General features: G+C 48.3%; 3 protein-coding genes across 3 annotated transcripts; 2 read left to right on the top strand and 1 right to left on the bottom strand.

Moving 5' to 3' along the window:
* Positions 1 to 68,951: 68,951 nt before the first annotated feature.
* LOC144668760 (putative adhesion G protein-coupled receptor E4P) lies at positions 68,952 to 120,810 on the top strand. The gene is made up of 13 exons (XM_078531090.1): positions 68,952 to 69,077; positions 72,243 to 72,410; positions 74,984 to 75,161; positions 76,159 to 76,275; positions 77,638 to 77,825; positions 91,338 to 91,508; positions 94,631 to 94,831; positions 98,577 to 98,797; positions 105,667 to 105,733; positions 109,073 to 109,164; positions 111,369 to 111,537; positions 118,219 to 118,287; positions 118,510 to 120,810. Exons 1-13 carry the CDS (start codon positions 68,952 to 68,954, stop codon positions 118,567 to 118,569), a joined length of 1,827 nt encoding a protein of 608 aa, XP_078387216.1. The 3' UTR covers positions 118,570 to 120,810.
* A 2,675-nt stretch (positions 120,811 to 123,485) lies between these two features.
* LOC144668758 (adhesion G protein-coupled receptor E3-like) lies at positions 123,486 to 191,539 on the bottom strand. Its single transcript, XM_078531089.1, has 19 exons — positions 191,509 to 191,539; positions 165,985 to 166,077; positions 163,761 to 163,919; positions 155,857 to 156,006; positions 150,854 to 151,000; positions 149,756 to 149,905; positions 149,337 to 149,474; positions 146,348 to 146,385; positions 144,633 to 144,810; positions 141,700 to 141,819; positions 141,292 to 141,476; positions 140,724 to 140,882; positions 138,312 to 138,512; positions 136,524 to 136,744; positions 133,895 to 133,961; positions 130,380 to 130,471; positions 129,168 to 129,336; positions 127,484 to 127,573; positions 123,486 to 126,472 (listed from the first exon to the last, which is right to left on the bottom strand). Exons 1-19 carry the CDS (start codon positions 191,537 to 191,539, stop codon positions 126,440 to 126,442), a joined length of 2,421 nt encoding a protein of 806 aa, XP_078387215.1. The 3' UTR covers positions 123,486 to 126,439.
* Positions 191,540 to 222,327: 30,788 nt separating this feature from the next.
* On the top strand, positions 222,328 to 257,467 carry LOC144668757 (uncharacterized). The gene is made up of 4 exons (XM_078531088.1): positions 222,328 to 222,518; positions 256,678 to 256,929; positions 257,075 to 257,216; positions 257,426 to 257,467. Exons 2-4 carry the CDS (start codon positions 256,733 to 256,735, stop codon positions 257,465 to 257,467), a joined length of 381 nt encoding a protein of 126 aa, XP_078387214.1. The 5' UTR covers positions 222,328 to 222,518; positions 256,678 to 256,732.
* The last annotated feature ends 3,212 nt before the right edge of the window (positions 257,468 to 260,679 follow it).

Genomic DNA, 260,679 nt, shown 5'->3' with positions numbered 1-260,679 from the left:
CTGTTCTTCAGTAGAATCGACCCTTACGATGCGACTATGGAAGACTGGGACCAGTATGTAGAGAGCCTCAGATTTTATTTCGCTTTGAATGAAATTACCGGGGAGGGAAAGCAGAAAGCCACCCTTCTGAGTGTGTGTGTGTGTCCGTGAGACACTCAACTTCATTCTCCACCTGCTGGCCCCGAGCACACCCAATTCTAAGCCCTATAATGAATTAGTGGACCTTGTGAAAACGCACTTCCAGCCGAAACCATCTGTAATAATGCAGCGTTTTAAATTTAATTCTGGAGTCAGGGCCCCGAGAGAGCCCATCGCAAACTATGTGGTGAACCTTAAGCAGTTGACAGAACACTGCCACTTCAGGGACACATTAACTGATATGTTGCGGGACCGATTAGTTTGTGGGGTTCAGGGTGATACCTTACAGCACCCTTTACTCACTGAGGTCAACATCGAACTTAACCACACCCTAGAAATCTCTCTCACCGTGGAAAGTGCTGCGAGAGACTCGCAGGCTGTGCAACACATACAACACGGCTCTGTTCTTCACATGGGACAGGAACCTACCACCGGGCGTGGTGTGAAAACCAGAGACACAGCAGCGAAGCGAGAGGCAACGCCCACTGTTAGAAACATGAAAAGGCCGAGTGGAAACACTTCAGCAGCGACTCCAAGGTTAATCTGTTATAGATGTGGGGGTGACCACGGACTAGACACCTGTAAATTCAAGGAGGCAGAATTCCTTTACTGACATAAGGAAGGTCATGTAACAAGGCAATGCTTGGCAAAGTCGAAACAGCTCATAAAACAGCAACATGATTGAATTAAAGAATAGAGCAGAACCTGAAGCTACCGATACCGACATTTATTCCCTGTATAACATCACCGCTGTAAAAACTGAACCTTTCACTCTCATAATCCAAGTTAATGGGAAGCCACTAATAATGGAGGTGGATACGGGTGCCTCAACTACAGTGATGGAAGAGCACACTTTCAAATACCTTAATGAAGGTAGAAAGCCAATAAACCTGGAGCGGACAACCACTAAATTAAAGACATCCACTGGAGAATCTATTCAATTAAAGGGCATCGCCACAGTACCAGCAGAGGGTGATGGTCGAGGGGTGTTTTTGTGACTGGATGCCGGGATCGGTGCTGTTTGTGGTATATATAAAAAATTTAGACTTGAATGTAGGAAGGTTGATCAGTAAGTTTGCGGATTACACAAAAATTGGTGGGGTGGTAAATAGTGATGAGGATAGCCGTAGCTTACAGGAGGATATAGACGGGCTGGTCAGATGGGCTGATCAGTGGCAAATGGAATTTAATCCGGACAAGTGTGCACTTGGACAGGACAAACAAGGCACGGGAATACACGATGAATGGTAGGACCCTGGGAAGTACCGAGGATCAGAGGGACCTTGGTGTGCATGTCCACCAGTCCCTTAAGGTAGAGGGACAGGTAGATAAGGTGGTCAAGAAGGCATATGGGATACTTGCCTTTATTAGCCGAGGCATAGAATATAAGAGCAGGGATGTTATGCTGGAACTGTATAAAACACTGGTTAGGCCACAGCTAGAGTATTGCGTGCAGTTCTGGAATCCACATTATAGGGAGGATGTGATTGCACTAGAGAGAGTGCAGAGGAGATTTACCAGGATGTTGCCTGGGCTGGAGAGTTTTAGTTATGAGGAGAGATTGGATAGACTGGGGTTATTTTCCCTGGAGCAGAGGAGATTGAGGGGGAACATGATTGAGGTGTATAAAATTATGAGGGGCATAGATAGGGTAGACAGGAAGGAACTTTTCCCCTTGGTGGAGGGATCAATAATCAGGGGGCATAGATTTAAGGTAAGGGGCAGGAAGTTTAGAGGGGATGTGAGGAAGAATTTTTTCACCCAGAGGGTGGTGGGAATCTGGAACTCACTGCCCGAAAGGGTGGTAGAGGCAGAAACCCTCATAACATTTAAGAAGTATTCGGATGTGCACTTGTGATACCATGGCATACAAGGCTATGGGCCAAGTGCTGGAAAATGGGATTAGAATAGTTAGGTACTTGTTTGGCCAGCGCAGACTCGATGGGCCGAAGGGCCTTTTTCTGTGCTGTAGACCTCTATGAGTCTATGACTCTACCAATGTCTGATAGACAACAGACTGCCCAGCTGCCTGTGATAATAGTGAAAGGAGAGGGACCCAGTCTTTTAGGCTGAGACTGGTTACGGAAGATTAAGCTTGACTGGTCTGAGATATTCCACCTGAAAACAGGAGGAGTTCTTGAACTGCTAAGGAAATACAACGGGGTATTTCGGGACAAATTAGGGAAGTTAAAAGGCGTGCAGGCCAAGATATATGTGGGTTCTCAGGCAACACGACGTTTCTTTAAGGCCAAACCTGTGCCTCATTGCGTTGAAGGAGAAGGTGGATGTAGATCTGTGCCAGTTAGAAAAGCTGGGCATCAGCCAACCTGTCCAATTCTCGGAGTGGGCAGCACCCATAATTCCAGTGGTTAAGCCTGACCAAACCATACGCATTTGTGGGGACCGTAGGTTGACCATAAATTAGGCAGCAAAATAGACAAGTGCCCCATTCCAAGGATAGATGACTTATATACCAAGCTGGCTGGAGGGAAGACCTATACACAATTGGATATGAGCCACACCTACCAACAATTAGAGCTGGACAGCATTTCAAGAGAATATGTGACTAATAACACACACAAGGGTCTTTATCAGTACACTCGCCTACCCTTTGACATATCGTCTGCATGCGCTACCTTCCAGAGAACAATGGAGAGTCTTTTGTCAGGACTTCCCGAGAGTAAGTTCTGAGGATGTTCTGATCACAGGGCCAACTGAGACCGACCACTTGGCCAACCTGGAGGAGGTGCTAAGAAGGTTTGTGGAAGCTGGTGTATGGTTAAAGAGGGAAAAATGCACCAGAAGTTACTTACCTGGGTCACAGGGTGGACGGAATGGGTTTGCATCCGGTAGAAGAGAAAGTTTGGATGATAAAAGATGCGCCTTCACCATCCAATGTAACAGAACTCAAATCCTTCCTGGATATGGTCAACTACTATAGCTGCTTCTTGCATCCAATCAGATCCATGTGGCTGCGCCTGAACTGTCCCAGCTGCGGAGGAGTGGTCACTTTATACAAGGTGTCCCTAATGTGTGGCCGCCCATCACCAACACCCCTACACTCCGCACGTGCTTTTGCACTACCTTCAGCCACAGTGCAGCCCTTGTGCCCCCTCCACCCCAAATCGCCTCAACTGTAGGGCAGCCCTTCCCCTTCCCACACCCAGTGCACCTCAACCACAGGGCACCCCCTGCCCCCTCCCTAACGCCCCGCAATCACAGGGCACCTGCCCCCCCCCACCCAATATGCGCCTCAACCTTGAAGTCCAACAGGTAACCCAGGTGAGCACTCCACGACTATGTACTCACCTCCGAGTTCCCCTCAAAGTGCAGCCCGCCCAGCGCATGCCTTTTATATGCTGTTGTGAAACACGTCGGTGTGCAATCACGCTGATGTGGGTGGATGATCCAGCGTGGGGGGGCAATTCCGGCGAGCTGGGCTTATAATGATATGCAGATGCATCACAATGAGGTTCCCGACGTCTGATGGCGGGAAACGCAGCGGGTGGCGTGGACAATCGCAAACTGGTTTCACGGCGTGGTACAACCGATTTTTGGCCTTCTGGCCATATTGTCTGCTCGTGCCAGCGAACACGCCCGATGCTGGTGGGCATGGAAAACACCAGCCTCTGTCTCGCAAGGATGGCCAAATTGGCTGCTATCTGAAGTTTTGAGATCATCCCACGTCAGAAACACAGGGTTAAGCTGTCAAGATGGAATTTTGTCGTGGGATCAAGAGTTGTCGCCCCATCACAAGGTAGAGAACCACTTTTGACAGAGCTTCATTGTGCGCACCCAGGCATATTGAAGATGAAAATGCTTGCGCAAAGCTATGTCTGGTGTCCACTCATTGACAGTGACATTGGAAGCCATGGTCAAGCACTGTCTCCATTGTCAGCAACAACAGAAGTTGTCTGTTTCAGCTCCACTGCATCCTTGGGAGTGGCCTGGTTGACCCTGGGTTAGACTACATATCGATTATTTAGGACCATTCTTGGGTGCCATGTTTTTGTTGATCGTAGGTGCACATCCTAAATGGATGGATGTGTACAAAGTCAAATCGTCAACATCGAGCGCAACTATCGATAAGCTGCATCATTGTTTTAGCACACATGGCCTATGTGAAATCATCGTTTCTGCTAATGGTACAGCCTTTACCAGCACAGAGTTTCAGAAATTCATGAGTCTGAATGGAATCAGACATATTAAAATGGCACTATATCATCCCTCATCGAACGGTTTAGCTGAGAGAGCAAATGCAGTAGACTGCTCCCAATGCGGTCTCCTCTACGTTGGAGAGACCAAACGCAGACTGGGTGACCGCTTTGCGGAACACCTTCGGTCTGTCCGCAAGCATGACCCAGACCTCCCTGTCGCTTGCCATTTCAACACCCCACCCTGCTCTCATGCCCACATGTCCATCCTTGGCCTGCTGCAATGTTCCAGTGAAGCTCAACGCAAACTGGAGGAACAGCACCTCATCTTCCGACTAGGCACTTTACAGTGACTTAACATTGAGTTCAACAACTTCAGATCATGAACTCTCCCCTCCATCCCCACCCCCTTTTTTAATCATCTTTTTTCTACATTCGTTTTTATTTTTTATCCACTTTTGTTTTTATTTGTAATCATTTATTCATGGTTTTATCTCCTTTTTTATCCCCCCTTCTATCCCATTTTCTATCCTTTTCTCCCCACCACCACCACCCCATCCCCAAAAGGGCCATCTATAACTTGTCCCATGTTGTTCTTTCCCACAATGCTACCCTTGTTCTGGTATTATCACATTCTGCTTTCTTACCTTTATACCACCATCAGCATCTTTTTATGCCCTTACCATTACTATTAATGCTCCCTTTGTCCTTTAGTTCATGACATCTTTGTCAATCCCTCCTTAGTCCCCACCTATCATTGGCCTTCTACCCAGCTTCACCTGCTCTAGCCCCTTAAATAGTATAGACTTCATCACATTTCCACTTCTCTTCAGCTCTGAAGAAAGGTCATATGGACTCAAAACGTCAACTCCGTTTCTCTCTCCGCAGGTGCTGCCAGACCTGCTGAGTTTTTCCAGAATTCTCTGCCTTCGCAATCTTTGTCCCGTTGTTTACCTTCTCAAGTTTTGCGTGACTCGCTTTATTCTTCTTAGCTTTCGTGTTTTCAATCGGTGTAAACCCTGCGTGACAGGCAAGAGTGGAGACGGTGACGGAGATGGTGGACCAGTAATCCAGAGGCCCAGGCCCAGGCTCTGGGGACACGGGTTCAGATCCCACCACGGCAGCTGGTGGGATTTAAATTCCATGAAAACATCTGGAATTAAGGGCGAGTCTCGGTGACGGTGACCGTGAAGCTATCATCGATTGTTGTTTGTCTCTGTCCTTTATGATCTTGTTAGTGTCCTCCTTTAGGGAGGAGGAAGTCTGCCATCCTTACCCGTTCTGGCCTACTTGTGCCTCCAGACCCACAGGAATATGGTTGACTCTTAATTGCCCTCAGGAATGGCCTAGAAAGCTAGAAAGGGCAATTTGGGATGGGCAACAAATGTTGGCCTTGCCAGTGATGTCCACATCTGATGAAAGAATAAATTTTTTAAAAAAATTTGAACTCAATAAGTCTGTCACTTTAGGGATCAAAGATGGAAAACGCTGGGAATACTCAGCAGCGTCCGTGCAGATCTGAAAACAGGAGGCAGGGATTTCCCGGCCCCGCCCACCGCCAGGATTGTCCGCTCTTTGCCGAGAGTCAATGGGCTTTTGGCTGGGCCACCGAGTCTCCCGTGTCCGGTCCTGCCCACGACGGGGCCGGAAGATCCCGTCCAGGTTGTGGGGCCTTCCGTTCCCGGCGGGTGTCTCATTCGGCTGCCTGAAAAAGCAGCCAGGCACCCACCCTGACCCCGAGGAGGAAGCCCCGATGTACATTCTGCCAATCAGGCAGTGAAGTGAACAGCAGCGGGCCTTCCTCCCGACTGAGGACCCCTGAAGGTGACAATCCCTACCCACCACCCCCAAGAGCTGCTGACCAATCAGGGGTTTGCACTGGAGGAGGCTATGACCACTGCCGGAACAGCATCCCCCACAGCCCCAGGATCGTGAAGCGACCTAGGAATGATAAGGGATGTTGGGGGAGTGGAGGGGGGGGCGGGGGTGAGGAATGGTCTCATAGGGTTGGAGTTGTGGGGAGGGGGATGCCATTGCCATGGGGGTTGGCAGCAAGGGCAGGGGAGTAGCTGTCAGTGGTCACCTCCTGTCCTGTGTCCTTGCCCTCAATTGGCGCAGATCGAGTGATTCCACCCCCCCAACCCCCCCCCAGCAGGGAGCTGGAGCTGGGGAGATTGCAGTGGAGGGAGGAAGAGGCCTTTAAGAGATCATTAATTGGCCACTTAAGGGACTCAATTGGAGGTTGGGCAGGTAGGTTCACCATGGGCCTTTGGGCCCAGAACTTACTTCCAGTGGAAGTGGGAAGACATTGGGGGTATCGGTCCCAGGCCAGCGCACCAAGTTTTCAGGGCTGCCCGTCTCCTTCTTCGCCTCCTGTGGGGGCAGAAGGCTCCAACCGGGATATCAGGCTTTCAGCATCCACAGCATCATCCTGGCATTTTAGTGTTGGGGCCGGAAAACAGTGACTGTAAAAGCTGTTTGATTGCCACAAAAATCTACTTGGTTCAATAATCTACTTTAGAGGAGAGAACCTGATATTTCTTTCCCTGGTTTGGCCTAAACCTGGCCCCGACTCTCAACTGTAAGGTTTCCAAAACAGATTGTCAAGTCTCTTAACATGAGAATCATGGCAACAGCTGGCTTGTGGCCACCTTATCAGGACATCGAGAGATGGTCAGTAAGGTTGACTTTGCCCACATCCTGAGAGCTATTGAGGAAAAAAAAATTCGCCACAACCCACTTTGACATTCATCGGGTTGAATACATCCATCTTCAATGAAAACTGACTTAAGTTTTTCTCATTAAATATAATTTCCGAATCCATTTTATGGCTCATTTCGCACCCTCCCCATGTTGATAATGTGCCTTGAAGGGTGGTGTGTCATGCAATCCAGTTGTAGCTTCACTTTTGCCTTTGAGCAGAGCACAGCTCTCCTGCCTTCAAACTTCCTATCCGTGTAGAACTGTTCTCATGTGCCTAGTCTTAATAAATAAATCTACAGCATGCTTACACAATCCCTTATGAGTGATTGGTGCCTTTATATCACTAAAACAGCACAACAGATGCTATTCTTGGAGTTATAGAATTATACTGCAGAGAAGAGGCCATTTGGCCCATCGTGCCTGTGCTGGCTATTCCGTTGAAGTCAGCGGAAGTTAAAATCGGCAGAGATGTAAAATGCTCTGGCAATTCACTGGTGACAGTGATACACTATCTCATAATAGAAAGATCTAATCTCTGCTGTGGAGGCCAACTCTGGAGCACAAAAGGGCAAGGTAGAGATAGCAGGATGGAGAACCTGCTGGGATCAGGAAATGCTGTGTGGCACCCCCACCGTGCTAAATGGGATAGGCTTTGAACAGATCTAACAGCTCTAAACTGGGCATCCAGGAGGCATAGGGCCATCAGCAGCAACAGGATTGTATTCACCAACAATCTGTAACCTCATGACCTGGCATATCCTCCAGTCTACCATTACCACCAAACCAGGGAACTGACCAGTCCTGCATGGTGGTGGGCAAATAAAATATTAACTGGAGGAGAAGGCTGCACAAATACCCCCATCCTTAATGATGGAGGAGCTCAGCACATCAGTGCAAAAGACAAGGCTTAAGCATTTGCAACAATCTTCAGCCAGAAGTGCTGAGTGGATGATCCATCTTGGCCTCCTCCTGAGGTCTTCAGCCAATTCGATCCACCCCTTTATCAAGAAACAGCTGAAGGCACTGGATACTGCAAAGGCTATTGGCTCTGACAACATTCCAACAATAGAATGAAGACTTGTGCTCCAGAACTTGCCGCACCCCTAGCCAAGCTGTTCCAGTACAGCTACAACAGTGGCATCTACCCAGCTATGTGGAAAATTGCCCAGATATGTCATACACACACAAAGCAGGACAAATCCGGCCAATTACCGCCCCATCAGTCTACTCTCCATCATCAGTAAAGTGATGGACGGCGTCATCAACAATGCTATCAAGCAGCACTTACTCAACAATAACCTGCTCACTGATGCTCAGTTTGGGTTCCGCCAGGGCCACTCAGTTCCTGGCCTCATTACAGCCTTAGTTCAAACATGGACAGAAGAGCTGAACTCCAGAGGTGAGGTGAGAGTGACTGCCCTTGACATCAAGGGAGTATTTGACTGAGTGTGGCATCAAGGAATCCTAGCAAAACTGATCAATGGGAATCAGGCGGAAAACTCTCCACTGGTTGGAGTCATACCTAGCACAAAGGAAGGTGGGTGTGGTTATTGGAGGTCAGTCATCTCAGCTCCAGGACATCACTGCAGGTGTTCCTCAGGGTAGTGTCCTAGGCCCAACCATCTTCAGCTGCTTCATCAATGACCTTCCTTCCATCCTAAGGTCAGAAGTGGAGATGTTCGTTGATGATTGCACAATGTTCAGCACCATTCATGACTCCTCAGATACTGAAGCAGTCCATGTCCAAATGCAGCAAAACCTGGACAATATCCAGGCTTGGGCTGACAAGTGGCAAATAACATTCGCACCATACAAGTGTCAGGCAATGACCATCTCCAACTAGAGAGAATCCAACCATTGCCCTTTGACATTCAATGGCATTGCCATCACTGAATCCCCCACTATCAACATCCTGGGGGTGACCCTTGACTAGAAACTGAACTGGACTAGCCATATAAATACTGTGGCTACAAGAGCAGGTCAGAGGCTGGGAATTATGCAACGAGTAACTCACCTCCTGATTCCCCAAAGCCTGTCCACCATCTACAAGGCACAAGTCAGGAGTGTGATGGAATACTCCCCACTCGCCTGGATGAATGCAGCTCCCACAACACTCAAGAAGCTCGACACCAACCAGGATAAAACAACTCACTTGACTGGCATCCAATCCACCTCCTTAAACATTCACTCCCTCCACCACCGACTTGTGTACCGTGTACAAGATGCACTCCTGGAACTTGCCAAGGCTCTTTGGACAGTACCTTCCAAACCCGCAATCACTACTAGCTAGAAGGACAAGGGCAGCAGATGGATGGGAACTCCAACGCCTGGAAGTTCCCCTCCAAGCCACTCACAATCCTGACTTGGAAATATGTCGCCGTTCCTTCAGTGTCGCTGGGTCAAAATCCTGGAACTCCCTCCCTAACAGCACTGTGGGTGTACCTACACCACATGGACTGCAGCGGCTCAAGAAGGCAGCTCACCACCACCTTCTCAAGGGGCAATTAGGGCTGGGCCACTAAGGCTGACCTTGCCAGTGATGCCCACATCCCAGGAAAGAATTTTTACAAAGCTTCCCACCAGGGGGTTGAAGTGCATGGGATCGAGTCCATATATTCTGATGCCATGCAGCTTTCTTTCCCAATGTTCCATGAAAAGATTAGCACCTTAAGGTAAGTAATCGAAAAGCGGAATAGCGCAGATGCTGGAAATCTGAAATAAAAATAAAAAAATGATGGAAGAGACTCAGCAGGTTAGGCAGAGAGAGAGAGAGATACGCCGAGTTAACGGGTTGCATTTCCTGGGGCGAGGTGCGTGAGTGGCACTCCCTCCACCATCCCATCCCCTACCTCCCCCACCCACCATCCCCTACCTCCCCCACCCCCCCATCCCCTACCTCCCCCACCCCCCTTCCCCTACCTCCCCCACCCCCCCATCCCCTACCTCCCCCACCCCCCCATCCCCTACCTCCCCCACCCCCCCATCCCCTACCTACCCCCACCCCGCCTTCCCCTACCTCCCCCCACCATCCCATCCCCTACCTCCCCCCACCCCCCCATCCCCTACCTCCCCCCACCCCACATCCCCTACCTCCCCCCACCATCCCATCCCCTACCTCCCCCCACCCCCCCATCCCCTACCTCCCCCAACCCCCCCCATTCCCTACCTCCCCCCACCCACCATCCCCTACCTCCCCCCACCCCACATCCCCTACCTCCCCCCCCATCCCCTACCTCCCCCCACCCACCATCCCCTACCTCCCCCCACCCCCACATCCCCTACCTCCCCCCACCATCCCCTACCTCCCCCACCCACCATCCCCTACCTCCCCCCACCCCACATCCCCTACCTCCCCCCACCATCCCCTACCTCCCCCAACTCCCATCCCCTACCTCCCCTCACCCCCCATCCCCTACCTCCTCCCACCCCCCCATCCCCTACCTCCCCCCACCCCCCCATCCCCTACCTCCCCCCACCCCACATCCCCTACCTCCCCCCACCCCACATCCCCTACATCCCCCCACCCCCCATCCCCTACCTCCCCCCACCCACCATCCCCTACCTCCCCCCACCCCCACATCCCCTACCTCCCCTCACCATCCCCTACCTCCCCCCACCCATCATCCCCTACCTCCCCCCACCCCACATCCCCTACATCCCCCCACCATCCCATCCCCTACCTCCCCTCACCCCCCCATCCCCTACCTCCCCCCCCCCCCCATCCCCTACCTCCCCCCACCCCCCATCCCTACCTCCCCCTACCCCCCATCCCCTACCTCCCCCACCCCCATCCCCTACCTCCCCCACCCCACATCCCCTACCTCCCCCACCCCCATCCCCTACCTCCCCCCACCCCCCATCCCCTACCTCCCCCCACCCGCCCATCCCCTACCTCCCCCCACCATCCCATCCCCTACCTCTCCCACCCACCATCCCCTACCTCCCCCACCCCACATCCCCTACCTCCCCCCACCATCCCCTACCTCCCCCAACCCCCATCCCCTACCTCCCCCCAGCCACCATCCCCTACCTCCCCCACCCCCCATCCCCTACCTCCCCCCACCATCCCATCCCCTACCTCCCCCCACCGCCATCCTCTAACTCCCCACACCCCCCATCCCCTACCTCCCCCCACCATCCCATCCCCTACATCCCCCCACCCCCCATCCCCTACCTCCCCCCACCCCCCATCCCCTACCTCCCCCACCCCCCATCCCCTACCTCCCCCAACCCCCATCCCCTACCTCCCCCACCCCCCCATCCCCTTCCTCCCCCCACCATCCCATCCCCTACCTCCCCCACCCCCCACCCCTACCTCACCCCACCCACCATCCCCTACCTCCCCCCAGCCCCCCATCCCCTACCTACCCCACCCCCCCTCCCCTACCTCCCCCCACCCCCCATCCCCTACCTCCCCCCACCATCCCATCCTCTACCTCCCCCCACCCCTCATCTCCTACCTCCCCCAACGCCCATCCCCTACCTCCCCCCACCATCCCATCTCCTACCTCCCCCCACTCCCCATCCCCTACCTCCCCCCACCCCCCCATCCCCTACCTCCCCCACCCCCCATCCTCTCCCTCCCCCCACCCCCGCATCCCCTACTTCCCCCCACTCCCATCCCCTACCTCCTCCCACCCCCCATCCCTACCTCCCCGACCCCCCATCCCCTACCTCCCCCACCCCCCATCCCCTACCTCCTGCCACCCCCATCCCCTACCTCCTCCCACCCCCCCATCCCCTACCTCCTCCCACACCCCATCCCCTAACTCCCCGCAACCCCCATCCCCTACCTCCCCCAACCCCAATCCACTACCTCCCTCCACCCCCCATCCCCTACCTCGCCCTAACCCCCATCCCCTACCTCCCCCCACCCCCATCCCCTATCTCCCCCACCCGCCATCTCCTAACTCCCCCCACCCCCCATCCCCTACCTCCCCCCACCCCCCATCCCTACCTCCCCTCACCCCCCATCCCCTACCTCCCCCCACCCCCCCTATCCCATATCTCCCCCCACCACCCCATCCCCTACCTCCCCCCACCCCCCATCCCCTACCTCCCGCCACCCCCCATCCCCTACCTCCCGCCACCCCACATCCCCACCTCCTCCCACACCCCCATCCCCTACCTCCTCCCACACCCCATCCTCTACCTCCCCGCAACCCCCATCCCCTACATCCCCCCAACCCCCATCCCCTACCTCCTCCCAACCCCCATCCGTTTCCTCCCCCCAACCCTATCCCCTACCTCCTCCCACCCCCCATCCCCTACCTCCCCCACCCCTCCTATCGCCTACCTCCTCCCACCCCCATCCCCTACCTCCTCCCACCCCCCATCCCCTATCTCCCCCCAACCCCCATCCCCTACCTCCTCCCAACCCCCATCCACTTCCTCCCCCCAACCCTATCCCCTACCTCGCCCCAACCCCCATCCCCTACCTCCCCCCACCCCCATCCCCTATCTCCCCCACCCCCCATCCCCTAACTCCCCCCACCCCCCATCACCTACCTCCCCCCACCCCCCATCCCTACCTCCCCCCACCCCCCATCCCCTACCTCCCCCCACCCCCCCTATCCCATATCTACCCCCACCACCCCATCCCCTACCTCCCCCCACACCCCATCCCCTACCTCCCGCCACCCCCCATCCCCTACCTCCTCCCACCCCCCCATCCCCAACCTCCTCCCACACCCCATCCCCTACCTCCACGCAACCCCCATCCCCTACCTCCCCCCACCCCCAATCCACTACCTCCCTCCACCCCCCATCCCCTACCTCGCCCCAACCCCCATCCCCTACCTCCCCCCACCCCCATCCCCTATCTCCCCCACCCCCCATCCCCTAACTCCCCCCACCCCCCATCCCCTACCTCCCCCCACCCCCCATCCCTACCTCCCCCCATCCCCCATCCCCTACCTTCCCCCACCATCACATACCCCACCTCCCCCACCCTCCATCCCCTACCTCCCCACCCCCCATTCCCTACCCCTCCCCACCCCCAAATCCTCTACCTCCCCCCACCCCCATCCACTACCTCTCCCTACCCTCCATCCACTACCTCCCTCCACCCCCCATCCCCTACCTCCCCCCACCCCCCCATCCCCTACCTACCCCCACCCTCCCATCCCCTACCTCCCCCCACTCCCCCATCCCCTACCTCCCCCCACGCCCCCATCCCCTACCTCCCCGACAGATGGGGGGTGGAGGGAAGTTGGCAGGGGTGGGGTGCGCAAGAGGAATCCCCCCGAAGATAGTACCCCCTGTTCCTTCCCGGCCTTTAAAAATGGGCCGCCCTCACCCACCTGCCTGCCCAAGTCAACCATTTTATGGGAGGGAGACGATTTCTGATTATTATCGGGATCAATTGGCTTGTTAACAAGCTCAATGGACCCTTAATTGTTTATTCACCCACGGCGGGACTACAGCTCCCGCTCATCCACCGTGTTACTGGGTGGGTGGGCTCGAGGGTGGGGAGGGTGGGGGAGGGGAAGGTGGTGGTGGGCTGGGGGGCAGCCGCCCTATTTTACATGCTCCCCGCCCCCTCCTCCCCCACCACCTGCCGAAAACACGCCTGGTAGGGGCCACGACATTTCGGAGCTGTGACCTTCCATCAGAACCGGGGAAAGTTATAGGGAGGGAATGGGTTTCGAGCAGGGGGCGGGTGGGACCCGGGCAGAAGGAAGGTCTGAGCGACAGAAGGGTTCGGTCCTCCAGGGCCAGACCGAATGATGATGGGGCAAGAGAAGGGACAAAAGAAAATATAAGATGAAGGGTCATACGGACTCGAAACGTTAACTGTGTCCCTCTCCGCAGATGCTGTCAGACCTGCTGAGTTTTTTCCCAGCTATTTTTGTTTTTGTTTTGGATTTCCAGCATCCGTAGTTTTTTTGCTTCTATATTAAAACATAAGATGTGCCTGGAACAGGAGTTCTTCTGTCTGAAAGCAAAAATAAGAGAGAGAAACATGAAACATGGATCAGGAGATATTAAGAAAGATGGCCAAAAACTTGGTAAAAGAGTCGGTTTTTAAGGAGCGTCTTAAATATTAGCTGAAGTCACCGCTGGCTCCTCCCAGCTAGTCTCTCATAGCTGCTGTAAGGACCAAATCTATCCTGGTAAACAATTTGTTTTTGAACGGCTTGGTATGTCATTGAGGGATGATGTTATTGACTGGACTCGTAGGCTGTACTGAACGCCAACAACAACGACATTGCACTTAGAGAGCGCCTTTCACATTCCGCAGGAGCGTTCCTCAACAAAAGCATGGAAGGAGAAATCTGGACAGGTGAGCCAAAGTTTGGCCAGAGTGGTTTGGATTTAAAGACAATCTTAAAGGAGGAGGGGGAGGGAGCGAGGTAGAGGTACATCATGTTGAGTTCCTGAGCTGAAGGCTGAAGGACAATGGGGTGACGGAAATGCACAAGAGACCATATTTGGCGGAGCACAGAGGATTCAGAGGGCTGTAGGAGGAGGTGGCAGAGATAGGAAGGGATTTGGGCGCGAGGATGAGAGTTTGGAAGTTGAGGTGATGCTGCTGGGCTGGGAGCATGGGAGAGACGGGTCTGAACAGAAGTTCCTCGTGCATCAAGTCTTCTGCAACAACAGTGAAAGACTGAACGAGCTCTGTAAAATTTCCTATCTGACCTGCACAGTGGCGATACAGAATACCTTGTGCTTCTTCCTCTTTCCTTCTGCCTCTGACCGTGCAGCTGAGAATGGGAATGTTACGGCCCCGAATTTTAACCCACTGGGAACAGGACAGCTTTGGGCCACATGCCTGTCATATACCCTTGCACTTTTACATTTCATTGAGGGGGGATTAAAATGTAGTGCCCAGTGTGGCGGGATTTATATTGTTTTTTTTCTTTTGCTTTGCTAACTAACATTCCATCTGCCATTCTGTCATTTTGCTGTGGCATTTACCATTTCCTACCCTAATTTCACACAGGGGATAAAAGGCTTTCCTTTGGGGATTCCCCTGAACACCGGGTTAGTAGAAGAGCGATGGATGGTTAACCAGGTATCACCAAAGAGAAGCACAACACCTATCTGCCAATGGCTGTGGAACCATCGAGGGAGGCAGTGTCTGGGCAATATTATACATGGAAACATCAAGGGAGGCAGTGTCTGGCTCAGGATGAAAGGGGCAGGGAAGGTAAACTTGCTGCTGCGCCAGGCCGAATGTTCATGGTATGCCTTTGCTTTGAGAGGATCAGAGCTCTGAGATAAACAAACATTAAAGCTCAGCGTCGGACTGGAAATGTAATTGTTTTCTGCATTGATTATTGATGGGCAATTAGGGAAGGGTGATATATCCTGGCCTTGGCAGGGATGGCCAGATCCCATGAACAAATTGGGAAAAAAAATGTTCCTGGGAGCTAAATCCATTTAGATTCATTTGCATCTTTTTCAGCAGTAAGCCATTTCCTGTACTTAGCCCTTTACAATATTTTCTTTCATCATCATTTTCCCTGGTTAATCTCTCTCTCTCTCTCTCAGTGTCTCACTCTGTTTTAGTCTGTCCCCCTCTACTTTCTCTCTTCCAGCCCACTTAACCAGCTGACAGCAGTTACTAACCTTGTCTAAGGACTGGAAATTTTCCCGAATCCTTCACTGGCAGTGTGGTAGAGAGCTTCCTCCGAGCTGCACCCACATGGCCAGAAGCCTTGCTCCACATCCCAGGGACAGGGTCATTTGGGTAGCCGGGCTGTGGGATAGAGGCGAGGGACACCCCCAAGTGAAGTTTGTAGGATAATGTAAATAATGTATTGAATAGACTCAGACACTTTGGGGGGAGATGTAGTATAAAGGGTTAATGTTAAATATGTAAATAGACAATCAACATCATCAGTGATGTAGAGCCTCCTGAGGCACGGTTCTATATGAAGCCTCGACTTAAGCCCTGTCCGATATACAGTTAGCAAAATATTTAATAAGTATTGCAGAAAAAAGAGACATGCTATCAAAGCTTTTCATCTTGTATTTATCAGGACAGCTCTCATCAATTTGCCATGATCACACCATGGCATAGGGCCCAACATTAGATGTGATTCTGCGATTCGGAAACACCTGTTAAATAATCTTGACTGTGCTAATAATTACACTGAAAACCCATTTAAGATTGTCGGTCAGCCTCACTTACACGTGCTAGAAGTCACATATATTCACACATAGGGCCCTGTCCTTTTCAGATAGAAGTAACATGTCCACACTTTGCACCTTTTTCAACTAAAGAAAAACTTGGGAACAGTCATTCCCTGGTCCATTCCCCAGGTCAATACTGCTCGGTTTGAATCGAAACAAAGCAGGGCAGTTAACTGCTCTGTGCTGCATTCTCCATAGCAATGCCTCCACCAATCAGACCATTTGCCAACCAATCAATCAGCACTCTCTTCCCATGCAGTATAAATTGTTGTTCCCCTTTACTGTTGATAAATTCTTACGAGCTGTCCTGATGAGTGCAAGATGGAAAGCTTTGGCAGCATGTCTCTTTTTTCAGCAATTACCAAACAAATGTTCCATAAAAGGTGAAGTTTACCAACAGCTTTGCATCCAGCAGTCTCTATCGATCCTGACCAAGGACAACCTAAGCTACGACCCACAATGATGATAATCGAAGGTTGAATCCCAGTGGAGCATCGTGTGACTCATGCCATCCCCAGACCTAGAAACATGAAGGCCAGAATATCTGAATTGTGGGGCGTGGGATCGGCATCTCAAAGAGGGAGCAAAACAGGCTCATGTTTGAGGCCGAACCTTCATTAGCACTTCAACAAATCCCAAAGAACAAATGGAAAAATATAAGTTTTGCTTCCCACGATCAGAACAGGAAACTTTCTAGATTGTTGCCCATTTCCACTCACCCAGGCTGTCGGCAGGCATGGGTGTTCCTGCTTCCGTTGACACTCCCAACCATCTTCCCATGGATTCCCAGGGATTAAATTCTCCCTATTTGCCCAGAAAACTTGGGAAATGACAGGTACTGGACAGAATTGGCCTTGTATATCTTAAAATGGAACTCCAGTTCGGACTAACACCGGTCATTTCCATATCTTACTGATTTCCCTTTTTAGGTGAACATTTTTAAAGGTTGTTGTGTCCAATTCTGGGCACCACATTTTAGGAAAGATGTGAAAGCATTGGAGAGGGCACAATAACCGAAAATGGTTCCAGGGATGAGGAATTTCAGTTATGCGGATCAATTGGAGCAGGCCGCACTCTTAATTGGGAAGAGAGGGTCGAGCGGAGATTTGATAGAGGTGTTCAAAATCCCGAGGGGTCTGGCCAGGACAGATAGGGAGAAACTGTTCCTATTGGCGGAAGGGTTAAGAACCAAAGGGCACTGGTTTAAGGTGATTGGCCAGAGAAGCAACGGCGACATGAGGAAAAACCTTTTTATGCAGTAAGTGGTTGGGATCTGGAATGCGCTGCCTGAGTGTGTGGTGGTGGTGGTGGTAGATTCATTTGTGGGTTTTCAAAAGAGGCCTTGGCCTAAATTTTCTGGTCCCGCCCTGCCCTGGGGATCGGCGCAGGTAAATTTGACGAACCAGAAAAAGGCCCATTGACTTGGGGCTGGAAATTTCTGATCTCACAGGGGCTGGGACCAGAAGATACCGCCCCTGTATTGTTAGCTGAAGAGGAAAAGATTGTAGGCTAAAAGGCACGAGGGAGTGTCGCTAGGCGAATTGCTCTTTGAAAGAGCTGGCACAGATCCAATAGGCTACTTTCTGTGCTGCAACCATGATTCTATTATCATTGAATCTTCAGATTACACATCCTGTAGAAACAAATAGAAAATGCATTGACACCTTTGCTTGATAATCACGCAGATCTATCAGTTCTTTTTCATCTCTGCTCTAAGTCTTGCCTAATGCGCTCAAGTTCCCCTGCAAATAGGATATCCTATTATTTCAGCACTCACCAGTACTGACTGTAGCTCAGTGGAAGTATAAGCAAGGCCGCTGGTTTCCTGTGCCTAACAAAGTACTAACAACTCAAAGGATGGTTCAGTTCTCAGAATCTCAAAGTTAGCATCCAGGCCCCAAAAATTGATTCTAAAAATCCACGGCTGTTCAGAAGGACTCTTGAAGTTCAGCAGGGGCTGTGTGCACAGCCTATTAAGTAGGCCACATGCATCTAACCTGCAGCAGGCCCCCACATGAATATATTTCGACAGTACTGTGCAGGCAGCCTGTTTAGTAGGCCTCATGTGCCTTTCCACAGCTCACAGGGCATGCGTACAGTGGGGTGTACAATAACCTGTTCATCAGGCTGCATGCTCACACCCTGAGTAGCAGGCCACACTTGTAGCCTGTAAACCCCTCTACATGTACCAATTAAAATGCACATAGGCCTGCTCTGCTTGACATGTTCCAGATATGTGTCCCACTGCTTCGGCCTCTATAAGCTCTCTCCCCTTTACCCAACATGAGGGCCGTCATATATTACTTCTGAACCAAAATGTACAATTTATAGTGATAAAGATAATGTCTTGTACCTGCTCCTCATGGCATGGTCTTTTGCATGTTTGTTGGGCAAGAACTGGAACTTTTGATTATAATATCAATGCTATGTAGCTGTATGCAAATTAGTTTGGTTAATGAGTGATGATTGGAGATAAATCGCACATTGGTTTTGTTACTGGACTAGTAACCATAAGGCCAAAATTAATAACTCAAAGAGTGGGTCCAAATCCCATCTGCAGCTCATAAATTTATATAAATTAATAGAATTAAAAGAAAACCTCCTAGTTGGGAGGGAGGAGGGAGGAGGGAGGATGGGAGGGTGACAGGAGGAAGTGGAGTACAAGAAGAGAGAGAGATGCAATGGCACAGTGTTACTGTCAGTGGACTAATAATGCAGAGACCCAGGCTGTTGCCCTGGGGACCCAGGTTTAAATCTCCCCATGGCAGATGGTGGAACTTGAATTCAATTAAAAAAAAATAATAGCTGGAATTTAAAAATCTGATGATGACCCCCCACAAAACTGTTTACGTAAAAACACACCTGGTTCACTCATTCCCTTTTAGGGAAGGAAATCTGCTGTCTTTACATGTGACTCCAGACCACACAGGGTTGACTCTTAAATACCCCCTGAACAATGCTGGCCTAGCCAGTGACACCCACATCCTATGAATGCATAAAAAAGTAACGGTGACCATGAAACTACCAGCTTGTTCATGCAAACCCACCTGGGTTCACTGATGCGCCTGAGGAAGGAAATCTGACATTCTCACCCTGTCTGACCCAAGTCTCATGTGATTTTTATTTACTTTTTATTCTATCATGGGATGTGGGCATCGCTGGCAAGGCCAGCATTTGTTGCCCATCCCTAATTGCCCTTGAACTGAGTGGGCTTGCTAGGCCATTTCAGAGGGGCAGTTAAGAGTCAACCACATCGCTGTGGGACTGGAGTCACATGTAGGCCAGACCGAGTAAGGTTGGCAGATTTCCCCCCCTAAAGGGACAGTCACGGACCAGATGGGTTTTTATAACAATTGATGACAGTTGCACGGTCGCCATCAATGAGAGTCGATTTTTTAAAAAAAAATACCAGGTTTATTAACTGAATTCAAAGTCCACCAGCTGCCATTGGTGGGATTTGAACCCATGACCCCAGAGCATCAGCATGGGGCCTCTAGATTACTAGGCCAATTACATTACCATTACTCCGCAACCTGCCCCCTCTAATTTAGCTACCCTCTGAAATGCCGAGTGGAAAATTCAGCCGTATTTATGAGGCTAGCTCACCGCCGCTTTCAAAAGGCAATTAGTGATAGATAGATAATAAACGCTAACCTTGCCCGGGACACACAGGCTCCGTGAAGAGCAAGAGAAAAGAAAAGAAGCATTCCGCTTAAAGGGACGTTTAGTTGAGGTGTTCAAATTTTAATAGGGTCATGGGGAAAGGTGGAGGGAGTGGGACTAACTGAATAGCTCCATCAAAGAGCCAGCACAGTGACGCGATGGGCCAAATGGCCTCCTTCTGTGCTACATTGTCCCGCGATTTCAATCCAGCAAGGCTTTAACAGTCGTCCTATGCTGCAATTCCCTTTGCATAGACAAAGCAGGCTTCTTGTGGAGAAGGAAGTTGGGTGAATTAATGGGACTATAATTCAGGATGTGTTTTGCATAGCTACCTGAACTGAGCAAGCTCTTCTGGCTCTCAGTCTGAAAGAATGGCGCGGCCTCCAACTCCAGGTCATTCTTTCCCTCGGTGATCACAACAACAATAACTTGCATTTACACCGTGCCAGATAAATTTTCCCAGGGAACGTCACACAGAGTATTTACCAGACTGGAATTTGACACCGAGCCGTGTAAGAATTAGTGGCCAAAAACTGGTCAGAGGGCCGGGCCGTCGGTGAGGGAGTGATTGGAACCCGGAACGCTCAAGGGGACGTGGACTGAAGGGGCGCAGCCGCCTCAGAGAGTGGTGAGACTGGCCGGGGATTACAGAGATGGGGGGAGACGAGGCCATCGACTCACCTTGTACTTTCAATATCTTTCCGCCCTGCAGCCGAAACACATGGAAGTCTCCGGGGCGTGGGGCATGAGGGGTAAAGGAGGAGCAGAGGCCTTTCCTGGCAAGTGCCCATCCAGGTTCCCCCAGCTGGCGTTGGCTGTTCTTGGGAAGCATTACTGAGGCCTGGTTCCTGTGGGGTCAATTACACTGAACTCTTTTTTTTTTCCCCTCACTTCTCTTAGGATAGGCCTTCCACAGTAGGCAGCAAAAAATTTCAAAGTTTTCAGATGGCACAACGCAGGGTAAACATAGGAGAGCAGAACTTGCATTTATATAGCACCTTTCATGACTTCGGGTCACCCCAAAGCGTTTAATAGCCTGTTCCGTACTTTTCGAATGCAGTCAGTGGGTTATAGAATCAGAAGGCCCCAGGCCTGAGATTCCAGCACATAATCCAGGCTGACATTCCATTGCAGTACTGGGGGAGTGCTGCACGGTCAGAGGTGCCATGAGATGAGATGTTTGAACCAAAATCCTGTCCGCCCCCTCAGGTGGCTGTAAAAAAACAAGAAGACTTGAAGAAGATTTCCTACATTACAGCAGTGACTTATACTTCAAAAGTACTTAATCGCCTGTAAAGTGTCTTGGGACATTTTGAGGCCATGAAATTATTCAAGAAGGACTTCTTCTTTTATTCTTATTTGGGATGTGGACATCGCTGACCGGGCCTGCATTTGTTGCCCATCCCTAACTGCCCTTGAGCTGAGTGGCTTGCTGGGACATTTCAGGGGGCAGTTAAGAGTCACCCGCACTGCTGTGGGCCTGGAGTCACTTGTAGGCCAGACCGTGGTAAGGATGGCAGATTTCCTTCCCTAAAGGGCATTAACAACAAACAATGAGAGCTGTCATGGTCACCACTCATAAGGCTAGCTTAATAATCAGATTTTGATTGTTAGTTAAGTTGAAATTCCACCAGCTGCCATAGTGGGGTTTGAACCATGCCCCCAGGTAACCAGCCTGGCCAATAATATTACCACTACACCGCCATCTTGGCTAGTGTTTGAAGAATTTGAATGGTATTACCCAAATTGCTACGGTAAGCACACTCTTCTCATGAAGCTTCCACTCATCACTACATCACTTCATCTGTGGGCCTCCATGCTCTGGTAACCGCCTGTCTGAAATAATTTCTTCTCCTTTATCTCTTCATTGTTCAAACTGATAATTCTCACTTATCTGGCCGAGCAGTGGAGGCAACCTTTCAACTGTTTCCTCTTCTCAAAACATTACGCCTGGGTTTTAAATTTTATACCCCTTGTCTTCAAATCTCTCCATAGCCTTGCCCCTCCCCTTCCTCTGCAACCCCTTCCGGCCGTACAAGCATGCTTCCCATCCTGGCTTGTTGAGCGTTTCTCAGTTTTTAGTTGCTTCATCACTGTTGACCATGCCTTCAGCTGCCTAGACACCAAGCTCTGGAATTCCCTCCCTAAACCTCTCCGTCTCATTGCCTCACCCTTCCCTCCTCTTTTGGGACGCTCTTCAAAATGGCCTCTTTTGACTCAGTGTCAACTTCTCTTTGGTAACGCCCCTGGGAAGCACATTGGGATGGCTTACTGCTTCAAAGGTGCTGCAGGAAGACAAGTTGCTCTTGATATCGACCTGAAAAGCCACGGTCAACATCAATCATAGGAACCTAAGAAACAGGAGCAGGACTAGACCAAGCCTTCGGCTTGAGCTCCACTTTCCCACCCATTCCCCATATTCCACGATTTTGTGAGAAACCAAGGATCTGTCCATCCCAAACTTAAATATGTTGTGGTGGAGCTGCCACAACTTTGGGACAGAGAGTACAAACGATTCACAACCCTTTGAGTGAAGAAATCTCTTCCCAAATCATTCCTCAATGATCGATCCCTTATCCTCATTCTGCCGTACCCCAGTATTCTAGATTCCCGAGACAGGGGATACAACCTGTCAGTGTCTAGCCCCACCCCCCCTCAGCCCCTTCAGAATCTAGTATGTTTCAAAGAGATTACCTCTCATTCTCCTAGATTGTAGAGTGTAGGCCCAATTTACTGATCCTCTTATACCAGGACAACCCCCTCATCCCATGACCCAATCTAGCGAACTTTTGCTGGACTGCCCCCAATGCAAGTATATCCTTCTTTAAACATGGAAAGCAAAACTGCGCACAGTTTTCCAGGTGAAATCTCGCCAAAGCTGTACTGTCGAAAGACTTCCTTATTTTTGTGCTCCAGTGATAACATGTACGATAATAGAGGAATGAATAAACAACAGCTCATTTACCTCTATGGTATAATCTAATGTAACAATCTCAGCGTGAACAGCGTGACAGTGTTTCTCCCTCGATAGCTATCATTCCTGGATGTGGCTTGGAGCTGTCTTTATAGAGGAGCTTTGCCATTGCGGAGTTACTTGGGCCTAAACGGGTTTGCAGTGGTACGCCACAGAGACAGTGTGAGGGAGCCATGAAATCCAGATACTTTTTGCTAATACTGTGTAAGTGTTGACAGCTTTGTTGAACTATCACCAGTTTGATAATCTGACAAGAATACCGAAACCCTTGGTAAAAGCAAAAAAAAACTGCGGAGGCTGGGAACCTGAAACAAAAACAGAAAACGCTGGAAAAACTCAACAGGCCTAGCGGCATCCGTGGAGAGAGAAGCAGAGCTAACGTTTCGAGGGATTAGTTCAGAGCACTGAAGAACTCGAAACGGTAACTCTGTTTTTCTCTCTCCCCGCAGGTGCTGCCAGACCTGCTGAGTTTTTACCAGCATCCGCAGTATTTTGCTTCTATCTTGGCTTTTAGTTCACTGCCACTTCTCTTGCAGGAATGCCTACCGTGAAGAAGTGCTGCTCTTCTCATCCAAACCCTGGAGTTGTGTGCAATATAGGGACGCAAAACAATGAGGAGAAATGTTGCAATACTAAGATGATTTTCAATGAATTGGAGAAGGGGTTAGGAAGATTTAGAGACTTTTTTTTTAAAATCGTGAGGGATTATGAAGGGTTTTGATTGGGCACCTGCTTTGAGGAGTTGGTGATGACAGACTATCAATTTTAAGTTGACCCAGAGAGAATTTAGGCGGAATTATTTTACGCAGTGAATTTGATCTTCATTTTGTGTGATAGCGTGTGATGTGAAAGAGTGAGTCAGGCACCTGTTTTGCACCTCTCTGCATTTTTATTTCTGTTGACTTTTCAATGGGGACAATGGGATTAGTTTTGGATATAGGACTATGGGGAAAGAGAGAGAGAGAGAGAGAGAGAGTGAGGCAGTGGAATAGGCTTGGGAATGATACAAGGCTGTGGGGAGAGAGTGAGGCAGTGGGATTGGTTTGGGATTGATACAGGGCCGTGGGGAGAAAGCGGGGCATTAGGATAGGTTTGGGAATGATCCAGGGCTGTGGGGAGAGAGTGGGGCAATGGGTTTATTTTGCGATAGTACACGGCAATGGGTAGAGAGCGGGGCAGTGGGATCAGTTTGGGATTGACACAGAGCTATGGTTAGAGAGTGGGGCAGTGAGATTAATTTGGGAATGATACAGGGCTATAGAGAGAGAGTGGGGCAGTGGGATTAATTTGGGAATGATACAGGGCTATGGAGAGAGAGTGGGGCAGTGGGATTAATTTGGGAATGATACAGGGCTATGGGGAGAAAGTGAGGCAGTGGGATTAATTTGGGATTGATACACGGCTATGGGGAGAGAGTCGGGCAGTGGGATTAGTTTTGCATTGATATGGGGCTGTGGGGAGGGGACAGTGGGATTAGTTTGGGAGTGATACAGGGCTATGGGGAGAGAGTCAGACAATGGGATTAGTTTGGGATTAATATGGGGTCATGGGGAGGGGACAGTGGGTTTAGTTTGGGATTGATGCAGGGATATGGGGAGAGGGTTGGGAGTGGGATTAGTTTAGGATTGATGCAGGGCTATGGGGAGAGGGTTGGGCAGTGGGATTAGTTAAGGATTGATGCAGGGCTATGGGGAGAGGGTTGGGCAGTGGGATTAGTTTAGGATTGATGCAGGGCTATGGGGAGAGGGTTGGGCAGTGGGATTAGTTTAGGATTGATGCAAGGATATGGGGAGAGAGTCGGGCAGTGGGTTTAGTTTGGGATTGATTCAGGGCTATGGGAAGAGTGTGGGGCAGTGGGATTAGTTTAGGATTGATGCAGGGCTATGAGGAGAGAGTTGGGCAGTGGGATTAGTTTGGGATTGATGCAGGATATGGGGAGAGCGTGGGGCAGTGGGATTAATTTAGGATTGATGCAAGGATATGGGGAGAGAGTGGGGCAGTGGGATTAGTTTGGGATTGATGCAGGGATATGGGGAGAGAGTCAGGCAGTAGGTTTAGTTTGGGATTGATGCAGGGATATGGGGAGAGCGTGGGGCAGTAGGATTAGTTTGGGATTGATGCAGGAATATGGGGAGAGAGTCGGGGAGTGGGTTTAGTTTGGGATTGATGCAGGGAAATGAGGAGAGGGTTGGGCAGTGGGATTAGTTTAGGATTGATTCAGGGCCAAGGGGAGAGCGTGGGGCAGTGGTTTTAGTTTGGGATTGATGCAGGGATATGAGGAGAGAGTTGGGCAGTGGGATTACTTTAGGATTGATGCAGGGATATGGGGAGAGCGTGGGGCAGTGGGATCAGTTTAGGATTGATGCAGGGCTATGGGGAGAGCGTGGGGCAGTGGGATTAGTTTAGGATTGATGCAGGGCTATGGGGAGAAGGTTGGGCAGTGGGATTAGTTTAGGATTGATGCAGCGATATGGGGAGAGAGCTGGGCAGTGCGATTAGTTTGGGATTGATGCAGGGATATGGGGAGAGCGTGGGGCAGTGGGTTTATTTTAGGATTGAAGCAGGGATATGGGGAGAGCGTGCGGCAGTGGGTTTAGTTTGAGATTGATGAAGGGATATGGGGAGAGAGTTGGGCAGTGGGATTAGTTTAGGATTGATGCAGGGGTATGGGGAGAGGGTTGGGCAGTGGGATTAGTTTAGGATTGATGCAGGGATATGGGGAGAGAGTTGGGCAGTAGGATTAGTTTAGGATTGATGCAGGGATATGGGCAGCGCGTGGGGCAGTTGGTTTAGTTTGGGATTGATGCAGGGATATGGGGAGAAAGTTGGGCAGTGGGATTAGTTTAGGATTGATGCAGGGATATGGGGAGAGAGTCGGGCAGTAGGATTAGTTTGGGATTGATGCAGGGATATGGGGAGAGAGCCGGGCAATGGGTTTAGTTTGGGATTGATGCAGGGAAATGAGGAGAGGGTTGGGCAGTGGGATTAGTTTAGGATTTATTCAGGGCCATGGGGAGAGCGTGGGGCAGTGGTTTTAGTTTGGGATTGATGCAGGGATATGGGGAGAGAGTTGGGCAGTGGGATTAGTTTAGGATTGATGCAGGGATATGGGGAGAGCGTGGAGCAGTGGGTTTAGTTTGGGGTTGATGCAGGGATATGGGGGAGAGAGTTGGGCAGTGGGATTAGTTTAGGATTGATGCAGGGCTATGGCGAGAAGGTTGGGCAGTGGGATTAGTTTAGGATTGATGCAGGGATATGGGGAGAGAGTTGGGCAGTGGGATTAGTTTAGGATTGATGCAGGGATATGGGGAGAGCGTGGAGCAGTGGGTTTAGTTTGGGGTTGATGCAGGGATATGGGGAGAGAGTTGGGCAGTGGGATTAGTTTAGGATTGATGCAGGGATATGGGGAGAACGTGGAGCAGTGGGTTTAGTTTAGGATTGATGCAGGGATATGGGGAGAGGGTTGGGCAGTCGGATTAGTTTAGGATTGATGCAAGGCTATGGAGAGAGGGTTGGGCAGTGGGATTAGTTAAGGATTGATGCAGGGCTATGGGGAGAAGGTTGGGCAGTGACATTATTTTAGGATTGATGCAGGGCTATGGGGAGAAGGTTGGGCAGTGGGATTAGTTTAGGATTGATGCAGGGATATGGGGAGAGCGTGGGGCAGTGGGTTTTGTTTAGGATTGAAGCAGGGATATGGGGAGAGAGCTGGGCAGTAGGATTAGTTTGGGATTGATTCAGGGCCATGGGGAGAGCGTGGGGCAGTGGTTTTAGTTTGGGAATGATGCAGGGATATGGGGAGAGAGTTGGGCAGTGGGATTAGTTTGGGATTGATGCAGTGATATGGGGAGAGCGTGGGGCAGTGGGTTTAGTTTGGGATTGATGCAGGGCTATGGGGAGAGAGTTGGGCAGTGGGATTAGTTTGGGATTGATGCAGGGATATGAGGAGAGCTTGTGGCAGTGGGATTAGTTTGGGATTGATTCAGGGCCATGGGGAGAGCTGGGGCAGTGGTTTTAGTTTGGGATTGATACTGGGATATGGGGAGAGAGTTGGGCAGTGGGATTAGTTTAGGATTGATGCAGGGCTATGGGGAGAGGGTTGGGCAGTGGGATTAGTTTAGGATTGATGCAGGGCTATGGGGAGAGGGTTGGGCAGTGGGATTAGTTTAGGATTGATGCAGGGATATGGGGAGAGAGTTGGGCAGTAGGATTAGTTTGGGATTGATGCAGGGATATGGGCAGCGCGTGGGGCAGTTGGTTTAGTTTGGGATTGATGCAGGGATATGGGGAGAGAGTTGGGCAGTGGGATTAGTTCAGGATTGATGCAGGGGTATGGAGAGAGAGTTGGGCAGTGGGATTAGTTTGGGATTGATGCAGGGATATGGGGAGAGAGCCGGGCAATGGGTTTAGTTTGGGATTGATGCAGGGAAATGAGGAGAGGGTTGGGCAGTGGGATTAGTTTAGGATTTATTCAGGGCCATGGGGAGAACGTGGGGCAGTGCTTTTAGTTTGGGATTGCTGCAGGGATATGGGGAGAGCGTGGAGCAGTGGGTTTAGTTTGGGGTTGATGCAGGGATATGGGGAGAGAGTTGGGCAGTGGGATTAGTTTAGGATTGATGCAGGGCTATGGGGAGAGGGTTGGGCAGTGGGATTAGTTTAGGATTGATGCAGGGATATGGGGAGAGAGTTGGGCAGTGGGATTAGTTTAGGATTGATGCAGGGATATGGGGAGAGCGTGGAGCAGTGGGTTTAGTTTGGGGTTGATGCAGGGATATGGGGAGAGAGTTGGGCAGTGGGATTAGTTTAGGATTGATGCAGGGCTATGGGGAGAAGGTTGGGCAGTGACATTATTTTAGGATTGATGCAGGGATATGGGGAGAGAGTTGGGCAGTGGGATTAGTTTAGGATTGATGCAGGGATATGGGGAGAGCGTGGGGCAGTGGGTTTTGTTTAGGATTGAAGCAGGGATATGCGGAGAGAGTTGGGCAGTGGGATTAGTTTGGGATTGATGCAGGGATATGCGGAGAGAGTTCGGCATTGGGTTTAGTTTGGGATTATTGCAGGGATATGAGGAGAGTGTTGGGCAGTGGGATTAGTTTAGAATTGATTCAGGGCCATGGGGAGAGCGTGGGGCAGTGGTTTTAGTTTGGGATTGGTGCAGGGATATGGGGAGAGAGTTGGGCAGTGGGATTAGTTTAGGATTGATGCAGGGATATGGGGAGAGTGTGGTGCAGTGGCTTTAGTTTGGGATTGATGCAGGGTTATGGGGAGAGAGTTGGGCAGTGGGATTAGTTTAGGATTGATGCAGGGATATGGGGAGAGAGTGGGGCAGTAGGATTAGTTTGGGATTGATGCTGGGATATGGGGAGAGCGTGGGGCAGTGGGTTTAGTTTGTGATTGATGCAGGGCTATGGGGAGAGAGTTAGGCAGTGGGATTAGTTTAGGATTGATGCAGGGATATGGGGAGAGAGTGGGGCAATAGGATTATTTTGGGATTGATGCAGGGATATGGGGAGAGCTTGGGGCAGTGGGTTTAGTTTGGGAGTTATACGGGGATATGGGGAGAGAGTTGGGCAGTGGGTTTAATTTGGGATTGATTCAGGGTTATGAGGAGAGGGTTGGGCAGTGGGATTAGTTTAGGGTTGATTCAGGCCCATGGGGAGAGGGTTGGGCAGTGGGATTAGTTTGGGATTGATACAGGGATATGGGGAGAGAGTTGGGCAGTGGGATTAGTTTAGGATTGATGCAGTGCTATGGGGAGAGGGTTGGGCAGTGGGATTAGTTTAGGATTGATGCAGGGATATGGGGAGAGAGTCGTGCAGTGGGTTTAGTTTGGGATTGATGCAGGGATATGGGGAGAGAGTCGTGCAGTGGGTTTCGTTTGGGATTGATTCAGGGCTATGGGGAGAGAGTCGGCAGGGGGATTAGTTTAGGATTGATTCAGGGCTATGGGAAGAGCGTGGGGCAGTGGGATTAGTTTGGGATTGATGCAGGGATATGGGCAGAGCGTGTGGCAGTGGGTTTAGTTTGGGATTGATGCAGGGATATGGGGAAAGATTTGGGCAGTGGGATTAGTTTAGGATTGATGCAGGGGTATGGAGAGAGAGATGGGCAGTGGGATTAGTTTGGGATTGATGCAGGGATATGAAGAGAGGGTTGGGCAGTGGGATTAGTTTAGGATTGATTCAGGGCCATGGGGAGAGCGTGGGGCAGTGGATTTAGTTTGGGATTGATGCAGGGATATGGGGAGAGAGTTGTGCAGTGGGATTAGTTTAGGATTGATGCAGGGATATGGGGAGAGCGTGGAGCAGTGGGTTTAGTTTGGGGTTGATGCAGGGATATGGGGAGAGAGTTGGGCAGTGGGATTAGTTTAGGATTGATGCAGGGCTACGGGGAGAAGGTTGGGCAGTGGGATTGGTTTAGGATTGATGCAGGGCTAAGAAGAGAGAGTTGGGCAGTGGGTTTAGTTTGGGATTGATGCAGGGATATGGGGAGAGCGTGGGAAGTGGGTTTAGTTTGGGATTGATGCAGGGCTATGAGGAGAGAGTTGGGCAGTGGGATTAGTTTGGGATTGATGCAGGGATATGGGGAGAGCCTGGCGAGTGGGATTAGTTTAGGATTGATGCAAGGCTATGGGGAGTGAGCGTGGGCAGTGGGATTAGTTTGGGACTGATGCAGGGATATGAGGAGAGAGTTGGGCAGTGGGATTAGTTTGGGATTGATGCAGGGATATGGGGAGTGCGTGTGGCAGGGGGATTAGTTCAGGATTGATGCAAGGATATGGGGAGAGAGTGGGGCAGTGGGATTAGTTTGGGATTGATGCAGGGATATGGGGAGAGCATGTGGCAGTGGGTTTAGTTTAGGATTGAAGCAGGGATATGGGGAGAGAGTTGGGCAGTGGGATTAGTTTAGGATTGATGCAGGGATATGGGGAGAGAGTCGGGCAGTGGGTTTAGTTTGGGATTGATACAGGGATATGGGGAGAGAGTTGGGCATTGGGATTAGTTTAGGATTGATGCAGGGCTATGGGGAGAGGGTTGGGCAGTGGGATTAGTTTAGAATTGATTCAGGGCCATGGGGAGAGCGTGGGGCAGTGGTTTTAGTTTGGGATTGATGCAGGGATATGGGGAGAGTGTGGGTCAGTGTGTTTAGTTTGGGATTGATGCAGGGCTATGGGGAGAGAGTTGGGCAGTGGGATTAGTTTGGGATTGATGATGGATATGGGGAGAGCTGGGGCAGTGGGTTTAGTTTGGGATTGATGCACGGATATGGGGAGAGAGTCGGGCAGTAGGATTAGTTTGGGATTGATGCAGGGATATGGGGAGAGAGTTGGGCAGTGGGATTAGTTTAGGATTGATGCAGGGGTATGAAGAGAGAGTTGGGCAGTGGGATTAGTTTGGGATTGATGCAGGGATATGGGGAGAGAGTCGGGCAATGGGTTTAGTTTGGGATTGATGCAGGGATATGAGGAGAGGGTTGGGCAGTGGGATTAGTTTAGGATTGATTCAGGGACATGGGGAGAGCGAGGGGCAGCGGGCTTAGTTTGGGATTGATGCAGGGATATGGGGAGAGTGTGGGGCAGCGGGCTTAGTTTGGGATTGATGCAGGGATATGGGGAGAGAGTCGGCAGTAGGATTAGTTTAGGATTGATTCAGGGCTATGGGGAGACCTTGGGGCAGTGGGTTTAGTTTGGGATTGATGCAGTGATATGGGGAGAGCGTGGGGCAGTGGGATTAGTTTAGGATTGATGCAGGGTTATGGGGAAAGAGTCGGGCAGTAGGATTAGTTTAGGATTGATTCAGGGCTATGGCAAGAGCGTGGGGCAGTGGGTTTAGTTTGGGATTGATTCAGGGCTATGAGGAGAGAGTTGGGTAGTGGGATTAGTTTGGGATTGATGCAGGGATATGGGGAGAGAGTTGGGCAGTGGGATTAGTTTAGGATTGATGCAGGGGTATGAAGAGAGAGTTGGGCAGTGGGATTAGTTTGGGATTGATGCAGGGATATGGGGAGAGAGTCGGGCAATGGGTTTAGTTTGGGATTGATGCAGGGATATGAGGAGAGGGTTGGGCAGTGGGATTAGTTTAGGATTGATGCAGGGGTATGAAGAGAGAGTTGGGCAGTGGGATTAGTTTGGGATTGATGCAGGGATATGGGGAGAGAGTCGGGCAATGGGTTTAGTTTGGGATTGATGCAGGGATATGAGGAGAGGGTTGGGCAGTGGGATTAGTTTAGGATTGATTCAGGGACATGGGGAGAGCGAGGGGCAGCGGTTTTAGTTTGGGATTGATGCAGGGATATGGGGAGAGATTTGGGCAGTGGGATTAGTTTAGGATTGATGCAGAGATATGGGGAGAGCGTGGAGCAGTGGGTTTAGTTTGGGATTGATGCAGGGATATGGGAACAGAGTTGGACAGTGGGATTAGTTTAGGATTGATGCAGGGCTATGGGGAGAAGGTTGGGCAGTGGGATTGGTTTACAATTGATGCAGGGATTTGGGGAGAGAGTTGGGCAGTGGGATTAGTTTAGGATTGATGCAGGGATATGGGGAGAGCGTGGGGCAGTGGGTTTAGTTTGGGAGTGATACCGGGATATGGGGAGAGAGATGGGTAGTGGGATTAGTTTAGGATTGATGCTAGGCTAAGGGGAGAGTGTTGGGCAGTGGGATTAGTTTAGGATTGATGCAGGGCTATGGGGAGAAGGTTGGGCAGTGGGATTAGTTTAGGATTGATGCAGGGATATGGGGAGAGGGTTGGGCAGTCGGATTAGTTTAGGATTGATGCAAGGCTATGGGGAGAGGGTTGGGCAGTGGGATTAGTTTAGGATTGATGCAGGGCTATGGGTAGAAGGTTGGGCAGTGGGATTAGTTTAGGATTGATGCAGGGCTATGGGGAGAAGGTTGGGCAGTTGATTAGTTTAGGATTGATGCAGGGATATGGGGAGAGAGTCGTGCAGTCGGTTTAGTTTGGGATTGATGCAGGGATATGGGGAGAGAGTCGGGCAGTGGGTTTAGTTTGGGATTGATTCTGGGCTATGGGGAGAGTGTGGAGCAGTGGGATTAGTTTAGGATTAATGCAGGGGTATGGGGAGAGAGTCGGGCACTAGGATTAGTTTAGGATTGATTCAGGGTTATGGGGAGAGCGTGGGGCAGTGGATTTAGTTTGGGATTGCTTCAGGGATTCGCGGAGAGAGTCGGGCAGTGGGATTAGTTTGCGGATTGATTCAGGGCTATGGGAAGACCGTGGGGCAGCGGGCTTAGTTTGGGATTGATGCAGGGATATGGGGAGAGTGTGGGGCAGCGGGCTTAGTTTGGGACTGATGCAGGGATATGGGGAGAGAGTCGGCAGTAGGATTAGTTTAGGATTGATTCAGGGCTATGGGGAGACCTTGGGGCAGTGGGTTTAGTTTGGGATTGATGCAGTGATATGGGGAGAGCGTGGGGCAGTGGGATTAGTTTAGGATTGATGCAGGGTTATGGGGAAAGAGTCGGGCAGTAGGATTAGTTTAGGATTGATTCAGGGCTATGGCAAGAGCGTGGGGCAGTGGGTTTAGTTTGGGATTGATTCAGGGCTATGAGGAGAGAGTTGGGTAGTGGGATTAGTTTGGGATTGATGCAGGGATATGGGGAGAGAGTTGGGCAGTGGGATTAGTTTAGGATTGATGCAGGGGTATGAAGAGAGAGTTGGGCAGTGGGATTAGTTTGGGATTGATGCAGGGATATGGGGAGAGAGTCGGGCAATGGGTTTAGTTTGGGATTGATGCAGGGATATGAGGAGAGGGTTGGGCAGTGGGATTAGTTTAGGATTGATTCAGGGACATGGGGAGAGCGAGGGGCAGCGGTTTTAGTTTGGGATTGATGCAGGGATATGGGGAGAGATTTGGGCAGTGGGATTAGTTTAGGATTGATGCAGAGATATGGGGAGAGCGTGGAGCAGTGGGTTTAGTTTGGGATTGATGCAGGGATATGGGAACAGAGTTGGACAGTGGGATTAGTTTAGGATTGATGCAGGGCTATGGGGAGAAGGTTGGGCAGTGGGATTGGTTTACAATTGATGCAGGGATTTGGGGAGAGAGTTGGGCAGTGGGATTAGTTTAGGATTGATGCAGGGATATGGGGAGAGCGTGGGGCAGTGGGTTTAGTTTGGGAGTGATACCGGGATATGGGGAGAGAGATGGGTAGTGGGATTAGTTTAGGATTGATGCAGGGATATGGGGAGAACGTGGAGCAGTGGGTTTAGTTTAGGATTGATGCAGGGATATGGGGAGAGGGTTGGGCAGTCGGATTAGTTTAGGATTGATGCAAGGCTATGGAGAGAGGGTTGGGCAGTGGGATTAGTTAAGGATTGATGCAGGGCTATGGGGAGAAGGTTGGGCAGTGACATTATTTTAGGATTGATGCAGGGCTATGGGGAGAAGGTTGGGCAGTGGGATTAGTTTAGGATTGATGCAGGGATATGGGGAGAGCGTGGGGCAGTGGGTTTTGTTTAGGATTGAAGCAGGGATATGGGGAGAGAGCTGGGCAGTAGGATTAGTTTGGGATTGATTCAGGGCCATGGGGAGAGCGTGGGGCAGTGGTTTTAGTTTGGGAATGATGCAGGGATATGGGGAGAGAGTTGGGCAGTGGGATTAGTTTGGGATTGATGCAGTGATATGGGGAGAGCGTGGGGCAGTGGGTTTAGTTTGGGATTGATGCAGGGCTATGGGGAGAGAGTTGGGCAGTGGGATTAGTTTGGGATTGATGCAGGGATATGAGGAGAGCTTGTGGCAGTGGGATTAGTTTGGGATTGATTCAGGGCCATGGGGAGAGCTGGGGCAGTGGTTTTAGTTTGGGATTGATACTGGGATATGGGGAGAGAGTTGGGCAGTGGGATTAGTTTAGGATTGATGCAGGGCTATGGGGAGAGGGTTGGGCAGTGGGATTAGTTTAGGATTGATGCAGGGCTATGGGGAGAGGGTTGGGCAGTGGGATTAGTTTAGGATTGATGCAGGGATATGGGGAGAGAGTTGGGCAGTAGGATTAGTTTGGGATTGATGCAGGGATATGGGCAGCGCGTGGGGCAGTTGGTTTAGTTTGGGATTGATGCAGGGATATGGGGAGAGAGTTGGGCAGTGGGATTAGTTCAGGATTGATGCAGGGGTATGGAGAGAGAGTTGGGCAGTGGGATTAGTTTGGGATTGATGCAGGGATATGGGGAGAGAGCCGGGCAATGGGTTTAGTTTGGGATTGATGCAGGGAAATGAGGAGAGGGTTGGGCAGTGGGATTAGTTTAGGATTTATTCAGGGCCATGGGGAGAACGTGGGGCAGTGCTTTTAGTTTGGGATTGCTGCAGGGATATGGGGAGAGCGTGGAGCAGTGGGTTTAGTTTGGGGTTGATGCAGGGATATGGGGAGAGAGTTGGGCAGTGGGATTAGTTTAGGATTGATGCAGGGCTATGGGGAGAGGGTTGGGCAGTGGGATTAGTTTAGGATTGATGCAGGGATATGGGGAGAGAGTTGGGCAGTGGGATTAGTTTAGGATTGATGCAGGGATATGGGGAGAGCGTGGAGCAGTGGGTTTAGTTTGGGGTTGATGCAGGGATATGGGGAGAGAGTTGGGCAGTGGGATTAGTTTAGGATTGATGCAGGGCTATGGGGAGAAGGTTGGGCAGTGACATTATTTTAGGATTGATGCAGGGATATGGGGAGAGAGTTGGGCAGTGGGATTAGTTTAGGATTGATGCAGGGATATGGGGAGAGCGTGGGGCAGTGGGTTTTGTTTAGGATTGAAGCAGGGATATGCGGAGAGAGTTGGGCAGTGGGATTAGTTTGGGATTGATGCAGGGATATGCGGAGAGAGTTCGGCATTGGGTTTAGTTTGGGATTATTGCAGGGATATGAGGAGAGTGTTGGGCAGTGGGATTAGTTTAGAATTGATTCAGGGCCATGGGGAGAGCGTGGGGCAGTGGTTTTAGTTTGGGATTGGTGCAGGGATATGGGGAGAGAGTTGGGCAGTGGGATTAGTTTAGGATTGATGCAGGGATATGGGGAGAGTGTGGTGCAGTGGCTTTAGTTTGGGATTGATGCAGGGTTATGGGGAGAGAGTTGGGCAGTGGGATTAGTTTAGGATTGATGCAGGGATATGGGGAGAGAGTGGGGCAGTAGGATTAGTTTGGGATTGATGCTGGGATATGGGGAGAGCGTGGGGCAGTGGGTTTAGTTTGTGATTGATGCAGGGCTATGGGGAGAGAGTTAGGCAGTGGGATTAGTTTAGGATTGATGCAGGGATATGGGGAGAGAGTGGGGCAATAGGATTATTTTGGGATTGATGCAGGGATATGGGGAGAGCTTGGGGCAGTGGGTTTAGTTTGGGAGTTATACGGGGATATGGGGAGAGAGTTGGGCAGTGGGTTTAATTTGGGATTGATTCAGGGTTATGAGGAGAGGGTTGGGCAGTGGGATTAGTTTAGGATTGATTCAGGCCCATGGGGAGAGGGTTGGGCAGTGGGATTAGTTTGGGATTGATACAGGGATATGGGGAGAGAGTTGGGCAGTGGGATTAGTTTAGGATTGATGCAGTGCTATGGGGAGAGGGTTGGGCAGTGGGATTAGTTTAGGATTGATGCAGGGATATGGGGAGAGAGTCGTGCAGTGGGTTTAGTTTGGGATTGATGCAGGGATATGGGGAGAGAGTCGTGCAGTGGGTTTCGTTTGGGATTGATTCAGGGCTATGGGGAGAGAGTCGGCAGGGGGATTAGTTTAGGATTGATTCAGGGCTATGGGAAGAGCGTGGGGCAGTGGGATTAGTTTGGGATTGATGCAGGGATATGGGCAGAGCGTGTGGCAGTGGGTTTAGTTTGGGATTGATGCAGGGATATGGGGAAAGATTTGGGCAGTGGGATTAGTTTAGGATTGATGCAGGGGTATGGAGAGAGAGATGGGCAGTGGGATTAGTTTGGGATTGATGCAGGGATATGAAGAGAGGGTTGGGCAGTGGGATTAGTTTAGGATTGATTCAGGGCCATGGGGAGAGCGTGGGGCAGTGGATTTAGTTTGGGATTGATGCAGGGATATGGGGAGAGAGTTGTGCAGTGGGATTAGTTTAGGACTGATGCAGGGATATGGGGAGAGCGTGGAGCAGTGGGTTTAGTTTGGGGTTGATGCAGGGATATGGGGAGAGAGTTGGGCAGTGGGATTAGTTTAGGATTGATGCAGGGCTACGGGGAGAAGGTTGGGCAGTGGGATTGGTTTAGGATTGATGCAGGGCTAAGAAGAGAGAGTTGGGCAGTGGGTTTAGTTTGGGATTGATGCAGGGATATGGGGAGAGCGTGGGAAGTGGGTTTAGTTTGGGATTGATGCAGGGCTATGAGGAGAGAGTTGGGCAGTGGGATTAGTTTGGGATTGATGCAGGGATATGGGGAGAGCCTGGCGAGTGGGATTAGTTTAGGATTGATGCAAGGCTATGGGGAGTGAGCGTGGGCAGTGGGATTAGTTTGGGACTGATGCAGGGATATGAGGAGAGAGTTGGGCAGTGGGATTAGTTTGGGATTGATGCAGGGATATGGGGAGTGCGTGTGGCAGGGGGATTAGTTCAGGATTGATGCAAGGATATGGGGAGAGAGTGGGGCAGTGGGATTAGTTTGGGATTGATGCAGGGATATGGGGAGAGCATGTGGCAGTGGGTTTAGTTTAGGATTGAAGCAGGGATATGGGGAGAGAGTTGGGCAGTGGGATTAGTTTAGGATTGATGCAGGGATATGGGGAGAGAGTCGGGCAGTGGGTTTAGTTTGGGATTGATACAGGGATATGGGGAGAGAGTTGGGCATTGGGATTAGTTTAGGATTGATGCAGGGCTATGGGGAGAGGGTTGGGCAGTGGGATTAGTTTAGAATTGATTCAGGGCCATGGGGAGAGCGTGGGGCAGTGGTTTTAGTTTGGGATTGATGCAGGGATATGGGGAGAGTGTGGGTCAGTGTGTTTAGTTTGGGATTGATGCAGGGCTATGGGGAGAGAGTTGGGCAGTGGGATTAGTTTGGGATTGATGATGGATATGGGGAGAGCTGGGGCAGTGGGTTTAGTTTGGGATTGATGCACGGATATGGGGAGAGAGTCGGCAGTAGGATTAGTTTGGGATTGATGCAGGGATATGGGGAGAGAGTTGGGCAGTGGGATTAGTTTAGGATTGATGCAGGGGTATGAAGAGAGAGTTGGGCAGTGGGATTAGTTTGGGATTGATGCAGGGATATGGGGAGAGAGTCGGGCAATGGGTTTAGTTTGGGATTGATGCAGGGATATGAGGAGAGGGTTGGGCAGTGGGATTAGTTTAGGATTGATTCAGGGACATGGGGAGAGCGAGGGGCAGCGGTTTTAGTTTGGGATTGATGCAGGGATATGGGGAGAGATTTGGGCAGTGGGATTAGTTTAGGATTGATGCAGAGATATGGGGAGAGCGTGGAGCAGTGGGTTTAGTTTGGGATTGATGCAGGGATATGGGAACAGAGTTGGACAGTGGGATTAGTTTAGGATTGATGCAGGGCTATGGGGAGAAGGTTGGGCAGTGGGATTGGATTACAATTGATGCAGGGATTTGGGGAGAGAGTTGGGCAGTGGGATTAGTTTAGGATTGATGCAGGGATATGGGGAGAGCGTGGGGCAGTGGGTTTAGTTTGGGAGTGATACCGGGATATGGGGAGAGAGATGGGTAGTGGGATTAGTTTAGGATTGATGCTAGGCTAAGGGGAGAGTGTTGGGCAGTGGGATTAGTTTAGGATTGATGCAGGGCTATGGGGAGAAGGTTGGGCAGTGGGATTAGTTTAGGATTGATGCAGGGATATGGGGAGAGGGTTGGGCAGTCGGATTAGTTTAGGATTGATGCAAGGCTATGGGGAGAGGGTTGGGCAGTGGGATTAGTTTAGGATTGATGCAGGGCTATGGGTAGAAGGTTGGGCAGTGGGATTAGTTTAGGATTGATGCAGGGCTATGGGGAGAAGGTTGGGCAGTTGATTAGTTTAGGATTGATGCAGGGATATGGGGAGAGAGTCGTGCAGTCGGTTTAGTTTGGGATTGATGCAGGGATATGGGGAGAGAGTCGGGCAGTGGGTTTAGTTTGGGATTGATTCTGGGCTATGGGGAGAGTGTGGAGCAGTGGGATTAGTTTAGGATTAATGCAGGGGTATGGGGAGAGAGTCGGGCACTAGGATTAGTTTAGGATTGATTCAGGGTTATGGGGAGAGCGTGGGGCAGTGGATTTAGTTTGGGATTGCTTCAGGGATTCGCGGAGAGAGTCGGGCAGTGGGATTAGTTTGCGGATTGATTCAGGGCTATGGGAAGACCGTGGGGCAGCGGGCTTAGTTTGGGATTGATGCAGGGATATGGGGAGAGTGTGGGGCAGCGGGCTGAGTTTGGGATTGATGCAGGGATATGGGGAGAGAGTCGGCAGTAGGATTAGTTTAGGATTGATTCAGGGCTATGGGGAGACCTTGGGGCAGTGGGTTTAGTTTGGGATTGATGCAGTGATATGGGGAGAGCGTGGGGCAGTGGGATTAGTTTAGGATTGATGCAGGGTTATGGGGAAAGAGTCGGGCAGTAGGATTAGTTTAGGATTGATTCAGGGCTATGGCAAGAGCGTGGGGCAGTGGGTTTAGTTTGGGATTGATTCAGGGCTATGAGGAGAGAGTTGGGTAGTGGGATTAGTTTGGGATTGATGCAGGGATATGGGGAGAGAGTTGGGCAGTGGGATTAGTTTAGGATTGATGCAGGGGTATGAAGAGAGAGTTGGGCAGTGGGATTAGTTTGGGATTGATGCAGGGATATGGGGAGAGAGTCGGGCAATGGGTTTAGTTTGGGATTGATGCAGGGATATGAGGAGAGGGTTGGGCAGTGGGATTAGTTTAGGATTGATGCAGGGGTATGAAGAGAGAGTTGGGCAGTGGGATTAGTTTGGGATTGATGCAGGGATATGGGGAGAGAGTCGGGCAATGGGTTTAGTTTGGGATTGATGCAGGGATATGAGGAGAGGGTTGGGCAGTGGGATTAGTTTAGGATTGATTCAGGGACATGGGGAGAGCGAGGGGCAGCGGTTTTAGTTTGGGATTGATGCAGGGATATGGGGAGAGATTTGGGCAGTGGGATTAGTTTAGGATTGATGCAGAGATATGGGGAGAGCGTGGAGCAGTGGGTTTAGTTTGGGATTGATGCAGGGATATGGGAACAGAGTTGGACAGTGGGATTAGTTTAGGATTGATGCAGGGCTATGGGGAGAAGGTTGGGCAGTGGGATTGGTTTACAATTGATGCAGGGATTTGGGGAGAGAGTTGGGCAGTGGGATTAGTTTAGGATTGATGCAGGGATATGGGGAGAGCGTGGGGCAGTGGGTTTAGTTTGGGAGTGATACCGGGATATGGGGAGAGAGATGGGTAGTGGGATTAGTTTAGGATTGATGCTAGGCTAAGGGGAGAGTGTTGGGCAGTGGGATTAGTTTAGGATTGATGCAGGGCTATGGGGAGAAGGTTGGGCAGTGGGATTAGTTTAGGATTGATGCAGGGATATGGGGAGAGGGTTGGGCAGTCGGATTAGTTTAGGATTGATGCAAGGCTATGGGGAGAGGGTTGGGCAGTGGGATTAGTTTAGGATTGATGCAGGGCTATGGGTAGAAGGTTGGGCAGTGGGATTAGTTTAGGATTGATGCAGGGCTATGGGGAGAAGGTTGGGCAGTTGATTAGTTTAGGATTGATGCAGGGATATGGGGAGAGAGTCGTGCAGTCGGTTTAGTTTGGGATTGATGCAGGGATATGGGGAGAGAGTCGGGCAGTGGGTTTAGTTTGGGATTGATTCTGGGCTATGGGGAGAGTGTGGAGCAGTGGGATTAGTTTAGGATTAATGCAGGGGTATGGGGAGAGAGTCGGGCACTAGGATTAGTTTAGGATTGATTCAGGGTTATGGGGAGAGCGTGGGGCAGTGGATTTAGTTTGGGATTGCTTCAGGGATTCGCGGAGAGAGTCGGGCAGTGGGATTAGTTTGCGGATTGATTCAGGGCTATGGGAAGACCGTGGGGCAGCGGGCTTAGTTTGGGATTGATGCAGGGATATGGGGAGAGTGTGGGGCAGCGGGCTTAGTTTGGGACTGATGCAGGGATATGGGGAGAGAGTCGGCAGTAGGATTAGTTTAGGATTGATTCAGGGCTATGGGGAGACCTTGGGGCAGTGGGTTTAGTTTGGGATTGATGCAGTGATATGGGGAGAGCGTGGGGCAGTGGGATTAGTTTAGGATTGATGCAGGGTTATGGGGAAAGAGTCGGGCAGTAGGATTAGTTTAGGATTGATTCAGGGCTATGGCAAGAGCGTGGGGCAGTGGGTTTAGTTTGGGATTGATTCAGGGCTATGAGGAGAGAGTTGGGTAGTGGGATTAGTTTGGGATTGATGCAGGGATATGGGGAGAGAGTTGGGCAGTGGGATTAGTTTAGGATTGATGCAGGGGTATGAAGAGAGAGTTGGGCAGTGGGATTAGTTTGGGATTGATGCAGGGATATGGGGAGAGAGTCGGGCAATGGGTTTAGTTTGGGATTGATGCAGGGATATGAGGAGAGGGTTGGGCAGTGGGATTAGTTTAGGATTGATTCAGGGACATGGGGAGAGCGAGGGGCAGCGGTTTTAGTTTGGGATTGATGCAGGGATATGGGGAGAGATTTGGGCAGTGGGATTAGTTTAGGATTGATGCAGAGATATGGGGAGAGCGTGGAGCAGTGGGTTTAGTTTGGGATTGATGCAGGGATATGGGAACAGAGTTGGACAGTGGGATTAGTTTAGGATTGATGCAGGGCTATGGGGAGAAGGTTGGGCAGTGGGATTGGTTTACAATTGATGCAGGGATTTGGGGAGAGAGTTGGGCAGTGGGATTAGTTTAGGATTGATGCAGGGATATGGGGAGAGCGTGGGGCAGTGGGTTTAGTTTGGGAGTGATACCGGGATATGGGGAGAGAGATGGGTAGTGGGATTAGTTTAGGATTGATGCAGGGATATGGGGAGAACGTGGAGCAGTGGGTTTAGTTTAGGATTGATGCAGGGATATGGGGAGAGGGTTGGGCAGTCGGATTAGTTTAGGATTGATGCAAGGCTATGGAGAGAGGGTTGGGCAGTGGGATTAGTTAAGGATTGATGCAGGGCTATGGGGAGAAGGTTGGGCAGTGACATTATTTTAGGATTGATGCAGGGCTATGGGGAGAAGGTTGGGCAGTGGGATTAGTTTAGGATTGATGCAGGGATATGGGGAGAGCGTGGGGCAGTGGGTTTTGTTTAGGATTGAAGCAGGGATATGGGGAGAGAGCTGGGCAGTAGGATTAGTTTGGGATTGATTCAGGGCCATGGGGAGAGCGTGGGGCAGTGGTTTTAGTTTGGGAATGATGCAGGGATATGGGGAGAGAGTTGGGCAGTGGGATTAGTTTGGGATTGATGCAGTGATATGGGGAGAGCGTGGGGCAGTGGGTTTAGTTTGGGATTGATGCAGGGCTATGGGGAGAGAGTTGGGCAGTGGGATTAGTTTGGGATTGATGCAGGGATATGAGGAGAGCTTGTGGCAGTGGGATTAGTTTGGGATTGATTCAGGGCCATGGGGAGAGCTGGGGCAGTGGTTTTAGTTTGGGATTGATACTGGGATATGGGGAGAGAGTTGGGCAGTGGGATTAGTTTAGGATTGATGCAGGGCTATGGGGAGAGGGTTGGGCAGTGGGATTAGTTTAGGATTGATGCAGGGCTATGGGGAGAGGGTTGGGCAGTGGGATTAGTTTAGGATTGATGCAGGGATATGGGGAGAGAGTTGGGCAGTGGGATTAGTTTAGGATTGATGCAGGGATATGGGGAGAGCGTGGAGCAGTGGGTTTAGTTTGGGGTTGATGCAGGGATATGGGGAGAGAGTTGGGCAGTGGGATTAGTTTAGGATTGATGCAGGGCTATGGGGAGAAGGTTGGGCAGTGACATTATTTTAGGATTGATGCAGGGATATGGGGAGAGAGTTGGGCAGTGGGATTAGTTTAGGATTGATGCAGGGATATGGGGAGAGCGTGGGGCAGTGGGTTTTGTTTAGGATTGAAGCAGGGATATGCGGAGAGAGTTGGGCAGTGGGATTAGTTTGGGATTGATGCAGGGATATGCGGAGAGAGTTCGGCATTGGGTTTAGTTTGGGATTATTGCAGGGATATGAGGAGAGTGTTGGGCAGTGGGATTAGTTTAGAATTGATTCAGGGCCATGGGGAGAGCGTGGGGCAGTGGTTTTAGTTTGGGATTGGTGCAGGGATATGGGGAGAGAGTTGGGCAGTGGGATTAGTTTAGGATTGATGCAGGGATATGGGGAGAGTGTGGTGCAGTGGCTTTAGTTTGGGATTGATGCAGGGTTATGGGGAGAGAGTTGGGCAGTGGGATTAGTTTAGGATTGATGCAGGGATATGGGGAGAGAGTTGGGCAGTTAGTTTAGTTTGGGATTGATGCAGGGATATGGGGAGAGCGTGGGGCAGTGGGTTTAGTTTGGGATTGATGCAGGGCTATGAGGAGAGAGTTAGGCAGTGGGATTAGTTTGGGATTGATGCAGGGATATGGGGAGAGCGTGGGGCAGTGGGATTAGTTTAGGATTGATGCATGGATATGGGGAGAGAGCGTGGGCAGTGGGATTAGTTTGGGATTGATGCAGGGCTATGAGGAGAGAGTTGGGCAGTGGGATTATTTTGGGATTGATGCAGGGATATGGGGAGAGCGTGGGGCAGTGGGATTAGTTTAGGATTGATGCAGGGATATGGGGAGAGAGTTGGGCAGTGGGATTAGTTTAGGATTGATGCAGGGGTATGGAGAGAGAGTTGGGCAGTGGGTTTAGTTTGGGATTGATGCAGGGATATGGGGAGAGAGTCGGGCAATGGGTTTAGTTTGGGATTGATGCAGGGATATGAGGAGAGGGTTGGGCACGTGGATTAGTTTAGGATTGATGCAGGGATATGGGGAGAGCGTGGAGCAGTGGGTTTAGTTTGGGATTGATGCAGGGATATGGGGAGAGAGTTGGGCAGTGGGATTAGTTTAGGATTGATGCAGGGCTATGGGGAGAAGGTTGGGCAGTGGGATTGGTTTACGAATGATGCAGGGATATAGGGAGAGAGTTGGGCAGTGGGATTATTTTAGTATTGATGCAGGGATATGGGGAAAGCGTGGGGCAGTGGGTTTAGTTTGGGAGTGATACCGGGATATGGGGAGAGAGTCGGGTAGTGGGATTAGTTTAGGATTGATGCAAGGCTATGGGGAGAGTGTTGGGCAGTGGGATTAGTTTAGGATTGATGCAGGGCTATGGGGAGAAGGTTGGGCAGTGGGATTAGTTTAGGATTGATGCAGGGATATGGGGAGAGGGTTGGGCAGTCGGATTAGTTTAGGATTGATGCAAGGCTATGAGGAGAGGGTTGGGCAGTGGGATTAGTTTAGGATTGATGCAGGGCTATGGGGAGAAGGTTGGGCAGTGGGATTAGTTTAGGATTGATGCAGGGCTATGGGGAGAAGGTTGGGCAGTGGGATTAGTTTAGGATTGATGCAGGGATGTGGGGAGAGAGTCGTGCAGTGGGTTTAGTTTGGGATTGATGCAGGGATATGGGGAGAGCGTGGGGCAGTGGGTCTAGTTTGGGATTGATCCTGGGCTATGGGGAGAGAGTTGGGCAGTGGGATTAGTTTAGGATTGATGCAGGGGTATGGGGAGAGAGTCGGGCAGTAGGATTAGTTTAGGATTGATTCAGGGTTATGGGGAGAGCGTGGGACAGTGGAATTAGTTTGAGATTGATTCAGGGATTCTGGGAGAGAGTCGGGCAGTGGGATTAGTTTGCGGATTGATTCAGGGCTATGGGAAGACCGTGGGGCAGCGGGCTTAGTTTGCGATTGATGCAGGGATATGGGGAGAGTGTGGGGCAGCGGGCTTAGTTTGGGATTGATGCAGGGATATGGGGAGAGAGTTTGGCAGTGGGATTAGTTTAGGATTGATGCAGGGGTATGGGGAGAGAGTTGGGCAGTAGGATTAGTTTAGGATTGATTCGGGGCTATTTGAAGAGCGCGGGGCAGTGGGATTAGTTTGGGATTGATTCAGGGCTATGAGGAGAGAGTTGGGCAGTGGGATTAGTTTGGGATTCATGCACGGCTATGAGGAGAGAGTTGGGCAGTGTGTTTAGTTTGGGATTGATGCAGTGATATGGGGAGAGAGTTGGGCATTGGGTTTAGTTTGGGATTATTGCAGGGATATGAGGAGAGGGTTGGGCAGTGGGATTAGTTGAGAATTGATTCAGGGCCATGGGGAGAGCCTGGGGCAGTGCTTTTAGTTTGGGTTTGATTCAGGGATATGGGGAGAGAGTTGGGCAGTGGGATTAGTTTAGGATTGATGCAGGGATATGGGGAGAGTGTGGGGCAGTGGCTTTAGTTTGGGATTGATGCAGGGCTATGGGGAGAGAGTTGGGCAGTGGGATTAGTTTAGGATTAATGCAGGGCTATGAGGAGAGAGTTGGGCAGTGGGATTAGTTTGGGATTCATGCACGGCTATGAGGAGAGAGTTGGGCAGTGGGTTTAGTTTGGGATTGATGCAGGGATATGGGGAGAGCGTGGGGCAGTGGGTTTAGTTTGGGATTGATGCAGGGCTATGAGGAGAGAGTTGGGCAGTGGGATTAGTTTGGGATTGATGCAGGGATATGGGGAGAGCGTGGGGCAGTGGGATTAGTTTAGGATTGATGCAAGGATATGGGGAGAGAGTTGGGCAGTGGGATTAGTTTGCGATTGATGCAGGGATATGGGGAGAGCGTGGGGCAGTGGGTTTAGTTTTGGATTGATGCAGGGATATGGGGAGAGAGTTGGGCAGTGGGATTAGTTTAGGATTGATGCAGGGATATGGGGAGAGAGTCGGGCAGTAGGATTAGTTTGGGATTCATGCAGGGGTATGGGGAGAGAGTCGGGCAGTGGGTTTAGTTTGGGATTGATGCAGTGATATGGGGAGAGAGTCGGGCATTGGGTTTAGTTTGGGATTATTGCAGGGATATGAGGAGAGGGTTGGGCAGTGGGATTAGTTGAGAATTGATTCAGGGCCATGGGGAGAGCCTGGGGCAGTGCTTTTAGTTTGGGTTTGATTCAGGGATATGGGTAGAGAGTTGGGCAGTGGGATTAGTTTAGGATTGATGCAGGGATATGGGGAGAGTGTGGGGCAGTGGCTTTAGTTTGGGATTGATGCAGGGCTATGGGGAGAGAGTTGGGCAGTGGGATTAGTTTAGGATTAATGCAGGGATATGGGGAGAGAGTGGGGCAGTAGGATTAGTTTGGGATTGATGCAGGGATATGGGGAGAGCGTGGGGCATTGGGTTTAGTTCGGGATTGATGCAGGGAAATGGGGAGAGCGTGGGGCAGTGGGTTTAGTTTAGGATTGATACAGGGATATGGGGAGAGCGTCGGGCATTGGGATTAGTTTGGGATTGATAGAGGCATATCGGGGGCCGGTGGGGGATGTCAATGGGATTACTCCCGGAAATGTTCTCGCAAAGAGACAGCGCAGACACAAAAGTTTGAATGAACTGTAAATTTTTATAGTCCTATGATATCAGATTGAAATATTTTTCATTTGTATTTTAATTTAAATATTTCTGTAATGAATTGATGCTGTGACTCTTTGACTTTCTCTGATAATCCCTTCCAGTGAGTTTGAAGAAGCCATCGATAGTCACAGCACTGTCTGTAACCCTGGAGCTCCTCAGACTCAAGTACCTGTCCAACTCCCTTTTAATTATGGAAGCAGCTCTTCCACTATCTTTTCGAGCGGAGCATTCCAGATCCTGGTAACTCTCTGGGTGAAAGGGTTTCTCTTAATTTGTCCTCTTTTGCGAATGAATTTAAACCTCTGACCCCTGGTCATTGACCCATTCACCAACTCTCCTGTCTTTTACCGGATCCTCCCATCATTTTAACCCGAGTCCAAGTCATTCACAAAAATTGAGAAGAGTAATGGACCTAAAACTGACCCTTGGGGGACACCAGTGCAAACCACTTTCCTGTCTGCCCAAAATCCATCCATCACCCTTTGCTTCTTATTACTAAACCAATTTTGCTTTCATACTGCCATGTTCCCCTTAACATCATGGCCTTTCCCCTTCTTTAATAACCCTCATGTGTGTATCATTTTCCATGTCTGCCCTCTCCAGAAGAAGCATGGCAAATCCAATTCAACCAATTACCACCCCATCAGCTGACACTTCATCATCAGAAAAGTGATGGAAGGGGCCATTGACATTGCTATCAAGTGGTATTTACCCACCAATAACCTACTCACTGATGCTCAGTTTGGGTTCCACCATAAACCCAATTGTCTTCAGCTCTTTCCTGGGGTGAGAGTTCCAGTCCCATTGGTGGCTGGCAGCATCGTGGATGGGACCAGAAAATCCGCCCCCCCCCCCGCAACAACTGTCCTGTGAGGAGAGATTGGGCCTATACTTTCTGAGGTTTGGAAGAATGAGACGATCTCATTGGATAAGATTATGAGAGGGCTTCACAGTATTGATGCTGAGAGTTGGTATCCCCTGGATGGAGAGCGTAAAACTAGGGCGCATAGTCTCAGGATAAGGGGTCGGCCATTTTGGACTGAGATGAGTAGAAGCGTCTTCACTCAGAGGATTGGTGAAGCTTTGGAATTCTCTACCTCAGGGAGCTGTGGATGCTCAATGTTGGGTATATTCAAGGGGGAGATGGATAGATTTTTGGACTCAGGGAAACAGGCAGGAAAGTGGAATTGTGTTGGAAGATCAGCCATGATCTTATCGAATGGTGCAGCAGGCTTGGGAATGGCCGACTCATGTACCTATTTCTTATGCTTGTATGTTCTTCACTATGGCTCAGCTCATTATCTCCCTCTCTTTTCTGAGTCAGAAGGTTGTTTGTTGGGACATTTACTTTAGTTTGACACATCAATGCTGAGCGAGTGCGGCATTGTTGGAGGTGCTGGTCCTTTGGGTGAGACATTAAACCGAGGCCCTGTCCACCCTTTCAGGTGGAGGGAAAAGATTGCACCATATATATTTCACAGAAGACTAGGGGAGTTATCCCTGGTGTCCTGGGCTGATATCTAGCCCTCAACAGACACTGCCAAAGCAGACTATCTGCTTATTATCTCTTTGCTATTGGTGAGAGCTTGCTGTGATCATATTGGCTGTCCTGCTTCTGACATTACAACAGAGACTGAACTTCAAAAGTCGTCCATTGGTTATAAAGCATTTTTGGGATGGCCTGAGGTTACATAAGGTGCTATCTAAATTCAACATCTTTCCAAAGCTTCACCAGTCCTTCGAGTGAAGGCACTTCTACTCATCTCAGTCCAAAATGGCCGACCCCTTATCCTGAGACTATGCGCCCTAGTTTTACACTCTCCATCCAGGGGATACCAACTCTCAGCATCAACACTGTGAAGCCCTCTCATAATCTTATTCAGTGCGATCATCTCTCAATTGTAGTATTGTTTCCAAACATGGCCCACCCACATACCATATGCCAGTCAGGCTGAAGGCATCTGAATTCACCTCACCTCCATTGACTCCCCTCAGGGTAAGGCGAGGCAGGAGGCGATGCTACGTCCTCTGTTGCCTCACTGGAAGATGATCAGACCCAATGCATCTGCTTCAATACAAGCAGATGTCACCCTATCACCACCCCCCACCCGAGCGCTTCCCGAGAACCCACAGAATGGAGGAAAATTGGCCCAATTTGTCCGTGTAAAATGATGATGGGGGGTGGGTTGTGAGGTCGGGGAGAAATGTTTCCAATTCCTTCCGAATACTGGATGCGTTCAGGCAATATATGATCAACCCTGAGATTGAATGACGAAATACAATAAACATTAAAGGAAAACAGCAGCATAAATAAATGTCATGCTGACTGATACCAGGTTATTTTTAAAGTTCGACAGAGCTTTTTATACTGAGACCTACCTGTTTGGCACAGTAAAAGGATAAGTTCAAGTCACACCTGAGAACATGTGCTTTGCATTATAGATTAGATAAGCTCTATATGTGAACCAATACAATGGCATCACTGTCTGGATATTTTTATATGGAAACTTGGCATATCTCCAGAAGCAGTAGGTTTTCCACAAACTATCTGTTTTCCAAGGTGTCCAAGCATTTTCCTCCCCATTTCCTCCACTCGGGAAAGGATAGACTCCTTTTCCTATGGTCCTGAGAGCATCATTCACCCATCCACCACCTCACCCGTGAGAAACACCTGACCTACCTACCTAATCCCATTTACCAGCACTTGGCCCATAGCCTTGAATGTTATGACGTGCCAAGTGCTCATCCAGGTACTTTTTAAAGGATGTGAGGCAACCCGCCTCCACCACCCTCCCAGGCAGTGCATTCCAGACCGTCACCACCCTCTGGGTAAAAAAAGTTTTCCCTCACATCCCCCCTAAACCTCCTGCCCCTCACTTTGAACTTATGTCCCCTCATGACTGACCCTTCAGCAAAGAGGAACAGCTGCTCCCTGTTCACCCTGTCCATGCCCCTCATAATCTTGTACAATCTTGGTTAATGTGAAATACGTAAATAGACTGTTACCAGTGTCAGCGATGTAAGATCACATGACAACAGAGCAGGCTGAGGGATGGTTCAATGTGAAGCCTTGTGCTGAGCCTTGTCCTGTATGTAGTTAGAATAATGTTTAATGAAAGGTGAAGTTTACCAACAGCCTTGCCTCCTCTTTCAGTCTCTATCAATCTGAGCCTACCTAAGCTAAGACCCACAACCATGATAACAGAGCCCCATGCAGCCACTCTCCAGGCATGGGCCTGGCCTGCAGACCGCTGAAAGGCTATTTTACCAGGAGAGCATGCCATTCAATCCCGATCTGGTCCTCTGCTGATGGCCGTGTATCGGAATCTCCTGTTGGTGGTCACTTGACCACAAAATAGGAACTGGAACCCGGCATAACTGTTCCTCCTTCCACAGACTAGGGGATTGAGCTCAATGGTAGATCCTCCCTCTAGTTGTCGTATGAGACCAGATTGGGAATCAAAACTAGAAGCTCCTGATGTTGAGGGCACAGCTATGGCACGTCCATGCCAACTCAACCACAGTGAGGGGAGTGGGTGGGTGGAGGACCTGATTTAAATGCACCGGCATTTAAATAGCCAGACAGTACAGATAGAGGCCATTCAGCCCCCCTGCCGATGCCAGCCCTTTGAAAGAGCTGCTCAATTCACATTCCCCTTCCTCGGTTTCCCCACAGCCCTGATTTCCTTTTCTTTTCAAGTTTATATCCAATTCCCTTTCAAGGGTTACTATTGAATCTTATTTATCATATTGAATATTGAAACCACCGTCCTTTCAGGCAGCACCTTCCAGATCATAACAACTTGCTGTGTGTGTAAAAAAAAATTCCCACCTCGTTCCTTTAACAATTATCTTAAATCTGAATCCTCTGGATACTGATCTTATTAACAATGGAAGCGTTTCCTCCTTATTTGTTCTGTCAAAATCTCACATAATTTTGAACTCCTGGATTAAATGCTTCCTTAGCCTTCCCTGTTCTCGAAAGAGAACAATTGCGGCTTCTCTTGCACGTTGAGATCGCCTCCCTCTCTCTTACTCTACTTATTACCACTGAATCACACAATGCAGAAGAGGCCCTTCGGCCCATCGAGTCTGCATCGACACGTGAGAAACGCCTGACCTACCTACCTAATCCCATTTACCAGCACTTGGCCCATAGCCTTGAATGTTATGATGTGTCAAGTGCTCATCCAGGTACTTTTTAAAGGATGTGAGACAACCCGCCTCCACCACCCTCCCAGGCAGTGCATTCCAGACCGTCACCACCCTCTGGGTAAAAAAGTTTTTCCTCGCATCCCCTCCCCTAAACCTCCTGCTCCTCACCTTGAACTTATGTCCCCTTGTGACTGACCCTTCAACTAAGGGGAACAGCTGCTCCCTATCCACCCTGTCCATGCCCCTCATAATCTTGTACACCTCGATCAGGTCGCTCCTCAGTCTTCTCTGCTCCAACGAAAACAACCCAAGTCTATCCAACCTCTCCTCATTACTTAAATGTTTCATCCCAGGCAACATCCTGGTGAATCTCCTCTGCACCCCCTCCAGTGCAATCACATCCTTCCTATAATGTGGCGACCAGAACTGCACACAGTACTCCAGCTGTGGCCTCACCAAGGTTCTATACAACTCCAACATGACCTCCCTACTTTTGTAATCTATGCCTCCATTGATAAAGGAAAGTGTCCCATATGCCTTTTTCACCACCCCACTAACATGCCCCTCCGCCTTCAGAGATCTATGGACACACACGCCAAGGTCCCTTTGTTCCTCAGAACTTCCTAGTGCCATGCCGTTCATTGAATACTTCCTTGTCAAATTACTCCTTCCAAAGTGTATCACCTCACACTTTTCAGGGTTAATTTCCATCTGCCGCTTATCTGCCCATTTGACCATCCCATTTATATCTTCCTGTAGCCCAAGACCTTAAAATTAACCACCCGGCCAATCTTTGTGTCATCTGCAAACTTACTAATCCTACCCCCCACATAGTCATATATGTCATTTATATAAATGACAAATAATAGGGGACCCAGCACAGATCCCTGTGGTATGCCACTGGACACTGTCTTCCAGTCACTAAAGCATCCTTCTGTCATCACCCTCTGTCTCCTACAACTAAGCCAATTTTGAATCCACCTTATCAAATTACCCTGTATCCCATGTGCTTTTGTCTTCTTTAAGTCTCCCATGTGGGACCTTGTCAAAGGCTTTGTTGAAATCCATATAAACTACATCAATTGCACTACCCTCATCTACACACCTGGTCACCTCCTCAAAAAATTCAATTAAATTTGTTAGGCATGACCTCCCTTTGACAAAGCCATGCTGACTATCCCTGATCAAACCTTACCTTTCCAAGTGGAGATAGATTATCTCCTTCAGAATTTTCTCCAATACCCTACCACTGACGTGAGACTCATTGGTCTGTAGTTCCCTGGCTTATCTCTACAACCCTTCTTAAATAGCAGAACCACATTAGCTGTTCTCCAGTCCTCTGACACCTCCCCCATGGCCAGAGAGGAATTAAAAATTTGGGTCAGAGCCCCTGCGGTCTCCTCGCTTGCCTCCCTCAGCAGCCTGGGACACAAATCGTCCGGACCTGGAGATTTGTCCACTTTTAAGCCTGCCAACACCTCCAATACCTTGTCACTCCCTATATCAATTTGCTTAAGAACCTCGCAGTCTCTCCCCGAGTTCGATACCTTCATCTTCATTCTCTTTCAACCACGTTTGAAAGCTCTTCGACAACCTACCTTTTCACCCACCTTTTCTGTTGAGCTTTAGGTCACCTATCATAACTCTCCCATCATGGCTCAGTACCTTTATTGGTCCATCTGTGAAGTGCCTTAAGTTGGCTGTCCACGTAAAAGGCACTATTTGTGGAGATGGTGGCATAGTAGGTAATATCACTGGACTGGAAATGCAGAAGCCCAGGCGAATTGCTTTGGGGAAGAAAGACAGAAAATGCTGGAAAATCTCAGCAGGTCTGACAGCATCTGTGGAGAGAGAAACGGAATTGATGTTTCGAGTCCGTATGACCCTTCTTCAGAGCTGTACTGAAGAAGGGTCATAAGTATGAACTCCTCGATTAAATGGGCCCTTACCCTCCCCCTGCTCGAACGAGAACAATCGTGGCTTCAATCAGACCTGCTGAGTTTTTCCAGAATTTTCTGTTTTTCTTTCAGAATTCCAGCATCCGACAGTATTTTGCTTTTATCGAATTGCTTTGGGGAAATGGGTTCAAATCCCACCACAGCTTCAATCGGCGTGACTTAAATTCAATTGATAAAAAAAATAATCTGGAATTGAAAGCTCGCCTTAGTGACCATGAAACCATCATCGATTTCTGTGAAAACCCGTCAGGTTTACTAATGGTCTTGTAGGGAAGGGAATCTGCCATCCCTTGAACAGAGCAGTACTTCTTCAGGGAAGGCATTTCTTGAAGAGAGGTCATCCCTTGCCTGGTCTGGCCTACATGTGACTCCAGACACACAGCAATGTGGTTGACTCTTAACCGCCCCTCTGAAATGGCCTAGCAAGCCACTCAATATTACGGGTGGGCAATAAATGCTGGCCTTTCGAGGGACACCCACATCCCATGGAAGAATAAATAATATTGTTTCGTGGTTCTGACACTAGACTGACCACCCACAGCTCAAGTGTTCAAAGTCTCACCGCGGTAAGTTGCAAAACCCAAGCTCAATGGGTCTGGACAGTCATGGAGCTAAATCAAAAATGACCATGGAGGCTTCCATACTATCATCTAAACCCCAATTGGCTCGCTAACATTATTCACCAAATGGATTGCCACTTGTGTCCGGGTTGGCTGCCCATGATTCCCATCCCATTTCCTCTTCAAATTAACCTTCCACTCACCAAATCATTTGCGCTTTGGAAAATTAAAACAAAGCTACACCCCTGATGAGGAAAATATACAACGTTGATAAAAATAGATCAAGCATTGGTTAAAGGACAGGAACAGGTTCAAAATGGGAAAGAAAGAAGCGTGGAAATTAGGAGTAAGAAAGAAAATTGAATGACTTTGGGCAGGATTTTGCCTGCCCGCCCGCCACCTCACCTGTGGCAGGTCCTGCCCACGACTGGGCCAGGAACCCCCGGCCTTTGTAATTTTACAACCTCAAAATGTCTCATTGACATATTTTTGACATTTACAAAGTAGGAAAGGCGACAGCCAATTTTCTTATGGCCAGCCCACATCAGTGGCAATACGCGATAATGACCAGTTAATCCATTTTTGTGATGTTGGTTGAAATATGAGCATTAGCAGGGCCAAGCGAGGAAAAAATTCCCCTGCTCGTCTTCGAAACTGTGAGAATGGATGTTATTTTTTTTAAATAATTTGGGAAATATTGTGTTATTCTGTAAAGCAGGCTGGGGTGTGTGTGCGTGTGTGTGTGTGTGTGTGCATATATGCCTGTGTGTGTGTACGTGCATGCCTGTGTGTGCGTGTGTGTGTGTGTGCGTATATGCCTGTGTGTGTGTGTGTGTGCGCATATGCCTGTGTGTGTGTACGTGCATGCCTGTGTGTGCGTGTGTGTGCGTGTGTGTATGTGTGCGTATATGCCTGTGTGTGTGTGTGTGTGTGTGTGTGTGTGTGTGCGTATATGCCTGCATGTGTGTACGTGCATGCCTGTGTGTGCGTGTGTGTGTGTGGGTGTGAGATTTAATTATGCTGGGCAAGAGTTTGATAGGAGTTAGGTTGTCTGGATTGGGGGTGGCAAACATGTTAAGTTTGAGGGACAAGTAAACAAGTTATATCTAACATTTGCATTTTGAGATAAGTGGAGAGTTTGTTTGAATATCAAAGTGGAGTCAGAGGAGAAAAGAAACATATTTGCATCTTGCAGAAGTTCCATAGGTAAACAGTAGTGGGGATATTATATTTCATCGACCCGGAAGCAAAGACAAGATGGAAGCATGAAAGATTTTATATTTGGAAGGGTTTGAGTTTCAAAGATCTGTGAGAGCATTGGAACTGAAATAAAAGGGAACAAAAGGTATTTTAGAGTTGCTGTTGAGCTGGAGCTATAGAGATAGGTGGAGATAGCTGGAGCTGTTTGAGCTGTTGGGCTATAGCTGGAGCTCTGGGCTTGAAGAGGATGCATTTTGAATCACCCATCCAGTCAAGCCAAAAAGTTATGGGCTACAGCAAGCAGTTTTACTCTGAAGTGGATTCCACCACAGAGTGGAAGAGGGTAAAGGTCACGTAGGTACGCCTTTATTGAAGCTACGGCAGTCTGCTTTGGGTAATATTACTGGATTTCATAGCAAACATCTATAAGAGAGTGTTGCCTGATAGGTGCTTATTTTCGGGTTTGACCAAGTAGAGAGTTCTTGGGTGAATGTTTTGTAAGACTAACCTTAATTATGTAACTGTAATTTTGTGTGCTTAAGTTTTCTTTTATTTTTGTTAATCAAACGTCTACTTTTAATTTTTAAAAAACCAAAAGTGTTACTGGACCTCTTACTGCTGAGATCAGTATGTTTTCTTCTAGTTTTCAGAATACAAAAAAAAAGGGCATGACCCACAAGCCAAGTTTCCCCCTGGGAGTTGGTTTGCGCAGCAATTAACATCGGCTATGGTCATAACAGAAACAGCAGCCTAGGGCTGTTCATGTCTGCCTGAGGAGCAGATGGACGCAAACACTTGCCTGGATGACTGCAGCTCCAACAACGCTCAGGAGGTTTGACACCATCCAGGACAAAGTAGCCAACTAGATTGGCATCCCATTGACAATCACTCACTCCCTCCACCACTGACGCCTAGTAGCAACAGTGTCTACTCTCTACAAGATGCACTGCAGAAACTTACCAAGGCTCCTTAGCATCTTCCAAACCCACGACCTCTACTATCTAGAAGGACAAGGGCAGCAGATGCATGGGAACACCACCACCACCTGGAAATTCCTCTCCATCCACTCACCACCCTGACTTGGAAATGTATCGCTGTTCCTTCACTGTCGCTGGGTCAAAATCCTGGAACTCCCTCCCTAACAGCACCGTGGGTGTACATCACATGGACTGCAGCGGTTCAAGAAGGCAGCTCACCATCACCTTCTCAAGAGCAATTAGGGATGGACAACAAATGCTGGCCTAGCCAGCGATGCACACATTCCATGAATAAATAAAAAATTAAAAAAAGATGGGGGCTCGGTTTAGTGTCTCAGAGAAACACACCAAGGACAGTGCAGCATTCCCTCAGTACTATACTGGCAGTGCTAACCTACATGTTATGCTCAATGCTTGGAAGTGGGGCTTGAACACACAACCTTGTGACTTGGAAGTGAGAATGGTACCCATTGAGCCAGGGAGACTGGAGAACCTCATATTTGTTCCCCTGTGTTGAGTTGTGTTGAGTGAGCTGATGGCAGCTGAAGCTACAATAAGGGACCTACAATGGGCCTGAGCCAATTTTCCCACCCCAAAACAATATTCAGTGATCCCTGCCAGCAAGTCAGTGCAAAATGAACAGTCATGTATTAGCCCATCAGCAAAGCCAGTGGAACTGAATATTGGACAGGGCATAAAATGGACACAATACTACCATCTTTGTGTTGCAAGTCTCAAGGGGAAATTCTAGCCCTGGGTGTGTGGACATTGGCCAAGGACATGTTTGGGATGTTGCTGCAATCGTTGATAGTTCAGCACCTCTGACAATCACATAACGAAGGATGGTTACTGCGGTAACAGGTAGTGTCCGGTACATAAGGAACTGGACTGTTAGCAGTGAGCCAGTGTTGTGAAGTTGGTGGGTTGGTGGTGGGAAGGTGGGCGAGGAGAAAGCTAACCAACAAAAAGAATCAGAAATGAAAACAATTGCTGGGTGAAGTTCATATCAATTCAGTGATTTCTAATGGAATTCCATCTGCAGGGACTTCAACAGCGTGTCCTGTGGAGGAGTGTGGGAATTACTGACAACATCATCTGGAGTTCTGCATTCAATAGTGCACGTGCAGACATACAAGATTCTCAGATATCTTCTAACTCTAATCCAAATCTAAGGGTTAGGAAACACTGATGTGTCTCAGTAATACTCTTTATCAAATCAACTCAATGAGATAATATAACAACCTGCTTAGATGTCCTGTATACAAGCTATATAGGCACTGATTATACTTACATTCTTCAGATGCCGACACTAACCTCGCAGAGGTGGGTTGAAATGTTTGCCTATACTCTGAGATTTAGAATGTCAGATTCTTACATATTTCATCAGGTAGGACTATTGGGTATATTTTACCAACCGTGCTCGCCTTTGACCTCGAAGAAAGTTGCCCATAAAGATTGGGCGATGCCTTGGGCATGGATTTCCCCTTTCCCGAGGTTACTTTGACTCCAGCATCAGCTCAAGGGGCTCTCCCGTGTTCAGCAACAGTGATGCCATCAAATAGACTAAGCAGCCAATCGCATTGCACAATCCTCACAGGCAGCAAACCGGGAAGTTAAAAAAAAGGTGACCTTCTTTCTTTCATTCCTTTTCAAGAGAGTGAAATAAAGATTGCGACGAACAGATGAGAATAAAGTGGAGGCTGACATATCATAACCAAACTTCTGAAAAAAGCATTTTTTTAATCATTTTAAAAATGTATGGAGACATGTAATGTTCCAGAAAGATGAAATTAGGTTTTTGGGGTCAGAGAGGGGATGCCAGCAGTAGTTATGAACTTAATGCACTGTTAAAAATCAGTTACACATCATTCAATAAGGAGTAACTTTTTCATGCTGTTAACAAGAAGACTAATAGTGTAAAACTAGAAGTTCATATCAATTCAGTGATCTCTAATGGATTTCCATCTGCAGGGACTTCAACAGCATGCCCTGTGGAGGAGTGTGGGAATTACTGACAACAACATCTGGAGTTCTGCATTCAATAGCACACGTGCAGACATACAAGCTGCTGTCAGTTTCACAGAGTAATGATGGTGAATGTGAACAGTTTTCTCGTCATTGCAATTGCTAGCTCTGGGCCAATGTGTAATCACTACCCCACTACCTGTTTCCGCTTGATGCATGAACCTTCTGTTGCGTATGCATTGCGATGACTTATCACTTCTGACATTCATTGCAAAAGAAATGTATTAGCTCAACCACAGTCATGTCTTCACATTTCCCCTTGCTGCAGTTGTCTGTCTGGAAACATTGCATCCCGAGTATGCATTAATCTCTTACTATTATATTGTATAGAATAGAAAATAAGCGTGTTGCGTTTTGTAATTTACATTCCGCCTATCGATATATTGAAATATTTACATCCATTTAATAATCTAACACTTTTTTTTCTTTCAGTGCAGCTTCACTCCAATGTCTGGGAGCTTAGCACATTTCACGTCAAAAATGACAAATGCGTGTGAGAGTCACAATTTTGTAATAAGCACATCATTTATTTTTTGAGCAACTTCCTCAAACGTATGCAAAAGCAGATGTAGGAAATTGGAATTTCAGAAAAAAATTGATGGAAATGTGGGTCAGAAAGAAATGGCGCCAACGTTTCAGGGTGATGGTCTTTTGTCAGAAACCCCACATTGAACTGAAATGTTCGGGGGAGTTTTAACCTCAAAAAAAATTGGTGGGTTTGGTAAAAAGGAACAGGTCCAGGCACTGCATATTTTTTTAATTAAAAGCGAGGGGTGGGTGGGGTGGGGTGGGGTGGGTGGTGGGGTGCAGCAATAGTTCCAATGTGCCAATTCTCCACGGCAAACCCCAGCCAATCTGAGTCGACTTGCCGAACAATAAGCAGCCTTTTCCCATGCAGTATAAATTGTTGTGGTCGTTTTGAGATTTGGCATTCTTGCCTCAGTCCTGATGAGTGCAAGATGAGAAGCTTTGACAGCTTGTCCCTTTTTTTTCCAGCTGTAACAGAGCTTCAATGTGATTTGACACACCGGCTCCCCGTGGGGAACCAATCTCCGGTGGGAGGGTAAATCGTCAAAAAAACTTGAATCTTGATCCAAACTCACCCGCTTCCTGTTTTAACAGAGGTGGCGATAAAACCATTCCAAGGGTGGGGCTAGCACTTTAAATATTATAATGAGGCTACGAGCCTCGTTGTTATTCAACTTTTGAAATTTGATTATGGACCGCCGGGTTTTATGAGCCTCGGGAATCCCGGGAGCGAAACACAGACGAGTGCTTTCGGATCCAGGAGGTGAGGGGTGAGTGTCTTGCACCACCCCGCCCCCCTCAAACCCAACCCATCAACCCCTGCCTTGGCCAGGTCTCTGATTTTTTCCCCTGATTGACTCCGACCTCATCCCCAGGTGTCTGAGCGCTCCCAGGCCCCTATCCCTCCTCAGAGGCCTCATACCCCACCCGCTCTCATTCGGAGCCTGGGGTCCGGCCAGGCTCACTCCACTCCCCAGAGATCCTGGGATTACCCTGCCCCTTGCGATTACCCCTTCTGACTCAGATCAATTCCTCTGCTCCCAAAGCCCACATGGAGCATGGGCCTACCTTTTTTTCCTGCAGCCTGCACCAAATGCTTCGCGCCCAACTGGAAACCAAACCAGTTGGATTGGTTTCCCCACAGGGAGCCGGTTTGTCAAATCACATTGAAGCTCTGTTGCAGCTGAGAAAAGAGACAGCTTGTCAAAGCTTCTCATCTTGCACTCATCAGGACAGATGCAAGAATGCCAAATTTCAAAGGGAGCCACAATTTATACTGCATGGGAAAAGGGTGCTTATTGTTTGGCAAGTCAACTCGGATTGGCTGAGGTTTGCCGTGGAGAATGCACATTGGAACTATTGCTGCCCCACCACCCCACCCCTAATTTTGTTTAATTCAAAAAATATGTAATGCCGAGACCTGTTCCTCTTGTGTGCAGAGGGAAAGTCCATGTGTATGATTCATTGGGAACCCTGACTTCTGGGCTTCAAATGCTTTACTAACCTGCACCTCTCCCCACCCCTAACCACTCCTGGTGAGTCAGGTAAGCTAAAACCCAGCCCATTAACTCTGCTTCTCTCTCTACAGTAGTTACCGGACTTGCTGGGCATGGGATGACCTCTTCAACGAAACAACAAATTATGGTATGTCTTAAAACTTGAATGTTATATCCCCATATCCACACAATTATGCTCAATCATCGCAGACAATCTGTGCTGGTTTCATTCTTAGTTTTGGTGAGGGGAATAAGACCTCACACTGTATATTTTTATAAAATATATATAGGTATATATTTTTAAAATTTAAAAAACTCGACAAAGACCTTTCAAGATGGCTGAATCTATTTCTGACTGTGACCGCCAAACAAAAGAAGCTACCTGGCAGTATTGGGGGGAACTCGCACATCATTATCTCTGGGGAGCCACTGACTCTCAGTGGGCTGCACAGGCCAAATTCAAAGAGAGTGTTTGAAAGGCCATCTGCATTTCATAACCTAGGCTGGCCAACAGGAATCTGCTCATCTGCTAAGACCTTCCTTTCAATTCTTAATGGCTGAGACATTTAACAATCTCAGGGATCCAGACGAGGGATGCACATCCCTTGTCAACGACAGAATGGAGAGGTGGGAGTCATGTGACATGGGGGCCTCTGGCTTGTGGATTGGGTAATATTGCCTTGCTGGACTGAAAATCTCAGTCTTCTGTTTACCACCTGACTGGCAGCTTCACAGAAAGGAGCTATGCCCCAACTGAGCACCTGGCCCCATCTACATTGCTTCTGCTGGGAATTCTGCACCATCACCTGCAAGATTGATTCATTTCTGCATGCCTATCTCATTGTGTGAATTCAACACCATTAGAAAAGTGAATTATACAGAATCGGTTTTCAACCTACTGACCTCCGTGAAGGAAAACCTCATTGGTCTTTGATTCAGGACTCTGGAACACACATGAAATGATATTTATTTTGTCTGTGCTCTCTGTACTGTAAATCTTTCTTTACTCTATCCCTCTCTTTACTATCTGAGCATGGAGGCAACTTTGCTACCCTCCTTTCATGATTTGAGCATGCGCAAATAAACTAACCCTTTGAGTTCATTCTATCTTGAGTATGCTGTGGGGCTATTAATAGAAAATTAGATCACACCAAAACCGAGGGGTTGGGAAAAATGTCACCGCTTATAAAGAGCAAAACAAATAACAAACACCTTTCTTTTTATGGATGGGTGGTGAGGGGAGAAATTAGTAACCCCTCCTTCTATCCATAACAGTTTCTATTTCACTTTCAAGTGTGCCAGATGTATCAATTTGTCCTCATATAGTTCCTTTTCCCCACACAATATTTCTCCCCATCTCTTCTTGACACTGTGGTGTGGAAGTTGGGCTTTGCCTCATCATGGTGGGCAGGAAGCATGCGCACATTTCCAGTGGGAAGTGCCCCATCTGCCATTTTGTGTAAGGGGATAGAATGTGGGTTCTTCACCCACTTCTAAGACAGACCATATTCCCTTTGCACATTAAAACAAAGGGACAAACATCTGCTTGAGGTCCGCTCACCAAGTTTGGCTTTGTCTTGTGGTGATTGCGGCCATTGTGGGAAACTAGGCCTGTGGGTTCACCTGTTGGCCCAATGGGAAGGTAAGTAGCCTACATGAATATGGTGATAGGTGGAGCAGGAGGACAACTCCTGCTCTCGCATTAAAAGAATGGATTATTTTCTCCAGATCTCCTCTTAATCCTTTTCTAGCTCCTTCTGTGATCCCCTCCTCCATTGATTGCCTCTAATTTTCCACTTTCTTGTCATCCCGACCCTGGTCTTCCATGATCCACTTTCTCCCTCCATTATCCAACCCTCAGTTCTCCTCTCACCAACAGAGCACAGAGTTGTCGAAAGCTTCTAGCATCTCTTTCATGCAATTCCACACAGGCCTTTAAGGGAACTATTGCTCCCTTGCTAATTGGGAGCATTGTTGTTTCCACTGCATAGGTTAGGGACCAGGGTCAAAAATTTGGTAAAACCAGAGCTGGCCTAGCTGTCTGGGGAGTGCTTCTTCGTACACAGTTGTGGATCTGTGAAACAGGTTCTTGACTCTCGTAATGGATGCTAGACACTGAATTCCTTCAAGCAAGAGCGAGATCTATTTCTGGCTGGGGCAGAGTTCACATCTTACAAAAGGTAGGCACTCTATGCCAATAATCAGAGCCGGAGTGGTGTCCTGGAATATTCTCGGAGAGGAATTGCAAAGACCTTCTACCTGAATTTGCTGGGTTATGTACCTCTCCTGGGAGATCACATGGCTTTCGATGGGATGGGTGTTGCGTTCTTCTTCACCGTGTTCTCACTTAGTAGAGACATATCAAAGCACCAACCATGCATAGAGGAATGGTTAACACAAAAAATATGTAGGTTCATTTATTCAGGACTTGAGAAGTTGGTGGCTGTATTACACAGTTAGTAGCTGCATTATACAGTCAGTGGCAGTATTACACAGTTAGTAGCAGTATTACACAGTTGGTAGCAGTATTACACAGTTGGTAGCTGTATTACACAGTTGGTAGCTGTATTACACAGTTGGTAGCGGTATTACACAGTTGGTAGCGGTATTACACAGTTGGTAGCTGTATTACACAGTTGGTAGCTGTATTACACAGTTGGTAGCGGTATTACACAGTTGGTAGCAGTATTACACAGTTGGTAGCAGTATTACACAGTTGGTAGCGGTATTACACAGTTGGTAGCTGTATTACACAGTTGGTAGCTGTATTACACTGTCGGTAGCTGTATTACACAGTTAGTAGCTGTATTACACAGTTGGTAGCTGTATTACACAGTTAGTAGCTGTATTACACAGTTGGTAGCAGTATTACACAGTTGGTGGCAGTATTACACTGTCGGTAGCTGTATTACACAGTTAGTAGCTGTATTACACAGTTAGTAGCAGTATTACACAGTTGGTAGCTGTATTACACTGTCGGTAGCTGTATTACACAGTTGGTAGCTGTATTACACAGTCAGTAGCAGTATTATATAGTTGGTGGCAGTATTACACAGTTGGTAGCAGTATTACACAGTTGGTAGCAGTTTTACATGGTTGGTAGCGGTATTACATGGTTGCTAGCTGTATTACACAGCTGGTAGCAGCATTACATGGTTGGTAGCTGTATTACACAGCTGCTAGCAGTATTACACAGCTGGTAGTTGTATTACACAGTTGGTAGCAGTATTACACAGTTGGTCACAGTATTACACTATCGGTAGCTGTATTACGCTGTTGGTAGCTGTATTACACAGTTGGTAGTTGTATTACACAGTTGGTAGCAGTATTACACAGTTGGTAGCTGTATTACACAGTTGGTAGTTGTATTACACAGTTGGTAGCAGTATTACACAGTTGGTCGCAGTATTACACTATCGGTAGCAGTATTACACAGTTGGTAGTTGTATTACACAGTTGGTAGTTGTATTACACAGTTGATAGCTGTATTACACAGTTGGTAGCAGTTTTACACAGTTGGTAGCAGTATTACACAGTTGGTAGCAGTTTTACACAGTTGGTAGCAGTATTACACAGTTGGTAGCAGTTTTACATGGTTGGTAGCGGTATTACATGGTTGGTAGCTGTATTACACAGTTGGTAGTTGTATTACACAGTTGGTAGCTGTATTACACAGTTGATAGCTGTATTACACAGTTGGTAGCAGTTTTACACAGTTGGTAGCAGTATTACACAGTTGGTAGCAGTTTTACATGGTTGGTAGCGGTATTACATGGTTGCTAGCTGTATTACACAGCTGGTAGCAGCATTACATGGTTGGTAGCTGTATTACACAGCTGCTAGCAGTATTACACAGCTGGTAGTTGCATTACACAGCTGGTAGCAGTATTACATGGTTGGTAGCTGTATTACATAGTTGGAGAACCTGAACACATGTCTGAGTTGCTTGCTTCCTCACAACAAACTGAGACTAAGTCTGAATCACATGATACATTGCATCATTTTGCTTCTAGTAAAATACACAGAAAATATAACCACACCGCAACCGTGGGGGCCGGTGACTGCATATGTTGCAATGCATTATCATTGTGTGGGGCAGGGTGGTCGGAGTAGAGGGTCTTTTCCTCTATGTCATTGTCCGTATGTTTATATTCACTTTCTAATTCATGGAAATGGACTGGTGCTTGGGAAGTGCCTCTATATGGCGTAGAGATGGAAAATGAAACAAACTGATCGTGCACTGTTGCCAACAATTAAAACGTGATGGTGAATGACATCGCCTCACACCAGAATCACCACTTTTGAACCTGTGCCCACCCCCACCCTCCCCCACCCCCCACCTAGATTAACACAGTGAGATACCAAGAGAAGCTGACCAGTTTTATAGGGAGCGACAGATGGGATTCATCTTGAAGAACCTTCACTAATAATATCTCTGTGCCAACAGATCAGTTCAACAGCGAGTGCCTCATTAGACCCACCAAGCACTGACACTTTTTGGATTACGAAATTGACTTGTAATAATACAGGTGAGAAAGTGGGACTTGCTACCACAGGGAGTGGTTGAGAGGAAGAGTCAAAAATGCATTTAACAGGGAGCTAGATAAGTAGAAAGGAATAGATGGGTATGCTGATTGAGTTAAATGGGGAAGGATGGGAGAAGGTGCTATTGGAGCATAAATTCTGGTAAGGACTGGTAGGCCGAAAGCCTGTTTCTATGCTGCATGTAATGTTATATTCTCATTCTAAGTGCATGAGCCCTCCTTACCAGATATTGTGCTATTATATTCCACTGTGAGCTTCATTTGGTGAACAGTCTTTTACCTGACTATCCAATAAAGCCAACTCCAACTCAATAGAAATTAAATGAAGTAAAATAAATCGCTCATTGCCATAGAGTTCTAATCTCCTGCCAGGTCGGTTGGACTGAAGAGACAGTCTTTAACCTTGCACCCCGTAAAAGGAGTCTTCTTCACCAGAAGTGAAGAATGAAGATTGGTACACGATCTGCCACCCACTTTTGTCCAACCAATGATAGCAATGCACGGTTAAATCCCATCAAAGCACCCATTTCACGTTCATGAAATAAACACAGGGTCACCAAAACCAGGCACTAATTCTTGAGGGGAAGGTTTCAAGGGGGAGGATTTTCTCTTCAAGATATTGTTTCCCCAAACCTGGTCAAAATGAAGAAAGAACTACATTTTTGTAGCGCCTTCCTTGACCACAGGGCATCCTGCAGAAATGCAAATCTCTCTTTCAACCAAGTTGGGGAAACAATATATTGTAGAGAAAATCCTCACTTCAAAGAACTTTACGCCCAATGAAGTTCTTTTGAAGTGCTCACTGTTGTAACTGCCTTGCAGCTAATTTGCGCATGGCAAGATGCCACCAGGAGCAATGTGATAATGAGCACATGGTCAGTTTATTAATGATGTTGAGTGAGCATTAAACATTGGGCAGGCCACCATTGATACTTTCCTTGCTCTCCCTCAAAATAGTGCCATAGGAACTTTTATATCCATCTGAGAAAGCAGACATAGCCTTGGTTTAATGCCTGTCCATAAAACTAATGCCTCTGACAGTGCAGAACTCCCCCAGCATTGCACTGGAGTGTCAGAGTAGATTTTTGTGCTCAGGCCCTGGACTGGCACTTGAACCACAACTTTCTGACACAGAAGCAAGAGTGTTACAAACCGAGACCTGGTTGACAGCAAAAATGAGATAAACAAAAACATTTCTGTTTGGTGCAATTCAGGCATTCCGCTTCATTTGGTCTTGCATTCATAGCAAGTCTAGAGGTTCCATAAATATAAGCTAGAATCCATTTCTATATTGCTATTGTGTACGAGTAGGCATAACCATATTTAACAATTCACCCTAATCTCCATATATCACTCTATGGAGAACATATATGGGATGCCCACCAGAGGCAAAATAACATTAACGGACCAATGCTTACAGGCTAAAGTTAAAGAGTTAGATTTATTCATATATTACATAATATACAGAGCAAAAAATATATCATCTCATAAAATCATTGAGGCTGTGATAAGTGACACTAATGAAGAAGACTGCAACCTTTCCTTCAAATCTTCTCACTGTCTCTGGCGAAGAAAACATATTATGGTATTCTTTGATTAATGTCTGCCATGTTGCATTTTTCATCATGTCTGGTGTGTACAACGGCAGCCGGGAGTACGTGTGTGTGTGTCACAGATACTGTTGTTCCATTCTAACCAACACAAACCTTTTTATTTCATAGCTTCTAATGATACAAATAACTCAAGTAGACAAATCGATACAGTAGAGAAACTTACCTTTCCGAGTAGCAGCTTGGAAATTCATAAGAGTACAATTGAAGGTGCAGCAGGCTCTGGTAAGTGTGCTTCTTCAGTGATATTGTGCAATCCTAAAATGTTTTTAGAGACCGTTTTATCTCCTGTGTGATGTTTGCGCTCTATTGGGGAGATGGATGCTTCTTGCTGTGTGATAGGGAAGCTTTTCATCTCTCGTCCACCCAGGTTGAGTTTATTGCTGAGCAAAGCTCCCTCCATTTTGTACATACACCTTGCCACAGCCCAAGGGCTAGAAGAATGCCCCATACTTAATCATTTGCTTGCTCCCTTAGCAACTCTCTTTTCCAGAGCTTTGTCTCTAGCTTTCCTTCCTTATATCATTTTGTTCCATTTTTACATGCCAGTTAATCTGCAGTTCCCCCTGAACAAAACTGCCAGTTTTCCTTCCAGCTGACCCTTACCCCTGATGCCTAGACTGAATCGCCTGACATGTATTTGACCGAGGACACTTACAGCCAATAGGCAAAGCAGAGTTGCACCCTATTGAATTCAAGTCCCAAGGGTAAGAGGTCAGTGTTTAACCAATGACCCCAACCGGTCCGGAAACTGGAAATACTTCCTTCCTGTTGGCTTACAATCATGGAAACATGTAGCACATGGGGTGGCCAATCGGCCCATCGCGGCCTGTGCCAGCCCTTTGAAAGAGCTACCAAATTTGTCCCACTGCCCCCCTGCTGTTTACCCATTGACCTTTTCTCTTTCCTTTCCAAATCCCTTTTAAAAGTTACGGTTGAAGTTTCTTCCATCAACCTTCCAGGCAGCGCAAAGTCAAAATTACCTCCCGTAGAAGTAATAGGGTGGAGGCAGAGGGTAGAAATAAGGAGCTGGAGCCCGTATTTTATTGCTCCTCCCTCTCACTCTTTCTCAGCCCACTGGAAAAGAGAGTAAGAGAGCATTAACTATCTGAGCGTAGCAACCTCAGCATAGATCATGAATTGAACTTCAGCGCCCTTCTAGCCTGTATGGCTCAGGACCATACCAGCTCGGGCATTTAAGAGGGTTGCATCCATATCACCAAAGGGCGATAGATCCTTTCGATAGATTACTTCTTATTCAAAGTAATTTCTCTGTCTATGGTAAAGAACTAGATATAAAAACATTTGTTGATGGTTTTGAGATTAAAAATCTAAACAAGCGGATATCCCTTCTTAGCTGCAACTAGCTATTGTGATGTCACTGCTACAAGGAGCTCCATAGGCACCAGTGCAGTTACATACGTATATGAGAGATAGGAGGAGGGGCAGGCTATTCGGCCCCTCACACCTGCCCTGCTATTCAGTAAACTCATGGCTGATCTGATCTTGGCTTAGCTCCACTTTCCTGCCTGTTCCCCTTGACTCCCTATAGTTCAGGAATCTATCCATCTCAATCTAGACTATGTCCAATGACTCAGCCTCCAAAGAATTCCAAAAATGAGTGATCCTCTTGAGAGAAGAGGTGTTTATTGCAAGCAGGGTGGAGTATAAAAGTAGGGAAGTCTTGCTACAACCTCAGCATAGACCGTGAATTGAACTTCAGCACCTTCTAGCCTGTATGGCTCAGGACCGTACCAGCTAGGGTTGTACAGGGCATTGGTGAGACCACACCTAGAGTACGGCATACAGTTTTCGTTTCCTCACTTGAGGAGGAATATACTTGCATTGGAAGCAGTTCAGGGAAGTTTCACTAGGCTGATCTCTGTGATGAGGGGTTTTTCTTATAAGGGAAGGTTGAGCAGGTTGGGCCTATACTCATTGGAGCTTAGAAGAAATGAGAGGTGATCTTATTGAAAGATATAAGGTTCTGAGGGGACTTGACAGGGTAGATGCTAAGAGGATGTTTCCTCTCCTGGGGGATTCTGTTGGGACGGGGGGGTGGGTGGGGTGGGGGCGCACAGTTGAAAAATAAGGGGTCTCCCATTAATATGGAGATGAGGGGGAATTTCTTCTCTCAGAGGGTCATTAGTGTTTGGAATTCTGTTCCCCAGAGAACAGTGGAGGCTGGCTCATTGAGTATATTCAAGGCTGAGTTAGACAGACTTTTAATCTACAAGGGCTGAGGGGTTATAGGAGCAGGCAGGAAAGTGGAGTTAAGGCCACAGTCAGATCAGCAATGATCTTATTGAATGGTGGAGCACGCTCGATGGGCTGAGTAGCCTACTCCTTATCCTATTTCTTATGTTCTTAAGAAATTCTTCCTCAGGTCCATCTTTTTTTTTGTTATTCTTTCATGGGATGTGGGCGTCGCTGGCAAGGCCAGCATTTGTTGCCCATCCCTAATTGCCCTTGAACCGAGTGGGCTCGCTAGGCCATTTCAGAGGGGCAGTTAAGAGTCAACCACATTGCTGTGGGTCTGGAGTCACATGTAGGCCAGACCGGGTAAAAGGGGGCAGATTTCCTTTCCCTAAAGGGATTCGTGAACCAGATGGGTTTTTATAACAATTGATGATAGTTGCCACAGTCACCATCACTGAGACGAGCTTTATATTTCTGATTTGATTATTTGAATTTAAATTCCACCAGTTGCCGTGGTGGGATTTGGACCCATGTCTCCAGAGCATTAGACTGGGCCTCTGGATTACTAGTCCGCTGACATTATCACGACACCACTGTCTCCCCCAAAACGGGCATTTAAATGAATGACTCCTTATCCTGAAACAGCATCCCCTAGTTCTAGGTTCCCCCACGAGGGGAAACATCTTCTTAGCATCCACCCTGTCAAACCCCCTCAGAATCTTATATCTTTCAATAAGATCACCTCTCATTCTTTTAAACTCCAATCAGTACAAGTCCAACCTGCTCAATTCTTCCTCACAAAACAACAGCTTCATCCCAGGGATCAACCTAGCAAATCATCTCTGAACCACCAACAATGCAAATGTATCCTTCCATATAAAGTAAGGAGAACAATACTGTATGCAGTACTCTAGGTGCGGCCTCACCAATGTCTTGCACAATTATAGCAAGACTCCAGCCCTCTTGCAAATAAAGCCCACATTCTATTTGCCTTCCTAATTACTTGGTGTACTTCTGTTCAATTGTTCACTGTCTGATTATATCTGCTTGCTCACTGGTATTAGTTAAGCCTGGGTGTGGTCACTTAGAAAAAGCAACTAAATTGAAGCAAGCTGTTGTGAGCCTGAGAGCAGACATTTTAAAGCATTGAATAAAACTCCTGTTACACACATAGAAGCTGGTGTATCATCTCCAAGACATAAAACGGTACCTGAATGCTAACCTTTTTGTGCTTCATGCATGAGGACACTCTAAACCTTCTGTACTTCAGAATTCTGTAGTCTCCCTCCATTTTGTTCCTCTATACTTCCCACCAAAGTTCCATTTGGTGTCCAGGCTGTTGACTTGGCTTGGATTTTGATTAAGGTGAAATTAATCTTGCTATTGTCCTGGATTTCCTCTGTCCAGCCTCTACACAACAGGACGCAGGTATCATGCTGGCCTTTACATCAAGGGGGCTTGAATGTAAAGGGAGGGAAGTTATGTTACAGCGATAGCGTTCTGATCAGACCTCATCTGGAGCCCACTGACCTAGGAGAGTACACAGTGAGGATTCACTGGAATGATACCACAGATTTAAGTTATGCAGACTGGCTGTATAGAATAGGCTTGTATTTCCTTGTGTATAGAAGATTAGGAGTGATCTAACTGCAGGCGTTGTAGTTGACGAAACAATTGGATAAAGATACAAATGATTTCCTTTGGCAGGGTGAGTCAGAAGAAGAGGGCGGAACTTTAACATTTAGAACCATTCAGAGGTGACATCAGGACGCATTTCTTACAAAGGGGACCGGAAATCTGGAACTCTCTCCGTGAAAAAAAAAACTGCAGAGTCTTGGGGTGGGGATGGTGGGGCGGGGGGGGTCTCTGAACATTTAACAACTGCGAAGGGTAGATTTTGTTAGGCCAAGGCATTAAGGGCCGTGGAACCGATGCAGGTATAAGGAGTTAAGACACAGATCAGCCATGGTCGAGTTGAATGTCAGAACTCAAGGGGCTGAATGGCCTACTCCCTCTTTCCTATGGGGCAGATGTTACGTGTTGCAGCCAGCTGACATTTTTAGAACAGCTTAGACGTTTGTGCTGGACACTTGGCTACAGCATGCGTAAGTGTGTGTGCGTGGCGGAGACAGGCAGGGTGAGGGAGGACCAGGGTGACCTTCCGTAATCAGCATTCCCGGATTCCGGTTCAGCGGGTCCCACACGCATAGCTCTTGGCATTTTGAACACAGCTTTGCTTAAAGGGCTGAATGTTACACCGGTGGGAGTCCAGCTACCTGTTAACAATGCTGCCAACCCTTTCTGTGCACAGGTAGCATTAGCTATGCCTTCCTGCTTTATAATGTAACGTCTGTGGGCAAGGACACAATGTATTCAAAAGATGATATAAAGATCAGACTGCCATTGGAGACAGACGTAGTAGCAGTCGTCAGCTGTAACATGTCGACATGTCAGACATCTCAACGCGTCAACTTGACTTTCAACAACAGTAAGGTTCGTCTGTATCCTACAAAGGGAATGTTACTATTTTGGTCAAGAAAGCTCAATAGATAGGGGAACTTGAGCTCCTTAGTCCTGACAGATGCACAGCACTTTCAGTAAAGGTGCAACTTTGGGAAAGACAAAAAAAACAGCCCTGAGTTTGGGAGCTACCACATGGTGAGGGGAACAAATTAGACTGGATACTGATTGGTGTTCGATAAACTTTGATAAAGGGCTGGATTTTACACTGAAGCGGGGGGGCTTTGCCCTCTCTCTCTCTCCCACCACCACCACCCCCCACCCCCCCACCCCCACCCCAAGTTAAAAGTTGGAGGTGAGCTCACCTTTACTGGCCCCGCAGCTATTTAATGGCCGTCATGCCTTGGATTGGCTCAAAGTAGTCCCACCTATGAGAGTGCCGGCCCATCGTTCCTCTTGCCCCAGCAGGGTCAAAATCCTGAAACTCCCTCCCTAACAGCACTGTGGGTGTACCTACACCACATGGACTGCAGCGGCTCAAGAAGGCAGCTCACCCACCCACCTTCTCAAGGGGGCAATTAGGGATCGCCCCGCCAGAGGAAATCATTTCATCCCGTGAATGAATTAAAAAATATACCTTGATGGGGTCTTTCAATGGGCACAATGGCTGTAAAGGAGACACACACCAACCCCCCACCCCCTCCCCACTTGCCTGGCCACCAGTTTGCCAAGGTGGGCTGGACACTTGGTGCTGGCCTGCACCACCCTGGGTAGAATTCCAACGGGGGTGGGAGGAATGCCCTTGAGCGGCCATTAATTGGCCACCTAAGGCACTCAGTTGGCTCACGGACGAGCGAGGTGTCCGTCTCCTCCCCTGGCACCGGTGGCTGGGGCAAGTAGGCTTGTGGTCAAATGTTACACACCCCGCCCCACCACCGCCTGCCTACCCACTTCCTTGGGGGCTGTAAAATTTCGGCCAAGCTGTAAGGGCTACGCACGGTCTCACCTTTAAGCGGGGAGAGGCAGCTGGGCCGGGCCATTAGTGGTACAGTGTTCAACAGCCTGAGTTTCGCTTGTCCTTCACAAAAAGGAAAGGAGGTGGGTGGGGGGTGGTGGGGGGGTGGGGGTGGGGGGGGCGAGGGATATTGCGGGGTATCGAGTGTGTGAGTGGAAAACTGTGATTGCTAAAGTATGAAGAAGCAAGCTTTAGTGAAGTGGACTTCTCTGAAGGGAATGGGGGCGATGAAATCCTGGTATTCAGTTCTCCTTCTTAGGCCAGGGCTTCCCCGGCTGTGGGTCGTGACCCCCCCAGTGGGGTCGCGAGACACCGATTTTAGGGTTTCGAGCTGCGGGGTATCCACGGAGCTTGGGTGGAGCGCTAACATCTGTAAGGCCTCTTTAAACCCTCGCGTTTTTTTTCTAATGGTGGCCCTGGCCTAACAGAGACAGACCCTTGAGGCCTGATGGTTCTGCTGCTGCTGCTGCAAAAAAGAAAATACCTGTGAAAAGGCAGGTGTTTCTTTCATATAAAAACCTGCAGTTCGATCGATTCCCATCATGCTCAAGCTTGCTCAGCTGAAGAAGCCCACCCACCAATTCCCCCCTCCCCTCAACTTTCTCGTACTCCCCAAACTCCCACCCTGGGAATAAGCCTGGGGAGGAATGAGCGAGGCAGCCCCTTTCGGAATCAAGAAAGAATTGCTTCCAGCCCGGTTCGGAAGGGCCCTGAGATGAGGGCCCCGGGGGCGTGGGCCATCTCCCCAGATCACACTGGGTTCGCTGGTTCTTTCAACCGGTCGCATTGTCGTCCATTTTGGAGACTGCTGCAAAGCTGCCTTTCAAAGGTCAAAAAATTAATCATTTCTGACGGAAATTGAACTTCGTGGGTGCCCGTTACATGGGGGTAAATACCGTGGGGATAAAAAAAAAAACGGCTGGCATTCCTCAGGATACCCGAAAAATTGTCCAATCCCCAAATGGGGGCTGAGGATTCTTCAGGAGTCCCTTGGTGACTGTCTATCGTGGCTGAAGCCCCACCCCGCGCCCCCCCCCGACCTTTGTCGATGAGGGAATAAGCCCTTTTATGGGCCTCCACCCCTGCCAAAATTGGGCAGAGCAGAGTGGAGCAGGACTGGGAGCTGTTTAAGGGTCTACGCGGCCTAAGCAGTGCCTTCCAGCATAAGGTAAGCTTAAAAAGATAGCTTTAAAAGAATGATCCTGCGGAACAAGGAGGAGAAGGGGTGTTCCTCCTGACTCCACGGTACTCCAATTGCCTAACCCCCCTCCCTTCACCAGTTCCACTAGCCTGCCTCCCCACTCGCCATCATCCTGATGCCCTCAATCTTAAAACCAATCACGTCCCGGATTTCTCCTGGTCTCATGCCTGAGTCAGGAGTTTGTGGGTTTCCAAAGAGATACATGTTCCAGACTGACACCCCCAGTACAGTGTTGGGTTGGAGGGTGGGGTTGGGGCAGTGCTGTTACACGGGCCTGCCTCCCCAGAAGGATATAAAAAAAAACGCCCTTCAGAGAAGAGCAGGGGCCAGTCCTACGCTGAAGTCTTTCTCCAGATTATGTGGCCAAGACTGGGAATGAGGCTTGGGCCCTCAACCTCCTGACTCAAGTGAGAGCTGGCGCTTTGTACACGTTTACAAGGAGCAGCTTTCTCAAGGTGACAAGGCTGAACAAAGCTGTGTGGCCCATCTTTCTTCATCGCTCCAGAGGGAACCTACAGTTGCCACCAATGCAAGATCTAGTATTGTTTTTAATGATTCCATTAGAGAGGGAGCCGCTGTTCCCCTTTGCTGAAGGGTCAGTCACGAGGGGGCATAAGTTCAAGGTGAGGGGCAGGAGGTTTAGGGGAGGGGATGCGAGGAAAAACTTTTTTACCCAGAGGGTGGTGACGGTCTGGAATGCGCTGCCTGGGAGGGTGGTGGAGGCGGGTTGCCTCACAACCTTTAAAAAGGTGCTGGATGAGCACTTGGCACATCATAACATTCAAGGCTATGGGCCAAGTGCTGGTAAATGGGATTAGGTAGGTAGGTCAGGCGTTTCTCACGTGTCGGTGCAGACTCGATGGGCCGAAGGGCCTCTTCTGCCCTGTGTGATTCTGTGATTCCAATGTTTTTTTTTTTGCCTCCAATACTCTTTGACTGAAACAAACTTCTTCTACTTCTTAACATATTCTATTTTGAATAGGGCTGGAAGAAAGATGACGCTATCTGTGTTCACATGAGAATGGAAGGTAATTCGACATTTTGGATTCAAGACGGCTGTGAGTTGGAACATATCAACGATACGGTCATTGTTTGTAACTGTTCACAGATGTCCACATTCACTGTGCTGGCGAGGATAAAATCCTTCGAGGTACAGTAAACCTTTTGGTTTTTGAGGGGGTGGGGGGAGGGCACGAAAAGGTGAGGGAATTCGCTAATTATATTCTCCAGGGTTTAGAAGAACGAGAGGCGATCTCGTTGGGACCTAGAAAATTCTGATGGGGGCTTGACAGGGTGGACTCTGAGAGATTGTTTCCACTGGTCTGGAATTCGCTGCCCAAGTTGGTGGTAGAGGCAGAAACTCTCGACTCTTTTACAAAGCACCTGGATCTGCAGCTAAAGTGCTGTAAGCTGCAGGGCTATGGGCCGGGTGCAGGAAGGTGGGATTAGAAAGGGCACCTGGGCGTCCTCGGGCTGGCATGGACAAGATGGGCTGAATGGCCTCCTTCTGTGCTGTCACTTTTCTATGGTTCTATGGTGGGGTGGTGGGGTGGGGTGGAATCAAAACTGCAGGGACGCAGGCTGGTATTCTCTGGCCCTGGCATGGCAAGTCCTGCCACGGCGGGCGCAGTGAGGCAGCCAAAAGCCCGCTAACTTCGGTAGGACCGGAAGGTTCCGCAGGTGGGGAGAGGGGGGGAGGGGCCGGAAAATCCCGCCTGGCCGTCTCGGGGATAAGGGGTCTGAGGCGAGGGGAAATCCTTTCACCGAAAGGGGGCGTGAATCTTTGGAATTCTCGACCCCCCCGGAGGTTGTGGATGCTCCATCGCTGAACACGTTTGAGAGGGTGGGATGGGCAGATCTTTGGGTCTCACGGGGAATGAAAGGATACGGGGAAGCGGGCAGGAAAACAGAGGTCAGCCAAGGTCGTATTGAATGGCGGAGAAGGCTGGCTGGGCCATGTGGTCTACTCCTGCTCCGATTTCTTGTCTTCATGTATTTTGATCCAATGCGCCTGTTTTCGTGCCCACAAAAGAGGAGGCCGCTCAGCCCATGAAGCCTGTGCTGGTTCCTTGAAAGGATTAGTCCGCTCCTTTTTCCCATTGGCCTTTTCAAGCATTTATCCAATTCCCTTTTGAAAGTTACTACTGATTCTGCTTCCACCGCCCTTGCAGGCAGCACATTCGGGATCAGAACAATGCATATTGTATGATATCATGAGGAACTCCATCCCCAATCCTATCTGCCTCGCCACATTTGGAAAATTCTTTGAGAGTCCTCTTCCCATCGTGCTTTCAGTCATATTTCCTGACTGTTCCACCGCTGACCTGATTCCGTCTTTCTCCTGTGAGACATAAGCGCGTAGCAATTAGAAGCAGGGGTAGCCCATTCGGCCCATCGAAGAACCTGCCCCATCATTCAGTACAATCATGGCTGATCTTGGGCTTCAACTCCGCTTTCCTGACTGCTCCCCGTATCCCTCTATTCCCCGAGTGACCAACAAAATCAGTCTAACCCAGCCTTGAATAGTGTCAACAGTGAACCAGCCACAAACCCCCTGCGGTCGAGGATTTCCAAGATCCACAACCCTTTGAGTGAAGAAATTTCTCCTCCTCTCAGGTCTTAAACGACGAGCCCCTTATCCTGAGACTGTGCCTCCGTGTTCTAGGTTCCCCAGGCAAAGGAAGCAATCTCTCAGCGTCTATCCTGCCAAACCCCCTCACAATCTTGTGTGTTTGAATAAGATCGTCTCTTATTCTTCTAAACCCCATAGAGAATAAACCCAGTCTACCCAACCCTGCCTTGTAGGACACCTCTCCGCTCTGGAATCAATCGAGTGAACCGATGCTGCGTATCCTCTCAAGCAAGTACACCATAAACATTTACGGTACAAAAAAACGGCCACTTGACCCATCGTGTATTTGGCGGCCAAAAAAATGAGTTGCCCAGCCTAATCCCACTTTCCAGCATTTGGTCCATAGCCCTGCAGGGTCCTGCACTTGAGGTGCATATCCAGACATCTTTTAAATGAGTTGAGGATTTCTGCCTCTACTCCCCTTTCAGGCAGTGAGCTCCAGCCCCTCACAACCCTCTGGGTTAAACATGTTTTCCTCATCTCCCCTCTAACCTTTCAACCAATCACTCTAAACCTATGCCCCCTGGTCACTGACCTCTATGCCAAGGTAAATAGGCCCTTCCCATCCACTCTATCCAGGCCCCGGCCTCATGGTTTTGTACACCTCGATCAAATCTCCCCTCAGCCTTCTCCGTTCCAAGGGGAACAATCCTGGCCTATCCAACCTCTCCTCAGCGCTGCAATTTTCCAGTCCCGGAAATATCCACGTAAAATCTCCCCTGCGCCCTCTCTAACGTGTTTACATCCTTTTATATCTTTAAATGTGGAGACCAAAACTGTCCACAGGTGTGGGTCCTGCCCAAGCCTCATATACTATTGCAGCAAGACTTCCTAACACAAAGGCCAACATAGCACTTACCTTCCTAGTTGTTAGCGGAAGCTGCGTGACATCTTTCTGTACGAATCTGTCTGAATATCAATGTGTATAAGTTTCTCATCATGAAAGATTTCTACTCTTCCTGTTGAAGATGACATCTTGTCTAACAGCGAGTCGGTGTTTTCAGGGAGCTGGGAAGAGAGAGAGCGAATACAAAGGAGAACAAAAGCATGCCTGTGATATTTCACTAATCAAACATTTCCGTTGGCTACAGAACACTACCAAAATGATGGAGTCATTTCACTCTGATTTGGAGAAACATGAGGGCAAAGATAACACGGAATATCTTAAAAACCTCACAGACAACCTGAGGAAGATAGAAAGTGTCTCCCTGCTAATGGCGGCCGATGCCCTTAGGCAGGGGCAGGTGAAGATGTTGTCAGATACCCTAGGTAACCTCAGTAAGATGGACGGGAGTAATTGTATTCTGGCAGGATCGGTGTAAAGAATGTGTAAAGCATGAGGCAAAGCAGAGGGGTAACATTTAGCTACTGCCTTTCAAGCCAACCCCTAGTACTTCACCGCCAACTGCACTGTGGTCAAGCTGGCAGAGGCTGCAGTCAGTTTGAGGCCTGCCATTCGGTCCTTCATATCCACCTGAGCCTTTGCAGCTTGACAGACCTGTCTGAAATCTTCCCTTCTCACCACACACATAAAAACAACAAGGCCCTTATGCACCTCCATAAACACAGCAGAATGGAGTTGGGGGCGGGGGGGGGCAATTGGCCTCCTTTCCTAAGCCTGCCCAGGTACAGGATCAACAGAGCCCATGGTGGGGTGGGCCCTCACTCCTCCATGGCATTGCCCATGGACTTGGCGACGGAGCATGTGATGCCCATCTGAGGCACCTTTAGCTACGATTCAGCAGGTAGTGCTCTCACTTTTAAGTCCAAAGGCTGTGGATTCAATTCTCCGACCAGGAACTGGAGTGCATAAATCTAGGCTGACACACGCCAGTGCAATACAGTGCACGACCGGGGAGGGGTTGGGGGTTGGTTCAAATCCTACTCGGACGTCCAGTTTGACACCCCGATGCAGTACCAAGGGAGTGCTGCACAGCCTTTCAGATCAGAGGTGATACTAAGGCTCCGTCTGCCCTCTCGGCTGGATTGAAATAAACGCACGGCACTATTTCGAAGCAAGACGGGGAAGCTGTGCCCTGTGCCCTGGCCAATATCTATGCCTCCGCCAAAAACGTCAAACGAAAATATTATCTCGTCATCATCTCATTGGCTTGAGGGGGAATGGGAACAATGTGGTGGGGGCTAGCTGTTCACATGGAGGGTAAATGCGAAATTGATTTGTTGGACAGAAGCTTTGATTCTGTGTTGTAATTGCAATGTGGTTCCAAGCAAAAATCCACCAAATCTGATTGATTCTGCTTTCTAGAAGTCACTGTTCAAGCATCACATATAAATGATATCACGGAAGAAGCAGCAAATTTGTTGTCAGGCACTATATTCGCCACGATGGACTGGGCCGCGATAAAAGGAAACCAAACCTCTGGTAATATTGACTCCTGCTTTACATATTGAATATCTATAGGTAAAGCCTCATTCCTGAGCGGAGGTTTCTCCCAGTCAGCCCCTAGTGACTCCAAACACCAGGTGGATGAGTCCCAAGGCAAAGGCCATGAATATCAGATAGTCACTCATAAATCCAATCAGAAATTCAGAAGGAATTTCTAACATTCAGGGAGTGGTGAGAAGGTGGAACTCACTACCGCGTGGAATAGTTTGAGGTGAAGTATCTAAGGGGAAGCTAGATAAATACATGAAGGAGAAAGGAATGGAAGGTTATACTAATAGGGGGAGATGAAGCGTGTTGGGAGGAGGCTCAAGTAAAGTTTAAGACAAGTTAGGCTGAATGAGCTCTCTGTGCCATGCACTCTATGCAATTTTACTGTAATGCAGCCTAACTGGGACTTCTGTCCATCTTCCGCTGAATTTACAAGTCAATTGGGTGGATCCCCTAAGGAAATTCCTGGCCTCTATCACTGGGCTATACAGAGCAGGAAAAGCCCAGGTGCATACCTTCCTGCCGGAGCTCAGATTGGGGGAAACTTTCCCCTTCCCTCAGGTCTCACCACTTGCCTGAGTCCATTGAGTACGTTCTGCCGAACTTTAGTTCCACAGGCTCAGTTGTTGAGGAACACCAGTGCCCATGTTATCTCCTTTCAATCGAAGACGTGTTGGAATAGAAAAATCTATAACCAGCAAAACAGAGGAACATACAGATTATTAGGAATAGGGCAGCCAATTTGAGATCATCAGTTGAGCTCCTAACGTGACTCATTTACACTTGCTTGAATGGACATACATTCAGACACAGGGACCTGCTCTCTGCAAACAAAAGAAACACAGTCAAGCCTTGAGCCTTTTTTTGAATCACCTGGAAAGATGGGGACCCTATAGTTCCCCATTGCTTTTCTCCATGGCAATGCCTCGGCCAATCAGAGTCAACTTGCCAGCCAATCAACATCCTGCCAAAGAAATTGTTGTGGTTTTGTTTCGAAATGTGATATTCTTGTGTATGCCCTGATGAGTGCAAGTTGAAAAACTTCAGCCACATCAGCAATATTTAAGAATAGGAGAAGGTTAATAGAATAAAAAAAAATGGCAGTTCCATTTTTACATCAGCCTGCCTTTCCATCATTTGAATTCCCTCTCCTGTCCAACTCTCTGAACCCTTCACATTGTCCTTAGCTGCTGACTTACTCCATAGCTCCACCCATTAATGGAAGTAGGCTTTCTTTTAGTTATTCACTCTCTGGGACTTGACCCTGTCATACCATTGGGAGCAACTGATGTTGATTTGTTTTGCTCACACCTTTCTGTTTAATGCTGTTAATATGCGCCCCGTCTACAGGAATTGTTTGTATAGCTACCATCGTCCTCAAAGGCCCAGCATCTGGAATGGATGTGGGCCTCTTGGCAAAGAAAGATGAGAAAGATGCCACACCAAAGCTGGTCTCTGACGTGTTGGCAATCAGCATTAGCAGCCAAGAGACAGGGAATCTCTCCTCTCCAGTCATCATAAGCTTCAACCTGAGTGAGGTCGGTTACATTCTGCTCTTCATTGGGAACGAATGCTTATGTTCTGCTTATGTGATTCTGTGTGAAACAATTGATGTGAGCAAGAGAGATGTCAACATCAGGAAAAGAACATTATACATTACAACACTCAATATCAGCACTATTGGCACCCAGGACAGGTACAGCACGGGGTTAGATACAGAGTAAAGCTCCCTCTACACTGTCCCCATCAAACACTCCCAGGGCAGGTACAGCACGGGGATAGATACAGAGTAAAGCTCCCTCTACACTGTCCCCATCAAACCCTCTCAGGACAGGTACAGTGAGGGGTTAGATGCAGAGTAAAGCTCCCTCTACACTGTCCCCATCAAACACTCCCAGGGCAGGTACAGCTCAGGGTTACATGCAGAGTAAAGCTCCCTCTACACTGCCCCATCAAACATTCCCAGGGCAGGTACAGCTCAGGGTTAAATACAGAGTAAAGCTCCCTCTACACCATCCCCATCAAACACTCCCAGGGCAGGTACAGCTCAGGGTTAAAAACAGAGTAAAACTCCCCCTACATTGTCTCCATCAAACACTCCCAGGACAGGTACAGCACGGAGTTAGATACAGAGTAAAGCTCCCTCTACACCGTCCCCATCAAACACTCCCAGGTCGGATACAGCATGGGGTTAGATACAGAGTAAAGCTCCCTCTACACCGTCCCCATCAAACACTCCCAGGGCAGGTACAGCACGGGGTTAGATGCAGAGTAAAGCTCCCTCTACACTGTCCCCATCAAACACTCCCAGGGCAGGTACAGCACGGGGTTAGATACAGAGTAAAGCTCCCTCTACACTGTCCCCATCAAACACTCCCAGGACAGGTACAGCACGGGGTTAGATGCAGAGTAAAGTTCCCTCTACACTGCCCCATTCTTCAAGGCCAGGATGGGTATATATGGGGTTAGATACAGAGTAAAACACCTGTAGACACTCCGAGAAAACGCTCCTAGGGCACAGATATACACCAGCCGCTCTCACCTACATGTGACTCCTGTCCTAGGCTATGTGGTTGACTCTTAATGCCGTCAGGAGAATTAGGGATGGACAATAAATTTGCCCTTGCCAGGATTGCAAAATCACTGGGAAAAAAAATCATCTATATCTTTGATGATGTTATTGCGAGTGGAACAGTCACGCATCCTTGTGAAATAATCCCTCTTGTTAGCGGAATAATCCCTCTTGCTAGAGGAATAATCACTGGGCAGGATCTTCCCCCTGTCGTGGTGGGGGTTGGGGGGTGTGCGGGAGAGGGCAGGTTCCCAATTGGCGCCCCCGGTCGTGGGCGTGCCACCATTTTGTGTGGACGCGCCGTCCGCTAGGATGCGCTGTGTGCTCCCTGTGGGGGAGGGGGGGGGGAATTCCCTGAGCTGGGAGTGGGCTTTATCACGCATGCGCGCGGAGGAGCACAACAGATCTCCCTGAGGCAAAGTTTCAACAAAGGAGGGTGAAAAAATCACTGGCGTGTCCACTCAAGTGCCACTGTCACAGGAGACATGTCTGGGACATGTCAATTTCTTTCATTTCAACATTTCATAAACATTTTAAATCCCTCATGAAACCTCATCCCGCCCATGGGTGAGGTTTCCCGTTTTTCCTAAAGGCTGCCAAGGCCTCCTTGCCTGCCCGCCAACCTTAAGGTCCATTGATTAGCTTAATTACTTTTTTAAAGGCCTTAAGAGGCCGAACTGAAAATCGTAATGACGCGGGGTGACGTTGGGACACACGCCCAATGTCACTCTGCATCATTTTATATGTTGGCGAGCAGGCCCCACACCCCCGCTTGTCGAACAGCAGATGCAGCCAACTCTTGCGAGAGGAGTAATCCTTATTGCTGGTGGAATAATACTTCTTGTGAGTGGCAAAATTCCTCTTGTGAGCGGAATAATCCTTCTTCCCAGTGGAGTAATCCCTCTTGTGAGTGGAATAATCCCTCTTTCTAGTGGAATAATCCCTCTTGTGAGTGGAATAATCCCTCTTGCTAGTGGAATAATCCCTCTTGTGAGTGGAATAATCCCTCTTTCTAGTGGAATAATCCCTCTTGTGAGTGGAATAATCCCTCTTGCTATTGGAATAATCCCTCTTGTGAGTGGAATAATCCCTCTTGCTAGTGGAATAATCCTTCTTGTGAGTGGAATAATCCCTCTTGCTATTGGAATAATCCCTCTTGTGAGTGGAATAATCCCTCTTGCTATTGGAATAATCCTTCTTGTGAGTGGAATAATCCCTCTTGCTAGTGGAATAATCCCTCTTGCTAGTGGAATAATCCTTCTTGCTATTGGAATAATCCCTCTTGCTAGTGGAATAATCCCTCTTGCTAGTGGAATAATCCCTCTTGCACTAGCAAGAGGCATGATTGTACTCGCATGAGAGATTATCCCAGTCGCACGAGGGATAATTCCACTAGCAAGAGAGATTATTCCGCTCGCAAGAGGGATTATAGAGTCATAGAGTCATAGAGGACTACAGCACAGAAAAAGGCCCTTCGGCCCATCGAGTCTGCACCGGTCAAACAAGTACCTAACTATTCTAAACCCATTTTCCAGCACTAGGCCCATAGCCTTGTATGCCATGGCATTGCAAGTGCACATCCAAATACTTCTTAAATGTTATGAGGATTTCTGCCTCTACCACCCTCTCAGGCAGTGAGTTCCAGATTCCCACCACCCTCTGGGTGAAAAAATTCTTCCTCACATCCCCGCTAACCTCCTTCCCCTTACCTTAAATATATGCCCCCTGGTTATTGATCCCTCCACCAAGGGGAAAGGTTCCTTCCTGTCTACCCTATCTATGCCCCTCATAATTTTATACACCTCAATCATGTTCCCCCTCAATCTCCTCTGCTCCAGGGAAAATAACCCCAGTCCATCCAATCTCTCCTCATAACTAAAACACTCCAGCCCAGGCAACATCCTGGTAAATCTTCTTGATTATTTCACTCACAAGAGGGATTATTCCACTCGCAAGAGGGATTATTCCACCAGGTAAGGGGATTAATGCGCAATCAAGGGTGATTTTTCCACAAACAAGAGGGATTATTCTACTAGCAAGAGGGATTATTCCAATAGCAAGAGGGATTATTCCACTAGCAAGAGGGATTATTCCACTAGCAAGAGGGATTATTCTACTAGCAAGAGGGATTATTCCACTAGCAAGAGGGATTATTCCAATAGCAAAAGGGATTATTCCACTACCAAGAGGGACTATTCCACTAGCAAGAGGGATTATTCCACTAGCAAAAGGGATTATTCCACTAGCAAGAGGTATTATTCCAATAGCAAAAGGGATTATTCCACTACCAAGAGGGACTATTCCACTAGCAAGAAGTATTATTCCACTAGCAAAAGGGATTATTCCAATAGCAAGAGGGATTATTCCACTAGCAAGAGGGATTATTCCAATAGCAAGAGGGATTATTCCACTAGCAAGAGGGATCATTCCACTAGCAAGAGAGATTATTTCAATAGCAAGAGGTATTATTCCACTAGCAAGAGGGATTATTCCACTAGCAAGAGGGATTATTCCACTAGCAAGAGGGATTATTCCACTAGCAAGAGGGATTATTCCAATAGCAAGAGTGATTAATCCACTCGCAAGAGTGATTATTCCACTCGCAAGAGGGATTATTCCACTCGCAAGAGGGATTATTCCACTCGCAAGAGGGATTATTCCAATAGCAAGAGGGATTATTCCACTAGCAAGAGGGATTATTCCACTAGCAAGAGGAATTATTCCACTAGCAAAAGGGATTATACCATTTGCAAAAGGGATTATTCCAATAGCAAGAGGGATTATTCCACTAGCAAAAGGGATTATACCATTAGCAAAAGGGATTATTCCAATAGCAAAAGGGATTATTCCACTAGCAAGAGGGACTATTCCACTAGCAAGAGGGATTATTCCACTAGCAAAAGGGATTATACCATTAGCAAAAGGGATTATTCCACTAGCAAAAGGGACTATTCCACTAGCAAGAGGGATTATTCCACTAGAAAAAGGGATTATACCATTAGCAAAAGGGATTATACCATTAGCAAAAGGGATTATTCCAATAGCAAGAGGGATTATTCCACTAGCAAGAGGGATTATTCCACTAGCAAAAGGGATTATACCATTAGCAAAAGGGATTATTCCAATAGCAAAAGGGATTATTCCACTAGCAAGAGGGACTATTCCACTAGCAAGAGGGATTATTCCACTAGCAAAAGGGATTATACCATTAGCAAAAGGGATTATTCCACTAGCAAAAGGGACTATTCCACTAGCAAGAGGGATTATTCCACTAGAAAAAGGGATTATACCATTAGCAAAAGGGATTATTCCAATAGCAAGAGGGATTATTCCAATAGCAAGATGGATTACTCCATTTGCAAGAGGAATTATTCCACTAGCATGAGGGACCATTCCACTAGCAATAGGATTGTTCCACCAGCAAGAGGGATTATTCCAATAGCAAGAGGGATTATTCCAATAGCAAGAGGGATTATTCCACTAAAAAGATGGGATAATTCCACTAGAAAGAGACATTTTTTGACTAGGGAGAGAAATGGTTTCAGTAGCAAGATGAATTTTCCACTCGCAAGTGGGATGATTCCACTAGCAAGAGGGAATGTTCCTTTCGCAAGAGGGATTTTTCCACTAGCAAGAGAGATTATTCCACCAGCATGAGGAATATTTCCACTAGCAAGAGGGATTATTCCACTAGCAAGAGGGACTATTCCACTAGCAAGAGGGATTATTCCACTAGGAAGAGGGATTATTCCAAAAGAAAGAGGTATTATTCCACTAGCAAGAGGGACTATTCCACTAGCAAGAGGGACTATTCCACTAGCAAGATGGATTATTCCACTACAAGAGGGACTATTCCACTAGCAAGAGGGATTATTCCACTAGGAAGAGGGATTATTCCAAAAGAAAGAGGGATTATTCCACTAACAAGAGGGATTATTCCACTAGCAAGAGGGATTATTCCACGAGCAAGAGGGATTATTCCACTAGCAAGAGGGATTATTCCACTAGCAAGAGGGATTATTCCACTAGCGAGAGGGATTATTCCACGAGCAAGAGGTATTATTCCAATAGCAAGAGGGATTATTCCACTAGCGAGAGGGATTATTCCAATAGCAAAGGGGATTATTCCACTAGCGAGAGGGATTATTCCACTAGCAAAAGGGATTATTCCACTAGCAAGAGGGATTATTCCACCAGCAAGAGGGATTATTCCAATAGCGAGAGGGATTATTCCAATAGCGAGAGGGATTATTCCACTAGCAAAAGGGATTATTCCAATTGAAAGAGGGATTATTCCACCAGCAAGAGGGATTATTCCGCTAGCAAGAGGGATTATACCACTAGCAAGAGGGATTATACCACTAGCAAAAGGGATTATTCCACTAGCAAGAGGGATTATTCTACCAGCAATTGGGATTATTCCAATAGCGAGAGGGATTATTCCAATAGCGAGAGGGATTATTCCACTAGCAAAAGGGATTATTCCACTAGCAAGAGGGATTATTCCACTAGCAAGAGGGATTATTCCAATGGCAAGAGGAATTATTCCGATAGCAAGAGGGTTTATTCCAATAGCAAGAAGGATTATTCCAATAGCAAGAGGAATTATTCCACTCGCAACAGTGTTTTTTTCACACACAAGTGGGATTATTCCAAAAACAACAGAGATTATTCCACTAGCAGGAAGTATTTCTCCAATCGCAAGAAGGATTATTTGATTTGCAAGACGTATTATTTGATTTGCAAGACGGATTATTCCACTGAAAAGAGGCATTGTTCCACTCAAAAGAGTGATTATTCCACTAGCCAGAGGGATTATTACATCAGCATGGGTTTATTATTCGACTAGAAAAAGGGATTATTCCACTCGTATGAGAGAAATCACCATCACTAGAGAAAAAGTACTGAGCAAACTATTGGGATTAAAGGGTGACAAGTCCCCAGGACCTGAAGGCCTACATCCCAGGGTCTTAAAGGAAGTGACCGCGTAGATAGTGGATGCATCGGCTATAATATTCCAAAATTCCCTGGATTCTAGAAAGGTTCCAGTGGATTGGAAAAATGCTAATATAATGCCCGTATTCAAAAAGGGGGGAGGCAGAAAGTAGGAAACTATAGACCAGTTAGTTTAATGTCTGTCATTGGGAAATTGTTGGAATCCATTATTAAGGAAGTAGTAATGGGGCATTTGGAAAGTCAAAATGCAATCCATCAGAGTCAGCATGGTTTTATGAACAGTAAGCCATGTTTGACTAATTTGCTAAGGGTTATTTGAAGATGTGACAAGCAAAGTGGATAATGGGGATCCTGTAGATGTAGTATATCTGGACTTCCAGAAGGCCTTTGATAAGGTGCCGCACAAAAGAGTAATACACAAGATAAAATCACATGGAGCTAGGGGTGATATGTTAGCTTGGACAGAGGATTGGCTAACCAACAGAAAGCAGAGAGTCGGGATAAATGGGTCTTTTTCTGGATGGCAAGCTGTAACTAGTGGGGTGCCACAGGGTTCGGTCCTTGGGCCCCAACTATTTAGAATCTATATTAATGACTTGGATTCAGGGGTAGAAGGTACTATTGCTAAATTTTCAGATGACACCAAAATAGATGGGAAAGTAAGTTGCAATGAAGAAATAAGAAATTTACAAATGGATATGGACAGGCTAGGCGAATGGGCCAAAATTTGGCAGATGGAGTTTAACGTGGATAAGTGTGAGGTTATCCATTTTGGCCGGAAGAATAAAAAGGTGACTTATTATTTAAATGGAGAGAAACTTCAGAATGCTTCAATGCAGAGGGATCTGGGTGTCCTCATGCATGAATCGTTGAAAGCTAGTATGCAGGTACAGCAGGTAATAAGGAAGGCAAATGGAATTTTGGCATTTATTGCTTCAAGGAATAGAGTATAAAAATAGGGAAGTGTTGTTGCAACTGTACAAGGCATTGGTGAGACTGCACCTGGAGTATTGTGCACAGTTTTGGTCCCTTTACTTGAGGAAGGATGCAGTTTCATTGGAGGCAGTTCAGAGGAGGTTCACTAGATTGATTCCAGAGATGCGGGGCTTGTCTTATGAGGGGAGATTTAGGCCTATACTCACTAGAGTTTAGAAGGATGAGAGGAGATGTAATTGAGGTATATAAGATGCTAAAGGGGATAGACAAAGTAGACGTGGAGCGGATGTTTCTCCTTCTGGGGCATTCTAGAATGAGAGGCCATAGTTTTAGGCTAAGAGATGGTAGATTTAAATCAGAGATGAGGAGGAATTACTTTTCTCAAAGGGTCGTGAATCTGTGGAATTCACTACCTCAGAGTGCAGTGGATGCCGGGACGCTGAATAAATTTAAGGAGGAGATAGACAGATTTTTAATTAGTAATGGGTTGAAAGGTTATGGGTAGAGGGCAGGAAATTGGAGTTGAGGCCGAAATGAGATCAGCCATGATCGTAATGAATGGTGGGGCAGGCTCGAGGGGCTGAATTGCCCACTCCTGCCCCTAGTTCTTATGCTCTTATGTTCTTATATTATTCCACTCGCAAGAGAGATTATTCCACTAGAAATAGGGAATATTCCACTAGCAAGAGGGTTTGTTCCTCAATCATGAGAGATTATTCCAGTAGAAACAGAGACTATTCCACAGGCAAGATGTATTATTTCTCTCGCAAGGGTGATTATTCCGCTAGCAACAGAGATTATTCCACTCACAAGTGGGATTGTTCCACAAGCAAGAGGGATTTTTCCACTCACAAGATCGATTATTCCACTAAAAAAAAGTGATTATTCCCCTCACAAGATGGATTTTTCCACTCAGAAGAGGGACTTTCTGCCTGTCGGGTGGGCGAAGCAGGACCAGCCGCGGGCGGACGCAGACCCGATCGGCGCCCGTGCCGCCATTTTGTACGGGTGGGACAATTAAGGCCCGCCCAGCGCATTTCCCAAATCCCGTGAATAGCGGGAGCGTGCGGGCTGCGGCGGGTGAGCACAGACTGCCGGGTCCATTGGCGATCCGGCAGTCTGTTTAAAGGAAGGCCTGGCAGCCACCTGTAGGCTGCTCACAATGGCCACTCCCAGGTCACACCGCAGGGGGTCAGCTGAGCAGAGCTGGAGGGAAGGGCAGAGGAGCAGGGCAGGGTGCAGGGTAGACCAGTGGGGCGGGGGGGGGTCAATGCGCCCCTCGCTTTTCTGATGACTGCCTTGCTGCCCTCCTTGAGGAGGTGGCAGCACGGCAGGAGGTGTTGGTTCCCCTAGATGGGAGGAGGAGGCCCCACCCACATGACCAAACGTGCCTGGGAGGAGGTGGCGGAGGTGGTGAGCTCCCGTGACGTGGTGCGGCGCACCTGGATCCAGTGCCGTAAGCGCTTCAACGATTTGTTGCGCTCTGGAAGGGTGAGTACCATGTTGGCATTGGGCATTTAACCCTGTAGGTAGCCTTAGCCTTTGAGGACAAGCCTTGAGGACCCCCGCCAAGCCTTGCTGTCGTGACTGCATTGAATCATGTTAGGCATTTCTCGTATGCTGGGTGGGCAAGCAGATAGTGCCCATGCTTACATCAGCCTGAGTGGTTCATGAGGAGATGAGTTCTCCCCCACACCATGTGTTGCTCTTAGTCACACATGACTAGTCTGAGGGCAAGCTGCAGGAGATGCAGCTAGGCACATACTCAGACCTCCAGCACGTGTCCTATTCACGGTGATGAGATTGTGGAAGGGGAGCCTCAAGGTCTCGTGGCCAAGACACTGCACGTAGTTGCACCTCCTCGCTATGGGAGTAAAGACCGTGTGTCTCCTAAAGTGATGGACGCAGCATGTGTCCAAGGTGGCCGTTGGGAGGGGGGTTGGGAGCAGGCATACTATTTTTGTGTGACTGGTCAGCAGTAGCGGGGAGAGGAGGCACTGGAGGCCTGATATGGGCCACTGTGGCTGGGGTGCGGCGTGCGCATGCAGAGTCCATGTGCGATTAGCCGCAATGAGGGGATAGCCCTTGTCACCCAGCAGCCATCCATCAAGCCTTGCCGGAGCACTGAAGAGCCCCAACACCTGGGAGTGTCTGAGGATGTAGGCGCTGTGGGAGCTGCCTGGGTACCTTGCACAGAATTTTAGAATCAGCATCCTGTGATCACACACTATCTACACGTTCATGGAGTGGAAGCCCTTCCTGTTAACGAAGGCACCCAGCTCACCCGCTGGCGCCTTGATGGCCACATGTGTACAGTCTATTCCCCCTGGACACAGGGGAAGCCAGCAATGGCCGTGAAGCCTCTGGCTCACTGTGTCTGACTTGCCTGGTCCTAGTGGAAGTGGATGAAGGTCAATGCACGCCTGAACAGAGCATCTGTGACCTGCTTGACACAAGTGTGGACAGCTGATTGGGAGACACCGCAAAGATCACCCACCGAGCCCTGGAAGGAACCAGAGGCATAGAAGTTGAGGGCAACTGAGACCTTCAGAGCCACTGGCATGGTGGTGTCCACCCACACAGTTAGTGGAGATCTCAGGGCCAATCACTGACAGATGTAGTTGACTGTCTCCCTTGACAGTCGGAGCCTTCTTTGGCACTGCACCTCAGTCATATTGAGGTAGCTGCTTCGTCGCCTGTAAACCCTGGCAGCAGGATAGTGGCTTCTTCTACGGCCCCTTCCACCTTGGACTACCTCTTGGCCCTGCGCCCCTTGTGCATGTGCATGTGCCTGTCCTCCCAAAGGTGGCTCCCCTGGAGGCTGAATGTGCACTCCTGGCCTCCTCCTTATTCTAGCCCTCTCTTTCTCCTCAGAGGAGCTGCCTCCAGTGGACATGTCAGAACCCATACCCAGGATAAAGGGAGGCCTCTGGAAAGCTGCAGGCCCGATAAAGATTACTGTCTGCAGAGTGCTGACCTGAAGATTCAAAATACACAGAAAGCTGCTGGAACTCGCTCCGAACTGCTGCAGATCACACAGGCCAGTTTAAAAAACTTTCTGCAATAAATACTCACAGGCCAGATGGACAACCCCACTGAGCCCTCTTATCCTGCCTGTGGATGAGTTTTATTAAAAAGTCTCTTACCCGCCTGCCCGTTGTGCCCATGCGCCGACCCCTAGATCGCACGGGCGCCTGAAAATTGGCGTCGATTGCCGATTTAAGGGCCTTAACTAGCCCGTTAATTAATGGCGGGCACGTGTCAAACTTCATAGTGCTCCCGCCCAGTGAAATATCGTGATGGCGTGCGGTGATGTCGGGACGCTCGCCCAACGTCATCGCACGTCATTTTTACGCACTGACGTGTGGGGCCTGCCCCCTGCACGTCAAACAGAAAATCCTGCCCATTATTTCACTCACAAGAGGGATTATTCCCAGTAGCAAGAACGGTTATCCGACACAGAACAAGGATTATTCCAGTGACAAGAAGGATTATTCCACTCGCAAGAAGGATTATTCCCATAGGAAGAGGGGTTATTCCCATAGGAAGAGGTGTTATTCCAATAAGAAGAGTTATTCCAATAAGAAGAGGAGTTATTCCACTCTCAAGAGGGATTATTCCATCCGCAAGATCAATTATTCCACTAAAAAGAGCAATTATTCCCCTCACAAGTGGGATTATTCCTCCATCAAGAAGGATTATCCTACTCACAAGAGCGATTATTTCACCCCAAGGAATAGTCCCTCTTGCGTGTGGAATAATCCATCTTGGATGGAAATAAACACTCTTGCTAGTTAAATATTCCCTCTTCCTATTGAAATATTCCCTCTTGTGAGTGGAATAATCCCTCTTGCAATTGGAATAATCCCTCTTGCTAGTGGAATAATCCCTCTTGCTACTGGAATAATCCCTCTTGCTAGTGGAATAATCCCTCTTGCTAGTGGAATAATCCCTATTGCTAGTGGAATAATCCCTTTTGCTATTGGAATAATCCCTCTTGCTATTGGAATAATCCCTCTTGTGAGTGGAATAATCCCTCTTGTGAGTGGAATAATCCCTCTTGCTATTGGAATAATCCCTCTTGCTAGTGGAATAATCCCTCTTGCTATTGGAATAATCCCTCTCGCTATTGGAATAATCCCTCTTGCTATTGGAATAATCCCTCTAGTGAGTGGAATAATCCCTCTTGCTATTGGAATAATCCCTCTCGCTATTGGAATAATCCCTCTTGCTATTGGAATAATCCCTCTAGTGAGTGGAATAATCCCTCTTGCTAGTGGAATAATCCCTCTAGTGAGTGGAATAATCCCTATTGTGAGTGGAGCAGTCCCTCAGCATATTCTGCCTCCATGAACTCAAACGTGCTCAGTTGACAAGGAACCTATCCATCCATCAGCACTTCTAGCTTGACCACATCAAGTCGTTTGATGTTTTATTTTCTCCAAACAGAATGATACAGTATTCTAGAATGATTCTCAAAGGCTAGGCTAACCTTTACCTCCTTGGAGCCCTCTCCTTTCATCTCACTTCAAACTATCAGTTTCTTTGTCACAGAGATTGTCACAGAGTTTGCATGTGCAGCTATTGTGCTTGGGGATAATGGAGGCTAAATGTTTCCTTGTGAGGCCTGAACCTTCAAGGGCTACACAAATGCACCTGGAACATTGCCAGTAAAGCTTGCAAAGTATAAGGAGATAATTTCCCTCCCCCATGACACTCCTGTACCTCCTGCCCTTTCTTCCCACCCCTCACCCTACCCTCCCCCTTTCAATTCCCATTGGGACAGTTACCACCTGTATGGTGATGGAACAGGGTGTTGGGTTCACAGCTGTAGGGAAGGACTCTGGTTCTGCCTGATCCATGGGAAAATGTAAAAACCTTGTTAAACTGCCTGCCTGGTGCACCTCTGACTCTCAATTCAGCTCGCAGCAGCTTTGACCTAAGTGGGGGAGCCATCCCTGCCCTCAGGCCCTCGAGCTTACCTAGCTGATCGAGGCCCAGGTGACATCATTGGAGCCTAATCTGCATTTTTAAAGAGGCCTCCACCATATAGGAGGGCGGGTGCCTTCGCTGGCTGCTGGCAGTCGTCTCAGGGTGGGCATGTATTGTCCCACCCCTGCCTGGTTTCTGACAGGTGGGAGAGTTAAAATCAGTCCCTACTGTACTGTGTAGGAGGCTGCAATTTGTGTGCCGTACTTGGGCGGTTTTGAGAAGGTGGAACTTACTAGGGTAGTACAGAAAGTGGCCGTGTGTTTGGCAGGGATAAGGAGAGCTGTGGTCAGTGGGAAGATATCAATGGTCTGGCCAGGTGGGCAGAGAAGTGGCAAATGGAGTTCAATCAGGAGCAAGTCGAGGAAATGCATTTGGGGAAGGCAACCAAGGCCAGGGATTAGACAATAAATGGTACAATACCAAGAAGTGTAAAGGAATTAAAGGATCTTGGAGTGCATGTCCACAGATCCCTGATAGCAGCAGGGCAGGTGGTTATGAAGGCTTGTGGGAAACTTTTCCTCATTAGCCAATGCCTGGAGTATGAGAGCTGGGAAGGTATTGAGCACTAGTTAGGTCACAGCAAGGGGGATGTGATTGCACTCAAGAGGTTACATATACAGGAATGGAGAATTTTACTTATGTGGAATGATTGGGTAGGGCTGGCTGCTTTTCTTTGGAACAGGGGAGGCTGAGGAGTTTATTTGTTTTATACATTCATTCATGTGGGCACTGCCGGCTTGGCCAAACATTTATTGCCCGCCCCTAATTGCACTTGTACAGAGGGCAGCTAAGAGTCACCCACATTGTTGGAATTGCATGCAGGCCAGGTCAGGTAAGGATGGTGGATTTCCCTCCCTAAGGAGGCATCAGTGAACCGGGTGAGTTTTTACATCAACCAGCAATGGTTTCATGGCCTTCATCAGGCTTTTTAAAATTCCAGATTTTCCTTGAGTTCAAATGTCACCATCTCCCGTGGTGGGATTCAAACACAGGTCCCCAGAACTTACCCTGAGTCCCTTGAATGCTAGCCCAGTGATAACATCACTATGCCACTACCACTCTGAATGGATAGGAACAACCTATCCATCATTGGAAAGGTCAATAACCGGGGGCCATAGATTTAAGGTCATTGGTGGAATGACTAGAGGGGAGTTGAGTGGAAATATTTTCACCCAGAGGGTGATGGCAGTTCATTGCCTGAAAGGGTGGTAGAGGTAGAAGCCCTCAGCATGTTTTAAAAAGTACCTGGATATGTACTCGAAGTACCATAACCTACAGGGTTATGAACCGAGGGCTGGAAGGTGGGATTAGACTGGATAGCTCTTTCTTGGCTGGCACTGGTACGATGGGCCAAATGGCCTCCTCCTGTGCTGCAAATGACAATGCTTTCTCTCTGGTAAACACACGAGAGAGAAGGGAATAGAAGTTGATGCTGCTGGGATCAGATTAAGATGTGCCGGGGGAGGCTTGCGTGGAACATAAACACCAACATGCGCCAATGGTGACTAGCTTCCATGCTGTAATATTTCACGACTGCGATATAAAAACCTTTCAGGGTTAATTGCTCATTGTGACTTTGTCTTGCCTTTTGCAGGCTGTACAACCAAATAAATCTGCACTGTGTGTCTACTGGAAAAGCACAGACAACGGGTCGGGCTGGTTGACTGATGGTTGCATGGTGACGCATCAATTCAAGAGACGAGTGGCGTGTAGCTGCACACACCTGACCAGCTTTGCGGTGTTGCTCGCACCCCGAGCTATCCCGGTACAATCTACATTTGGGTAAAATATCCCTGGTGTATGCTAAACGGTAAAGTGTGCCTCAGGAACAACACCCTTGGAGAGTATCAAGGCAAATAGAACCAAGGGGCCAAGGCTGTTGCAAACTTCTGTTTGTCACAAACGCACCAATCATACGAGAGGAGCTGGTAAAACAATAATGGGGGTCCTTTGTTTGATGATAGGACAGAGAATGGTAACTGGGAGGCTATGAGACGTCGCTGACCATATGATTGCTGCCCTATTCCGTCTACTGAGTCATGGGACTATACATCCTGTCTCACAGTGGGTAGTGATAGGCAGCGGTTGAAGGTACGAACCCCGACAGGTACATATACATCACATCAAAGACAGGCAAATGGAGTTGGCCTGAGTCAAAAAGAATGGCGGACCAGGCTCAAGGGAAGGTGCAAAGGTCTATTCCTATTCCCAGTTATGGTGGATTAATCCATGAAATTACCAGGATAATGGTTAGCTGCAGTGATAAAAAGAGCAAACGAGGTAGCAGGTATAAAAGTAGATGGACAGAATGAATCTCCAAAGAGGTTGTATTGTTGCTGTACATGGTGCAGACAGCATCTGGGGTCTAGAACGGGCAAGTTAACATTTCATGTCAATGACCTTTCATCAGAACTGGAAAATGTTCGAAACTAACACCTTTTTAAGCAAGCGCAGAGCGATGGGAAGAGAGCAGAATGGAAAGAGAGGAATAAAAGTAAGGGATGTAATAGGGCAGAGGACAGGAGAGATTAAATGAGTGAAGGGATGGTGGCATAAGGGAGAAGGAGATAGCTGTGGGACAAGTGAAACACCACCGATATGCAGTAGCAGCAGTGTGTGTACCATCTGCAAGATGCACTGCAGGAACTCGCCAAGCCTCCTTAGGCAGCACCTTCCAAACCCACGATCGCTACCATCTAGAAGGACAAGGGCACATGGGAACACCACCACCTGCAAGTTCCCTTCCAAGCTACTCACTCATCCTGACTTGGAAATATATCGCCGTTCCTTCACTGTCACTGGGTCAAAATCCTGGAACTCCCTCCTTAACAGCACTGTGGGTGTACCTACACCATATGGACTGCAGCGGTTCAAGAAGGCTTCTCCACATTCTCAAGGGGCAATTAGGGATGGGCAATAAATGCTGGCCCAGCCAGTGAAGCCCACATCCCTTGAATGAATAAAAAAAGGAAAGAAACAAAAGATGTGTCGAGAGGGGGTGTAAATGGGAAAAAACAAAACCATCACAAACAACAGCTGTCCAAAAATAAAAAATGGCAGCAATGGTTATGTCCTGAAATTGTTGAACTCAGTGTCGAGTCCGGAAGGCTGTAAAGTATCTAATTAAAAAATGAGGTGCTGTTCCTCGAGCTGACATTGAGCTTCACTGCAACAGGACAGAGAGGTCAGAGTGAGAGTGAGGCAGAGAATGAAAATGACAGGTGACCGGAATCTCAGGGCCATGCTCCAGACCCAACAGGGGCGTTCCACAAAGCAATAACCCAGTCCCCAGTGTAGCGGAGACCGCACTGTGAGCAGTGGATAAAGTGTACCAGGTTGGAAGATGTACAAGCCAATCGCTGGTGCACCTCAAAGGCGTGTTTGGGGTTTCCGATGGTGAGAAGGGAGGGGGGTAAAAGGGCAGGTGCTGCATGTCCTGTGCTTGCATGGAAAGGTGTTGAGGGAAGGATTGAGGAGTGGACCAGGGAACGGTCTCCGCAGGATGCTGAAAGGAGAGGAAAGGGCCTGAAGGCTGGTAAGTGGGAAACAATGAAACTCTACCATATGGTTCTGGGATGGAGAGAAGGGGTAAGAGCCGGATATGGAGCAGAAACAGTCGAGGACCCTGTCAACCACGGCAGAGGGGAATTCTTGGTTGAGGAGAAAGAAAGCTCTATTGGAAGTGCTTGTCAGAATGTGACCTTGTCAGAATAGACATGATGGAGGTAGGGAAACTGGGTGAATGGAGTCTGTATAGGAAGTGCTGCCAAAGTATCTGTGGGAGTCAATGGGCTTATAATAGATATTGGTGGGCAGCTTAGTTCCACAGATGGGGGTAGACTAGTTGAGTAAGAGATGGTTCATGCGAAGGTGAAGAAAGCTGAATATTGGAATAAGAGTTGATGAATTTTTCTTCGTTTGGGCTGCGAGCAGGAAACAGCGTTGGTAAAGTCGTCAATTTGGCCGAACTGGTGAGGGGCGGTGGAGGGTGGGGGGGAGGGGAAGCCTGAGTGGACTGGAGCAAAGAATTTTCCATGTATCCCAGAAAAGACAGACATAGCAAGAACCCAAGTGGGTACCCGTTGCAACACCTTTTATTTGGAGGCAGTGAGTGAAGTTGAAGGAGGTCAACGTGGGCAGAGGCTCAGTCAGGAGGAGAAGGATGATGGTGGTCGGGGACAGGTTGGGTCAATGAAGCGGACACCCCTCGCGCCATCTTGTGGGAAGGATTGAACATTCCTGCTGGAAAGGAGAGCGTTCAGGCCGGGAAACAGAAGAGTGCCCAAGTGACGGAGGGCGGTGGGAGAGTCACAGGTGTGGGCAGGAAGAGGCCGGGGAAAGGGAGAAAAATTAGAGTTGGGGTCGGAAGAAATCAGTCCATTGGGGGGGAGATTTTTATGGCCCCCCTCCCGCCGGCGGAATCTTCCGGTACTGTCGAAGTCAATGGGCTTTGGAACGGTTCGCCACATTTTCCAGCCCCACCCCCGCCGAGATGAGGCCGTAAAATTCCACCCGATGGGTGTATCGGGGAAGTCCTGTTTTTTGGGGGGGGTGGTGGGGGGGGTGTTCTTGGGAAGAAAGTAGAAGCAGGCTGGGTGGGCTGGGGACCATCAGGCAGGAGGCAGTGAAGGGAAGGTCCCCAGAGGAGATGAGGTCAGGGGCAGTCTGCGAAAATGATGACTTGCCGTGGGCGGTGGGGCTGAAACCTGTCGCTCAACCTCGGGAATGTTTGCTATCTTCCCGCTGAGTTCAGACTTGGAATACAGCCCGGGAGTTTCATGGAACCCGCGTGACTCAATCGCCCCACGGAGGTAACCCCCTATGAGCGCAATGCGGTTCGATCCCTGTCTGTTTTACTGTGTTATTCTCTGCTCTCCCCTTATCTAGGAAGCCCATGAAGATACTCTGCAAATGATCACATATATCGGAATGGCGGTGTCATTGGTCAGCCTTCTGCTTTCTCTCATTGCCTTCGCCTTTTGTCGTTCAATTAAGAATATTAGGATCACCATCCACACTCACCTGTGCCTGAGTCTGCTTCTGGCTGAAGCCCTCTTCATGGTAGACATTGACAGAAGTGCCCACAGGGTATGTATGTCCTTAACTCTTTACACTGAGTAATGTCATTGCAGCTGTATCTCAGTGGGTAGCCCTCACCCCTTACAGTCAAGAAGTCATGGGTTCAAATCCCACTCCAGAGGCTGAAGTACAAAACCGAGGTTGATACTCCCATTTCAGCACTGAGGGTGCGCTGCAGTGTCTCTCAGGTGAGATGTTCAATTTGCCTGCCTTCTAAATGCGGCTGTGGGGTACCCCGTCTTGAAGCAGAGGGGAGGAATTCCCTCTCTCGTGCAGGCCAATGTTAATCCCTCCACCTATATCACCTAAAAAGGGACTAGCAAGTGGGGCCATGGTGGCATTGTGGGAATGGCAATGTCACTGGGTTAGTAATCTAGAGGGTCCTGCTAACGTTCTGAGGAGATGGGTTCAAATCCCACTCCAAAATTTCAATTCAATTAGCAAAATCTGGCAGAAAGGCTGGCCTCAGTGATGGTGACCATGACAACTATCATTGATTGTTGTTAGAAGCTCATCAGGTTCACTAATGCCCTTTAGGGAAGGAAATCTGCTGTCCTCCCCTAGCCTGGCCTACATGTGACTCCAGGCCCACAGCATTGCGGTTGACTCTTAAAAATGCCCTCTGCATTGGCCTAGTAAGCCACTCAGATCAACGGCAATTAGGGGCGGGCAACAAATGCTGGCCTTGCCAGTGATGCCAACATCCAATGAAAGAATTAAAAAAATGATCATGTTGTTGTTTGTGGGGACTTGCTGTGTGCAAATTGGCTGTTGCGTTTCTACATGGCAACTCTTCAAAAGTATTTCATTGGCTGTAAAGAGCATTTTGATGTCCAGATTTTTTTTGAAAAGGTGCTGTATACATCCAAGTCTTTCTTAATACAACCTCACCTGATGCTCCTGAAATGGTTTTGTGTCAGTTCCTGTGAAGGCCCTGGTGGCTATCTGAACACGTGGCATGAAACCGCTCCAGATTTGGACCTAATTGGCATTAAATTGACCTTAAACTCAGGAAACTCTCGGGCGGTGGGGCGAATATGATGAAAGAAAATGTAATGGGAAGGTGCCTCGTTGGGCCAGTGTGGAGGAAGGCCTCTTCTGTCATTTACCTTGCTAAGCCTGACTGGACAATACATAACGATGACGACTTGGGCTGGGTTTTGCCACAGAGGCAGAGGCGGGTTAGGAGACAGGCATCCCAGCCATCTTGCTCAGGAGCGTGGTGTGCCAGTTGCCCGCATTGCCAGCCCTGAGCGATTTTTCCAAAGGCAGCATCTTGGGGAGCACTCCACTGGGGAGTGGAGGAACATCAGTTGATCTCATTATTAACCCAGCTGAGTGGCCCATCTCCTCTGGGGTTTTTCCCATGGTGCATGCGCCTACCCGGCCTGCTGAAGCCCCGCTGTCGTTTAGAAGCGACCTCCCGACCTCCCAGCGGCAGGCCACAAGGCCTGCAAGCCCTCCTCTAAACCCCTCCCTCGCTCGCTCCCTCCCTCCCTCCTGGAGCTGCCGGTATCTTTGGGCCGCAGCAGCAGTCCCACGCCATCCTGAGAAGGGGCTTCCCCCTCCATAGTGGTTGCTTGGCAGCTGCAGCCTCATTAATTTTGAAAGCTCTTTAGCGGGCGCCTCCATTTTGAGGTGCCCTTGTGGTCTCCTACCTGCACCAGCAGCATCCACCTTTCCTACAGGGACCGCAGGTGCTCACAGCCCCAAGTGCTTCCATAGGTCTTCCCACCTGCAGAACCCGCCACCATCTCTCGTTGATGGGGGTCCCCCGGAGTCGGCCTGTCAATTGTTAATTCAGCCCCGTCGGTGTAATTCTCAGCACCAACCCTTCCCTCAGTAAGTCGCACTTCTGCCTTATGCCGGAAGGTTCTTAGTTTAAGCCTCAGCTCAGAGAATTGAGCATTTAATCAGGGGCGAGACTTCAGTGCAGTACTGAGGGAGTGCTGCCATCTCTCAGACTTAGAAACAATAACTTGCATTTACATAACATGGGCGTTGGTGACACAGTGGGATTGTCACTGGTCTAGTATTCCAGAGACCAGGGTAATGCTCCAGGGACCACAGGAGATGGTGAAATTTGAATTCAATGAAAAACCTGGCATGAAAAGTCTGATTATGAAATCATTTTCAGCTGTTGTAAAAACCCATCTGGTTCACTGATGCCCCTTTAGGGAAGGAAATCTGCCACCCTTACCCGGTCTGGCCTACATATGACTCCAGATCGACAGCAATGTGGTTGACTCTTAAATGCCCCCTGAACAAGGACCATCAGGGGTGGGCAATATATGCTGGCCTAGCCAGTGACGTTCACATCCCATGAATGAATTTAAAAAGATAGGAAAAGGTGACACAAATCAAGCCACAGGAGGGGATATTAATTGAGGTGACTGACAGCTCGGTCAAAGATGCAGATTTTAAGGAGGGGAGACTGAGGTACTGAGGCAGAGAGGTTTATTGAAGGTGAGGTGAAGGGAATGAAGGATGCACAAGAACCTGTACTGCAAAGTAGGGCTGGAGGAGGCTGATGGGAGCATGGGGGCTGAGAATGTTAAATTTGAGGAAGGACCAGGAACCAGTGTAGGTCAGCAAGCACAAGGGTAATGGATGCAAATTAGGATTCAGGCAGAGTTTTGGCTGAACTGAGGGGCCTATCTCCTCTGCAATTTTTCCCATGGTGCATGCGCCTACCCGACCTCCTGGAGCTGCGGGTATCTTTGGAGTTTATGGAGGGTGGAAGATGGAAGGTTGGCGGGGAGAGAATTGTCCAGCCCGGATGGCTTCAGCAGCAGCAGCAGCAGCAGAGGTGGAGACAAGCGGTGATATAGAGGTAGAAATAGATGGTTTCTGGGATGGGACGGGACATGGGGATAGAATCTGGTTTAAGGTCAAGTGGATTGTCAACAACCTGGTTCAGCCTGCATGAGGTGGCCAGGAAGTGGGATGGAATTGGTGGTGGGGGGTGGGGGTGCTCAGTGTTTTTGGCTTCAGTCTCCCTAGTATTTAATTGGAGGAAATTGTGGCTTGTGAAGGACTGAATGCCAGACAATTTGGGGTGACATTTCAGAAGCAGTGGTGGGTTCGAGAGCAGTGATGGATGTCATGGTGATAGCTGGTTGAGTTGGTGGACTTGAGTATTAGATACTATACGGTACATGGATAAGATACTGTAAAGCATACAGTACTATATATTGGGTCACCTGGCTTGTAGGACAGGTACCACTCAATAGGAAGCTTGCCAGAATGGCAGGTTAAAGGATGCTGTTCCTGCAGTTAAACCGGTGGCTTCAAGTGTTATCCTTTCAGCCTCAGATGCAACAGCAAACTCAGCTGGACAACGGGGAAGGGGCGCTGAGGGAGGTTACCGACCAGGTCAAAAGTTGTAGACAGTTTGCAGAGGGTCTGGAGGAATAGTGTACTGCGCTCACAGTTACACAGGAACGTAACTGGGACTTCCATGAGGACTACTCCAATACCGCCGCAAGGTGATAACCTAATTGGCGAGACTGAACCCGAGAGTGGCAGGAAAGCTGGGCACCCATTCGTGAGCCAACCCACTTGCTGAGGATAGGGCCTGAGTTTAACTGGGGGAAGGGGGGACGAAAATTAAAGTCATCCAGAGCAGATCAGCTGAGATCAGTAACTCACCACAGACTAGGGATCACACAAGGGATTTGTTGCTCTGCGTGAATCACAGACGGTCATTAATATGTCGCCCTCACCCCATCTTTGGAATATATGACTCTTTCAGATAACGTGTACGGTCATTGCCATTTTACTTCATTACCTGTTCCTGGCGTGTTTTACCTGGATGCTTCTGGAAGGAGTTCAGCTTTACCTCATGGTGGTGAAAGTCTTCCACTCGAGGAGCCTTCGGCCAAAATATTTGTATCTATGTGGCTACGGTTCACCTCTTGTCATAGTTTCAGTTACGGTAGCTGTCAAGTTTGAATCTTATGGAACACAAAAATAGTAAGTATAGCACCCGAGCACACTGTCTTATTTAAGCAATGTCTTTAAGAAAACTATCTCTAATAATTAAACTTCTTCCAATTACTAAATGATTTGAAAATAGAATGTTACGAGTATTAAATTCAATTGTATTTTGCCTCTTCCCTTCCACCAAACACACCCATTTAGGACTAGGGATCACACAAGGGAGTTGTTGCTCTGCGTGAATCACAGACGGTCATTAATATTTCGCCCTCACCCCATCTTTGGAATATATGATTCTTTCAGATGGCGTGTAGGGCCATTGCCATTTTACTTCATTACTGTGTTTTGCCTGGATGCTTCTGGAAGGAGTTCAGCTTTGCCTCATGGTGGTGAAAAGTCTTCCACTCGAGGAGTCAACCAATCACATCGTTGGAGTGTGACCTTTGACTGATGGCAGTGTTGGAAAACTGGCTCATCAGAATGCAGTTGTTATCTGTGTTTTCTGAGAGCTCCTTTCCTTTTTTAACAGGAAATGCAACAAAATAATGAGTGAGAAAATTTGGGGCCAGTCAAGGTGGTCACTCCTGATTTATCAGTTTGGCTATGTCCATGTCAGTATTGCGTTATACAAACATTAAATGGTAAATTGAAACACTTGTAATCTCACCTGAAAGACCCTTGGCATTTAGTGTGGCATTTACACTATTGGTTCAAAAACTGATGCTAAGTTGGTAAAAGGTCTGCCCAGTGTAGCAATGACGATCAAGAACTGCCCAGTATCAAAATAGACCACATACTGTCCACATACCACACGCCGACTAGACACTGTCCACATACCACACGCCGACTAGACACTGTCCACGTACCACACGCCGACTAGACACTGTTCATGTACCACACGCCGACTAGACACTGTCCATGTATCACACGCTGACTAGACACTGTCCATGTATCACACGCCGACTAGACACTGTCCATATATCACACGCCGACTAGACGCTGTCCATATATCACACGCCGACTAGACACTGTCCACATACCACACACCGACTAGACACTGTCCATATATCACACGCCGACTAGACACTGTCCACATACCACACGCCGACTATACACTGTCCATATATCACACGCCGACTAGACACTGTCCACATACTGCACACCGACTAGACACTGTCCATATATCACACACCGACTAGACACTGTTCACATACCACACGCCGACTAGACACTGTCCATATACCACACAAAGGGTGGAATTTTCCGTGCCCACTGATGTCGGGCGTGCTCGGCGGTGTGAGTGGACAATATGGCGAGAGGGTCAGAAACCGTGATAGCAGTTTGTGAATGTCCGCTCAGCCCTTCGATGGCGAGCCACAATTCCCGCCATCGGATGTCGGGAACCTCATTGAAATGCATCAGCAAATCATTACAAGACCAGCCCGCCCGGAATCGGCCCCCCACCTCCCCCCCCACGCCAGAACGTCTGCCCATGTGGGCGGGGTTGCACGCCGACGGGGTTTCACAGCAGCATATATAAGGCAGCCTGCACTCTGAGGGGAACTCAGAGGTGAGTACGCAGTAACATTGCGCGGCGTTCGGCCCGGGTGGCCTGTTGGACTTCAATGTTCAGGCGTGTTGGAGGTGTGGGGGCAAGGGCTGCCCCGCGGTTGACGGTGATGCACAAGAGCGAGCGGAGTTGGGAGGAGGGAAGCAGCCACACATTAGGGACACCCTTGTATAAACTGGCCATTCCTCTGCAGCTGAGACGGCTCAGACACAGCCACATCGACACCCCTGGAGTCGGGCCTCTAGCTTATCTGCCCTCTCAAGGAACGCGGAGGAATCAAAGAGCCACCAAGTGCCCCAGAGCTTTTCACCCCTCGGGCACAGACTGCAAACTAATGAGGGTTTCAGTGGGTTGCAGAACAGTTGGACGATTGGACACATTGTACAATCTCCTCGCTAAACTGGCCATGGGACAGTCACTGGTGGAGGTGCTCACAGCCCCTGGCAATGTCACCATCCCGGTTTGGACCAGTCTCCCCCATGGTTCAAGCTAACAGTGCAGCCTTGCAGTGTGGGTTAGGAGAATGCCTGTGCCTGAGCTGAGAGCACAACATGCAGTCCAGTGGGCAAAGCTGCTGCCAATCGGTCAGGTGGAGTGGGGCGGAGGTGGGTGGGGTTTTGGGCAGCCATGCAGCGCACTAAACTCTGGTCATCCAGTCATCCAACTGTTCTGCAGCCCACTAAAACCCTCATTAGTTTTCAGTTTATGCTATGGTGACTTCTGTGAGACATCACAAGCCTCCACCCACAAATGCATCCATGAGGTCTTTGTGCATTTCGCTCAGGACCAGGACAACCTGGATGCAAGAGCTTTAGGATTCGCCCAGATCTCAGGTGCAGGGTGCCATCGACTGCACTCTTGTGGCGCTCAGATCTCCATCGCAACACACGGTCAACTATGTCACCCACAAGGGATTCCATTCACTGAATGTGCAGCTGGTGTGTGACCACCACAAACACATCCTGCAGGTCTGTGCTCGGTTTCCAGGGAGTGTCCATGACTCCTACACTCTCAGTCAGTCACAGATCCCTGACATCGTCCAGGGTCCACAGAAGCTGCAGGGATGGCTCCTCGGGGACAAGGGCCACCCACAGAGGACGCGGCTGATGACACCCGTGTGGCAGCCTCAGACTGCAGCAGAGAGAAGGTTTAATGAGGCTCATACTGCAACTCGCAGCTTGATGGAGCAAACCATCGGGATGCTGAAAATGAGGCTCCAGTGCCTGGACCGGTCTGGTGGAGCCCTGTAATACAGTCCACAGAGGGTGTCACAGATCATCATCACCTGCTGCACCCTTTACAACCTGGCGCTGTAACACAGAGAGAGGGACTGGTTGAGGAGGAAATGGAGGAGTTGGAGGTCTCCTCTGATGAGGAGGATGTCGACGGTGATGAGGTTGAGGAGGTCCTCAAAGGTGATGACGATGGGGATGAGGTCCTCGCACTGGCCAGACGAGGCAGGTGTGTTTGGGAGGCCCTCATAGCTGCTAGATTTGTGCAGGATGGTGACGACATACAGCGAAGGGACACCATAGATCCTCACGTTGCATCTATGAACTTTTGACTCCAGTCTGGCTTGTAGCAGTGCACATACCCTCTGTGAGAATGCTCCTGTCATGGAGACGCAGTGGAGGCCCTAATAGTCACTCGATTCCAGGAGGATGATGACGACCTGCAGTGAGGACACTCCATAGATCTTCACACAGCCTCTGAGAATGTCTGACTCCTGTCTGGCCGAGGGCAGCTCGCTTGCGCTCTGTGATCAGGGTCATGTCATAGAGACGCGGCTGTGAAACTTTAGAAGCATCTGATCCTTTGTCTGCCTTCAGCACCTGAGCCCTTCAGGAGCACAGTGTCACTGGTCACAGATGCTGAAGAGATGGGGCCAGCCCCACCTTAAAGGTGCTGAGAGCCCACAGAGAGAATGATGGAACTCTGTGACACCTGCCCACTACATTCTGGCAGCAATGACCAGCACCATCGAGGTGCAGGCATCAGTAATGTGTCCAGGGAGTGTGAGGCCGGACCATCACTGTGGTCTGAAGGCTGCACAAAGCACAGGGAAGAGGCCCTGGACTGAGACACCTGCCTTTATCTTGTGCAGGAAGGTTTCACATCTGAGTGACACAAACACTGCTCATCAGAACAAGGAGCCATAGGCAGAGAGACATTCTTGGGAGTTTATTGACAATAGTGAACATTAGGTACAAGTGATTAACGCCTGTGCCCAGGCTGTGCAACTACATCTTCTTAACCAACAGGTCCAGGCAGCGGGCGATCGACGGGGTAGTCCCGCCCGATTGTTTGTCCCTCTTCCGCGGCTACGTTCGCGGCCGGGTGTCCCTGGAAAGGGAGCACGCGGTGTCTGCCGGCACCATCGAGGCCTTCCGTGCCCGGTGGGCACCGCGGGGACTGGGGTGTTTTGTTGACCCCTTTAATCACATCTTAGTTTGATGTTTTTAAGGTTCCTTTAAAAGTTTTTCCTTGATTTTACAGCTGACCTGACTTAGGGGCTGTGCTTGATTTCTCCCTTGTTTTTGCTAATTTAGTTTATTGTTTTGACTCAAAAGAGTTACATCCTCTTAACCTTCCTAACCATGCCACTACACCTTGATGCTCCCAGACATTCACAGCGGAGGTGGAGGCAGCCTGCTGACTGATACGCCCTGTCTGTGATGATCTTGGCAGGCGTCCTCTGGAGGGCCGAGACCTGGAGGGCCCTGGCCTGCTTTCTGGGTCCTGCTGTGTGGCAGTGGCACCTTCCTCGGCCTGTGGAGCTGGAGCTGCTGGGGTCACAGGAAGAGGGGATTCAGATGGGCCAGACACTCCCGGAGTCGCCTGGATAGATGCCCCCAGGGGGTACACCTGCTGATCCTCCTCTCTATGGGTGCCCAAGGCCTCCTGGCTGACTCCTTGAGGAGAAGGGGTAGCTGGAGTGAGATCGAGCTGCCCCATACCCCTCTCAAATAGACACTGTTGGAGGCTGACTATGGCGTCAGCGATGGAGTTCAGCCCGCGCAGCAGTGCAGGAGCGACATCCTGGACCAAGGTCTCCATGGCGACCGCCATCCTACCAGTGTTGACCTTGGTGTGTTGCCATGCCGATGCTATCACCTCAGCCTGAAGGCAGACGGACTCCTCCATCATGCCTTGCAATCTGAGGAGTGCAGCGGACATCCCTTCCTGATGTTCCCGAGCTTGTCTTTGCAACTCCAGCAACTGGGACATGACCGAGTCCAGAGGCTCATCATCTGACTCAGACTCAGCAACGTTCTGGCCTCCAGCAGCCCTCTGAGTGCCAGACATCTGGGAAGTCCCTGTCTCCACCTGCTGTGGATCAGACAGTGCGATGTGCTCACTGGACTGTGATCCTGAGGTTACTCTAAAGCTAGGTCCCACTGAGGTGTGTGTCTCTGCGCTGGTGGAGGGTGTGGGTGAGCGCGGTGACAGGACTACAGGGAGGGTGCCTCCAGATTCCTCTTCAGAGGTTTCTTCGGGGCTTGATTGGAGCCCCTGGGTCATGGACTCTGTCGGCTGTTTCCCAGATGTGCCTGTGAAAGCGAGGGGAGATAATTAGTGCAGGGCAGTGGCCTGTGAAACAGGACACATCACTCACAGCATGGTTATCTGATGGATGTTACACTGCTGGATCCTCACTTGGTAGAGCAGCGCCGACCTCACCGTCAGCACAGGACCGGTCCAGATCCTCACCGGCCAGCTGGATGGCTCTGTTTTCAAAGTCTGTGAGGACCTTAATTTCAGGCATTCCTCCACCGGTCTGCAACCTCTCCCTCTTGTTGTGTGCCAGCTTGTCCTGCAAGGATAGAGATGGAGAGAGTGTATGTAGGACACCTGCCAGGCCAGATGATAAGTCTGCCTGGCCTGTGTGGGTGGTGAGTGGTCCCATGGATGGGATGAGGACATGACAGTGAGTGTGAGAGAGTGAATGGTGATGTCCGTTGAACTGGCAGTGAGTGAGGGCCCTGTGGATGTGTGATGGATTTGTGAGTGTGTGAGTTGAGAGCGATGAGAAGAGTGACTTACCCTGGCAGAACGGAGGAGATCATTCATCCTCTTGCGGCACTGGGTGGCTGTCCTCTTTTGCAGGGGGTTGACACTGACCACCACTGCATCCGTTTCCTAAGCTGGATTGGTGATGTTGCTGCCCCTCCTGCGGCCAGAGCTGGGGTAGAGGACATGACGGCGTGCCTCCACAGTGTCCAAAAGCAGCTCGAGGGACGCATCATTGAACCTGGGGGCTGCAATATTTTTTCCATTTGGGGCCATGTCTTCCATGCAGCAGTCAGGGGCTGGAAGCACTGAGAGGTGTGAGCGTGACTTTATATATGGCGCCTGGCGTGATGAAGCAGCGAGGTGATGGTGTGGCGGGCGAATGATAGCCCACTCGCCATGGAAACGCCGTGTTTCCTGGGAATGCATGATTAATGCCTGCCGCTTGTGAGTTGAGAGCGATGAGAAGAGTGACTTACCCTGGTGGAATGGAGGAGACACTGGCCATATATCACCCACAGACTAGACGCTGTCCATATATAACACACAGATTAGGCACTATCCTTATATCACTCACAGACTAGACACTGTCAATATATCACACCCAGACTGGAACTGGCCATATTTCGCACTCAGCTTAGACACTGTCTATATAGAGGCACAGACCAGACACATCGCATATCATACACAGACTAACTGGCCATATATCACAGAGTCCAGACATTGTCCATATATCACACAGAGAATAGATACCTCCCATAAATCATACACCGAATAGACGTTGCCCATATATCACACACAGATTAGACACTGCCGATATATCACACAGAGAATAAATATTGTCCATGTCTCTCACTCAGATTAGATACTGCCCATATATCACACTCAGATTCAACACTGTCCATATACCACACTCAGATTACACAACTGCAGGTTCAACTCTTGGCCGATGCTCTTGCTTGGAACAGTTGTGTTGTCCTCATTGGCCTTCTCACTTCAAAATTGGAGAGGGAATTGCTGGCAAGGTTCAGTTTCCGTTAAGGGCACCAATCAGAAGCTGCGTCTTGGAATCTCACCCAAGCATAGCTCTGAACCTCAAGGAGTGGAAAGATGAAGATGACTCATGCCTCAGAAACTGATGGGACAAAAATCTATCCCTGGTAGAGGTCCACCCTCTCTAAAGTAGGCGAATGGACATCGTTGAGTGTGTGTGTGTGTGGTTTTATGAAACAGTTGAACAAGCAGCTTTGCATTGTAACTAAGAACTTCAATGAATGTCCACCTTGTACAATTAGAATGATTGTAACTTTTCTTTCCCTTCTAGCTGCTGGTTGAGCCTGGAATCTGGAGTCATTTGGGCCTTCCTCGGGCCAGTCTGTGCAATTGTTGGGGTAAGATCAATGCAGTAAGCCGCCATATTCCTCCCAGACACGTCAACTGTTTTGAAGGGGAACTGTGGGTTTGTCAACTAAAGCTGGCACCCATATCTGGGATAAAAACAAAAATAAAAACAAAAAACGGCGGATGTTGGAAATCCAAAACAAAAACAGAAATACCTGGAAAAACTCAGCAGGTCTGGCAGCATCGGCGGAGAAGAGCACAGTTGACGTTTCGAGTCCTCGTGACCCTTCAACAGAACTAAGTAGAAATAGGAAAGGGGTGAAATTTAAGCTGGTTTGGGGGGTGGGGGTGGGGATGGGGGGAAGAAGGCGGGGGGTTGTTGGGACAAGCAAGCAGTGAAAGGAGGAGATAACCAAAAGATGTCACAGACAAAAGAACAAAGAGGTGTTGAAGGTGGTGATATTATCTAAAGGAATGTGCTAATTAAGATTGGAGAGCAGGACAAGCAAGGTAGCTCTAGTGGGGGTGGGGTGAAATAAACCATGGGTGGAATACATTTAAAAATAATGGAAATAGGTGGGAAAAGAAAAATCTATATAAATTTTTGGAAAAAACAAAAGGGAGGGGGAAGAAACGGAAAGGGGGTGGGGATGGAGGAAAGAGTTCAAGATCTAAAGTTGTTGAACTCAATATTCAGTCCGGAAGGCTGTAAAGTGCCTAGTCAGAAGATGAGGTGCTGTTCCTCCAGTTTGCGTTGAGCTTCACTGGAACAATGCAGCAAGCCAAGGACAGATATGTGGGCAAGAGAGCAGGGTGGAGTGTTAAAATGGCAAGTGACAGGGAGGTTTGGGTCTTTCTTGTGGACAGACCGAAGGTGTTCCGCAAAGTGGTCACCCAGTCTGCGTTTGGTCTCTCCAATGTAGAGGAAACCACATTGGGAGCAACGAATGCAGTAGACTAAGTTGGGAGAAATGCAAGTGAAATGCTGCTTCACTTGAAAGGAGTGTTTGGGCCCTTGGACGGTGAGGAGGGAGGAAGTGAAGGGGCAGGTGTTGCATATTTTGCATTTGCATGGGGAGGTGCCGTGGGAGGAGGAGTAGGGGGTGATGGAGGAGTGGACCCGGGTGTCCCGGAGGGAACGATCCCAATGGAATGCCGCCGGGGGATGAAGGGAAGATGTGTTTAGTGGTGGCATCATGCTGGAGTTGGCGGAAATGGCGGAGGATGATCCTTTGAATGCGGAGGCTGGTGGGGGGATAAGTAAGGACAAGAAAGACTCATCGAGCCCCTTTTTCACACCGCACCAGGTGTTTGTAAAGGTACCTCCCGCCTCCATCCTTTCTCTCCATTGCTCTCTCTCTATTTTAGCAATGTTCTCTCCTTCATTGTCTGGCATTCCTTCCAAGCTGCAACTGTGTGAGATCACACACTCACACACAAAGGCCCCTCATGGTGTGGAGATCATTCGTTTCCTGGAGTTCAGGATTATGGAATTCCTTCGCACTGTCACCCCAATGCTCATCGTCTCCAGCAGGGATCAATGAACAGAGACCAGGAGCAGGAAGCGTGGTTCTATGGGAAGGTCATTGGCCTGAAAAGTGGGCTGGGATTTTCCGGCCCTGTTCAGGTGAGACCTGCTGCAGGGGGTTTGCTGGCCCCACCAGAGGTCCATTGACTTTCGATGGGGCTGGACGATCCCGCCTGTTAACTCCGCTTTCCTCTCTCTGCACATGGTGCCCCGGGCTTCCAAGTGCACCCTGGCCATGCCTCTGTTTGTACTGTTCAGCACACCTGTCCTCAATGGTCATAGTTTGGGGGGGGTTTGGAAGCTCAGGTTTCGGGCAACTTGTCTCTGGGCCCAATTTCACGCCGGCAGCATTTTAAGGTCCCGCCGAAGTCGATGGGCTTTGGAATAGCTTGCTGCATTTCATGGCTCCTCCCCCAACATGACAGGGCTGTAAAATTCCACCCCCCTTTTCCAGCAGTATTCAATTCCTGTACTACCAAGCAACCTTGCCCTTACTTACCCTTCATCCCCTGCAATGATCCAAGGTCCTTAAAAACCCAACGTAGTCACTGCTTAACCAATCCTACTGCTTCTTACTTCATCTGATTGTCTATATTTTCCAAGCTTGCCGACGTCCTTACAGGCTTTTGCCCCTCACCTGGGCCTCTGCATAAAAAGGAAGATCCCAGTCCTGAGAACACCTGCCTTTGAAGCAGTGCGATTTGGAGGTGCTGTCTTTTGGACGAGGTGTTAAGCCAAGGGCCCACCCTGAGCTGGATGGAAGTGATCCCAAGGCACTGTTCATGGGGGGGAGGGCGGTTGGGTTGGTGATGGGGGTGGGTGGTGGGGCTGGTGATGGTTCTCTCCAACGCCTGGGGCCAATATTTCTCCCTCCACTCAATGTCACAAAAAAACGGATTATCTGGTCATTATTACATTGCTGTTTGGGGGAGCTTCCTGTGCATAAACTGGCTGGCACATTTCCTACATTACAAGAGTGATTGCACTTATTAAAAAAAAGTACTGTAAAGAGCACCGGAGCATTCTGGGAAATGAATGGTGCTATAGAAATGCAGTTCTCTTCGATCTCTGATTATTAAACAATAGCTATGCCGCTCTCCAATATTGATACTTAACTCATTGTTTTCCATTTGAAATGTGCAAGATTCTGAAAGGACTTGATAGGGTAGACAACAAGAGGACCTGGCTGGGGAATCTAGCCCACAGGGGCTCAATCTCAGGATAAGGGGGTCAATAATTTATGACTGAGGTGAAGGGTTCACTCAGAGGGTTGTGAATCCTTGAAATTCTGTAGCTGCAAAGCGCGACGGTGGTGTGGAGAAAGCGGTCTCGTGGCGATATCGCTGGATGAGTAATCCAGAGGCCTGGACTAATTCCCCGGGGTTCGTGGGTCCAAATCCCACCATGGTAGCTGGTGGAATTTAAATAGTTTCCTGCAATTGTGACCATGGCAACCATCTCTGATTGTTGTAAAAACCCATCTGCTTCTCGAATGTCCCTTTAGGGAAGGAAATCTGCTGTCCTTACCCGGTCTGGCCTACAGGTGACTCCAGACCCACAGCGATGTGGTGACTCTTAACTGCCCCTCTGAAATGGCCTCGCAAGCCACTCAATTCAAGTGTGTTTAGAGATGGGCAACAAACGCTGGCCTGGCCAGCGACACCCATATCCCATGAAAGAATAATAAAAATAAATCCCAAAGGGTTATGGAAGTCCCTAAAAATAAAGTATCAAAAAATATGGGGAAAGTGGAGTTGGGGAAAAAGATCAGCCATGATCATATTGAATGGTGAAGCAGGCTTGACAAGCTGTGTGGTCTCCTCCTGCTCCTATTTCTTATGTTCTTATATTCTTATTGCAGATTAATGCATGGTTCTTCTTCATTACTGTCTGGAAGCTGATTGGTAAATTTTCAATGCTCAGCACTGATGTCCCACACTTTAAGAAAGTGAGGTAAAATCTTGTTTCACTTTTAATGTAAGTTATCTTGCACTCTTTCACTTTTCTATTTCTTATTTCAGTTCCTTGAGCTTCCACCTCGGTGAAAAATCAGCATTGATTGAAGCAGTCAGATTATCATAAAAACCCAACTGGTTCGCTGATGTGCTATTCACCCATGATACATGTGCCCACCGACCTACATTGGCTCCTGGTCCAGCAATCCTCCGCTTTTAAAATTTTTATCCTTGTTCCCAAATGTCTCCATGGCCTCACTCCTCTGGCTCTGTAACCTCCTCAAGCTCTACAACCTTCTGGCCTCTCATACATTCAATATTTTAATCACCCCACCTCTGGCAGGCCTGTCATCACACGCCTTGGGCCCAAGCTTTGGTAGTTCCTCCCCCAACCCCTCCATCTCTTGACCTCACTTCCTTTAAGATGCCCTTAAAACCTACCTCACACGTCTCTAAATACCTCCTTATGTGTGTGGTAGCGACCTGCCTTAGAGTTGGTCCTCCGCTGATTTCTCCATGCCTCTCGGTCTCACCCTTGATCTTCAGTTGCTTGCAGGAGGCTGCCATTTTGAATTTCAAGTTGTCTAACATCATCGTCCCTCTTGGTCCACATTCTCTAGTCTTCCTCTTTCAGCGAGTTCTCATGCCTTAGAATTTGGCCAGTGCAACTTTGCCGCCCTTTCTTGAAGATATTCACTGATGAACTCCCCTCCTCCACCATCGTGAGGATTTCTTCATCATTCGCGTTCTCTCCAACTGATGCACTACATCCTGCTCCAGAACCACATTTCACAACCCTCTAGCCCTTTGGGTGTCCCGCTTTTCAGCCCAATGCATCAAGACACTCCAATCACAGCCTTGACAATTCTTTCCTTACAATCTCTACTGGTTCCTATGCTGAGAAACTCTTTATGTTTGGAGGATGAGTTCTTTGCAATTTCTCTTCCAGCTCTGATTTCTTTCTGGCAGTAGCCGTCTTCTGACAACATGCTTCCCAGGTCCTCACATCGTCATACCTGTTCCAGCCGCTGACCATTTATCTTGACCTCTGTTTTCCCGCCATTGTTCCTTCCAATCTTCATAACTTTCGTCTTTTTTTTTACATTCACTTGGCAGGTTTTCACCACTCCATTCACTCCGTCCGTTCATATCTGTTGCTTTCTGCTGTGCTAGCTCATTACGTAGCTTGCTGTCAAATTTTGCCTGATAACACGTCTGTGACTTTGCATGCTTTAGTACATCAAAGGTGCTATATAAATGTAAGTAGTTGTTGTTAGGGAAGGAGCCCTGCTGTTCTTATCCTGCCTGGGCCCATGTGTGACTCCAGTCCCACACCAACGTGGTTGACTCCCATTAACATACCCACTGAAGGGGTCCCATGGGCCAATCAACGGTATCAAGTCTCCAAAGAGGACAGCCCACCATTCCCCTAGCTAGGGATGGGTGCGTCCTGAGAGTGAATTGAAAAAGAAGAATCCTCTGGTAATTCATTTCAAATCCATTCTGTTGATTCTTCTAATGGCCTTGCAGGGAAAGCCAGGTCCCTGGGACAGATCAGGAGCCCCTTGTGTTTGACTAAGTTCAGCCAAGGTTGCAGATTGAGTGTTACAGCTCATCATGAATCACAGAGTGGAATCACCAAATTGTTACAGCACAGAAGGAGGCCATTCGGCCCGTCGTGCCTAAGCCTGCCCTCTGCAGGACATTGTACCTTATGCCACTTCCCCATCTTCTCCCCGTAGCATTCATGAATGGGAGCACATGCCTAGGCCTGAGTTTGAACAGAATTGGTTTCAGCTGCTTCCCACTTTCCATCAAAAACTGGAACCTGCCAACGGCAGTGTCAAAATCTCCATGGCAACTGGTGAAATTTGAATCCAGTAAAAATCTGATGGTGACCATGAAAACATCATCACCGATATTTTCGTAAAAACCCATCTGGCTCACTAACGCCCTTTAGGGAAGGAAATCTGCCGTCCTTACCTGGTCTGGGCCTACATGTGACTCCAGACCCACAGCAATTGTGGTTGACTCTCAAATGCCCTCTGAACAAGGGCAATTAGGGACGGGCATTAAATGCTGGCCTAGCCAGCGACGCCCACATCCCATGAATGAATAAAGTAAACATTTGGAGCTGTGTACCAATAAGGTCGGAGTGGCAGTGACTCTTAAATATTACTAATGACGTTTACCCTTCTGCAGATCATTCACGTGTACAGCAATCGCTCAGCTTGTCATCTTGGGTGGTACTTGGGTGTTTGGCATCCTCTACTTCATGGATGGAAGCATCTACCTGTCCTACATATTCACCGCAGTCAACAGTTTACAGGGGCTTTTCATTTTTGTTCTGCACTGCCTCTTGAACAAGCAGGTAGGTGTCATCAAGAGACATCCCACATACCTAAGTCAAACAGCCGCGGTTCTGCGATGCCGCTGTCCCGCCAGGGAGTCACTGGCGGGCACGCAACATCCGACCCACGCTGTGGTGGTGGCAGGGTGGGGAAGTGGGGGGTTAGGAGGTAGGCCCAGAATCATGGCGTCACCCCTTCTGCAGTTATCAAGACGTTGGTGCTTTGTTCCCTTTACTCTTTCATGGGATGTGGGCATCGCTGGCAAGTGCATACGAAATAGGAGCAGGAGTAGACCATTCGGCCCCTCGAGCCTGCTCCGCCATTCAATAAGATCATGGCTGATGGTCTTGTGCTTCAATTTCCACGTTCCCATCTAATCCCTTTGATTCCCTTCCCTAACAAGAATCTATCTACCTCCGCCTTAAAAATATTCAATGACCCCGCCTCCACCACCTTCTGAGGCAGAGAGTTCCAAAGTCGCACAACCCTCTGAGAGAAAAAATTTCTCCTCACCTCTGTCCTAAAAGGGTGACCCCTAATTTTAAAACAGTGCCCCCCTAGTCCTGGACTCACCCACAAGAGGAAACATCCTTTCGACATCCACTTTATCAAGGCCGTTCAGGATCTTGTATACTTCAATCAAATCACCCCTTACTCTTCTAAACTCCAGCGGAAACAAGCCCAGTCTGTCCAACCTTTCCTGAAAAGACAACCCACTCATTCCAGATATCAATCTAGTAAACCTCCTTAGAACCGCCTCCTTAAATAAGGAGGCCAAAACTGCACACAGTATTCGAGGTGCAGCAAGGGCCAGCATTTGTTGCCCGTCCCTAATTGCCCTTGAACTGAGTGGCTTGCTCAGCCATTTCAGAGGGCAGTTAAGAGTCAACCGCATCACTGTGGGCCTGGAGTCACATGTAGGCCAGACCAGGTAAAGATGGCAGATTTCTTTCCCTAAAGGGACATTATTGTACCAGATGGGTTTTTATAACAATCGATGATAGTTTCATGGTCACCATTACTGAGGCTAGCTTTTGAATTTCAGATTTATTAATTGAATTTAAACCCCACCAGCATTCAGGGTGGGATTTGAACTCCTGTCCCCAGAGCATTAGACTGGGCGTCTGTTTTACTAGTCCAGTGACATTAGCACTATGGCTGGGATTTTCCCTGCCTGATTGGGAGAGGCGTGTTCAGTGTTCAGCGCACATACGCTCTGTGAAGAGGCTCGAGACGCTGCTGAGGTACAGCGGGCACAAGGACTTTAACAGTGCCCGATCCTTTGGCAAGGCTTCATCACCTGTTCCCTTCAGCACCACACCTTCGCCTGTCAGGGTTAACCCCACCTCAAAGGTGCTGAGAGCATCACAGAGAACATCACAGAACGCTGGGTGATGCCTGGGTATGAGATTCTTGCAGCAAACACAGGTCACATGGAGGTGCAGGCATTGCGAATCTGGAGAGTGACTTTAAAGCTGGGACAATCACTGTGCTCAAAAGGTGACACACTGCACAGCAGTGTGAGAGGCCCTGGACTAGGCACCAGTCTTCATTTTACATGGGAAGCAAGGTTTCACATCTGATTGGCACAAACACTGGCGCATAATAACAAGGAATCTTAGACAAGGAGATATTCCTGGGAGTGTATTTACATTGGTCAACATTATGTACAAGTGATTAACACCCATGTCCACGTTGTACAACTACATCCTCTTCACTGAGGTGTCAGCTGTGGCTCAGTTCATAGCACCCTCGCCTTTGAATCAGAGGGTTGTGGGTTCATGTCCCACTCCCGGAAACCAAGAACTGTGATTGTACTCGAAAGAGTTGCAATCTGTGACTGTTGATAACTCGAAAGAGTTTCAATGTGTCTTTGCCAAGGGCGAGATGGTGGTATAGTGGTAATGTCATTGGACTACCATTCTCTGGAGACACGGGTTCAAATCTCATCATGGCAGTTGGTGAAAATTAAATTCAGTTTGTGACGTGCAGCTCCTGTTTATAGAGCAGAGGTGGCTCCTTACAGGCGTTGCCCGTCTTTTACCAGAACCTGATCAAAGTCTGGAACGTGGTCGCCTCGCGACGCAGCTCTCCCCCGTCAGGAGTAGCGGCGATCGTCAGAGAGCCGCTGCTCAGGAATCCGCCCCTCCGTCCCTTTCAGTGGCTGGCGGAGAGGAGGGCTGTGGCTGCTGGGGTGACCAGGATCGGGGACGTGCTGGGTGGCGGAGGACTGGGCTGGATGCTCCCGCAGGAGTTGGCGCGCCACGTGTCAGTGAGTGTCCAGGTCGCAGCCGATGCCATCCAAGACCTAAGGACGGTCGTGCTCGGACCCGATGTCATTTTAGGTCTCGAGGTGGCCCAGGTGCGCGGTGATCTTCCGGCTGAACGTTCCCCTGTTCGGACGGAATTCCACATTGGCCCCAAGCCCCGAACCCTCCCTCGGGTGCCGGTGCCCCGCAATAATATGAGCTGCCTCGGGGACATGCCCTCCGTGCCATTTGGCACGGTGCGGAGGGGCTTTCTGTACGGACTGCTGCTGCACACCTTCCATTTTCTCGCCCTGGTCCGCCGCCTGGACACGCCCTGGCGTGCCTTGTTGCCGTCCGGCAGCGGAGGCCCCCGATGGGAGGCCTTCTACGGAGGTGTCCTCCCGCTTTCTATCGGGGACCTGGGTTGGAGGGTGTTGCACGCAGCAGTCCCCTACAATAGGAGGATGTTTAGGTTCACGGTCTCCCAAGACACATGCCCTTTTTGTGATCTTGTGGAGTCCGTGGACCATGCATATATAGGGTGTCTTAGGCTGCACTCCCTTTTTAGTTATTTAAAAAATCTTTTGCTACTATTTTGTTTGCACTTCAGTCCCACGCTCCTGATCTATGGACACCCGATGCGGAAGGGGGTCGGGAAGGAGGAGGACCTCCTCGTGAACCTGCTCCTGGGCCTGGCCAAGTTGGTCATTAACAGGTCCAGGCAGCGGGCGATCGACAGGGGAGTCCCGCCCGATTGTTTGTCCCTCTTCCGCGGCTACGTTCGCGGCCGGATGTCCCTGGAAAGGGAGCACGCGGTGTCTGCCGGCACCATCGAGGCCTTCCGTGCTCGGTGGGCACCGCGGGGTCTGGGGTGTTTTGTTGACCCCTTTAATCACATCTTAGTTTGATGTTTGTAAGGTTCCTTTAAAGTTTTTCCTTGATTTTACAGCTGACCTGACTTAGGGGCTGTGCTTGTTTTCTCCCTTGTTTTTGCTCATTTAGTTTATTGTTTTGACTCAAAAGAGTTACATCCTCTTCACTGAGGTGTCAGCTGTGGCTCAGTTCATAGCACCCTCGCCTTTGAATCAGAGGGTTGTGGGTTCATGTCCCACTCCCGGAAACCAAGAACTGTGAATGTACTCGAAAGAGTTACATGTTATCTGTTGATAACTCGAAAGAGTTACATCCTCTTTACCGTTCTAACCCTTTTGCTATGTCTTGGTGCTCCCCTGATATCCACAGTGGAGGTGGAGACAGCCTACTGGCTGCTATGCCCTGCCTGTGATGACCTTGGCGGGCGTCCTCTGGAGGACCAAGACCTGGAGGGCCCCGCCTGCTTTCAGGGTCCTGCTGTGTGACAGTGGCCCCCTCCTCGACCAGTGGAGCTGGAGCTGCTGAGGTCACAAAAAGAGAGGATTCAGATGGGCCGCACACTCCCGGAGTCACCTGGGTGGGCGACCCAGGGGTGCACATCTGCTGATCCTCCTCTGTTTGAATGTCCGAGGGCCCCTGGCTGACTCCTTGAGAGGGAGGGGCAGCTGGAGTGAGCTCTCGCATTGACACTGATGGATGCCTCCAGGTGCCTCAGTGATAGAGTGCAGCTCCTGAAGCAGTGCAGAGCCAATGTCCTGAACCAAGGTCTCCATGGCGACCACCATCCTATCAGTGACCTCAGTGCGTTGCCACGCCGGCGCTATCACCTCAGCCTGAAGGCGGACAGACTCCTCCATCGTGCCTTGCAATCTGAGGAGTGCAGTGGACATCCCTTCCTGATGTTCCCGAGCTTGTCTTTGCAGCTCCAGCAACGGAGACATGACCGAGTCCAGAGGCTCGTCATCTGACTCGGACTCAGCAGATTCCTGTCCTCCAGCATTCCTATGAGTGCCGGAATCCCGGAAAGTCCCTGCCGCTGCCTGCTGTGGATCAGGCGATGTGCCCACCAGATTGTGATCCCGAGGCTGCTCTAGAACTAGATCCCCTCAAGCTGTGTGTCTCTGCGCTGGTGGAGGGTGTGGGTGAGTGCTGTGATGGGTCTTCACTTTTTGTATCTGTGGATTCCTCTTCCATGGTGTTCTCGGGGCTGGAGTCGAGGACCTCCCTTGGCCGTTTCCCAGATGTGCCTGTGAGAGCAAGGGGAGATAATTAGTGCATGGCAGTGGCCTGTGAAACAGGACACATCACTCACAGTATGGTTATCTGATGGATATTGCACTGCTGGATCCTCACTTGGTAGAGCAGCGCCGACCTCACCGTCAGCACAGGACCGGTCCAGATCCTCACCAGCCAGCTGGATAGCTTTATTCTCAAAGTCTGTGAGGACCTTGATGTCGGGCATTCCTTCACCAGTCTGTGACCTCTCCCTTGTGTTGGGTGCCAGCTTGTCCTGCATGATGACACATGGAGAGGGTGTAAACAGTACGCCTGCCAGGCCAGGTGATAATGATGCCTGGCATGTATGGGTGGTGAGTGGTGCCATGGACAGGATGAGAACACAATCTGCAGGGCAGAGGAAGGTGTATGTGAGAGAGTGAATGGAGATGCCCCTTGAGCTGGCAGTGAGTGAGATCCCTGTGGATGTGCGATGGGTTTGTGAGTCTGTGAGTTGAGAGTGATGAGTTGAGTGACTTATCCTGGTAGAACGGAGGAGATCATTCATCCTCTTTCGGCACAGGTTGGCTGCCCTTTTTCGGAGTGCGTTGAGGCTGACCACCACTGCCACCACCTCCCTTGCTTTATTTGCCAGCTTGCTTTGCTGATCTCCGCCCAGAGCGGGGGTAGAGGAACTCACGGTGGGGCCTCCACTGCGTCCAGTAGGTGCTCGAGGGAGACGTCGCTAAATTTGGGGCCAGCATGTTTCCTCCTTATGGCAGTCCCCATCCCTTAGAGAGTGCCAGCTCTGTGCAGGGACGCCCTTTAAATATGGCACCTGGATTACTGAAGGCCTGAGGTGATGGCGGGGCAGGTGAATCAGAGTCCACCCCGCCAGCGATCAGATGTAAAACCCCTGCTTCTCAATTTTTTTACACAAAATGGCGCACGATACAGCGGGACCTCCCACCCCCCCATTGCCGTTGGTGGGTCGCATGCAGATTTCCCCGCATGATACCAGACTTTGCTGACTTCTGGGAAAATTCTGGCCTAGGGCAGCATCTCCCCAAAATGTTCAGGGAAGGGGCCTTCTGTAGCTGCCAAGTGTTGGGAACAACACATTCAGATACAGAATAAACCTTAATAGTCAGGGTGTCCGCTGTGGCTCAGTGGTAGCGCTGTTACCTGTGAATTGGAAGCATTTGGGCTCATATCCCACTTGAGAACCAGATCTTGACTGATGTTTTCACTACAGTACTGAAGGTTGGGTCTGGATCCATTGGAGTTTAGAAGAATGAGAGGTCATCCAATTGAAACGTATAAGATCCTGAGGATATTTGACAGGGTGGGTGCTGAAAGGATGTTTCCCCTTGTGGGAGAGACTAGAAATAGGGGACACAATTGAAAAATAAGGGGCCTCCAATTTAAGATGGAGACGAGGAGAATTTTTTTTCTCTCAGAGGGTCATGACGCTTTGGAATTCTCTTTCCTGGGGAGCGGTGCAGGCAGGGTCAATGGGTATTTTTAAGGCTGATTTAGAAGGATTCTTGATTGACAAGGGAGTCATAGGGTATCGGGGGGTAGGAAGGAAATTGGAGTTGAGGCCACGATCAGATCATCCATGATCTTGTTGAATGGCGGAGCAGGCTCGAGGGGCTGAATGGCCCACTCCTGCTCCTAATTTGCATGTTGGTGCGTGTGTATGAGTGCTGCATTGCCAGTGGTACTATCTTTCAGATGGTATGTTAAACTGATGTGAGCTTGAAAAGCCCCAAAACTCCATTTGAAGATCTGCCCGCGAGTTCTCCTCAACATCCTATCCAATATTTATTGGTCAACCGGCGCTTTGAAACAGGTTATCTGGTCATTATCGCGTTGCTGTCGGTTAGGATGCACTACAGCCGTGACTACACCTTAAGACACCCTGCCCTTCCTTTGTCTTATCCACCTTGTAATGGTGCCCCTCTCCTTCCCCCACTCACACCCGTGAAGGCACTAACTCTTGTGGGTTGAAGTTGCAAGTGAGCATTCTTCTTGTCTGAGTCTAGGTTGGAAGTTTATCATGAGGACGTCACATTGAAATCATAAGGCTGATTCCCCCCCGCCCCGACCCTCTGCCCTCCCAGGTTAACCCAACATGACACCCAAGACCAATCGTGGCATTGCTCATTGAATTTTCTGGCCTGACCCACTGTGAGCAGCCAGCAGAGTGGGAGAACACTGGGGTTGGGGTGACCTTGCAGGCAGTGCAGGTAATTGGTTGGGATTTTACCTTCAATGGCTTTGACAGGGGGGGGGAGAGGGTGGACTGGCGCGGGCCAAGACTCAAGGCACAACTTCTCATGTTCTTTCCTCTTCCCGCAGGTGCGCAGCGAGTTTCTGAAAGCAGTTTCCATGATCCCCAAGACCACATGCCAGACAAGGCCTTGGAACGTAAGGATGCAAGGGTTACCAATAGCATTTGAGTCAGGTGGGGGTGGGGGGAGAGGGGGAGAGGGAGGGGCAGTGCTTTGAAGGTGGTGCATTCTGTCGTGGGAGGGGCAATGAGACCCGCTGCTGGGAACAATGGTGCAAGTAATACAGAGGATTAGTAACTATGACCAAGGACACTGCTAATCTCATTGGTGATACATATTCCTGTCTCTTTGATTTCAGGAGTTGCAAAGATCGGAGGGAATGCAGAGATCAGAAGCAACCACCAATACTTACAGCTGAAGGGCTGAACGGATCTCTACTTTGCTTTGATCTGACCCTCGCTTGGGCTTTTCACTTTCGTCGGGAGCTGCTACCATCTCACTGCACGCGCGCGATGTACTTTCACCAAGTCTACCTTATTCTCCCACTATCTGTGCTGCAGCTGATGGCTGGCTCTTGACCCATTAACTCATGTCCCTTTGCCCTCCTCCATCCAATGACCTCCTCTCTACCTACCTTCCAAACCTATGTATTCCTTTATTGACCGAGAGTAAGTTTGACTTTGTACCATAGCATTAAATGTGCAATCTCCAAATCACCTGCCCGTTATACTTCTCCCCTCAAACAATCCTTTCTAATGGCTTCAATGAACAGCAAATGTGGATGAGGTGTGTAATCACGGCAGCCGACTCAACATTGCAACGTCGCCAAAAGCTCACCTTTCCTCCCTCTGAATGTTCCTCACCATCCTTCAGGGAGCCTAATAATTCAGACAACGTGACCACGGCAGTTTGAGGAACTGAATCCACTTCAGAAAACAAAAATGAATAATGTAAAGCTGTTTTCCGTAGCCGCAAAGCTGCCAGATTGTCGTAAAAACCCCAAACTCGTGTCCTTCAGGAGCCGATAGGTGACACCAGTCCGACACCAATATGGTTGACCCTTAACAGTGCCCAGTCACACCCTAACTGCTCCCAATGGTCCAGGAAGCAGGTCCAACACCACCTCCTCATGGCCGATTGGGGTTTTGGTACAGAAATCTGGCCTTGCCAGCGATGCCCACATGCTGATAGTGAGAAAATGCACCATCATCAGCCTTTGTCAATCTTACCTGCGCTTTGTTCTCTATTATTACTTTATCCATTTGTTCCATTTTTTTTTTTTGCTGCTTAAATGTTTTGATTAAGAGGCATTTTCAAGAGCAGGGTCTGATACAATAATGGGCTTTGTCGGTCATATTGCCATAGTTGTAAGTGACATTTAACTCCCTGAATATAGCCTGGGCCTATATGCTTTAGTTAGTGCGGCCCCCAACTGACTGGTCTCCCAGGATATTAGGGCCTAGCTGAGTTGCATCCCTACTTAACTGGGCTCATGAGATCCTGGCCTCAATCAAGGAACAAAGTTTTGCCCCATCCCTATCCCCAATCCACCCATACCTTTGCCCGGTGCCAATGTAAAGCTCTTTTCTTTTAGTCAATACGAGTTACCGTGAAACGTTCCAAAGGTGGCAAGGCCTGAACTGAAGTTGAGCTTGGCGCTTATCCTGGCCACACAGGTCGTGGTTTCACTCCAGTCACTCAGAGACAGAAGGAGACAGGCCAAAATGCTCCGTTACAGCCTACCCAGTGTCAAGGTTGGAGCCATTACATTCCTTTGGCTTGGCTTCGTATTAGATGAACACTTGTCTGAATTTCAACTCCCAGTAAAAACATCCAAACACGGTAAGATTTAACAACAAAAATGGCTGCCACAAGTCCTTTAAGGAGGGAAATCAGGAAGCACTTCCTCAAATGAAGGGTAATGATAAAGCAGATCTCTCTCTCTCCCCCAAAAGGCTCTGGACTAAGGCAGAAATTCGAGCTTTCAAGATTGAGATCGATAGATTTTTGTTGGGTAATGGTATGAGGGGTTTTAAGGAAATGGGGGGGGCAAGTGGAGTTGAGGTCTCGATCGGCTATGATCTGATTGAAACAAGCCTGAGGGACTGTTGGCCTGTTCCTATGAAGAGCTTAACAGTTGAGCCTCACACAATGCCCAACCACAACTCTGTAGTTCAACAGGAATCACTGGGTTAAAAACTGGTCTGATTTTCCTAACTCAAGGACACGATGGAATGATCAACCAATGAGCATCAAGGGAAATGGAGTTGAGATGCAGCATTTATTGCCCATCCCTAATTGCCCTTGAGAAGGTGGTAATGAGCTGCCTTCTTGAACCGCTGCAGCCCATGTGGTGTAGACGAAGAGGAGTGGGAGATGACTCCTGTTGGGTGTAAACACTGGCATAGGTTAGTTGGGCCAAATGGTCTGTTTTTGTATGGTAAATACTTTGTAATTTGATATTAAAAAGATATCTTAAACCCATGAAATGACCAATTGCAAATGATTGCTACATTTATACTGTCTATTTCATTCAATGCAATCATCAAGGGCAGGCAGATAGGAACAGAATTGTGGATCCAGGCTCAATGGGCTGAATGGCTTCCTTCTGATCCTATCTGCCTGCTCTTGATGACTGCATTGAATAAAATAGGCCTTATAAATGCTGTAATAATTTATGATTGGTCATTTCGTGGATATGATACCTTTTTAATATTGAATTACAAAGTATTTACAGAAACAGGCCGACTTCCCTATGCCAGTGTTTACACCCAACAGGAGTCTCCTCCCACTCCTCTTCATCTACACCACATGGGCTGCAGTGGTTCAAGAAGGCGGCTTATCACTACCTTCTCAAGGACAATTAGGGATGGGCAATAAATGCTAGCCTAGCCAGCGACACCCATATCCCGTGAATGAATTAAAAAAGACCATCAACATTTTCTTACATTAATTTCTACTTTATAGTTTTCTGGCTCCAGTCGGGCTCCAACCCTCCTAGTGATAGGGGGCTCCACACTCTAACCACTCTCTGGGCAAAGATGCTTCTCCTGAATTTCTCATTGGACCCATCGATGACTATCTTAAATTTATGGCCCCTTGTTTTGGTCTCCCTCACCAGGGACAACAAGGGACTTCAGGGAAGCTCTCTGGAACAGAGCCATCTAGTGACCAGAGTCAGAAATGTGACAAGATTGATCAGGGATTGTTGACATAGCAGTTTAGAATGGTGAAGCAAGACCAAACATTGCAACACTGGAAGGCAAGGATTCTGCGCAGAAAGTGTACAATTATTAATGATATAATGTTGTACATGAATCAGTCACTTGTCAATGATATTGTGACATTAGTAAGCTTTGCTTTTCAATAGTTAGCGGGTTAACTTCTTCGGTAAAGTATGGGTGCTTTAATCATTTGAGCATTAATATTTTGTTGTGCATTTTTGCTTTCAGTTTTAAGGTTACAGTGTGATTATGGATATTTTGATTATATTATTATTCCATTTTTAACTGGGATTGGGGCCATTTAAGGTCACAAATGCGTTGTGTAAATAACCAATCATTTCTCGTTCGTCTCTTGCTGGCTTTGAGGTTTACTGACATTCAAAATAAAAGCTGATTTTCCTCAGATTTATCTCAGGTTTTTTGGGCTCTAGGTTTCTCCACCCTGATTGGCCTCTGGTTTCTAGTACTGAAAACAATCGAACAAACTCAGCTTTTTAAAATCGGCAGTAAAAGGCCCATTACGCCATGACCATTGAAACCAAGATGGCTTATAATTGACATCCAATGGCCAGGGTAGATTGTATTTTGAGGGAAGAGTCACAGGTTTGACTGGGAAGGGCGTTGAGGGCAAGCACTAGTGAAAATGCGGGTGCAATTATAAAAACTACTGGTGTTTAAGGAGCTGCTGCCTTGTGAAGTCTGATTTGAATGCATCCATTGAGTTAACACTGAGATACCGTAGTTTAACATGAATAGTCATATGTTTGGCAGACAACCCAGTCAACCATTACTGTTGGCGTTAACGGCCCAGCTTGTTTTTGCAACCCTGGAAATTAAATTCACTAAAATCTTCCGTGGGCTTCTTCTGTTTAGCTGCCTGAGGGGGCTACTCTGCCCCTCAATGTTTAGTTGCCTAATCTTTGGTCAACCAGTGCTGGTGGCAAAGAGGGCAACATGGACGACTTTCTAGTAGGCCTGCTTCTGGGCCTGGCAGAGATGGCTCCCTCTCCATGACCTTATCCGGGCCCATGTGAGGACCCGTTGCCCCCTGGTGTTCGTGAGACCTTGCGTAACCGGTGGGCACTAGGGAGTAGGGTGTCTAACAGACCCACGTAACAACCTTGCAACTAAATTGCACAAGGTTTCTTTCGGGATGGCTAGAATTGGATATTATTTTATTGCTTTATTTTATGTGACTGTTTTAGATTGTGTTAGTGCTGCCCTCGTGCTACCTTTGTCAGATGGCACCCAGGGCAGCTCAGTGCCCTCTCCCCATTGGCCCAGAGTCGTCTTAGCACTTTGGACAAAGAGGCTATTCGGAAATCCCAATGGAGCGATCACCAACCAGGTCTCTCCTAAAATGGTGGATGGAGGTGGTGGGGTTGGGTGGGGGTGGGGGAGGAGGTTCGTGTTGGTCGTCTATTTACATTCTAATGTTACCATCACTGGCTCAACACCGCCTTCTTGAGGGCAGTTGGGGGATGGGAAACCAATGCTGACCTATCCAGTGAAGCCCACATTCTGTGAAAGGATTTAAGAAAAACATAAGAGAGGTCAACCACCCAAAACACAGCGGCTTCCAACCCCTCCCCTGCCCATTGTGATATACCATGAGACAGGGTGTGAGGTAAGATTTGATTGTAGGCTGTAGATGGAACACAACAGCAGTCCTACAGATCAGACATGTCGACATAGCCTCCCAGTTACCATTTTGTGTATATAGCCTTGTCTTCCAATAAAAAGAACTCACGATTGTTTTACCAACCCCTCGTGCTAAACAGAAGCAGGGAGCAAGCCATAAGACCATAAGACATAGGAGCGGAAATTAGGCCAATTGGGCCCATCGAGTCTGCTCCGCCATTCAATCATGGCTGATAAGTTTCTCAACCCCATTCTCCCGCCTTCTCCCCGCTCTGAAAATGGTGGGCTGTTAATGATGCAGCACTTTTAAGGCGGCTGTTGCCCTACGTACATCTCCACCTCCCCGACCCCAATAAAAGCAGCCCCTCTGCTCAGCACGGGCGTGCAAAGTGCTCAGACCAGAAACCGTGGCGGCTGCCATCGTCAACACCACGCGAAAAGGAGAACGCCTCAGGCCAAGAGCCTTCTCTCTCTCTCTCGTTTATTTGAAGGAAGACTGGTGATAAGATGAAACCGCAGCACAGGGTGGAAAGAGTTCCAGTGAAACGCAGCAGTAGGGAAAAAAAAAATATATACATATACATTCGTCACCGAAAACCATCGCCAGAACACGCCTGGGCGCACAGTTACCTCAGCTCGTCACGCGCAGCCTCATGGACGAGGCATTACGCAAAACAACAAAAAAAATAAAATAAAATAAAATAAAATCAGCCTTTTCAAAAACGGAACATTTCTCAACATGACACACAAAAAAAACCCAAACATTGGACGACATCAAGTAAAATTGCTAAAACGCGCGGGGAGATGTTTGGGGTGATGAACCAGACCAGAGAGCACGGAATGGGGATGGGTATCATTGGGGGGGTGGGGGGCATTGGGGTGATGGTGGGTGGGGGAGGGGGTTGACATGGTTGTGCACTGTGCTCAGCTGGTAAGGTCAGCTCGGCGGAGGGGACCCCCCGCTCATTATTTAGGGAGAGCGGGAGCGAGCGGCCGCCACAGACCGCGTCCTGCTCCGGTGCCGACTCTGGCATGAGCGGCCGTGCAAAGCCAGGTGGGCACCGCGAAGGGGGCGGGTCGATCGTGCCCCTTGCCCAGTTTCCCCCCTCTGACCTACTCCGACCAGGCAGCCCGCAAGGGGTGGGTGGGGGCAAGGCCACTCTCCACGGCCAAGAAAAGTCGCGGGGGCAGCAACGGACCAGGCGCCCGCGCCAATCAAGGCCACCCCACGGGCAGGATGTAAAAGCAGGCGTCGGACTCGAACCCGCCCTGGGCGGGGAGCTGCGTTAACTCGAATCCCCCTCTCTCTCTAAAACAAAACTCAAAGTTGTGGACACTTACAAACATTTACAAAACAGCAGAATATAAAAATATAAACTGATAAACAGAACAGCAGTTGCTAATCGGTGGGGCTTGTTTCCGTAAATAGGATTACACTTTTTTTTCAAAACATTTTAACTCAACAGCGTATTGTGACAAGGTGGTCAGCTGTTCCACCATTAGACCTTCACACAGTTATTCCTTGTCCTCTTGTGTTGGGTAATGCGCATTGTTTTAATTCTGGTAGTTACCAGGCAAACTGGGCTCAGCATTGTGGCATATTTTTACCCCTCGTGCATCTAAAGTGGGTTTGCATGTGTGAACTGGAGGGAAAATTGGAGGTCGTGGCGTCTCCACGTGCCTACTTCCCCTGCCCGCGTCCTCTGGTGGATGGGTGGTGCTATTGGTAAATCCCCTGCTGTGGAACTTGTATGTCCCTGGTTCATGTTATGCCACTCAAGCCAAGTTGGACCCCACCTTCATGACAAGTGACCAGGATAAGTGCCGGCCGTTCTCGGTTGCACGTGAGCTCTTGACGCTGAGCATCTCAGTGCCATTGGAGTGCTCAGCACATTATCAATAAAGGGGTGTGGGGGGGGAATGGAATCTCTGCCTTTGATGCCACCTTGACCAAACAGAATCTGTTATCATCAGTGGAACATGTGAGCCCCTTTCCCATTGGCTCTCCAACAACCCAGATAGTGACTGGCTGGTACAGGGAAAGGGGAGTGGTCTTTGTAGCTCGCACGTGCCCTCTTGTCACTTTGCTCTGTCTCCGCCCAGTATGAAGAGGAACCCAAAGCCCACCCTTCCCCGATCTGCCACTCCAACTCATCTCAGCTCCTCAAGGAAACAGCACTCTCATCCCCATGCTCAAATTTTAAGAATGTGTCTACAGGAATGGGCTATTTGGCCCCTCAATATTTAGGTCATGGCTGATTTTTAATTCAGATCATGCATGCTCCCACACCTTTCACCAGCCTCATCTCCATCTCTACACAAACAGCAACTCATCCCAAAACTCCCTAGCCTCAAACCCTGTGAGGTTGTTGAGACTTGAAACAGCCAGATCCAGCTGGGAATTCAAAGTGCGCGGGCAGACATGGCTCTTATATGTAAAAAAAAAGTTTCTGCATATGCCCCACTTCTGTTTGCAGTCGCCCTCTTCCAGGTCCAATTCTGTACGGCAGGTCCAAGTGAACAATATGTGCATTTGCAATTTCAAAACACTACAACACTACATCCCCCTCAGCTCATACAAAGACCAGCCCTATCCTCACCAGCTCCCCAGCCACCACCGATCCCCAGTCCTCCAACTTCAAGATCCTCCCTGTTTAATTCCTTTGTGGCCTCACTCCATCACCTGCCCACAATATTCTCTAGCCCTCCTCTCCGGCACGCCAAAAGCATTTAATGGGAAAGTTGCCCTTGTCCAATCAGTAGCTAATGGGAACGAGATAGAGAATACCCCTCACATACGGGACTTTTAGTCGAACAGAGGGGGACTTAAAAAGTACCTGGATCTGCACCTTAAGTGCTGTAAACTGCAGGGCTATGGGCCGGGTGTAAGAAGGTGGGATTAGAAAGGGCACCTGGGTGTCCTCATGCTGGCATGGACAAGATGGGCCGAATGGCCTCCTTCTGTGCTGTCACTTTTCTATGGTTCTAAAGGAACTTTCACATCATCTGCCTGGGATGGATTCAATCCTAGGGTCCTCAAGGTGAAAGGACATCATATAATTCCACTCTGTCATCCAACCTCCATGCTATCATGATCGCAGAGTCACACCAAATCGTAGAATTGTACAAGCTCACGCTACAGACATGCTCATTAAAAGCAGATGTGGTCCAAGTGGATTAAAGCATTCCTGAATATCGGAATGGCGAAATGGTTTCCTTCTCTCGTCTCCTCCAAATCGTACCGCGTTTAAAGCAGAGAGACGGCGGAAAGACCCGGGTAGCAGGGGTGGGGCAAATAGACCACTTTGAGTCGCAAGCAGAGTGATTCAGTGCGATGCCGTCTCTCTCTCTCTCTCTCTCTATCTCAATTGCACATATTCAAGCAGCTCTCGAGGCAGCCCTGCGTAGGTACTGTGTTTCCATTCACATTCCCGTCTCATGTGTGCTTTTCAGCCCCTGCGAAGAAAAGCGGGAAAAGGTTGTTTGCAAATGGCTGAGCATCTTTGTTTAAAATCATGACTGAGTTTCTCCGCTGACTCCCTCTCTCAAAGAAGAAGAAGAAGAAGAGAGCTGCATTCATATATTATTTATCCACCTCAAGGTAAAGCTCGTGAAATACCGTGACCGTTGCAGCCAACGTGTGCACAGCAGGATCCCATAAACAGGAAGGTCCGAATGGTCAGATAATACAATTCTTTTTTTTTTTCCTTTATTCTTTTATGGAATGTGGGTGTCACTGGCAAGGCCAGCGTTTGCTCCCTTGAACTGAGTGGGCTTGCTTGGTCATTTCAGAGGGGCAGTTAAGAGTCAACCCCATTGCTGTGGGTCTGGAGTCACATGTAGGCCAGACCGGGTAAGGACGGCAGATTTCCTTCCCTAAAAGGACATTAATGAACCAGATGGGTTTTTATGACAATTGACGGTAGTTTCATGATCACTGTTACTGAGACCAGCTTTATACACCAGATTTATTAACTGAATTTAAATTCCACTGGTTACCATGAGTGGGATTTGAACCCACATCCCCCAAGTAATAGCCTGGGCCTCTGGATTACTGGCCCAGCGACATTACCACCACGCCACCCGTCTCCCCATATCACATTGATTTGGTCGAGGAACCAACATTGAGCAAGACATAAGGGCTAACTCGCATGCGATTTGAATAGGGCCATGTGATCATTTAATCCACTCGAGAAGACAGAGAGGGCCTTAAGCTTAATGCCTCATTTGGCAGTCGGCAACTCCAACAGTGCAGCACTCCCTCAGTACTGCACGGGCAGTCTCAGCCTGGATTTTCTACTCCAGTCTCTTGAACTCTCAACTTATTGACACAGACAAGGATCCCCACCCACTGAGCTGCCACATTGTACCAGTTAAGACATGGAGGAGTGCTGTCCGGTTGAAGCAATATGCCCATTGAGAAGGGTTCCCTCCTCCCTGACTGGTTTGACCTGATCACACACTTACCTGAGTCGACGAGGTTGAAAACTCTGAGTATTTTGAGGTTTTCTTCATGTTGCAGACACTGACGAGGATCTTGGCATATTCGTCCCTCACCTACAAGAGAATGGAAATATAGAGTTTGGACGGCTTTATCTGCGCCACAGGCACTGATAGACACTGGGGCCAGCCGTTCACAACCTAGGGAGCCCCTGAACTCACTCGTCACTGTCCGCCTGGGTGAGGGAGGGTGACTAACAGGCTCACCTTTTTTTCCTCTCTGTACAAAACCATGAAGGTGAGTGATCATGACCAGGGAATGAGAGTTATCCCAGCTTCTATCCAGAGGCGAAAGGGTTTACACTAATAGTGCAGTGTGCCATTAGGTCACAGGGGCCTGGAAATCTCCAGCTCCAATCTCTGTTCGACATTGAGTCTGTGAGGTTCACACAATTGTACTTAATATTTCTGAGCAGTAACGGTCAAAATCAGCCTGGATACATACCCCTCATCAGTATCTAGTGACCTCTGCTGATACATGGATATGATGGCTATGATGCCCACCTTTGTTGAATTGCCTATCAACACCTTAAACTCAGAAATGAAGAACAGGTATTTTGGCAATGATCTGGGAGGGTGCATGGGTTGAACTGAGGAGAGGGGAGAGGAGGGGAGAGGAGGAAAGAGGAGGAGAGAGGAGGAGAGGAGAGGAGAGGAGAGGAGGGGGGAGGAGGGGGGAGGAGGGGGGAGGAGGGGGGAGGAGGGGAGGGGAGGGGAGAGGAGGGGGGAGGAGGGGGAGGAGGGGAGAGGAGGGGAGAGGAGAAGAGTGAGGAGAGGAGAGAGGAGAGATAAGAGAGGAAGAATATTGTAGGATCAGATAGACACCCAATGGCTAAAGGCCTGACTGCCTGTCAAAGTTCATGTTCCATCTAAAAGATATTGAGGTTCACAGTTCTCTCTGGGCCTGGCTGAGAATCCGGCAGTGTATTAGGCCTGAGATGCAGTGTTACCATGAGGGGAAGAATGCACCCGGTTTTCCTGGCCTGGGTTATCAGCTCAACCTGGACATTCTCTTGATGCAGGCCTCCCCTCCCCCTCTCCTACAGTAGGGCCCTGCTGAGATACAGGGGGTGGAAGCGAGTTCAGTAACCAAGCAGCAACAAGGTCTGAAGGAGGCTTGTGATGGAAAATACTACAGTTACCTCAGGAAACCAATGGCTTTGATCTTCAGAGATCTTCTCACCAGGATGCTCTGGGCACAAGCTAGCTCCACCAGTAGTAGGCACACCCTTCCATTCGGGCACCCCATGGGTGTAGCCAGGGGTACATCAACAGGCTGGCAGCACTCATTACAGACACAACCCAGTAATGACTATTATGGGATGCCCCGTGGTAATATAGATGAGGCAGAGACAGAACAAGTCTCCTATTTCCTCTTCGCAGCGCCCTGGGTGTTCAGTGGATCCAAAAAGGGATAAAGCAGTGATACTTGGAAATGAAGAGTGCCACTTGTCCAAACTGGCCTTGCTTACTTTAAAACGGAACTGGTGCCACTATTGCTGATTTTTAACGGGATTAGAACTGTTTTTCCCTTTTGGGATGCAAAGGGCTTTGCCCTGTTCTCGTTCTGTCGTTCGACTCACTCAGGGTTAATTCACATTGACTGACCCAAGAGGAGTGACACTTCCTCCCAGTGAGTTCAGACTCTTACCTGCTTGTTAAAGAGACAGTGCAGGATGAAGATGAACGCCCCCTGCAGACTATTGACGACGGTGAAGATATAGGCCATTGCAATCGTATTCTCCTGGGAATGTAATATGCCAAAGATCCACATACACCCCAGGAGGCAGAGCTGGGCGATAGCGGTGATGGTGAAAGCCCTAAGACAAGACATGAGATATGGCATGATGAGGTCACAGTGTGTAAAAGCATCATCCAACGATCCACTGTTGCCCCACTCGATTACATTAACAACACATTAAAAATTCTCCTTGTTGAGGGGAAGTTGTTTTATTTTAAAAAATTGTTCATGGTCACTGGATCAAAATTCTGGGACTGCTTATCTTTATGTTAAAAAAAAATGCTCATTCACAGGATGTGGGTGTGGCTGGGAAAGTGAGCATTTATTGCCCCTATCCCTAACTGCCCTTTGAGGTTGGGGTGGCGAGCCACCATCTTGATGACTGTTTAGATTATTTAGCCATTTCAGAGGGCAGTTAAAAGCCAAACACATTGCTGTGGGATCTGGAGTCACAAGTAGGCCAGACCAGGGTAAGGACAGCAGATTTCCTTCCCTAAAGGGATAATGATGAACAAGAGGTCTTTTATTTTAAACAACAATCTGGTATGTATATGTTCACCATCCAGAATGGGAAAGCATCCTTCTCTGGATGACTCATGCTATAATAGAACCACTACCCCTTCCACAAAACCCTTTCGTTCCTTTATGGGACTTGGACATCCACTGACAATGCAGCAGACTTCCTTCCCTAAAGGGCATTAATGAACCAGATGGATTGCTACACCAATCAATGGTCATCATTACTAAAACTAGCTTTCAATCCCAAATTTTACAATTGAATTTGAATTCCACAACTGTCATGGTGAGGTTTGAACCCACAGCCACAGAACTGTAGCTCGGAGCTCCTGGGTTGTCAAGTCCAGTAGCCTTACCACTGCACCACCAGCACTCCCATCGCACTATGTGAACACCACATGGACTGCAGCGGCTCAAGAAGACGGCTCACCACCACCTTCTCAAGGGCAACTAGGGATGGGCAATAAATTCTGGCCTAGCCAGTGTTTCCCACACATCCCATGAATAAAAAAATGTTGAATGCAATCCCTTGAGTTATGGATCTACATGAAGACAAGAGTCCAGACACCCTGATTTAAAGGATTCCTTTGTACCAAATCTCCTCACCTGATTTTCTTCAAGTCATTCATATCAGGGTTAAGGCTTGAAAATTTGTCCACTAGCCGCCACACAGTAATGATAAAGAAACCTGCGTTGACCTGACATGGAAAAGAGAGAACAATATTTTGAAATAGGCAATGGTTTATTTTAATATGTTGTTTGGTCTGTTGACACTTTCGCCGGCCTTGAGTCTCTCAATGGACTACACCCTATTTGTTCTGCTTGAAGGTCTGATCAAACGGTTTAATGAAGACTCTTTTGGACTAAGGGTGCGGTAATGTACTGGTCACAGGTTGGACTAGCAACCTCGAGAAGATGAGTTCAAATCTCACCTTGGCAAATTGTAAAGTTGAATTAAATAAAGTTGACAATTTATAGGCTTTCAATGACCATGAAAACTATCCCGAAGAACATGACGCTTGCCAAGGTCCTTCAGCACCCACTTCTATATATTTTTTAACCCTTCATGGGATGTGGGAATCTCTGGCAAGGCCAGCATTTGTTGCTGTATCCCTCGAGTGCAGTTAAGAGTCAACCACATTGCTGTTGGTCTGGAGTCACATGGAGGCCAGACCAGAGAAGGATGGCAGATTTCCTTCTCGAAAGGGCATTAGTGAACCAGATGGGTTTTTCTGACAATTGATGTCATGGTCATCATTACTAAAATGAGCTTTCAATCTCAGATTTTAAAAAAAGCTCATGGCATCTAAATCCCACAGTTGCTACAGTGGGGTTTGAAACCTCATCTCCAGTGCATTAACCTAGGCCGCTGGCTTACTTATTCAGTGACACTACTGGTACACCGCCCACTCCCCCTGGTGTGGTGAAATCTTAACACTCATTGTTGCTTCTCAGGGTAATTAAGGATAGTTAGTGATCACAGATTATGTTCTGAGATTCAGTTACCTCCTCCGTTAACCCATCTCAGCTTGGGTAGGGGGAGCATTAGAACTGAACATTGTCCATGGGCTAGGAGGAGAAAGCAAACCTTCTTCTAATTATAATACTCAGTAAGGACCTCCAGAGAGTAACAATGGATGCGGAGAGGATCTAGTGTGGCTTTGTATATTATCTTTCCACCTTCTTGCACATGAAAAGTTGTCACTTGGTGAAAGTGCCTGATGGCTGCCAACAAGGTGGAACTGTTATTGTGGTCATTGTGGATGAGGAAGACCATTCAGCCCATCTTAATCTCTCCAATCCTACTGTAATAATTATCTGTCTCTACTTAATCAGAGGAAGCGATAGAGTTTCAGTAAGCCCTTGAGTACAGAAAATAGCACAATGATGCAATAATCTCTGTGTTCACAATAAAGGGATTGAACATAAAAGTAAGGATGTTACGCTTCAGTTATACAGGACATTGGTGAGACCGCACCTCGAATACTGTGTGCAGTTTTGGTGTCCTTATTTAAGGAAGGATGTAAATGCGTTGGAGGCTGTTCAAAGGAGGCTCACCAAAGCCAACTGGAAAAGAGTGGGTTGTCTTATGAGGAAAGGTTGGGCAGCCTGGGCTTGTTTCCACTGGAGTTTAGAAGAATGAGGAGTGATTTGATTGAAGTATACAAGATCCTGAACGGCCTTGACAAGGTGGACATCCAAAGGATATTTCCTGTTGTGGGTGACTCCAGAACTAGGGGGCACTGTTTTTAAATTAGGGGTCACCCTTTTAGGACAGAGACGAGGAGAATTTTTTTCTCTCAGAGGGTTATGCGACTTTGGCACTCTCTGCCTCAGAAGGTGGTGGAGGTGGGGTCATTGAATATTTTTAAGGCGGAGGTAGATAGATTCTTGCTAGGGAAGGGAATCAAAGGTTATCGGGGTTAGATGGGAATGTGGAAATCGAAACACAAGAAGATCAGCCATGATCTTATTGAATGGCGGAGCAGGCTCGAGGGGTCGAATGGTCTACTCCTGTTCCTAGTTCTTATGAACATCCAACTCTTCGGAAACACTATAACTGAGAGGCACGAAATAACTTTTGAAGAGTGCTGGTCAGTCTCGCTGGCACCTGATATCTGGCTGTAGTTGGGAGTGCTATTCTTTTTTGGATGACTCTCCTGGTTCTGTTGTCTTGGGAAGGGAGACTCTTTAATGGTAGAGATTATTGAAAATCTGCTCTGGAAGAACCTTGACAAAAGTAAAGAGTGTCATGGACAACGAGAATCACCCCCTTGTCTCAGTATTACTGCCAGATGCGTTCAGGGAAAAGGCTACAATCCTTCAGATGCAGGACAAACCGATTTCTGAACTCAGTTGTGCTGTTCTCTACAAGAGCTTTTAACAGGAGTTTGACATAGGGGATGAGGATATGCACTCAGGCCGGGACTCACCGACTATCTTAATGCATTGGAATAGTTTTTAATACATATTTAATTAAAGATAAATCTTTGTGGTCGGGTAATTTTCTTTCGTTTAGCGTTATTGTTCATTTATATATATATTCTTTTCTTAACAAGCAAGCAATGTATCCAAAACAAATTTCCTTACGGATAATAATAAAATGAATCGAATTAGACTGATCTCATTGCTCGTTGACAATTTCAATGGGGGCCTGACAACTCACAGAGGACCCGGACTTGAATATTTTAAGAGAAGGGGCCCTTTGTTTCGATGCTCTTAGAACTTAATGTTGGCTGGATGCTAGGAGGGCCAATGAGCCAAACGTTCCTTCTTCAATTATCTTCTGCTTACCTCCCCAATTTCCGGTGCGTAGGGATGGGTGCCAGTGAAAAACCACACCGACAATGTCGGAGCAGGTGGAAATAAAGCTGCTCAGTACGTCGTGATAGTTTTCTCAATTAATCCACAGGACGTTTCTGGCAAGGCTGACACTTAAGATTCATAGAGTAAGAAAGGCTCCGGAGCAGGAATAGGCCACTCGGCCCCTCGAGCCTGCTCCGTCTTTCATTAAGAGCATGGCTGATCTACTTGTAACCTCAGCTTCACATTCCTACCTACCCCCTGATAAGCATTCAGCCCTTGCTTACCAATTGCTATCTCTGCCTTAAAGATATGCAGAGAACGTGCCTCAATGGCCTTTTGAGGAACAGGCTTCCAAAGTCTCGCCACGATCGAGGAAGAACATTTTTTTCCCTCATCTCGGGCTTAAATGGGTGACCTTTATTTTTAAACAGTGACCACGTATGGCGCAGAGGGAGGCCATTTGGCCAATCGAGTCTATGTCAACCATTTGCTGTCCATCTTTAGTTGGCCCTGAGACGTTGGTGAGCTTTCTTATTGAAGCCATGCCCTGTGTGGTGAATGGGTTCGCACAGTGCAGGTACGGGAGGCAGTTCCAGGATTTTGACCTGGCGACTGTGAAGGAGCTGTCGACATATTTCTGAGTTGGGATGGCGCGTGTCCTGGAGAGGAAGCTCGAGGTGCTGACTTGTCCCTCCTGCCCTTGTCCTTCTAGGTGTTAGGGGGGGTCGCAGGGTTGGAATGAGGGCATTGAGAAGAATCATAAATACAGACAGACAGCCTATAGGCTTTCGTGCATTTACTTTACCGAAACTTACCAGAATAATTACAGAGACTGGAGTGAGGAAAGCCCAGAGAAACCCTGACTTCAGAGTCAACCAACAACTGGGAAGGAAAGACAAGAATTAATTGGTTTCCAGAGTCTCAATATATTTTTTTCTTACATTCCCCCACCCAAACCCACCCCTACCACAGCCACACAGTTTTCTCCCCTCAATCCTACAGATGCTGGCCCCACAGTAACTCTACTCAAATGGCTGTTCCTCTCATATCAGCATATTCCACCAAGGGGTGCATAACTGCCCCGCTCAATTCTGCCCTCAGTGAGGCCCACGTTTGGTCTGTGCCCCAGGGATCGAAGTGCAGGGGTGGTTCTGTCCTCCAATCATTACTCAATGATCCCTTCCCCTCCAATTCCCCCACCATAACAACATACGAAATAGGAGCAGGAGTAGGCCATTCAGCCCCTCGAGCCTGCTCCGCCATTCAATAAGATCATGGCTGATCTGTTTTACATTCCCATCTACCTCCGGTAACCTTTGATTCGCTTGCCTAACAAGAATCTATCTACCTCCGCCTTAAAAATATTCAATAACCCCCACCTCCACCACCTTCTGAGGGAGGGAGTTCCAAAGTCGCACAACCCTCTGAGAGAAAAAGATTCTCCTCATCTCTGTCCTAAAGGGGCGACCGCTAATTTTAAAACAGTGCCCCCTAGTTTTGGACTCACCCACAAGAGGAAAAATCCTTTCCATGTCCACCTTGTCAATACCGTTCAGGATCTTATATACTTTCATCAAGTCACCCCCTCACTCTTCTAAGCTCCAGCGGAAACAAACCCAGTCTGTCCAGCTTATCCTCATAAGACAACCCACCCATTCCAGGTATCAATCTAGTAAACCTCCTCTGAACTGCCTCCAATGCATTTACATTCTTCCTTAAATAAGGAGACCAAAACTGCATACAGTATTCGAGGTGCAGTCTCACCAATGCCCTGTAGAACTGAAGTAGAACATCTTTACTTTTATGTTCAATTCCTCTTGTAATAAAGGATAGCATTCCATTAGCCGCCTTGATTACATGCTGTACCTGCATATTAACTTTTTTGTGACTCATGTACTAGAACACCCAGATCCCTCTGCACCTTCGAATTCTGCAGCCGCTCTCCTTTTACCTAATACTCTGCTTTTTTTATTCTTTCTGCCAAAGTGAACAACTTCACATTTTCCCACATTATACTCCATCTGCCAGATTTTTGCCCACTCACTCAAACTATCTATATCTGTCTGCAACTTCCTTATGTCCTCTTCACAACATAATTTCCTACCTATCTTTGTGTCATCTGCAAATTTAGCTGCCATGCCTTCACTCCCCTCATCTAAATCTTTGGTACAAATTGTAAAAGGTTGAGGCCCCAGCACAGACCCCTGTGGGACTCCACTTGTCACATCCTGCCAATCCGAAAAATACCTATTTATACATACTCTCTGTTTTCTGCCAACCAGCCAATCTTCCATCCAGGGTGATATATTAACCCCTACACCATGAACTTTTATTTGTCTACAGGTTCCCCTCTATCCACTGCACGTGTTACTCCTTCAAAGAACTCTACTAAATTGGGTAAACATGATTTCCCTTTCACAAAACCATGCCGACTCTTTCCGATTACCTTGAGTTTTTCTTAGTGCCCAGCTATAACCTCCTTACTGATCGACTCTAACACCCATCCCCACGACAGATGTCAAGCTAACTGGGCTATAGTTTGCTGTTTTCTGCTTCCCTCCCTTGAGTGGAAAGTTTTCTACTTTCCAGTCTGATGCAGCGTTTCCAGAATCTGGCGAATTTTGGAAAATTAACACCAGCGCATCTACTACTGCGTTGGCCACCTCTTTTATGACCCATGGATAGAGCTTGCGTGTGTGGGGATCACTTGAGGAGCTGAACTGGGTTTGGCTGCGATGGTTGAATAGCTGCCAAAGCTGTCAAGGCCATACATGAAGAGGAGGGCACAAGGGAACTTAAATAAGGTAAAGGCAACCTCAAAAATCCAAAGAGAATTAGGGATCCATAGAAATCATGGAACGATTAGAGCACAGAGGGGGTGGTGGCCTAGCTGTATTGTTGCTGGACTTGTAATCCAGAGGCCCAGGGTATTGTTCAAAGGATCTGGGTTTGAGTAGATGGTGGGATTTGAATTTAATAAAAACCTGGAAATTAAAAGTCTGATGACGGCTTTCAACCCATTGTCGATTGAAAAAAAAACCCATCAGGTTCACTAACTTAAGACCCTTTAGGGAAGGAAATCTGCCATCCTTGCCTGGTCTGGCCTACATGTGACTCCAGACCCGCCGCAATGTGGTTGGCACTTAAAACGCCCCCTGAGCAAGGGAAATAAGGGATGGGCAATGAATGCTGACCTAGCCAGCGACGTACACATCCCACGAACGAATAGAGGAAAAAAAAAAGGAGGCCATTTGGCCCATTATGTTTGTGCCATCTCACTGCAAGAGCAAATAAGCTAGCTCGTCTCTTCATTTGATTATCCAATCCCCCATGAAATAAAAGTGGTGAACATTGAAGAACGGTCCCATCTCATACGCAAACTCAACTCGAGTTCCAAACACTGAATTAAAAGCAATGTGAAGTTAAAGAAAAGTCCATGCTTACTATTTGTCTGTTCCATAGCCTTCAGAATATATGGCAGCTGAGATGACGACCACGAGCAGTGGAAACCCGTAGCCAAACAGGCACATGTACTTCAATTGAAGGCTCTTGGCGTTGAAGACCTTCACCACCATGAGGTAAAGTTGGACGCCTTCCAGGAGCATCCAGGCAAAACAGGTCAAGAACAGGTAGTGCAGCAATCCGGCAACGATGGCGCAACCAGTCTGAAAGGCACACAGGAAGCAGCGGCTTTTGTTAACCTCATGAGCAAGTCGTGCGGGTGGGGTGGGGGGGGGGTGGGGGGTTGGGGGTGGGGAGCAAACATAACCCAACATGAAGTGAACCCCGGCCAGCACCGTCAAGAGGTCCCCAGTGTGTATGGGCGTAGAACCAAGAGATGCCTTGCGATTGGGGGGGTCATTGCGTTAATGTTGAAATTGTGCTGCGATAGAATACGTGCTTTCTGTTGGTAATTAAACACAGCTGTCCCCAGTTGGGGAAGAATTGGGGAATCATTGTAAGAGTATATAAACCAGTTCAGTCCGAGTGTCTGGGGGGAACTGGGTGAGCCTGTGACTTTACTTTGCTACTTTGGAAACTAACCTGTTATAAGGTACAGGCTAGCTTCAGATCCGTTCTTCGTCAACATACACTCATTGAAATTAACAATTAGACCATAAGGACCATAAGACATAGGAGCAGAAATTAGGCCATTCAGCCCATCGAGTCTGCTCCGCCATTTAATCATGGCTGATAAGTTTCTCAACCCCATTCTCCCGCCTTCTCCCTGTAACCTTTGATCCCCTTACCAATCAAGAACCTATCCATCTTGGTCTTAAATACATTTACTCTGAGGCTGTGCCCTCAGGTCCTAGTCTCTCTATTATTGTTCCAACTGTTCCTTAGCCAGGGGATGGGGCAATCAGCACAGGGCTCCTGATCACACCGCCCATTGCTGGAAGCTTCATTTCCAGGGGTAGCGGTTGAGGCAGAAACCATGGATTTGATTGGACTGGTGGATGAAAGAAAAGTAGTTAAAGAGATAAGGGACAAAGTCAGAACATAAGAACTAAGATCAGCAGTAGATGCTGCCCCTCCACCCTCTCCATTATCAATAAGGTTATGGCTAATTTTCTACTTCACTGCACCTTCTTGCACCATCCCCATATTATTAGGTTCCCTTAGCATCCAAAAGTATATCAGCCTCTCTCTCTCTCTCTCTTGAATATACTCGAGGCTGAGCATTCGCTGCTCTCTCTTGGGTAGAGAATTCCAAGACCTCTAACTTTGAATGAAGACATTTCTCTTCACCTTAACTCCAAATGGCTGGCCCCTTATTCCAAGACTCTGACCCTGAAATTCTAACACCCTCAGCCAGGGGAAATGTTTTCCTCAGCATCTACCTTGTCAAGTCCCTTAAGAATTCTGTATATTTCTATTAGCTCACCTCTCATTCTCCTAAACTCCAGAGTCTACTCAATCTCTCCTTATAGGACAATCCACTCGTGCTAGGAACCAGTCGAGTGAACCTTTGTTTACTGCCTCAAGGCAACTATGTCCTTCTTAGCAGGTAAGACCACCAAAGCTGCACTCCAGCTGTAGCCTCACCATGCCCTCTATTAGACTTCTTTCCTCTTGTCTTGAGTAAATGTACTTTGGGCTCATGTGGTGCATGAACACTAACATGGACTGGTCGGGCCAAGTGGTCTATTTCCACGTTGCAGCTTCTTGTAAGCAGAGGTGTACGCAGGGCTTCAGATAGGGTCTAAAACCGCATTCACATTCTCTTACCTTGTTTTCAGTCCTAGATATTCCGACGAGGAACAGTAGCTCTGCCAAGAACAGGCTCAGACAGAGGTGGGTGTGGATAGTGGTCCTTACACTCTTAATTGAACGGCACAGGGTGAACGTGAGGATAGAAAGGAAGAGGCACACAAGCGACAAAATGATGCCAACTACGGTGATCATGTGTAGGTTGTAAATGTGCTGCTCCTGAGGAGAAAGGAAAAGAGAGCAATTTTAAAGCCTATTGACAAGCCAAACTGAAGGCCCAAAGCCTCCTTTATAGGACAACACTTAGTTTGCAGAGAGGGAAAGTCAACCAGGAAACAGTGATTAGATGATGCCAAACTTGGCTTTAAATGCCTGTGTTGAACAGAGAATGGAAGGCTGAGGGACATAAGGAGGTGCAAGGTACTGGAACCAGCAGGGGAGGTAGTGGTGTAGTGGCCTTGCCACTGGACTAGCAATCCCAAGGCTCATGCTCCCACCACATCAGCTCAATTCAATTCATAAACCTGAAATATAAACTGGTGACCATGACATCTACTCCAGACTCTCAGCAATGTGGTTGCCTCTTAGCTGGCCCCTGAAATAGCCTAACAAGCCACTCAGTTCAAGGGCAATTCGGGATGGGCAACAAATGCTGACCTTGTCAGTGATGCTACAGTCCATGAAAGAATAAAGGGGGGCAAAAAAACAGAATAAGTTCGGTGAAGAGAGGTTATGTTGAGTCCTGGTTCCAACACAGCAAAGAGTTAGAGCTTGCTTGACAAGGAAGTTCAATGATTAACTCAAAGACATCCTGAAATTTGTCTCCGATTTCTCTCTCACCTATCTCTTACTCAGTCAGGTTCAGTGGGGGTGGTGTCCCCTCTTCAGGACCTTGTACAATTGGCCATAGCTATAATTCATGCTTGGGCCCATACAGAGAGGCTTGGGCAAATTCTGAGGCTACCTGGGACTTGTTCTGATTGCCTTGGTGAGGGTTGGAGAGGAATTATCCAGAGGTTTGTCCTTTCCTTATTGACCCTAGATTTTCCTCTCTAAACTCGCCAAGGCTCCTTTGGCAGCACCTTCCAAGCTCACAACAACCTAGAAGGGCAATGCGGATATCACCACCTGCAAGTGCCCCTGTAAGTCTCACGCCATCTGACTTGGAACTACATTGGCCCTTCCTTCACTGTCGCTGGGTCTAAATCCTGGAACTCCCTCCCTAAGAGCGCCATGGGTGTTATCCGTACCATGTGGGCTGCAGTGGTTCAAAAAGGCAGTTCACCAGCACCTCTCAAGGACAATTAGGGATGGGCAATAAATACTGGCCTTGCCAGTGATGCCCACATCCAATGAAGGGATCAAAAAAAATAGCTGGCGAGCTACATGGGATTTTTGTCTATCGTTGAGTGTAGGGAACACTTGTTGAAGCTTCTGACCTTTTCTTGTCCGTCATTTTTGTAAGCCTGGTCTTAGCCTCACTGCCATCCACACATACCTCCTTTGCAACTATGGGAAATTTCTAGGGGCAGGAACCCTGGCTGAGTGTTAATTGCAGGGTCCTGAGGCCAGTTAGAGCCACCGTCAGCCCAGCTGAGATCTACATACCCAGCACAGTCTGGGGCCTGTCGATGTATACAGTCCGGTCATCCATTAGGACCATTGGGGTCAGCTGCTGAAGTGGGAAGGGATGAGGTTTGTCTGGGCCACAGTGTTAGCAGGCAGAATGGGAAGTAAGAGTGTCAGCTTTGCAGCCCGGTGGAGAGACACAGGGGGACATCTGTAGATGCATATCCCCGATTTTTACCGCCCCACTATTGGCGGCCATGTCTTCAGCTGCCTAGGCCCTAAGCTCTGGAGTTCCCTCCTTAAACCTCTCCGCACCTCTGTCCACCTTCAAGTTGCACCTTCAAATTGAGCTCTTTGACCATGCTTTTAGTCACCGGTCCTTAACATTTCTTTGTATGGTTTGGTGTCAATTTTTTTTTAAGATCAATCCTGTGAAGGAACCTGTGGGATAGTCAACTATGATAAAGGTGCAATAAAAATTGCAAGTTGTTGTTGCTGGCCTGTGATAAGCTGGTGTGTGCTGCTGGGTCTAAGGAATTGGGGGAGCTTGAATATTGAGCATTGTTGGGACGTGGTCAGATTCAAGGCCTATGGCCCCCCCCAACACTGGCTGGAGATGCCAAGCACAACAGCATCCTGGTGTGAAGCCTTGCATTTCTCACTCGAGCTACACTGTGGCATGCCCCGAGTGAGGCTGCCAATCTTGTCGGGCAATACCAGGCCGTTGCCAGTTGGAGCTCTCGGGACGGCCCCGTTTCAGATGGGCCGAGTGGCAGCTGGCAGACTTTCAGTCTCCCCGTTGCGATGAAGGATCACGGGATTGGTCTCCCCAGCTCCCCTGCTCTTCCAGTCAGGACATACCTTTATTTCATACAGGGCCATGAGCACAGCGAAGCTTGACAGGTGTTTACAAGTGCACACGGTGTAGGTTGCGTTGAAATTCTGCAACATGCAGCCACGAGTAGACCAGGCATACGCTGAACTGTCCCAGTAGACACATTTCCTTGTTCCATTATTGTCCTGGAAAAAGAGCAAAAGAATTTCAGGGTGACATCCATTATCTACCCCCTTTCCTGTTGATTTGACATGTTTTGTCATTGACTCTGACACTAATCTTTCAAAAGATTAGAACCTTGTATTTATCTAGCACCTTTCACATCAACGAGGTTCCCCAAAAACGCTGCACAACTGCTGAGTTCCAGCCACGGGCCTTAATTTTAGGCCAGCGGGATTTTACAGGCCCACCAAAGTCAACGGGGTTGGCGCATTTTACCGCCCTGCCCCCACCACTGCGGCAGGGCTGTAGAATGTGGTGTGGTGTGGTCACTGTTGTCGTGCAGCTCCCCATCCCCCCCCAAGACCATAACACCTTGGAGCATCCAGGCCCAGGTTCAACAACGTTAGAACTTCAGAACAAAACTCAACAAACCTTCTTGTTCTTGAAGGTTAGGGTGACTTTTCCAGCGAGATTCTCCTTGTCTGTGTTGGTTACTGCGGCAGTGATGACTTCCGAGATCACCTCCAGTTTGCTTTCGTTATCGGTGCTGCCTAAAAGCTTGGCGCCCATTAGAGAGCCCAGCTGTTTGAATGAGATAAGGGCGGCGGCGGCAACATCTGCACAAAGTAAGTGTTAAAACGTTAAGGCAGGATCCACAATGGGCGATTTGCCAAGTGGGAGTCAAGATGTGGTGTTTGTGACAGCTTTAGTGTTGCAACTGCTCCAGGATTGTCCTGAAATCTCCAAGAATTGAAGATTAATCACCAGGACTTGGCTGCAAGCAGACTGGGGAGGAAACCATAGGAACTAGAACAGCAATTAAGCACCACCAAGACTCACCAAAGCTCTCCTTCCCAGCGACGCTGTTCCAATCAATGTCCATGCTGTTATCAGCAGTGGCTAACTTTGCCCTTCTACCTTTAGGGATTGTATTGTTCCGGATAGCTTGAATAATGACATCTGCAAAGCCAAACAGAACCAGCAAGGTCAGCATCAAAATATCAACAGTGTTAGGGGGCAGGAGAAAAGGCTATTGAAGCCCAGATCGCTGGACCCATTCTCAGGTTTAAGAACCCCACCTACCCACTTTTCAACTTGCCCTGTAAGTCCTTCTCTCCCCAGAAATGAACCTAATTATTGTTAAACGGTTTCCAAGCCAGGTAGTGAAGTATGAAACTAGACACAAATCTATGCTTAATAGTTCACTTATTTACAGAGTTAGCTTTAAATAATATCTGCCTCCTACCTACTCAATCCAGGGGACCAGCAGTCTCTCTTTATAAGTGCTCTAAGTACTTAATTAAAAACAACACCCTTCCCCTCTGCATCTTAACAATTTGATTAACGTACCATTAATGATTAGCTCTGAACCCCATGTATATTGAGGGTTTCAACATCTTTCCCTGGGATCCATTGCCACTGGAGCAAAGAAAGCCAAGAGGTTTTTTAATGGAACTCCTTTAAATTTTGTCCTCCATTTGTGGAAGCAGAAATAAGGGGCATAAATTTAAAATTGTGATGAAAAATGCCTTTGAAGAGCAACTGTTTTCTTTTTATTCTTCCATGGGGTGTGAGCATTGTTGGCTGGGCCAGGGCCAGCATTCATTGCCCATCCCTAGTTGCCCTTGAGAAGGTGGTGGTGAGCTGCCTTCTTGAACTGCTGCAGTCCATGTGGTGTAGGTACAACCACAGTGCCGTTAGGGAATGAGTTCCAGGATTTTAACCCAGCGACAGTGAAGAACCGATGATATAGCTCCAAGTCAGGATCGTGTGTGTCTTGGAGGGGAACTTGCAGGTGGTGGTGTTCCCAAGTATCTGCTACCCTTGTCCTTCAAGGTGGTAGAGGTCGTGCTGTTGAAGGAGCCTTGGTGAGTTGCTGCAGTGCATCTTGTAGATGGTACACACTGCTACCACTGTGCGTCGATGGTGGAGGTTTAAGGTGGTGGATGGGGTGCCAATCAAGGGGGCTGTTTTTTTCCTGGATGGTGTTGAGCTTCTTAAGTGTTGTTGGAGTTGTAGTCATCCAGGCGAATGGAGAGTATTCCATCACACTCCTGACCTGTGCCTTGTCGATGTTGGACAGGCTTTTGGGAGTCAGGAGGTGAGTTACTCGCTGCAAGATTCCCAATCTCTGACCTGTTCTTGGAGCCACAGTATTTATATGGCTAGTCCAGTTCAGTTTCTGGTCAATGGTAACCCCAGGATATTGATAGTGGGGATTCAGCGATGGTAATGCCATTGAATGTAAACTGTTGTTGTAAGCGAATGTTGCATTTAATTTCCACACAGCAAGATCCCACAAACAGCACCAAGACAGGTTCCTGGATAATGCTAGGAAATAGGGAGAGTTTAATTAAGTTATATTTGTATTTATGGATGTTAGGAATGAGTTTTAGCTTTAATATTTAAGTTTGCTTTGTATTTCTGTATATGTGTGGTAAGAAAAGTGGAGTTTTAGTTTCACTTTAAAAGGTGCCTGCATTTCTAATGAGAGGTTTGCGACTGTAAGGAGGTAAGACACAAGAGTAGAACAACTGGTCTGTTTCCCAGCAGACAGAGGCATGGCCCTCCCACAGGCACACGCACACACAGAATGAACTGGAAACAGCAGTTTGATTTGGAAGCTGTTTGACTTCAGCTGGTTTTGAAGACAGCTGCCAAAGATGCAGCCTAAAAGGGAACAGATAGCCAGTCCCAAGCCAAAGAAAAAAATCCCAAAAATCCAGGGGAGTGGAACAGGAGAAAGTCTCAAGCAGACCTTCTAGTCAAAGGAAGGATAGGGATCTGGAAAAGGTTCTGTTAAGTGAAGTTAAGAATGAGGGGCAGAGAAGGACTCCAAGCATCAAGTTTAAAGCTTCAGGCTTAAAGGGATAAAGGCTTGAGAGGCCAGAAGGTCTAAAAAGGCAATGAAGGTCTGTAACAATTTGCTATGGGTATGTGAAGCAGTGGTGTACTGTTGACAGCTGAGTCACTGAGAGAGAATGCATGTGGCGATCCAGCGAAGAGGAACATCAGAATGAGAGTTCGAAATCCTGGAAGCTGATCCTTGCAGAAGGCATCTTAGAGAAAGCGTCAGTTTGGGAGAAGGTTCCAAAGCGAGTTCTTGGAGAGTGGAGATTGGAAACCCTCACGTGAAAGACGGAGTTCAGTGAGACTGCTTGGCTCATGATGTAACAAGCGTCAGAGAGGAGTTGTTGAGAAATCCATAGCATCTGTCTGGGGTGGCATCTGTCATTTGGTTTCAGGGTTTGGTGTGTCTGACCACAGGTCGCTATTGGTTTACATGGACTGTGTACTTACTGTGAACATTAGAGCATAAGATAGCTTTTGTAACTTGCGTTATCCTTAAAAATCTATATATATATCTGTAAAGGCATAGTTGTGGGTGAAGGAGTATTGTAATATTTCTTGTTTAATAAATGTTTCCTCTTTTGTTAGAAGTTCATTAGCTGACTCCCGTGACTCTGTTCAGTAACTACTTTCCACATAACTAAACAACCAAATAAAAGTTAGGAACTATCAAACTGGGTTCCACACTGGGATCAGGCTTGTCCAGGGGTAACCTCAGCTAGGATCATAACAACAACCAATTTTGGCGCCGTTTGCTTGAGGAAAGACAGTTGGTCAGAAAACCAGACCTCTCTACTTGTCTTATATCATATAATGGCATGGCTATGCATTGTACTAAAGGCAGGGAACCAGAATAGACTGAAGCCAAAGGCTAAATGGGAACCTTATAAAACATAGTCAAGAGCAAATGTCTGTTACATTACCAAAATGGTCAGTCGAGAAATCCTTTATCTCCTCATGACTTAAATTGCGAGCAGCTTTGATTGCATATTCTTCCATGACGTTAAGGAAATTGGTAATCAGCCTATGGAACTCTTCTGAATTCCTACTTTGGAACTTTGAAAGACTTGTGAAAGACTGCCCAACAAATGTATTCACATCCTGTGGGCACAGAAGACAGCAATTGATGAAGCTATTGCATTACTTTTGGAGACGTACTTGTACTGATATCACATCACATCAACGCATTGAGATTTGCTCAGCGCCTTTTGTTTTAAGGAATAATGTTTTCTGACAAAGTCATAAGTTTCATAGTTGAAGGAGGGGGTGATAGAGAGCTCTGGAGCGAAGGATTAGTTTTGGATTGCTCCTCTAGTGTCAGACAATGGGCTGAATGGTCCCATGGTGTTATCCATTGGGGAGAATTTTCCAGTTATAGTTAGGTATCCATAGGTTAAAGGGGGGAGACAAGAGTGGGGGAAAGGCAGAATTCATTGCTCAAGATTCCCACACCCAACTTATATCTGTGAAGGTCTTCGGACAGAAACAGTTACATATTGAGTCAGAGACATTTCAAATTAGAACTCCGTGAGCTGTTAATCGTGGATCCTTTATTATTTATTCCTAGCACCCTTTATTATCTCTTCCTGCCGCCCTCTGCTTGTACATGTGTGTATGGAAGCCTCGAGTAGACAAAACACTCAATGCAATTTTCAACACACATCATCCAATACCTCCAACTGGTTAAGAATATGTTGTGAGCATTGGCTGAGGACAAAACTCAACTCCCTGTATAGCTACTGAACTGCTAACCCATAATTCTGAGACTGGTACAGGAAAAATGATCACTAGGGCCAGAACTGGAGAGCACCCATTGCCTAGGAACCTGCTCTCCAACAAGGGTCCATTGCTGGGACCAGGATAGGTAGATGTTGGAAAATCGAAGAAAAGGGCCAGAATTTTTATGCATCCTGTCCGAGTCCAAGCGCCCCGCTGCCATTTCACGCTCTCATGAGCGTTGATTGGCAGCAGGCAGGATTTCTGCCCCTCACTCAGGAGGAAGCCCCATCTTGGAGAACTGCCGGCCAATCAGGTTGGCTGGAAACTCTTCGGTCCCTCCAGGAACAGCGCTGCAGTGGTCGGAAGAAGCACTGCAAGAGGTTATCTGAGCCAAAGCCCAAGGGAACTGGAGAAAAAAGGTAAGTGTCGGAGTCTGGGCGTGCAGGGTAGGGAAGGCCTGGGGCGTAGCGAGTAGTGCGATCAGGGTCTTGGGGGATGTGCCGGGGCAGGCAGAAGGAGGCCACCAGGCCTTAAGAGGAGGGCGCCCTCGGTAAGGAGAGGGCTACCGATGGAGGCGCCCCCCCACCGACCCTCCCAATTCCCGCCCGAGATCGGACTCCCTTTACTTCCGGCCTACCCCTCCGAGCTGACACCCGCCTGCCAGCCCAAAAAATTGGGGCAAGGGCGGGCTTCCCTTCCGAGGTCCCTGCCCACCCCAGCATGAAACCTCGTTCCGAGGTCAGGGTGGGCGGAAAGTCGGAGGGAATCCCGTCTGTGTAATTTCCCGGGTGGTTGGGGGCAGCTTAAAACCCTGGCCAAGCAATTGGACCAAAACCTGTCGCTGCAAATGCATTTAAAAACTGAGCCATTGTGGATCTAAAAGTAAAGTTCTAGTTAATGTATATTCTTTGTAACTTACCTGAAAGGATGAAGACTTAGGAAGTAAGAATTCCAGACCTGTAAAGAGGAAATAAGGCAATTCATTTGAAATCAAACCACCAATTTAACAAGAAATGAAATCAGGAAGGCTGACATTCCCTGTGCAGTGCTGAAGAAGTGATGTCTTTCAGGTGAGACAGTAAACCAAAGCACCCTTGTTACAAATATGAAGTTTGTGAGATTATGATGTTTTGGACTCTCTCTTTAATTTAGGGTAAAATGTAGGAATAGAGGGGGCCCATGTGACCTGTCCTGAATTCTGCCCGACAACAAGCCTGGGTGACTTGGTTGTTAAAGGTTAAAAGGGGGCCTGGTTGTCTCACTGGGCGAAAGGTGCAAGATATTCGCAACCTGTAAACAGTGACCAAGGCAGCTGTGCTCACGTGGATAGTCTCCAAGACACAGGGAGATGTTTGGGCTGTCAGGTTGCATGGATGGTTATACTTTAAATTGTCTATTTAAATTCATGATAGAATGGACTTGGCAGGTCTAAAGATAGCTAATTAGCATTTCTACCTGGATGCAAGGGCCGTGTGATTCACGTCACCATGGAAATGGGCTTTGAGAGGGAAATGGTCCAGAGCAAGCCATTGTGGTATAAGGTTATAGGATTTTTCTTAAGATGCCCCTGAACCTCACAGACAGGTCAGTTTGCAAGTATCTGAGACAGAGAGAGAGAGAGAGACAGAGAGACAGAGAGAGACAGAGAGACAGAGAGACAGAGACAGGCAGAGAGAAGAAAGATACAGGAAGCTAATTCTGCACCTTAAGCCCAGAAAAACTGCTGGCCATGTCAGTCGCCATGTGATATGCAAGTGGGAGCTTGCACTCACATTGAAGAGACCGAGTTTGTGTGGATTTGAACAAGGCTAGAAGATTTGCCTAGCTTGGCTACTGGGCAGATTTCCAATTCATCCCTCACTATGAAAGTCAGTTTGGGATTAGAAGTTATAAACTGGAAAAAGGAAGCAAGCCATCAGCAGCTGAGAATAGCTTTAAAACAGTTCCTGGAGAATGAAGTGTCCATTTAAGAGACAGAGCAAATTGTAACTATGGAGGGGGATTCTTGGTCATTTTAAAAGTTAAATGGGGAAACTTTTCTGTAGTTTAGTGTATAAGCTGCCTACTGAAATAGTGTTTAGTCATTGATTCTTTTCATTTGTTTGTTACAGTAAAAGCCTTATAAAGTGAAATACTGTCATGTGATCCTTCTCAGTCGCTGGAAATTCACATATATTTTGAAAAGTTGTCAGTGTCTATGGGGATTGTAAGACCATCTGCTCTCTCAGATAGATGTAAAACATGACACTATTTGAAGGGGGGCAGGGTAGTTCTTCCTGGCGTCCTGGCCAATATCTATCCCTCGATCGACACCACTAAAGACAGATTACCTGATCGTTATGTCATTGTTCTTTGTGGAAACTTGCTGTGTGCAAATTGACTCCTATATTACCACAGTGACCACATTTCAAAAAGTACTTAAATGGCTATAAAGCGCTTTGAGACATCCTGAAATGCAGTATATAAATCCAAGTCTTCCTTACTTAATGGTGCAGGGTTGTGTTTTTGCGAGTCATTCATGGGATGTGAGCATCACTGGCAAGGCCAGCATTTAATGTCCATTCTTAATGGCCCTTGAGAAGGTGCAGGTGGGACCCATTCTTGAGCCGCTGCAGTGCGTGTGATGTGGGTACACCTACAATTCTGTTAGGGAGGGAGTTCTAGCTTTTTGCCCCAGTGACAATGAAGGAATGGCGATACAGTTCAAAGTTGGTTTCCTGCCCGCTCACCTCAAACCATTTTTCCACCATTAGCCGCTGGAAGTAGGAGTTGGTAACATTGTGGAGAGGGCAACTTAGCATTTGGGACCTCAGTGAAAAAGAATTCACCTCCTTCACCAAATAGATTCAAAGATTGAGAAAGAAACAGGGGACACCACAGGAGGATGACTTACAGTCTAATCAGGTACAGAAGGAGAAATAAAGAGAGGGAAGGAGAGATTGGGTTAAGAAAGTAAAAATAGTCATTTTGTAGTGCAGAAGTTGAGTATTGCTGAAGAAAAAGAGACATGCTGTTGTAACTTTTCATCTTGTACTCATCAGGACAGATGCAAGAAAACCAAATTTCAAATGGAGCAACAATTTATTCATGAGCAAAGGTGATGGTTGGTTGGCAAGCCAACTCTGATTGGTCGAGGTGTTGCCATGGAGAATGTGCCAGGGAACTATTTTCTCCCACAGAAAAAAGTTCAATGCCTAGACGTGCTCCTTTTGCCTGCAAAGGACAGATCCCTACATATGAATATATGTAGCTTCTCAGTGGAGACGGTTCAGAGGAGGATCACCAGATTGATTCCAGAGATGCGGGGCTTGTCTTATGAGGCAAGATTGAGCAGTTTAGGCCTATACTCGCTAGAGTTTAGAAGGATGAGAGGAGGTCTAATTGAGGTATATAAGATGCTAACGGTGATAGACAAAGTAGACGTGGAGCAGATGTTTCTCCTTGTGGGGCATTCTAGAACAAGAGGCCATAGTTTTGGGCTAAGGAGTGTTAGATTTACATCAGAGATGAGGAGGAATTACTTTTCTCAAAGGGTCATGAGTCTGTGGAATTCACAGAGGGCATTGGATGCTGGGACGCTGAATAAATTTAAGGAGGAGGTTGACAGATTTTTAATTAGCAACGGGTTGAAAGGTTATGGGGAGAGGGCGGGAAATTGGAGTTGAGGCCGAAATGAGATCAGCCGTGATCGTATTGAATGGCGGGGCAGGCTCGAGGGGCTGAATGGCCTAGTCCTGCTCCTAGCTCTTATGTTAGGTTCAGCGGGATAGATTCAGAACAGATGTAGCAGCTCAAAACTGGGCAAGCGTAAGGTGCTGTGGGCCGTTGGTAGCAACAGAGTTGTTTATCGGCATAATCTGTAGCCTCAAGGCCCAGCGTATTCCTTACTGCTCCCTCAGGGTTCTTACCAACGCAGGGGGCTCGTATAGTCACTCTAGTGCCCCCGGAGGCTGAGGAAAATCCTTCGATACATTCACAGTAGAATCGGCCAGCTTTACTGCGACACACTGTATTGGGTCCACAGATACGGGACAGACACAGATCGGCTGCAATGGATGTCAAAGAAACATGCACAGGTTCAAAGAGATCAGGAGACGCAGACAGAGACAAAAGAACGATGAACAATTAACGCTCCGGGCATCATTAAAAACCCATCGGCTCCTCTGCCGCGGCTCAGAGGGCAGCACTCTCACCTCTGAGTCAGGCAGTTGTGGGCTCAAGTTCCACTCCAGAAATGACAAATGAACATTTGGGCTTGGGGGGTGATCGCAGAATCACGACACTCTCAACCTGGAACTCATTGCGAGGAAAAAAATAAAGTTTTTACCTTTGCACTGAGTCTTTGTTTTATTGTTAAATGTAGCTTCACCGGTTGAGACAAATCCTTCCTTACAGGAACAGTTGAAAGATCCTGGTGTATCAACACAGTTGGCATTGAGGCCGCAATGTTCCTCTATCTTCAAACACTCATCGACATCTGTAATAAGCAACAGAGTGATTTCACTAACTTTAACGAGCTATTGAGAGATTTCATTTCCAACCTTTTGTTTCGGATCAAGAACTGAGGGATGTTGTGCCCACTGGGGTGAAGGAGGTTAGGGCTTCAAGAACAGTGCCTGGCCTGGCATGAATGATTCCTAAGTCAGCTCCCAGCTGCAAATTGGCCATCATCTGAGGCTAACCTATTGGGCCACCAATCACTTCACCCAGTGTGCTCGTAGAAAGGGTTAGAGAGACAAATCCAACGGGAACTGAGGAGCAGGAGTGAATACAGCTAACAATTCCAAGGGATCATGACGCCGGAGATACACCATGAGTGGCAAGATGTAAATGGGAAGCATGGTCTTAGGGTAGTAAACGGAGTAGTTCTTGGATGATAAAGTAATAAAGTAATGGATGAACAAAGGCACTTATTCCATCATATTTCAGACTGCAATAGAAATAGCTCTATAATTTAATTGCCCCCTTCACAGCCCAACATCTCTTCTTGGCATTGATGGCAACAATAAAGCTGGGTCTCAGTAACTAGCACATTCACAGCCAAGACAGAAGGTTGTGGGTTCAATGCAGTACTGAGTGTGTTGGACTTACTTTTGAAGGAGACAAAGTGGGGCCATGGTGACCTATCTGTTAGATGTAAAAGCTCCCATGCAACCGTGGAGTTCTCCCCGATGCCCTGGGCAATATTTATTCCTCAATCAACCGCACTGAAGTGGATTATTTGGTCAATGTCACATTCCTGTTTGTGGGAGCTTGCTGTGCACAAATTGGCTGCTGTGTTTCCTACGTTACAACAGTGACTACACTACGGAAAGCACTTCATTGGCAGTAAAACACTTTGGGAAATCTGAAAGTTGCTACATAATTGCAAGTTATTTGTTTAAATGTTTTTGGGTCTCACTTCAAAGGAAAATAATGCTATTACTTTGGCATCCAGTCTTTGTCTTATTGGTGACAATATGTTCTCCAGTGGTTAAGGCAAATCCTTTATTACGGGTGCAGCTGAAATTCCCCTTTGTGTTGATGCAATTTTCATTCAAGCCACACGGGTCTTTCTCACACTCGTTGATATCTGGAATGGAAAACAATTTTATAATCTCCCAGAACACCTTCATGTACTGGCCACCTCTTAGCTTCTGCCTAAAGTTAAGGTTCCTTTGGCATTTCCCTCAAGGTCATGGCTCAATACCTGGAGAAGCCAAACTCAGAATTTTAATGTCACTCAGAACCATACCGCAACTGATGTGCCACATGGTGTCTCGAGTCTGCTCTTTCGTTCAATATGACCATAGCTGACCCTTGACCTCAATGCCACTTTCACTGCCTGACCCCCAAATTCCTTGATTCCCTTAGAATCAAAAAAACCTATCAATCTCAGTCTTGAATAGTCTCAATGGCTAAATATCCACACACCCCCCTCTGGAGTGGAGAGTTCCAAGGATTCAGAGCCCTCGGAGTGAAAATGTCAACACGAGGGGCAGTGGGTTCTTCCCCCCTTCCCCCCATTCTTCCTGGGTACACCCGACGGTGTGAACTGGTGGATTGTTGAGGAGATCTTTGACAAGCGAGTGTAAAACCAGATTGTCCACCCATTAACTTGGGAATGTGAAGCAACTCCAATCATTAATCTTTTGTGAGACACCAGCACATTCATCATTTACCATTTATTCCATTAAGAATGACTGGGTTTCCTTATCCCTCCAGTTCATATCTATTAATGACCTCAAATATACCCTGAAAATGTCAAGCTCCTTTCTAGTTTTTATTCAGCGTGAATGGTACCTTTCTACATAGGTTAATTGGTCATAGAATCGTGCAGTACTGAAGGAGGCCATTTGGCCCATTGTGCCTGTGCTAGCTCTTTGAAAGAGCTATCCAAATAGTCCCACTGCTCTGCTCTTTTCCCATGGCCCTGCAATTTTTTTCCTTTGATGGGGGGGGATAATTTTTTACACATCTTGATCCAGCGGTCTCCTGGCAAGCTGTTCAATCCTTTGAGCGTGCCCTTTCTGAGCGTTTAGTCGGGAACATGTGAGTATTATGGATTCAGCTTCTCCAGCAGAATAGGCCTTACATCAGCACCGAGTATTTGCTTTAATCGGTGAAGGTACATTCTCCAGTGGTTGAGATAAATCCTTCATTACAGGTGCAGGAGAAATCCCCATATATGTTGGTGCATGTTACATTCAAACCACATGGGTCTGTCTCACACTCGTCAATATCTGGAACAAAATCAATTTCATCATCCTGGACACGAATATTGCTGAAAAGAGAGATACGTTGCCAAAGCTTTTCATCTTGCACTCATCAGGACAAACACAAGAATACCAAATTTCAAACCATCACAATTCACACTACAGTATAGTTCCCCATTGCTCTCTCCATCGCAACGTCTCGGCCAATCAGAGTTGACTTGCCAACCAATCAGCACCCTTTACTCCTCGAGTATAAATTGGTGTGCTCATTTGAAATTTGGCATTCTCACCACATCGCCAATCTCCACTGAGGCCTCTAATTCCTCAGTTGCTTCACTCTTTCACTTCACTGGCTATGTTTCAATAACACACCTCATTCTGTTCATACTAAATAGGACCTCTGTTACACTGGAAGGTCCATTTCTGTGCGCATGTATTTATGGTGTAATTTCTAACAAACTTTTAATTCCCAAATTTCAATGCTGGAGGTCCATGTTATCAAAAGTAACACCATTCCTTGACAATTCTTGGTCCTTTGATTGTCTTATAAACCCTGAATTAAAAACTTCAGTGTCTTTTCCGTGAGGCTTCCATTGGTCCTTGACAGTCAGTATTGACTTCACCAAGATTCCTTAACGTGCTTGGACTGGAGGAAAATGTTGAAGAAGTTGTGCGATAGTAGGAATGATGTGTATAATTCTCCTAGCTTATAGTCACCCAACCCAATGGTTTAATAGCCTAGTAGTTATGGTACTGAGACTAGCAACCCAAAGGTGGGGAGTTCAAATCCCAATACAGCAGGTTGTGAAATTGAGCTCAATAAATGCAAGCTACCCCCAGAAAATGGGTTGTCATAAAAACCTGAGTTGTTCATTCATGGCCTTCAGGTAAGGGAACGATGGTGCCATCACCTTGTGGTTAATATAACTTCAGTCCAATTCAATATGGCTGATGCTAATGTCCCCAAGGAGGTGAACAAGGGACAGGAGCATTTTAAAATGAATTATAGATCTCCTTTAGACAGTAGGTTCTCATCAACACAAATAGTTTTTTCAATTAACAGCAATATTCCCAATGGATAACTCTTTTGACTGTGGTCCAGGCCATCTAGCTGCTGATGGAGGGTGTTGTCTTTTGAATGCTACAACGTGACAGGTCTTTCAATGACAGTCAACTATCCAGCAGTGCACGGAAAGCTACAGAGACGTAGAACATTGCAAGTTCCTGACCACAAAGCAGATCGAATCCATCTCACTCGTTCTTAAATGCATCACCATTTCATCATCGCTAACAGAAGCAACACATACATAAAAGCCATTCCTCGAAATCAGCTCAAGGCCTCCCTATGTCTTAGGCTGTGTAACCAGCACGAGGCCACCTAATTAACATCAAGTGCATTAATAACACCATCTTAAGCCAGCATCTCATTCAGAAACGCTCTCCATTTATACAGCTTCTGGCTTGACGATGCCTAAGGTTACAAGCAAATATAGGCGAGCTAAAATCTTAGCACTGAACACTCATCCAATAAACCTTCAAATTACGATCCACTTTGTAATTCTGTGGCTGTTTGATCAGTTGGCAAGGCATTTGGCTTTAAACTGAAAAAAAAAAATTAGAACCCCGCTGAGTTCCGATTATCTTTCCATCTCGGAAAGCTGACATGAGAGGTAGAACAAGGGCCATGCATGGAACACTGGGCACGTTACCATGGAAACTAGCCAAATGGCAGCCAAATCCAAAACAAAGGAAACAAAATAGATCAACCATTCCTTTCTCCCTAACAGCAAGTCGACAATCAGAAATGGTTTCAGAATTTACCAATGTATGAATAGTAAGAAATTTACTCTTCAAAAGCATAATAATATATAATATTTACATATACACACACATATATACATATACACACACACACACATATATATATATATATATAAAAAAAACATCTGTTTAAGATTAAATGTTTTATGAATTGGGGTCATCAACCTAAAAAGGTCGCTATACAAAGGAAAGATGAATACACAGCAGAAAATTTATCAAGTATTTTTCATTACAGATTCATCATCTAACCAGCAGGGCAGTACAAGGGTGACATGGTTTTATGGTCATTAAAATTGTGTTGAACACCCTCATTTCTTTTTTGTTGTGCCTTCTTTCCATCAGTTTTCTTCGTTGACTCTCCTCAGTGATTTGACTCTTCCTGAATTTTGTTCTACGGGCTCCATTATCTCGCCCAAATGGACAAATCGGCCTACTTGATTGACACTCCATCCAACCACCTCCAACATTCGCTCCCTCCACCACCATCCAGCCAATGGCAGCAGCGTGTCTCATCCATCAGATGCCCTGCAGCAACTCGCCAAGGTTCCTTTGACAGCATCTTCCAAGCCCACGGCCTCTACCACCTAGAAGGACGAGGGCAGCAGATGTATGGGCACACCACCACCTTCAAGTTCCCCTGCCAGCCATTCAACATCCTGGCTTGGAACTATATTGCCATCTCTTCAATGGGTCAAAATCCTGGAACTCCCTCCTTAACAGCACTGTGGGTGTACCCACACCACACGGACTGCAGCGGTTTGTGAAGGCAGCTCACCCACCACCTTCTCACGGGCAATTACGAATTGATAACAAATGCTGGCTTTGCCAATGATGCCCACAGTCCACAAAAGAATAAAAAAAAATACAGATTTGAGCAAGATCACTTTGTTCCACCTCCACTGGTCCCTGTCTCAGCTCATCTCTGCTGCTGAAACTCTTATACATACCTTTGTTACATCGAGGCTTGATTATTCCCACACTCTGCTGGCCGGCCTTCCATCTTGCGCCATCCATAAGGTTCTGCAAAACTCGAAAGCTGCCCTGTATTCTAACTCACACCAAGCCCCGTTCACCCATCACCCTTGCACTCGCTGGCCTACACTGGCTCCGGGTCCAGTCATGCCTCGATTTTAAAATTTTCACCCATGTTTTCACACCCCTGCATGGCCTCCTCCCTCACTATCTCTGTGATCCCCTCCAGCTCCAGGCCCTCTGAGTTCTCTGTCCCTCCATTCTGGCCTCTTGACCAGCCCCAATTTTAATTGCTCCACCATCGGAAACCGTGTCGTCAGCTGCCTAGGCCCCTGAGCTCTGGAATTCCCTCCCTGCCTCTCTCCCCTTCTCTACACGCTCCTTCAAACCTACCTCTTTGTCCAAGCTTTTGGTCACATGTCCTAATGTCTCCTCAAATTGTAGGCCGATAAGACTCCTGTGGAGTGCGTTGGGACACTTTGCTGCATTAAAGGTGCTATATAAAGGTAAGCTGTTGTTGCTTTACCGTTGCTCTATGCTTTTGTTCCTAGTGGGTAATGAAGTGCATTTTCTGTATCTTTCAGTCTTCACTGTCAATGCCGAGCATATCCTGCTTGGGCCTATGTTCACCGACATTTAAATCAGACCGTTTGCCCCTTCCTCCAGGTCACCAGTCATAACTTTGGAATGCCCCTCCTGAATGTCGTTCGGCGTCGATGGCAAGGTCATTTAACTAGAGCTCCTTGAGGTTAACGTCTGGTCCCTCCTCGAAACGGGAGCGGGACCCTCCAAACCTCTCTCTTCTGTGAACAGGCAGGTAGTTCCTGACATGTTGAGTGGAGCTATGCACACCAGGCATGCCCAACAACATATGGCTTAACTCTCTCTCAGCTTAGCACAGGGCTTATCATGCTTTGAAAGGGCCCGGTAACATTCTTACCTATACACCCTGTACTTCCATCTGTAAAGTTAGTTAGTCCCAATGGCGTGATGAATCCTTTCTTGCACAGGCAGTAGAAACTCCCCAATGTGTTAAGACATATTGTATTTGGCCCACACACTAGTGGCTTTTGGTAACATTCATTAATTTCTGCAATAAATATGAAATGGACACGTGAATATCACCCATTATCTATGTTGCGTTACAGCTCCCTCATTTCCCCACCGCCCCCCCCCCCCACCACCTGTAGACTGTCATATAGAGATGAGAGTCTAAGTGTCGATAGCTAGTGATCCATCTAATATGCTCGAGAGCCTGCCAGTGGGTTGACTGCGGATTGGGTAGTCAAAAAAAACCCATAAGGAACGGAGCCCTTAGAAAGCTTTAAGTCCGAACCATTTATTGAAGAATTTATGGATCAATGATAATTCTATAATCGCCAACAATGACACAACAGAACGCCTCTCAACTGCCAGGAGGACCCATCTTGCTCATCAACATTTTGTTGAAGGCCACACTCAGTTGGGGGCTTGAACAGCAGAACACAGGAAATAGGAGGAGTAGTAGACCACACGGCCTGTCGATCATTCAATGCGATCATGGCTGATCTTGGCCATCAATTCCTTTTCCCACCTGCTTCCCCATATCCCTTGATCCCCTGCGAGGCCAAAAATCTGTCTATCCCAGCCATAAATGTATTCAGCGAGGAGAGCATTCACAGCCCCCTAGGGTAAAGAATTCCAAAGATTCGCAACGATTTGAGTGAAGTAATTTCTCCTCTTCTCAGTCCTAAATGGTCAGCCCCATGTCCTCAGACTGTGCACTCGTTTTAGACTCCCCAGCCAGGGGGGAAACAATCTCTCCGTGTCTACTTTATCAAGCCCACTTCAGAGTCTTGTGTATTTCAATGAAATCACCTCTCATTCTTCTAAACAGGGAATATAGACTTGGTTGATGACCACAGGGTTGCTCCAATCTTTGATTAACTGGACATGCGCTGGGAAACACTAACAAGCTGCCAAATGGCCAATCCACTCAGTGCTATGGGTGTTAAGATAGCCCCACTGCTTAACACAGTGGCACGGAGCAAGACAAGGAAAGGGAACGATTTAGATATTCACTTGCATTGCCATAGCCTCCAGGGGTTTGGGCCAAGCGCTGGGAAATGGGATTAGTGCAGTCAGATCCTTGTTGACCAGCGCGGACACGATGGGCTGAATGGCCTCCTTCTGCGCTGTAAGGTGCCTGAGTCCATGAGGAGACTCGGGCGGGCAGGGTCAGGAGCGGGCGTGGAGCCAATCGCCGCCCGCGATTGGCTGCGCGCCGCCATTTTACGTGGGCGAGCCAATTAAGGCCCGCCCAGCGTGACGTGCGCCGGTAGTACTCAGCGCTACCTGTGCAGGCCGGGGGGGCGGTGGGGGGAGGAGGGAGAGTCGGGGCCTGTGCTCTTCTGTGTATTGTGTGCAAAAGAGCATAGCAACCTCCCTGGAGGCATGGAGTTGCCTCGGGGAAATTAGTTTCATAATGAAACAACGAACAAAAGAGAAGATCAAATTATTCAGACGTGTCCCCTCATGTGACAGTGTCACTTGAGCTGGGTTCACGTTTATGAATTCTGACTAAAAAAATTTTATTCATTCCACTATTAAATCCTTCGTGAAACCTCATCCCGCCCGTGGACGAGGTTCCATGATAAATGCGAAGGCCGCCTGGGCTCTTCGCCTGCCCACCCCCCATCGCCAACCTTAAGGTTGGACGGGCAGCCCAGACAATCACTTTAATTCATTTATTAGTGGCCTTAACAGGCCTTTGACAGTTCAGCGGGCGCGCAGCCCACTCTAAACTAAAGATCGGAATGACGCGCAGTGACGTCGGGATGCACGCCTGACGTCACCACACGTCGTTTTACGCGTTGGGGCATGCAGGGCCCTATGAGATTCTGCCCTATGAGTCTACACTACACAGCCAGCTCCTGCGACATCTCAGAGCTGAGCCAAAGGTCCCAATCATAACTTCACAGGTCTAACTAAGATGCCGACTGATTTCCTCTGAACGCCATTCTGTGAAGTGCTTTTTTTTAGCACTTTTCCTAGTGTTGTTTCTGGTTCCATTTGTTTCCGTTTGTCATTCTCTCTGCTTGAAAACTGTATCCTTTGATGTGCCAAGGTGTGCAAGGGCATTGTTTGCTAAGAGAGGAGCCAAGGCCCATTGCATAAGGTTGAAAGAGGGTTAAAATGAAGGTGAAATTAATTAAATAACAGGTGATCAGATGAAAGCAAGTTTGAGTAGGATCAGGAATTTTGAAGTTGCGGGAAATTAATTATTATCATGACAGTTTATATTTTAACTCCATACACAGGAATGCTACAAACATCATAGAAGAGAACTCTCTACAATGGAATTCCAACTTCATGTCATTGATTAATGTGTCTATCGACACTAATGGAAAAATATTTGGCCCACAGGCACTCTATCCAATGTCCTCACTGTAGTCACTGTAAATGTGGTTTAGAGCAAACTAGAACACGTTGGCAAAATTAAATAAGAACATAAGAAATAGGAACAGGAGTAGACCATTCGGCCCCTCGAGCCTGCTCCACCATTCAATAAGATCATGGCTGATCTTCTTGTGTTTTGATATCCACATTCCCATCTAACCCCGATAACCTTCGATTCCCTTCCCTAACAAGAATCTATTTACCTCCGCCTTAAAAATATTCAATGACCCCGCCTCCACCACCTTCTGAGGCAGAGAGTTCCAAAGTCGCACAACCCTCTGAGAGAAAAAAATTCTCCTCATCTCTGTCCTAAAAGGGTGACCCCTAATTTTAAAACAGTGCCCCCTAGTTCTGGACGCACCCACAAGAGGAAACATCCTTTCGACATCCACCTTGTCAAGGCCGTTCAGGATCTTGTATACTTCAATCAAATCACCCCTCACTCTTCTAAACTCCAGTGGAAACAAGCCCAGTCTGTCCAGATTTTCCCCACAAGACAACCCACTCATTCCAGTTATCAATCTAATAAACCTCCTTTGAACAGCCTCCAATGCATTTACATCCTTCCTTAAATAAGGAGACCAAAACTGCACACAGTATTCGAGGTGCGGTCTCATCAATGCCCTGTATAAAAGTAAGGATGTCATGCTTCAGTTATGTTGAATCCCTCTCGTAATAAAGGATAGCGTCCATTAGCCTTCTTAATTACATACTGTACCTGCATACTAACTTTTTGTGACTCATGCCCTAGATCACCTAGATCCCTCTGCAACTCAGAATTATGCAACTGTCCTCCATTTAAGTAATACTCCTGCTTTTTTGTTCTTCCTGCCAAAGTGAAGAACTTCACATTTTCCCACATTAAACCCCTTTTTCCAGATCTTTTCCCACTCAGCCAACCTATCTATATATCCATCTGCAACCTCCTCATGTCTTCTTTCCTACGTATCTTTGTGTCATCTGTAAATTTAGCTACCACGTCTTCACTCTCCTCATCTAAGTCATTGATGTAAATTGTAAAAAATGTGAGACGCCAGCAGAAATCCCTGTGGGACTTCACTCGTTGTATCCCGCCAATCAGACAAAAGACCCATTTATGCCTACTCTCTGCAAATGAGAAAATAAATTATTTTGTGTTTTGTCATGGCTCTGTGAAACCTTTCTGACAAGTTATGAAGGCAAGTGCTGCTACGTGGGAAAGTGTTCTCATGTCAGTCCCATTAAAAGCAGAGAGGACAACCAGTCCAAAAGGTACGAATAGACTTTGAGGTTATTTTATAGAAGCAGTCAAGATTAGGATGGGCATCTGACAAACCTAATCCAGATAACTTGTTCACGAGAAGAGAAGGTTGAGAGGAGACTTGATGCAGTTTTCAAAATCATGGACAGAGAGAAACTATCTCATTGGCTGAAGGGCTGAGAAACAGAGGACAACCATCTAAGGTGAACGGTTAAGAAACCGAAGGCGATCTGAGGAAAGCCCTTTTTACACAGCAGTGCTGCAGATAGAGACACATTCAAACATGGCTTTCAAAAGGGACCTGGATAATTGTCAGAAGAGAGGAAGTTTGCAGGGCAATGGGGAAAATGTGGAGGAATGGGACTAGCTGAATTGCTCTTGCAGAGGGACACCCATGGAAACGACAAGCCCAATGGCCTCCTTCTGTGCTACAATCGGCCTATCATGGCTCCAGTACCAGAAAGGACAGAGATTGGAAAGTCAAGATCAGCAAAGAATGTCGGATGCAAAGTTTTCATCTGAGAGATGACAGAGTAGTTGAATAAGTTGTATTGGTGAAGGGCCCTGAAGGAGATATGTAAATAGGTTCTGGAGAAATTAGATTGATGTCGATGGTGTGGAAGTGGGAGGTGAGCTTTAGGTCAATCAAAACAAATGAGCCTAGTGGGCGGAGTGAGATTTTTCTAAACCAAGAGAATGTCGGTGTTCAGGGAAACTTAACCACACGACCAGATGGAAACCTAACCACACAACCAATCGGGAAGGCTCAGGTTAATCTCCACAGTTTAAGCATCTACAGGAAGAAATGGAGGAAATCTCTGAACAACTGAGTCTCACTTACGAACAATGTATCACTTCCATCGGCTTTGACAAGGCTCTTGAGAGGAAATGGGCAAATGAGCAAGGGGCTTCCCAATATCACACTTGAGGAGCAATTGGGAATTATGCGGGCTATATCATCAGAACGACAAAGATGGTACAGATGTTAGGAGATAGGAAAGAATGAAATGGGAAAAAAATAGAGAGGGACAAAGGGAAAAGAGCTAGAGTAAAGAAGGACAGTTAAGAATAGGCCCCTGCATACCAAGGCATTCAGGAATATCCTCGATAAAAGCAAAATACTGCAGATGCTGGAAATCTGAATCAAAAACAGAAAATGCTGGAAAAACTCAGCAGGTCTGGCAGCGTCTGTAGAGAGAGAAACAGAGTTAACATTTTGAGTCCACATGACCCTTCTTCAGAGCTGGAGAAGTGGAAATGTGATGAAATTTATACTGTTTAAAGGGCTGGAGCAAGTAAAGCTGGATAGAGGGCCAGTGATAGGTGGAGGCAAAGAAGAGATTGACAAAGATGTCATGAACTAAAGGACAAAGGGAATGTTAACGGTAGTGACTAGTGCTAAAAAAGGTGCTGATAGTGGGATAAAGGTAAGAAAGCAAACTATCAGCAACTTTTTTTAGCACTAACCACCACCATTAACACTCCCTTTGTCCTTTAGTTCATGACATCTTTGTCAATCCCTCCTTTGTCCCCACCTATCACTGGCCTTCTATCCTGCTCTCCCTGCCCCACCTCCTTAAACAGTATAAATTTCATCACATTTCCACTTCTCCAGCTCTGAAGAAGGGCCATACGGACTCGAAACATTAACTCTGTTCCTCTCTCCACAGATGCTGCCAGACCTGCTGAGTTTTTCTAGCATTTTCTGTTTTTGTTTCAGGAATATCCTCACATCCAATTACAGTTGTTCTGGTATCCTCAGGCTTGACGCGGTGTCGTAGCACTCTTGTCAAGGGCTGAACATAGTATAACCTCAATATCAGCTCGATACAGTAGGTCGTAGGGAAGGTGCTTTATGAAGGGGCCATTGACAATCTATGTCACATTCGGAGTTGTGGTATATCAGACTGTTGCCAAGGGGTTTCTGAAGGACAAATTTTATTCCGTATTTTGGGTAAGGTAACTCAACATAATAAGTCCGTACAGATTTGAACACTATAAATGAAGCCAGTTCAATCAATGGACATTGAACTTGATGACAGCATCTGCAAACCTCCTTAGTGCTGTACACTGCGGTCCGACAAGCAGTTGAGAAGCGAGCTCTATCGTTTCAGAGTGACATATTAGAATCTGCCCCTTAATAACTATTGTGATAAATAGCCAGTAATTACTTTTCCAAGTATATTAATTGATTGAGGATAACAAAGGAATGGGTGATATCTTTGATCAGTCACTGTGCTTCAGCAAAGGAGGACTGTCAAAATCCAGCAGGATGGATCACAAAGCTAGAAATCATCTCAAACACCTACAGTCTTCAGGAAATCACATCATCCTCACCAAGGGAATAATACTCCTACACAGAAAAGCTTTCAGTTGCAAGTCCAATAGCTCTCCCCAAGGGCTGGTCACCCCAGCTTAACGCTCACAGTTGTGTGCCACTCACTCCACTTTGTTCAAAGTCATTATAAGAAAGTGCTGGGGACAAGTCTGTGTCGTGTTCTGAAGCACAGAGCAATCAATGGATTCTGAGGATCAGTGTTACTTTGACCATTTTGGAGAGAATGTTTGAAGAATAAGAATCATTTTATCAATGGGCTTGGGGCGTTCACTGTTAAATGAAGTTGATGTCGGCAATCACATTGGAAACCACATGGAGACAATTTGAGAACCCAGTTTCGGGCAACTTTTACTTTAGAGTTGGGACAATTGCTCTGGATGGCCAACATTCACTCTAGAACACAAATGGTTTCCTGCTCTAGGACAACCTGTACTCAGGAACTTGTTACAGTGCAGTGAAAATCCCATTACGAAGGACAATAGAGATCTCGGGAACTTGCCCGACTAGATTTGGGGCAAAACTGGTCAACTGGGAGAGGTAATGAAACATTGGTTTTGTGCTCAAAACCATCTTCATAAACCCCTCCACCACAGCTATCTCCAAACCCAACTTCCAACGCTTCAGCAAACCCAAAAGGCCTGGGAAGAATTGTTCATCATTGAAGTAATCGAGTATTCAATAAGCATCATAACCAAAGTACCTAGAAAATGCCAGTCATGTCACGTGCCTATACCATAGCGTACAAACTGACCAAACCAGCCGCAGCACCTGTTGGCTGGTGTTTCCTGTCAGCCATGCACTTCTATTAACAGCTTGCCAACACTACCATTTATCTATGGTATTATTACAGCATTGTGAGCCATGCCAACTGAACCAATTGTACCCGGTTATGTGTGTTAATGGTGCCCAGGTAGATACCCAGCTCCAAGTGCCTTGCCAACCATGCAACATAAGCCATTTTGCGACACATGCCACCAAACGCGCTACATGCCTGCCATGCCAACTACTTTACCAAGACCATTGAATAGGTCACCTGTGCCAAGGGTAGATTTAAAACCGATTGGGAAACTTCATCAAAGCTTGCCAGGCATGTTAGTGTAAGGCCCATCACCATTTTCCCAGTTTAGGACACCTATGGGTGTTTTGTAGGTTGAAAGCCAATGGGCTTGGGAAGGGAGATTGACCAGTGGGGGTTAACCTGCTCCCGATTTCTCGGCGGACTTTTGGGTGACTGAGCCACAATAGCTCGGGCTGTGATGCTGGTATAATGAGATATGCCTGGCAACACCCACTGCCTCAGGACAGCCATAAAGAGCCTAGTGCCACAAGGCAACTGATGCCTGAGGAAACATTCCCGTGCACTTAGATTTTCAGCTCTTCCTCAAACCGAGGGGAGCTCGATTCCTCAAAAGGGGCCACCCTCTCCTGAAGTAAACGTCCAATCATACCCGTTTTTTTGACTCACGTGATGTCGGTGGGGAACTCACCACTCTGACGCATACAGGTGACAACAGTCTGGTGGAAGTCAAACTCTTCAACCTCCCTCAGAGATTAAAGTTTGTCAAAATCTTTAGGTGGATGAGGGCGGTGCACCTTTCACGGCCATTGGCTCATTCCATCCTAAAGGTAATTAAATGCGGCAAGGTGCATCGAGGGGGGATACTTGCCATGGAGTGCTCTCTGGAATGCAGAGCTGAAAACTGCAGAGCCCATGATCCAAGACCATTTGCCCTTTGACCTGTGCTCGGTGCGCTGAAATGAATGAGCCCCGCCGCCCCTGTCATGCCACAAAGTAAAGCATTAAAAGAAGATATAAAAGTGTTCCTACCTTGGCAGTTTGTCCGGTTGGTAAAGTTAGTTTTTCCTAATTGGTTGAAGAATCCTTTCTTACAGGTACAGTAGTAACTCCCATGTGTATTGTAACAGTCTGTGTTAGCACCACACAGTGCGGATGAAGTACTTTCACTAACACCACACTCGTCGTCATCTGAAAAGAGGAAGAAGGTGACAAGCTTTAATAAAGATGTAAGGGAATAAGAAATACCAGCATGAGTGGGCCGTATGGCCCTTGAACCTCCTCCGCCATTCAACATGATCATGGCTGATTTTCTCCCTCAATTCCATCGACCTGCACTCATATCCCTTAACTCTTTTAGTGCCCAAAACCCTATCAAACTCAGGCTTGTATATACTCAATGACTGAGCTATTTGGAGGAGAGAATTCCAGAGATTCACAACCCTTGGAGGGAAGTCATTTCCTCCCTCATCCCAGTCCTGAATAAACAACCTCTTATCCTGAGGTTATGTTGCCGCATTCTTAGAAGATCCAGTCAGGGCCAACAGCCTCCCAGCTTCTACCGCAAAGAATCACATGTGTTCCAATGAGATTCTCTCTCATTCTTCCAAACTCCAGAGAATGAATCTAGTGAACCTTATCTTTGTTTCACTTTAAATGATCTCCTGCTTGAGGTTTTTTTAAAAAAAAAAATGAGCTTCTCACAATGAAAGGCACCAAGTGGAGTCCAATAAGAGTAAAAGAAATAGGGGCAAGAGAAGTCCCTTCGGCCCATCGAGCCTGCTCTGCCATCCAATAAGATCAGGGCTGATCTGATTGCGGCCTTAATTCCACTTCCCTGCCTGACCCTTGGAGAATTTGTACATGAAAAATCTTCAATTCACATGGACTCCACTTCTCACAAAGGTCATTGTTTCTGCAGATTAGATAGGCAAATCAGGTCTGATTGTAAATAAAAGGATATTCTTGTTAAAAAAAAATCTGTCTAACTCAGCCTTGAATATATTCAAAGACCCAGCCTCCACTGCTCCCTGTGAAAGAGAATTCCAAACACGAATGATTCTCTGACAGAAGAAATTCCTCCTCATCTCCATCTTAAACGGGAGACCCCTAGTTTTGAATTGGTGCCCCCTAGTTCTAGATTCTCCCACAAGGGGAAACATCCTCTCAACCCCTGCCGTGTCAAGCCCCCACAGATCCTTATATGTTTCAACAAGGTCACCTCTCATTCTCCTAAACATCAATGTGTATGGGCCCAATCCGCTTGACCTCTCAACCGACAGGAAGGGTCAGGCACACTTCTGAGGTTTGCACTCTGGGCCTGCAGTAAGTGGCTTCCTGGGCTTCGATGATGCCTTGCAGTCTCTCATTGTCAAGCCCAGAGGAGCTCAGTGGTGAAGAGTCTGCAGCTTGCAGGAGAGAAGTTGGGAGACTTGGGGAACGGAATTCCACAGTTTTGAGTTCCTGGGGTAGAATGAGTTACAGTGAGAGAACGTGACCACAGTTAATCATCTTATTTTAATGATGTTGATTGAGGAACAGCAGGAATAGCTCCCCTGCTCTTCTTCAGAACAGCGCCGTGGAGTTTTGGAAGGGGAGTGCTTGCGATGCCATGGGTAGTGCCTCTGAGCTCTGGGTTCAAGTCCCACTCCGGGATTGGTGGCCATGGAAGGTGTGTTCGTAGCACAGCCAAACAGGTCGATTATCAACTTGCAAATCCTTTCAATGCGTCTGATGGCAGGAGGTAAAAGCAGGACAATGGTTGATGAAGAGGGAGGCCGCTCAAACTATAGCCTTCGGCTTCAGGCTGGTGACCTGATTCAGGAAAAATAAGCTATGGAAGACAGACATAAGCACGTGCTTTGTCCGGCTTATGCGTCTCTAGATGTGAGAAGTCTGTTAAGTCTAATTTTGTACAACCACCTGAGAGGGCAGATAGGCCCGGCACACTATGAATTCAACATCTCCCTTAGTATCGCATCAGAAGCATCAGCCTGAATCAGGTTGTCAAGACTCTGGGGTGGAACTTGAACCCACCAATGCCGGTCTCAGAGGTAAGGATGCGGACCCACTGAGCCAGCACTGAGATCTACCAGCCGTGCCAAGGGCTGCGAACTTGTACATTTCACAGCAAAGTGGCTTTGTGGCCTGTCGGTGATATCCTCATCATTCTTTTGAGCAACTGGGCTGATCATTCACCTAAAATAAGAGGGGAGTAAGGCACCTCCTCAGGTGATGCTTCTATGTTCTGACTCACCAATGCAGTTCCTGTTGCTGTCAAAGTAGAACCCAGGGCCACATTTCTTAGCTTCAACTGCACGAAGAATTGTTATGCTGCAGATGCAAATCACTGTAAAAAAAAACAAACAAGAGTCAGACACTGGGAGAAATCCATTTCAATGCAGTTAAGTGACATTCTCATTGAGCTGGGGGACTAGCAAAGCAGTGAGGAGACAGTGGCATAGTAATGTAGGGGCCCAGGCTAATTCCCTGGAGGACATTGGCTCAAATCCCACTATGGCCACTAGTCTGAACTGTCACAATAAGTCTGGAATATCAAACTAGTCTTAGTAATGGTGGCCATGAAATTATTGTCTTTAAGTGACTTCAGGGCCACAGTATTGACTTGATGGGCAATAAATGCTGGCCCTAATCAGCTCCAGGAAATGCTTTGTCAATTCATCACTTAAACAAAAGAGATGTATAAATATGTATCAGATTCTGAGGGTGATTGTATGAGATAGGAGGGAAAACCCTACAAACAAGAGCAGCAGGCAAATAGGTGGATCAATCCAACTAGCCACCACACCCCCCGCAGGTCACAGACACATCAGCCCAGGTTGAACATATGTCCACTGTTCCTTCACTGGGCCAAAAGTGGAATTCCCTCCCTAACCCAGCTGTGAGTATACCTGCAGTTCATGAAGGAGGAAGCCTGTCACCAGCTTCTCATGGGCAACCAGGGTTGGGTCAGCGATGCCTCACATCTGAATGAATTTAGACAATACACACACTACAGAGGAGAGGGAATCATTCAGAACATGGGTTACTGTGGGAGACAGGAAGGGAATTTGGATGGGCAGGGTTTTTATCAGGATGGGAGTAGGGTTGGTAGAGTGGGCAGCAAGGGTGAGAGGGCCTATCGAGGCAACTGAGATGTTAGTCTGAAACTTAATGACAATTTTATATGCTACAAATGTAGATAAAATGCTATGAGTGGACAATAGCATCTAGTCGCAATCAAATACTTTGAGTTAGCAAAGGAAGAAGAGCTATCACTGTCCCCAACCCAATATTTATTTTTTATTCATTCATGGGATGTGGGCATTGCTGGCTAGACCAACATTTATTGCCCATCCCTAATTGCCTTTGAGAAGATGGTGGTAAGTCTCATGAAGCACTCTAGTCCATGTACATGGTACTACAGTTGAACAAAGGCAACTACAGAGGCATGAGGGAAGAGCTGGCCAGAATTGACTGGGAGATGAGCCTAGCAGGAAAGACAGTGGAAAAGCAATGGCAGGAGTTTCTGGCAGTAATTTGGGAGACACAGCAAAAATTCATCCCTAGGAAGAAGAAGCATACTCAAGGGAGGACGAGGCAACCATGGCTGACAAGGGAAGTCAGGGACAGCATATAAGCTAAAGAGAAAACATACAATGCGGCGAAGAGCAGTGGAAAACCAGGGGATTGGGAAGCCTACAAAGACCAACAGAGGACAACTAAAAAAGAAATAAGGTGGGAGAAGATTAAATATGAGGGTAAACTAGCCAGTAATATAAAAGAAGATTGCAAGAGGTTTTTTTAGATATATAAAGGGTAAGAGAGAGGCAAAAGTGGACATTGGGCCGCTGGAAAATGACGCTGGAGAAGTAGTAGTGGGGAACAAAGAAATGGCGGAGGAACTGAATAGGTACTTTGCATCAGTCTTCACGGTGGAAGACACGAGTAACATCCCCAAAGTTCAAGAGAGTCGGGGGGGCAGAGGTGAGCATGGTGGCCATTACCAAGGAGAAGGTGCTAGGAAAACTGAAAGGTCTGAAGGTGAATAAATCACCTGGACCAGATGGATTACACCCCAGAGTTCTGAAGGAGATAGCTGAAGAGATAGGGGAGGCGTTAGTGGTGACCTTTCAGGAATCACTGGAGTCAGGGAGGGTCCCAGAGGACTGGAAAATCACTAATGTAACCCCCCTGTTTAAGAAGGGAGTGAGGCAAAAGACGGGAAATTACAGGCCGATTAGCCTGACCTCGGTCGTTGGTAAGATTTTAGAGTCCATTATTAAGGATGAGATTTCAGAATACTTGGAAGTGCATGGCAAAATAAGGCAAAGTCAGCATGGTTTCATCAAGGGGAGGTCATGCCTGACAAATCTGTTAGAATTCTTTGAGGAGGTAATGAGTAGGTTAGTCAAAGGAGAGTCAATGGATGTTATCTACTTGGACTTCCAGAAGGCCTTTGACAAGGTGCCGCACAGGAGGCTGCTCAGTAAGATAAGAGCCCATGGTGTTAGAGGCAAGGTACTAGCATGGATAGAAGATTGGCTGTCTGGCAGGAGGCAGAGAGTGGGAATAAGGGGATCCTTCTCAGGATGGCAGCCGGTGACTAGTGGGGTTCCGCAGGGGTCAGTGTTGGGACCACAACTTTTCACTTTATACATTAATGATCTAGATGAAGGAACTAAGGGCATCCTGGCTAAGTTTGCAGATGATACAAAGATAGGTGGAGGGACAGGTAGTATTGAGGAGGTGGGGAGCTGCAGAAGAATTTGGACAGGTTAGGAGAATGGGCAAAGAAGTGGCAGATGGAATACAACGTGGGGAAGTGTGAGGTCATGCACTTTGGTAGGAAGAAGAGGCATAGCCTATTTTCTAAATGGGGAGAGAATTCAGAAATCTGGAGTGCAAAGGGATTTGGGAGTCCTAGTCCAGGATTCTCTTAAGGTTAACTTGCAGGTTGTGTCGTTAGTTAGGAAGGCAAATGCAATGTTGGCATTTATTTCAAGAGGACTAGAATATAAAAGCAGGGATGTGCTGCTGAGGCTTTATAAGGTTCTGGTCAGACCACATTTAGAATATTGTGAGCAATTTTGGGCCCCGTATCTCAGGAAGGATGTGCTGGCCCTGGAGAGGGTCCAGAGGAGGTTCACGAGAATGATCCCAGGAATGAAAGGCTTAGCGTATGAGGAACGTTTGAGGACTCTGGGTCTATACTCGATGGAGTTTGAAAGGATGAGGGGGGATCTGATTGAAACTTACAGAATACCGAAAGGCCTGGAGAGAGTGGACGTGGGGAAGATGTTTCCATTAGTAGGAGAGACTAGGACCCAAGGGCACAGCCTCAGAGTAAAGGGAAGACCTTTTAGAACAGAGATGAGGAGAAACTTCTTTAGCCAGAGAGTGGTGAATCTATGGAATTCATTGCCACAGAAGGCTGTGGAGGCCAGGTCATTGAGTGTATTTAAGACCGAGATAGATAGGTTCTTGATTGGTAAGAGGATCAAAGGTTGCGGGGAGAAGGCGGGAGAATGGGGTTGAAAAACTTATCAACCATGATTGAATGGCGGAGCAGACTCGATGGGCCGAATGGCCTAATTTCTGCTCCTACGTCTTATGGTCTTATGGTATTATATGGTGTAGGTACAACCACAGTGCTGTTATGGAGGGGGATCCAGGATTTTGACCCAGCGACAGTGAAGGAACGGCGATATATTTCCAAGTCAGGATGGTGAGCGACTTGGACAGGAACTTTCAGGTGGTGGTGTTTCCATGTGTCTGCTGCCCTTGTTCTTCCAGGTGATAGAAGTCATGGGTTTGGAAGGTGCTGTCGAAGGAGCCTTGGTGGGCTCCACCTTGAAGACACTCCTGTCACTGTGCGCTGGTGAAGGAGGGAGTGAATGTCCAAGGTGGGGAGATGGGCTGCCAATGAAGTGGGGCTGCTTTGTCCTGGACGGTGTCGAGCTTCTTGAGTGTTGTGGGAGCTGCACTCATCCAGGCAAGTAGAGATATTCCATCACACTCCTGACTTGTGCGTTGTAGATGGCGGACAGGCTTTGGGGAGTCAGGAGGTGAGTTACTCACCACAGGATTACCAACCTCCAATTCCACTGGCACGGGTCAGTTCATGCTGGTGCCTCAAACTGTGACTCCTGGGATGTGGGGGGAGGCAATGGGGTAGTGGTATTATCAATGGACTAAGTAACCTACACAGGGTAATGCTCTGGGGACCTGGGTTCAAATCCCACCACAGCAGATACTGAAATTTGTATTCAATAAAAATCAGGAATTAAAAATCTAATGATGACCATGGAGTGATCATCAATTGCTGTAGAAATCCATCTGGTTCATTAATGCCCTTTAGGGAAGGAAATCTGTCTGGCCTACATGTGACAGCAATGTGATTGACTCTTAAATGCCCTCTGAAGGAGGGCAATTAGGGATGGGCAATAAATGCTGGCCTAGCCAGCAATGCCCACATCCCATGAATGAAAAATAATAAAAAAAGAACTCTTGGAACATTGAGGGATGTGGAAAGAGAACCACACCATCCTGCACCCAAATCCACAAAGTCCAGTTGAAGCAGAGTGAATTAGACTTCATTGTGTCCCCATGGTTGAATAGCTCACCAAGTGAACACTTGAACTGTGTCTAGACACTGTGAATCATACCCAGCAAAAAAAAAATAATCAATGCCTTCAGAAGAGAATCACTTGCAGGGTGCAGAATGAATCCCTGTTTTATGTGGAGGAAAAATCATGTAGAAATTTAACGACACAGTCACCCATCGGGCCTCGTCCCAGCTTTTGCAAACTCTACTTAGCCTCTCTATTGGCCCGCGCTGAGCTGCAGTCGCAATCAGTCCACCAGGTGGCAGCCTGTCCCATGAGTTTGGAGCTCAATGGGCGCATTCACCTCTGCTGCAGGATTTTCCCATTGAGCTCAGTGAGTAACGGCAACGCCACGAGTCTCCGAGGAGTGGAGCAGACCAGGGCCAAGAGTTACAAAAACGGGTGCAGTTATTTTATTTTTTTTAAGACCAAAAGAGTGTGTGTACGGGGTGGCATTCAGCAGCTTGCATTTACAGAGCTCCTTGAGTCGCGACAAGATGTGCGTCAATCTTAAAACCACTTGTTGAGCATCCTGTGTTTAAATGGCCTCTTGAGCGTCACCGATTTGAATTAATCCACCAGTGACACACTTCAGCTGCCAAGACCCTAAACTCCGGAATTCCCTTCTTAAATCTCTCTGTCTGTCTCTGTCTGCCTCACTTTCCTCCTTTAACCCGTCCATTGCTTTCGCTCACCTGTCCTAATGTCTCGCAATGCAGCTCCAAGTCAAGTGTTATTTGCTCATTATTTCCCGCGAAGTGCCTTTTGCCGTTTTATGATGTTCAGGGTGCCCTACAAATGCACGTCGTTGTTGCTATCTATACATTCCCAACTTTCCAACTGAGGATAGATAGCGGGAGTTGGGGGTCGGGGGGCAGCGGTGGGGGTTGGTCAGTGGATTGAGATCAAGCGAAGGGAGGTCATTCGTCACCCAACTGTTTCGCTACTGCCCTTTTAAGGAAGGAAATTTGCCATCCTTCCCTGGTCTGACTGCAGACTGCAGACTGAGTGCAGCCCCAGACCCACACCAGCGTGGTCGACTCTTAGCCTGGAACTGACCCAGCCACAATGTTGTCCCGAGAACCTATAAGCAATGGGGCCAATAGCTGCCAGCCTTGCCCACAGCCTTGCCCACGTCCTAGGCATGACTTAAAAAGCAGCTAGAACTGGCCAGGGGAAGCTGTGTATGAACTAGGTTAACAAGGAGCGAGGTCCAGATCTTGGGAGGTTTCTCTGTGTGTGTGGGGAGGGGGCCAGTGAACTCTCTAAAGCAAGCTGCTGGCCCACGCAATGAGTGAAGGTTGGCTGCAACGCACCCCCCCATGAAAGGGTGGGGAGGGCAGCACAGTCGGAAAAGTAATCGAATAAATGCCTAAAATTTGCAGGGCCCAGAAAGAGTAATCGTACAGCTCCTTCAAACAGCCTGCGAGCAGGGGCAATGGAATGAATGGCCTTGGTTTTTTCAGTTCCATCATTGGGGGGCATTTGTTGCCCATCCCTAATTGCCCTTGAACTGAGTGGGCTTGCTGGGCCATTTCAGAGGGGCAGTTAAGAGTCAACCACATCGCTGTGGGCCTGGAGTCACATGTAGGCCAGACCGGGTAAGGACGGCAGATTTCCTCCCCTAAATGGACATTAGTGTGAACCAGGTGGGTTCTCAACCGCAATCGATGATAGTTTCATGGTCACCCTTACTGAGACTATCTTTCAATTCCAAATTTTATTCATCGAACTCAGATTTCACCAGTTGCCATTGGTGGGGTTTGAACCCAGGTCTGCAGAGCATCAGTCTGGGCCTATGGAGTCCAGTGACATTAGCACCATCTCCCTTCACAGTAACGTGAAGAAGATTGGAATGGGAGAGGGCGTGTCACATTTACATTGTCACCTGGCGGAGTGGGAACTGAACTCCAGATCCCAGATCCCAAATTCTCAAGGACTCCAGCCGATTAGGACCAGACCGCAGGAGTTCGGGACAACGTTTGTTTGGCTGTTGCGGCGGCTCGGGTGAGAGTTAAGGACCGCATGGCGCGATTTCAACAAACAGGGGGTTGGGCCCGGTTGCCACGGTCAGTTTTGCTCCCTCCCAGAGAAAGGGCGAGCGGTGCTTTGATGTCAAAGTGGGCCGGTTGACCTGGTAATGTCTGCGATATGGAGGGGAGGAGGAGGGGAGGGGGGGGCGGGGGGGAGGGGGGGGAGACTCCCCAACTGTTCTGATGAATGGCTCCATAGCGCTGAGGAATCCCCGGGCACTTTTGAAGGCTTCGGGCAATCCCAGTGATAAGGCTGAAAGCTCACCGGCGCCACAGGGCCCAGTGTCAGAGCGTCACGCCCTGTCTCTCTTCAGGTGTTAAACCATAAGACATAGGAGCAGAAATTAGGCCATTCGGCCCATCGAGTCTGCTCCGCCATTCAGTCATGGCTGATAAGTTTCTCAACCCCGTTCTCCCGCCTTCTCCCCGTAACCTTTGACCCCCTTACCAATCAAGAACCGATCTATCTCATATCTATCTAAACAACCACAGCCTGTTTTGCAGACTCCAGGCCGGAGCTCACACAGTTATTTTTGTTGAGCGCGAGGGGCGATTCTTATCTCCAAATTCTCAGAATAAATTGGCAGGACGTTTTTAAAAACAGCTTAACAGCTCGTCTTCCAAGCTCTGATCAGAAAACCTGACCCCCTCTTCAAGCACAGGTTCCAGTGGCATGAACCGCTTCCGGTGCCCACAGCGCCCCCCCCCACCCCCTGCGGAGACCAGCTAGCGCTTGCCGTCGGCAGGAACAGAGACGTGGCTTTTCCAGAATGGTTAATGGCTAAACTGGTAGCTCTCCTGTTGAAGGGAGGAGGGGTGGGAGACGTGAGAGGGGATCCCCTCTGGGGGAGCACATTTGAGTTGGCGCAGTGGGAGTTTGGAATCACGTTGGTCCTCCAGACTCGATAACTTGATACCCAAGCCAAGTGTGGAGAGAGGACGGGCAGTCTCACCGAGGGGAACCTTGACATACAAACTTGGAACTGCGAAACAAAAATAAATAAACCTGGGAAAACTCAGCAGGTCTGGCAGCATCTGCGGAGAGGGACACAGTTAACGTTTCGAGTCCGTATGACTCTTCAACAGAACTGAGGAAAAATAGAAGAGAGGTGAAATATAAGCTGGTTTAAGGGGAGGGTGGGACAAGTGGAGCTGGATAGAGGGTCAGTGATAGGTGGAGATAACCAAAAGATGTCACAGACAAAAGGACAAAGAGGTGTTGAAGGTGGTGATATTATCTAAGGAATGTGCTAATTAAGGGTAGAAAGCAGGACGAGCAAGGTACAGATAGCCCTAGTGGGGGTGGGGGGAAGGAATCGAAAAAGGCTAAAAGGTAGAGATAAAACAATGGATGGAAATACATTTAAAAATAATGGAAATAGGTGGGAAAAGAAAAATCTATATAAATTATTGGGAAAAAAAGTGGGGGGAATCGGAAAGGGGGTGGGGATGGAGGAGAGAGTTCATGATCTAAAATTGTTGAATTCAATATTCAGTCCGGAAGGCTGTAAAGCGCCTAGTCGGAAGATGAGGTGCTGTTCCTCCAGTTTGCGTTGAGCTTTACTGGAACAATGCAGCAGGCCAAGCACGGACATGTGGACATGAGAGCAGGGTGGGGTGTTGAAATGGCAAGCAACAGGGAGGTCTGGGTAATGCTTTCGGACAGACCGAAGGTGTTCTGCAAAGCGGTCACCCAGACTGCGTTTGGTCTCTCCAATGTAGAGGAAACCGCATTGGGAGCAGCTAATGCAGTAGATTAAATTGAGGGAAATGCAAGTGAAATGCTGCTTCACTTGAAAGGAGTGTTTGGGCCCTTGGACGGTGAGGAGAGGGGAAGTAAAGGGGCTGGTGTTATACCTTCTGCGGTTGCATGGGAAGGTGCCGTGAGAGGGGGTTGAGGTGTAGGGCGTGATGGACCAGGGTGGCCCGGAGGGAACGATCCCTGCGGAATGCTGCTGGGGAGGGTGAAGGGAAGATGTGTTTGGTGGTTGCATCATGCTGGAGTTGGCAGAAATGGCGGAGGATGATCCTTTGAATGCGGAGGCTGGTGGGGTGATAAGTGAGGATAAGGGGGACCCTATCATGGTTCTGGGCGGGAGAGGAAGGTGTGAGGGCAGATGCGCGGGAGATGGGCCGGACACGGTTGAGGGCCCTGTCAACCACCGCTGCGAGTTGGGTTGAATTCTACCCAGTCAGCTCAATGAGCTAATATTCTAATGGGCAGGGTGGTTGTGGCAAGTGTTGGGATAATTATAAATATTGTTTTCCCAAACATGCCCATCCCACTTAAAGAAGGAAGGATAGACTTGCTTTGGAAGCAAGTTCAGAAAAGGTTCCCTCAGCTTGTTCCTGGGATGGGAGGTTTGTCTTATGAGGAGAGGTTGAGCAGGTTGGGCCTCTGCTCACTGGAGTTTAGAAGAACGAGAGGTGATCTTATTGAAACACAGAAGATCCTGAGAGGACTCGACAAGGTGCATGCTGAAAGGATGTTTCGCCCTGTGGGAGAGACTAGAACTGGGGGGGATACTAGTTTAAGGATAAGGGGCTAAAATTTGCACTGAGCAGTCGGACACACACCCGACCCGCTCGAGCGTAAAACGACGCGCGATGATGTCGGGCGAGCGTCCCAGTGTCATGGCGGACTTGCGCGATATTTCGGTTGGCAGGTGAGCGCGGGAGTTGGCAGTCCGCCCGCCGACAATGAACAGGCCTGTCAAGGCCGTCAAAGTAATACTTGACTCAAACTTTTCGCTGTCCATCTAACCTCACGGTTGGCGGGGGCGGGCGAAAAGGCCAAGCGGCCTTTGGGTTTTTTAGGAAACCTCATCCACGGTTTCCAACAGCGATTGACAATTAAAGTAAAATTTTTAAAATCCATTAGAGTCACATGAGGGGACGTGTTTTTAAACATCGCTCATTTTTTAAAATTTTTAACGTTATAAACCTTCAGCTCCCTGAGGCAGCTCTTTGCCCAATATCGGAGCCCAATGGTGGGCAGCTTTGCAATCGCTCCTCAGCCTGCCCGCCAAACGAGGTAAAAGTCCTGGCCGAGGGGTCTCCCATTTACAACAGGGATTAGGGCGAATTTCTCCTCTCAGAGGGCCGTTAGTCTTTGGAATTCTCTTCTCCAGCGAGCAGTGGAGGCCGGGTCATTAAATATACTCAAGGCCGAGTTAGACAGGTTTTTGACTGACAAGAGGTTCAAGGGTAATGGGAGCCAGGCAGGAATGTGGAGCTAAGGTCACAGTCAGGTCACCGTGATCTCACTGAATAGCGGAGCAGCCTCCATGGGCCACACGGTCCACTCCTGCTCCTGATGATCCTAGAAACAAGCCCCAACTGTTCACACCGTGTCCCTCAACCCCAATCAAATCCCAGAAACCCATTCCCTCCAGAGGCCAAGGTTCAGAGGTCGAAGGGGTGGAGTTCCGGAGCTGAGGCTGCTGAAGACACAGCCGCCCTGCAGGAGCAATGGATATTGGGGATGCACAAGAGGCTAGAATTGAAGGAGCACAGAGAGAGATCTTGGACAAAGGTAAAGAGATAGGCCATGGAGAGAGCTGAACGCCAGATGTGAGTTTTTGATTTGAAGCACTGATTGGACTGGAAGCCAGTGCTGGTCAGCGGACACGGGAGCGATGAGGGGACAAGTTCTGGGGCAGGTTCCAATATGGGCAGCCAAGTTTTGGATGAGGCCAAGTTAATGCCGTTACATAGTGAGTGGCTCTGCCTCATGGTGTCCGACTGTATAACACTGAACGGAGCCGCGACCTCTTTAGCCCAAGTTTGAGACAACCCGTGTTAGCTGTGGTGCCGAGTTGGTCGAGTGATTTCATCTGTTGGGTTGGGTGCTGCTCCTTCCTCTGTGAGGTCAAGTTCAGAATTAGCCTGAACTGACAGGACAACATTTCTACACGGCTGTTAGGGACTTATATAAGCTGTTTGGTGGTGGCGTGTCACGTTCACTCAGGGTGCCTGAGTTATTCCTACGTGCATGCTACAGTATGAAGCTTTGAACACTGGTGGTAGAGGCTCTAACAATCTTTCCATTGCATGACCGACCAGGAACCTCCCTCGCTCTTACCACCTACCCTTGGCATGTGCTGGAAGAATTTGCAAACCTGTTTGGTTGTGGTGCGAATGCACCTTCCTTGTCCTTGGGGTGGGTCCCAAACCCAGAGTTCCTGGCTCAGGGGCAACAATGCTACCCACTGCACCACAAGACCACCCATATAAACCATGCAGACCGGGTCAATCCAGTTCTTACTGGACATTGGTTCCCAATATGAATCTGCCCCACATTCAGCACTACATTGACAATGGAACTGCAGATGGTGGCACCGCGGTAACATCACTGGACCAGTGTTACAGAGGCCGAGGCTAATGTCCCGGGGACGCGGGTTCAAATCCCACCACAGCAACTGGTGGAATTTAAATTCAATTAATAAAATCTGGAATCGAAAACTGGTCTCAGTAATGGTGACCGTGAAGCCATCATTGATGGTTGTAAAATCCCATCTGGTTCACTGATGCCCTTTAGGGAAGGAAATCTGCCAACCTTACCTGGTCTGGCCTACATGTGACTCCAGACACAGAGCAATGTGGTTGACTCTTAGCTGCCCTCTGAAATGGCCGAGCAAGCCACTCAGTTCAAGGGCAATTAGGGGTGGGCAACAAATGGTTGTCAGTGAAGCCCACATCCAATGAAAGAGTAAAACAAAACACACTTAGTTTGGTCTGTATCTAACCCTGGGAGTGTTTGATGGGGACAGTGTAGAGGGAGCTTTACTCTGTATCTAACCCCGTGCTGCACCTGTCCTGGGAGTGTTTGATGGGGACAGTGTAGAGGGAGATTTACTCTGTATCTAACCCCGTGCTGTATCTGTCCTGGGAGTGTTTGATGGGAACAGTGTAGAGGGAGCTTTACTCTGTATCTAACCCCGTGCTGTACCTGTCCTAATCATTAAACTATGACACTGGTTCAGAGTACCGATAAACCTCACTGCCTGCATTTTCTCACCTCCCTCACTGTAACCTCATCCATCTTGTGAGCCCTCAGTCTTTGGTGTTAATTGTGGCTTTAGCACTCTGACTTGTGTGGGCTTGCAATCCCTATCAGAGACTTGAGCACAGAATCAAGCCTGATATTTCAATGCAGTACTGAATGCGCTGCACTCTGTCGGAGGTGCCGTCTTTCTGAGGTCTTAAACTGTGGCCCAGGTGGGCTTAGAGTAATCCCATGGCACGATCGGGAGATAAACAGGGGAGCCGTCCATCGTGTACTGGCCAACTTTTATCCCTCAACCAAATTTACTAAAGCAGTTCTGTGTGTCTATTTCATCCATTGTTGTTTGGGGCGTCTTGCTGTGTTTCTCACCTTACAAAACAGTGACTAGGTTTCAAAACAAAGTGCTTCATTAGCTGTAAAGTGCTTCGTGTTGCTGTGTGGTTAGGAAAGCCACCATATAAATGCAACCTCTGTCTCTTATTGGTTGTCACAGGGAGGGTTAATGAGGCCAGAGAGGGTCACCATTGGGCATGGACCATCTCAGCTTGACCCACTGATTTGGGGGCTGCCGGGAGTGACCGAGACTGAGGTGCATCGGCCTATGTTACAAATTCTCAGATAAACCTTCTGTGGTTTGCTCAGTTTCGCAGCGACAAGGTAAAAAAAATTAATCTGCTCTTTTACTAGTAGGTCACAATATGGAATATAAAAAAAATAACAATCACAGGGTTTCTCCCCTCTCTTGGAGCCAAAAAGAAAAATGTCTCGCTTGGCAACTTCGACACGATAGACGGTCTCTCTTGGAACGCCCTGGCGATACGCCAAGGCCGTGCGCGGAGCACCAGCCTGCGTCAGACCACCGGACCTTCAGGCTTTATGAATTCACCGCGGTTGAAACATCTGCCTGGGCATGGTGTGGGGATTGCGGCATTGGCGGTGGCATTCTGAAGCAGGGCCCGACCAGAACGGTCCCGCGTAGCGACCTGACCGAGATGTTGCTAAAGAAAACCCAACTGCGTCCATCGACGGAGCCCAGGGAAGGGAGCCTGTTACCCCTCCCCCCCACCCTATCTTGGTTTGTCTCCACGTGACTCCATCCCCACCAGCCTTGGCTGGCCCTTAACGCCCTCGGAATTTGTGGAAACAACTCTGGGCAACCCGGGGCGGGTGCCCAGGTCTGGAGAACCCCTGCATTTGAACCCAAATCCAACACGCTTTAGGCTCACATCCAACTCCCAATGGAGCCAATATGGACACCGTCGCCCACAATATTTTTGCCTTTTCACTCCTCATCCACCAGGCCCCGACCTTCGGGGTACAGTTCATGGAGTGCCTCCTCTGAGCTCCCATTTGTTGCCTTTCCAATTACCATAGAGGGCATTGTCCCAGACCCTGAGCCCCTGCCCTTACTTAAACAGCAAGGTATATTCCCCAGCTTCCTATTTTGCTCTTGGAAATGGAGCTAGAGGAAAGTGCAGTTATGGTTCCTGCGAATCAATCCCGCTTGACAACAGCCTTTGATGAACTGTGTTAACAGAGTAATGGTTATCAACAGGAGTCAGTACCACCCTGAGTATCTGAGCTCAGCCTTATCCATAGATAAAAGCATAAGCAGCAGTACTTCAGTTGCACTTCCCTCAATTTTGTCTACTGCATTCACTGCTCCCAATGCGGTCTCCTCTACATTGGAGAGACCAGACGCAGACTGGGTGACCGCTTTGCAGAACACCTTCGGTCTGTCTGCGAGCATGACCCAGACCTCCCTGTCGCTTGCCCTTTCAACACCCACCCTGCTCTCATGCCCACATGTCCATCCTTGGCTTGCTGCATTGTTCCAGTGAAGCTCAACGCAAACTGGAGGAACAGCACCTCATCTTCCAACTAGGCACTTTACAGCCTTCCGGACTGAATATTGAATTCAACAATTTTAGATCATGAACTCTCTCCTCCATCCCCACCCCCTTTTTGATCCCCTTTTTTCTAATAATCAATATATATTTTTTATTTCCCACCTACTTCTATTATTATTTTAAAAATTTATTTCCATCCATTGTTTCATCTCCACCTTTTAGCCTATTTCGAACCTTTCCCCCCACCCCACCCCCACTAGAGCCATCTGTACCTTGCTCGTCCTGCTTTCTACCCTTAATGTCCCCATTAGCACATTCCTTAGATAATATCACCACCTTCAACACCTCTTTGTCCTTTTGTCTATGGCATCTTTGGCAATCTCTTCTTTGCCGCCACCTATCACTGGCCCTCTATCCAGCTCTACCTGTCCCAACCCCCCTCAACCAGCTTATATTTCACCACATTTCCATGTCTCTTTAGTTCTGATGAAGAGTCATACGGACTCGAAACGTTAACTGTGTTCCTCTCCGCAGACGCTGTCAGACCTGTTGAGTTTTTTCAGCAATTTTTGTTTTTTTTTATCATCAATAGATGGTGTGACGGGGACTAGGTTCCCTTTTCTGAAGGCTGCCCTTTAATTGGATTTTTGATGCCATCCTGTCACCTCTGGGTCCTGTGGCCCTGAACTTAACACATGGGAATCTGCAATGCCTCCCTGCAGGTGTCTCCCAACTAGGGATGGAGTATTTCCTGGGAATTTTCCTGAGAGATACCGACTCCTGGATTTTGATAACGGCCTGGACTGAGTGAGCTGACCTCAGGAGGTACTACGGTTCATCTTAGTGCACCAGGAGGGGGTAAAAATCAGGCAGGGCTAATCCCCTGATCATGACCCATCAGCTACCACGCTCTGCTAAGTGGATTATAGACTGGCCCCCTCCATGCGCCCTGGGCTACCACCAAGACAAGGGAATTGGACTGGGGAGGGCAGAATGCGTTTGGAACCATTCAAGAGTCAAAAGCTTGAGGAGGAGGGGGGAGGGGATAGAGAAATTTGTTAGAGACGCCAGGCAGGACACTGAAATCAGACTCGTTATAGTGGTACTGTCACAGGTTGGACCCCTGGCTTCCCTCTGGCATATTGCGCACAACGTCCCCTCCAATTAAAAAACAACAGGGTGACTAATTGACCCATATTTTAAGGGATTGACCCCCCTCTATGTTGACCTTTTCAGCCTCATCGCTAGGATAGCCTGTAGGAGACTGAACCTGGGAGTCTCCAGGGTGAGTTGGATTGATTCGAGAAGGTCTACACATAAGTGAGTCACCCAGCAGGGAGGGAGTTGATAACATTTTGACTCAACAAAGATAAGTTGTAAGCTTTAGGTAACTCCCTGCCCCTTTACTATTATGGTCTCAAGAGCCCATTCCCCTCTGCTCACCAATTCTCACTGTCCCTCTCTCATGGTAACCAGCAACCCCCCCCCGCAACATCTGTTAGGCATCCATTATTTTATTTCGTAAGAGCTGGCCAGGCTGCAACAGAAAGTGCCAGAAATTGTCCCAGATTTCCAGCGTCCGCAGTGTGTTTTGCCTTTATTGTGAGCGTTCCCTCCAAGCTAGGCAGGCCCACAATCTGGAAGGATCCACGCTGTGCAATAAAACAGCCCGAAAGAAAGATTGGGACACTCCGAAACGTTCTGACTCCGAAGCAAGCCAGCAGCAAACAGTTCACAAACAGACCAGGTTCACAATGTCTGCTGCCACCCCCCCAATCCCCCACACCCCACCCAACCAACCCCCAACCCTCCCACCCCACCCCACCGCCAGCCATCAGGAATCCCATCCGAAATAACTCAGGGACTTGGACCCAACAGAAGCCACTGAGCAGAGAAATCAAGGAGCAACAACAGTACCAGCGAAGCCACACTCTGGGCTGAACCGTGAGACAGGGGACACACTGTCCCAGCCAGACATGTGGGATATTCACTCACAAGCCTTCACCAATACAGTTTAGGAACAATCCCAGTGAAATGGTTTTGCCAGCAATACTCTTCAATTGTCACTATACCAATAACTACTGAAGACATAATCCCACAGCTCTCTCTCTCTCTCTCTCTCACTCCATTTATAACTCAGTCTAGGAGTGGTGTGGAGATCGAATGGTTTTTCATTTAGAACCGACCCAGTGCCAACATTCGCAGGGCAACAGTTTACACACGACCATGCAATCTAAGGCTTTCACACCCCCACCCTCTCTCTCTTTTAAGCACACTCGCCCCCCTCCCTGCTCAGACACTACTCGGGTCAATATTCATTGTCCACCCCCACCAATGGGTCATCTACACATGAGAGAAACGGCCAATTTTAACCTCCAGGGTAAGGGAGGCGGAGAAAGATAAAGATAGTCGGAGAGAGCAGGGGCATGAAATAGACAAGAGACCAAGAGAGGGAGAGAGAGCATTAAAAGTAAAACAGGGACACAAGTCACACATCAAAAGAATACTGTGTGTGGGGGAAAAAGTGTGAAGACAACAGAACAAAAATCCCTAGAGGGAAAACAATGAGGGGGGAATGAGTGAAAATAAGACTTGGTGCAGATGAGAGAGGCAAATTGCACGTCTATCTATCAGACAGGGAGACAAGAGCTAACAAGGATAACCTTACACAGAGGGAACACAATGATATTTGACAGTATCATGCTCCACACAGCCCTGAACACACAGCAAACCTCCCTAACATCGCTCACACATTACATACCCACTCGGAGCTGGAAGCGATTTCGCGTGTCCATGGTATGTATCTTCAGTAAGGTTTCACAGTTCAGCCTTCTCCCTCTCTGCCTGCTACTACAGTACAGAAATCACTCTCTGCTTTTAAAAAAAAAACCTTCCAAGTGCTGTAGTCACCGACACACCCTGAAGGGGAGGAGAGAGACCCTGGTTAGCCCAGGTCAGCCACTGAGGCTGCTTTGTTTAGTTGATAAGGAGCGGCTTTTGCAACTGTCGTCAGGGAGACTCCCTTTAGTGGGTAACGTTTTTCCCCCCTCCCCCCCTATAATCTTTTGTATCTCACCAGCTTGGGGTGGGGTTGAGCCCCTAATTCCGGGTGTGTGTCGTCTTCCTTCTCTCCATTCTCCTGTTGAGCTCTATTGCCCTTTGGGGTTCAGAGAGGTGATCTTCTTATTGAGGGGGACTTGACCAGGGTGGGTGCTGAGAGGATGTTCTCCCCCCCCCCCTACCCCCTCCCATTGTGTGTTGAGTTAGACATCCCCACCCGCTTTCTGATCCCCCCCGCCTTTTTTTCCAATAATTTATATATATTTTTCTTTTCCCACCTATTTCCATTATTTTTAAATATATTTCTATCCATTGTTTTATCTCTACCTTTTAGCCTATTTCAATTCGTTCACCCCACCCCCACTAGGGCTATCTGTACCTTGCTTGTCCTGCTTCCTACCCTTAATTAGTACATTCCTTAGATAATATCACCACCTTCAACACCTCTTTGTCCTTTTGTCTGTGACATCATTTGGCTATCTCCACTTATCACTGGCCCTCTATCCAGCTCTACTTGTCCCACCTCCCCCCCTTAATCCAGTTTATATTTCACCTCTCTTCTATTTTTACTTAGTTCTGTTGAAGAGTCATACGGACTCGAAACGTTAACTGTGTCCCTCTCCGCAGATGCTGCCAGACCTGCTGAGTTTTTCCAGGTATTTTTATTTTTATTTTTGTTTTTGTTTTGGATTTCCAGCATCCGCAGTTTTTTGCTTTTATCTTAGTGTTTAATTGACTGCCACCTCTCTTCAAGGAATGCCTTCCTTGAAGAAGTACTGCTCTTCTCTCTGTCAGGATTGTCGTATCTCTCTTTTGCCTTGTTCACCTTCATTGCTTTCCATTTCTCTCCTGGTGTTTGACAAGGTATTTACTAAAACTCGCTTTCACAGCCATATTTCCTTTCTCAGTGACTGTCTCCGTCTCCGACTTACCCCACGTGGATTTCAACTGAAGTTCCATCCCTCATGTTTCGAACCCACCCAGGATTATAGGTATCTCCGGGACATAAAACGTTTCTCGCACTGCTGCTCCCGTCGCATTCTGAAATCCGCACTCAGTGCCATGCGCCGCCATATGAACACACTCGACCTCTCCCTCCAGCAGCACCGCCGCACCCTTTTTCAAAGTTGCACGTGCCCCCAGTTTCATTTTATTCTTCGTCTCATCCGACGCCTCAACAAGAAACTTTGTCTCTTTCTTTCAGGTGCAAAGGAACGCAAGCTCCAACAACTCATCGACACCAACACCCATCTGGGACCCTCCACCCCTGCCTGTCCCTCTGTCCCCACCCCATCTTCCAATCCCAGCACCGGCCGTGTATTCACTATACCACCTAACCTTCCCCTCTCTGACGCTGAACGTTCAGTGCTCAGCAAAGGACTTAGTTTCATACCCTTACGCCCTCATCTCAATGAATTTCGGGCTCGGCACGATGCTGAACTCTTCTTCCGCTGTCTTCGTCTCCGTGCTCACTTCTTTGGGCAGGAGTCCTCTCCCCATTCAACGGATCCTTTTACCCACATCCAATATTCTCCCTCCACCTGGACCCCTCCCTCTGGATTCTTACCTTCTCTTGATCTTTTCATTGAGAACTGTCAGCGTGACATCAGTCGTCTCAATTTCTCTGCTCCTCTCACCCACTCTAACCTGTCTCTCTCTGAACTTACTGCACTCCATTCTCTCAGGTCCAACCCTGACATTGTCATCAAACCTGCTGACAAGGGTGATGCTGTTGTTGTCTGGTGCACTGACCTCTACCTCGTGGAGGCTGAGCGTCAACTCGCAGACACTTCCTCCTACCTCCCCCACCACTGAACATCAAGCCATTATTTCCAGGACTGTCACTGACCTCATCTCCTCTGGAGATCTTCCTTCCACAGCTTCCAACCTGATAGTCTCCTAACCTCGGACAGCCCGCTTCTACCTCCTACCCAAAATCCACAAACAGAACTGTCCCGGCAGACCGATCGTATCAACCTGTTCCTGCCCCACGGAACTTATTTCTTGCTATCTTGACTCCATTCTCTCTCTCCTTGTCCAGTCCCTTCCCACCTACATCCGTGGTTCCTCTGACACCTTACATCATATCAACAATTTCCAGTTCCCTGGCCCCAACCGCCTCCTCTTCACCATGGACGTCCAATCCCTCTAAACCTCCATCCCCCACTGGGATGGTCTGATGGCTCTCTGCTTCTTCCTCGAACAGAGGCCCGAACAATTCCCATCCACCACTACTCTCCTCCGTCTGGCTGAACTTGTTCTCACACTGAACAATTTCTCCTTAAACTCCTCTCACTTCCTCCAAATAAAAGGTGTGGCTATGGGTACCTGCATGGGCCCCAGCTATGCCTGTCTCTTTATGGGGTATGTGGAACATTCCTTGTTCCAGTCCTACTCCGGCCCCCTCCCACAACTCTTTCTCCGGTACATCGATGATTACTTCGGTGCTGCTTCACGCTCTCGTCTGGACCTGGAAAAATTTATTAATTTTGCTTCCAATCTCCACCCCTCCATCATTTTCACATGGTCGATCTCTGACACTTCCTTTCCCTTCCTTGACCTCTCTGTCTCAATTTCTGGTGATAGACAGTCCACCCATATCCATTACAAGCCTACTGACTCCCACAGCTATCTCGACTACAGCTCCTCACACCCTGCTTCCTGTAAGGACTCCATCCCATTCTCTCAGTTCCTTCGCCTCCGTCGCATCTGTTCTGATGATGCCACTTTCAAAAATAGTTCCTCTGACATGTCCTCCTTCTTCCTTAACTGTGGTTTTCCACCCACGGTGGTTGACAGGGCCCTCAACCGTGTCCGGCCCATCTCCCGCGCATCCGCCCTCACGCCTTCTCCTCCCTCCCAGAAACATGATAGGGTCCCCCTTGTCCTCACTTATCACCCCACCAGCCTCCGCGTTCAAAGGATCATCCTCCGCCATTTCCGCCAACACCAGCATGATGCCACCACCAAACACATCTTCCCTTCACCCCCCCGGCGGCATTCCGCAGGGATCGTTCCCTCTGGGACACCCTGGTCCACTCCTCCACATCACCCCCTACACCTCAACCCCCTCCCACGGCACCTCAAATTTACTCTTTGAATCCACATATTTAAATCCTGGCATGACATCACCACCTCCCCAGCTCCTTCAGTTCTACAACCTTCTACCTCTCCCAAATCTCAACATTTCTCTTCCTGACTGCCCTCGTGTGCCTTTGCACATGCCCACGAGCATCACCAGTGGTCCAAAGCGCCCACGTCCAAAGGGCAGGATATTCCACACTAAAACGCCCCAGTGTCTCCATCTCTATTTCCTCTTTAAGGCCCCCCCACCCTTGACCTGAGCACAAAATTCCAGGTTGACACACCAGTGCAGCACTGAAGGGGAGCTGCGGTGTCAGAGGTGACACCTTTCAAATGAGACATTAAAGCAGGTCCCTGTCTCCCCTGTTAGGTGGATGTAAAGCCTCCAGTGGTGCTATTTGAAGAGCAGCAGAGAGTCCTCCCTGGGGGCCCTGAGTGGTATTTCTCTCTCAACCAACACCCCAGAGTATCTAGTCACATCACACACCGCTGTTTGTGGGGGTTTTGCTGCCATGCGTGCAAATTCTCTGCCAGGTTTCCTACATTACAATAGGGACTACAGTTCAGTGGCTGTCAAGCTGCCTTAGGACGTCCTGTGGTCATGAATGGCGTTATATCAATGCAAACCTCCCTTTATCTTTATCCTTTTACACCTCAGTATTTGGACTCAAGGCAGGGATGGTTTCAAGAGATGAAAGCCTCTCTCTTCCTGCTGGCTGTAAAACAAAACCTCTGCCGAATTCGTGCCTGCAGTGGTAAAGAAAACAATCCATGGTAGGTTTGTAGTAGGAAATAACAGAGATAAAAACAAAAAAAACTGCGGATGCTGGAAATCCACAACAAAAACCGAAACAGAAATACCTGGAAAAACTCAGCAGGTCTGGCAGCATCGGCAGAGAAGAGCACAGTTGACTTCTCGAGTCCTCATGACCCTTCAACAGAACCCTTCTGTTGAAGGGTCATGAGGACTCGAAACGTCAACTCTTTTCTTCTCCGCCGATGCTGCCAGACCTGCTGAGTTTTTCCAGGTATTTCTGTTTTTGTTGTGGTGGGTAATAGTTGTTCCGGCATTCTGTGTAGCACCCTAATTTCTGTCATTCTGCACAGCGCCCTAACACCATTCTGAAAATTTCTCTTTTCGATGCTCCCTTCAAAATGCCCTTCCGATTTTCCACACAGGGATAAATCTCCACACATTGACACTAGACAGACATATTGCCAGTTGACTGTGGGAACAGAGAGACAGTTACTGTGGGAATGTTTGCTAGTGCCACTCAGTACTGGGACTCAGGTTGTGTTCCATTCCCCAGCTCTGACAGCCCTCACTTTTGATCATTGCACTTTTAAGGCATAATGAAAGACTTGCATTTCTATAGCACCCTCTCATGCTGTCAGGACATCCAAAGCACTTTACAGCCAATCAAGTGTGTCCAAAGTGTAGCCCCTGCCGTAATGCAGCAACTGATTTGCCTGCAGCAACCCCCCACAAACAGCAACACGTTGGCGACCAGATAGTCTGTTTTGACGTGTTGGTGGAGGTGTCCTGGTCATTAGGGGCTGGGGGAAATCCCAAGCTTTGCTTCAAAACAGCCCAGTGAGATCTCTTATTCCGTCGGAGACATTTCATCGGAAGGTTAGCGCCTCCGGCAGAGCAGCACTCCCTCAGTGCTGCACTGGGCCCGTCCACCTTGGTGTTGTGCTGCAAGTGGGGATGGACTTGAAACCAGAGACTCAGAGGTGAGAGTGCTACTCACTGAGACACAGCCGCTTTATCACCTTCTACCCAGACACCTGCCCACACTTTGGTAAGATCGATGAGAGGAGACAGCCTATTTCTCCTTTCGCCTGGTGTCGGTCGTTAAAACGAGGCAACAGTGTGCTGCCCCAGCCAGCTCGATGGCTTCACTGCATACAACTTGAGGGTTGAGTTATAAAGGGACTTCCTCATAAGTGTGCACAATTGTTGACTTCCTGTTCAGTAACCTCAGAGAGATTGGCGTTCCTGGTTTTGACAGGTGTTTGTGCTTTTTCCTATCTAGCTTCAAGCTGGCCTACATTTCATTTACCACCCAGAAGGAGGCCATTCTGCCCACCTAGCCTGTGCTGGTGTTTATGCTCTTCATGAGCTTTCTCTCACTTTCCTTCATCTCACCCCATCCGTAATCACTCTAATCCTGTAGCCCCCCCCCCCCCCCCTTATTCCCTATTCACCTCAACCACTCCAGGTTGTAGTGAGTTCCACAGTCCAGCTGCCCTCTGGGTAAAGACGTTTCTCTTACGCCTATCAGATTTGGTGGCGATTGTCCTATATTTATGACCGCTAGTTTTGGGCTCCCCCATAAGTTGAAATATCTCTACGTTTGCCCCATTGAACCTCGAAATGATCTCAAAGGCTAATATTATGTCACCACCTCCCCACCCCCGCCCCCAGCTTTCTCTTTCCCGGAGTAAAGGCTCGAAGCCTGTTCGGCCTTTCCGGTTAGGACTATCTCATCCCACTTGCGCTTAAACAAGAGGCGGACCCTGGGCTCCCACAGCACAGCACTGAGGGACATAGCGAGCATGAGAGCGGCTTGGAGAGTGCATGGGGCTCTTCTCCACCAGGGAATACCGCTGGAGCAATGGGGAATGATACCCGGTGTGGAGATCATTTAAGACGTGCGCCGTCTTGGGGAAAGAGCTCCGTGTAAGACATCTGAACGCTCGGTGATAGGCTGAGCTCCAAAGGCAGGGTTGGAAGGGGTTCAGGGCTTAGGGGTGTTAGGACATCCACCAGCCAGTTCTCCTTCATGGCGATCCCAATCCCAAATCCCTGGGTCAGGCTCACTTGAATGTTATAGGGATCAGTGGCGAAGGCAGGGTTTTGTTTTGTTGGTGAGATGGCGGCTGGGAGGAGATGTTTGGCTCTGAGTTTCGAGGCTAAAGGAACCAACCTGTGAAGGCCAAATAGGAATTTTCACCAAAAGGCCAAATAGGAATTTCCCACCAAAAGTTCAAATAGGAACATTTATTACTTCAATCAATTGGACCAACTCAAAATATAATGGAAAGAGAAACATATGCCGGAACTTTCCGGACTTTAGGCTGGCTCGCCGCATTGTCCGGCCCTGCCCCCGCTGCGGCAGCTCCGGAACATTCCGCCCATAGTTTTGCCAGGCAAAACCTCGAAATCGCAACATCTGAGTTCGGCGCGCCTTGGTCTAACCTTAGTCCGTGGGTCCCCTCCTTTGTAGGATCTCCCTGGGCCCAAATCGGCTGCTGCCTTTTCCATGTTGAAAAAGGGCCCCTGCGCTTTTCAACATTGGCAGCAAGGTGCTCTGCAGTGCCCTGAGCTTGTGAAAGGTGCCGGACACGTGCAAGGTCTTCCTTTCTATCTCGCTCTCGCGCTGCAGGGCAATCTGCAAGATTTCGCAACCTGGCAAGTTTCCGCACATGGTTCTGGAACGCCCAGTCATGCTAACGTCACCCTTCCTGCGTCTCAAAATAGCACGTATATAAAGAACTCAAAGCAGAACCGCTCAACAAGTGGAACCCAGGCATGAGCTGAGCTGAAAGCAAAAGGGGGGCTGCTGCTGTGAGCACAGGAGGAAGGCAAATTGTTTTTACTGCGTTGGTTTGCATCAACACTGGCTTGGTACTGTTTCGCCTGACCCTGTATAACATGTCATCAAATTTGCAGCACAGAGTCCGGCCATTTGGCCCAGTTGGTCCATCCTGGTGCTCCATGTGATCCTCTTCCCACTCTTTTTAACACTTTTATTCCCATACCCTTTCACTCCTTTCTCCCTCAAGTGCTTATTGATCTCCCCTTAAATGCAGCCAGTGTATTCACCTCAGCCAGCCTTTGCAGTAACGGGTTCCACCTTCTTCCCACTCCGATGGGTAAAGAAGGTTTCTCCTGAATCTCCTGCTGGATTTATTTGTGATTATCCGATATTTATGGCCCCTTGGTTTTGGATTCTCCCACAAGTGGAAGTACCTCCCCCACGTCTACTCTACTAAAACCCTTTCATAATGTTAAAACACCTCCACCCAGATCACCCCTTCGCCTCCCCTTTTCCAGATTTAAGGTGACGGGTAAAACAAGCAGAGGCAACCTGAGGAAAATCTTTTTCCAGGTATTTTTGTTTTTGTTTTGGATTTCCAGCATCCGCAGTTTTTTTTTGCTTTTATCTGAGGAAAATCTCTTCTGATCGATGGGTGGTTCGGACTTGGAATGCACTGAACAATTGGGGTTGCTGAAAACCAATTAAATTTTAGACTCCAAAAGGGAATTGGAAAAACGCATCAAGGAGGGAAAATTGCAGGGATATGGGGGGGAAAAAGCAGAAGAGCGGGACTCACTGAATTCTCCTTCAAAAGAGCTGGAGCTCAATGGATTTAATGACCTCCCTCTGAACTGTACTAATCTATGATTCTATGGAAAGATTTCACTTGTGATTAACCTTTTCAGACTTTGATGACGGTTATGATTGCCCGTATCTGTAGAGATATTTCTTGTGTCATCTTCACTGCCTCTGTACTCTCTTTGTGCAGTGCACTGCAGCCTCTGCCCTGGGCCCACACGGCTAGCTGTGAGATTAGGCAAGCTCGGAGACTTTGGAATCAGCCCGTGCAATTAGCCGATGGGGGCATATTGGAGAGCGTTTGCCACGTTTTGTGCTTCTTGCCTGCTCTCCTTTAGCCCTGAAGCTGCACCATGTCAGCCAGTGATGTAAAATTTAAGAGTCAAGGGCCACAGACACCAAAGATAGGCAGTCGACTCTTTGTGGGCAATGTGAAGATAGCTGACGAAGGTTATTAAGAAGCAACGGTTTAGACATGATGCATTCATTGATTGGACAGATGTGACGATAGTTGACGAAGGTTATTAAGAAGCAATGGTTTAGACATGATGCATTCATTGATTGGACAGATGTGACGGCTGAGAGTGGTTTGCCGATGTCAGAGGGCGCACAGACAGTAGGCACAGAGTGTGTTGATCTCAGTAGTCTGTGATGGAAGCATCCTGCTCTCCAGTCGAGAGGCGGAATCGCCGCTGAGTGCGGCAGTGGGCGGGAAAAAAGTCGCTTTACCCGCCGGCCGCCATGGTGGGTTTTTGCGCCGTATCGTTCCCTACCTGGCACATCCCGCCTCATTAATAATGTATTCGCGGGAAACACGCCGATCGCTGGTGGGTGGGCTCGGATTCCCCCGCCCCCGGCCGTGAGCTCAGCGCTTCCTCACTCCGGGCGCCATATTTAAAGCGCATCAGAGCGCAGCCTGCACCACGTCTACAGAGCAGGACCACTCCAGGCAACAGCTGGGCCCTGAAAGCAAAGAAGACGGCAGCCCCCAGATTTAGTGACGCCTCCCTGGGGCACCTGCCTCTCTGGGGCACCTGCCTCTCTGGGGTACCTGCCTCTCTGGGGTACCTGCCTCTCTGGGGTACCTGCCTCTCTGGGGCACCTGCCTCTCTGGGGCACCTGCCTCTCTGGGGTACCTGCCTCTCTGGGGTACCTGCCTCTCTGGGGTACCTGCCTCTCTGGGGCACCTGCCTCTCTGGGGCACCTGCCTCTCTGGGGTACCTGCCTCTCTGGGGTACCTGCCTCCCTGGGGCACCTGCTGGACGGAGTGGAAGCCGCCGCGATGTCCTCTACCCCCCGCTCTGGCCGCAGGGGGTCCACCAGAGTCACCAATCCTGCCTGGGAGGCGGTGACAGTGGTGGTCAGCACCACTGCAGCACACTGGAGGACAGCCACCCAGTGCAGGAAGGGGATGAACGATCTCATCCATTCCGCCAGGGAAAGTCAACCACCTCATCGCTCTCAACTCACACACTCCCAAACCCATCACACACCCACAGGGATCTCACACCTCAAGGAACAACACCACTAACTCTCACACACACCCTCACATCTCCATCAGACTTATACCCTCTCGAGCTCACGTCCTCATCCCGTCCATGGCTCTGCTCACCACACAAACATTCCACTCAGTGCCATCGTCCTGCTCACACTCTCTCCATCTGTTTTCATGCAGGAGAAGCTGGCTCACAACAGCAGGGAGAGGTCCCAGGCCAGGCCAGGCCCACATTAGGCCCCTCACTCACTTTGAGGAGTGTGCCATCACACTGACTGGTGAGGACGTGGAACGTACCTACAGTGTTGGTGAGATCGGCGGTGAACATCCTCGTGAGGATCCTGCACCACATCATCCCTCCCTCAACACAAAGGTGAGTGCTCTCCCTCCTGTTTGTGACTCTGCTGCCAAGCACTAATTGTCTCTACTTGGTTCTCAGGGAGCTCTGCCAAGGATCGACACCCTCAGCCAGCCAGTCCCTCAGCTCCATCCATGTCCTCATCTGCAGCCAAGAGGACACCTCCTCCAGTGAAGAGGTGGAAATAAGCAGCCCGGAAGATCTGTTCACAGCACTTACCTGCACCCTGCACCAGTGCCAAGACACACACCTCGGTGGGACCTAGATCTACAGCAGGCTTGGGTATGCAATCTGGTGGTCACCGCATGGGCACGAGTCCACAGCAGGAGGAGGCAGGCTCAGTCAAGCTGAACTCGGAGGCCTGCTGGGGAAGAGACATCTATGAGGTTTGGGTCAGACAACGAGCCTCTGGATTCGACCTTCCAACTCGTCCTGGAGAGTCAGCAGAGGGTGTGGGAACATCATGTGGAGGTGTTGGAAGCCCTCAACAGAGTGGCATGGGAATCATTCGAATGCGTCCACCTGCTCTCTGATGAAGTGGTGCCCACATGTCACGTACGGGGGTCTCCTTGGGAAGGATGGCGGATGCCATGGAGACCCTGGTCCAGCGGAACGTGGAGATGCCCACAGACCTGCACTCCATCGCAGTAACCATGGTGAGTTCCTGCAGTGGCCACGCGAGAGGGAAACAGGCACCTTGACCTCCCTCCAGGTGCTCCTATCGCCCAAGGAGTCAGGCTGGGGACCTCAGGCACTCGAAGGGAGGAGGAACGGAAGCTGGACACCCCTGGGTCATCCACTCAGGAATCCCAGAGGTTGTCCTCTCCCCCCAAGTCCCCTTTGCCTGTGACCCCCTCTCAACCTCGTCCTCTGACATTGCAGATGGTGCAGCTGGCCCACACAGGAGGACAGACAAAGCAAGTCGGGGCTCCAAGGCCTCGGCTCTCCAGAGGACACACACCAAAATCATCAGAGGCAACAGGGCCAACCATTGCACAGGCTGTCTCCACCCCTGCTGCAGATGTCAGGGCAGCACCTAGAAGAAGTGGCAGGCCTAGAAAAGTTAAGAAATTCTGATCACAAGTGGTTCTGCAGATGAACACATTTTCTTTCTTTATAATCTGAAAATATATTCACTTTGAGTGAATAATGTGGAATGGGGTCTTTCAGCTCCATTGACAGGCTTCATGAGTCCTCCCACTGCACCCCCACCCCACCCCCTCCCCCGCCCCCGCCCCTTGCCACTAGCGTTTCACAGGTGATCCTGGAGGGAGAAGTGTGTGTGTGTGTGTGTGGCAGGGCCTTTCGGAGACTGGTGTAAGCTCTCTCCCACTCACACGAAGCCTCCACCCATCACACTCATCTCACGGTGCCGAGCATTTGTAATGCTGCCTGCTGGGGTTCCCTTTCAGCTGACCACCTGAGCTGACCCACATCTCCACCCACCCACTGACCGCACTCCCATGCAGCACCTGTGCCCGTCCAACACGACGACCTCTAGACCTGTGCCCGCCCTAGGTGTGTGTCGCTGCGCTGGTGGAGTGTGTGGGTAAGCGCTGTCACTTTCGAGTTTGACAACCATGTTGGTAGTGAAGAATATTGTTAGTTCCCTGGTCCTTTCCCCTCCCCCAGTCACTCATGTCCTTTCCCCAATCACTGTTGACCCCCCTGGCATCACCTTCCACCTCCCCACTGTCACCTACCAACCCAAACCCTTGTCTTTCCAGGATGTCCAGGTGAACATGCACATTCCCCACCTCCCTGAGAATCCCACCCCCCATCCACATTGACCCCCCCGACCTCCTCCTTCCCACCCCCAGGGTCCGTGCCTGTCTCCGAGTCCCCGCCAACCACCCTCGCTGCCCCTTCTACTGCTGCCGATGCACCCTCACCCTCCCACCCTACAGGCTCCCTCTGCCCCCTCTCACACTCACCATTCCCTCACCAGACCCACCCTCAGTCCGGTCCCCAGGAGGCAGTCATCGATTCCACAGACCCCTCCCTTGCACATTCACCTGGACATCTCCCCCCTACTCTACTCCCTCCTCCACCCTTACTCCCCCTTCCCCCCCCACCACCGGACACCTCCCCACCCTCCCCCCCAAAACTCCTTCCCCCACCGAACTCCGTGCCTTACATCATCCTCCCCCTTCTGCCTACCTCCCCACTTGCTGCATCCTCCTCCTCCCCCCATTCTTCCTCCTCCCCTCTCCCAACCTCACGCCTCCCCCCCCGATACCTTCGTTCTACCCCCTGCCAATGCCAGAACAAGGACTAATGGTAAGTCTCGATTTCTACACGCCACCCTTGCCCAGGCATGTTCTGGGCCAACATGTGTTCCCACCAGCGTTAACGGTAAATCCTGTGTGGGGGGGAATGTTTCCGGTCGGGATTTACTTTGCATCCCATCAGACACCATCGGATGATCCCGATTTCTGCTCCTCCCACCAAGTTGTACCCCCCCCATCAGCCCCCTCCCCCCGTCCGCCATGACGCCCGCTGCCAACAGGACCGGACGATTCCACCCAAAGTGTTATGGAACTCATCCCTCAGTCTTCCTCCCATTCCTGTGGTTTGTCTTCCATCTGAAGGAGGCTGCTTCTAGGCGAGCGCCTCACCAGCATTGCCCCCTGTCACCGAGCACTCGTTAACATACCCTTTCTCTGGGTGCTAGTGGCTTAGCCAGTGTCAATCACCTGTTCAAACTCTCCTGACCAATGGACTGAGGCTAGGAATCCTCTGGTGAGCACCTCGCCTCCTGACTCCCCAAAGCCTGTCCACCATCTACACGGCACAAGTCAACAGTGTGATGGAATACTCTCCACTTGCCTGGATGAGTGCAGCTCCCACAACACTCAAGAAGCTGGACACCGTCCAGGACAAAGCAGCCCGCTTGACTGGCACCACATCCACAAACATTCACTCCCTCCACCACTGACGCACAGTAGCAGCAGTGTGTACCATCTACAAGATGCACTGCAGGAACTCACCAAGGCTCCTAAGACAGCACCTTCCAAACTCACGACCTCTACCATCTAGAAGGATAAGGGAAGCAGACACATGGGAACACCACCACCTGGAAGTTCCCCTCCAAGACACACACCATCCTGACTTGGAAATATATCGGCCGTTACTTCACTGTCACTGGGTCAAAATCCTGGAACTCCCTCCCTAACAGCACTGTGGGTGTACCTACACCACATGGACTGCAGCGGCTCAAGAAGGCAGCTCACCACCACCTTCTCAAGGGGCAATTAGGGATGGGCAATAAAAGCTGGCCCAGCCAGCGATGCCCACATCCCATGAATGAATAAAAAATAGGTAAATAAATAAATAAGCACCCAAAATGGCAGGGTAGTCATCTCCCCACACTGCTCATCAGCCTGCTCGGGGTCAATCTTTTTGTTTATGTCACGCTGAGGGTCATTTCCCGACTCTTTCCAAACCCTTACAGCAATAAGGGAGTGCACAAGACGCCATCCTGTCAACATAGGAATGCCAACCTGAAAGCCTGAAGCAAGCGATCCTGATGTTTCCAGGGACTGATTGGAATTGTTGCCTGTTTAGAAATTGCCCTTCCGGCGAGAGAGAATCAATTACTGCTTAGCGACGTTTATTAAAGGTCCTCATTTCTTGCAGTGAGTATGCTGAAGGAAGGGAGAAGGAAAAGGAGGGACGTTGGTTGGGGGAGGGGGGCAGTGAGACGATGGTGGGCGGGGGGGCGGTGGGGGTTGGGTGTTGCTTGGCTGGTGGTGGGTGGGGCCTGAGGGAGCACAGCAAATCCAGCCAAAGGCAGGAGGCAGATACCATTGCAAGAATGGAGCGCCCGAAACCTTGATGTGGTCTGGTAGACCGGTGCTTACCCAAGGTACAAGGTACAGCTTGGTGCTAGAATTACCCCTTTGAGAAACTTTCCAGCCGAGTGATTCAGAACGCCCACCACAAGGGGTGCCCTGGAGTCATTCAAGGAGAAGTTGCTTGGGAGTAGGTGTGACATTAGAAAGCTGCAGTCTCTCATGGAGGGCTGAGTGGGGTGGGATGAATGACATCCCTGCCCTGCATTAACCTTGCATGGCAGCTATGAAAGCTGTCAATCACACGTCCTCAGTTATCAGCAGTGTACTTCAGAATTAGTCATGAGTGGAATCTCCAACCCAAACTCAAGAACAGCGCAGCCCAGTTATTTCCACTACTCGCTATATCTCTGTGAAGTTTCAGCTTTTTATCTTGTCGCCTTGGTGGCTTTTGTGCATGCACTCTGCAGAGGAATATTTACTTCAGCTGATGGCATGAAACAGGTTAATGTCAAATCAGGTCTGGCAGCATTGATGCTGCCAAACCTGCTGAGTTTTTCCAGGTAATTCTGTTTTTGTTTTGGATTACCAGCATCTGCAGTAGTTTTTTGTTTTTATGTCAAATCAGACACAGATTGATGTAGGATAATATTGAATTTTCCATTCATTTATCTCATGGAAAGCAAAGTCGGGATACATATATATATATATATATATATATACTAATACATCTATAATATATAGTGCACAATTAATTCAATCATCTCCCAAGTTAAAATGATCCCCACTGTGGGCGCTTTCCAACTGTAGTGTTCAATTGTTCGATTGTTTTGTGTTTGATTATGTCAGTCTGGTAACCGATCTATGCTCACAGTGCTCGATTGGTTAAGCCTGGATGTGGAGTCCAAGCAAAGTAAACAGATGACAGAAGCTGAGCTGTAAGCATGAGTGTGGGCATTTTATGATTGGAAAGATTATTATTTTTTAAAGACTTGTAAATAAACACTTGGAAACTTGCATCACCCCTGCATTGCTCTGACGCAAATCAATTATATTAAATATGCAACACTAACCCTCGACCTATGACTCTCGGTGTAAAGCTCCCTGAGGATATCTGTGTGAATTTTGCTTGAGTCCTGGATCAACTTTTTCCATATTCCCCACAACGTTGTTGGGGCCTCACATGTTCATTGAGAAATGACCATCCATAGCTGTCCTAGTCAGAAAGGCTCCACTGGTATGGGGAAGTCTCAGAGAACAATGCCCATAGACTTGCACTTTGATAGCTTTCCATGCTGGAAATGGCCACGCCTGATAACTATATAATGGGCTTGTTCCGGACAGGTTTGTCCTCTCGCCACCCACCCATAAAGGGAAAGGTGGTTTGGTTGGCTTCCCCCTTTCTGAGTGATGGCATATTTCCTAACCCCTCGGTTTTGGTGTGATCCAATCTCAATAAGTGACCCCACAGCAAACTTGAGATAGGGTGAAGTCAGAGGGTTAGTTTACTTGTGCACGCTCAAATGCAGGAGGAGGTTTGCAATGTAGCCCCCCTGTGCACTCATGCAGTAAAAGAGGGATAGAGAAAAGTAAGATTTACAGGGCAAAGACCGCAGAGAGAATAATTATTGTTTCACGTGGATCCAGAGTCCAGAATCGAAATTCAATGGTGTATTCCTTCACAGAGGTTGGCAGGCAAAAAACTGATGCTGTATAATTCACTTTTTCAGTCAAGTTGACTTCCATGATGGGATAGGGACGCAGAGATGGATCAGTCTGCTAGGTGATGACACAAAAGTTTCAGTGGATGGGGCCAGGAATTTCAACATGGGCAAAGCTCCTTTTCTGTGCTGCTTCGTGTAAATGGTAAAATGGCAGACTGAGATTTTAATACAGCAAGGCAATATAACTGGTTCCACCAGCTAGAGGGTCACATCACATGGCTCCCACCTCTCCACTCTGGCTTTGATAAAGGGTGTGTGTCCCTTTGTCTGGGTTCCTGAGATTGTTAAACGTTCAAACCATTGAGACTTGAAAAGAAGGTTGTGGGGTCCTTTGTCCTAGCAGGTGAAGAGTCTCCAGTTGGCCAGGCCTGGCTTGTGAAATGCAGATGGCCTTTATATAGTTTTCTTTGAATTAGGTCTCTGCAGCCCACAGGGGTTGTTAGTATCACTCCAGAGATAATGAGGTGCAAGTCTCTGCGATACTGCCATGGTAGCTCTTCCTGTTCAGGGTCACAGACAGACATGGCTTCAGCTATTTCAAAAGGCCATGGTCCAGTTTCTAAAATTTTAGAAATTAGCCTCTGCTCGGCTCTTCATCTCATGGTGACAAACACCAGGAGCAGCCGGAGCTGGGATTCGGGAGGAGCAGTGGGAGCTGGGATTCGGGAGCAGCAGTGGGAGCTGGGATTCAGGAAGGAGCAGCCAGAGCTGGGATTCGGGAGGAGCAGTGGGAGCTGGGATTCGGGAGGAGCAGTGGGAGCTGGGATTCGGGAGGAGCAGTGGGAGCTGGGATTCGGGAAGGAGCAGTGGGAGCTGGGATTCGGGAAGGAGCAGTGGGAGCTGGGATTCGGGAAGGAGCAGTGGGAGCTGGGATTCGGGAGGAGCAGTGGGAGCTGGGATTCAGGAAGGAGCAGTGGGATCTGGGATTCGGGAGGAGCAGTGGGATCTGGGATTCGGGAGGAGCAGTGAGAGCTGGGATTCGGGAGGAGCAGTGGGAGCTGGGATTCGGGAGGAGCAGCTGGAGCTGGGATTCGGGAGGAGCAGTGGGATCTGGGATTCGGGAGGAGCAGCAGGAGCTGGGATTCGGGAGGAGCAGCAGGAGCTGGGATTCGGGAGGAGCAGCAGGAGCTGGGATTCGGGAGGAGCAGTGGGAACTGGGATTCGGGAGGAGCAGCAGGAGCTGGGATTCGGGAGGAGCAGTGGGAGCTGGGATTCGGGAAGGAGCAGTGGGAGCTGGGATTCGGGAGGAGCAGTGGGAGCTGGGATTCGGGAAGGAGCAGTGGGAGCTGGGATTCGGGAGGAGCAGTGGGAGCTGGGATTCAGGAAGGAGCAGTGGGAGCTGGGATTCGGGAGGAGCAGTGGGAGCTGGGATTCAGGAAGGAGCAGTGGGATCTGGGATTCGGGAGGAGCAGTGGGAGCTGGGATTCGGGAAGGAGCAGTGGGAGCTGGGATTCGGGAAGAGCAGCGGGAGCTGGGATTTGAGGGGAAGAGCTGTCGGTGAGAGACAGAATTTTATGTTCCAAGTTCAATATTCAATATACTTTTGTTGGACATTGAGCTCAGAAGTTTCAGCCTTGTATAAATGCCATCATGGGCTACGGATGGTGTCATTAATGCACTGAGGTCTAAGCAACAAAATGGCTGAGGAAGAGAGAGAGAGAGAGAAAGAGAGAGAGGGGGAAGGATGCTCCCCTTGTCGTGTGGGTGTGGCTGGTGGACCTGGGAGTGGCTGCACTATGTCCCGCTGCCCGCAATCGGACCCCGACCGTGATTTCACACTGGCTGACCAATTAGCGGGCAGCCAGCGTGAATCACGCGCTGAAACGCTGAGCGCCGCTGGGGTGTTGGGGGCTGGGGGGGGGGAAGGAGGGCAAGAGTGTAAATCAGCGCAGGCGCACAGGAACGCACGGTGAAGGCAGAGAGCAACCTCAGGGAGCTGAAGATTTCCATTATTAAAAATAAAGGTTTTAAAATGAAGGGAAACAAGTCCCCCCTCATGTGGCTCCGTCACAGGAGTGGGGACATGTTAGAAGTGAGATTTAAATGTTATTATTTTTTTTTAAAAAATTAACATCGGAAACCTCAGCCTGCCCGTTGAGCTTTCCTCAAAAATCCTAATGCCGCTTGGCCTTTTCGCCCGCCCGCCAACTGTAAGATTGGACGGGCAGGGAGCAATTCACTTTAATTAATTTATTAATGGGGCCTAACAGGCCTCTGAATTGCCGGTGGGCGCGCAGCTGCTGACCCCTGAGCGTGCCCGCTGACTGAGATATCACGAGCGTGCGCGATGACGTCGGCCGACATCATCGCTTGCTATTTCACGCTCGTGCGGGTCGGACCCGCACGCCAAGCTGAAAAACCAGCGCAGAGTATTTGTATTCCAGCCAGTATCTAACTAAAAACGCTTGAACCGTCAGATCTGATAGGGTTTCCTTCCAGTTGCTTCGAAACTATCTTTGTGTCAGATCCTCAGAACAACTGAACGCTTGCTGGACTTGAGCGCTGCTCCCTTACATGGACAGTCCTCTCCCCGCCACCCCCGCAGTTTCCAATTTTAATATTTTAAAGTTGCGTTTATCTTGGGAACGACGGAGGACAACTTGCCTTTATCTAGCACCATCAACATAAAAAGGAAACATCTGCAGGCACTTGACCACCAAGCAAAGTGTGAGACCGAGCCACATAAGGAGGTTATTAGGGCAGATGACCGAAAGCTTGGTGAAAGAGTTAGGTTTTACGAAACATCGTAAGAGGGAGGTAGCGACAGAAAGGTTTAGGGAGGGAATTCCAGAGCTTAGGATCCAGGGACAGGTGCCAATGGTCAAACGATGGAAATCCCCCATCAGTAAACAGTAACATTATCAGTCAGTGAGATGCGATCACATGTGAGAAACCGGGAGCTGGGGAACTTCAAGACTTCACAAGGAGTTGGACAATCTTTAGGAGCTATACCACAAACTTAGCATCGCCAATCGTTAATTCCTCATTTTCCTGATCTTCTCGTTATCCATTTGCATCTTGCTGGTGGTCCTACACAATAGGGGCCTTGAGCTTTGGCCCTCTGCCTCTCAATTTTAAAATAAGTACACGTCCACTTTGAGAGTTGTGACATTGTTGACATATTAAGCTATCAGTGACATAAGCCCAATGCGACAGGAACCAACGATTGTTATCTGTGGATTTTGGCATACTTAGGTTATGACGTTAACCTTATAGACCAGTTGCACCCTTCTTGAGGCTCACCACCATTAAGAGCTTAAAAAAACAGAACACTATAGAGGAAGGATTGAAGAGATGCAAACAGAACTCGTCAATTCTGGATACATGAAATAAATGTTGAAAATGTCGGGTGACCAATGAAGAAAGAAGAAATGATGGATTCCAGTGAAATACCTCTAGGAGTAGTTTTTCTCCACTCTATAATGGCTCAAGTCTTCCAGTCTCTGGATAGTCGGAGACCAGACGAATCCCAGAAGATGAACTATGGGACCCCTTGGAGGTCCCAACGCAATGACTCCCTGGGAATTGCTCGGGAATTTTGAACTTCCGATGGGCAATTCCCCTGCTCCCTGGACCATCTGAAAAAGATCCCCGCTCTGAGCTAGAGTCAGGAGCTTTGGATAGTTCCCACCTACTTGCCTTGATAGTTACCCAGGAAATGTTAGACAGAAAATTCCTTTTCTAACTCTTGGGTAACTACATATCTGACCCCCCTGACTCACCCCCCAATTCCTCAACTCCCTCCCTGACCCCCCCAACTCACACCCTGACCCAACCTGACTCAACCTCACCACCTGACTCCCCTATGTCCCCCTAACTCCTCCCTAACGACACCCCCACCAGCCCCCACCACCCAGCTTCCCCCATTCTCCCCCCCACCGACTCCCCAGATTCCTCCCAACCCAACTTGACAAGCTTCCACCAACTGACTCTCCCCAACTTGACCTGACCCGAACTCACCACTCAACTACCCTCCCTACCCCTCTATTCCCCCCGACCTCACCACCCTACGCAGCTGCCAACCTACCCCCTTACCCACCCTACCCCCTTACCCACACACCCCGCTTACTCACCCCACTTACTTCCTACCCACCCTACCCCCATTACCCTCACACCTCCCCCACCCCACCCACATACCTCCTTACCCATCCTACCCCCTTACACACAGACCTTGGCCCACTCTACCCACATAGCTCCTTACCCATCCTACCCCCTTACCCACAGACCTTGGCCCACTCTACCCACATAGCTCCTTACCCACCCTACACTCCCTTACCACAAATCTTGCCCACCTTATCCCTTTATCCCCTTACCCACCCTACCCCTTTACCCCCTCTCCTTACCCGCTCTAGCCCCTTACACACTCACCTCACCACACTACCCAGCTCTCACCCTTACATGACCCACCCAACCCCCTTACCCACTTACACTCTCTCCACAGCTTTTCAAAGAAACGTTAGGACATTTACAACCTTCGCTTACCACAATAGGGCAGCTGGTGCTGTAATGAAGGGGCGCGGCTAGTCTGTCCCATGACCATCCGGAGCTCCGAAGAAGCAGTTCCGTTTCAGGTACGCCGAAGCCGGGATCTGAAGTCAGGAATGGAGAGCTCTGGCAGGAAAGTAGGAATCACCTTCGGGAATGTCACTTGCTCAGAAGATCAATGGTTTTACCTGAGAGATAGGTGGTCCATGTCCACCCAGTTAGCAAAGGCGATGCTTGACAGACTCACGTGGGCTATCAGGTCCTAGTTTCAAATCATAGAATGTCAAAGCACAGAAGGAGGCCATTCAACCCGTCGTGCTGTGCTGGCTCTTGGAAAGCGTTCTCCAGTTGGTCCCACTCCACCCTATTTGGATTGCAGCTGGCATTTAGGGTGGCAGAAATTGCCTCAGGATGTGAACATAGAGAAGGGGGGAGGGGTGGGAAAAAATAAATAAATAAAACACTCACGATTTCAGCTCCTGATTGCCACATGGTGAATCTTCCGTGCGGACGTTGGTTGAGAATAAAATCGGGCTGCACCGCGGTGACTCAGGAGTTGTCTAGCCCGTCATCATTCACCACCACCTGAAGAATGGCCAGCGGCCAGTGGACGAGAGGCTGAGCGGCATGGCGATACATTCGGCGGGAAGGGTCCGCCAGGCTAATAAGGCGATGGTTATCAGGGCTTGTGCAGAGCCGCTGAGTGAGACCGAGTGCAGTCAGTACCGAGGAGACTCTGCGCAACACGTTCATTGGGCGCCACAATTATTTTAAACTGGGGCCTCTCTGTAACACAAGTAGTTCCAACCCGAAAGCAGGCCATTCAGCCCGACCGGCGAATGTTGGAATTTATCCTCCACATGAGTCCTAACAGCATCGACCTCCCTCATGCTCCCGTATCCCATCAACCCTTTTGTTTTGATAATCAGTGCCCAGTGGGTAGGTGGGACCCCATTTAAAAGCTTTGTTGGTCATCCCTTCACCCGTCCCCTCCCATTTATCCCCCCCACCCCGACGCCCACCCCCCACTCTCTTCCCACCCCATTCTCAATTGCAGGGGGGAGGTGGGGGTAGGGAACTGATAGCGCTCCAGCCGCTGCTCTCCTGTTAAATTCTGACCCCTACTCCCATTGCCAAACACTCACAAGTGATGCCTCAGGGAAACACTGAACTGAATTGACTTTGCGTTGCAGAAAGGATGTCATAGCGCCAGAGAGGGTACAGGGGAGATTTTACGAGGATGTTTCCGGGACTGGAAAATTGCAGCAACGAGGAGAGGTCGGATAGGCCGGAATTGTTCCCCTTGGAACGGAGGAGGCTGAGGGGAGATTTGATCGAGGTGTACAACACTGTGAGGCCGGGGCCTGGATAGAGTGGATGAGAAGGGCCTATTTCCCTTAGCAGAGAGGTCAGTGACCGGGGGGCATAGGTTTAAAGCAATTGGTAGAAAGGTTAGAGGGGAGATGAGGAAAAATGCTTTCACCCAGGGGGTTGTGGGGTCTGGAACTCACTGCCTGAAAGGGGAGTAGAGGCAGAAACCTTCAACTCATTCAAAAGGCGCCTGGGTGTGCACCTCATTTGCCGTAACCTGCAGGGCTGTGGACCAAATGCTAGGAAGTGGGATTAGGCTGGGCGGCTTGTTTATGGCCAGTGCAGACACGATGGGCCAAGTGGCCTCTCTCTGTGCCGTAAACTTTCAACGATCCTATGAGAAGTCAGCCCATTAGTTGACGGGTACACCCGGCAACCAGAGGACAGTGGCATCTTCCTCAATGTCTTCGAAGGGATTGGGTGGCGGGCGTGGGGTACGGGGTGGAGGGTGGGGAGCAGGTGCTCCTAAAGTGCTAAGATGTAGAGTTAAGCATGGGAGGGAGTAATTTGTTCTTGCACTGACTCTGCATCTTCTTTCCTGGAATACTGCCACCAATGATGAAGAGACTGTGGGAAAAGCAAACATGAGTCATTGGAAACTCCCAAGGTCTTCCATTTTCCAATGCTCCACTGCGTCTCTCTGCTATCCTGGCAACTTCCCAAGTCACCTCCTTTCTTTAAAGACGTGCTCACTCACCACTGATCTAAGAGATCCCAGACTTTGCCCTTAGTTCTTCATGAATGATTTTTATGCTTTGTTGTTGCCCTGATGCTCACAGGGCCTGAATACATCTGAAACATAGCAGGTTTCCAAATTGGTGGCTTGGATTTTTGCCTGTAGGGCCATTGCTACAATCGAAGTGTTTCTTTTACATAAAAAAAAACATACATATTAAATTCTTCCAGCCATTCAATCTGGCAAGATGCCTTTCAGGAAAACCAGTCCATGAAATCATGGGGAATCACTCAGCAAATATTCCACACCACTGACTGAATCTTATAATGGGGCCTTCTCTTTGTGGCTTCGAAATCCATGGGCTTTCCTGGAACTCGGTGCTCCTGGGCCAAATGCCAGGATCACAGATTAACGTCAAAGTAGCACAATATCAGCCAACAGGCACTCATGAATGATGGCAGTTCTGACTAATCCTGCATATATGACAGGAGGAGGCTCCTATAAAAGCAGTGAGCTCCCATCCAGCACTAATTGAGGTCCATTGGAGTTAGGCTCAAATACAGATCGTAGGCGTTCTGTCTGTGCTGTGTTTCTGCAAATGTCTGCTGCACCCACCAGTCCTGCTCATACAGCCTAGACTCAAGAGGGTTACACCCTTGCCTCGAACCCCAATCCATAAACTGCAGCACATACTGGCAGTGCAGTACTGAGGGAGCGCTGCACGGTTGGCTGATCCGAACACTTGACGCCCTTTCTACTCTCCCACCGGTGAGCTGACCAATATTTATCAACCTACCTGAATGAAAAGTAATTATCTGCTCATTATCACATTGCTATTTCCTGTATACAATATGTCTGCTGCATTTCCTACATTCCATACCAATCTTTTTTCTTACCTTGAGAGTGGCTATTCTCCATAATTGCCTATTTCTACATGAGTTATTTATGGTCAGTGTCATGGACAGGGGAGGGGGGTGGGTGGAAAACTGAACTCCTTTATTTTCTTTCCATCTGTCCTTAAGCCGAGGTGTTTTACTTTTTGATATAGGCTGTCCTGTTTCCCCAAACCCCCTGTTTGTGAGGTCAATTTTTCAAGTGGCTCGCAGTAAACTCTCTTTAGGGTTAAATCAGTAGTTTATTCACGCATTCAAACCCGAGGAATGGTTGCAACTTCACACACACACACACACACGCACACACACACAAAAGCACCCAATAAGAAGATAGGAAAGAGGAGTTTTTTGTGACCTTTTTATAATTTAAAAGGGAAATCACCACAGATGTGGATATCAGTTCATATAACTGCTAGAATCCACAAAGTCAGAGTCCAGTGAGGGGTCCTTCATGGAGGAACAACAATTCAGGTGGGTTCAGCTAGCTGAAGCAGGATTTGAAGAATTCCTTTAAAGTTGATGTGGGCGCAGCGAGATGAGGTTGGTGTCCAGAGACTTGGTCTGCCTGGCAGGTGATGCAGGAATCTTCCAGGGAAACAGGGTCCAAGACTTGATTCAGGCAGTTAGTCAGCCTGGAGTCCTGCTTTGACGTCTGCAGTCTGGAGTTTAAACAGCAGACTAGAAATGCAACATTAAAACTTTCCAAAGGCCAGAGCTTAGGTCATGAGATGTTGCCCATTAGTGAGACAGTTGTGGGCTAACAAGCAGTTTCTCTGCCTCTGGAGATAGAGGGTGGCTTTTAGCACCTCTGTAGGTATAACGGATTTCGATGGCTTTCCCTCTGTTATAGGACCAGGCTGGGGAGACTGATTGGCTGCTGGTCCCTGGTTTCATTGATTGTAATGTGTCCTTACAACGAGGGGTGTGAGATTCCACAAGGATGAGGGATTAACTTTTATCCTGCGACTGTTGTTGGAAATTTCCATGAACTGCAGTCAACCTGTGAATCATGTGACCTGTAGCAGCCATATTTTGGCTCAGCAAGGTCCACTCTGTAAATAAGCAAAAAAGGTAAGGTTTGATTTAAACAGATTATGATCTCTTTCATGTCTTAGGGACTTGATGTTAGTCTAACATGGTTAACAAGTTAAACCAGCCTTTTTACATTGAAATTACAGAAACAGGCCACTCAGCCCAATGAGTCCATAGTGAGGTTTATGCTCCAAACCTCCTCAACACTCTATTTTCCTTTATAATCTGACCAACGTCCCTTTTGATGCCTCTCTCCCTCACATACTCAGCTATCTTTCCCTTAAATGCATGTATACTATTTGCCCCAACTATTCCACATGGCGAGTCCTACATTCTTACCACTCTCTGGGCAAAGAAGCTTTTCTAGAATTCGATTCCTTATCGGATTCTTTAACAACTCCCTTCGATTTATGGCCCTTGGGTTTTGGTCTCCGCACAAGCGGAAACATCTTCGCTACGTCTACTTCGGATGGATTTCATTCTAGGCTGACTCTTGAGCACACAACGTCTTGATTCAGAGGCGTCGGAGCTGGGGCTGACATCATTACGGCAGACGCAAGGGTAAAGCCAACAGAGTCCCACAGAGTCCAATGAGATATGATGGATCGGAATGGGGAAGTCGATGACATGGGGAAATTTGGAAATTTATCAGCAGCCTTGAATATTTTCACATCCCTGATTGGGGTAGCCCGTGGTACCGATATTAGAGAAGCCTGTGTTGACACTCAGGCCTACACGGTTAACTGACAGCCCTGAATGTCCGTTGCCAAGCAGGAAACCAAGTCTGGAAGCGATTCAGTGTTTTATTAGAAAACTGAGAATTCAGACAGTCGTGGGCCTTTCGTTCAGCAAGGTTTCTGATTTATGGAAGGCCCAGCGTGTATTTTTCAATTAGAGCGAGCCTCCTGTTATAGTCCTATTTCTGCCACTCTGCACAGTTGGCGATTTTACAACATCACTGTTGGCCGTCTCCCAACACTCTTACCTTGAGCCTGCCGAGAAAAGGTGTTTCAGTAAAATCGATTCATTCCCTGGTGAACCGAAATGAAATGACAGGACTGCAAGAGCCCATTTTCCATCGGCTTGTGGGTGTGGGAAGCCCACCAAGGTTTTCACGTCCAAGACCAAGGAGCATCCATTTGATCTTGAGCCTTTCATACCCCGAAAGCGCTCCGGTGCCAATGAAATACTTTTGAAGCATGGCCACTCTTGTAATGTAGAGCACAGCAGCAGCCACATTAAGCACTGCAAAATCCTATGGACGGCAAGGTCAGCGCGACCCAATAACCCATTTTATTGGTTTCAGTTGAGGGATAAATATTTGAACAAATTCTCCTGAGTTTTTTTTTGGAATAACTCTACGGGATCTTCCCCGAGAAGACGGATGGGACCACGGCTTAATGCCTCGTTTGAAAGGCAGTGCGTCCGGCAGGGAGTCCTTTCCTTAGCCGTGCTGTCGACCTGGACGATGTGCTCAAGATGGTGAAGTGGAACTTGAACCCACAAGATCCTGACATCCTGGCTCAACTTCATGAGCGCTGCCGACTGAGCTAAGGCACTTAAGGAATGTGGGAATCATATGCTCCACTACCACTAATTATGCAGTTGAATATTTGTCCTTTGGGGACATTGCAGGCCTCAGCACATCCAATTGCAATTGGTCAACTTCATCCTGAGGGTAGGGGGGGTCAATGTTTTGACCACTTCTCTGGCAGGTACATGAACAATAGATTCTTTCACTGTTTTATCTTATCGAATGAATGGTATCTTCATCTCTTATCATTCTTTTCTTTTAATTCTTTCATGGGATGTGGGCGACGCTGACAAGATCAGCATTTGCTGCCCGTCCCTAATTGCCTCTGATCTGAGTGGCTTCTTTGGCCATTTCAGAGGGGCAGTTAAGAGTCACCCATGTTGCTGTGGCTCTGGAGTCACATGTAGGCCAGACCGGTTAAGAGTGGCAGATTTCCTTCCCTAAAGGGCATTAGTGAACCAGATGGGTTTTTTTTCAATCGATGATGGTTGTCATGGTCACCATTACTGAGACTAGAGTCATATTCCAGATTTATTCATTCGATTCAATTTGGGATTTGAACCCATGTTCCTAGAGCCTTAGTGTGGGCCTCTGGATGACTAGCCCAGTGACATTACCGCTATGTCACCGTCTCTCCCCGCCACCCCCCACCTCCGTATCTGATGTTTTAGCACCAGTGTTCAACCCCTTATGACTGTGAACATCATCTGATCAGATCGTCAAGTGTCAGCGGTGCATGACTGGGTTTCACCCCCCACCCCCCCACCTCCCACCCTCTGAGCTCAATGTTTGCGCATTCACGTTCAACCCCAGGAATTTAAGCAGAAAACTTGCAGTCCCAGTACAGTACTGAGGGAGTCCTGCACTGTCTTTTGGATGAGATAAACCAAGGCTCTGTCAGGTAAAGATGGCACTAGACTTCAAAGAAAAAGGGCAGTTCTACCCGATTTCCAGGTCATTACTTATCCTTCAGTCCGCGTCACCATAACACAGTCTCTGGTCATTATCACGTTGCTGGTGGGTCTGGCGTCACATGTAAGCCAGAGCGGGTAGGATGGCACATTTCCTTCTCTAATTCACATTTGTGAATGGGCTTTTAATGGGTTTCACTGTCACGATTACTGAGACTAGCCTTACATTCCTGATTAGTTAATTCAATTTGGGATTTGAATCCATGTTCTCAGAGCCTTAGCCTGGGCCTCTGGATTACTGCTTGCTGTGTGCAAATTGGCTGCTGTGTTTCCTACGTTACAACAGTGACTACACTTCAAAAAGTGCTTCTTTGGCTGGAAAGCACATTGGAACACTCTGAGGTTGTTAAAGGTGCTACATAAATGCAAGTTCTACCTTCCTCCTTGGATATCCATGGGTTTCTGTTTTAACTGAAGGCGAGCACTTAGTGAATAGTCGTGCCTCGGACAGGCACTCTTATGACATATTAATGAAAGTTGTTGGATTAACTACAGCAGCAAGCGACATGCCATTCCTTGCCTTTCACTCTCATTCCATCGTGGCAATTTTGACTTTGGGCGACAGTGTAAATAGATTATGTCGATTCAACTGCCCGCTATCTATCTTGCCCGATTTTGGAAATCGGGGTGGGGGATGTATAATGGACAGCTGAATAGATCTGGCTCACCTCACATGTTCAAGGTCAAAGCCAAAACCATTCCCAATATCTCTTGACAACAAATCTGAACAGCTAACAACGAGTTTCTGATAGGAAAAGCCACAGATGGAGCCACATTCATGGGATGTGGGCATTGTTGGCAAGACCAGCATTTATTGCCCATCCCTAATTGCCCTTGAGAGAGTGATGGTGGTTCACCTTCTGGAGTACAACTGAATGGCTTGCTAGGCCATTTCAATGGGCAGTTAAAAGCCAATTATCTTGTTGTGGCTCCGGAGTTACATATAGGTCAGACCGGCTAAGAATGGCAGATTTCTTTTCCTAAAAGACATGGACGAACCAGATAGGCTTTGACAATAACCCAGTAGCTCCATGGTTACCATTACTGATATTGGCTTTTTAAATTGCCCATTTACCATGATGGGATCGGAATTTATAATCGCCAGATCATTAGTCCAATAACATCATGACCAAACCTTCAATCTATCTAGAATTAAGCAGGGCCTGGGTAGCAGGATGGAATCCAACACCATGAAGAGGGAGTTTATCCAAAGGTGGTAGAACAGCTGACTGGATACCTGGCCCCTGAGACTCTTGAGGCCAAAAGGCCTCCAAATGCCTGAAAAGGCCCAAGTCCCCACTAGCACAGGACGCCACCGAGGGTAAAAGGAATCTGTGATTCGGTGACATCAAGTTTATGTTTTTAAAAGCTATGGATTGTAACTCTTTCGAGTACATTCACAGTTCTTGACTTTTTTTTTTGTTCAAGTCCTGGAGTGGGACATGAACCCACAACCTTCTGACTCAAAGGTGAGGGTGCTATGAACTGAGCCACAGCTGACACCTCCTAGCTATGGATTATAGGGGGACCAGAGGTGGGTGGGTGGCAGGGGGAGTGCTGGGGGTTGAGAGGACTGAGGGAGGTGAGGAATTCCACAGTTCCACAGGTCCTGAGAAGCAAAATAGCTTGGTTAAGAGACGCCGCGCTGTGCCCTGACTTCAACTCATTGAGGAAGAAGGTCATGCAGGATGGGGTCTATGGAAATAGAAGTAAGAAGCTGTGGATCACGAGCTTGATTAGATTTGAGTCATTAGTCAGCCAGGAGGTCAAAGGCATGAATAAGTTGTAGTGAATAATGAAAACAAGCTAGTTAGGGGATCAAATGAAGGACTTTGGAGTGCCAGGTGACCAGTGAGTCAGGAGCTTTGAACAAGGACACATTTATCTCTGCTTCTTTGAAGTTCCTTCCACCTTCTCCATTTTAGTCCCAATTACTATCCTGGTTTGACTTGGTTGATGATGGATGCGGTCTGGCCTTGTGGCAATCATTAAATCCAACTGGATGTGAATTTGCCACAGTCAACAGATCAGCTGACCAGCTCCTTGCTAATTTTATTTCAATGCTTCCTGAAAGTAAAGTCCTTAATCTTTACTCAATCATGTCGGGTAATAAAGTAAAATCTTTACTGTCCGGCACGCACGGGAAATGGTCAGTGCCGGTTAATCGAAAATGCCAGTTAATGGAGAGTTCCATTTACCAATGGAATACAGCACAATACTTGTAGAATGAACTAATATGCAAGTACTCATGAGGTAAAGAACAATTTTTTTTATTTCTACTCTTCGACAGTACATTGAAACATAAATTAAAGTATAAAATAATAGAATGTACAGGTAGGGGTTCCGATAACATCGTAATTGCTTGCGGTTGGTAAAGTGATGATGATCCGTATTGGGGGAACACCAGAAACTCCATTTAGTAGAGAATTCCAGTTGGTAGAGTGCACTCTAAGGAACCAACACCAACTTGCATTTACATAACACCTTAACCCTTTTTTATATTCGTTCACGGGATGTGGGCTTCGCTGGCTGGGCCAGCATTTATTGCTCATCCCTAATTGCCCTTGAGAAAGTGGTGGGTGAGCTGCCTTCTTGACCTGCTGCAGACCATGTGGTGTAGGTACACCCACAGTGCTGTCAGGAAGGGAGTTCCAGGAATTTGACTCAGCGACAGTGAAGGGACGGCGATATATTTCCATGTCAGGATGGTGAGTGGCTCGGAGGGAAACTGAGCAAAACATCCCAAGGCACTTCACAGGAGTGATTACCAAACAAAATTTGACACCAAGCCACATGAGGTCATATTAGGACAGTTGAAGAAAAGCTTGATCATAAAAATAGGTTTGCAGGAGCATCTTAAAGGAAGAGAGAGAGGCAGAGAAGTCAAGGGAATGAAAGTTTAGGGTCCAGGCAGATGAAGACCAATGGGAGGACAGAGGAAGTAGGGGGGTTACAAAATGTGTGAGAATTGGAGGACCCCAGAGACCCTGTTTGATCATTTTTCCATGCTGAAGGATAAAGCCGAGCTTGAAACCTTAACATTACTCTCCCCACAGACTCTCTCTGTTCAACTTTGGCGAGCAACTCCACCATCTCCTGTTCTCGTTTTCGATTTCCCGGCACCTTGGCCTTAAATTCCCTTCCTCCCCGCCACCCGCCCCCACCCCACCCCTCCAGCCGATGTAAACCAATTTAACCAGCCATTCTACTCATGGTTGCTTTGTGGAATCTTTCCAGATGCAAAGCAGCTGCGCTCGCAAAGATCGCAATAGCCACTCCACCACAAAATGGCTCGTTCTATACAATGCACGTTCTGATGCTCCCGGGGCAATGCTTCGATGCCAAGTTTTTGTTCATTCATTCCTGCAGTGTGGGCGTCATTAGCTTTAACTGCCCAACCTTAATTATCTTTGCGAAGGCAGTGGTGAGCCAGCTATTGCAGTGAACCGCTGCAGCCCATGTGGTGCAGGTACTTCACAGTAAGGAGGGAGTTCCACGGTGTTGATCCAGCGGAGATGAAGGAACAGTGACACACGTTCAGGTTGGGGCGGCGTGCTTCTCGGTCCCTCGTTTCTCCCTCCAAGTCAGGAGAGTTTAGTAGCCTGAAGCCCGGGGAGTCTCTGCATCACTCAGCAGGGCCATTTCAATCTTCCTGACTGCTCAAAGTGTACTGGGTAATAATAGTATTATTCTTGGCAGCTGCAACATCAGCGTCATAAGCAGGAGCAGTAGCACTCCCTGTTCTTCTGTTATGGGACAGTTTGCCTTTATACATATTTTATTCTAAAAAGAGAATTTTGTCCTAAAGCACTTTAACTATTGAAGTACTTTTGGGGTGCAGTCACGGCCCTAATGTAGGAAACATAGCAGGCAATCTGCGCGTGGCAAGCTCCCACATTCAGCAATGCAACATAACCAGCGTTATATATTTGTATTATCTGTAAAGATGTAGTAATTAATTAGCGAGGAACTAATTCTTATGTGTAAGCACCCTGGGACATCTGCACTCGTGTCACGATAGTGGATTACAGTCCCGAATTAACTTACGGGCATATTGAAATTTTTAAGGAAGACGTGTTTTTTTTTAAAAAAAGACGTATAAGCAAAGACACTGAGCCCAAGGTGGCTGAGAATGTTAAGTAACCACTTTCTGGAAAATCCCTATGTGGACTAGTCCCGAGAGAACGTGGAATGTTGGAGCTAAAGAGGTGTCAAGGCCTACTTGAAAGGGAGAGATGAATTGCAAAAGACTGAACTTTAATCTCCTGTGGTTGCGGAGACAATGGAGGCTGATTGCCACATCTCAGCAGGCATCCAAAACCCATCCTCTGTTGAGTTACATCTCAGAATGTGGAAATGGCCTGAGCTGAAAGAAAATGGACTCTAGACGAAGGGCATGTTTGATTTTCCCTTCCAGGAATGCACCAGGAAACGGGTTAAAAAGCTGGCTGCAGACCTGACCTGGGTGTGCTAGTGTGTGAGTGTACGAGTGTGCTGTGAGAGTGACAGTAGGAGAAGATTAAATAGGCACCCTTGGTGCAGGCAAAGTCTCTCTCTATCTCTCTCTGTTGCTGGAAGAAAGCCGGCAAAGTCACAATCGTGAAGGAAATAGGACAGCTTCTTCAGGCAACCTGCAGAACCAAGTATCTCCAAACCAACTGCTAAACTGCCAAAGGCAGCTCCACTGTAATCACCCAGCTTAATTGCCTCATGCATCACCATCTACACCTCACAAACAAGTCCAAAGACTGATTCATATATCTTTCTTAACTGCTATTTGGAACCAACTTCTCAATTCTGATCCGTGCGTAAGTGTGTTGCGTTTTTATTTATTTTTTCTCGGGTTTTTAGCAACTGATGAAATGACTCTTTCTTTGATTCAAGAAAGCCTAGTTCAATTGGCTCCTTCGAAAACCTAAATACGTTCGGATTTGGGAAAAGGTATCCCTGAGGGAAAGGGATCTGTTTTAAATTAACCTTGTTGCCACCAACCGAAGTGGGGGTGGGGTGTTGAATAAAGAAGGGGAGTCAGCGCAATCCTCCTCACCTGGGAGCAGAACAAGATTGAACTCCCGTTGGGAAAGTTAACAAATTGGGAGGGGGATGGGGTACGGTCATTGCAAATTGGGGTCTCAGTGCGGGGATAGTTCCCACAGGCAAAACTTTAGATTTAGAGTGGGGAAAGTAAATAGTTCCTTTGAAAAAAATAAAGAAATAAACCCACAAAAAGGTTCCCTTGAGTCTCCCCTACAGAAGTGTTAAAATGTCCACATTTGACGCCAGCTCTTTTACATATGGAAGGAATTTTAGTTATGAAAATTTAACGGTTCTGGCCCTCGAACAGTTAAAAGAGCTAGTGAGGCACTTGGGATTAGACAGGGTGGCCAATGGGCTCCAGGTGGATATTGAGGCTATAGAAGCAGATGGGGTCGTGGCCAAGAGATTAAAATTGGAGCAGCTGAAATTAGAGTTTCGGAGAAGAGAAAAGGAAAGGGAAAGAGACAGAGGAGGGTTGAAGAGGAAGCTTTCCAGAGGGAGCGGAAAGAGAGGCAGGAAAGAGAAAGGGAAAGGGAGGAAGCTTTCCAATGAAGACTACGTGAACTGGAAAGGAAGATAAAAGCAACGGAGGCAGGCAAAAGGATAGCAGATCAGGAAAAATCACTCAGGTCAAGAAGCTGAAAGTGCTGGAGGAAGCCAGCCGGGGTCTGTAGGAATTACAGGGAACCAAGAATGGTTCGGAGGCCTTAAGGGAGGCAATTGAGCCTGTAAGGGTTGGAGGAGCGAGGCAAGGGCTTCTTGCAATCGAAGAGGCAAGGAACATGCAGCCAAGGTCTGCAGAGAGGGAGAGCTGGAGAGCATTCAGGGGCCCTAGGGGGAGGTGGTCAAACCTGGGAGGGTTGGAGTCATTAAGGAACAGCTTCTTGAGTTTAAAAAGGTCAAGGTCCGGTCTGTAAAGTTCACAAGGGTCCAGAAGAGGCCAATAGAATTTAAAACAGGCAAAGAGGATGGCCTGGATATGGAGTTAGTCGGTACAATTTTTGCAGAATTAAACAGGGACCAGGGGAGTTCCAAGACAAGTGAGGAGACCGTGAGAGAGGTGCCACGGCCGGCTGCAGGGCCACTGGAAGTTTAAAGGCCCAGAGACAGGCCTGCAGAAGTGCAAAGAAACGAGGTAAAACCTCAGCAAGTTAAGAGGACCAAAGCTGGAGCAGCCGTAATAAAGGACGTCCGCAGGGGGTTAAAAAGGAGGATGGGAATAGGCCAATGATCTGTTTGGCAAACAGCTTCATGGCAGGTTTAACCGGGGACGAGGGGAGTTCCCAAACAGAAAGGTAGATAGTGAGGGAGATGCCTCACCTGGTTGAAGAGCCACAGTGGAGTACTGCAGGAGCCGAGCATCCACTTGGAGAAGGTAATGTCCCAGGGGACGTGGAACAGGTCAGGGGAACGCAAATTCCCAAGTCAGCGGAGGGTGCCATTGAACCAAGGTTCTCGTTGGCGAATTCCTAAATAGGCCAGGGGAGCGTGAGGGTGGACGCCCCACTTAGCCGAAGAGCCGCAGGGCACAGCAGCCGATGCTAGCCCAGTCCTTGTGAATGAAGCTATCCCCAGACTTACAGGGCAGAACAGGGGTGCAGAGAAGTCCCAAAGCAGGTGGAAGGTTTTATGAAGAAAGAAGCCTGCACCCACTGCGGGACAGGTGGGAGGCCTGGCTACAGCCCACACCACTTTTCCAACGTTAGAGGGAGAACAGGGAGGGTCCCACGCAGACATGCCGATGGTGAGGGCGATGCCTCACCTAGTTGCTGAGCTGCAGGGCAGTGTAGCAGGCGCTGAACCTCCACCCTGAGGGCAGGAGTGTCCCCCTGCGCTCATGGGGCAGGCGAGGGGAAGGGCCCCCTCCGAAAACCCAAAGAGGGCGGGAGGTGAGTCGAGCACAAAGTGCTCTTGTGGTGGTCACAAAGCGAATAGGGAAACCCTTGCAGTGGTTGGCCCTGGTGAACTGGATGAAACTGAACAAGCATCAGGCCCCATCCAGGACATCCAGCGCCTGGGTTTGTGCCAGCAATTACATGGGCTACAGAGGTAGGCGGAGGGATAAAAGCAAAACACCGCGGACGCTGGAGATATGTGCTCATACATTCAAACGAGGTCAGTTTTGAACGTTGCCGCCTGCCTGTTGACATAGCTCAGTCTGTAGGCAAAGGTTAGGCTCCAGCACTGTAACCCTTGGAGGAAGATAGAGCAATTTAGAACGTAGCTGTGAAATGGAAAATATCACACGCCTGAGAACAGGGATGTGGGGGAAGTGTTGCAAGGCAGGGTGTATTCATACTCACATCCTGTGTACACTTTTGTAGAAAGAGACTGAGCTCTGCATAAGAGCCTGCAGCTGCCTCAGAACACCCACTGGCCAAGCACAGAGTCGCGGTGCAACCCTACCCGCCCTCCCCCACCCCGGCTCAGGGTGCCCAGGCAAAGGGGCAAGACCTCTGTGCATGGGTGGAAAGTTGTGTCCTGACGGTTCAGTGATACTACCCCCTCCCTGTGAGTTAGCAAGTCCCAAGCCAGTGATTTGAGCCAGTCGTCTAAGCTGAGACTTTAGTGCAGTACTGAAGGGGGTGCTGCACTGCCAGCGATGCTGTCTTTTGGGTGAGCTAATATATTGAGGCAGTGTCTGGCCTCTCAGGCGGATAGAAAAGCAGAGGAGTTATCTCTGGCGTCCAGGATTTATTCCTCAAGCGATGCCTTTAAACGGACTGCCTGGTCATGATCTCGCTGTTGCTTGTGGGATCTTGCTGTGCAGAAATTGGTTTCCTTGCTTCTTAAATTAAGTGCCTTACACTTCAAAAAGTGCTTCATTGACTGCAAAGCCAGCGAGGCCATGAAAGCTGTTCGACAGATGTAATCCTTTCCTTTGTTTGGGAATTGTCATCTTTCTCCCCTCCCTCCCTTCCTGAAGATCTTTGACAGGGTCTGACAAGATAGCTCCCTCCTCCCACGCACAACCCCCCCCACCCCCCTCCGAGCCTTGCTTTGCGAAAGCGGTCAGCTGTCCACACGTGAGCCTGGGCACCGGGCGTTGGGCCGGCTATTCGGCCACGGCAGGCTCACGGACGGGAAAATTTGCCCGTCGAGAGGCTGTTGCGCGGGGGGGGGTCGCGCCAGTGACCGATGCCCCACATCACGTGGACACAAGAGTGAGCGGTCAGCCAGGGTCCATTGATGCCTGACAGGGTTAGTTTACCCTTTGGGGGGGCCTTGCGTTACCTTCCTGGATGGCAGATGACTGTGGCAGGACATCCGTCGGGGAAATTGGGCCACTACCCTTGCTTCATTGTTATTGTGATATAAAGTCGCTATCAGACCATTTCTTCAAATAAAACCAAATGGCAAGAAGGCAGCCAGAATTAGGGGTTGCCAACTCTCCAGAAAGCCTTGGCATTTCCAAGAATTGAAAAATTAATGTCCAGCACATTGCTGAGATAACATAAACGGAAGTGGTTTAACAGTGAATATAGCGTGAGTTTCATCAGAAAAGATAAATCATCAGCGGTTATACTGACATTTCAAAAGCTCATAAAATAAACAGTTTTTTTTTAAAATGATGACATTCAGTGATTTGCTTTCCAATACCAGTGATGTTAGATTCCTTCCCTCCATGTCAACGATCTTCACTTATCTACTGCTGAATTCAAATGGGCATTAAGCAGCGACTGGCGATGGGCGGGGGTGGAGTGGAAGGATGGGAGAGCAAGGAAGGGGAGAAGGAGGGTGAAGGAGTGGCAGAGAGGGAGGGAGGAGGAAAGGGAGGGCAGAGAGGGGGAGGGAGATGAACGGTGTGAGAGGTGAGAGGGAGGCAGAGAGGACAAGGGGGGGCCAGAGGGAGAGATAACAGGGAGAGAAAGAGGGGTGGAGGGATGGAGGGAGGGCCAGAGGGAGGGAGAGCGGGGTATGGATGGAGGTGGGGGGGGCGGTCAGGGGAGGAGGGTGGAACAGAGAGGGAGGAAGAAAGGACGGCCGCAAATTTAGGGATGGGAGCGGAGAGGGAGGGAGTGAACAGAGGGAGGGGCAAAAGGAGGGAGGGATAGAGGGATAGTAGGAGGGAGGGAGGGAGGAGCAGAGGGAGGGATGAATGGGTAGAGGGGCAAAGGGAGGGAGGGACAGAGTGATACTGGGAAGAAGAGAGTGGGGAGAGGGAGGGAGGGAGGGACCAGCAGCAGCAAAGAACAACGATAAAGAGAAGTATAATGCCTCGAATCCAAAGATTTCCTTAATTTAATCCCTGGATCGTGGCTCTCTTGGAACTGTAAAGATCAGGGAATTGCAGGGGATAAGGCTGAAAACAAATTAAAGAGATAGTTAAGCTGAGTTTGAAAAACGATGCTGATCACAATGGAGGAAGGATATGACACTTGAAACTCCCAGCATTTGCCTGACACTCCCTCCCAGCACCACAATGACAGCTGAGTGAAAGCAGAAGGGGAAACAATTGACTCCGATCGCTATCTGGCCGGGATGCGTCTTGGAAACACTTACACTAGGTTGTGTGCGTGTGTGTGTAATGACTTGACATAATGGACAGGTCTCTATTAGAAATGGGTAACTTTAGTGCAGAGAGCTTTTCAGGTGCTGCATGTTTGAAACAGGTCCTCGACAAGAAAGCTCCCCTCCCCCTGGCCCCCGCCCAGATTAGCCACATTTACAGGTAATTAGTCAGAGCCTCCAAAAACAGTCACGCGACCCCAGATTATGCAGTAGTAGAGGCTATACCTTCAATTACTACATTTCCTCCCCCTTTAGTTTGTTTTAGAGTTTCTATTCACAGAGAACGTTTAAATAGCCCCCAACAACAAATACAATATATACAACTCGGGTGGCGAAAGATGATCAGGAACTGCAGCATCAGGTACATCATTAAAAAGTGGCAGTTCAGGGTTTGGCAACTCAACAGAGACATCAGGTATTTCAATTCTAGGTCAATCTGTCACCTCAGGGATTAATGGTTTGACGTTAATCACAGGTGGAATAACTGGTTGTTGGAATGTCTCTCTGTTCCTAAGATGATTCACATATTTTTGAACAATCCGGTTTTCCGCTTCCGCCTGGAATGACAAGGGATCAACAAGGCCCACTTCCAAAATTCCGCACGAATACTGTGTCTCCTACAGTGAATGTGTGAGCTTTGCTATGAATATCATGATTCAATTCTTGATGACTCTGATTCCTCTCTATATCCCCCTTTACGTTTGGGAACACCAGACTTCACCTTGTACATAGGAGGCGTTTCATCAATAATTCAGGCAGTGTTGAACCCACAGTCGAATGAGGCATCGTCCGATAACTGAGAAGAGAGCGGGAGAGTCGAGTTTCTGGAGAACCTTTTGATAACCTCTCCATCCCAGATTTGAAAGTTTGCACAGCTCTCTCAGCTAAACCATTTGATAAGGGATGGTAAGGGGTTGTTTTAATATGTCTGTTTCCATTTAAACTCATGAATCTATGAAACTCTGTACTAGTAAAGAGTGCACCACTATCCGAAACGATGACCTCCGGCAGACCATGTACACTAAAACATTGGCGCAGCTTTTCAATAGTTGGGCTCGATGTTGGTGATCTAACTCTATACACATCCATCCATTTAAAATGTGCATCTACGATCAATAAAAATGTGGTACCTAAGAATGGTCCTACATAATCAATATGTAGTCTAACCCAGGGTCAACCAGGCCACTCCCACAGATGCAGTGCAGCTGAAACAGGCAACTTCTGTTGTTGCTGACAATGGAGACAGTGCTTGACCATGCTTTCAATGTCACTGTCTATGTCTGGCCAACAGGCATAGCTCCGCGCAAGCATTTTCATCTTCGATATGCCTGGATGCACTCTGTGAAGCTCTGTCAAGAGTGGTTCTCTACCTTGCAACCCAGCAACTCTTGATCCCCACAACAGGATTCCATCTTGACAACTTAACTCTGTTTTTCGGGCATGGAATGGTCTCATCTCTTCAGACACAGGGCAATTTGACCACCCTTGCAACACAAGGTCTCGGACTTTTGACAGAATTAGACCTCTGTTCATCCAATTTCTAATTTGCTTTGCACACACAGGTGAATCCAATAAATTCAACACAAGCACAACTTCTTGTGGCACCGGAGCATGAACAATACTATCTGGTAACCGGGAGGTGACTGAGTGCATCCGCATTTGCAAATACAAGCCCGGACAGTGCATAAAGTTATACTCATACACAGATAATATCAGAGCCCAATGTTGTACTCTTGCTGATGCTATTGGTGGAATGGCCTTATCCACACTGAATACACCCATTAATAGTTTACGGTCCGACACAATGGTAGAATTTCTTCACTCCGAATACCACCGATGAACCTTCCTTTTCTAGCTGGAAATAACCCTTCCTGGCTGCGGAGAGGGAGACAAAACCAATTGGCCTTTCTGATCCATCTTCCATCCTATGTGATCACACAGCTCCCAAAACATAAGGAGATGCATCACATGTTAATACCAATTCTTCCGATGGGTTGTAGTGTACCAATACACATGATGAGTGTAATAGTTTCTTCGCTTTCACAAAGGCTTCTCCCTGTTGTGAATTCCATGGTCAATGATGATTATTTTTTAGCAACAAGTATCGTGGTGCTAACACTAGTTTGGCCAAGAAGCGGCTAAAATAGTTGATCATGGCCAGAAAAGACTTGAGTTTGGTTACACTGGACGGAGAGAGTGCCTCTTTGATTGCCCTTGACTTTCTCTTCTACCAGATGCAAACCCATGGCATCTACCCTGTGACCCAGGTCAGTGGCTTCTGGCACTTGGAATGTACATTTCTCTTTCTTTAATCATACACTGGCTTCCAATAATCTTCTTAAAACCTCTTCCAGGTTGGCCAACTGTTCGGTCTCAGTTGACCCTGTGATCAGAACATCATCTACGTATACTACCCCTTGGAGAAGCCCTTGCAAAAGACTCTCCATGGTCCTTTGGAAGATTGCACATGCAGCTGATACTCCAAAGGGTAGGCGAGTATATTGCTACAGGCCCTTGTGCGTGTTGGTGATTACATGCCGTCTAGAAGTGCTATCTAGCTCTAGCTGTTGGTATGTATGGCTCATGTCCAGTTTTGTATAGGATTTGCCTCCAGCTGGCTTTGCATATAAGTCATCTATCCTCAGGATAGGATATTTATCTAGTTTGGCTGCCATTGGAAGTTCCCCTCCAAGTCACTCACCATCCTGACTTGGAAATATATCGCCATTCCTTCACTGTCACTGGGTCAAAATCCTGGACCTCCCTCCCTAACAGCACTGTAGGTGTACCTACACCACAGGGACTGCATCGGTTCAAGGAGGCAGCTCATCACCACCTTCTCAATGGGCATTTAGGGATGGGCAATAAATGTTGGCCTAGCCAGCGATGCCCACATCCCATGAATGAATAAAAAAGTCCCACCCAGGGTTTGAGTACAAAAATCAAGGTTGACACTCCAACGCAGTACTGAGGGAGTGCTGCACTGTCAGAGGTGCTGTTCTTTGGATGAGATGTTCAACCAGTCTGCCAGTTCAAGTAGATGTAAAAGATCCCATGGCACTATTTTGAAGAAAAGCGCAGACACGATCCCTGGCCAATAATTACCCCTCGATTAACACCACAAAAACAGAGTATCTGGTCATGGTCACATTGCTGTCTGTGGTGGTTTGATGTGCCCATACTGGGCTATTGCATTTCCCACATTACAATAGTGACTACACTTCAAGAAGTACTTGGTTGGCTGTAAAGCATTTTGAGACATCTGGTGGTTGTGAAAAGTCCTGTGTAAATGCAATTCTTCTTTTTGTGATAGACATTACCATCCAATCACAGAGCTATCGCGACCGACGCTAACCCTGGCAGACACCAGGGACTCTGGATGTGGTAGCCGGAGGCGGGGACGAGTTGCATTATTGAATGTTGTTTCCATTCTGTTTGAAGTTCTGGCCGAGTGAACTTTTTCGGGGTTTTACCAGGGCACCATGCCCACCTCAATCCTGAGGGCCGGTGAGAACCCAGTAATGAGAAGCGTGGGATAATCCTACCCACAATCCTCAGCACAGGTAGGCCTTCAGTTGGGCCTCACAAACTCAGGCCAGGAGCTCCTCAACCAAAACCCAACGTCCCCATCCTGGGTAACCGGTGCCCAGGGCAACGCCGAGTTTCATTTTTTAAGGCAAGACGTTATGGGGCCATTTAGGATAGAGATAAGGAGGAATGTCCCCTCTCAGTTGGTTAATTGCTTACGTAAGAAATTCTCTAACCCAGAGAGCCGTGGAGGCTGGGTCATTGAATGTATTCAAGGCTGAGTTAGATTTTTAACCTACAAGGGAGGCAACGTTGATGGGGGGTGGCAGGCAGGAAAGTGGAGTTAAGGCCCTAATCAGATTCACCACAGTCTTGATGGGCGGCAGAGCAGGCTTGAAGGGCCGAGTCCTGCTGCTCCTGTTTTGTGGTGCATTCCTTGTCGCCTAGGAAACCGAGCACGCAGGCAGTGCAGGCTGAAAGTTCGGGCCTGCCAATTCAGAAGGTGGGCAGGGAACGGTGCCCACTTCATGCCCAGGTCGCAAAGCTCTCCCCTCCGACGACGTGAAGCCAGGTAACTGCCCGGCTGAGGAATTCGTCATAACCCACCCCACCCCACCCCCCGTAGGAAGTGGGGGTTATTGAATCAGGTGGTGATTACGTAGACGCAAGAGATGCAAGTCCGGGCAGAGGAATTGTTTCATCCGCCCGGTTTTCTCGCCAGACATGAGCTGCAGCCCATACTCTTGTCTCTGAGTCACAAGGTCAAGAGTTCAAATACTCCTTGATGAAACTTTGGCACAAGATCTTGGCTGATGCTGCAGTGCTGAGAGAGGTGCTGTGTGTTTTGGATGAGATTTTGACCAGACGCAGATATAGAAAAATAATCACAAGAATGGCAGCATTTAAAGAGTAGGCGTGTGTGCGGTTCACCTCCAGGCCTATAAAACTCTGCCCTCCGATCAATGTGAAGCCAGAAAAATTGTCCGACTAAGTGGCCCTGGTATCCTGGCCAATGCCTCAGTCAACAGGACTACAATTGCTGTGTGTGGGATCTTGCTACACATGCACTGGCTGGAGGGTTTCCGACACTACAACATTGATTACACTTCATTGGCTGTAAAGTACTTTGTGTTGTGACAGGTTGTGACAGGCGCTTATAAATCCATCCTTTTTCTCCACCTTTCTTTCATCAAAGGAGTTTACTCTTGTTAGGGAGCAGGGACAGGAACCTCAGCTAACTTCTTGAGTGAATGGGAATAGTATCTAGCAGTTTTTCGACTGTGGAGGGAGTTTACAATTTGATGTCCATGAGTGTAGATCCCCAGCTGGATTCACTGGATGCCACTCAAAAGCCATAGTTGATTTTCTCCCTCCTCATATTGGGGTTGTGAGGTAAGGTTCAGTAACTTAGCTGAGACCAACTGGGGTCTTTCAAACTCAGTACGGTACTGGGTAGTCATAATGCAGAGGGAGCTCATCTCTGCATTCAATTTCTGCTATATATATGATCTGGGAGTGTCTGCTGGGACAACGTAGAGGGAGATTTACTCTGTATCTAACCCCCTGCTGTACCTGTCCTGGGAGTGTTTGATGGGGACAGTGTAGAGGAAGCTTTATTCTGTATCTAACCCCATGCTGTACCTGCCCTGGAGTGTTTGATGGGGACAGTGTAGAGGGAGCTTTACTCTGTATCTAACCCCGTGTTGTACCTTCCCTGGGAGTGTTTGATGGAGACAGTGTAGCGGGAGCTTTACTCTGTATCTAACCCTGTGCTGTACCTGTCCTGGGAGTGTTTGATGGGGACAGTGTAGAGGGAGCTTTACTCTGTATCTAAACCTGTGCTGTACCTGTCCTGGGGGTGTTTGGTGGGGACAGTGTAGAGGGAGCTTTACTCTGTATCTAACCCCGTGCTGTACCTGCCCTGGGAGTGTTTGATGGGGACAGTGTAGAGGGAGCTTTACTTTGTATCTAACCCGATGCTGTACCTGTCCTGGGAGTGTTTGATGGGGACAGTGTAGAGGGAGCTTTACTCTGTATCTAACCCCGTGCTGTACCTGTCCTGGGAGTGTTTGATGGGGACAGTGTAGAGAGAGCTTTACTCTGTATCTAACCCCGTGCTGTACCTGTCCTGGGAGTGTTTGATGGGGACAGTGTAGAGAGAGCTTTACTCTGTATCTAACCCCGTGCTGTAGCTGCCCTGGGAGTGTTTGATGGGGACAGTGTAGAGGAAGATTTACTTTGTATCTAAACCTGTGCTGTACCTGTCCTGGGAGTGTTTGATGGGGACAGTGTAGAGGGAGCTTTACTCTGTATCTAACCCCGTGCTGTACCTGTCCTGGGAGTGTTTGATGGGGACAGTGTAGAGGGAGCTTTACTCTGTATCTAAACCTGTGCTGTACCTGTCCTGGGGGTGTTTGGTGGGGACAGTGTAGAGGGAGCTTTACTCTGTATCTAACCCCGTGCTGTACCTGCCCTGGGAGTGTTTGATGGGGACAGTGTAGAGGGAGCTTTACTTTGTATCTAACCCGATGCTGTACCTGTCCTGGGAGTGTTTGATGGGGACAGTGTAGAGGGAGCTTTACTCTGTATCTAACCCCGTGCTGTACCTGTCCTGGGAGTGTTTGATGGGGACAGTGTAGAGAGAGCTTTACTCTGTATCTAACCCCGTGCTGTACCTGTCCTGGGAGTGTTTGATGGGGACAGTGTAGAGAGAGCTTTACTCTGTATCTAACCCCGTGCTGTAGCTGCCCTGGGAGTGTTTGATGGGGACAGTGTAGAGGAAGATTTACTTTGTATCTAAACCTGTGCTGTACCTGTCCTGGGAGTGTTTGATGGGGACAGTGTAGAGGGAGCTTTACTCTGTATCTAACCCCGTGCTGTACCTGTCCTGGGAGTGTTTGATGGGGACAGTGTAGAGGGAGCTTTACTCTGTATCTAAACCTGTGCTGTACCTGTCCTGGGGGTGTTTGGTGGGGACAGTGTAGAGGGAGCTTTACTCTGTATCTAACCCCGTGCTGTACCTGCCCTGGGAGTGTTTGATGGGGACAGTGTAGAGGGAGCTTTACTTTGTATCTAACCCGATGCTGTACCTGTCCTGGGAGTGTTTGATGGGGACAGTGTAGAGGGAGCTTTACTCTGTATCTAACCCCGTGCTGTACCTGTCCTGGGAGTGTTTGATGGGGACAGTGTAGAGAGAGCTTTACTCTGTATCTAACCCCGTGCTGTACCTGTCCTGGGAGTGTTTGATGGGGACAGTGTAGAGAGAGCTTTACTCTGTATCTAACCCCATGCTGTACCTGTCCTGGGAGTGTTTGATGGGGACAGTGTAGAGAGAGCTTTACTCTGTATCTAACCCCATGCTGTACCTGTCCTGGGAGTGTTTGATGGGGACAGTGTAGAGAGAGCTTTACTCTGTATCTAACCCCGTGCTGTAGCTGCCCTGGGAGTGTTTGATGGGGACAGTGTAGAGGGAGCTTTACTCTGTATCTAACCCCGTGCTGTACCTGTCCTGGGAGTGTTTGATGGGGACAGTGTAGATGGAGATTTACTCTGTATCTAACCCCGTGCTGTACCTGTCCTGGGAGTGTTTGATGGGGACAGTGTAGAGGGAGCTTTACTCTGTATCTAACCCCGTGCTGTACCTGTCCTGGGAGTGTTTGCTGGGGACAGTGTAGGGGGAGCTTTACTCTGTATCTATCCCCGTGCTGTACCTGTCCTGGGAGTGTTTGATGGGAACAGTGTAGAGGGAGCTTTACTCTGTATCTAACCCCGTGCTGTACCTGCCCTGGGAGTGTTTGATGGGGACAGTGTAGAGGGAGCTTTACTCTGTATCTAACCCCGTGCTGTACCTGTCCTGGGAGTGTTTGATGGGGACAGTGTAGAGGGAGGTTTCCTCTGTTAACCATTTGTAAATGACCTAACAGCATTTGAATATGACTCTAAAAGCCTCAAATAAAAAATAATCCATTCTTTGATACTGGCACTCCCCACCCTGAAGGGCATAAATGTGTTAAATGAGAGAAAATAAACTCTGAGAGACAGAGAGAGAAAGAGGGTTTAAAAATGCATTTCTGGGAACACATTTTCCAGTGTGTTTGCAAAATGCTGTCAAGATTTCTTCATTTGTTGGGCTCATGATTGCTTTATGATTTCCTCTCATTCATTTCTGTAACAATAGAAGTTTCTAAAGTGCTCCAGGGCCATCAGTCCTGAAAGAAGCTGGAAATATTTGCAAGACTGAGGAGTGCCAAGACATGAAGGGACAACTATTCACCAATTTCAGGCCAATAATCCAGGAGCAGATATGAAGTGCCGAAGTATTGCCAGCAATGCTATGATTTTTATGTTTTTGGTTATCAGGTTCGCTTTGTCCAGCGAACGTGAGTTGTGACCTTGATATTAACACATTAGTTGGTGCTTGAAACGATATAAGCAAAGAGACCGATTGACTGAACAAACACGAGTGGTTTATTGGCACTAAGAACAGGACACGAACACCCTGTGTGCTTCTTCAATCACCTCCAGCTCTAGACTTACACTTACCCAAGAAGCCCGCGCTGTGTAGCGATTGGTCAATACAGTCACAGGGTCAACTAACTACATTCTCTTAAAGGTGCACAGCACTCCGCTTTACCACATCCCTCCCCTTTACCTGAAAGTACAATTGACAAACATCACAACATCCCAATTATTTACATGAATAACTATTTACAAGTCAAGTCTCTCAGGATCTTCCTCAGACGTGGCTCAACGGCCTCGGCTGGCTTTTCTGAGACCCCCTCCTCAGGGGTCAACTGTCCACCAGGCTCTTCGGTGGAAGTGGGCATATTTGTGTCTTTGACCCTCTCGGGTCGAACAGGCCCCGCCGATACTTCCAAATCTTGTGACATTTCTTCCATGTGTGGTGCAGACTCAAACGCAAATGGTGACAGCATTCCTTCTTGTGGGACTGTCCCTCTTCTCCGGAGATGATCCCCGTGTAGTCTAATTTTTCAGCCATTTACAGATACATTATGGAAGAGAGGTCCTGTCACGGCACTCACTTCACCCAATAGCCAATTGGTTCCATCTCCAAAGTTCTTTGCGAGAACTGTGTCTCCCACCGTGAAATTTCTTTCATGATTATGCCGATCATGTCTAATATTCTGGGACTCTTGACATCTCTCCACCCTCCCTATAAATTCAGCCTGATAAGAGTTAGACGGGTGCGGAGACATCTCTTCATTAGTAATTCAGCGGGGGCAATACCGGTGGCCGTGTGGGGCATTGTCCGGTGTGTGAACAGGAACCGTGACAATCTGGTGCTGATGGAATCCCCATCCAGCTTCTTCAGCTCGGACTTAAAAGTTTGGACTGCACGCTCAGCCAAACCATTAGAGGCGGGGTGGTAAGGCAAGGTTTTGATGTGGGTCATTCCGTTGAGGGTTGTAAACCCGTGGAACTCCCCGCTGGTAAATGCAGTCCCGTCATCCAACACGAGCACCTCTGGTAACCCGTGCACTACAAAACTCTGTTGTAAATGGTCTATGGCAGCAGCAGATGTGGGTGACTGGACTTCGTAGACAAACATCCACTTGGAGTGGGTGTCTATTAGTAAAAGGAACATCATGCACAAGAAGGGCCCCACGTAGTCGATGTGGAGGTGCACCCATGGTCGCCCCGGCCATTCCCAGGGGTGCAATGGAGCTAAGGGGGGAGGGGGACAGCTTTTGAACCTGCTGGCATTGAAGACAACTTTTATTTAAGGTTAAAACTAGGGTTTCGATGTCCACGTCCACCTCTGGTCACCACAAGTAGCTGCGTGTGAGCATCTTCATTATACTAATGCCAGGGTGAGCGCTATGTAATTCAGCCAGTAATGACCTTCGCCCTCTCGGGGGAACGATGACCCTTGCTCCCCAGAGCAATAGACCACCCTGGCAGCTGAGCTCATATCTGCCATTGAAATGAGGCTTCATGTCAACAGACTTTGGCTCTCCTGACCATCCATTCAATACCTGCTCCCGGACGTGAGATAAAAGTGGATTTTGGCTTGTCCACTCGCAGATTTGTTTGGCCTGGACAGAGGAGGAATCCAAAGAATTTACTGACAAGTTCCTGGGGAGTTGGAACCTTCACGTTGTTATCTGGCAGGGGGAGGAGGCTCAGCGAGTCAGTATGTACAATCTGGCTTCCCGATCGGTGAATAAAAGTGTATTCATAAGCAGCCAATATCAGTGCCCACCTCTGGATGTGAGGAGATGTGATGGGGGGGGGTATCACTTTATCCTCTCCAAATAATCCCAGCAGAGGCTTATGGTTGTATATAATGTGAAAATGGCGACCGAGGAGGTATTGATGGAGTTTCCGAATACAATATCAAGCCCTCTTTCTCAATGTGTGAATATTGTCGCTCTGCAGCACTGAGTGTGCGAGATGTATAACCAATGGGTGGCTCGGAGCCATCCAACATCCGATGTGAAAGTACAGCCCCTACTCCATAAGGGGATGTGTCGCAAGTTAAAATCAATTCTTTCTTTGGGTCAAAGGGGACCAGTCGGGCCAATGATCTTAACAACTGCTTTACCTTCAGAAACACCTCCTGATGTGGAGCTTGACAAATCCATTGATGGTTTCTCTTAAGCAATGAGTATAACGGAGCCAGTGTGGTTGATATGTTTGGGAGAAATCACCCATTGTAGTTTATCATGCCTAAGAAGCCTTTAGTTCTGTAGTGTTCTTCAGTGTAGGTGCCTCGTGAAGAGCCTTGACCTTTCCTTCCACGGGATGCAGGCCCTGCACATCGACCTCATGGCCCAAGTAAACTCTTTGGCGTGGAAAAGGCAGTTTTCTTGCTCCAAGCGAACCCCCACTTGTGAGAATTGTTTCAGCCCCTCATCCAAATTCGCTAAATGTTCATCAGTTCGGCCAGTGACTAAGACATCATCCGATAAACAACGACATGGGGCAGTCCCTGGAGTAGATTTTCCATGGTATGCTGGAAAATAGCACACGCCGATGAGACCCCAAAGGGTAGTCGAGTATATTGATACAATCCTCAACGTGTATTGATGGTCACAAATTCCCTAGAGCCCTTTTCCAACTCCACCTGCTGGTAGGCGTGGCTCACATCGTATCGGGGGTGTTGGGTGATGTGAGGCTGTGGATCAGCCCATATGCTTTGCTCCCGCACGTGGACAACAGAATCACCCTCTTCTTGTCCTCCCCCCGTGATGTCGTTAGCAGTAAAGAAGAACACTGGGCGTTCGATGTAATGAGACCAGTCATTGGAAACAGGATTGAATGGTTCAAGATGCCCAAACCTCGGTATACTCAATGTCTAAGGAGACTGCGCTTTCGAACAGCTTTCAAGGTCGTGGTGAAGTAACGTAGCTGGTTTACCGCAGCTTTCTTGATTGTCGCCAATTTTTCCGGTTTATCCTCGTCGCCAGTTTTATGTTTTTTGTTATCAGGTTCGCTTTGTCCAGTGAACACGAGCTGTGCCCTTGATATTCACACCATTAGTTGGTGCTTGAAACAATATAAGCAGAGAGACCGATTAACTGAACAAACACTGGTGGTTTGTTGGAACTAAGAACAAGACACTAACACCCTGTGTGCTTCTTCAATCACCTCCAGCTCTAGACTTACACTTACCCAAGAAACCCGCGCTGTGTAGCGATTGGTCAGCACAGTCACATGGTCAACTAACTACATTCTCTTAAAGGTAGATAGCACTCCACTTTACCACAATGACGGTGGTGTGTTACAGTTCACTCAGGGAGTCCAGGTTGTTGTGGCAACATATACTTCTACATGTTATAGTCTGGAGCTGTGGACAGTTATGGTAGGGGCTCTAACATCCCTTCTATCACATGGCTGATAAAATCTCCCCACTCTTGCCACCTGCCATCGGCATGTGTTGGAAGGGTTTGTTGGTTGACAATCAACTCCTTTGTCCATATTATGAACTCGCCTTCCTCGGCCATCAAATCTTGGGGTGGGTTTTGAACTCAGAGCTTCTAGGACAGAGGCAGGCGACGCTATCCACTGAGCCACAAGGTCCCCACCTAACATTATATATACATAGCCTTTAACTTCGTAAAACACCCCAAGGAAACGCGAAGGAGCATAATCAGGTAAGAACTGACAATGAGTCAAAGATGGAGGCATGAAGACTGATGGCCAAAAGCTTTGGTCAAAGAGGTTGAGGAAAGGGAGGCAGAAGACATTAAGGAGGGGATTCAAGAGCTCAGCACCTGAATCATGGTTGGTTGAAGGAAGTGAGAGATGTGCAAGACTCCAGAGAGCTTATTACCTCCATGGCAACCTGTGTCGTTCCTGATCTGAAAGTGTTTGGCAGGGTCACATGAGGGGGAACGGCCATTTTGTAAATCCCAAGAGGTGAGCTGCTGACAGTGAGTTTCCTCGCCTCACAGTTGGAAGGCACACTGCTGACATATCTTTCCAGCTGGGGAAATGAGAATAGGGGATGTTGGAACACGATAAGCCAAACAGCGCAAATAAAGCATGAGCAGGAGCTTGGTTGCCATGGGAAATCTCTCAAGTTGAAGAGTCCCTGCTATGTCGAATTGATAATAATTAAAGGATCCACCTTCATTGGGTGAGGAAGGGAGGGGTTGGTGGGTGAGAATCAAAACATGACAGTAAGCAATTTGCAAGAATTTAATTCTGATTCCATCTTTCCTGCATCTTCTTTGATTGCGATTGAGTAGGGAACAGGACGACTTCCTGTTCCTTCACATAGGCAGTGAGTGGGGCAGTGAGCTGTCACTCTCTGGAGTACACTCCTTGACATGGTCATTTAAGAGGGAGCTTGACAGGTGCCCATGTGAAGGGAAGGAGAGCTCATTTTGAGTTCTAGTGTTGCGGTTGTGAGGGACTACAGAGGACGTACAGTACAGAAATAGGCCATTGAGCCCACTGGACTATTCTGGTGTTAATGTTCCACATGAGCCTCCTTCCACCCCACTTCACTTCACCCTACCAGCATACCCTTCTAGTCCTTTCTCCCTCGAATGTTTAATTTGCTTCCCCTTAAATGCATCTACGCTATTCGCCTCAAACGCTCTCTATGGTGGCGAGTTCCACATTCTCCCCACTCTCTGGGTAAAGAGGTTTCTCCTGAATTCCCAATCGGATTCATTAGTGGCCATCTTAGATCCGACAGTGGGAATCTCTTTAAAGTTTGGGGGGGGAAAAATCCCTTTTCTAACGTGCCCTTCAAATGTAGAAGTCAAACCCCATCCTGCAGGTTTTTCCGGATTCCAGGTTTCGCGGATCATGGAATATTGTGGCTTGCTACAAGATGCTGCAAGGGTTAAATTACGAGGATGGGTTGGATAGACTTGTCCTGTATTCGCTCAAGTGTGGAAGATTAAGGGATGATTTAACCGAGGTGCTTAAGGTGTTTAAAGGGTTTGGTCAGGGAGATAGAGAGAAACGATTTCCTCTGGTGGTGAGAGGTGGGGTGATGGGTGCGAGGAGTCTGAAAAAGGGAGCAAAAACTTAATATTAGAGCTACGCCACTCAGGGATCATATTGGGAAGCACGTCTTCACACAAAGGGTAGTGGAAATCCAGAACTTTCTCCCCCAAAAAGCCGTCGCAGCTGGGAGGCGATCAAATATTTCACAACTCAGATAGATTTTAGTTAGGCAAGGTTATTAATGGATATGAAACTAAATCAGGAGTTCAGACACAGAACAGCCATGATCTAATTAAATAGCAGAATAACCTTGAGGGGCTGAATGGCCTCCCCCTTCCTATGTTACCTCATATATACAACAAAGTAAATGTTAAGACAAGCTGAGAACTGTTCCCTGTTGCATGACGTTTACAACAGAATCTTGCACCCCCAATGTAGCCTGTAGACTTGCCCCTTTATATGAGCCTAGACAAGAGTCTATGGGTAAGCCATTTGACTTTGGGGGGCTTCATAGCCAAGCCCAATCCTCTTCTCACTCGAGGGATTAGTGGACACACTGATCAGGAACAGAGTTCAGGGCTGATTCCTCTACACAGCCCCTTCCCAGAGGGTTATTGTTGCCAATTAACGCTTTGCGACTATATTGACCCTATCTCACACCAACCATGATGGGTGCCATTATACGAGTGTATTTAAATTTCCTCCATAAGACTCCCTTGACAAAGATGAAGTCTAAATGAGTCATGTGGACAAGTCATTCTCGATCCTCAGCTGATTCCACCTGGGGACAGGAGAACTATAATTATCACTTAGAGAACGAGAAGAGACAACTGGGCATGGAACCCATCTCAGGTGGGCATCCAGTCATTGCCCCACTCCCCTTCCAGAATGTGCATAAACATGGGCATCAGGTGGTAATCCTTTCCCAAGCCAATTGGTGAAGCATGAAACTAGCCACTAATACTTTTCTTGATAATGGGTTTATGCACAGAATGCAGCATTACACATGTCTTCTCCCTACCAACCAACAGCCCAGTGTCCCAGCCGTCTCCCATTATTACTCTTTTGAATGAAACGTCCAATCAAATAAACTAATCATCTGATTAAAGTGACAGCCCCTTAAAGGCGCAGTCTCTCTCGTTATACTCTTCAGTAGAAATTAAACCAAATGAAAAAATTAACCAATTAACAGGTCAAATTAAAGTAATAACTCCTTAAAGGGCACTGTAACAGAAACAAAACTCCAAAGAAAACTTATCTAACTAAATCAAAATGGCATTTTGTGGGGTGAGGAAGCACTCCAGCCCCCCACAGCGCTCACCAGTTGTGATAGGCCGCAAGCGAACTAGTGGACAATGGTGTGCTTCCTCTCCAGCAGTTTCTCTTTATATGTGCTCTAAGTACTTAATTAAACAAGGCCCTTTACCTATGTATCTTAAGACTATAATTAATACACCATTAACAAGAGGTGGATGGGGGCTTGGCAAGGTTGGACTGCGAAGCCTTCTGCAGTCGAATAGTCAAGGCTCACGCATGAAAGAAAGGGGTCGGAGAATGAGGTATCAGAGGTATCCACAGCCACAGAAGCACTCTTCCACGCTAAAAGAGGCCGAGGGAGGAAAGTTGGACAGGGAGAAAACAATTAAGATTAACAAGCAGCAGCGAGTGTTTGTCTGTCAGCAGAGGCCAGGAACTGGGAATAAAAGATTATCTGTAGATCTGGGAGCCTGACTTGCCTGCTCCCTTTTGCAAATGAGGCCTTCTGCTTTATCCAACGTTTCCAGGTCATTGAAGCAGGAGGAGAAGCTGTCAACCAAATGCCTTACTATGATTGGCTGCATCTGGGCAGAGCTTTGTTGGATTGGCCCAATGTCAAGCCCATCAAATATGGAGGCAGTGAGCCAATCACCTCTCTCTGGCTCGGGTAAGGGAGTTTGTGTGTGGGTATCGGGTGTAAGCAGGGGGGAGAAATGGGGCGGATTTTGTGCTTATTGTGTTGGAGAGGACTCAGAATATCTAACAAACCACCAGCATGAGAGGGGCAGGAATAACCTCCAATAGATTCCAGCCCGCAAGGCATGAATGGAAACAAAAGCTGGGCAGAGAGCTTGACACAGATTGTTGAGATTGTTGTGGGAGCACTTTTATTCAGCAGTTTTGGCTTTTCGTTCTGAGGAAGGACTATTTTGCCCACATTAATTTTCAAAAGTATTAGCTTATCACGATGGCCAGCCTCAGTCAAGCTGTGGATGAGAGAGAGATAGAGAGATAGAGACAGAGAGAGAGAGAGATAGAGACAGAGAGGAGAGAGAGAGGAGAGAGAGAGAGAGAGAGGAGAGAGACAGAGAGAGAGAGACAGAGAGAGAGAGAGATAGAGACAGAGAGAGAGAGACAGAGAGAGAGAGAGATAGAGACAGAGAGAGAGGAGAGAGAGAGATAGAGACAGAGAGAGAGGAGAGAGAGAGAGAGAGACAGAGAGAGAGAGAGGAGAGAGAGAGATAGAGACAGAGAGAGAGAGGAGAGAGAGAGATAGAGACAGAGAGAGAGAGGAGAGAGAGATAGAGAGGAGAGAGAGAGATAGAGACAGAGAGAGAGAGGAGAGAGGGAGATAGAGACTGAGAGAGAGGAGAGAGAGATAGAGACAGAGAGAGAGAGAGGAGAGAGAGAGATAGAGACTGAGAGAGAGGAGAGAGAGATAGAGAGGAGAGAGAGATAGAGACTGAGAGAGAGAGAGGAGAGAGAGATAGAGACAGAGAGAGAGAGGAGAGAGAGAGAGATAGAGACAGAGAGAGAGAGGAGAGAGATAGAGAGGAGAGAGAGAGATAGAGACTGAGAGAGAGAGAGGAGAGAGAGAGATAGAGACAGAGAGAGAGAGGAGAGAGAGAGATAGAGAGGAGAGAGAGAGATAGAGACAGAGAGAGAGAGGAGAGAGGGAGATAGAGACTGAGAGAGAGGAGAGAGAGAGATAGAGACTGAGAGAGAGAGAGGAGAGAGAGAGATAGAGACTGAGAGAGAGGAGAGAGAGAGATAGAGAGGAGAGAGAGAGATAGAGACTGAGAGAGAGAGAGGAGAGAGAGATAGAGACAGAGAGAGAGAGGAGAGAGAGAGAGATAGAGACAGAGAGAGAGAGGAGAGAGAGAGAGATAGAGACAGAGAGAGAGAGGAGAGAGAGATAGAGAGGAGAGAGAGAGATAGAGACTGAGAGAGAGAGAGGAGAGAGATAGAGACAGAGAGAGAGAGGAGAGAGAGAGATAGAGACAGAGAGAGAGAGGAGAGAGAGATAGAGAGGAGAGAGAGAGATAGAGACTGAGAGAGAGAGAGGAGAGAGAGATAGAGACAGAGAGAGAGAGGAGAGAGAGAGAGATAGAGACAGAGAGAGAGGAGAGAGAGAGATAGAGAGGAGAGAGAGAGATAGAGACTGAGAGAGAGAGAGGAGAGAGAGATAGAGACAGAGAGAGAGAGGAGAGAGAGAGATAGAGACAGAGAGAGAGAGGAGAGAGAGAGAGATAGAGACAGATAGAGAGGAGAGAGAGAGATAGAGACAGATAGAGAGGAGAGAGATAGAGACAGATAGAGAAAGGAGAGAGAGAGATAGAGACAGAGAGAGAGAGGAGAGAGAGAGATAGAGACTGAGAGAGAGAGGAGAGAGAGAGACAGAGAGAGAGAGGAGAGAGAGAGATAGAGACTGAGAGAGAGAGGAGAGAGAGAGAGACAGAGAGAGAGAGGAGAGAGAGAGATAGAGACAGAGAGAGAGAGGAGAGAGAGAGATCGAGACAGAGGAGAGAGAGAGATCGAGACAGAGAAAGAGAGGAGAGAGAGAGAGACAGAGAGAGAGAGGAGAGAGAGGGATAGAGACAGAGAAAGAGAGGAGAGAGAGAGAGAGGGGAGAGAGAGAGAGGAGAGAGAGAGAGAGGAGAGAGAGAGAGAGAGGTGCCTTCACATCTTGGTGCCAGATTGAATCTAATTTGATGAAGGTGCACAGCTGGACTCCTCTACTCTGACAGGGACTCTTTCATTAAACCCCCACCCAACCACACGTGCTGATTGTAGACAGAGAAAAAGACTTACATTTACATACCTCCTTTTATCACCTCAGTAGACACCAAAGCCCTTTATCTCCAATTAATAACTTTTGAAGTGTAGTCGCTATTATCATGTTGGATATGCAGCACCCAATTTGCACACAGAAAGCTCCCACAAACAACAAAAAGAAAAGAAAGTGATTTTCACGACCAGTGCTTTACGGCCAATTAAGTATTTTTTGACATTTAGTCACTGTCGTATTGCTGGAAACTCGGCAGCCAATTTGCACACAGCAAGCTCCCACAAACAGAAATTTGTTAATGACCAGATAATCTGTTATTCGCAATGTTGATTGGGCGATGAATATTGGCCAGGACATGGAATAACTCCTGTGTTCCTCTTCAAAATGGTGCTACAGGATCTATTACATCCAGTGAAGCAGAAAGATCTTAAAAGATGGCACCTCCAACAATGCAGCACTCTCTCAGAGCTGCACTGGAGTGCCTGCCGTAACATTTGGGCTCAGGCCCATTATCCCCACAGTCTTTTACAGCCCAGAGTGTTGTTAAAGTGGAGTGGGACTTGAACCCAGAACCTTGTGGCTCAGAGGCAATCGTGATACCAACTGAGTCACGACTGACCTGGTTGGGCTGTTAGTCCAACTAAGGATGACTCTCAAGTACGTCCACTGAAAACAGTTGAAAGGCTTTTGTTACGTTACCCATTTTAAAGAGCGGGATGAAACATTGGTAACTGTTATTCATGGCACAGTGAGCCTTGCTCTGAAGAAATTATTAGCACAGGGAGCGACACATTAAGAAGAATCCCAATCTTGCCTACAGGGCTGATGACTGACGTGAATGGGCATTTCAATATGAACGCCATCACATTTGATGTTGTGCTTTTGTCAATGTGCCATTCAACCAGGCGTGACAGGAATGCTGGATGGGACGCTTCAGCATGTATAAGTGTTGCCAAGAACGGAGCTGTACAGACATAATCAGACCGGCTCCAGCAACGATGGATGTCTGGGAAGCACGATCCAAATCTCCTTAAAAGGCTTCTTCAAATAATAACATGTTTAATTTGCTGGACACCACTCCTCGCAAATTATCGCCTGTTGCACATTATGGTCAAAGCAGAGTTCAGCGGTTGTACTTTTGATAAATATGTACATGTTTCTCGGTAATTTCCTCTTGCTGGCACACTTATACTGTGCCAAAGATCAGGCTGATTGCTGACAGGCTGGTGCTAAGCGCAGTAAACCACATAATGGCCAATTAAGTTGAAAGATCAGAATCACAACCAATCGCAGGACACTACCGATTCTGCTCTGGCCTCAACTTGTGGCCTAGTCTTCGCCTGAGTCAAAATGGAGGGACAGGCCCACGGCCTAGGAGGCCCCTCCAAGGCTTCAAGCCCTAGACAGGAGGGCAAGAGTGAACCGGCACGTCATGGGGTTCGATGCCCGGTGCGCCTGGGCTGTGAAAGACTGTGGGGAAAAACGGGGCATTGAGGTTGCCAGGATTGTTCAGGATTGTCCTGGAGTCTCCAAGAATTGAAGATTAATCCTCCTGGACACTGAAACTTCCAGGGGTACGTCCATTCAGGTTTGGAAACCCTGACCGGGAGAAAAAAGGGAATTCATGAAAAGGTACAGGGGTCACAGATTTATTACTGTGCAGAAGGAGGCCATTCGGCCCATCGTGCCTGGCACCGGCTCTCCGAATGAGCATTATGACTTAGTGCCAATCTCTTGCCTTCCCCCACCCCCCCGTACCCTTGCAGCAAAGGTAAGATGATCTTCAAGAGGACAATTACCAGCTTGACACGAGGGACCAGCAAAGGCAGAAAAGGGGGAGCAATGGGATCACCAGCCATATTGATGCTCAAAGGTTCTTGTCGGTGCCTATCTGAGCAGCGCTGATATAAAGCAGGTCCATGAAGATCGGTCATGAGCTTTCCTACAAGCTACCCCTATGCACCAAAGGAGGGCAAACTGAGGCCTTGTTCACCGTGGCCAAGCGGTAAGCCTTTCAATTCCACCCAGGGGGCTTGCTATGAAGAAGACTACAATGGGGAAAGAGTTGTGTACGCCGTGCTGTGTGAATTCAGCCGCATTGTTTGTTGGAATGAGAGGTAGTGCCTCCACTTGCCAGGTGGGTAGTGACAACTTTTTTAAGCTCCACAGACTAGAAGGTTCCAGGCTAGATCAGGTTAGCCGGTCACGGTTCAGACACCAGAGAGGAAGGATTACAAAATTAGCCTCAGTGCGTCAATGATAGAGTCGGGAATAAGTTAACCAGGTTTCTCAATCCCAAACATTAACCACTGACTCTGATGCAGTTAACAGTTAGATTTCCCAAGACTTAGAGTCCAGGTGTGGAACATGGTCTCTGGGGTGAGGTGAGGTTAGTTAGCAGGAACGGAACTGTACGCAGCAACACTTAGGAGTTGGACACTTTTCTTCAGGCACTACACAGCCTCCTAAGGCCCCAAAATGGTGAGCAGGAAGGTCTTCGCCTGCCACATTGGGTAAGGATTAACAAGAGGCATTATTTACCCACGTTTGAAGCAGGTCTTCTGCCTTTTCCACAGGTAAATATGAGGCCTAATGCCTGCATGAGGCCCCCCTCTACAACATTGGTTTGCCTTAAGGTAGCTGGCGTCACCCGGGGGAAACCAGGCCGACTGAAGGCCTGCAACAAAGAAAGTAGGCGACTGAACTGGGAGGAGCGGGATCATTCCTTCCGCTCCTACAATGAAGGATTGCCGGTGCTCCGGACTCCAGCCCTTTGCCTCGGGATGCTCCATACCATTGCCATTCCACCGCCACTACCAGGCATTTGCCCTGTGCCTGCCAACAAGCCACTAAAGATGAGCACCCTTGAATGGCTAGGCCCAAATGCCAGGGCCTTCGAGGGAGGACAAGGGGAGAAGATTGGGAAAGGAAACGTAGATGGTCCCGGTGGGAGGGAGGAGAGCAAAAAAACAAAAGGTCTTCCTGGGGGTTTGTTGACCCGACAGCCGATGCTATTGTGTGTTAATGTTTTGAAAGTTGTTCCATTGCTCTAATTGTGATGACAGTTAGGAATGTCTACAGCGCCCTGGGAATGTGGCCTGTTGCTCTTGCCCTGCACTCAAATAAAAAACACATGTTTTAACTTACTGGTACATTTTCAGGATTTGTGATTTCCCAGCTAGCATGAAATGTTTTTTCTGTTTGTTAGCTTGTATGATTATAATAATAGACAGCCCAGCAAATATATTCCGTCAGCTGGAGGAAAGGACTGTAGCTTAGAATTCCCCGTCAGCATTATCTCAACAGGTTGATGCCAATTTAGCGACAGGAGGCCATTCAGCCCCACGAGCCTGTTCCATCATTCAGTGGCTCGTCAGTATTCTAACTCCATCTACTCGCCGTGGTCCAGTGACACCTCACGGAATAAAAATCAAGCAGTCGTGAAGGGTTTCAGTAAAGAGCAATTGTTTCCACTGGCTGTCGGATCGAGAGCCAGAGGGCCCAGGTTTAAGGTGATTCATAAAAGGACTAGGGGCGGTCTGTGGCGATACATTTTCACACGGCAAGAGGTTAGGGTTTGGCATGCACCGTCTAATGCAGTGGTGGATGCAGGCTCAATCGCTTTCAAAAGGGAATCGGATAAACACTTGCACGGACGTGGGGAAAGAGTGAGGAGGCGGGGGCAACTGACCTGCTCTTCGAAAGAGCTGACACTGAACTTGATGGGCCGAATGGCCTCCTCCTGTGCTGTGCAGTTCTCGGACTCTATGGCTCAATCTCAGCTTTAAAATGATAAAATGGCGCCCACCGAAAAATCCTAGCTGATGAGTTCTAACTGAGGTGAGGGAGTCAAGTGCTCCTTTTCACCCTTCTCTTCTGCCCCTATCTTGTAAACCATTGAGTCCTTAAGGGTCTAGGAGCATCCATTACCCTCTTTTCCCATTGCGAGCGTAAGATTGCCAAGATATTCAACAGTGCGAGATATCACAGCCCAGCTCAATCCTCGGTCAACAGCTCCCCACGTGCACTTGAGGGAGTGGGGATGACAAGGCAGCAACCAACAGCACTCCCACCGACCTCCTACTTTTCCTGTCGTCCCAATGACACGTTAAACCTAGACCCCCATTTGCCCTCTCAGGTGGACGTAAAAGATCCCGTGGCTACTTCGAAGAAGGCAAGGGGAGTTCACCCCGCTACCTTCACCAGTATCCTTCCTAGATCAACGTCACCAAATTACCTGGCCACTATCACAATACTGGTTGTGGGATCTTGCTGTGCACCAAATTGGCTACCACATTTTTCTACATTACAAAAGTGACTATGCTTCAAAAGTACTTCATTGGGATGTCAGGTGCTTTGAGGCATCCTAAGATAATGAAAAGTGCAATTTAAGTGTAAGTCCTACCTTTCATTTGCGAAATAGGCATTTGAATTTAACATTTGGCGCAAAGGCCTTTTTTAATATTCTTTCACGACACATGGGCGTCACTGGCTGGGCCAGCACTTTTATTGCCCAGCCTTACTTGCCCTTGAGAAGGTGATGGTGTGCCATAATGTAACAAAGAGATGCTGTTTGGTACCTCCGAAATCCCAGGGGAAAGATTAGTAACTTCCCGCATCTGCCAGCTATATTAGCCTGGAGAATCACCGGGCTATTTATGGACAGCAGTGTTCCTACAATTCCTGTGTTTCCAAAAATAATCTAGCTGGGCCACAGCCTTCAGATGATCTGCGGCGTTGCTTGGCAACAGCCTTTGACAATAGGCTTTCGTCCAAATCGATGATCCAGGATGAAAGGCAAAGACAACAACCAAAGGTGAACGGGAAGGTTGGAGAGGAGTTGGGCTAAAGCCAGGGCTGGTTACGTGGTGTTGAGCTAACGTGTTAGTAGGCCAAATGCTTTATGTGGGAGGCAAGAAAATCCCTGATGTTTGAGGTCCTGGGAAATGGAGGAGGCTGTGCGATGAAGCCGAAAATAGATTCCCTAGCCATTATCTCAATCCTGGGATCTTGCTGTGTGCAAATTGTCCGCCATGTTTACGACAGCGACCAACTTTGTGAAAGTACCTTGTCGGTTGGAAAGTAGTTTGAAACATTCTGAGGTTGTGAAAGGCGCTATGTCGTATCAGGGCCTTTCTCTCAATCAAGCGAGGTTACAGAGGAGAGGGAGAAGCAGGCGGGTTAATGTGTAGTTTGTTCCTAGGAGGAGGAAGAGAGGGAGTATAATATTGCACATAATGGAGAGAATGATGGTCATGGCAGTGTAGCCTGCGATATAAAGGTAGCTGTTCCTACACTGTGACCTCAAGGAACTTCCGCTTTCCAAGGGCAAAGGTCACAAGGGGACAGAGACAATGAAAATAGGGCTGCCCTTAGATCCCTGCAACCCCTGTCATCACAAAGGGCCCCGAGTCAGTCAGGGTGCCCTAAGTTAGCATCATTGCTCCCAAAAATACAGGTCCCCAGTGCCAACAGCTGCAAGGGGAATCCACAAAGCAAACAGGATTCCTGCCTGATACACTGCCCCTTTTCAACCCACCCCTGGAATTCCTGGAAATATCTTGTGGGTGGCAAGGCAGGGAGGTGGTGGCAGTGGTGTTGACGGTGGGGAAGGGGGCTTGTGGCAGGCTATAGCGTGGCCAGATGAGTTGGGTAGGGCTTGACCTGTGCCAGCAGTTGGCACAGCCGAGGTAGAGCCAGTTCACTATGGTTCGAGGGCCCACTCTGGCCTCCTTTAGCACTAGTCTGGAGTCTCTAGAAACTGAAGATTAATCTCCAGGGCACCCGCTTTGAGCAACTCTGGCTAAAGATCATAGGGGGCATTAAAAAATACTGTGTTTTTTCATATTCCTTTCACAATCTCTTTGGAAATTCTGAAGATATTGGAGATGGGGGAGCGACTGTTGGCTGATAGATAGTGAAGAATCATCCAATCGGGGTGACAAAGGGGTTTTTTTGCTTTCCGATTGGCTGTGGGGAGGAGAAAGGGCACCGAGATGAACACATTAGGTGACCAATGACTGGAGTGTGGGGGTGTCATGTGATAAAGCCTCCAGGAATTAAGGAATAAAGGTTTCAAAAATGCAACAAAACATGCCCCCATCGTGTGACTCTGTCGCACGAGCAGGGAACCTGGCTTAATTGGAATTTTTAAAAGTTTTATTTTTATTTGGCGTCGGAAACCTCATCCGGCCCGTGGGTGAGGTCTCTAAAAAAATTTCGCCCACCCCGCCAACCGTAAGGTTGGACAGGCAGCAAACAAATTTGTTCCAATGACCCTTAATAGGCCTTCTAATTGTTGGCTGGCGCGCCCTGGCGCGCGCCCACCGAGCAAACTATTGCGCGACCGCGCGTTGATGTCGGCGCTCACCCGCCGAGGTGAAAACTCTGCCCCATAAGACGCAGGCCACTCGGCCCCTTTTGAATCTGCTCCACCATGCAATGAGATAAGGGCTGACCTGATGAAGGAGCTGGTGATAGCTCAGAGCATCCCTCAATCCCACACTGGCGGGGAGAAATGGTGCAATAATAATAGCTAATGATTTTTCATTGCACAGTGCGGAATAGAATTTCAGAACCTTGAACCCGTGCCACAAGTCATGCCTGTGAAAGCACTTAACTCCCCCATGTGATTATCCTCCCCCACAACTCTCAGGATCCACCCTTTAGTATGTTGCTCACATGTTGCTGGCGTGGACCAGCCACTAACTCACCGAATCCCAGCTTGTCAGCTCTGTTCTCAGGGCAGTAATTCACTGCCTTTGACGTCCAGGCTGTCGTAGCTCTGACTGAACAGCAGGAAGCTTCACTCAGCGTTTCCTAGGACGACGTTAGCACACATCCATCACCCGACATTCAACCTTCAGCACCAGAAGCCAGCAACACACGGCCCCACTTGGCTGTGCCTCAGTCACCTCAGGGCTGGTGTCAGCCGCTGCAAGGACCTCATGCAGAACTGGGGATGCAGCCAAACAAATTTGGACCACTGTGGCTGCAGAGAGATGTCCCATATGGCGGAACATCTCCCAGAATTCCCTGTGCTACCAGAACACTGAAGGTCTTCAATGCTCGAGTTGGAACGGTGACGAGGGGAGATGGAGCGACACAACCAGGAGAAGGCTTTTACTCTTTGACTTGGAATGACACCTCGTTATCGTTGATTAAAATGATGGTGAACTGGGTGGCCCTTCTTGCCATCTTTATATCATTGGCTACCTATCACCAGGACTCGCTATTTCATGCATCCCATAGGGGAAATCCAATGTGTCCTTCGACAAAGCTTCCATGGCACTTTACTCAGTTGGCTTATCTTCCCGGCTTATGCATCAGCTAGGGTACAATAGCGGCACAATTGCCTCCCGTTCAATAATTGACCTGGTTAGATGACTGGTTAGATGGCAGAAAAGTCGGGATAATGGATACGAACTGGAATTTACTAGTGGTGTCCTGTGGGGCCTGTACTGGGGCCTCAACTATTCCCTATAATGACCTAACACAGTAGAGAGCTGGATATCCAAGTATGACGATAACGCTGAAGCATAAAATTATTAGACAGACATTGATAGACGGACTGGGCAAAACCATTGGTGTCCATGTGGTGTAGATATTCCCATTGTGCTGCTGGATAGGGAGCAATAGGATTTTGCAGGTGATGGCGTAGGAATGGCGATATATTTCCAAATCAGCCCACTTGATCATCCACCACCTTAACCATCCATTCCCTCCACAACTGACGCACAGTAGCAGCAGTGTGAGTACCATCTACATGATGCACTGCAGCAACTCTCCAAAGCTCCTTAGATAGCACCTTCCAAACCCACGACCTCTACCATCTAGAAGGACAAGGGCAGCAGACACATGGGAAAACCATCAGATGCATGTTCCCCTCCAAGCCACTCGCCATCCAGACTTGGAAATATATCGCCGTTCCTTCACTGTCACTGGGTCAAGATCCTGGAAGTCCCTCCCTAACAGCACTGTGGGTGTACCTACACCACATGGACTGCAGCGGTTCAAGGACTAATTCACCGCCACCTTCTCAAGGGCAATTAGGAATGGGCATTAGATGCTGGCCTTGCCGATGATGTTCACATTCCGTTAAAGAGTATAAAATGTTGTCACTCTTCTGAATCCTGTCGCAGACAGTTGCATCTGCAAGAGGTAGATTGGTGAGTGAGAAGAGTAGGTTTTTCCCTCATGTTGGTTTTCTTACCATCACCCAGTCCAGCAGCTGTGTACTTTAGGACTCAGCCAGCTTGGTCAATAGTGGTGCTACCAAGCCACTCTCGGTCTCCCATCCAGAGGACATTCTGTGCCCTTGCCATCCTCAGTGCTTCTTCCAAGTGGTGTTCAACTTGGAGGAATATTGAGGGGTCCATGAGTGGTGGCATCACCTTTGACCACTCACAGAGTTGACCATGAGGGAGGGAAGTGTATGGTAGTCAGCAGGAGATTTCCTTGCCCATGTTTGACCTGATGCTATGAGTCTTGATGTGGCCTGGAGTCATTCCAATGGTCACTCCTTCTTGACTGCACACCACAGGCATCACCACCTCAGTGGTGGGTCTGTCTTGCTGGTGGGACAGAACATCCCAAGGATGATGATGGAGAAGTCTAGGACATTGTCTGTCAGGTATGATTCAGTGAGTATGACTATGTCAGGCTGTTGCTTGGCTAGTCTGTGGGACAGCTCTCCCAATTTTGGCACAAGTCCCTAGATGTTGGTAAGGAGGACAGTGAGGGGCTAGGTGGTGTCATATCTAGTTGTTTTCTTATTAGATTTTTTTCTGTAGGGATTTAATGAGCATTTCAGAGGAAGATGCATTACATACACTGCTGTGCTACCGTACTGGAGTGTGACCACATGTTTCGCGCTCAATGTTCTGGAGTTTGGGGTTGAGGCCCCCCTCCCCACCCAACTACCACCCCCCCCTCGCCCCTCCCCCTCACCGAACCACCCTCCTCACTCCCCCTACCACCCCACCAGACTTTGTAACACGGAAGGGCGAGAGCTACCAACAGTTTAACTAAAGTTCAATTGATTCCGCTCCTGCTTAATCTGGGTTCTGGCTTGGTTTTCTTGTTTACAAGCAGTGTTCCAATTGACCAGAAACCACAGCCAATTGGAAGTTTAATTTCACGCTACTTCACTGAAAAATGAATTGGGCTTCTCTGAGGTCATTCAAAAGCTGTCTGTTATGCATTTTTTTCTGGTCTTCACATCGCATTTCAAATTAGCTCTCAAGGGGTTTATATTTTGCGTTGCTATGACAACATGCCTCAGCCAGGGTCTCACAACGATTCCGCTCTCTCTAGTGCACTAGAGAGAAAAATATATTTTCCACAAAATCAGATCTTTAGTCCTATATTACTGCTAGTGTCAGCTGTGAGTCAGCAGGCAGCTCCCTTGCCTCTGAGCCACAATGTTCTGGGTTCAATAAGCACACAGTCGAGGCTGATGCTCCAGTGTAGTATTGAGAGGGTGCGGCTCTGTCGGAGGTGCTGTCTTTTGGCTGGGACATTAAACGGAGGTCCATCTGCCTGCTCAGGTGGATGTTAAAGATCCCATGGCACTCCCTGGTGCCCTGGCCAATATTTATGCCTCAACCAGCATCACAGAAATAGATTATTGCATTGTTGTTTGTGAGAGCTTGCTGTGTGCAAGCTTGGCTTCCATGACCTCTGCATTACAACAGTGACTAACACTTCTAAAGCACTAAATGGCTGTAAAGTGCTTTGAGACGTTTGGTGGTCATGAAAAGTGCCATATAATGCAAATCTTTCTTTTTTCTTTCTTTTTATTCACTCAGTAACCAAGAGCATTTCATAGAAACATAGAAACTAGGAGCAGGGGTAGGCCATTCGGCCCTTCGAGCCTGCTCCGTCATTCATTATGATCATGGTTGATCATCCAACTCAATAGCCTGCTCCCGCTTTCTCCCCATATCCTTCGATCCCTTATGCCCCAAAAGCTATATCTAACTCCTTCTTGAAAACATACAATGTTTTGGTCTCAACTGCTTTCTGTGGTAGCGAATTCCACAGGCTCACCACTCTCTGGGTGAAGAAATTTCTCCTCACCTCAGTCCTAAATGGTCTACCCCATATCCTCAGACTGTGACCCCTGGTTCTGGACTCCCCCACCATCGGGAACATCCTTCCTGCATCTACCCTGTCTAGTCCTGTTAGGATTTTATAGGTTTCTATGAGATCCCCCCTCATTCTTCTGAACTCCAGCGAATATAATCCTAACCGACTCAATCTCTCCTCATATGTCAGCCCCGCCATCCCAGGAATCAGTCTGGTAAACCTTCGTTGCACTCCCTCTGCAGCAAGAACATCCTTCCTCAGATAAGGAGACCAAAACTGCACACAATATTCCAGGTGTGGTCTCACCAAGACAAAAACAAAAATACCTGGAAAAACTCAGCAGGTCTGGCAGCATCTGCGGAGAGGAGCACAGTTAACGTTTTGAGTCCAAATGACCCTTCAACAGAAATTCTGAGTTTTTCCAGGTATTTTTGTTTTTGTTTTGGATTTCCAGCATCCGCAGTTTTTGGCTTTTATCTTAGTGGTCTCACCAAGGCCTGTATAATTGCAGCAAGACATCCCTGCTCCTGTACTCAAATCCTCTGGCTATGAAGGCCATCATACCATTTGCCTTCTTTACTGCCTGTCGCACCTGCATGCTTACCCTTTCTACCCTCGGGAATCTTTGCCTCTGAAGAGTTAGACGGAGTCTGCTTGAACCCAAATCCATTTAGATGCTAATGTTATGGATTGGTTCTTGGTGGCTGGAAGTGGGAGCAACTTCAATCTCATGTGACCCACCATTGGGGGCCGTGCCTTCAGTTGCCTAGGCCCTTAGCTCTGGAATTCCCTCCCTAAACCTCTCTGCCTCTCAACCTCCCTCCACCATGAAAACACCCCTTAAAACCTACCTCTTTGAACCCAGCTTTGGGTCATCTGGCCTAATATTGGTGACGGGCTTTATTTGATAACACTCGAATGAAGTGCCTTGGGATGTTTTACTATTAATAGTCGTTTAGTATTACAGAACTTGAGTATTGCTGAAAAAAGAGACATGTAGCAGCTTTTCATCTTGCACTCATCAGGATATTTCACACGAATATCAAGGGAAACATCAATTTAAGGGGGAAAACAACAACTGTTGTTTTCTCTTATGTTGGTATTCTTGTGAAGTGTCCTGGTGAGTGCAAGATGAAAAGCTTCGACATGTCTCTTTTTCCAGCAAAACTCATGTTTTGCTATGTTAAAGGCACTATACAAATGCAAGTTTTTGTTGCTATACAGCACACTTCAATGTAAAGAAACACTCCAAAGTCTTTCCTAGTTGGCAGTTTCTTGAATGAGGACTGGCTGAATGTGTACTTGAGAAGATTGTTTTTTAGGAAGCTTTTGGGTTGGGGAGAGTACATATATATTGTGATAAACAAGTCATTGTGATTATATGGGACAGGCTGGACGGAGAAGAGAGTCTTTTTCTGTCCATCATTGTTCGTAGGCTTGTATGCCCCACTTGAGATCAACTAATATAGCACTGTCTTAACCAACCCCAGAAGGAGAAATAAACACTTTGGACCAGTATTCTTATTTCCCAGTTTTTACTGGTGTTCCATTTTAAGATACACAAAACCAGTTTGGACCAGTATTCTTATTTCCCAGTGTTTAATGTTTTTTCCTTCTGGGACTTGAAGAAAGTAAGGGTTGTTGAAGATTAACCTTTTGTAACGTTAAACAAGAGCCCCATATGTCATTCACAATTTGCAAAACGTTTCTCATTCCCAGCATGGTCTTCTTTGTTTGTTGAACTCTCCCACAACAGCGCCCTCTTCCCTGGATCTTGGGTGGGTCCACTCGGTTACACACCGGTCTTTCACCTCCAGGATCTGAGCTGAAATCCAGGCCAGAATAATGTATTGAAGTCTCCCCTGGTTGTCCCCCATGCTTCAGCTCATTGCAAATTGTCTGCTTACTTTGCTCGGAGTCAACACCCAGGCTTAACTATTCAAGGACAGTGAGCATAGATCAGTGACCAGGCTCACGTATGAAATAATGGGCCCATTCTGATGAGGAGAAATCCCTTTTGCACAATGAGTTGTTGTGATCTGGAATGCGCTACCTGGAACAGCGGTGGAAGCAGATGCAATAGTAACTTTCAATAGTGAATTGGATAAATACTTGAAGGGGAAAAAATGTACTGGGTTATGGGGCTAATAGGCGGGGAGGGGGGTAATTGGATATCTCTGTCAAAGAACTAGTACAAGTGAGATGAGTTGAATGGTTCCCTTCTACACGGTATTATTCCATCATTCTAATGAGATTCCAGCTCACTTGCTGTGCATTTTGTGATTTACCCTTCAAATCAACGTGGAGCTTTATTGCAAAGTCACCTGAAAAATTTCATCTAATTACTGTCATCTGGGACCACATGAGGTTTGGACTCTTTTCCAGCATCATGTTCCTCATGTAAAAGGTTTTCTTTGGCATGTTTAAAGGATCCATTCTTGGAGTATGACCCTGATTTAGCCTTAGCGCTGAGAAGATTGAAACATTCACACAGCCAGCGAAATTCCTATCTTGGCCTGATTGTGGAGGTCAATCCAACGGCAATGCTCCTTCTGGTCCAGAGGTTGAATACGCTGCACTGAGCCACACAGAACAACAACAGCTTGCCTTTATATAGCACCCAAGATGTTTTACAGGAAGGTAATCAGACACAGAAAAAAAGAATGCGTGGCCAAAGTTGTACATTTAAGGGGCACCTCTTCTTTCGTGGGATGTATGCATCTCTGGCAAGGCCAGCATTTGTTGCCCATCCCTAATTGCCCTTGAACTGAGTTCCTTGCCACACCATTGCTGTGGGTCTGGAATCACATGTAGGTCAGACCAGGTAAGGACAACGGATTTCCTTCCCTAAAGTCCATTGGTGAGCCAAATGGGGTTTTACAACAATTGATGATAGTTGTCATGGTCACCATTACTGAGATTAGTGCTTGATTCTAAATTATTAATTGAATTTAAATTCCACCGGCAGACATGGTGGGATTTGAACCCCTCATCCCCAGGATTACTAGGCTAGTGACTCTGCTATTATGCCACCATCTCCCCTTAAAGGAGGCAAGGGAGATAGCGTGGTGGAGATTGGGAGGGAATTCCAGAGCTTCGGGCTCAGGTAGCTGAAGACACAACCACCAATGATGAGGCGAAGGGAGTGGGAGATGGACAAGAGGCCAGAATCAGAGGAACGTACTTTGAGTTGTGGGGCTAAAAGAGGCTATGGAGAAGTTGAGGCATGACAGAGAAAGGACCAGGGGCCTATTCCTATATGTGCTGAGCTAACAGCCTTTCAGAATAGGCGGATAAATGGGAAATGAAATTGAGGATAGTTCATTTTAGTAGAAAACAAATGGAGTGGAGGACCAAAGAGATTGGGATTAAAAATTCCTTAATCACCTTCAGCATCAACACAAGTTGTTCAACCTTAAAGTGTGCAAAGTAACCACTGAGATTTATTTTTAGTGGAGTAGTATACAAAACCATGAGCTAATGCTATATAGAATCTTGGTTAGACCACACTGCCGTGTGCTGCTCATTTCAGCATTTATCAGGAGCGGATACTTGGTTTACAATGTCAGGTTTAAGCCATTGAGCTTAGGGACCAGGATGACCACAAAATATCTGAGAACAAAAACCTTCAGCAAGGTTTTCTCTTTCACATTCATAAAAATGTGGCTCAGTTAAAAAACAGAAGCTGGTGGGATGTTTATCTCTAGATTCGAACTCATGATTTTCTGAAAGGCCTTTTGATCCTCCATTGCTCTTGTATTGTCTTTGGCACGAGGCCTCCGGGGTCTCACAGGTTGGTGGCGTAGCCTGGTCCTGACCAAACGCCGAGGGAATTGAGTGCCGTCGAGATGGCTTTAATGCTCCCGATCCTATTATGCGTGGCGATCCCACGTGAATTATAGCCAAACCTGATTAAGGCACAATGCCAGAGTATTTTCTTTTCATGCCTACCTTGGCGCCAGTTGACATGGGCAGCCGTGTTTGACATTCATGAAAAGAAAAGCCAGAGGCATGCGCTGAGGTAGCATTTCTTCCTGTAAAAGGGACGATTAGGAGCCAAGGAAACACAGGAGGTGGAAAATAATTTCCTCGGGGGGCTGTCACAGATATTTCATTGTTCCTGTGGGTCACAGTCAGTGGTGGAAGGCTGGCCTTGCATTGTTGGCAAAAGGTGAGCCTGTCAATGCCGTGCAACAGCCAATACTAGTCCAGGATTCTCTTAAGGTTAACTTGTAGGTTGAGTCGGTAGTTAGGAAGGCAAATGCAATGTTGGCATTTATTTCGAGAGGACTAGAATGTAAAAGCAGGGATGTGCTGCTGAGGCTTTATAAGGTTCTGGTCAGACCACATTTAGAATATTGTGAGCAATTTTGGGCCCCGTATCTCAGGAAGGATGTGCTGGCCCTGGGGAGGGTCCAGAGGAGGTTCACGAGAATGATCCCAGGAATGAAAGGCTTAACATATGAGGAACGTTTGAGGACTCTGGGTCTATACTCGATGGAGTTTAGAAGGATGAGGGGGGGGATCTGATTGAAACTTACAGAATACTGAAAGGCCTGGATAGAGTGGACGTGGGGAAGATGTTTCCATTAGTAGGAGAGACTAGGACCCGAGGGCACAACCTCAGAGTAAAGGGAAGACCTTTTAGAACAGAGATGAGGAGAAACTTCTTTAGCCAGAGAGTGGTGAATCTACGGAATTCATTGCCACAGAAGGCTGTGAAGGCCAGGTCATTGAGTGTATTTAAGACCGAGATAGATAGGTTCTTGATTGGTAAGGGATCAAAGGTTACGGGGAGAAGGAGGGAGAATGGGGTTGAGAAACTTATCAGCCATGATTGAATGGCGGAGCAGACTCGATGGGCCGAATGGCCTAATTTCTGCTCCTATGTCTTAAAATACCACCCGCCATTTGTTGTTCTCCGCCCACACACTGAGGTCCATCAAAACTGGACCATGGACAATTCATGGCTGAGGGGAAGAGATGGTGGAAGACACGGCCTCCAATAGCGGGGCAACGGAAGGGATGGATGGGAGGCCAGAATTGAAGGAATGCAGTGCTTTTTTGGGGGTGGGGGGCGGTTGAAGGGCTGGTGGAGGGTTACAGGAAACAGGGAGAAGGTGAAGCCACGGGGAGTAACGTGCTGGGGCCAATTCCTATCTTTGCTGACTCTCAGCTGTGGCAGAGTATGTGGGTTAATAGGGACGTAAGCTGAATACAGTGTAAGGTGGTTGATTTTGGTCGGAGGAATAAGGAAAGCACTCACTCTTTAGGAACTATATGGGGCGGAGAAGCAGTGAGATCTAGGGTTGCAAATATATAAATTGCTAAAAGGAGTGACGCAGATTGACCAGGCCACAAGTTGTGCAAGCAAAGTACTGAGGTTTACTTCAGTTTTCTGGTCGGCAATTGACTTTGTGGAACAGAGTGCAAAACTCCACACTGTCTAAAGAGGAGGTCACGACATGGGCAGTGATCTCATTCTTGGTTCCACGCCAACATTCGCATTAGCCTGCATACGGGTAACTTGGCAGGCAGGCAAAACGGAAATCCTTGACTGACACACCAAAATTAATTTCAGCTCCTTGACCTTGGGATTCAGACCAGGGCTACTGAGGAATAAATCAGCAGCAATGGGTGGGAAAATTGCTGGAAAACTGGGGACTCTCAAGGAATGCTGGTCTCGTTCGTCCCAATCGATTACTCGGCAGGTCCACGAGGGTCACCTCTCTCCCTTACATGAATTGGCTGCCTCCACCTCTAACAGCGTGGTTGCTCCTCTGTCAGGGCTGGAGGGCCTCCTATTGGCCTCACAGCCTTGGGAGCCCACCCGTGGTCCTTAATTGGATAAGTGAGCAGACTCCCTGCCCATTGATTGGCCAACCCTACAGAGATCACAGAGGTTTTGTGGCGCGGTGGGTAATGTTCTTACCTCTGAGTCCAAAGCTCGGGGCTTGAGACCCAGACTTGATGGCCAAGGAAAGTGTGCTCATAACACATCCAAGCAGGTTGAGTATCAACCTGTAAAGCCTTCCAACACACGCCAATGGCAGGTGGTAGGAACGGGAGAGATTCCTGATCAGCCAGCTGATGGAAAGAATGGTGGAGCCCCTACCATCACTATCCATAGCTCCGGACTGTCACACACATGTGGAAAATGCATGTTGTCACAGAAACCCGGGCTCCCTGAGTGAACTGCAACACACTGTTACCACGGCAGGCACCTGATGCCGATGTGATGCGGTGTTGGGAATCGGAAATTCACCCAAGGTCGAACCCAAAATGGGAAATCCCTCCCAACAAGCCAAGTAGCCCATCGTTCTATTCAACCAAAGGGTGTGTTACAGGACAGCCAACCTACCCACATCTGGCATGCACACTTTTCACCCAGAGCCTCAGAAAGCAATCAGCGCTAGGTTTTTTTTATTCCTTCATGGGATGTGCGCATCGCTGGCTAAGCCAGCATTTATTGCCCATCCACAATTGCCCTTGTTCAGAGGGCAGTTAAGAGTCTGGAGTCACATGTAGGCCAGACCAGGTAAGGACAGCAGATTTCCTTAGGGCATTAGTGAACCAGATGGGATTTTTTTTTAAAGCAATTGGCAATGATTTCATGGTCATCCAAATTTTTATTGAATTCAAATTTCACCATTTGCCCTGGTGGGATTCAAGCCAGTTCACCACAGCATTACATTGAGTCTCTGGAATACTAGGCAGTGACAATACCACTGTGCCACCACCTCCCTTAAAGGGAGGTGCCTGAGAGAATTCTCCCCTCCTTAGCCCCGGGGGTATTGAAGTCAACTGACAACACGGGCCAAGAGTTGAAGCCGTGACCTTCCTAATACGTGGCTGATTGTTAAACTGCTTGAATGCTTTGGTGCCAGCCATGGCTCAATGGGTAGCATTTTCTACTCTGGGGCATAAGGTCATGGGTTCAAACCTGGGGTCACGCTCCTTTTGTTTCATTCATTCACTGGATGTGGGTGTCGCTGGCCGTACCAACTTTATTGTTCATCCCTAGTTGCCCTTGAGAAGGTGGTGGTGAGCTGCCTTCTTGAACCGCTGCAGTCCATGTGGTGTAGGTACATCCATGGCGCTGCTAGGGAGGGAATTCCAGGATTTTGACCCAGTGACAGTGAAGGAACGGCCGATATATTTCCAAGTCAGGATGGTGAGTGACTTGGAGGGGAACTTGCAGATGGTGGTGTTCCAATGTGTCTGCTGCCCTTGTCCTTCTAGATGGGAGTGATCGTGTGTTTGGCAGGTATTGTCTAAGGAGCCATGGTGAATTCCTGCAGTGCATCTTGTAGATGGTACACACTGCTGCTACTGTACATTGGTGGTGGAGGGAGTGAATGTTTGTGGATGGACAGCCAATTGAGCGGGCAGTTTGTTGGTGTACTGCACTGTTAGAGTGAGATAAAGAGTTTACAGCATAGAAACAGGCCCAGTCTCCTTGTTTCATCTCACCCTATTTGCATTTCTTTCTATTCCTTTCTCCCTCATGCACTTATCTTGATTCCCTTTAAATGCCATTCCCCTCGACCACTCACGGTGGTAGTGACTTCTACATGCTCACCACTCTCTGGGTAAAGACGTTCTTCCTGAATTCCCTATTGCCATGTTTTCCAACCTGTGGCTCTGGAGCCACGTGCAGTCAACAAGGACTCATGTACAGCTCCCGGCCTAGATCAGTTGAACCCATGCTGATGACCATTAAATGGCTTGATTCCAATTTTTTTAAAAACATCGCACTTGTGAGGAGGTATCATTCAATTCACAACTCTTTTTTTGTAAAATATTGTTGAAATGTGCCTCAGTCCCATTTTTCATCATAATTTGGCATTCGAATAACAGAATTGCAGCTGTTATGTTTTTGTAGTAATTATAGTTCTGATCAACGTCGGACTGTAGCTTTAAGAATGTGGTAAGATCACATGATCTGTGTAAACCAATGAGCTAGCAGCACGGGGAACCTCTCAGCGTGAATTCTCCTTGAGTTAAAAAGTTTGACACATGCGTGTAGCCGCTGCGGCTTTCTTGTAAATAAAATTCAATGTTTCCACCAAGAAAAGTTGCCTCGAAAACCGACTCTTTTAAGCGTTTTTTTAAACTCGCTCTGTTCAAAAAACATTGGCTCTTTTCAGCATTAATGTTGCTGTCCTCTGGGCGATTGGATTAATTCATGACCATTTAGCATTGGGAAGAAAAAGCAAATCAAAATTTTCGAACCCCAGTAAAAATTAGTCATAGCAGTAATGCTGGAGTTCCGTTTTAAGGTGCACAAGACCAGTTCGGACCAGTGTTACTGGTACCCCTCACTTCCAAATTTGGCTGGCTTTTTCCTTTCGGATCCCTCAACAAGTGAAAACAACAACAACCGACAAAACCATCCCTTTAAGCAACATCCCCTTGAAGTAGGGGGTGTGGCGAAAGAGGGATTCTGCACTTCACCTGTGACTGCAGTCCGCACAAGCTGCCCTGGGACTTAACTTGGCTGCTCAGCACAATTTAAAATCTGGCCGTCAGTAATCCAGGGGGACATGTCTGTGACACCTCCCCCCCAACTCCCACTCGGGTTTCCAGTTTCCTTTGGCCCTCCCACATTTGTCCTTCCTCAAAATGAAACTCTGGGGTTTTTGTTTTAAACCTGAGCTGAGCTTCCTGTCGGTTTAATCACGACAATTGAACCCTGCCACAATGTTTCATGTCAACCTTTCTGCGGTCAGATTGATGTCCACTCCCACTGTGCGCAACCCGCTCAACTGAACGCATCGATTGGCCGCTTCTCCGGTACCGTGTTGCGTCGGTGACTCCAGGGGGGGGTTGGTCAAACTCGGTGTCACCGAGTCGTGTGGGAGGTGGGTGGGGGAGGGGGAAGGGGAGGTCGGGTTGCCAACCCTGATCGGACGTCTTCCTGAAGGTTTCCCCATCTCCGGCCGCCTCGCCCCCATCAACGACCTATTCTCCCCCTTCTCCATATCTTCCTAATTAATAAGGAAGAAACATTCAAAGAAAATGAACCGGGTGCACACTTTTGGTTTTTGGCGCCTTGGCTGACCGATATTCTGGAGATTCCTGGGTACTCCAGGGCAATCCTGAAGAGTTGGCAAGCCTCACTTCAGAGCCCCAGGAGGCATCTTATTTTAGATGTGACGTTAAACGGAGGTATTATCAGCCCTCTCAGGTAGTTGTTAAAAAAAAGCCCCACAGCACTACTTCGGAGAAGAGAAGGGGAGTTCTCCTCGGTGCCCTGACCAAAATTAACCCCTCAACCCGCATTACTAAACCTGACAACTTATCTCTTTGCTGTGTGTGTGTGGGAGCTTGCTGTGCACAAATCACCTGCCCCGTCTCCTAAGTTACAGCCCCGTCTACACCTCAAAAGTGCTTCATTGGCTGTGGAGTGTTTTTGGATGTACATCTGATGTGTGTAGCCACTGACGCAATGTAGGAAACACAGCAGCTCTGTTTCACACAGCAAGCTCACACAAGGCACAACCAGATAGGGAGATTCTGATTTTATCATCTCTCCCTCTGAGGCGCAACGCCAAGAGGAAGAGCACCAAAGGGAGAACAATTGACAAGAGGTCAACTACGGTTAGAGCGAGGCAGCTAATAGGCACAATGGCCTGTCAATCGATTAAAGCAAATGAATGCTATTGGATGATCCTCGCCTCTCCATGCTCTTCAAAATAATGCCAGCGGGGATCCTATACACCCACCCGAGAAACCAGCCTCAGAAGGAAAAAAAAACAGTTCGGGCCAGTTGAGCCTGAACTGGCACTAATTGGTACTCAACTGGCCTCAACTGGATTTCAATGGAAGCAACTGATAAACTGACAATTCTAAGACGCTTCAGGAATCTGGTAGGGGTTTCCCATTTCTGAGTGGTCACCCATATAGGCAGCAGTACCTCTCAGCTGGCTTGAGCTGGTACCTACTACACCCATTGTCAATATACCGAACGCCATTGAATGCCTCTCTCTCATCCCTCTTTACTCAAGTAATCTGTAATTCTGGCAAGAAGGTCTTTCAGTCCTTACCTTGCCCCTTCCCCCCTCACCCCCTTCCCCCTTTGCCTCTGACACCCCCTCCCCCTTCACCCCCTCACTCCCTTAGCCCCCTCACCCCCTTCACCCCCCCCTTCATCCTCCCTCCCTCCCACGTCCTTTGGCAACTTTCACCCCTCCCCCCTTCACCTCCCCACCCCCCCCAACACACCCTACCCCCTTCGGCCCCCTCACTCCCTTCACCCCTCTCACCCACTTTGCACCACTCACTCCCTTCCCCCTTCACCGCCTCCCTCCCTTCACTCCTCATCCCTGTCCTCCACTTCCCACTTTCTCCCCACTCCCTCCGATGCTCCCCCTTTTCCCTCCCCTTTCTCTTCCCACCACCGCCACCCCAACCCTCCCCACATCCCCACCCCCAGCCTCCCCAACCTCTCCCCACGACCCCACCCCCAACTCCAACCCCCCCAACCCTGAGATCTTCTTTTACAAGGACAAGCTGGAAACTGGAAGTGACGTTTCCCAGTCAACCCTCTGCAGATTTGAAGGTATCACGGGAGCTGCGAGGGCAGTTAGAGTGAGGTGAGTACTAGGAAGAGGGGGTCGGAGAGGTTGGAGGGGAAGGCGGGGGGCCGAGAGAGGCCATGGGAGGCCCAGATTGAAGAGAGGCCCAGATCGGAGAGAGGCCCAGATCGGAGAGAGGTTCGGATCACGGAGAGGCCCGGATCAGAGAGAGGCCCGGATCAGAGAGAGGCCCGGATCATGGAGAGTCCCGGATCGGAGAGAGGCCTGGATTGGAGAGAGGCTCGGATCACAGAGAGGCCCGGATCGGAGAGAGGCCCGGATCAGAGAGAGGCCCGGATCACGGAAAGGCCCGGATCGGAGAGAGGCCCAGATCAGAGAGAGGCCCGGATCACAGATAGGCCCGGATCGGAGAGAGGCCCAGATCAGAGAGAGGCCCGGATCACAGATAGGCCCGGATCGGAGAGAGGCTCGGATCATGGAGAGGTCCAGATCACGGAGAGGCCTGAATTGCAGAGAGACTCGGATCGGAAAGAGGCCTGGATTGCGAGGCCCAAAACCTGGAGGCTGGAGGGAGGGGGCTTGGGGGGGTGGATTGGAGGCTGGGGGGAGAGGGGGAGAGTTTGGAAGGTTGGGAAGAGAGAGGGGACAGAGAGCCCTCCGAGGTAGGTTGCGGGGGGTTGGGGGGGCACGGAGCAGGATTGGCTGAGGGGAGATATGGCGTGGGGATAATGGAGACATAATTTTCGTAACTCAGGAGAAAAGATCTTGTTTTTGGCTCTGATTTCTTCAATCAATGCATTCCGTACCTCTAAGAACCAAGAATGGCTGGTGCAGCAAAGCTCACTTACATCTGGTTCCTGGGTGATAAGCAAGTCTGAAGGATTTTGTCAATTAAAGAGTACATTAAAAAGTTTGATCCCAATAGCCACTGTGACTCAAAGGTGCACAAGGTAAGGTGGGTCCAGGCGAGCGAGGGCACCTCGATTGACTACGATTTGGGGAAGGAGAACCGGCTGCCCGACGATGTCTTTTCTAAGGCACAGGTCTGTTTGCTCGGAGGCAAATCTCAGAGAAAAAGCTGAACCTTTGTGCTCATGGCCGTTGCAAATTAAGCGTGGCTTTGAGACACGTTGAGATTTGCTCTCTTCATCTGCAGAGTCCTGCGACGGCTTCAAGGAGCAGAAGGAATGAACGTGCGTCGGAATCCCAAAGGATTGGGACACCGGTGTAGAGAGTGACGATGTACCCCTCACAACCCTTTGAGCGAAGAGGGCATTGGAAGATGCTGCTGTGACCAGGGGACACGTCTAGCTCTCTACTCATTGTTTAGCTAACATTGTATTCTCATGTAAAAATGATGTGCCTCGGAGCAAAAGGGTGCACAAAACTTGTCTGCCTGCTCACCTCCGAAATGCCAATAACCTTGTTAACACCTCCTTTCTTTTTCCAGGTAGAACGATGAGGTTGCCTGAGCATATGTCACCCAACGCAAGGAGCGGAGAAGCATGGTGTCCCAACATCTGGTGACCAAGAGTAGTAATGCTGGTACTGCCAGGGCAGCAATGCAGCTGGACGATGGTGCAGAACCCACCCAGAACCAGGGAAAGCTACTGACCGCTCAGAGGCCAGAGGAAGAGAAGGCAGCCCTTGGCCAACAGAAGCTGGAGGAGTTTGCCGGGATCAGTGGAGGCCTCCGGGAAAGGTTGGATCAAAATGCAGGCTCTTGGGCCAACCTTTTCAGCACGCAGAGTAACGAGCGCTCAGATAACTGCAACCCTTATGCAACAGCTATCTTAGTGCTGAGAAGCCACATAAGCTTAACTAATATCTCTTGCTTTCTGTTGCAGCCCGAGGGCCACAGCAATCACGTGTGGGGGCACTGCAGCCCGCGACCAAGCCTCTCGGAGTGATAAACCCCACCCAGGCCTGCACAGGCTGGAGCCGCACCCCATGTTTATTCGCACAGTTGGGCCAAGCACACGTTCGGAGGTGCTTTACTCTCCATTAGGTAGGAATGTACGATTTCTGAATGTTCCAGATAAAAACTGTGCCAGTTCACACAAAGCACCCTTAAAAGTGATGGATATCACAGGGGGGTGATATATGTCATCTGCATTCATGCAGTCTGTATATACACTGTAAGTTAGTCTGTATCACAGATCTTGCACTGATATATTCCTTTGTCTCTCCCCCTACAGGTTCCATTGCAGGGCCCTCTGGAGCTCACTGAGGAGCAGTAGGCGAGCGTGGCAGGCCAGAGGACAAGCTCGCTCTTTGGCTAACTTGAACGGCTCCGGTGAGTCAATGCTTACGTTTCCTCTTTCCCTTCCCCCCATCTGCAGCACGTTCCCCTTATCTTTTTTGAAGAAGGAGGGGCCGATCGAGGCTGAGGCCCCAGAGGAGCGAAGCAAGCTGACCAGTTACGCCACCGAGAAAACAGTGGATCTGAATAGTGAGCAAGTTCGGCCTGAGGTCGGTCAGTCAACGTTCTGATAACGCGCGTGGGGTTATTCGTGTTTTCCTACTCCTTTCCCAGGAATGAAATTGTTGACCCTTTACCGAAACCTTCGTTCTGAGTTTTTTTTCTCCCGCCTGTAAACGTTGAGGAGTTTTAATTTTGCGTGCTTGGCGTTTTTCACAATAAGATTTGCACCGTCTTTATGCACGCTTTTATTCTGAGTGTTTCGTCCGACAATCCGCAGAATCACACTTACTAATCTTGAGTGTTTCCATCCAAAGGAATACACGTTGGGCGGGGAGTTATGGACATCAGCCGATACTCAAGTCTGCACCAGCAATAGTATGATAAATCAATGCGTATAAGCAATAAGTATGTGCAATATAAAGTACAGCGGATAAACTGGAAAAACAGACCAGTGCTAGTTAAATCGCCAGTGTTACTGGCATTTCCTACTGGCCTGCCAGTATTACTGACACCACCACCCAGCTCACTGGTACCATCAGCAGCATTAACTAGTCAGTTCTGCTGCAACACCAGTTCTGAACCGTTCTCATTTCCCCGTCCAGAACTGGTTCCAGCTGCTGCCAGTATGACTGGACCTTCCTTCTGGGAGGTGGGGCGCAGTTTAAAAGATGGGACAGCTTTTCCTCATTACAATACTGGATTCTGAGCACAACCATCAAGAGGGCAATTCGAAGCTGTATCTCCATGCTTCGGAGATAACAGGGAGGCTGCAGCCAAGCCTAGAAGGCTTTGTATCAGGGAACGTTTAGAGAAAGAAAGGATTGGGGACAGCAAAAATGCCATTACTCAATAGTGGAGGTTTCTATATGAGTTCTCAGTAAACAGCTTGAAGGCATTGGAGGCCTTATTCTCAGAAAGAACAAAACAGCCTTTCAAGAATTGGCAATGCCTTCAAACTACTTACAAGTCTAAACTCATGAAAAAAATCTCGGCTATTAAGCAATCGCATGGCTGTTGTCCCACGTAATGAGGGAAAGCTGTGCTGTCTGTTAAGCTGAAGACCATCTGCTCTCTCAGGTGGACGTGAAGGATCCCCGCTGGCATTATTTTGAAGAGCAGGGGAGGCGAGGATAATCCAATTGCGTCATGTCCTAGTTCTGATGAAGAGCCATCCGGACTCGAAACGTCAACTGTATCCCTCTCCGCAGATGCTGTCAGACCTGCTGAGCTTCTCCAGGTATTTTTGTTCTTGATCCAATATCATTCATTTGCTTTAATCGGTTGATGGGCCATTGTCCCTATTAGCAACCTCGCCCTAACTGTAGTTGGTACATCGATGACCTTTGACTTCTTGTCTATTGTTCTCCTCTTCGTTTGAGTCACTCTGACTAAAGGCCGAGACTGCTTTGCCCTCTCAGTTCTCGTGAAGGCTTTCGATCCAAAATCTTAGGCTCATCTGCTTTGCAATTGTTGTGCTCTCCCTCTTGGCCTTATGCTTCAGAGGAAGAGATGATAAAATCAGAATCTCCCTATCTGGTTGTGCCTTGTGTGAGCTTGCTGTGTGAAACAGAGCTGCTGTGTTTCCTACATTGCGTCAGTGGCTACACACGTCAGATGTACATCCAAAAACACTCCACAGCCAATGAAGCACTTTTGAGGTGTAGACGGGGCTGTAACTTAGGAGACGGGGCAGGTGATTTGTGCACAGCAAGCTCCCACACACACACAGCAAAGCCATAAGTTGCTGAATTTAATGATGTGGGTTGAGGGGTAAATATTTTGAGGACACTGGGGAGACGCTGCTCTTTTTTGAAATAGTGCTGCGGGTTTTTATTTTTACATCCACATGAGAGGGTAGGCCAGATCTTAATTTAACGTCACACCTAAAATTAGGCACCTCCCTCAGTTAGTGCCCTGGAGTATCAGCCTGGATTTTGTGTCAGAGTCTCCAGAGAGAGAATGAAACCCAAGGGTGTCACATTGCACTCAGCTGACACTCTGTCAGTGCGGCTGTTAAAGATACTGACATTGGCCTGGGCTACGGTGACGATAGTGAGGTTCATGTTTCTGATGTTCATCTGGTTGGAGGATGCAGAGTTGTGGAAGTGACTCAGACTTGCTTGGGTTGGCCCCATTATCTGAATCTCTAACCTGCTGACGCTCACTGACAAAGCACGAAGAGCAGCCAGTTGGGTGGGGCACTGATGAGTGAGTCTATCCTGGCAAGTGTTAATACCTTCGACAGAGAAAGACGAGGAAGCTACAGCCAAGATGCTCCAGAAACAGCGACGCTTTGCCAAAAGTATTAAAAGGAAAAATGGAAACCAAACATTGCCATCGATGTGAAAAGTCCATTTGTGTGACCCGAGGGTCAAAGTTAATTTACCATTTATTTTCCCTCCTTGCACGATTTTCACATCTGGTCTTTATGAAGCAAAATCCAGTTCCTTGAACGCACTTTTGAGGTTCAACAGCGGATGCTGAGTAACAAACTCCTCTCACCAGTTTCCTTGTTGCCAGTCAGTGAAGGATGATACTGGAACTAATCTTTACTTAGTCTTATATTTATTTACGGACTGAAACACTGCAAGCATACACCTCCTAACTCAGCCCCTCACAGTTTCAGTAAATGTCTGTTTATACTCTTTCGAGTTATCAACAGTCACAGATTGCAACTCTTTTGAGTACAATCACAGTTTTTGGTTTCCAGGAGTGGGACATGAACCCACAACCCTTTGATTCAAAGGCGAGGGTGCTATGAACTGAGCCACAGCTGACACCTCCAATGTCTCTTTATATATATATGCTCAAGTAAAAACCCAGTTAACACCATCCACCTGCAAATGATTAAACACAATTGAAATACAATTAATATTTCTCGCCAATCACCATAGCTGATGCATCATGTTTGAAAAGCCTACCCTTATTTTCAAACCTCTCTACAGCCTCCCTCATTAATTGCCTCCCTTGCCCCTTCTACTTCTCTAACAAAGGACTTCTCCTAGTTCCCTCCACTTCAATAGCACC

The sequence above is a fragment of the Cetorhinus maximus genome, chromosome 28 (assembly GCF_964194155.1).
Source record: "Cetorhinus maximus chromosome 28, sCetMax3.hap1.1, whole genome shotgun sequence".
Taxonomy (NCBI): Eukaryota; Metazoa; Chordata; class Chondrichthyes; order Lamniformes; family Cetorhinidae; genus Cetorhinus; species Cetorhinus maximus.
Note: the sequence above shows the minus strand (reverse complement) of the source record. Positions and strands in the feature narration are given on the sequence as shown.

Excerpts from the sequence above, each read along its gene's own strand:
- LOC144668760 (XM_078531090.1), top strand. The coding sequence starts at position 68,952 with ATGTATTCAAAAGATGATATAAAGATCAGACTGCCATTGGAGACAGAC. Across the intron at positions 105,734-109,072 it reads CAGTCTGTGCAATTGTTGGG|ATTAATGCATGGTTCTTCTT; the intron begins GTAAGATCAATG and ends TTCTTATTGCAG. Across the intron at positions 109,165-111,368 it reads CCACACTTTAAGAAAGTGAG|ATCATTCACGTGTACAGCAA; the intron begins GTAAAATCTTGT and ends ACCCTTCTGCAG.
- LOC144668758 (XM_078531089.1), bottom strand. The coding sequence starts at position 191,539 with ATGTTCACCGCCGATCTCACCAACACTGTAG. Across the intron at positions 146,386-149,336 it reads TATACGAGCCCCCTGCGTTG|GTCTGGAATTCTTACTTCCT; the intron begins GTAAGAACCCTG and ends TCCTCTTTACAG. Across the intron at positions 136,745-138,311 it reads TATCTAGGACTGAAAACAAG|ACTGGTTGCGCCATCGTTGC; the intron begins GTAAGAGAATGT and ends TGTGCCTTTCAG.
- LOC144668757 (XM_078531088.1), top strand. The coding sequence starts at position 256,733 with ATGGTGTCCCAACATCTGGTGACCAAGAGTAGTAATGCTGGTACTGCC. Across the intron at positions 256,930-257,074 it reads AGTGGAGGCCTCCGGGAAAG|CCCGAGGGCCACAGCAATCA; the intron begins GTTGGATCAAAA and ends TTTCTGTTGCAG. Across the intron at positions 257,217-257,425 it reads GGCCAAGCACACGTTCGGAG|GTTCCATTGCAGGGCCCTCT; the intron begins GTGCTTTACTCT and ends CTCCCCCTACAG.